Source organism: Hirundo rustica, chromosome 18 (assembly GCF_015227805.2).
Source record: "Hirundo rustica isolate bHirRus1 chromosome 18, bHirRus1.pri.v3, whole genome shotgun sequence".
NCBI lineage: Eukaryota > Metazoa > Chordata > Aves > Passeriformes > Hirundinidae > Hirundo > Hirundo rustica.
The window spans coordinates 9,083,936-9,372,293 of record NC_053467.1 but is presented as its reverse complement, the minus strand read 5'-3'; the positions used below and the strand labels follow the sequence as shown (position 1 = coordinate 9,372,293).

Here is a 288,358-nt window from a genome sequence, read left to right as displayed (position 1 = left end):
TTAGTTCTTGGTGCTTTTTTGAGTCGTCGTCTTTTCCCCAGCAGTGCCTTTTAATTCTGGTTTTATAGCTGACCTTGTTACTGTTGTTAGTACAGTTTTTCCCTTTCCCTTTTTTTCAGCGTAGCACTTCTGTAAATGTTTTTGTTCTTTGTTCTAGTTCACTGTCCCTTTGAGGTTCCCTCTGATGTCTAGTCAGTGGCGTGTTTTTGATAAATTCTTCCCTAGCTGGTGCATCTTCTCTCCAGGTATCAAAAATCAGGGCAATGGTTATTGAAGGGACGCTCATTAGAGCAAGCCACGATTTCAGTGCTGCTGCCTCTGCTGAGGAGTGGGTGCCTCCAAGTCAACAAATGGGCCAGCATTTAAACAAAGAAGCAGGAGAGCTGCCCTTGCAGACCCTCCGGGCAGCACCTCAGCCGAGTGCGGGGCTTTGAGCGCGGGGCTTTGATTGCCACGCGTGTGATGGGGAGAGCAGCAGCCCTGCAAAGGCCCTGCCAGCCGCATCCCACACCCACCAGAACAGGGACACAGCTGTCTCCTCGTGCTCCCACACAGCCAAGCTGTGCTTGGAGGGTCAAGGGGAAGGCTTGAGAGATGGGAAATGGCAAAGCGAGCTCTGGTTTTTACCCCTGTGCTTACAAGTGCTGTGCATGAAAAGGGTGCTGAGATGGGCTCGAGGCTGGAAAGTTCCTGAAGTCCTGCTGGCACAGCAGCCACGTTCTGGCCTTGGCTTCTCCGTGGGAAGCTGAGCTGGCTCTGACCTCCTCCATGGGCGTGTTGACCTGAACCAAGTCCTTGGCTTCAACCTCATCCCAACCAAACAATCTGTGCTGCAGCAGAACCCAAGTCACACACAGTTCAAAGCGGTTTCTCTGTGTCTTAAGGGTTCAGTGTACAGCTCTGCCTCCCTGGGAACCCTCTTTTTTGTCAACCTGCCCTCAGGCACCAAGAGATCCCCCACTACACAAAGAAGTTTTGAGCATGACGTAAGATTTGCTGCATCTTCTTGAAGTCCTCTGTGGACAGCGAGCAGAGCAGGGTGGACCAGCATCTCCAGGTGCTTCGTGCCAGCCCAGCGGGGAGCTGGGGAATATGGGGATCCTCATAAAAGGGAAACCAGCAGTCCCACCTCTGTACTTTCCCAGCACAGACGTTTTGTCTTGGATTATTCGGGAACCTTTCTTGTGTTCTGCATGGTAAATAGGCTTTCCTTGAGCCTCTCATGTCGGAGGTTTAACGATGCGAAGGGCTTTGTTCTGGTTACATGGCAGAGAACAGCTCCAAGGTTTGTTTACACCAAAGGGCAAGGGCATAATAATCCTCTCTGTGCATCATGCAAGGGCTTGCAGCAGGAAAGGTAACGTCTAATGACCTTCATTTCTTAAACGCCTTCCAAACTCCTCCTCAGACACTAGAGGGTGAAGCTCTGCAATTCCACTGAAAAGTAAGTGACAGAGGGAAAATGAACCACGGAAAGGTCAAAGATAGTGTCTGAGCCAGGAGACTTGGCTGCTTTGATTATGTCAGCGCTGCCCTATATTCTAAGAAACTTTAGGAAATTAAAGAAAGTCTGAGTTGGATAAAGCTGTAAAGTTGAAGTTAAAAACAAGTTTGAGTGGCCTTTGGCAATGCCTTTTGTGCTTCTGAAATAGTGCAAGATGCTGCTCCCTGACCAGGCAGGCCCCACTGGCTGTGTTGAGGATCCAGCAGAAATTCTGCTGGAGTCCAACGTGACACAGATTCCCAGGACCATCAGCAAAGCCACTCAAAAAAGACAGCTTTAAAATAAACTCAGCCTAAAGTTCTCTTCATGGCTTCACTTCAGGAATCAAACCAGCTGCCAAGCGCAAATGCTGGAAGTACATCCCTTAATTTAACATTAACTTCAGCTTGTTGCAACATGATGGGCATACTCCAAATGCACCACTGCTTTGTTCTGACTCTAATTCGCTCATCCACACCTGCCCAGACTGCTGGTGACTTTCTCAGTTGTGTGCACATGTACAAGTCCTGGTGTTGAGCTGTGTCAGCAAACACTGCCCCTTGTTGCTTTAAAAAGGTTGCAAAATGCTTGTTCGGTGCCAACGAGCTACACGCAGCCAAAAATGAAATGCAAATGAGCGGTTTGGCCCATTGCTGGTGAGACTCTTCAAAGCTGGGCTCCCCTTCCTGTGATGTGAAGACTTTGAGATGGAATCCCCCCAAGCAAGAACAGCTCTCAGAAGGGGTGCCAGCACCCGGTAAAATCAAAGCTTTGAAGATGGGCCTCCCCATTGATAGAAGTCTTTGCATAAGTATCCTCCTATCTTCTCTGATGCCTTTCCAGTGTCAGCAAACTGGGAGCTCCGAAATCAGGCGCGGGGTGGGATCCCTGTGCTGCTCCCTCACTGGAACAGCAGGTCTTGGCTTTGCTGGGGGCAGCCCCCAACCACCCCACAGAGGTGGGTCCCACTGACCTCCTGTCTGACTCAGGGGCTGGCAGGTGAATTCCAGCAGATCTGCTGGGGTGGTTGGAGATGTTGTCACACCCACACTTCCCCTTCTCTCTGTCCTCCCCCTGCCCACCCCTACCCTGCAGAGCTGGAAGAGCAGAGCTGTGCTGGCACCACGAGCTCTCCAGGGGAACCCAGCAGCTTCATAGAGAGGGAGACTGCAGGGCTGAACCTCGGATTCCCTGTGCCACAGGAGCAGGAACATCCCACAGGGGCAGGGCAAGGTGAGAATGAGGCAGTAGCAGCATTGAAAGCTCTTGCAGATCTCACCTGCTGAGCCCTAACAAGGAGAATTCTGCTTTTTGGATCTCCCTGAAGAAGATGATGCTGTGGCAAATGAGGGAAATGCCATGATTTGTCCTCGATGTGTAATTGGGGCATCTTCCAGTGGAAGTGCAATGCTTTCAAACATCTTCCCCTGCCTTTCTCAAAAAGAGAATCAGTCACTTCATCTTCCCAGAACCAGCCTCTGCTCCTCTTCCTCAGGCTGTTCTTCACCAAAGTGATGCTTCTCCTGCACCAGGCAAGGCATTAGATGGCTCATAAATTCCTTTTTATTATTTGATTGGGCACTCTTTTACTTCAATGTATAACCTGCTGAATTACAAGGAAAAATTCTTTTCTGCTCTAAATTCTCTCTTACAGAGAAGCCTTAAAGCTCTCAGTTTTCCTCATCCCCAAAAGATTTCCTCTAACAAGGCATAAGAAACAGGAAGGAGTGAGGTTTCATCTCACTTTTCATCCTTTCCTCTAATCAAGCAACACTCCCTGGCACCTTGCACTACCTGTCTTGGAGCCTGTTCTGGGGTGAGGGTTGTCCTCTGGCCAGGAAGGATGGGGGTGGAAATGAAAAGAAAAACCTGCGGGCTCTCCCTGGGAAGAGGAACTGGGAGTGCAGTGGTTCAGGCGCACGGGCCAGGAGAAAGGTGTTGGCTGATGAAGTGGCCATGCAAGTCCCTTGGTGTGTGGATAAAGAGCAGGAGGAGTCTGTGTATCTCCTCCTGGTTGTGTTTCTGAGGCACCAGAGTGCTCTGATCTCCTGGGACCATGGCTGGTGAGACATGGGCTTCTCCTCTGCTTGCCTTTCTCCAAGTCCTTGAAGAGCCATTTTTGGGATGCTTTGGAGGGAAGTGGTTGCTCGCACTGAAACACCCAGGAGAGGGTCCTGTGGGAAAAAGTCTCTCATAAGGACCATGGCTGCTCTTTGCTCTTCACAGAGGGAAGCTCAGCTGGGTTATTGTCACAATTTCAAAACGTTTCATTTCTGAGCAAGAAATCCAGTGCTTTTGTCCACCAGACCCCAAACTGGAGCACCCCGTTAAACATCAAACTGGAAATATGTTAAAACTGCATATTATGGTCTTAATGAATTATCTGTTTTAGAAGGGGGAAACAGTGAAGAATTGCTGGCATAAGTGTGGAATAAGATTTTTCAAAGGAATTACCCCAGCCAAGGCCCAGGATAAAAGTATTTTCAATAATAGCATTAGACCAAGGAGCAGCACAGCAAGAAATGCCAACTGTAGTCTCTAAATGCTTAAGCAACTTGAAATCTAAAGATGAAAAGGCACTGTACACTATTTACTCTTCTTAATGCTGAATTGTACAGAAGTACATTTATATTTTATACCTCTTTGAACTGGGAAATATGTATAATTCCCACAAGAGGATAAAGTATTTTTGCACTGAAGGATTAGAGAGGTGCTGTTTAAAAGACAGTTTCAGGTACAGCTCTGAAAGGGTCTTTGACAGTAGGTCTGGCCAGTGCTCTTGTTCTTTCATTAGAGCCCAGAACTGGCGCATCACGTCTGCATCTCGCGAGCGAAGGCGCTGGAGGGGAACATCAGCAGTCCGAGCAGATCTTAAGCAAATTGCTGCTATTTGAAGGCAGAGTTCTGCTTCGAAATCAAGAGGCTGATAAATGTCTTTGACTGCTCCCCAGCCTTTGTGAAGTCTCCACCAGGGTGACCCACTGGACCTGATCCACGCGCAGCCACAGCCTTTGTCAGGCGCTCCCACCGCGGCCCAGCTCCTCAAACCGGGCAGTGGGAAGTGCTGGCTCTTGTGGAGCGCTCCCGTTTGAACCCAACCCGCCGTCCCCTCAGATGCATTTCTCTGCTGGGAGGTTATTAGGAGTGACAAGCCTCTGGTAATGTAATCTAGCATTTGAATAAAGCAACTGCTGCGTCCTGCAGGTGACTCCTTTGTGGCCACGCTCGGAGGAACAGTGCGAGGAAGGGTCGCTCCTGCCTTTAAACTTCCTCGGCGTACACGGAGGGGAGAAAAGACAGATAAAAGCCAGGCAGTTTAGCTTGCACCATCATTTAACAAGTTCTATCTGCTCGGCTGGAATGGCTGGAGAAGGATACTGCCCCTTCCGGAACAAGGCAGCGCCTGAGTCGGTTTCATTTGATTCCATGTATCGTCAGATCTGACCGCGCACCAAACAAGGCCAGCAATATTTCCCTGGGATGACGGAATCCCATTTATCTGAAGGTTTTCTCTCCCCTGACGTCGCTCGCTCTCGGGCAGGGTGGCTGAGGGGTTGCCAGGCTGGCTCAGCCCCTCCTGCCCCTCTCCACCCGCGCTCCCGTGGGCCGGTGTTTGGCTGATTGTTGGGAATTGTTATTTACTGTGGATCCAGCCCTTGCAGCGGGCTCTGGCCGTGGGGTCGGTGCTGGTGGGAAGGAGCGGGGCTTTGCCTCCTCCAGCCAGGGATGGGGCAGTGAGTTCTAACCAGCAAATATCGGACTGAAGGCTCCATTGTGCCAGCCCACCGTGGGGAGGGGGAGAGGAGCAGATAATGAGCTGCTGCATGATCAACCGCGAGAAGAAGGTATAAAAGATATAGACCATTAGAAAAGAACAAGGCTTTAAATGCCATCTGAGATTTTAGCTGAAAAGCCCTTTATTAGGTTTAAAAAAAAATCTACATTTAACAATATAGAGTACCCAGTCCTGTAGATTTCTACCGCAAACTCCTCTGAAGTAAACTACAAAGGGTTGTGATGTTTCTTCTTTCAGACTTTTTTTTTTTTTTATATGAACTTTTTTTAAGGCACCGTATCCCAGTGAACTATCCTCCATTTCTTTTTCTTGCTGAAGCTGCAGATGTACATTATGCTAGTGTGAAAAAAAGCTAATTAAACTGCATAGACTCTGCAGGAGGCAGAGAAGGCCTGCAGTGCACGGGGGATGATTGATTTGGACTGTCACACAGCTCTGCTGGGTGTCATAACTTAGTGACAAATAAAGGATTACAGTGTCCCAGAGTAACTCTCTCCCTTTTATTGTTCACCAGACATCAAAGCACAAAAGCATATTAGCATTTTTAATAAGTAGTTAGGTCAGTCGTGGCTTACAGTTTGGAATTACTTTCTGTAAAACTAAAAAGAAAAAAAAAAAGAAAAAAAGGAAGACAAACCAAACTTATTGGTAGATTTAAAAATATAATACCCACAAGGCAGGAGCAATTCTTCCATTGCTTTCAATTGGGAGTGCATTATTTGTCTAAAACATGTGGGAAATGCCAGCTCCTAGCTCATTGTCTGAAAGTGAGATTTCTAGCTATAAAAATAATATTAAGAAGTTGAAAACATTTTATCACAAAAGCAATTACTGAACTTCTAGCATTCGAGACCTGTGTGTTGCTTAATTTGTGCATTTTCATGGGGAGCTTATTGTTTTCTGCTTACAGTTAACAGTATAAAATTACTTTTTTTTTTTTAATCACCTTATCTCTAATGAACATAAAACTGAGGATATCTTGTATTTTTAAGAAAGCATAATAATAATAATAATAATAATTTGAGGGTGTTTACTTTGAATAAAGAGACGTTAGATATGAAAATGCAAACTGGGATGGAATAATAAGGCTGGTGTTTTTACCAGGATATAATTAGCTGGGCATAATTGTTAACCTTTCCCTTTGGAACAGGCAGAGTTTACTTGGATGTTGCTGTTCTGTGGATGGGAACAAAATGGCACGGGCAGGAAAAATCTGTGGGAATGCTGGGCTGCTCCTTGGGCGCTCGCTGTGTGTTCACACTCAGCCTGTGCAAACCCACAGCAGCAGCTGGAAAACGTCCCCTCCTCAGTGGAGATGCCCCAAGTGACTTTGGGATGTTTATCATCACCACACAGGGTTTGAGCTAAACCTTTATACGGGAGGACTGGGCTGGAAACAGCGTTCTCTGTGGTGGGATTGATCAGAACCAGAGACGGAGGAAGGGTGGAGGCTGGGGGGCTCCAGAGCTGCTGCTCCATCCATGCCCTTGGCAGACAGAGATTCCCATCCTTCCCGGGAAAAGAAAGGCTGCACTAGAGTCTCCAACTCCCCTCTCCTCTGCTCCCCTCTCTGCGGCATAAAAGTCACCAAAACATTATCCACGTGTGAGGTGCAGCCGCTAAAATCAGTCCATTTACCCCAAAGCACACATTTGACACATTTTTGGGTGTCACTGTTATCAGTTGCTATCCCAGCACTGTGATTAGCAGGGCGCTGTTATCGCTGGTGCTGGTCTTTGGGGAATTAACCCTTTGCTGACCGGCTTCCTTTATCTTGGCACTCCTTTATCCCGTTGCTGCCACTTCACACCTCCTTGGAGTGGGATCCAGCAGCAAGAGCCCCAAGGATGGTTTTGGTGGCTGGAGCCCCGTTTTCTGCACCTACCCTATAAGACAGGGGAGGGACTTAAGAGTTTCTTCCACGTTTTGTGGGGAAATGCCACTTTTCAATGGGACACTTGGCTGAGCTCATCTTGGATGTGTCCCCTTCTCTCATCACAGGCAAGAGCTGATGGCGCCACCAGACCCCAACATTGGGACAGCTTCATTTTTGTGTATGGACAGCAACCTGTCCTGGGGGAAACCTCCATTATTCCCAATCATCTCTTAAATTTCCAAATTCCTTGCCCCTTCCTTCCTTTCCTGCAGCAGTACTGGCTGCATGCCTGCCCCACTAGGACCAACAGACTTCCTTCTGTCAAGAGCAGTGAATGCTGGAGTGGAAAGCTGCATTAGGAAAGAATAATGTGCATTTTTAAGCTGTCGCTATATATATTTCATGAGCTGAAAATGAGGAAGAGAGCCAAGATCTCTGTGGAGCTCCAGCAAATATTCCATGGATTATCAATGGTGTGAGATCACATTTGGGGAACTACTGGAATGGGCCATAACAGCTGTAAAGCAGTTTTCTTATTATCCCTGGAGAGGTGTTTCCTCCTTTTTAAACAACTATTCTTTTAATACCTCTTAAATGAAAGCGTCATTTGCCTGGTAAGAAATTGTCTTTAAAAAAAATAATCAAAGTACTTAATTTTTCTTTACAAGAAAAAAACCTGGCACTTATATACCTGTGTGACAGACACTTATAAATAACCTGTGAGAAATAATAAAAAAAAAAAAGTTAGGAAACCTTTCATTTTCAGAGAAAAGAAACTGTTTCACCCTTGAGATTAAATAATATTATTAATTATCATCTTGTACCTACACAAAAGTAATTTAAGATACAGCGGAGATGTCCAAGAACAGAATAGAACCATATTTACCCATCTGTTGGTGCCAAAACACTGACACAGTGCAGGAATTTTTGATGGTGGAATTTCCACCTAAACTTAATTTCCTTTCTTTGACTCAAATAAACCCTTCCATTTAATTTTAATTTTAATGTAGCACTTTCTAGTAAATCCAGACTCGCCATTCTTCAGGGCATTTAAACCCATCTCCAGAGGTGAATTTTGCAGTGTGGATCCACCACTTGTATCTGTTTGAGTGGGTCCCAATGAGTTTTGAATATTGTGCATTCTTGGGGCTCCAAGAACATGATGGAAGACTCTGTCCTCATGTTACAGACAAGCTGTAAATCCCAACAGAACACGGGATCTGAATGCAGGAGACTCTTAGTCTTGGCAGGAATCAGCAAGTCCCCTCTGTACTCACACTACAAAGGCAAATTCCATGAGGATTTTCACAAACTCTGTTCCTCAGGATCTTAATTTTTGTGGTGATTTCCTCCTTTCCCTAAAAAAGAGACAACAGTGTGAACCAATTTTTTTTTCTGCTGGACACACCAGCATAATTTATGCATACCTGCCCTGCATTTTCCAGTTATTTTTCTGGACCTTTCTGGCAACTGGGAGTCTCTTCCTTGCTGTGAATCCTGTACACTCACTTATTCTTCTAATTTGGGAGGCTCCTGCATATTTGGAAGTGATGGCTTCATTTGTTTTTCCAAGTTCTTACTGAATCACTTGCTGGTGCACAAGTGACATTCCAAGCAGCAGATTAATGAAAGCGCCTTTCTTCTTTGTACAAGTTGTATTACGTCAGAAATTTCTCCACACGCACACCAGTTCCAGTTATCTGATTGATACACTTAGACATCACGCATGAAATATGCTTTTATTCATGTATTTGTGTCTATAAACTGAAAAGGAGCCTTTATTCTGGAGGAAGAGTCCTGCAGCTCGGCGCTGAACTGCACGGCTCCGTCAACAGTTGAGCTGGACGCCGGCCAAAACCCAGCCTTATCTCTTCCAGCAACATCGGTGCAAGGAACCACAAGAGGTGAGTTTTGAAAGATCCATTTGGGGGAAAAAAAAGATAGAAAACAAAAAACAAAAAAACAAAACAAAACAAACAAAAAAAAACACAAACAAAAAACCAACCAAACAAACAAACAAAAAAACCAAAAAACCCAAGACAAAGTCATGATGTCACTCCAAATCCACGGCTGGGAGACTCTGGCTGGTGGTTTTGGCCCTGCTTTTGGCTGTGGGGTGCTTGTGGTGCAAAGGGGAAGCAAAGGGCAGAGTTTGTCTGACCCTAAAAGTCATTACCTGAGGGCTTGGCCCTTAGGGCTCCATGTTCCATGTGCTGCACGGTGTGGAGAGGCTGGAGAGGAGCTGGGAAAGCAGCCAGTGGAAAAAAGCTCCTGTGGGGCCTCTCATCTCAGAGATGATGCATAACCACATCCCAGGCCAGCTGGGGTTGTGTTGGAACCCTGGGCAGGAAAAGAAGATACAAAGCTACAGGGTTGGTGTCCACTGGAATTGCTTGGTGTGGGGGTGAGGATGAGGATGAGGATGAGGGCTGGATGTGGATATTTGTCCCACAGGAGCCTCAGCCATGGGGGGACACCACTGGGTTTGGGTGCTCCCAAAGCCCTCCTGGCCCTCCTGGACCTGACAGGCAGAGGAGAAACTGGTGGGGAGCAGGTAGAGCACAAATACCAGCGTTTGGGTTCTGTGAGTGAGCCTGAGAGGAAAATCATGCCCAGGGAAGCTGTGGCTGCCCCTGGATCCCTGAAAGTGTCCAAGGCCAGGCTGGATGGGGCTTGGAGCACCCTGGGACAGTGGAAGGTGTCCCAAGGCAGGGAGGTGGAACTGGGAGCTTTAAGGTCTTTTCTCTGTTCACCTGCAGATCTGTGTGAGGGCTGTGGGAGGAGCCCATCTGCAAATAAATTGTCCAAGAGCACCCCGGGCGAGGCTCGGGGGCTGCCATTGCTGAGACAGGCCGAGTCACAGGGCTCAGGGTGCCATTTTGTGGTCAGGTTCATGTCTTGCTGTCCCCGGGCTGCAGATCCTCCCTGCTGAAACCAGCGGGGACCAGGAGCCTTTGACCTGGATGACACTGGTCTGAGGGGAAAGTGTGACCTCAGGGTGCTGTTTCCCTCACTTGTTTTATCCAGGCATGGATACCCAGGGGAGTTTGGACAAGAAGCTGAGGTGGGTTTTCTCTCCACGCTGAAGGATGCAGATGGAGCTGGTGGTCGCTTGGACCAGATGAATCACTGAGAAGCAACTTTTAGTTCTGTAAGAGCCAGCAATGTCCAAGTCGTGATTTGTCCCACCAACATCTGGAGGAGTTTGTGCTGGGCTAGGCCTGGTAATTTTTCAACCCCATCCCAGGACTTTGACTTCCTCTTTGAAAAACACCCAAGACCTTCTCTCCGAGAGCCCGTTTGCTAAAGGATTTCCATAATCCATCAGCCATTAACAACCTCACACAAAGCAGGACCTTAACAGGCAGGCCTGGCACAGAAGCCAAAGCCCAGAGGGGCTTAATTTCTCTCCTGTCCTTCCCCAAAGTGGGCCACAGTTAATGCCAAAAGGGGTTTATGCTATTACTGCAAGAGCTCTTGGATCAAGCATTTCACTCACAAGCTTCCTATTTACTTCACTGCTTTAACACTCTGCTGATTTAAGCACATGCTGCTCTGGAAGGAAGCAGCAGCATTTAGAAAAAAGAAAAAAAAAAAAACCAAACCTTTTATAGAAATATTTGTGCATCCTGTGCAAAAGCAAAGCTTCACAGTGGTCAAGAGGAGAAGCAAAGCCCAAAGTCATTTAGTAATTTTTAACCAGATGCTCCAAAATATGGAGGGGGGAAGCAAAATGATGGCAGGTCTGTGCAAATACCTAAGTGTGGTGTGTACCTATATCTATAGAGAGATATATATAGGTATATATATAGATATGTACACACACATATATATTTCTGGATGGGAAGGGGTAACCGGCACTTAGGGGTGTTTTGGGGAGCACAGAACAGTTTCGGGCTTGTGCAACAGCAGAGCACATTTCCCCTCCTTTTGTTTTTTTCAGCTGAGAGACGAATGAGCTAAAATGACAGAGACAGAATGGAAAAAATAAGCAGACTTGGATCTGGACTAAATGTACTCACAGGATAGAATGTTAATTTTACCCAGATTTGGTTTCACTTGGGGAGAAAGAAATAGCATTTAGTCTCTTGTAGCTGTCTGCAGAATGTATAAATGTGGCCCTTGCCAGTGTCACCGCGGCAGTGACAGGAAGGGCCAGGTTGGATTTTTCTGCATTAATTCTCTTCCTCTGGAGAGATTTCCTATCAGCACGTGGCCTCTCCAAGCACACGTGCTGCAGTAGCATCAGGGGTGAAGCTGGGAGCCTTCACTCCAAGTTCCCTTGCTCTGGTTGGCTTGAATCAAACCTTAATTGAAATGGGAGTGTTTTTTAATTTAATTAAGAGTATTGACTCAATTAATAAGGCACTTAAGTGATTACACAAAGTTAATTGCAAAGAGTTTGATACTGCAGCTCCTGCTTTAGCTAATTCCTGATTTGATGAAGATTCCCAGCCCTCCAAAAGGCTCAGGTAATTAGCATTTGATTGGGTCATAAGCTATTTTTAACCAACCACCCCTTACAGAGTGCGCTGCCTCTTTCTGTATAAATAGAATATTTCAAATATACTTTTGAGAAAAACATGGAAATTCTCCCTCAAAGAAAAAAAAAAAATGCAAGTTAAGGAAAAATAATAGTAAGAATAAAATTGGCAAATATGAGATTTTTTGCAATTGACTTAATTGAATAAAAATAAACAAATGCTTGTGTCAGTGGTGAGTTCAAAGCAGGACGTGTCTCTGGTGCAAGTTGCCGGGGTGCTGTGGATGGGGGAAGCACTTGAGGAGGTGCTGGGCTGTGGAGAAAGGGGCTGTGGAAAATGGGATTGTGAGAAGCGCTGGTGGCCAGCTAATAGGACTGGTGTCCTTTTGGGGTATGCCCCAGTATAGCTTCCTGTGGGGGAGCTGGTGGTGGCTGTTGTGAGGTGTGAAGATGTCCAGGGACACCCAGGGACATCCACTGCTCTGCCTCATGCCCAAGTCCTCCTCTGGGCAGAGCAGAGCTGAGCCTGGGGGTAAGAACCAGGGACCAAAATCCAAGGACTCCAAGGTTTTGGGGGAATTTGGAAGGGGATATTGTATCACACATGACCAACCATGTCTGGGTGACGGCAGAGAGGGGATAAGAAGGGAAAAACCACCTTGTCTGTAAGATCCTGCTGTCCTTTTCCTCTGTGGCATCCTCTGGTTTGGTCTAAAGGAGCATTTGCATTGAAGGAACTGTAATTTCTATTTGCCTTGCCCACAGAAAGGCCTCATCACGACACCAGGGGATGTCCAAAGGGGGCCTGACCTCCCCTCATAGCACAAACATTAAAATATTCTGCTGCAGGATCACAGCGACATCTGAAACTTCCCTTCATTTTCTTCCCCCTCCTTTTTTCTCATCTCTTTGGGTCCTTTGGCCCATATGTTGCTAATTTTCTGTCTTTTCAAAGCACTCTGTTTCATTTAAAGTCAGAATACATTCTATTCATCACCATGAATTCTAGGGAAAAAAGAGATCTCGAAGGTCAGTGTTCCCCTTAATATATAAAATAAATGAGCAAAGCATGGGTTTTTTCCTTTAGCTTATTACTTTTCTTAATCTACTTTTTAGGTCTACTGTGGGAGATCACAGGAGGGACTTAAGCAGTTGCTCTTAGAAAAGATTCTTATATATTCTTGCAAGAAAGGAGTCCTTCAAAACTGCAAGTCTTTGTAGTTGGATCTGCTGAGCCAGACTTCAACCAAGCTAGTTACTGGTCAGTGAGCTGGGGTGCCACTGCAGTGACATCCACAAGTACCCAAAGGACTTCACTTCCCAGGAGCTCACTTTCACTTGCTGTCCATCACATTTTCCCAGGGAAAAGAAAAAAAAAAAAAAAAAAAATCCTTCTTCTTTGCTAAGATATTGCACCTACCCCCTGAAATCCGTGCATGGCAGAATAATGACAGAAAACTGTGGCATTCGGATTTTTGCAGTAATAGTTCAGTAGATCTTACCAAGAGGCAAGTTAGACTGTTAAAATTACTCAAACCCAAGAAAAGCACGTAAGATGATCTGCTTGTTTAAATCCTGTTGTTGCAGAGAGTGGGTTCTTTGTAAAAAGCCATCACGGGGTGAAATTCTAGAAGGCCTTGCAGCAGGTCACGGTGCAGCCTGCAAAGAGTTAATGGCACCCATTGCCCGCTATTTTCTCGCTTCTCTACAACTGGCAGTGACAAGAGCTGGCCCGTCCCCAGCTGTGACGGTGACAGCAGCCCTGGGCCAGCCCACACCAGCCCTCGCAGGCTGGAGTGACCCAGGAGGAGCAGCCAAACCCAAAGTCAACGCCAGAGCCAGCTGAACCTTTCTTTACAAAACCTCAGACCACATCAAAGTGCCTGGATTTGTGTTCTGTTATGAGCTGGAGGTTTGGGCCAAGTTAGTTAAAATGTTCATCAAGACTCAGATCTTTGTAGTGAATTTGAGCCTGAGAACTGAACTAACCCTGGTTTGGAGTTCAAAGCAGCTGGGAGGTGAGCCTGGATAGGACCATGGCTAGCTGGTGCCTGGATTTCCCCTGTTCCCATTGCCGCTTCACACCTTGGACGGCCTTGCTTGGGAACCTGAAGCACCCCTAAAATTTTGGTGCTGCTCCTTTTCTCATCCGCTTGGCCGGAGCTGGTCCAGCTGAAGCTGCAGCCTGTTCCCTGGGCTTTGATGGGTGCAGTGCAGGAGACTTTCCGTGCACCTTCCCACCTTAACCCCATGTGGGCTGACTCCTGCTGCTTGCTCAGGGTGACTCGACCAGTAAATAATCCCAGGAAAGTTCCCTTCAGTGCTGCAAGTGCCTACTCTCATCTGGCAGTACTTCAGAGCTGGCGCTTCATCAGTAGATGAACAAAGCCAAGTAATGCAGTACAAGTAAAATTATTACAATCTGGGGTATTTCCAAAACAAGAGCCTGACCAAAAAAAAAAAAAAAAAAGAAGAAGAAAAAGAAGAAAAAAAGGATGGAAGGAGCAGGCAGGGAGGGGCTTTAGCAGCTGATAGCTCTGAGCTGTAAATTTGGTATAAATAACATTTCTGGTTGTTTTGAACAAGTACAGAAGTTGCATATCTGTAAGTGAAAGTTTCTTGCTTTGCGGAATGGTTCCATCAATCTGAATTAAGTGTTCAGTGGGAACCAGAGACGATGCTATTGAGGGAATCTCAGCCTAAAAACCAGTCAGCAGCAGGCAGCTGTTCTGGGATGCCTTTTCATCACGGGGTTATTTGATCTCCCTTGAGGTTGATCTGAGCCCTGCAGACGGGTAATGGGCTCTTTTTGAACAACAGGCCCACAACATTTCTGCATCTGCAATGGAAAACTCTGCGGCAATGAAAGGAAACGGGGTCTTTTAGGTCTTGTTTCTGGCTCTACCACTGATTTGTGCATGACCTTGGGCAAGTCAAAAAGCATCCCTGACCTCAGTTTACCTAGTGAGAAAATGGGAGTGGTAACACTTTGCAGCCTCTGCGGTCTCCGAGATTTCACTAATGCCAGTTCCCTCAGCCTGCTGAGACAGGTGAGTGATGGCTCTGCCCATCCATAGGAAGCCTCTTTCCTGATCCCAAAAATCCTCTCCATACACACCCAGGGTGCTCGGAGCTCAGCGCTGGAGAGAGTTATAACCCACTCCTGACCCTTGAGCATTTCCAGGCAAGCATGTGCCGGGCTAATCCATCAGGATATCAGTCACTGATCACCTGATGCTTTCCTTGGGATTCACCCCTTGTTTTCAGCCAAGAAACAAAATTGCTCTTAGAAAAGGACTCACATTTTAAGCCTGACTTTTCCATCTCGTGCCGCATTTGACTTGCACACAATTAATTTAACACCCAGCTGGTGGTGAAATTATGTGCTTCCTGAGCATTATGTTTTTTAAATTGCTTTCTTAATGCTTTCTGCTCTATCAGGGCTGTCCTGCTGAGGAAAGGGCTAATATCTTCCCCCAAATTCAACTTTTCTCTCAGCACTGCGGTACAACCAAGAACAATATCGCTGTTGTAAAGGTGACTTTTTATCAAAGGTACACAACAGGGTCTCTGGAATTCCTGAAAATCTTCCATGTCTGGAGGTGCTTCAGATCCACAGCTGCTGGGTTCATTAGACCTTGTGTGGTGCTCATTTAGTGGGGACAGTATCCATGGAGCACCTTCCCAGCCCCTTTCCGGCAGGATTTCGACATCCAGCTTGGCACGGAGTTGCTGCTCTCTGAAATGGAGATGGGATTCTGGCTCTGGGAGCTGTGAAACCAAACAGGCAGCAAAATCTGTAGCAAGTTACAACAATTTTCTTAACCTGCAAGGCAGGGAGGGAGGGAGGGAGAGAAGAACCCTACACGAGACATCCCATGTCTGATTATACTCCGCACATCCACGGCTATTGAAACTCTCTGATTCCCCTGTTTGATATTTAGCTGCAACATCCCATTTGTTCCAAGCAGATATGTAAAGTCTCCTTGGTATTCAGGTTCATTTAAAGATTTACATTTTGTATTTCCTTGCTCTTTTTCTGACAATGTACATAAAACAGAATTGTAAATGTTTAGGAAAATCAAAGCTATTCTTAGATGCTTGCAATTCCACTAAGTTTGTATTCTCTAATTTGCGCCATGAAAGGAAAAGGAAATCTGGGAGAGGAGCTTGTAGTTTGTTTTTGAGGTTTTCTTCACTGCATTTCCATTGAAACTTGGGGCTCAGACTTATGTTTCTCAAGGCATTTTGAAAGCTTCCTCAGCAACCCCTTCCTTCAAAGGATATGGCTGCAGCCACCTCTCCTACCTTTCCAGAGGGCTGCAGTGGAGAGTTTTAAAATTAATCACAACAGAACCAGCTCTGGGAGATGTCCAGAAGCTCAACTAAACTCCTCTACCCTGGAAGAATTGGTGATAGATGAGTAAATTCTGCCCAACTGCTTTTTACATAAATGCTGTGGTTTGCACGGTGCTGAGGCACCACAGCCGTGGCTGGAATAGAATTGGTTCTTAGTCTCATGAGCCAAAATGTCAATTCATCTCTTCCCAGAGGCTGTGGCCAGCTCCCAGATCCAGAGTCCATCCCTGTGGATGTGCATCAGAGGTTGTAAACTACCACGGGGAAGAAGCGGTTTCAGATTAGGATCTCTGGAAGAAAATCTTTCCCCGGGTAAATCCAAGCTAGATGAAATCTGCCCTTCTTTTTTCTTCTTTCCACACATTCAACACCTTGAGAAAGTTCAGCCCCACAATGCCAGCTGGGAAGGGAAATGCTGAACAAAATTCCCAACTAGCAGAACAAGAATTTTCAAAGGAATGAGAATTGCGTTCCCTGAAGCGCAGCCCCAGCACTGCTCTTGGGTCTCTGCTTCTGAAACTGAAATTAAAAATAAAAAATAAATTAAATAAGTAATTTATTCTTTACCCTTTGCCCAGGTTTGCAGCTCTGTGGGAATGGTGGGTTTATCTAAAGCGTTGCAGTCACCGTGTGGCTTGGTGAACTCCCCTCTCCAGAGTGAAATTCAGGAAAATCAAGCCCTCTCTCCTGCCACCTGTCTGATGGAAAAACTGAACACTTCCCCCCAACATGTGCAGTAATGGGAATTTCTCATCCAGAGAAAATTTCTCATATCTAAAACATTCCTCTGAGTTAGAAAAACAAAAGTAAAAATAAAATCAGAGATGTGGGATTTTCCACGAATGGAAATTATCAGTTTTGGGGAACACGAAGGAGAACATTTCTCCACACCCGATGTCTAGATGTGTCCCCATGTCCTTCCCAGATCCAAGGGCCTGTGAAGTCCCCTTGCTGTGCCTGGGGATGGTCACCGAGTCTGGATCCCTAAGGAACCTGCCCTGCAGCTACTGATGAAAAACATCAGATGAAAATTTTCCCTGACAGATTGTTTCTGGTGAAGGTTTTTTTGATTCTCTTCTTAAACCACAAAAGTGCTACCGACTGGCATGGGGGAGCACACGAGCTGCGGGCGAACACGTGCCTGCTGTGGGCACCCACCAGCTCTGCTCAGCAAAGGGTTTGTGACTGTCCCTCAGCCAAAAACATGCTGAATGTCCCCTCCAGCCCAGCTGGCCAAAGGGCAGACCCTCAGCACATCTGGGTGAGGTTAGAGGAATTTGGCCTGGTGTTTTACCTCTGCAAGTCAGCGCTGGAGGAATGCTTTGCACATATGAACTATCTCATGCTCACCAAACCACTTATTAGTTTCAGGCACTGGCCCCTGTGTTATTATGGCCTTGATAACTTTATTAAATTCAGCCCCAGCTTATTCATCTCGCGGAATGGCCTTAACTATTTGTAGATATTTTAAAGTAGCCATCCTTGCATCCTGATCGCTTCCAGACCTCGCTGAGAGACACGCATGTGTTTGAAATGCCTGCTTTCCTTCTCCATTTCACCATAAAGTAGCCAATTTAATTTTGCACAATACCATTTGATAACAACCATGTGTGTGTGTCTTCAGTGTTTATATACTTCAGAGAAGGTACTGCTTGGTCAGTGTGAGATAATTTCACAAAGAAAAACGGAACCAGATGTTCCTCCTTTTGACTTGGCTTCTCCCTCTGCCTATCTCGTTTCTAATGTCAATCTCCACGCAGGTTTTCCATTACCTTGGGAAGGGGATATCTTTACACTTTGTGTTTTCATTACCAACTGCCTGACAAAGTGCTGGGAGTAGCTGAGGTAGGTGATTATCAGCTTAGCACCTCTGAGATCATTATCAAACCCTAACGATGCTCAGGAGACAAACAAAGGCAGAGGTGTGCGCTGGGTGGGTTTCCAGAGGAACTCCGAAGGGAAAGGTCAGTCACCTTTCGAATCAAATCTCGTGGGTAGTGTCTGGATGCTTGGGATCCAATCTTGAACATGCCAGGGAGAAGTGGAGGGCATTGTCAGCTCCAAGAAATGGGCAGGAAAATGAGCAGATGTCTTCACCTAAGTGCCAGAACAGGCAGCTTTAGCCACGGTTATCTGGTGATGCCCTCTTGCTGTTCATGGACCTCCTGCCTGCCTGGAAGGGTCCAGGTGAATGTGACAGCCCCTGGGTGTGCTACCTGGATGTCAGGAGAATGACTGGGAGTTTCCCTGAATCTGTAAAACGGAAGGATGGGGAGGACAGAGGGATTTACTGATGGAAGGAGGAGTTAAGCTGTGTAAAATACAGAGGGGCAGAGGATACCCCTCACGGCATCTGGACTGCACGCAGCAGCCTTGGAGTGCAGCTAAAGAATTGCTGGAGGTCAGGAAAGCCCACGGTCACTGAGGCCACTGGTGGAAAGCAGGAGGTGACATTTTAGAATCACCATGACTGCCAGGCCAAGAGAGGACCATTGGTGGCTGCAACATCCTCTATCTCACCCCACCAAACAGGGCACACCAGGGCTCACCAAGGTGTCTCCCTGCCCATCCACTCTGAACCTGATGTTCAGAAGTGCCAGCTGTGGTCCAGCTGTGGAATTCCAGAGGGCCACTGCAGTGCCAGGTGGATCCCACGGACACATAGCTCTGGACCAGCCCGGTTTACAGTGTGCTCACTGCAGGTGGCCTGGCAGCAAAGCTGGGCTTTCTCACTGTCCACACTGGCTGTCACCCAGAGGGTCAAGCCTCCACTGTGAGGAGAGGAAGGAGCTTCTGATCTGCCTCGTTATCAGCACTGGTCTGCAAAAGACCCATCAATGCTATGACAGACCAAAAATCTGCTCGGAGAGCAAGACAGAGCACGGATGGAGCGAGAGCAGAGCCCAGCGATCCGGGGCTGCCCAGCAGTGCCACTGCCGGGCTGTAAAGCTCTGAGCCGCCTCATTTACAGGTGCTTTTACCTTGACACTGGTTGTTTTAAGCTCCATTATGAGAACAACACTTTGTGATCCTCCCGTGACTCACCCGCCTTGTGACATCCTGGCAGGGACAGCCCTTGGCCGGCTCGGCGCTGGCTTGGAAGGAGCCGCTCTTGCAGGGAGTGTCTGGCCTGCATCACAGCTTGGGCCACTTGAGCCAGGCAGGGATGGATTCCTCTGCCCTGGACCCTTGGAGACCTATGGATGGTTCCAAGGCCAGCAGCAGGTGAATGTCAAGGACCTCCAAGAAAGACCAATTCCTTTGGCTTTGAGGACACCACACAATTTCTGCTCGTTGCCTTTCTTCGCTCCTTTTTATTTGGGTTAGAATATGAGCTCAGCGTGAGCCTTGCATGTATTTTAGTTAAATCATCCCAAATTTGCAGAAAACCGTATACAGGCATGAGCTGATCTCATGAGTCATGCTCATTGCCGTGAATGCTCCATGGCATATGGTAAAGCACCGGAATGGGACACATTCCCCAAGCAGCTGGCTGGAGTCGTGCAAATCCTGTTACTGGCTGGCATGAAGACCAATGAGCAAAGGTCCTGCAGAAAGAAGTCCTGATAATCACCATTTCTTAGGGACTAATCCTAAATGCCTCCGCTCCCTGTCACTGCTTGCAGTAATAACAGCAGGTGCCCGTGCAGAAATCCTTTTCCCAGCACCTCCTTCATGTCTTTGCTTTCCAAGAGGGAAGTTGAAAGCCTTTCTGACAAGGATACAGAAAAAACACTATCAATTTTTTAAAAGTCTTTTTCTCTTGAATTGTCAACTGTTTGTGATTTTCTTTCTTTTTTTTTTTTTTTTTTCCTTTTTTTCCCAGCCGTTAAAAAAAGTAATTTTGTCACTCAATGCACTTTCAATCCAGTAAATTGTAGAAAGCAATTCCACTGGAGGCCTAGCTGGAAGGAAGGAGAGATGTTTGCTTAATACATGCTTAACTGGCAATCATCTCGGCAGTGTCTTAGTCCCGCTGCAGTCAAGGTGGCTTTCATCACTGGAGGTATAATTTGTCTCTGCCTTTCCAACTGCTCCTTCTTCTCATCTCCTGCTCCAGTTTACCTGAACTCATAAAACTCCAGCTCCTGCCCCAATCTCTTGAGCTGCACAAAGAGGAGCAGTGCTCTGCGCTGGTCAGCTTGGTGGCAACTCTAAATGGTTCATGCTGGTGCCTACTGGGAGGTGCTGGTGGCAGCAGAGCTCTGCCTCTGTCCCAGGCTGGCTGTGACCTTTATGCCTTCGGGGCTCCTTGGAGCAGCCACTCACAGTCAATTGTTCTATTGATTTCAGTGGGTATCAGATGAGATCTTTGGTTCCTGAGGGCAGGATTATCAGCCTGGGATATCTAAGGCGAGGGCTCAGCTCCACAGAAAGGTGTGTAGATAAGGGGCTGGATTTTCGGCAGGGTGAGTTCAGGTAGTCAGAGTCGCTGCAAATTCCTGTTTACAAATTCAGGTAGGGAAATCCTCCTCCACAGGTGTTACACACTGGCCTCAGGTGCATAACTTGGGTCCCTCAGTTTGGAAAATACAAATTTGTTCTCTCTGTGTCTGTATACAGAAAGCACCTTATGTCAGGAATAGTGTAAATTTTTGTCACACTTCTGTGAAGTCACCACTCCACACCTGGCACATGCCACCTCCACCAGAGCCCAGATCTTCTGTCACTGCCATGTGAGTGATGGAAGAGTGCTTTTGCAAACACAACCCCAGGAATATTAAGATGATTTTCATCATAATACAGATATTGTATCATTTAACTTAGACCTTATCATGCAAAGCACTCTGAAAAGTCCCAGGAAAGTGCCTTTGAAAAGAGGCTGGTGAAGACCCCCATGCCCTTGTTGCTCTTCCTCACCCCTCTCTCATCCCAACACCCTGGTCCTTATTTTCTAGGTCATCCAGGCATGACTTTCTCTCCTGTGAAAATGCTCAGGTCATTTGTTAGTGACAACAGGAGACGGATCTTTTGGTGATGTAAATCAATGTCACTTCAAAGCTTCAATGGAGCGATACTTATTTACACCTTCAGATATCAGATCCTTATGTTTTGCTTTTATGTGTGCCAAAGTTCTTTTTTTTTTTTTTTTTTTTTCTTCCCTGAAAGGTAATGTTTTGTTGCAAATTTCTATAATTAATCAACCTCACTTCTATGGCAGTAGACACTATACAAATTAATAAAATAAATATTCCAGCACAGTTTAATTCTGGCAAAGCCATGCTAAAAACCTTTCCGTCATTCCTCATTATGATTGCAGCAAAACGTGCTTAACAGAATATCTTATCAAAATTAGTGAAAACATTAAACTTCCCAAAAAAACCTTCTTTTGAAAAGTTGTTCTAAGCAAGTTTCTAAAATCTCAGAAGTATTAAATCCTCATTAATATAAGCTCAATGTATTTATGGTGTCAAAAATGTGTTTTATAAAAGCCAAAAGCAGAGTTGCACAAGTTGCCTCATTATCAATAATCTAGCATCGTCCCTTTTATGTGTCATTTCTTTACACAATATACTATCATTTATGACTTTTAGCAAATACATCATGGCAAAGGATTACTCTCATCAGAGGCAGTCTTTGAAAAGGATATGCTAATTTCTAGAGAGCAAGAAAACATCAAAACAGTGCCAGCAAATAGCCAAGGGACTTTCATGTCTTAATATCCTTCAGAAGTGCTTTATCTCCTAGTGCAACGTGTATCATAGTATAAACAGGAAATGAAACAGCCAAGGCATCAAAGAACCACCAGTGCATGGCTGTAATTTTAGATCAGGTTTAATAAAGGTTATCTGCAGCAGGCTAATCAAACAAAAGGGTGTATGTTTTAAAGCGCCATTTGATAATTTTCATTTAAGGCTCCCGATCAAAGAGATCCTAACAATGTCTTACTGACTCCAGATAGATCCCTTTGCCTCACTTTTCAAAGTAGCTTCATTTATTGCTGGTAAAACTGGTTTTGATGTTCTAATTTTTTAGGTGGAGGAGAGATCAGAAACCGCTCTGGTTTCCTGTGCACCTTAATTTGAAAAGCAATAGAAGGAGAGCTGAGAAGGAAATGAGCAAACACAGCGAGGGTCAGGAAGATCTTAGGGTCACTTTTGTGAGCTCTCCGTGGACCTTGATGTCCAGACAGAGGCTTCCATCCCAAACAGGATGCAAGGAGAGGAGACAAACCTGGACAAGACTGGCCCAGGCCATTGACTAGTTAATGAGAAGGCAAAATACCCTGGAAGTGAGAGACTGAGGAGAAAGAAAGAGTAGTTTGATCTTGGCTGGTTGCTGGGGAAAGGCAGGAGGAGCCAGACAGGCGATTTTTGTGACACTTCTCTTCCTTGGCCAGCAGGAGAAGCTCCGCTGGCACCGTCCGCACACCACTGAGGGAGGGAAAACGGCAATTTGACTGCCCTACCCCAGGACAAAACCTGCAGAGCTCTTGCCTTGTGTTTTGGGACCGATTCCTGGATTGCACTTTCAGGCCAAATCTGATTCAAGTTCCTGGGGAAAAAAAAAACGGGCTGTTTGTTGATTTCTGAAAGTGGAGTAATCCCACCAGGAGAGACTGAGAGAACCTACCCTCTTGTAGCAAGGGAGAGGCTTCTTTGGGATGCCAATGGAGTCTTCAGTGTTCCTGGTTTATTAATTATTCTGTTTGGGGAGCAAAGAGGGAGATGAGAAATTTCCCCAAATGAGAGTTTAAAAAATGGTTTTATTTCTGGCAAGGCTGCTATATCCAAGGGGCTAAGCATACTTCTAATAGTTTGTCAAAGCTTTCTGCACCACTCAAGGCCAGGGATGTTTCAAACTGACTTCCACACAAAGAAGATGCTTCCCATTAAATAGGAATGCTCGCCTTGAAAATAAATATCTCCCTGCCGTGGGAGAGTTATGGTGGGATGGTTCATGGAAGAGCAGGAAAAGCTTACAACCATCCCAGTTATCAGGTGCAGGCAGCTCTGACTCTTTTGGGGAGAGATCTCAGCTTTTTGAGACCAGTCTTCCTCAGCTGTGTCCAGAGGCAGGGGCTGGGCAGGCTCAGCACCTTCTTTGCGACACGGGGGGGTTTTACAGCTTGTGTGTTTGTAAAGTTTGTTGTTATTTTCCATGTTCAGAAATCCAAAACTATGTAGGGGGGAGCGCTAAAGAAAAATCCAAATAAAGAAAAAATTCACCCTTGGGTGCACTTAATGTGGTTGGTAAGAAATGTGCTGACTCCCAAACGTTCTCCTTCCCACACACTTCACAAAATGCTAGTTTTATTCATATACATGTGTTTATACTTCCTGCTGATGCTCTCCTAAATATTTCAAAGTATCCTTATGAACCAATACACTTTTATCGTGGTATTTGTAGGAGCACAAGACCTTGGTTGTACCCATCCATCCTCAGTTTGCTTCTTTTCCCTTTCAAGTAAATTTTAAATTACCAAAGAAGTGCTGATAGTCACAAAAATCTAGTTATTGGCCATGAAAACTCAACCATAAGTAATCTCCCCAAAACCAGTCCCATGAAATATTCATGCTCTGGGAGCTCCATTCCAGGCAGGGCGGTTACTTCCGACAGCAAAGACTTTGGGAGGAGAGAAGTGATGATTCCTCTGCTTACAGAAATGAGGATGCTGCCAAACTGCTTGGCAGGATAGTCTGCTAAAAAAACAAAAAAAAAACCCAGGGTGGGTTTGTTAAAATACCCCCAGCAGGTGTTAGGGTCCCACCATGAGCAGCAGAGAGAGCAGGGCCAATATTCCGTCAGCAGCCCCGAATCCATCCCTGACCTATCTGCAGCCACCCCAGATCCCTCCCTGTGCAGGATTACTGCCTCCAGCACAGACACCAATCAATAGTGACTGAAGACTGGCAATGACCAAATGTCAGGGACTTTTCAGCAGCTTTTTGGAACTAATATTGGTGCTTCCTAATCCCGTTATCAAAGGATACCATGAAAAACACCATGACGGCGGGTACGAGTTGCCAACCTTTTGCAGATTCATATACTTGAGACCAGAAGAAGCCACTCAATAATCTTTTTTTCTGCTGACCTTTATTTCGTGGGCCCTTAGATTTCACCCGTATCAAGTGCAATAACTGGCGTCTGACAGAGGTACAACTTGTGCTTGGCAAAAGCATATCTTCAAAGGAGGAAACCGGTCCTGATTGAAGATATTGGAGCTGGACATTCAACCACCCCTTGGCAGTTTAACTTGGTGGTTATGACAGTTTATTTCTGGGCACTCTTCTGCCCGAGGAAGTTAACTCAGGGCGAGGGAATGTGTGGAGTAAAGAAAACAATCCCGTTCTACTTAACCGTCTGCAGACACCAGCACAGGCGCAACAGTCATTCACAAACACTCCACAATGACGGCTGTGTCTACAGGTTTTGTTTTGACTTTTTCTGCCTCGGGTTTCATCTGCTGGTCCATTCCAGTGTGTTCCCCTTCTAGGCAGAGAGCTGTGATTTGCACTGACATGATTTTTCACACTTCATCCCCTTCTTCTACTTGGTAATAACCCCCAGAGATGCGCGTGATTCCTTGTGTCATTTCCAAATCTTACTTGTCTATTCTGCCATGGCCAAACCAGAGAGTGACTGAAGCCCTGGCCCAGCTTTAATCAGAGTAACAGGGACATTGAAGGTTGGACTTGATGATTTTGGAGTTGTTTTCTAACCCTAATGATTCCATGATTCTAATTCTTTCAGTTCACGCCTTGCTTGCCTCTCAATGCACTGAGCTTGGCGGGGTTCTGCCTCACCAGCCGGACAGACACCTCGTCACACAGTCACCTATCTGGCACATGGCCCGTGGCAGAGTTACTCACGGTGTCCCTGTGTGCAGGGCTGGGGCTTTCACTGTCCCTGGAAATGTTATTTAAGGAGCTGTGCCCAGGATTTGCTCAGGACCTCTTCCCAGGACTTTGGGGAAACGGGGACATGAGCTGGCAGGTGGCAAATAAAATATACACAGTGCAAAACATGCCTGACTTCAGCAAAGAGTGTGCCTAAGTCCTAAAATTATCCAAGACAGCCTCCATAATTTTTATGGGAGAAAATTAAGTCTTCAAAGCAAGCAGGAATTTGAACTATCCCCGGTTCAAAGAAAATTGCCACATGTCGACAAACATTAAGAATGATAATATTTTGCTAAAGCCCCAGTAAATCTTTGTGTGGTTTCTCTGCATTTCCTTTCCCATTGCTGTTTGTTGCTCATGCATCCACATTCACACTGGGAGGCGAAGGAGGAAAAACTCCCCATTGAAAAGAGAAGAAAAAAGTCATTTTAATCAGCTGCAGTGCCCTGGGATATGGCTTGACTGAGCAACATTGAGTCCTGGGCAGGATGCTGCTTCCAAAGATTTGCTGGGTACCAGAACATCCCAACATAAACAGGAGCTGTCAAACATCTAATCAGTCTGTCATATTAACAACTATTACTAATGTAATTAAAAGCATTAAGCAAATGCACCAAGGGCTGCCCTGAAAGGGTGCTAACACCTCTGTTTGCCTCAGTGTTAAAGTAATTGCTTCAATTGCAGTTTTAGGTCATTAAATATCAGTGTGTACTCAGGGAACATGAAGAAAAATTAGAAGGACCTGAGAAATGAATTTTGGTGACATGTTTTGAAGCACAACAGCTCAACTGTCAGTGCTGCCTTAGCAGTAAAGAAGGAAGGTAGAGATGATGAGAAAGGAGCTTGCAGTGCCCGTGGGGACAAACACATCTCATTCACACAGGCCTGGAGGCAAAATTAAACTCTGTCCCGTCTCTCTACAGAATTATTTTTCCCCAAGCATCCTTGGGATGATCAAATTTCTGAACGACTTCCTGAAGCAGGACAGCGAGGGGAGACCCATCCCATAACTCCAGCCCCTTCTCATGCACCAGTTGTGACTTTGGGGTGCAGGGGCTTCTGGAGGCACCATTGTACATTTGTTTATTAACTGAGAAGTGGAAAAGTCTAAACCAGAACATGTGATGCAAACTCCCCCTCCACACACCCCTCCACGCATCTTTTCCAGAAGGCTGGAGCTGACTCCCATCCACAGCTTGATCACATATGTGTGAAAAGGATCCAGGCTTGGAAACTTCAGTTGGAGCAGCCTGAGGCTGGTGTTTGCCTCCCAAGGAAGGGTCTGACTCCAGCAGCAAGGAAGGGCCTGCCTCTATTCAAACTCTTCCTCACTCCAGTTATTTACTGGATAAAACTTCCTTGGCCGTGGGCTCGTAGCTCTCCCAAAGTGCTGCACAAACCCGAGCTGTGATTTTAATCCAGAGCCCAATTCTGATTTGCTCCGGTCCGAGCGGAGTCTGCTCTACACACGCAGCAACGGGCAACGGTTAATGGTTACCACGAGGTTACCACGGGGTTGTAAAAGTACCGGTCACTGAGGGATGAGCACGGGAGAACCGAGCCCACCCCAGCAGTGCCCTGCTCTCAAAGCTGCTCCAGGGACAGAAAATCAGGAATGCTGGCTCCCATTACCCTGTTTGCCCTGGAGGAGCTTGGCTACTTTGGCAGTGCAGATGACATTAAACAGATGAAGCACAAAAACTACTCAAATGTGATTATGATACATGTGTGTAGCTGTCTCACCCCCGCCCCCCCCCTTTCAACTTGCACCATATGAAAATAACCTCATCAAAACAGAAAGGCTTTTTGGGATGAGGTTAATTGCAAAAAATAGCTCTAAATTAAACAATCAAAAGGGCCCAAATGTTGTTATTAGTGTGAGCCAGCAGCTTGCTCTGAAATTTACAGAACAAAAAGTTTGCTCTGCACTTGCAAACCGTGCCATAAAATAGATAAATCATAACTATCTGCTGGAACAAACATGGAGCTGGGTTTGGACATGCACCAGGGTATTATTATCTGTGCACCAAAACTTCTGTCACTCACGAGTCTGAAGTCAAGCCCCAGATCATCCATCGACTGCTCAGCAGCAGGGAAAGGGGGCACATCTGGACCCAACATTAGGTCCTCCTAAACCTTCCTTCCAGAGTGTTCTGGCCAAAATCCCTGCTCTGACCATCTCCTCTGAACTTCCCAAGGGACAGAAGGTGGAGCTGGGCGTTACCTCTCCATTACAGCCCTGCCCAGAAACCTTCCTACTGCGCTGCACGAGGCTGTGCTGAGTCTTCCTCACAAGGCTTAAAAACCCCATGGCACTCCTGTGAGGTGAGCAGTGTGTGTGTGAGGAGAGCAGAGACCTTCAGGGAAGTTTTGTGGCCCTTGCAACCCCCTCGTGTGGGATTCGCCATCCCCCCGATGCGAACGCGGAGCTGGGCGAGACTCAGAACTTCTGACAGAGTTTTGCTTTCAAAGTTGGGTTTGTTTAAGTGACTCCAAGGGGTGCTGAGCCACCTGGATGGGAGCCAAAGAAAATGTTGATGCAAGTTCTGCAAAGTAAACCTACCCCCCTCCTGCAGTCACGTGCCATTTAATTGTTTTGCATTTTATTTCATACAACGGCCCCAATCCATCAGCCTGCCAAGCAACATGGCTCGTGTGGCAGCATGGAAATCCTTCTGATTTGCTCTCCATCTCTGGCTCTCCCCTGCCAAATGCCCCATGCTGCAATTTTTAGGAAGCTTATTAAAAAGTTTAGGAATCGAATCAGCTTTGAGGCCGGATGTCCCCAAACACCAAGGTAGTTTGTGTTTACTTCTCCCTGTCTGACTCAAGTCCCTGATGTTTGACTTGAGCATCCTCCTAATTTCCCATCCCCCAGTCCAAGACAGCTTTAGCTCATCCCAGCATCTCTCCATCCAGGCTATCCCCCTAAATCCACCCTCCTTCCCACCCTTCCTTAGAAAGACATGGGAGCAAAAGTGATCTGTGTGTGTTGTCCCCTCTTTCTTTTCCCTTTTTGTTTTTATACCAAAATTTGCTTTCCCATCAGCAGCTAATTGATTCCTCAGCACTCCAACGTCAAGCTGTGGTGGTTGTCCATAGGAATCTGAACGTGCTCACAAGAAACACAATGATCAGTGCCAGGTGATGCAGAGGCCAACATAACCTCCCTGAGCATCTCCCCTCGAGCTACAGAGCATCTTCTGGAAGCAGCACAGTTTCTGGCTGTGACAGCATTCATGGGATTCAGTTTCATCCTTCCAGGATGAAATTCTCTCTCCTGATGAGGGCTCAGCATTGTGTCTGCAGGCTGCTTCCTGCCAGCACCTTTATTTGGGAATAGTCATAGGATTAAGCTGGCATTTGGTTTCCCAGCCAGATTTTTGGGATGTTGCATTATTAGGTGGTCAGGGGGAGGTGGGGAACATAGGAAGTCCATTCAAGATAGGAGAAAAAGGCTCTGAGAAGTGATAAAATAACTCCAGTCTTCACTCAAGCTGCTTATCAGAGAATGGAAGTTCCACAAGCAGCACAACAACCTCACTCTTCCCACTCCATTCCAGCATGGGAGGAGGTGGCAGGGAAAAACCAGTTCTCCTCTGAACCTCTTATTGCTGATCAGCCCCCCTGGGCAGGGGCAGGCAGGCTTGATGCCAACCCTTCGGGAGGAGTAGGGGGCAGAAATGCCTCTCTCAGCCCCATGTGTTTGTTAATGAAGGCAAATGCTCCCAGAGGGGAGGCACTGAGTGAGGGCTGCTGGGGCTGCCTTGGGACTTCTGGCCGGGAAACTCCTCTGGCACCTGAAACAGCTGGTCTTGCAGCTCTGCAGGGATTTTCTAGAAGGTAAGATCCTAAATTTGTTCCCTGCTTTAATGAAATTTGGTGCTCCGAGGTGGGGAGCGAGTTGTGCCCTTGATGTCCTCGTCCTTTTGCTGCTGGATTTGGAGGGAGCTCGATGCTTTTCTGGATCTCGCAGGAGCTGGGGCTCATGGCTGCTGCTTGTTGATTCCAGTGGGAGTCGATGCAAATAAATCCTGCTGTTCTGATCCACGTGGGTGACAGCAGCCCTGGAGGTTTGAAATAATGCTAAGAACAAACTTCATTAAACTTGCTGCGTGTCATGTGGCCTTCATGCAAAAAATAAACCCCACTGCCAGCGTCCACAGTCTGAGCTGTACAAAACCCCGGGGCTCCGTGGTGAACCCATGTTGGGCTTGGAGATTTTTTTGGGTTTCATTGCCAGTCATTAATTTTTTTTTGCACGAGTGTTGCACGCATAGGTAGGTGTAGTTTTTACAAGCCATCCAAGCTGAGGTGCCAGACCTTTTGAAGTTCGTAGTGCGGCAGATGAATTCAAGATTTTTAGGATCTCCTTGTGAGGAGCTTGATAGGGTGCAGGAGGAGGAGACTGGGAATCATCTCCTGGGTTGCTCAGAGACGCCGGATGTGCAGTGGTTGGTGAAATGAGCTGTGTTATCTGGGGGTGAGAGGTTGGAATACATTTCAAGAGCTCTAAAGAATCTTACAGGAAGATTGGAGTCCAGAGACTTGGACGGAAGAGATTAAAATGCTTTTGTGGGTTTAGTAGATTAAGGATGCGTTTTGTTTTAATTGAATTTGCTCCTAAATTTGTCTCTCGGTGGTACCTGAAGCACAAAACACACCTGTGGTCTGTGTGAATCAGCTGAGGAGGGGTGAAATGTGTCTTGCCAGCCCTGATCCTGCAGAGTACATGCATGTTTTGGCTGCTGGGTTATGACAACAGAGAGGGGGCATTTCAGAGCCATTACTGACATCTGCAGCCTCACAGGAATGTGTCAGATAGTTAATTATTGCGTTGAACTGTAATTCTATCACGCCAGAACATAAGTAGTTTGTTTGGGTACTCTTTCCTCCCCCCTCCCCCTATGCTGAAGATAAAGGAGTTAAGTTTAATCATTAAATCTCCATCTTGATCCATGTAGGTCACGCACCGAACCAAAGTCAGATAACGCAGCATTTAGCAACCTTATCTCCTTTACAATAAAGAGCAAGCAGGAAGCCGACTTTGTTGTCTGTTCTATTTTTTAGTATACGTTTATTTAAAGAAAAGCCATCTCGAAAATGGGGAGGGGGGGATGAGATCTTCCAAACAGCAGCTTCTGTAAACAGGATGAAATCAGATAAAGAAATTACTGTAAAAATATTGCCTCATCTCTAAAGCTCAGAACTTTTTTTTTTCTTTTGCTCTTTTTTATCTTTGAGAAAGATAATGAAAGAGGAAGCTTGAAACCACATTTCCATTGATGTTTGAATACACAACTGCTGGATTTAAGAACTAAAGGAGATCAAAGAGAGTGGTTTTCATTCCGATAAAATTATAGCAGTTCTGGTATAGGGTGATGGGCTCATTTATGAACTCTACGACACAAATAGTTGTTCTGGCACCTTTTTTTTTTTTTTTTTCCCTTTCCTCTGCTAAGAACTAAATGAAAAATGCCTGGAATTCCTAAGGATTAATTAGGAGTGTGGCTAATAATGTTATAATAGATACATACTAAGAGCATACGTCTCTCTTTAGGATATTCTCTGGGAGCACAAAACATCTGTACAATTCAAAGGGAATGGGAATGCCTCTTCCTTGCTACTGTACATTGCAGCTCACATGACATGAAAACTTAACAGCATTAGGTTACCAAAGTGTGTATCCTGGCACTGCTCTCTGGTGATTTAATTTTTTATTAACACATATTCTGGTGAGTTAATTTTTTATTAACACATACTTTGACGTTCATTACTGAGCACAAGCTGCGAGTTAAAGCCACTCGTGGATGCGGGGTTAACACAATTATTTATCACATGGTATATTATGTTCCTAAACTGTGCAGTAAAAGTTATCAGGGTCTGTAAAAGGCAGGAGTGATACAGCTGTGATTGAATGGGAGGTCTGAGGCTGAGATCCTGTGGAATATCCTCCAAGGCTTCCTGTGCCTGTGGAAGGATCTGTTGACCTGGGATGGCTGTGCTTTAGTTCTTGGGGGTTTCTTAGGTTTGGGTTTGGTTTTGTTTGTTTGTCTTTTTGTTTTTGGGGTTTTTTTTGAGAGCTGAGGATTATATCAGGGCTGGTGTCAGCTGCAGCATGGTAACCTCACATTTGCATGCCCTCGGGATGTGAATGTGCTTTAGCATAGTTCATGCAGAAATTAATTTGTCCATGCCAGCCATGCAGCCCAGCTTGGCACAGAATCCAGTTTGGTGGATATTGATCCACTTTTTCCTACACTTCCAGATTTGAAGTTCCACAATAATCATATTCCAGATCGGTCACAGTGCAGTAAGAAAAATACAAACTTTAATAATTTTTTTTTTTTTTTCTGGTTTGTTGTGGGGTGGATCACTTGTTTGTTTAAATTTTGGGTTTGGAATTTTGGTGTCTGAAAGAGGTCATGCTCCCTCCAGATGAGGAGTGAGGGCAGAGTGCTGGGGAGTGTCTGTCCCTACAGGTCACCCACCCCCGTGGAAATCCGGGTCTGAAAGGGTTGGTTTTGATCAGGGGAGGGAAACTCCTACCCCGAGAGGCTGAGTGCTAAGAACGGTTTTGTTTTATTCATGCTGATGATGCAGAGGGAGAAGTTCCTTTGCCCTTGAGGCACAAACCAGCTCCAAAAGTGGTGGCCAAGTGTTTTATCAGTGTAGAATCATCATAAATTCATAGAATGGGTTGGAAGGGGCCTTAAATATTACCCTGTTCCAGCCCCCTGACAGGGGCAGGGACACCTTCCGCCTTCCAATATCTCTTGCTTCAGATTTAGTTTTAAACCCCCTTCCCTTGGCAGGGGAGGATCACTTCTCTCCTGCCAACAAGGGGGTTGGTTTGTCCCTCCCAGAAAACACCTTGCGTCATCACAGTGATGTAAAGATGGGGGAATTTTCAGCAGGGCAACGTGGTGTTTGCACCTTGTAGGGTGGGCACAGCCACTCTTTACAGGATTGTTGTAAAAGGATCTTTTTCTGTATTTTTTGAAGCAGACAGAGCCTGACACAGTCTGTCAGCTGGGCCCCATCTCACCTCCTTTCTCCTTTAGCCTTTTTATTAGAACCTTGAGCAGAATGTGGTTCTTGTGGCCTCACTTCTGCCTTATCAGATGTGGCTTGTACCTCAAAGCAGCACAGAAATGGGTGAGCTCTTACCCTGAATCATTTTATTTAGGGTTTTTTTTTCTTTTTCTGGCGGGCTGCCCTGTGTGATGATGCCCAGTGGAAAGGATAATGTTGCTTCAACTTAAAAATAGCTTGTGTTTTCAGGGTGGGCACAGAGGACAGCTTGTGCAATTAAAATGGTGATTATTGAAGTCATGCCTAATAAAGTCATCTGTGACTTGCTGAACTCGAGTTAATGACCATGAAATCCATCGTTAATAACAGGACAGCCATTAGTGGGATGGGTGATGTGCCAAAGGTAGCCAATGGAAGGCAATAAAAATATCAAAAGTTAATGTTTGACAGCTTAAACTGTCACTTGAATATTTCGTCCCCATGGTGACTGTTTGAAGTTTGTATTTAATTTTTTAAATGCGTTTTAAGAGCTCCTTGATAGCTTTAACTTTCCAGCAAGGCTCACCTTGTAGTTGGAGTTAAGCGCTGAGATTGCTCAGTGGTGCTTGAACCCCTGTGTGTGTTTATGTCCACTTTTGGAGCTGGCTGAAAATTATCAAAGCACCACCAGGTCTCCATCCTGCTCAGCAGGAACTGGAGGGAAGGGTGGAATTGGGGGCAGAGCAGTAAATTGGGTAAAATGCACTTCGGAAGAGCAGAAAAATCATGGAGGGGAGGGGTTAGGATGTGTTCTGACTGTCATTGCTATGAAAGGCTCCAATAATTGTTGGGGAAATGCACCAATTCCCTTTGCAAATGCAGGATGAAATGTAGGATGTGTTGTAGGGAGACCAAGTCCTTAAATATCTTTCCAAACAGAGCCAGTAAGGAGAAATACAGCCCGGTTTAAAACCAGAGCTTTGAAAGGGCTGGATGTGGTTCCAGCGGTGAGATGGGATCTGGTCCTGTTCTCCAGCTGAGCAATGCTGATGCTCACGGTAGTAAATGAGTAGTAAAAGAGTAGTAAGTGCACTTACAGGACTTGCATTTTGAACGTTTCTGCCTTAAAAGTGATGGGGCTGTTAGAGAAAACACAATGCTGCGAATCAGCTTTAAATTCCACTCGAAAAGATGGTTTGTTTGTGACTTCTCAAAATGTGTCGGTCTAGCACAGGAGTGCCAGCCGCTTCATACACATTGTAGTGACACTTGGCACTAAACCTGCAGCCATGTAACAATCACTGGTGCTCCTCAGATACTCCTGATTACCTGGGATCCCAACCCCTGGGACACGCTCTCTGGACAGAGATGCAGGGATTTCCCAAACCCTTCCATGCTGCTGGCCCAGATCTTGCTTAAATCACAGGAGACAGACTGACAAATTAAGAAAGAAAAAAAAGCCAAAGTGCAAGGAAAGTGGGAAAACTCTAGTGGCTGCTTCTCCTAAAATGCCAGTGAGGGAGACCATGGCTCCCAGGTTCTGCTGTCCCTCAAGGACAGTGAGAAGTGTTGAGTGGAGTGTACCAAGGCAGGGTAAAGCCCCAGCATGGGAAACCTGAGGTTGCTGAACCCAGGAAATAAGTTGAATTCCTTCAGTTTTTTTACAAAACAACACTTTTCACCCCATGGCATCCCAGCTATTCTTTCCAAGGATCTGGCTCTTTGGGAATGGGACTCCTGCAGGTACCATGGATGCTGATAGCTTGTGTGGGGCAATGACCAGAGACACATCCTGCCACTGGGGCTGGTTTAACTTCCTTTCCACTGGCGTCCCTTGAAACTGTTGTAAACCAAAAACGGTGTTTCCTTCTGGCTGAAAAAATTCAGAACAGCATTTCTGCAAACACTGAGGAAAAATACAGTTGTACAAAATATCAAAAATACAAAAGCCAAGGTTATTTAGGTCATACAGAGATTATTGACCCAGATAAATACATAACAGTGAATAATATCATATCTATTTATTGCAGCTCAAAGTGATCTATAACTTTTTCTTTTCCCTGAGAACAAAGTTCATCTCCTCACAAACCAAACCCTGTTGGAGCCATTAAGCAGTCATTAATTATTTTGGTTGTAGGTGGCTGGAATGTCACAGTGATGAAATATGCATTTCCTCGTGCTTGCAGAGTCATGGCTTTGTGTTCATCACGTAGGCAGCAGAGGTTTGCCTGCAGAGAGTGGCAGGCATGCTGTCTGTTGGAAAATGGAGCTCTGCTTTGGCTTTTGGGTTATGCTCATGCATATTAACACAGTTCACTTCCCCTGGGAAGAGTTCCTGGTGCCTCGGGAGGAGGAGGAGGAGGAGGAGGAGGGCAGCAGTTCCCAGCAGATCAGGGTGCCATGGAGCGAGGTACAGCAGGCTGCTCCAAAAACCCACCCCAAGGGAAGAGCAACCCCATAAAACCCGACAGTGCTGGTTCAGGTGGGGCTGAACCCCGCTGTGATGCCCAGGGTGGAGCGCGGCTCTGGGCACAGCCCCGGGCGCGGTGGCTGCCGTGGGTGTGCTGGATGTGCCCCCCAGGCAGGGCTTGTACAGCCCTGTGGTGCTGTGTCACCCCTTCCAGCTCGGAGAGCAGCCTCCAGCACAGTCCCCAGTCCCTCTGCAGGACCTGCCCCACCCCAAACCTTCCCCTCCCAGCCCAGGGCAGGAGCTGCATCAAACCCAGGCTGAGCACCTTGTGCATTCCCTGGCTTTTAGTCCTCGACCCCCAGTGCTCTTCCTCTGGCTGTCACATCCCAGGAACGCTGCAGCTCAGCCATCTCCAAGGCTTTGAAGGGGCTCGGGATGAAGGGGAGACTGAGGGTCTGCAGCATGAGCGGCTTGTGCCCTCCAGGAGCTCCACAAGGTCAAGCACAAACCTTGCACACACAAACCTTGCCACCACTGCCCTGTCCCCGTCCCCTTCCAGGGAGCATCCAGGCACCCAGCTCCCCTCGATGCTCTCCCCTTGCAGGATCCCAACAAGTCCCTCAGGGAAAACAGATGCACAGACTGAGGAGTAGCTGGAGGAGGAGGAGCACAGCCAAGTCCCTGTGTGATCTCCTGTTGCTCTGTCTCTGTCCTGAAGTGTTCGTGGCACTCTCTCAGCAGCGTGTTTTCCATATAGATTGTCCACCTGAGGACACGGGATCCCTTTGTAGGCGTTAGTTGTTTTAATTGAGTTTCACTGTACTTCTCTGAGGCAGGGAAATGATGCTCCCTTTGTTTTTACACCTATGTAAACTGAGGCATGGAGACATCTGTATGAAAGTCCAGAGGTATTTTTGCAGGAAATTTGGTTTGGGGGGTAGTAGTTTCTCAGGAAAGAAAAAAAGAGAAGTCCTAAAAATCAGGATGGAAAAATCCAAAGCTAGAAAAGCCTCAGAATGGGGGAAATAATTTTTCAGAATGCTACACATTGAAGCAATTTTAAATAAAGCATTTGGAAACAAAGCGCAGCACTTAGCTTAAAATTAAAATCTTCTGGTGGGGAACGGGTTCTGCTTCAAACACCACGGTCTTAAACACAGGTCAGGCCTTGGTTTAAGAAGGAGCAGGAGGATTTTCAGTGCTAAATTAGAATTGCCAGAGGGGTGAGCAGCACAAGGAAGAAGGGAGAGGGGAAGGATTCTGGGAGCAAGTCAGAGCTGCGGACAAGGAGGTGCGCGGCCTGTGAGAATCCCACAGCCTGGCTGAGAAAACCAGTTTTGTTTAGCTAAGCCCCAGCTCAAACACACTTGAAAACTCGGAGTTTTACCAGGCTGCCACCGAGCTGTGAACAAGTCTCTATTGTCCGGGTGAAGAATGACGCTGCTGTCACCCGCGTTTCGGGGACGCCGGGGTGCAAGTCTGGCTCCTGGGGCAAAGCAGGCACGGCGTAGGCTTGGAGGGAGCTGGAAACTCCAACAGCTCCACGTACAGTGAGCAATGTCAGCCCTTGGTCTCGCTCTGCCTGCTCCTCCTCTCCCCAGGGACCCACCCTGTGACCCCCCAGGTGGAGGGGAACGGCCGTGTGCTGGTGTCCAGCACATCCCACACACCCTGGGATGGGAACTCATCGTCCCGTGGGTGTGTAAAGGGCTTTTCCCCACTCAGGAGCTGGGAGATCCTGGCTGTACCCAGCCTGTGCTCGGTCCCCGTGGTGCAGGGGGCTGACGGAGCAAGGCTGGGTTTTGGCAGCTGGGGAAATGCCTCCTCCTGCACGAGACTGGAGAAGGGAGAATAAAGAGGTGAAAGCGTGGTGCCACAAGCCCCCGACCCTTATCTGGAGGCTCTGCTGCTCGGTGTGGCTGTGGAATCAGGGGCATTAGAGCTGCAAATGATGTTGGTGACCACTTTGCAGAGCAGGGGGTTTATCTGTGCGCAATTCACGTCCCACAGAAGCTGGGGAAAAGAAAGCAATAATTGGAGCTTATGCCCATTTAAAATACCTTACATCAGAACTGAAGAACTGAAGCCTGTTTTTTCCATTGCAGAAATTATTTGGCCTTGAACCATCCAGACCTCACTTGCTATTCTGCAATTGAATAGAGCCTTTTGTGAAGATTTTTTAAAAATAATTACTACAAAGCACTTCAAGAGGAATTCTGATTGTCGTCTAGTTTTCATTTCATGCTTTCATGACATTTTTGTTCAAGGATGAATCTTTTATAAAATGCCTGTTTTAGGTTACACCCTCCAGAAGCTTATTATTTGCCTTAAAAATTCCATCAGGGGCAGGAGCATATTCTTTAAGCTCTCCCATTAGTATAACTAAATTCATCAGAGTAATATTACTATTCATGCAAAATAGGTGTCGTCTTTCTTTAAACCTCTTGGCAAGTGGTTAAACTGATTTTAACAAGTATGCAGTGCCAACTTCTAAAGCTTTGAAAAGTCTGAAGATTCCCAGGCTGCAAAGGACTATTTACATGGTTAAAATTATACACATATCCCCTCTACTTAAAACTGTCCCCTCATCACTTAAGACCCTTGCAAATCCATTCTGACTTCAAAAGAAGGAAAAGTTCCTCTTCCAAGACATTTTTTTTCTCCCTGTTAGCACAGCCTAGGCTTCCCAGGTTGTGAGAGCCACCGGGTTTAGCTCGAGGGCCAAACTGAGCTTGGAGTTTTCATGGGTGCTTCTGCCATTGAGAGAGGAAATTAATGGAAGGTCTTGAATTTTTAAAGCCTATTGAAAATGTAATTGTAGAGATAAAAGGTTTTGGAGATGCCATTGCCCACTCTTATAATACATCCCAACAGCACAAGTGATGCCAGGAAATCCTGAAGGACACTGAAATTATACCTTGACTCCTTGGCTGTCCCCACCCATCCAAATCCTGACTCCTTTCCTCACTCTCTGCAACGAGTGACTCTGCATGACCCCAATGCTCACAAAAGGAGCACTTCAAAGTTGTGCCCATGATGAATTCATGGGAACTAATTGTTTTAATTCATAGAAATGTCGAGGGCGGGACATCTGCAAGTGTATTCAGGCAAGGAGCAGGAACCTCGGGCTGTGGGTAGCAGGGGCAGGTGGAGCTGCAGGGGCAGAAGTCATTCAAAGAACCTGAAATCTCTCCACAGAGTAGTAAATTTGAAATGCCATTAAAAGAGTAAAAGGATTGTTCTCATCTGAGATCTGTAAGTTATTGGACTGCACTCGGGGAGCTGCTCTGGCCTGAATTATGAATTTTTATTACTTTCCCTCCTGGCATGGAAACCTCTTGATAAATTCATTGAAATTCTGATTTTCCCATGAAGGCATCACGGTAATGTCAGGGAATCCTGTATTTGTCCAGGATCCTGTCTCATCTTCAGTCTCAAGCCTGAGGAAGTTACTGTGCTGATCCTAGCAGGAAAAATGTAGGATTTGATAAAGTGCTCTGGCATGGGAAGCACACAAGCTACATGTGTTTCTACTGTGCTTTATTTTATTTTCTAACTGTTCTGAGCTGGGCTGATCTGCAAAATTTTCAGGAAAATGCTGCAAGTCATATGCTAGGCACATCTGTGGAAGTCCTCTGATTTTTACAAACATAAGTCAAAAAACTGAGATGCAAAAAAACTGCCTCGAGGTCGAAAGTTGTTCCCATCTCGTGTTTTCATCTGGGTCATTGTTGAAAAAATAAAGATAGATATATATATATGTGTAATGTGATGGGGGAGTGGGGTAAATGGTCAACCACAATGCCCAGATGTAGATTGGGATCTAAATACCTTTAAAGTTCAGGAGTGCTCTGTATCCTGGGAGCGGGTTCAAAGCCACCTCTGGATTACAAGTCTGCTGTACTTGTTGTTGTACCTGTCTGACTTGCAGAGCAACCAGGGGAATATCTTTCTGGAAAGCCTCTCATTAGAGAAAATACGAATTACAGAAAGTAACTCAATGGCTCCTTGCCATGCTGCTTTCCCACTTTCTTCAAAGGAAACTTATCCTGTTTTGTGTGGATTCAAATCAACACACAAAGGAAAATATGCATGTTTCTGAGCCCAGCAATCAGCTGGAAATCTGCACTGAGGGAGATGAAGAGATGCTGACTGCAACGGAGTTGGGTCAAAAAGTCTCCAACTTGACTTGCTGCTAATATTTTCAAGATCAAATATTATTTAAGGGAAAAAAAAAAAAAAAAAAGGTAGGGATTTTGTGGAGCATTTGTCTGGTTACGAAAGGTGTGCAGACTGAAGGAATGGCTGTTACTGGACTTCATGGATGAGACAGGAGGGTGATGGAGCTCGGTGCTGGAGTTGTTTCATGGTCCCATCGGTTGTGCTGGTTTCTGGCACATCCCTCAGCACAACTCCAGGCCCAGGACTCTTCTCAGGTGCTTTTGTAATGACCACAAGCACTGGGGAGAGTAATAACTGCACGTGTGCCTCTGTAAATAGGTGCTATGAGGTCTCCAGAGCTGAATGACTTTTGTGAGTGTGGCTGAGCAGTTTTGGGCTCCGGAGCAGAGCAGGATCCGCACTGGCCCCGCGCGTTATTGTGTGCAGCACCTCAGGATACCTGGGGTCTGAGAGGAAACTCTTTTATAACAAATCAATCTCTGCGCTTCCCGTAAAGTGCCCTGCGTTTATTTGCGAGGCTTCTGAGAGGTGTTTCATGGCTTGAATGGGGCCATTAGGAGAATCCCCAGGAGCTCCCGGCAGCTGCAGCTGAGGCAGGGCTGGAATCGCTTCCCCAGGATGCGCGGGGAGTGAATAGCTGAGCTCCTCTGCTCCACTCCCATCCCGGAGTGACCAGCTCATGACAGCACTAATTAAGAAGCAGACAACTCTCCCTTTCAAAGCAAAGCTGCTGTCAGCAGGAGAAGGGAGAAATCCCTTTCCCTTGGCAGGAGGCTGGTTAGTGGGACAACCACCGGACAAAACCAAGGAAGCACAAAGCGCTCAGCCTGGTTCCCTGCGTACAATGGGACATGGATCTTTGAAATGCAAAAGTTACCTTCCCAAAGAAGAGAGAAGTGGTGAGGAACAGAACCAAATTGCACTGCTCTGATCTTTTATTTTATTTTTTTATCAAGGCTGTTTAAGGATCTTTTGATCTCACCGAGGTATTTATTATCATGGACTATTTGTCTGCAAATAGTCTAACGCTAAGTCGGGTGGGATCAGGTGAGGTTCAGGTTGGATTTGAGGAAAAAATCCTTCACTGGAAGAATGGGTAAGCATTGGAAGAGGCTCCCCAGGGAAACAGCGAAGTCACCATCCCTGGAAGTGCTCAAAAATCAAGTAGACCTGGCACACTGTGATACGGTTTGGTGGCCATGGGGGTATTTGGTCCAAGGTAGAACTGGTGATCTTGGAGGCTCTTTCCAGCCTAAATAGTTCTGTGAGTCTATGAATGGTGACATCACTGAGATTCGAAGAGAATTCCCTTTGTGCTGCAGGACCCTGGGGGTTTCGGTGTGAGAGGGGAGTGCAGGCCCCCATCAGAGGTGAAAGGACCATGAGTGGTGTGGGATCTCACTCCTGGTAGGGTGGCAGTGGGGTGGGGCTCCCCAGGACACAGCTCTGTCTGAGCTGAAGGCAAAGATCTGATCAGCAAATTAAATTTTGGTGCCAGAAGAGATTTTCTCCTAGTCTCTGGTTTCACTTGGAGGCACCACAAAGGAGCATCAGCTGAGGTCACCTTGAGGTGTGCTGGCTGTAAGGTCCAAGGACAGAACAAGACCTCCCCAGGGACCTTTGGCTGGAGGGGTTTTGTCCCAGACCTGCTCCTGCTAAAAGTGAGGTTTAGGTGGGTTTTCAGTGTGGAGTTCAAATTCTTGCCTGGCCTTTCTGGAGCATCAAATGTTGCTGAGCCAAATCCCTCCCCTAACCCCCTGTGCAGGATCAGCCTCTGAGGGCCCTGTGGGGTGACAGGGGCACCAGACCTCCTCAAACAGCCCATAACTGAGGTTTGCCGTCCTGGGATCTCATGTTCATTATCCCAAGGGATATCAGTGGGTCCATTTCCCCCTCAGGCAGCACCAAGCCTCAGCCCCGTGGCCTGTGTGCAGGTAATCAGAGAGGGAGGTTGTTTTAATTAACATCCTAACGTGGGACCAGGGAAATTTCACCTGGAATATCCATCCCCTGAGCACCTAAAGAGCAGAACAATGTCAACAAATTGGGCGGGATTCAGAGAAGAGCAATAAAAATGATGAAAGGGCTGGGCTGATTTATGAGGAAGGATTAAAAGAGTTACATATGTTTAGCTTGGCAAAATGATGACTAAGGGTGGGATACGGTGTCTGGCTGCAAGTGTGAGAGGGGTGTAAATACCCTGGGAAGATGGGAATTATTTAGCCTGGTTCAAAGGGGAGTAATAAGATTAAATAAAGGGAATAATCTTTGTGACTGGGTAGAAGGAAAAAAATTTCAAAGTTAGAGCCCGGTTCCCATGTGGAATAATCTCCCTAAGGAAATAGGTGGAGCCTCAGGATTTAAATTGTTAGAGGGGAGTTCGGGGAGCAGAGCACCGGGGAAGACAACACGTGAGGTGGAAATGCCAATTCCTGTGATCCCAGCCGAGCCATGAGAGCAGTTAGGACGTTTGCATCCAGCCATCAGCCAGTGCTTTGATGTGGGCAAGAAAAGAGAGGGGGCAGAGGGGGAAAAAAACCCCAACCAACCCAACCAAAATTGTACAAATTTTCTACGTACTTAAAACGGCGAATTCAAGAGGGAAGAAATTCAAACCATTAGTGCAAGCTTCCCAAAGAGCGCCGCTGCTGGGGAAGGGTTATGAAATCCCATCCCGTGGCACGGTGGGGGAAGGAGTGACCTCGTGCATCCAAGGGTGCTGTGAGCCCCTGCTCGGGAGCGGGTGGGAACCCAAACAAAACCATTAGCAGGCTCCCAGTTACCCTTAATGGCTTCTTATTTGGGCCTTGGCTAACAATAATTAAGAGAAAAAGGACTTTTCCCCCTGTAATTGTGGAAAGAAGTAAGGGGGGGGGGGGGGGGGGGAAGGTAATAATATGAGGAGAGCAACTCCACGTTACAAACAAGAACCATATGTTGACTTATCATGGGAAATATGTAAATACAGGCTGGAGCTGATCCGGAGCACATGTTGTTAGTCATGAAGCAGCTATTTAAAATTCCACGGCTGGATCATTAACTTCACAGTATCCTTTATGGAGGACAACACAGGGCAAATAATCAGAGTGGCACTGAAAATAGCGTTTTTGTGAAGAAATCCCGTTTAGCTGGGTTTTACAGGAAGGCTCCTGTAGGGTCCTTTGTGATCTGTCTGAATCAGAGAGGGATCTCCACTGTGCTGGTGAACTGGGATGGCTTTCTGCCCCACCACTAAGGTGTCCTGGCTCAGGAATTCCCTTTGGATCCTCAGGAATGGTCCATTCTCATCCCATCTGGGAGCAAAAGAGCCGCAGGGAGCCCGAGGTGATGGCTCACCCCCAGGTCCTGGTGGAATGTGGTTTACCTGGAAGGATGTGGTGGCTGATCACACAGAGGGAGGTTTGTCCTGAGGTTTCTCTAAAGCTGTGGCTGTGCGAAGCTGCTGTTCACATCTCTGCTTTGCTGCGTATTTTCTTAGTCATCCCAGGCAGGTCACTCCTGCCTCTCATCTCTTTCTTTTCCTCAGTCGATCCAGACAAGACGAGTTCTCTCTGGGGCCAGCTGTGATCAAAGGAGGGCTAGATTGAAAGAGATTCCATAATTAGGGGAAAAAACCTCATAAAATGCAAGAAGGAGATCCTGGACCCCAGAGAAGGCTCTGCCTTAAGCAAACGCTTTAGAGCAGTGAAAGGATGGATTTAGGCTAACGCAGTTACCGGGATCGCCTCGTCCCTCCTGGGCTGCACGAGGACAAAAACCTCCCAGAGACTCTTCCTGCGCCCCTGTTTTGGTGGTTTTGTGCAGCAGCATGTGCAGAGAGGCCAGGGCAGAGGCAGGGTGAGAGGCTGAGCAGGCTGCAGGGGTTAAAGGCATTGTTAGGCCTGCAGATTGGGACAAACCCATCGGCATCCTCCGCTTCCGTCCCAGAACGCTGCTGTTTGCAAAAGTCCTGATTTGAACATGCCTGGGTGTTGCTCAATGGTTTTAAAATAATAATAATAATAATAAAAAAATCCGTGTCTGTGTCACCCTGGACAAAATTCAGAGCCCAGCTTGGTGAGACGAGAGCTCAGCAGTGCCCAACGTGAGCTCCATTTCCAGCAGTGAGGGAGCCCAGGGACAGCCCCAAACGGGGATCTGGGTACTGGCTGCTCTCTGGGAGATGCTGTGCTGGTGCTCCGTGGGATGAGCTTATTTTGGTGGAGATGAGAGGGGCTGAACTCAGGAGCAGATCAGGCCTCACCACAGGATCTGTCTCCACACACCTCGGGGCTGCTGAGAAGTGCCAGCAGCAAGAGAGGTCCCCTGGTATTGGGAAAGGACTCTACTTTTTTATGGGTCAGAACAACCTGTGTAACAGGATTTCCCCATAGATTTAAGTAATTTGGCTGTAATTTGGAAGGACAGAGGGAAAGAGAACAACTGTGATCACTCACTGATGGGGCAGCAAATCCTGGGCAGGTGTGACTTGACCAAGACATTTCAGATCAGCTCTTGGCATCTTCAGTGAGTGCCCTGACATCCCCAAAGCTGCCCCAGCATCGCTCCCATCCCCTCATCCCACCTGCAGCCCTGAGGGCGTCACCCAAAGGCCCTGAGCCCACGTCCCCTGCACAGGCCGAGTGCCGCCGATGCCGTCTCGGGGCAGGGCTGGGGATCAGAGCAGACAAGCAGCACGAGCACAGGGGAAGAAAGGAGCCTGGAGGAATCAAAACCATCAAAAAGTTGTTGTAAGAAGGGGGAGCTAAAGGAGAAGCTTAAAGGAAGCCATTAATATTTATTCAGGGAGATAACAGGAGTTCAGTGGCCGCACAGAAGAGCAGAGAAATCACAACTGTAAGTGCAGGAGGAGGACGGGAGCTGCTCTGAGATGCTCCACACTCAACAAACTCCGGTGTTGGTAATCTGGAGAGCTGCATCTGGCCTTTGGGAACTGCAGGGGACAGTGGCTGATGTGACAGAGGAGATCCAGGAGAAACAGGGCTGCAAATGGGCTGTGTCGGCCAAAGGGATCAATTTTATGGGGTGTCCCTTGACTCAGCCATGACTTGGACCCCAAGTTACTGCTCAAAATTCAGGTTTCCAGCTCCCCTCGTGCTGTATGAGAGCAATCAGCAGCCCCAGGGGTCAGTGCAAGGCTGGGACCCTGCCTGTGCCCCACATTAATGGTTAATTAATGTTAATTATGTGCAGAGCTAGGACCTGTTGCCCTAGGGGTGCTCCAGGCCCCAGGATGAAGCCAGTGCAAGGTGAAGTCTGGTAATAACAATCATCTCATCTCAGAAACCCACCCAAAATACACTCCAGCCTCTCCTGGCAGTGCACAAACCCAGGCTGGAGGAAACTTTCACCTCCCAGCAGTGTCAGCTCAGGGCTTTTCTTTGCTTCAGGTGCCAGATCAGGTGCCTGAATTACCTCCTGCATGTGTGTTATCCAAACTGCCCCTTGCTTTGTCCTCAGAGAGTGCCCAGCTGTGAGGCTAAAAGCCTCCAGGAGAGCCCTGCAGAGAGCTGCTGTCCCTCACTTTTAGTGAGGGATTTCCTTCTGGTGTTCTGGGCTCTGTGTCTTGTTTATTTTTCATCTCTGTTATTGGCCCTGGTTTCTGTTCAGCCCCCTCAGTTACCCCAAAAGAAACATTGCTCCCTTTTTTTACTATTATTATTCGGCTTTTCCTGTGCTTTTGCTGCTCGTGTAAAAGTCCAGGTGGGGTTTGGAGGAATGTTGACTGGATCTGTAGGAGAGGATTTGCCAGGCGGGGGACCAGGGTCTGGTTGGTGATGCGGTCAGGAGCCTGTCCCCGGAGTGTCCCCAGAGTGTCCCCACCCTGTGCCAGGCATTGCATCCACCCTGTGGCCACACCAACCTGGGCTGGATCAGTCTGTCCTGGCTTTATTCTTCTCTCTGTGCACACTCAGTTTAAGTGAGAATCATGAAACTGGCATCTTGTGTCTATCCGGGGCTGAATTGACAACCTAAGCCTGGCTTATTTTATGCCTCCTATTAAATAACTCGGGAGGAACTTTGTTAAAAGCTGTTTATATACAGCACACAAATGCAGCAATCCCCCCGTTAGCCAGTGCTGGCAGGGTTCCCATTGTCCCTTTTGCAGCAAAATCACGTGAAAAATGCAAAAAGTTCACAAATACGAACCTTTGGGCGTGTTAGCAAAAGGAACCATCCCCAGCAGGGTGTTGGTGTGGGGCAGGACATGTCTGTGTGTCCCTCCAACCCCGGGTGACAGCCTCGGGGGGCTGGAGTGGTGATGGGGCTGAGATGACCCAGGGGCGATGTGGGGCTGGGATTTGCATGGCAGACCAACTTTTAGGGTCTGTGGGGCACAGGACCTTCTTGAGGAGCTGTGGATGAGCAGGCAGGAAGCTGGACTTGAACCACTGGCTTTGGGGTCTCCTAATAACAGAGTTTGTTTAAACTTCCATGATATTTTGAGAGGAAGCAATATTTGCTCTTTTGGGGGGTTTTTTTTGTTTTTTTTGTTTTTTTTTTTTTTTTCCTCTTCTAGTGTTTTGACAGTTTTGTTTCACTGGGGCACTTTTATGAGGAGCCTTTTATTATTTTACTGTGTTATTCATCTGCATTTTAATTGCATGCAATAAAACTTGAAAGCTCCCAGCAGAGAAAATCCTATAGTACTTCCCATCCTGTCCCACTGGGGATGAATTGCTGGGGTCACATCGTTTGTCAACAAACAGGGCTGAATCCTTTCTCAAAAACGCTGATTTTCCTGAACTATAAAAGTGATGACTTTTAATTGGTGTTGTCAAATGGTTGAATTTAACCTGACTTCATTTTGGTGCGTTTGGAACGGGGCTGGTATTGTCTGGAGGCAGGATGAGGGGGACCAAGAGCACCAAGGGTTCTTGGTGAAGTGTGTCATCCCAAATCCCTGATCTTGGTGAAATGATCTATCCCAAAATCCCCAATCTTGGTGAAATGTATCATCCCCAAACCCCTGATCTTGGTGAAATGTGTTATCCCAAATCCCTGATCTTGGTGAAATGTGTTATCCCAAACCCCCTGATCTCAGTGAAATCTGTTATCCCAAATCCCTGATCTTGGTGAAATGTGCTATCCCAAAATCCCCGATCTTGGTGGAATGTGTTATCCCAAATCCCTGATCTTGGTGAAATATATCATCCCAAAATCCCCTATCTTGGTGAAATATATCATCTCAAAATCCCTAATCTTGGTGGAATGTGTTGTCCCAAAATCCCTGATCTTGGTCAAGTGTGTCATGCCCAAATTCCTGACAAATGCTGGCACCAGTGTGCCAAGGGAGGATCCTGTACCAGCTCCACTCTGCATCCTGCGTCCTGCACCCCCAGCGCTGCTGGGCTAGGGTTAACTCTGCAGAGAATTGTCTAAAACCCCTTCACATTCACCCAGTACAGCTGAGCTTGCTCTCTGATCTCCAAACTCCAGAATTCCCAGCTAAATGCTTCTGGGTAAATCCCTGAAAAGCTCCCCAGTGAAGCTCTGGGGGATTGGAGAGAATTCCCCAGGGGCTGAGCCCACCCTGAGCCTGGTTCCTCACCCACACATCAGGATTCCACCGCACAGGCCCAGCAGAACCAGCTAATTCTGCAGAAAAAACCCAAAATTCATCTGTGTCTCAGAGTTTTGATGTCCAGGTCTCTGTGCACGAGCCATGGAGTTCGTGCTGGTTCCCTCACAAGCACACCAGCACCTTGTGCTTGAAGCGTTATGGTCTGTAAATCACTTTATTCTCCACCTCTCCGTGGCTCTCCCTTGCCTGAGAGTCTCTTTCTCCATGTAATTATTAAAGAAAAAAAAAAGAAAAAAGAAACAAGAAAAAAAAAAAAAAAAAAAAGAAGACAAGTTAAAGTTTTCATGCAGAAAGGGAAGCAGCTCAAATTGCATCCAGAAAAAAAAAAAAAAAAAAGTATTCTTCTATGAAAACATCATCCCTCCATTCCTTCTGCCCGCCCCCAGCTGATATTTAAGGGATCAGAAGCTGCATTGCAAGGCAGCATTTAAATCAGCCCAGCTTCATGTATTCCTGCACCTGTGTTTCTCATCAAACCTGCTACCAAAAGGACTGGTTAAAAGTGCTTTGATCTGACTTTAAATATCCCCAAACATCAGGAACTGGAGGTATTTTAATCTGATTTTACTGGAACTGCGCCGATTTAAGGAAAGCAGAGCCCAAAATTAAGTTCATATTTTCCGTCAGTCCCTGGAGTTGGGAAGGAGGAGATTTTTGCTGGGAACGGGGATGGCAGCAGGATAACTTCAACTCTGGACTGTGGCTGTGCCTGGTTCCAGGAGCATCTTTGGAGCAGCACTTTGCCATCAGCTGTGCACAGGAGGAACTTTTCTGCTCCTTTTTTTTTTTTTTTTTTTTTTTTCCTTTTTTTTTTTTTTCTTTTCTTTTTTTTCTTTTTTTTTTCTTTTCTTTTTTTCCCTTCAGTTTCTTTCCCCATTGCATTTAAGATCTGAGTTTACTTCTGTAAGTTTAAAGCAGGTGACACATTTTCACATCATCCTCCACAAACGTCTCCTTAGTCCACAGGATGCTGTTCCTCGTCCTCAGGTCTGAACACAGTGGCTCTGATGCAAAATCCTGGCTGTGATTTAAATGCTCAGGGCCTGATCTCACCTCGACCTGCCCTACTCCATCACACACACCCTCTTCCCTCGAGGGAGTCCTAGAAATCCTCCCTCTATCCTTCCCCATCCTGCATCCCTCTGAGATGTTCCCTGGAGCATCTCTCTTAAGCTCCCAGCCACGTTTGCAGAGCAGGACGGAGCCAGAAGCTCAAACAGCCCCCTGTTTGCTGCCTCGCATCCTCTTTCCCCTCCCCTCTGATGTGTTTGTGTGAGGGCTTTGACATGACACTATTTTTAGCTCTTTCTCTCCTGCGTCAGAGGCGCAGCCGATGTCACCTGGCAGCACCCCCGTGACTCAGAGCTGAGGATTCAGCCTGCAGAGCAGCTTTAATAAGGAGTTTATTCTCAGGCTACCTGCTCAGCAGATGTTTCTGTTTGTTTTGGTTTATGTTTACTTTAATTCTGCTCCTAATGTGCCTCTTATAACATATTCTGGCAGTACTTCTAGACCCCTCAGTTGTTCAAGGCAGGGCTTGGGCGGCTCTGAGCTGTGTTATCTTCAGATCTCTGCAGTTAGATTTAAAGAACTTGCTAAAACATTCAGCTGAGAGCTTTTTTCCCAGGACAGCACAGGATTTTCCCAGTGCTCCCGTGTGCCTGCTCTCCTTGCCCTTGCAGGAACTGTGGCATCTTGCTGTGAGCAGTCCAGCTGCCCCTTCAAAGCACAGCCACCGCCAACAGCGCCGAGCTGCAGCACGCTGCAGATTCCCCTTCAACTTCATTCCTGGATAAAAACCCTTCACTTTAAAAAGTAGGAGTTTTTTGGGGGAAATGGGGCTGGCTGAAGGAGAAGGAGATTTTTCTGTGTAAGCACAGAAAAGAATGAGCCTGCTCTAGGTGCAGTGGTGGGCTCATCAAAAATAAGATGCGAGCCCAGACAGGGCAGGCTGAAGGATTATCTCCCATCCTGAGGGGAAAAAAAAAGTCTTTTGGTTTCCCAGTGGCCGATTGTTTGGCTGGACATTGATTGAGAGCTGAGGCTCAGATAAAGGCTGGAGGGTTGTTGATAATATCAAAAAGGCAGTCGGAGTCTGGGGCCAGCCAAGTTGTCATTTCCTAATTCTGCCGCTGCTGTCATGCATCCTTCTGGGACACTGGAGAGTCTGGAGTGAACTGTTAAAAAAGTACTTGAAAAATCGTGGCAAACTCTTATTCCAGAGTGGTTCTCTCCACCATAGCCCCAGCTCAGCCTTGTATATTGTGCTAAACTTCAGCATCTGACAAAAAAAGAAAAAAAAAAAAAAAAAAGATAAAACACTTAGGTAGAAATCAATGGAGCCTTTAAAGGCTGTGCTGTGAAAAAGGCTGCACTTCGCTGTTGTCTTTCTGAACCCTGTGAAATGCTGGGAAACTGTTTTTAATAAACAAGAGTTCAAACAGTGGGGCTGCGTAGCCAACAGTCACGCCTTAAACTCTAAACTTTACATGAAAACTCTCAGATCCCTTTGAACTCCTTTTTTTCTTCCCTGGCAGAGGATTCCAGTGTTTATGCATTTTTTTGAGATTGCTGGCGGGATCATGAGGAGGGTTTTAATATTTTTTTAGAACAATCTCCTGCCTTCAGAAACCATTAATGCCCACTAAGAAACATCAAGGCATTGCTTTGAAGTGCCTTCTGGCTACAGCCCTCTTACACTCTTTGGTTACTGTGCAATCAAATAATTAAATGGACTCTAAAAAAATTTGTTTTACCTGGTAATTAAACACCCCATACTGGACAGTTGCGAGGGGTTTTAAAGGTGTTGCAAATCTGCGAAGGCTTGAAACCCAAAAGTGCTACATGCTCCTAGAATAAGCGAAATAAGACTTGAAACACAAAAGTACTACATGCTCCCTGTTTTTGGCAGCCTTTCACACTGGCAAGGTGAGAGCTCTCCTTCCTCTTCCCCTCGTGTCCAAGGTCAGGGCAGTGAATCCCAAAGGAGAAAGGGCAAAGCGCAGAGTCATAAATTAGCAAAGCTAAACTCTTGAGCATTTCTTTTTTTTTTTTCCCCTTTGTTTGTTTGGTTTGGAATAAACAGCGAGGAAGAAAAAAAAGGCTGGAAATAGTGTTTTGGCTGCTCCATCAAATGTTGGCTGTTGGGCCAGCAGCCATCCCAAGGGCCATGGAGCCCAGCTCGGGCAGGAGCTGTGTCTGCAGGCTCGGGGTGTTTGGCTCTGGGCAACGCCGGGACGCGGATGACACCGCGCCCGCTGCCACGGGGACACCGGAGCGTGGCAGGACCCGCTCCAGCTCATCCTCCTCTGCAAGGCTGGGCAAGAACGGCTCGGGGACAGCTTCCAAAGAACGGGGCAGGGGTTGCAATGGTGTGTGGGAGCCGGTGACCAGCAATAATTCCGTGTCTGGGAGGACACCGAGAGGGCGAGGGCCACGTCCTCCGCTCCAGCGGAAACTCCTCTCCCTTTGCATGGGAGCTCTCTGAAACCTGCTTGTTCCACTTCCCAGAAGTTAGCTGAGAGAGTTTTGTCTGGTTCCAACCTAAATTGGCTCTTCCTTCCTGGAGCTCTGCTTTGATCTGGGCATTTGAATCTCAATGCAAAACCTGAGCTTTGCCTGGCTTCTGCATGGCAGCACCACGGGAGGGTTTAACCCCTCCACAGCTGTTCCAGCCAGGGTGGCCTCTTCACTGACCATTTTATCAGCTGTCTCCTCGTTATTCCTGAATCATCTTTGGATACCAGCTGGTTTCACAGCATCACTCCCAGGAGCAGTGTCCAGTTCCAAACCTGGCCTTTGCCTCTGTCCTGCTGCGGCTGGTGGTGGGTTGGTCCCTGCAGGTGAAGACCCTCAGGTGCTGTGTGACCCTTTAACCTTTGTACCTGTAGAGGAGAGACTTTTGCTGTGGAGGTTTTGGAAAAGGATGGTTTGTTCGTAGAGAGCCCAGAAACCTTTAGGGACGTAAGGACTGCAGGAAACAAGAGCTCTGGAAAAGGCACAAACCTTTTGTTTCGCGCTCCACCTGTGAATACTTTGAAGGGGTAGAGGGATTTTGGTGGACTCTGTGCTGTCTCTGTTTTAGGGCTGGATGAGACCTTGCGGGGCCATCTGGGCTCCCTTGCTGGACAGTGCTGAGGGCGCAGCTCTGCGAGGGGAGGGAAAGGGAAGAACGGAGGTAGGACCACCCCTGCCATGCATCCCGTTTATCCTTTGACTTTTGAATGGATTTGGGGAGAATGAGAGCTCGCTTTGAGCCAACACAGCAGAAGCAAGAGGGGAGGGAAGGCAAGGAGAGCTGCCAGGGCAGTGGGAGAGGGAGCAGGGAGCCGGGAGTGCTGCGACTGCAGATGAGGAGGCAGCGCGGGCGCCGTGCATGAGCAATGACGAGGCGGTGGTTTCAAAGCAGGACCAACTGTAGGGTTCAGAGATGTTCCAGACTCCTGCAGGGCCCAAGACAAATGTTGAAAGCCAGAATTCCCAGAGGGTCTTTCTGTTTTCTTTTTTTTAAAAAATAATAATAATAAAAAAGAAGATCTACCTGTCAAATCTTATCATGCGAAGAGCTGAATTAAGGAATGCAAGACTTAATGGGCTTTCTTCCCTAAAAATAGATCTTCTCATGAAAGAGATGAAGGGCATTGCCCAGGGAGGTCAGCCAAAATTGTCTGAAATGATGCTATCACCTAGATCTGATGTCCAAAATTAGCCTCCTCTCTCACTCTGCTGGTTCAGTGCTCCCTGAAGATTAAACGCACCACAACACTCATTTAATTTAAAAGAGAGGCTAAAACATATGGCAGGCCACGGTTTAAGTGTTAGAAAAATTCATCCTGGGACTCTTCATTATGATTAGTAACATGCTAATGAGGGCGAGGGGGAAAGGAGTGTGTGCAGGGCTGTGTGGGGAGGCTGGGCAGGGCTGCGGGCAGGAATCGGGGACGTTGCTGGGAAGAATGGAAAGGACCTGAACCAGAGCTGCTCTCACCATCCACAACTAGTCTGATCTTTTTTCAGAAGAGGAAGGAAGATGATTTGCCTTAAATAATTCTCCAGCCTCCAGTGTGTGGGTGTTTTCTGGGCTCTGTGATTAAGAGAGAGCATTTGAAAGCAATGGGATAGGAACCTCATTTAAAGACAGTGTGCTCCTTTCTTCTTCTTTTTTTTTTTTTCCTTTTTAATTAATCTGAGGTTGCTACCGGAATGGAGTAGTTGGGCGAAGGTGTTTGAGGAACACGAGGTTAATGGAAGGTGAAAGAGGAAGGGAATACAGTTGCCAGTATGAGGCCGGCAGAGTGTGAACCAGCAGATGCTCCAGCCCAGCTGACTGGTGGCTGACTCGTGGGTTTGGAGGGAAAAAGCACCCAGGGCAGGGGGCAGAAAACAACCTCAGGGAGACCTGAGAAAGGCTGGGGGCAACTGGAAATGCTCCTGACCCCAGCACCTGGGGAAAGGAGGGAGTTTTTGTGGTACTTCATCAATGCAAAGCATCCTCCCAGTACTGGTGCCTTTCAAAGGAACGTGCAGTGTCTCTGTTCATGAAGGGAGGGAGGATTTTGGTTTTTATTTATTTCATGTTATTTTAAGCTCTTGATCTTCAGTTTTTGGATGTTTTGGACCCTTTGGGTCAGGGGATGCCAAACATTCAGGGTAGAGAGAGAACAAATCTGTCACTGTGTCTGCTGTGACCAACCCAGGCCAGTGGAGAGGCCCACGAGGGAAGTTTTGTGCATCCAAATGGAGTTTGTTTTTTTTTCTGAAGAAAACCAAATGCAGGATTCCAGGGTCCTCGTCCCCATTCAGAGAGGAGAACCAGCCCTGCAGCTGTCCCTCCCCACTCAGCCCATCCCCACTCCCCACTGCTTCCAGCCTTGATTTGGGATGGAGCAAGACCATTGTGGCTGATCGCCACACGCCCCAACAAATTCCAGCTGTGAAACACTTGGGAAAGTGTTTCTTTTTCCCAAAAAAAGCGCCTCAGGGCTTGCTTATGATTCCCAGCCTCCAGGCTTCACAATCCCAAAGGCTCCCAAGGACTGTTAAAGGTCCATCAACACATTTGAATTGGGCAGAAACCAGGGCTGGTGTTTTTGTTGGATGGTGACCCGGAGCCTTTGAAGCTCCTCTGGCCACCACTCACCCCAGCAATTATCCACCACCACCTACCTCTGTGGGTGCTGTGGGGCTTCAGGAGCGTTTCCAGGCTGCTTTGAAGACAAAAAAAAAAAAAAAAAAGTGCTAAGAAATAGTGTGATTTGAGTGTGCGGAGAGGTTGGATTTGAGCGTGTGGAGAGGTTGGGGATCCCTCGCTGCAGCGCTCAAACCCTGCTCAGGTTTGCTCCTGCAGAGCAGAGCTCTTCTTACTGACGCTTCTCTTCTGGAAAGACCCAAATCGGGACATTTTGGGTCCTGCCTCTGGAAAAGGACACAAATTTGGGGTATTTAGGGTCCCTCCTCTAGTAAAGGACCCAAAATGGGACATTCCGTTTCTGTCCTCTGGAAGGACTCAAATCAGGACATTTTGGGTCCTGCCTCTGGAAAAGGACCCATGCCAGGATATTTTGGATCCCTGCCCTGGAAAAAGACCCAAACAGGGATATTTTGCATCCTTTCTCTGGAAAAGGACCCATGACAGGATATTTTGGGTCCCTCCTCTGGAAAAGGACCCAAACTGGAATATTTTGGTTCCCTCCTCTGAAAAGACCTAACACAGGATATTTTGACACCACAGCCAGCTCTGTGGGCACCTTTTGTCTGCATGAATTTACATAGGTTTTGTTAAACCTGATAAACTTCAGCTAAACTTAAAAAAAAAAAAAAAACAAAAAACCCACTTGGGTAAAAAATAAGGTTCTTACTCCCTCTCAATCTTCTGTACTGTGTAAAAAAAAAAATTGGTTGGATGTTACTTTCAAGCTGTAAGAGCAGAACTTTCCCACGCTGCCTCTCCATTTAGCAGGGAACATGCCAGACCTGTAATCACGATCTTTATCCCGAGACAAGCTAAAAAACAAAATGTTTCTGAACTGCTGAAGGTAGGTGAACATTTTTCAGAGTATCACATATTAAGGTGGTGTCTAACGAGCTCCATGTCCCACTTATAATTGAAACAGAAGAGAGTATTCACTTTTCATTCATTTTAAAAAGACTATTCAAATACCCTTTCATCTCCACTAAACAGCCTGCCATGTATTTGAAGCCATTTTATATATTGTTTCTACAGACATCCAAAAAAACAGAGGTGAGTATTTTGGAACATTGATAGAAAGATGCAAAGGCTTGTGAGGCACTGAATGGCTTCAAGCTGCCTCAAACACATTCATCTTCCCAAGAAGAATTAGGCACAGTGTGATTCATTTTAATAGCAGAAGAAAAATAATACTACGATGTAGTGCTAAGTTCCCAACCTTTGATGGTAGACTAAAAAAAGAGAGAGAGGGGAAAAAAAAAAAAAATCTTTCTTCCCTTATGTGGTTGAAGTCTCCCTACACCCATCCGTTATGTCCAGCTTATCAATTAAGATGAACCCCATGAACTTCAGATGGTTTTTTTAAAACAAGGCACCATCCATTTAAATGTGTAAAACTGCCTGCAGCTCCCTTGAACTGCAGGATTCAGTCCCCAGCTCTGTGTACTCAGTGTGAAGTTGAGCCCTTTGATACAAGTTTTACTGATGTTTTAAATGAAGTCTTCTCAAACACACAAAATAACCCAGATAATTTAAAACCTCATAGAAAAAATAGGGTGGAGAGAGGGGAGGAAGGAAAAAAAAAAAAAAAAAAAGCCCTAGTCATTGCCATTGGTGAGCAGAAGCAAAGGGCTGGCTCTGGTTACCAACAGGACAGACCAAAAGCAGCTCCACAATCTCCTTCCCAGCATTTCTCCCTTGAGCTGGGGAAGGTCTGGGCGACAGCTGGGACACAAATCCATCCCTGGTATGGGAGCTTCCCTGAGGAACAAATTAAGCTCATTCAGCTGTAAAACAGGGTCTGTACCATAAATACGGGTGAGAGGGAAGGCGCACAGGGAGCAGCTCCCTGTGTTTGTCCTGCTCAGCAGCTCGCAGCAAACCTCGCCCCAGTTCACCTTGGCCAACACTGGGGCTTTACAGAGCTGGGGACTGCCCTGAACTTCACACAGCTGAGTTTATTCCAGCATGGAATGCAGGTGAGCAGTCCCAGCTCAACCACATCTGGGGAAGGCTGTGAGCATCCCCAAAACCCAACACCAAACCCACCACATGCAGCACGACAGGAGCTCCAGCCTGGGGCCCACCACATCCCTGCGGATGGTTCCATCAGGTTGGCTCCATCGGCCTGGCTCCATCAGCTGAGCTCAGCACTGCAGTCTGGAAGCAAGACCAGGTTAAATTTGCCGGTGAGTTATCTGAAGGAGCTGTCAATTATTTAATCCTCACACTGAAGAGCAGCTCCAGCCGTTGCCTTGCCTCTTTCCCAGCAGGAACAGCCCCTGCCGAGGCAGGGAAGCTCACCAGCTCTTTCCAGCTACCACCACAGATGAGGAAAAAACACCCTTTTAAGGCATTAAGGGTGAAAAAAAAGTCAAGACAATGTTAATTTGAAAAATATAAAATTTTAATAAAGGCTACATCTCTTAATTACAATAATTATTGTACCAAGTAATTTTTTTTTTTTAAATGAAACTCTTTATAATGCATAATTTACAGTATAAGTAGAACAAAATGCCATGGCAAAAGTCATGAGTACAGGACTTGTAATAAAAGGCATAAAATATATTTATACATAAACCCCTTAAACAAGCAAGGGAAAGCTTGAACCCTGAATATAGGGCGAAGCATGGTCTGTAACACCATGCAGGCACAGGTACTGTACTGATTAAATTTAAAAACACTAGAGATAGTGTATTAATATTTCCACCATACATTTTCTACAATATATACAGACTTACACAAAGTAGCAATGGCAAACAGAATGCACAGATTAACTTAATCAACACAAAATCCAACTGTTGAAATGCAAGGTCTTTCTCGGGAAAGGGTCGTTCTGCCCCAAAAACCCCACCCCACAGAGCTCCAGAGCCTTCACCCTCATCTCCCACGGCCTGTGGGTGGTTCAAGGTGAGGCAGAGAAAAACCCAACCGAAAAAAACCCCAACCAAACCCCACCACACAAGGACTCACACGCTCCGCACCGAGCTGAACACGCCCCGTCGCAGTTACACGGCCTTGAAACACAAGTAGTGCTAACATTGAACAGCTAAAAACCTTTAGCTCTGTGGAATCCACGCGGGCTTTTAACCTCGTGGTGTGCTAAATACGGACACGGGAATGGGATGGCTCCTTCTACAGCTCTCCCAGGCTCGGGGTTTTGCTCTGCCTTGGACACCACTGAGAGCAGCAAAGCAAAAACCTCACCCTGCCGAAATCCATGGACAAAATAGCCTGTTGTTGTTGTTTTTATATTGCATCTAAATAAGAGTTAATGCTTAAGACCTTTACTTCAAATTAGAGCAGCATAGATTAAAATGCACCGGTCTCTAGATGAACGGATTTTTATTTCGGCTTTTATTATTATTACTATTATTATTAATATTATTTCTTTAGGAAAGTTTTATCTTCACTTGGAGAAATACTGGGCACGACCTCACTCCTTCCCTCCTCCCCCTTCAAAAAAAAAAAAAAAAAAAAAAAGAATAGATCATCACGAATGCGCTCATCGCCAAACTCCTAAGTTTTAGATAGTGGGAAAAACGTAAAAAAATAAAATAATCCTTCCTCCCCTCACCCCACTTTCCCAGCCCCTCTCTTCTCCATTGTTAAAGCAGCATATCCAAAAACTGGACTTAAGGGAAAACAGACTGTTCAATAAATATCAATAAGGATTACTGTTAAGGTAAGCTATACACAGTTTCTCTTAGTCCATAGATTTCAGATCCCCAGGAAATCATATATTATGCATGGAAGTCTCTCCAACACGGTCTGCATCTCCAATAGCCAACAGTGGTCATGTTTCTAATAAATAGTCCAGGGTTTTTATCATCTCAGTACCCAACTCATGAATAATAAATGCCATTTTTTTTTCCTCTAAGGCTAATTCAGCAAAGTCTTCGTAGACTTCACTTTTTTTTTCTTCATTGGTTCAAAACTTTTCCTTCAGAGTGTGGTTTTCTTTTTTTTTTTTCCTCCCTCTTTCCTTGTCATCACTACTGTTGTGTGTCCAAAGACTTTCCTAGGTTGAGTCTTTTCAAGAAACACAGACGGCATCAATCGATCCTTTCCACCTTCCCGAGGATCCTTCCTTCGTACATGGGCAGGATGGTTTCGTCTTCCCAAACCTCCTCGAACACCGCGCCGCAGTCAAACTCGTCGCTGGCCTTTTTGAAGTAGTATCTGTGGCAAAGAGAATTAAAACACAGGTTTAAAAAAAGGAAAAAAAAAAAAAAAAAATTAAAAAGGTAAAAAGGCAAAGGACGCTTTGCCGGTTCTGTCATAACCACAACGTTTCCAATTTCTCCCTCCTGAGGATGTTCCTCCGGGAACACCTCAGGGGTGCTCAGGTCTGGTGACTTGAAAGCATCCCCAGGGCCGCAGGGATGTGGTGGGATGGAGGGAGCAGGGCTGTGAATGCTCCTCAGGAGTGACAACAGCTTCTCCAGTGAGTAAATTACACACACTGGCAGCGGGTATCCCCAGCCATAAAGAAAATTAGAAAGCGTGGTGATTTCTGGTCAAATGTGTCGTTTAAAAATAAATAAATAGGATTTCAAAGCCAAGCATTCTTAAGGTTCCCCTCTCTCCCCACCTTCTTTCTTTCATGTGTTTTCTTGTTTCAAAGCTGAAGCCCAACATTAAAATTAGCAACTGTTATTAAAAGGACAGATGAAAAGCAAACCATCCCAGCTTCCTGCAACGCGGGAGCTGAAACTCTGCGGTGTTCCCGCTGGAAAAAACATCCCGGACTTGGAACAACCCCGTTCCCTGGTCCAAGCTAAGGGACACAAACTGCTGCCTCTGCTTCCCGAGGCTCAGGAGCCTTCTGAGAGAGCCTGGTCCAGCCCCTGGGCCGTGACACGGGGAGGTCAAGTAGCAGTGTCCTGCATTCCTGCTCTTTTGCTCCGGGTCGTTAGATCATGAAGCCAAGGCTGGAAGAGACAAAAAGCACCCCCACCCCTCCTGTGTCAAACAGTAAGGACCCCTCTATTATCCTGAATTAGACCGTTCAGCTTCTTGATTAAAGGTTCCTTTTATCCCGTTTGGAGCTTTCTTCCTTCTAAGGCTGCTTAATTGCATATGCACAAATGAAGGGCTTCCATTCAGAGGGGTAGCATTTAGGGAGTCTGTCCGTCTGCCGCCGAACACCTCCTTGGAGATGCCTGCTTTGCCCTGGAAAAGGCCTTTGCCATCTGATTGCCAGGGATGGAAAATATTCCAACAGATGCGTTACAAAGGAAAAACAGATATATATATCTATTAAAAAAAAAATTATATATATATATATATCTCTCTCAAAAAATAAAAATTAACCCCTCCCCTGTAGTTTCCAGACAACTTGAGCTGGCTGATGTTTGTCAGGGAGAAAGGGGTTTGTAATTATGATTTTCTTTAGGATTGCGAAGGAGATCAAATGAAGCTCACTCTTACTACCGAAACTGGAAGAGCCACAGCAGGGCCTTGGAATCTGACTTTTTTATTTAGTGACTTGTTTTATGATGCATTTTTGAAAGAGTCACATCGCCCTGCAAATCTCTTTATTTTCAGGGACTTTCAGATTATTTTGGTAGGGGGATGAAAGATCCCTCTTTTCAGTCAAAGAGATGAAACCACTCCCAGTTAGTCCAGTTATAGTTAGGATGTATTTTTGAGAAGTCATTCCAAGTAGAACTGACACATGTTGCATCTTTAATGGCTCAGAAAGGAGAAAACCTATTATTTGAGTCCTTCAGAACCTGCACCCAGGGAACTCAATGGCCCAGCTCCCACCAGCTTCCATGCTGCAGGTCAAGGCCACAATTCCCCAGGACAGCAGCCTTGAAATAAACCCAAACACCCAAGGAAAGTTTGAATGAATTACAAAGAACTTTCCCTTCCTTCTCCCTTGTCCAGATAACAGCTGCTCTTCCCAAGAACTTCCTCCCCAAGCCCAAGCCCTGGCTGTGTTTACAAAATTTTTATTTGAGAAAACACACTATGACCTTTTACATAATTACAACCTTATTTCGCAGAGAAATGGGGAAAAGTAAGAAAAGGAGGAGGCCAAGCAGAAAGTGCAAAAAAAAAAAAAAAAAGAAAAAAAAAATCCACCCCCACAACATCTTCAAACAAGTCACTCTGCTCTTATTTGCTCAGCAATGGGCTTTCCATTGAAACATATTTTATGTGGCAAGCTTTGCTCCTTTTTTTTAGATATTTTATTTTTTGGGACATCTGGCACCAATCGTGGCACGCGGGCCCGGCCTTGCAGCTCTGTTTTGAACCGCTGCCATCCCCAGATTACCCGACACCACCCACTTTTCTCTGTGCGTGTATGTTTGTTTTTTGTTAACGCCATCAGTATTAAATCACTGCTTAATTCATATTTTTTTTTAATTTTTTTTTTTTGGGGGGGGGGTGGTGGAAAGCCGAGGCAGCGCTTCCCCGGCGGGGCTCTGGCATCGCGGGAGCCCGAGGTACCCGCCTCGCAAACTGATCCAATCAATAAAGAATTTGGAGAGTGGAGCATTTCTGCATGTCTTTGTGCATTAAATGAAAGGCAAGGGCTTCAAAGACATGCTTATTAAATGTGCCTTAAAAAGAAATCAATGCCAGATGTGACCAAAGCAGCCTAGTTAGTGCCTCCCCGTAACACACACGCTACTCCGGGCACTGCGGACCTCTCCCCTGAAGGTCACCCGCAGTTTCACTCAAAGTCCAGCCAAAAGTCAAAGCTTAGATCAAAATGATTCCCTGGAGGTACACACATTTGTGTAATTAGTTTCACCTTGTGTCTGTGCAAGATAAAATACTGGGCACGTACCCAAGTTCCTTTTATAAATTTCTGTATTGTCTTTACCCAGGTGTAAAGGGGTGAGATCTAAGCAAAACGTTGTTTCATCCTTGTCAGTCACTTAAAAACATTTTCTAAAGTAATTACAGTCCGACAAGGCACAAATAATTGCACCTGGAGGGGCTTTTGGGCCACAGAGGTTTTAGGAGCCTAGTCCTGCACTTGGGCATCACATGAAAAATGTCACAGAAAATCAACACATTAAAAAAGTTGGGGTTTAGGGGGGATGGGACTAGACAGCCACTGGGCAGCAACAGAGCAGTGGTGAGGCCAAGGAAATTGGTCTGCAAATGAGGAGGAGCACAGTGGGACAGGCTTTAGGGGCTGGGAAATGGCACAAGGGTGCCAGAAGCCCAGGGGTTCAGGTTGTGTGCACTTGCAGGTCGGTGCCATCCAATGGCAGCTGGGTGGGCTGCAAAGATGGTGTGGAGAGGAACTGGAATATTTCAGCCTCACCGTGCAAGAGCCACGGAGAGATCCCAGCTTGGCATCCCCCAGCCTGAGAGTGCCCAGGGTCACCAACCCCTGGCCTGTACAGGTGGACTTCCCACACCTAGAGAGAGGCCAGTGACGGGGCAGCGAGCTGGGAATTCCTTGTACCAAACCAAAATGATCATTTGCAGGTTAAATCAGAGGCTGCCAGTCACAGGGCAAGACACCCAGATCTCCGAGGCACCACCAAATTCAGTGCAAATTTAAAAAAAAATAGCTGGAATGTCCCTCTCCTGCTCACCCTGCAGGAGAAGTGGCCAACAGAGCATCCCAAGAGTGCCCAGATCCACTGGGAAAGGGCAGCCAAAAAGAGCCTATGTGAAGCTGTTGCCATAGCTGAGCAGAGGAAGCAGCAAACTGGTTAAACTGGGAGATGGGAGCTAGAAACCAGACCAGCAGGGTTTGTTGGTGTTTCTGAGGAGGAACTGGGTATTGCTGGTAGAGCTTTCACTGCAGGGCAGAGGTTTTTCTTCCCCCCTCTAATGAAGAGAAAAGGGAGCGAGCTCCATCTCCATGTCCCTCAGCAGCACCATCCCAGCCCATCACTGACCCCATTTATGGTCACATCATTGGAAAAAAATATCCAAAAATGAAATGATTGAACAGCAGGAAAATCAGGAGGCCAGCACCCAGATGAACACTGCTTGGAATCTGAATCCCACTGCTCCACGCCTTTGCCACAGAGCATCCTACACTTCCCTGGTACCAAAGCTTTTTGGAGAAAGGCTGGAGCACAGGTCCTAATGCAACTGGGAAAAGGTTGGGGAGGAAGCGAGGAGGTGGCCCTGCAGCCAAGGCACCTCTCTCCATCTCCACGCTGCTCCTGCTTTGAGTGGAAGGAACTAAGGAGATCCACAGCCTCCGAAAATCCAAAGTGTCACTGCAGCAGCCCTGCAAAATATCTGCCGAGTTCTTCTGACTTCTTGAAACACACTAAACAACAGACAAATCACACATTCTTACCTGTAATTTCCCTTTTTGCTCAGCTGTTCTTTAAAGTGCCCAAGTGTCAGGCTCTGGGCCTTTAACATCCTCCTGTAGGGAATTTCTTCTCCGCAAAAAAAATAGGTGACAACCAGCTCACCAGACTGAGAGGTGTGAACAACTGGCAGTTTCTTTGGCTCTTTGTGACTGCAAAACAGAAAACACACACAAACCCCTCTATTTTTCCATCTGAGAACAGGCTGTCTCACCTCACTCCAACCAGTCGAGTTGGTGAAAGCTGTCAGAAATACCCTGGGTGTGACCTGAAAATCAGATATCCCTGTACTGCCTGGGAATTTGCTGGGATGTGTTCGCACAGCCCTTTGCTGGATTTCCACAGTGGGAATCGTGGAGGGGTTTGGGTTGGAAGGGACCTTAAAGATCATCCAGTTTCACCCCCTGCCATGGGCAGGGACACCTTCCACTGTCCCAGGGTGCTCCGTCCAACCTGGCCTTGGGCACTGCCAGGGATCCAGGGATGGCCACAGCTTCTCTGGGGACCTGTGCCAGGGCCTCCCCACCCTCCCAGGGAACAATTCCTTCCCAATATCCAACCTAAATCCACCCTCCTTCAGCTTGAAGCCATTTCCCCTTGGGATCTTGGCACGGCAGAGGGGGAGCTGAGGGATGGAGGTTGGGCTCACCCTCCCCAGCGAGCCCCAGGACTGCACCCCCAGGATTATAAAGGCTTCTTCTCCTCTGCCCTCACACAAAACATCCCCCAAGTGTCCTCCTCATGCCCAAACCCACCTGCAACCACCAGGCCCCAAAGCAAACCCCGCCTGCCAAGATGCTTCACCTCCAGCACCCAGGTAATCTTATTTTTCCCAGTGAGGATAAAATTAACTGGATTCTGCCATTTGCACCCAAGCAACGCTTCTTAAAGAATAATTAAAACAATATTACCCAGCAAAATGGCAACACTCTAGTGAATACCATGCAGCCAAATCTACAACTGCTTCTGAGGCAATGTACACTTGGCATGTCAAAAGGTCACAAAGTGTTAGTCCGCAGTAATTTAGTCTTCCTAATTTGTTCTAAGTCTTTGTAGAGTGGTTTCAGAAAAAAAGCTGCTAGCAAAGACAGCTGGTGGACTTAAGGTCAACCAATTAAAAATGAAAGGCTCTAGTCAGGTGGCTCAGTCTGGACTTCAAACATTACTCATTGCTTAAGATGAAGAGGGTAAGAAAGAAAACTTTAATTATTTAGGCCATTTTAGACCTCTCTGTAGCAGATTTCTTGTTAAAAGAACCATCCTGTAATTAGACTAATCCAATCTTTGTCCACTTTACAGGAATGCAAGTTAAAAAGAGCCAGAGACAAGATTTGAAAATGTTTTGTTCTTTCTTTAAGAAGGTTGTTTGAAAGATGAAATTCCAGATATAAGAATTTCCTCTGCTTTCAAAGCGCAATCCATTTAATGAAAATATAATTATGAGATATATATATATATATATTTATTTCCCAGTCCTTTTCTGCACGTGCAATACTCACTCTTCTGTCATTAGACTTGCATTGCAGAAAGGGGAGCTTCCCCCCTGAACGGCAGCGGAGTGGTTTCGGTCCCTCTGCTGATTTGAGGTTGAACATCTGAAGTGGGGAGGGGGAAAGCAAGTGAGGAAGAAGGAGGGGTGGGGTGGGGGGAAAAAAAAGAGAAAAAACAACTTTAAGATAAAAATTGTTGAAATACAATCTTCTTAATTGAAGTCTCCTGTGGGTCGTTAAGTTCGCTCTTTGTATCAAGCCTCACATGTTGTAAACAATCAAAGGAAGAATTAAAAATGCTGTGGGCTAATTTATCCTCCCATACCCAAATGAACGATAACCAGTCCAATTCCCCACTCGGTACGTAGCTGGAGCCTGTCCCAGAGGGAAAACGGGCAAATTACTGCCATCAAAAGAGTGGAAGTAATAGCCTCGGATTCCAACTATTTGCGCCGGTGCAGGGCGGGGTCGGAACACGGAGGCTGTCACAGGTCCCCGTGGCCGTCCCTCTGCCCGGACAGGCAGGACACATCCACGTCCACCCACAGCAAACCTCCCCCGGCCCCGTTCGTCCCCGGGGCGCGTCGGGGACCGTCCTCGCCGTGGCGGTTACCGTGGCTTCTGCGGCTTGGAGACCTCGGCCAGGCGGCGACACGCTTCCTCCAGCTGGGCCAGGGTGTTGGGGGGCGTCAGCGGGGGCATGGCGGGGTCCTGCACGAAGGGGTGGGCGGGCTGTGCCCCGCGGGGGTGGCTGCCCGTCCCCCAGGGGTGGTGGCGGCCGGGGGCCCCCTTGGCGCAGTCGGAGCTGTAGGCCTTCTTTGTGCTTTGTGTGCTTGGGGAAGGGAAGAAGCCGGGTTAGAAAAGCTGGAAAATATGACTTTAATAGCAGCTCCTATTCTGCTCGCTCCCTCTCAAAAGTCTGTCATAACATGAAAGGAGGTTTATTGCCAAAAACATGACATTTTTGTGGTTTTTCTGGTTCTGCGGAACGGCTTTTATATTAAACCGGAGGAGCAAAGAGTCTCATTTGTTTTTAGCGATTGTAAAAATAGACAGCCCGTGTAATATATAAATATTTACCGGGAGCGATATTGCTGTAGACAGCTGCGTATTTACCTGTGGGTCTTGTGCTTGTTTTGTCTCTCGCTCTCCAGCATCCACTGCCAGACGTTCTGCGCCCGATCCGCTTCGCCCCCCGGGAGCTGCACCCCACCGGGGCCGGGCAGCGCCCCGTCCCCGGCCGCCAGCGCCACGCTGTCCACTCCTCGGCCCGGCCTCTTCAGCAGCGTCCCCGTCCTGCTGGCGGCAAGAAGGGGCGCGAGCCCACGGTCAGCCCCCGTCCCCATCGGCCCCACCGCAGCGGGACGACGGGCGATGCTTTGGGGCGGGAGGTGCCGGTGACTTACCCGAAGGGCTCCAGCGGAGAGAGAGGGGGGTCGGTGTTTTTGGGGTGGCCCTTGCACTTGGGGTAGCAGTAGTAGTCGCCTCCCGCCGGGCAGCAGCACTGCACCCGCTGCGCCGCCTCGGCCTCGATCTGCTCCTTCGTCTTGGGCACGGCGTGGTGGTGGATGTAGTGGTGGTGGACGTGCTTGGTGGTCTGCTTGGTGACGAAGCCCTTGCCCAGCAGGGCGCAGGCGGCCAGCGAGGCCGTGCCGGGCGGCAGCTTGCCCGCGGGCGGGCGGTCGGGCGAGCGGGCGCGGGGGCTGTGCCGGCCCACGCCGGGCGATTGGCAGCCGGGGGTCTTCAGCACGCGGGAGAGGTGCTCGTCCAGGATGGCCTGGGGATCCTCCTCGTAGCTGCCCGAGGGCAGGAGCGAGAGCGGGTGCTGGGGGTGCTGGGGGTTGGCCACGTCCCGACCGCTCTGCAGGCCGGCAGGGAACTCGGCGCCCTCCTTCTCCTCGTCCTGCCGGACAAGGGATGGCAGGGAATGAATGGAAGGGGCCGGGAGCCGGCGAGGCGCGCGCAGGGACGTCCCCCCCGCCACCCCGGGGGCAGGGAAGGGCCCCCGCCCGCCGGCCGGCCGGGTGGCACGCGGAGCTCTGGGAACGCTAATCCTACCTCCTTGATCTGCTGCAGCCTCTCCTCCAGACAGTCCATGGTTTCCTGCTCCTGCTTCAGCTTCTCCAGCCGGGAAATGAGCTCGGCGGCGAAGGCGGCTGGCTCCACCGGGGTCATCTCCTTGGGAAGCCGGTGGGTCCTCTACAAGGAGCGGGGACAGAAGGCACAAGGCAACGTTTAGCGGGCGGCGCGGGGCGCGGGCGCTTGGCCGCTGCGGCATCGCCGGCCCCGCTACGCTTGTTGTGTCTCCATGTTTGGATGAAAAGACGACCGCAACTAGGCATGGTCTGCTCTGGATTTTTATGAGCTAGTGCTGTGGCCTCATGGAGTGACATCCTCCCCACCAGCGTTTGCCTTCGGCAGGAGCAGTTGGTCGCACTCTGAGGAACCCCGCTTGTTCTCTCTGTAGTACAACCAGCCCATCAGTAGCTACTCTGAAGTAGAAAATCTTCAAAGACTGTTGTCAAACATCAAAAAAAAAAACAAAAAAAAAAGAAAAAAAAAACCCCAAAAAACCTCTGAGGTGGGAGGGAGAGAGACTTTAACTAAAGGAATAAAGTGAGTATAAACAGAAAGGAGTTGGAAATTAAAAAAAATAAGATGGGGGAGAAAAAGGGAATGGAGGGAGGGAAAAAAAAAAAAAAAAGAAAAAAAAAAAAAAAAAAAGAAGTCAAACGGTTGCAGATCAGAGAAGTGCTGGTAATTTATTTCCTGGCTACACACTGGGCACCTTTGAGGTAGTGTTGTCTCAACAGTGTCCTAGATCTCTTCCCCCCCCCCCCCCATCTCTTTGTACAGAAAATGAAGAAAGCTGCTGCAGGCTAGCGGTGCTACACTGCTGAGCTTGGCTGCCTCAAGCAGATCTATCAAGGGAAAAAGGGAACATCTCCAAATCAAGTGCAGAATATAAAAAGGCAAAAAGCGAATTTCTGCCAAAAGAAGCAAACATGGCAGGAAAATGGGAGGAAAGGGAAAAAAAAAAAAGGAGGAAAAAGAAACCACCCACTTGACTCTGCCCTCCCTCCTGCCATCCCCACACACCCCACTCCTCACCCCCACTGTCCCTCTTTTCCCCCCCCGAAAGCAGAAAGCTGAACTGCCAACTCTTTCACATACTACCCACCAGATGAGGTGGGGCCTCTCTCCGGCAACCACTTAGCTCCAGAAATGATGTGAGGGTAGAAAAAGGCCACTCTGCTGGAAATTGTCACTCTTACACAAGCTGGCTCTATTCAGTCCCTGATCAAAGCACTGCCTTACAGAGAAAGTCGATTTGCACGCCCTGGGACAAAATAATCTAATTTACAAGCTCAGGCTATAGAACTTTCCTTAGGAAGGAAGGGGAAAAAAAAAAACAACACCAAAAAGAAAAACCACATAAACCACCCCCCCACCTTCCACCAGAAATATCATCTATGACTTCTTGCTGCTTAAGACAGCAGAAAGAGGAATTTTAGCATATTAATCTCAAGACAAGATAAGTTTATACTTGTCTGTGTAAACAGTTTATTCACTGCAGGAATCGAGAGGCTGCAAGTCAACTGAATTAGCAAGTCAGCGAGTTAATTTTGAAGAGCAGGGCAGCACGGTGCATCGGATCCCCTGAAAGCCAGGCACGGATCTGCTGCCAATTCTCTCTTTTGGGAGACCCTGCTGGCCCCCAGCTCACACACACCCAGCTCTAGCAGTGATGCACACGAGGCCAAGCCCCGCTCGGCACCGCAGGAGTCTCAGGGTGGTGGTCAGAGCCAGGGCTCCCACTAGACACAACTGGGATATCTCCACTTGGGATTCAGCCAACAGGACAAATTCAGTTCCCCTGAAAACTCCTGATTAGCAGCTGGTTTCAGGAAGGACCAAGATGTGACTGCACACAAGCAGGGTTTTGGAACGATGCTGAGAGCACGCGGCTCCTGCCCAACACCCAGCAGCACCTCTCCTTTGGCATCACCCTGGGGAGGAAATGCTCTCCTCCCTTGCTGCCTTCCCTCCACCTGTGCCTGCCCCCAGCCCTAGCATTTCCCATGGCCCACCCAGACCCTGCAGCTCCCACCTGCACTCACCGGAAAATGAGGTAGAGAAACTTGACCGTTGGCCTTGACGCTCCGGTGCATTTCCCGCTGGAGCTGCTTCTTGCTCCCAATTCTGTACGGGGGGATCCCATCTCTGCACATGGAAGAGAGGCCACCATCAGCTGGGGCTGTCCCCGTGCTCTGAGACACTTCTCCATCCCCTCTGGAGCCACCCAGGCAGACGCAGCCCTCGTTCCCAGAGGTGCTGAGCCCTCTGGATGTCACCCGAAGCCTCAAATATCCGGCGGTGTGGGAAGCGCCTGTGTCACCAAAGGATGCACATGGATGTGCAGTAATTAAGTAAAAGCTGAAAAGCTGAAGGCAACTCCACACGGGCAAACGTCCAAAGATCCCATCAGCTTCACTCCCAAGGCCCTTCCAACACCACTTCTCTGCTTCTGACCTTTAATTTTAGGTTTTTCCCCCATCCAATTACGCTCTCTAGGACCACAACGTCCCTCAAGCTCTGGAACACCCCGTGAACTGCTGGCACAGCGGAAACAAGGACGAGGCTGAGGACGGATGGCGAGGCTGAGGACGGATGGCGAGGCTGAGGACGGATGGCCATCCAGAGGCTGCTCCCCCCATCTCTGGTGCCGTTTCAGATCCAGGCTGTTTCCCCTGCCCTGAGGCTGGTCAGCACAGGACACCTCGAGGCGGGAACACGCTCCTGGCCTATCCTCTGGAGGCGGCCAGGACCATGTTCTCCTCTCCACAAGGAGAGACCAGGCCAGGAGCTCAAGGCTCTCCAGTGGGAACAGCCCCCTGCACATCCCACTCCGGGCACCACAGGGCGTCTTCACCCGGCCACGCAAAAAAAAAATTACCCCAGTGAGGATGAAAGGGCCTTGCACAGACAGCGGGGCCAGCCGGAAGAGCATGCCTGGAGATCCTGAATGTCTAATTCCACCACTTCCCTCAGACTGCCTGAAGAACCTTGATCTCTGGTGCCGTCCCTTTCATCCACCTGCCCCCACACCTGACTCATCTCCTGAGAGGAGAAAATAACTCCAGCCCAAGGAGGAGCAGACAGCGCTGGCCCCACGCTGCTGCCAGAGGAGCCAGCGTGGCACAGTGTCCCTGCGTGTCCCCTCCCGTGGCCACTCCAGAACACCTGCCCAGAGACACCGTGTCCCTCCCCTGGAGGAGGACAATCAGGTGCCACCGCTGCAAGCTTGAAGCAGGCGATGGCAGAGCTCTGTGAAGATCTTGGGCGAAGCCTTGCTGTTAATGAGCAAGACTAAGCTGCAAAGCCTGGAGTGAAGGATCAGAACAATCCCATCTCAATGAACTTGGAAAAATCTTTATAATAAAAACGAGCATGCTGGGAGGCCCTGGATGCCACAAGAGGAGCAACTCCTCTAGACACGGTTCGTGAGCACGTGTGACATGGAAAGTGGAAGGAGTGACTGTCCCCCTGCCCCCACAGCACAACACGGGGCTCCAGGAGCTTTCTAGAGGAGCAGCCCAGCAGAGAACTGCCAACACAGCCACTGCTGGCCACCAGGCACCTCCCCACTGCTCCATGAAGCATTTCTGCTCCCCAAACCCATGGGGCAACGAGGCTTGGGGCACGTGACATGTCTTAGTTTTGGGGGAGGAGCAAATCTAAGGTGAAGACAAAACCACCTGTACCTTCAGGGTTGTGTTTATTAACCGGGGCTTCCTGAGACAAGGGGCTCTTAGGGAAGACCTTCAGCACAGGGAATGCCCAGCAGAACAGGCATTTCAAAGGTAAGTAAAAATGCCAGCAAGAGCATATGAACCCATGGGATGAACCCCATTACCACCCTCAGTGGAAAAGGAGGTGTCCTCTATCCACGAAGCCCAAGAGGCCAGGCGGGGAGGAGCAGCTGAAGGACTGTGTGTCCACCACAAGGACACAACCAGGGAGCCCTGCAGCCCCTCCTGCATTCCTCACCTCCCTCCAGCCCTGCAAGCACGAGATGCTGTCCCCAACCCCTCTGCTGTGGCACACATTTCCTTGTGGGGTATCCCCAAGTTCCCAGCTCCATGGGGACCATCTCTGCCCAAAGGGACAACCCTGGGACAGGCTATGGAGCAGGACTGGGGACTTGTAAAGGAGGAGGAGGAAAAGCAATGCAGGAGGAAAACCCAGCAGCGTGGGCTCCTCACTTTAAGATTTGCCCTCATTCAGGTTGATACAAAAGCTGCTCCTTCCCCCTGAAATTCCTCTGGTTACAGCAGAGAGCCCCACATCAAACCTCCAGCTCCCTGCTTCCACAGCCCTGCCTTCTCAGAAGAGTTCTGCAGCTTGTAAAAACGTGCAGAATTAAAAAAAAAAAAAACAAAACAAAACAGAAAACGCCCCCCCAAAAAAACCCTATTTCTCTAAGATGGGAAGGCTGTGTTGCAGCTAGGGAAAGAAGTTAGCCCGGGGAATGGGAAGGGTCTTTAGCAGCCACTTTGCTGAGTGCTGTCTCCACCCTCTCCTAGAAAAGGGGGGGGAATGGACAAGGCCAGGGGTGACCAAGGAGTGACCCCTGACTGCAGGAGGGACAGATGGATGGAGCTGGAGCCACCAGCAAGAGATATGGGGGGCAGGGGGAACCCTGATGCTGCAGCAGATCCCCCAAGCAGGGGAAAGTACCTTTGAAATGAAAGGGCTGAACTTGGCCTGAGGTTTCGGGGCAGGCCAAGGGTCAACCCCAGCTCTCCAGGTGCCACCTCTCCCCCTGCTCCAACAGCCAACATTTCACTTTCTTGGCTACTAAAAGCTGCGGGCTGAAGAGCTACACAGTTGAGGTACTAAATAGTAGAGTTTAATTATAAACATTTCAGCTAACCAGGCTGGGGCTAAGCCAATCTGTTTCTGGGGGAAACACTAGTTTGAAGTCTTCTACCCAGTCAGCTGCCATTTAAGCTGAGCCAATTATCTTAGCCTTTTGACTCAGATGTGCCTGACCTAACCTGAATGTAGTTTTACTGCTGCTTTGAAATATCAGACTCATGCGCATATGCATTCACTCCCATCTTCATTTGGCAACGGCTCTGAAACAAGCCTCTGATCTTGCCAACATCAAAAGCCTGGTTTGTAAGATAAGGTAATATTTGAAGTTTGCTCAGCAGCATTCCCCTGTGTCCAAAGTAAATCCATAAATAAGATATAAGCAAATAAAAAAAAAAAAAAAAAGAAATCCCCTTTCCTCCCCCTCCCCAATCAAGAAATGGAAATAGAAATTTGCATGATGCTTTGTGGCTATTGCAAAATATAGAGGGACAGGCTGATCCCTGGCTTCTGGAATAAAATAAAAAAGGCAGATTATGCATTATTTGGAGATTTCTCCTAATCCCAGTGCAGTTCAGACTTAGATTTATTTAAAAAAAAAAAAAAAAAAAAAAGCTCCAAACTCACTTTCCTGCTATGTCTGACAGACTTTTCCAGAACAAGTTTTTCCTCTTCAGTTGATACCAACATGAGCCAAGAGAACTAATTTGCATTCACGCTGCTGGAACGGAACGGGGTCCCCCGTTCCAGGGGGATAAAACCTGACAGGCTGAGCACCTGGGCTCAGCCAGGGTGGGTCTGTGCCCCCAGCACGCCCCCAACACCTCCAGCTTCCAGCAGAGCCGCTGCCAGGAGCGCCTGCAGCTCCCAACTGTTCCACAAGAGATGCTGCCAGCAGCCCTTCGAAAACCTCTGCAAAGGAAGCTTTACATCAGCCCTAACTTTAAGCCCAGCCTCCGGAACTGGCAGTGTATCTCTCCCAGTTCCAAAAACACCCAGCACACTGCCCGCTGCCAGAGCATGGCATGGGGCAGCAGGAATCCTCCCTCCTGGCCATCCCTGGGCAGCAGGGGTGCCAGGCAGCAGGAATCCTCCCTCCTGGCCATCCCTGGGCAGCAGGGGTGCCATGCCCCAGGAATCCTCCCTCTTGGCCATCCCTGGGCAGCAGGAATTCTCCCTCTCTGCCATCCCTGGGCAGCCGGAATTCTCCCTCTCTGCCATCCCTGGGCAGCAGGGGTGCCATGCAGCAGGAATTCACTGTCTCTGCCACCCCTGAGCAGTAGAAATCCTCCCTCTCTGCCATCCCTGGGCAGCAGGGGTGCCAGGCTGCAGGAATCCTCCCTCTCGGCCATCCCTGGTCAGCAGGAATTCTCTGTCTCTGCCACCCCTGGGCAGCAGGAATCCTCCCTCTCTGCCATCCCTGGGCAGCAGGGGTGCCAGGCTGCAGGAATCCTCCCTCTTGGCCATCCCTGGGCAGCAGGAATCCCCCCTCTCTGCCATCCCTGGGCAGCAGGAATCCCCCCTCTCTGCCATCCCTGGGCAGCAGGAATCCTCCCTCTCTGCCATCCCTGGGCAGCAGGAATCCTCCCTCTCTACCACCCCTGGGCAGCAGGAATCCTCCCTCTCTGCCATCCCTGGGCAGCAGGAATCCCCCCTCTCTGCCATCCCTGGGCAACAGGAATCCTCCCTCTCTACCACCCCTGGGCAGCAGGGGTGCCATGCAGCAGGAATTCTCTGTCTCTGCCACCCCTGAGCAGCAGGAATCCTCCCTCTCTGCCATCCCTGGGCAGCAGGGGTGCCATGCAGCAGGAATTCTCCTTCTCTGCCACCCCTAAGCAGTAGAAATCCTCCCTCTCTGCCATCCCTGGGCAGCAGGAATCCTCCCTCTCTGCCATCCCTGGGCAGCAGGGGTGCCAGGCTGCAGGAATCCTCCCTCCCTGCCGCCCCCCAGCCTGGAGCTGCGGGCAGTTTAATCAGCCAAGCTTCCCCAAACTCTCACAGCCTGCGCGGGCCATTGTTACGGCAGGAAAAAACAGGCAGCTCCTTTCAGGCGCTGCTTTATGGGGAGCTCCTATTCACTTGTTCAAGCAAATTTCAAAGCGGGCTGCTGCCCTCTCATCCCCGCTAAGCTCCCCTGGACTAACAATGGGCTGAAAGCGATTCAGTTAAGCCTTTCATCCACCATGCACTTTATTTCTCACTCAGTGCTCTCATCTGTATAAGGCCTACAATTGGCATTGCTGTGAAGAGAGGGTATAATCCTAGCCCTGTGAATCCCAAGTGACCCTACACTGGTCCAGAAATGACTAACCCAATGAATGCTCTGTTGACACATGATCACATACAACCAGAGCCAGTAAGAAGAAATAAAGAAGTCACCCTATGATTCAGCTCTTTTATTTAATGCCAATATTGTTCAATAAGGGAATCTGCTGGGACAACAAACTATTTTTTTTCCTGTAATATCAGCTCAAAACACACATGTGTGTTAAAAAAAATAAAAATAAAAATTAAAAAAGGCCTTTTTGTTTATGCATCGAGGATTTTGGGTAAATCCTGTTTTCCGTTGTGCATCTTCACACATGTTGACATCCAAAACCCAGCATGAAAATCTCTCTGAGGAGCACACAGGGACCACTGGACATGACTGACACAGGCACTGGAGAAGTTTCAAGATGAAAGACCAGCAACACAGCACTCTGCTTACAGGTGGGCTCTTCTAGAGCATTTAAGTGTAGATCATGAAACACAAACAGCAACATCTGCCTTCTGCTCAGATGAAGAAAACGATCCTTAGGAGCACTAAATGAGCCTCACTGTCCCCTCTACAGAAACAAAAGCACCATTTCTGTCCTGCTGGGGAAAGCAAACTGACAGTCAAACCCTGCTCCCAGCGGCACGCTCCTCAGCAGCCAGGAGAAGACACATCCTGCAATTCCTGGGCTCAGCCACAGCATCATCTCTCAAACCTGTACACTCCTGAAACACCCACACCTGATCCATGCAGCTGCATCCACATGGCTCTTTGAAGGCTGCCCCAGCCACACCAGATGAGCAGCTATTTGCCCCTTCAGGTCACTGGCCCTCTTAATGTACATTCTGACATTAATGACGAGTGTTAATTACAGAAAGCACTTCCTACAGGAAGTAATCTCCTCTTTGATGACTGATAACTAGTTAAGGAAGCCTGGCCTTAAGACAAAGGCTCAGGGAGGTTCATTCACTCCTTGGGTTAGTCAGGCAGCACCCTGAGCCAGGGCAGAACATGTTTGCTCAGCTGCAGTTGCAAAATGGCAAGAGAGGGATTCATTATTTCCCTGCATCCGATACCTGCGGCGACGGCGCGAGAGAGAGGAGAGGGAGAGGCTGCCGTGCCCTGCTCGGGGCACACACCCTCTCTGGGTCAAGCGGGGTGATGCCCCACACCAGCAGCATCAGCACAGCTGATTTGCAGGTGTCCCACCCCCAAAATGTGGCCAGCACCAGGTACTCACACGCTGCTGTCTGTCATCGACATGGAGTCGTCCGTCAGGGCATCGCTGGAGATTTCGCTGTCGTTGGCGCTGGTGGCCGGCGCGAAGACATAGCCCGAGTTCACGTGGTAGGGGTTAACAGGGTCGTTCCTCTTGAAGGACCTGGCACAGGCAGAACAGGAACCCAGTTACCACACAGTCCTGGGCTTCTGGGCAGCACCATCCCTATGAGAACCACACTCACTGCTGGTTCAACCCCTTCAGAACCAACCACCCATCCCCTGCTCAGACCTCAGCCAGCACACTGCCTGAACCAGGACGCTCTCTGAACACACCCAGAGCACAACTTTAACGACTTTCAGCATCTTCCAAAATGCTCTAGAAAATCCCAGGAAGAGCCTCTGCATCCTTTGATACCCTGAAAAACTCAGTCCTTAAGGCTCGATGCTGCACTGCTGAGGTCTGCAGGAGTTCTGCTGTTGGCACCAGCAGGGAAAAGTCCCGAAGTTCACAGCCCAAGTCCCACTGAAAGTCACAAGGAACCAGCCAAGAATGCTTAATTCTACCCTGAAGACAAGGGTTAGGATCCCTTTGGAAAACACAGGTTATTGCCATCTCTGTTGCCTGAACCAGAACTGCCTGGAACTAGAGGGGCAGGACCCCCACGTGTCAGAGGCATGGCTGAGATCTGCTGTCCCAGCCTTGGCCTCCCAAAGACAGATGCCACCTTCGTGGCACTATAAAAACACACAATAAAAAAGCCCAGCTTTTAGAAGAACCCCCTACTTGTGTTTTTTTTGTGTAGAGTTGGGTGGGGAAGAGGAGGATGGATGGGGCACGTGGGTTACTGACCCAAACACCTCTGGCTTCACCCAGAGAAGCAAACCCAAAGCTCAACCTGGATGTTTGAGCTGAGCACCCAGGAGCAGTTCTGTGAAGAATTCATAGGCTGTGATGGAGCAGGGCCAGGTCACCATGGCAGGGTCACTGCATGGGGGAGGCCCCCAAGCATCCCCCTGCCTGCATCACTCCAACTTCCCAGCCAGGATCAATATACATATCCTGGCAGGTGATAAGGGGATTATGCAGGGAGGTTTGGAAGCTGCATGTTAAGGTGCACATTTTGTTCCTCTTCCAGGGCAAGATGGGGTTGTTAAGCTTCTGCTTTTGTATATCAAAGCAAAAGGCCTTGTCATCTGATAAGGACTGCTGATTTTAATAATTAGGGCCACTTACCCAGAACTTGGGGGCCTAAGGAATGTGCCAGCAGGCTCGGCAGGTTTTTTTTTCAACTGGGTTTTCCATCTCCCTGCCCCCCTGGGGCTGGAGGGACCAGCTGGGTTTAAGTGACAGCAACATCCTCCCACTGCCCCGCTCTCAATCTCCATCCTCATCCCTGTGCCCCCACCACCCCATCCCGCCTCCCCCAGCACCAAAGGCAGGAGCCTCAGCGAGCAGTAAGGTTTTAAAAAATAAAGGGAAGGGGGGAAAAAAAACGGAAAAAAAAAGGAGGGGGAAGGCTGGTGGGGAAGATGGGCCTCTCTGGTAGGAGCAGCGTGGGGCTGGCTGCAGGCAGGTATTCAGCCCGGCCGGGGCTGCATTCCTTTCCAAGGAGGCCAAGGCATTTCTGATGGGGAGATCAAGATGTTAAAAAATATATATCTGGGAAGAAGAAGTAGAAAGGGAGAAAAAAAAAAAAAAAAAAGGAGAGATAGTAAGGAATGCCACAGGAAAGAAGTTAAATCTTCAAAGATAAATTAATTCCACATGTGGGTGAAAGCAAAGTTATCCTGCTGCTACCACAAGTCCCTCTGAAAATCATGGAGTCTTCTCTGGATCAGGGGGATGTGCAAGGCCAGAGACCCTTCCTAGGGCCCTGGTGGGCTTTTGGGTCAACGTGGAAGGGATGCAGCTCTTCCCACGGTTTGATTTGAAACCATCTCAGCTGCTGAGAGTGCATCTGAGGAGCACAAGATGCTCCCCAGCACAGCACCAGCACCTTGCTGGGAGGTGTCTGTCACCCCTGTCACACAGGGGTGGCTTTGCCATGCTGTCCTCACAGCAGGATTCCTGCAGAGCCTGAGCTGGGGGCGGAGGCAGCAGGTCCCTGTGGGTATGGCACAGGGAGAGGGAGGTGTGTCCAAGCATAGAATTAGAGAAAGTGGCCGGAACTAACTCATCTTCCCAGCAGCACTGCAGCATCATTCACCTACCAACACCTCGTGGAGGAAAAAAAAAATAACGACCCCTAAAGCTGACGTATTTTTAAAGTCCTCATCCCTGCTCTACATCCAACAGCGCCAACGCAGCAATCTCCCCATCCTTTCAGAAAAACAGTGGGGGCTGTTTTGCTGCATTTAATGTTTTTGGATTCTCCCTCCCCCCCCCCACTTTTTAATTTGACCACCTTACTCCAGTAATTGCACCCAGATGCATCAAGTTGCCTGCGAGGGTTTTAAATTCCAGGGAGAGCGGTGGTCTCCTGCCACAGATGCTGCACACACAAACACAGCCCAGCTCCAAACTCAACATGCAAAGTGTTTTCAGCTGTCAGGTAGCAGTTGCTCTGGAGCTTCAAGGAGAATGTCTGATGTTTCTCAGCCTATTCTTATCTTGATGCAATGACACACAGCATGTAACTCTCTCTCTCTCTGCTATCTTAGGCAATGGCCATATCAGAGGTATTATAATGCCATGAAAATTTCAGGGGGGCTCCTGTCATATCCCCTGTTATGAGGGTGCAGTTTCAGAGTGTGGGGGAGTGGGTTTTTTTACAGTCAGATTGCTTTTAGAAATAAAAGCACTTGGGCAGCTCAAACCACAGACTTGTATAGAAAGAGAAAAACTGTACAAGGAACAGTTGGAGGCAGCACTGAATCTCATTAAGTATTTTCATGGGACAAACATCACTGGGCAACCATGGGTTTAAAAACATTAAAAAAAAAACAAAAACAACCAAGGCAAAAAAACCCACACATGCACAAACCTGAGGAAAAAAAAAAAGAAAAGTATATTTTAACACAACTACGTTAATCACAGCTTCCATGCTCTAATTGTAGAACACTGCTTGGAGCATAGCTTTACAATGGCATCATTTACTTCAATAATTGAAGCCAAACTGGGTCCCAGAAACTTCACACACACGGAGCTGCACCAGCGGGTCCTTTCAAAGGCCAGGAAGCACTGGGAGCAGGCAGAAGCCATCTGCAAGCCCCAGCCTTCCCCCAGCGAGGCCAGTCCCACTGATGTTAGAGCCTAATGGGAGGCAGATGAGTCCACCTTGGGCTGAACAAACCCACGTTACCCCGGCGGCACAGCAAAGGAAGAGGCGCTCTCTGTGTACACAAAGTCGTGCGTGATAAATTTAGAAGCGCGTATAAATAATAGCTGGAATTCCTGGAGCATGGGGCCAGGTCCAGCACGGCGGCATGGGGAGGCCAGTTTTAACCATGCCACAGCCCAGAGGGGAGGGGAGTTCGCCTGCGAGGACGAGAGGGAGGTCCTGCTTTTAAAACATTCCCTGAATTAGGGCTCCAAACGCACAGCCAGCAGTTTGCAAGCGCCTGCTCCCCAGCCAGGTGCAAACTCTGTGTTTTCACTTGACTTCTCCTGTTCCTGTCCATCACCGGCGCTGGGGCCAAACAAAGCCTTTCAACTTGTCGGGCTGCTGCGGTCTCCCGTTGGCCGTGGGTTTGGCCGTGACTCCGTGCGCTGGGATTCCCAGGTGGTCTCCCCTGCAAACGCCAGGCTGGCCCGAGATCAGCGCGCTCCCACCGTCAGGTGGGCTCAGCCCCGGGCTGGCGGCTTTCGCCGGGATAATCACATTGAAACCCACCGAAGCGAATGGCGGGAGCCTGCACAGCCCTTCAAACCCAGAGCACGCTGAGCAGAAATTCCTTAATTCCAACACACACATGAGGGAGGTGTGGTTTGGCCACTCACCAGGAAAAGACTTTGTGCAAGCTTCAGCTCCAATCCTAGCCGCGATCCTAAACGCTGAGTGATGAGAGATAACCCATCCATATGTTCATCAGCTTCGAGCACATGCACGCACAAGTGGCTCCACAAACGGGAGGAACTGAGCAGCATCTCAGCTTGACCTCCCTTCTCTTTGCATTGAGATCTCTTGGCCCCGTGGAGCGCAAAAGCTCCTGGAAATTCAACAGAAGGTGATCAAAGCAAAACGCACTACCTAATGTCCTAGGAGGGTAGATCTGACATGTGAGGAGCAAGCTGCATTAATCCCTGGACAAAAAGAGAAAAGAGAGGGGGGGGCGGAAAAAGAAAAGGAAAAAAAAGCCCAGCACTAATCAGGCAAGCAGCCACAGTGCTGCAAGAGCTCTCCTGGACAAGGCACATGTGGGTTTAGCAGGGCCTGCAGCTCTGGTAGAACATACAGCCAAGCCCTTCCAGCTCTGAATCCCAACAAAGGCTCAGAGATAAAAGCATCAAACATCCCCCTCCTGGAAAGCCAGCGAAGGGCAGCAGTTCAAACCAAGTTCTGGAGAAGAGCAGATGCTCAGGCAGAAACGCTCAGGCACGAGATGAGGATCCCAAAGCCCAAGTCCTCCAGGAGCAGCTGCCAGCGCTGCCCCCCTGCAGCCCCCGGCAGGAGGGGTCCAGAGGCCACGCCGGGATGGAGCGCATCCCTCCTGTCCCCACGGCCGGGATGGAGCCCATCCCTCCCGGCCCGTGTGGGATGGAGCCCATCCCTCCTGGCCCCACGGCCGGGATGGAGCCCATCCCTCCTGGCCCCACGGCCGGGATGGAGCCCATCCCTCCTGGCCCCACGGCCGGGATGGAGCCCATCCCTCCTGGCCCCACGGCCGGGATGGAGCCCATCCCTCCTGGCCCCACGGCCGGGATGGAGCCCATCCCTCCTGGCCCCACGGCCGGGATGGAGCCCATCCCTCCTGGCCCCACGGCCGGGATGGAGCCCATCCCTCCTGGCCCCACGGCCGGGATGGAGCCCATCCCTCCTGGCCCCACGGCCGGGATGGAGCCCATCCCTCCTGGCCCCACGGCCGGGATGGAGCCCATCCCTCCTGTTCCCAGGGCCGGGATGGAGCCCATCCCTCCTGGCCCCACGGCCGGGATGGAGCCCATCCCTCCCGGCCCCACGGCTGGCACCTCCACCGCGCCCCGCTGGCAGGACAGCCCCCGGCACCGGGAGAGCACCCTCCGGGCCATGGGGGTCCTGGCAGCGCCCCACGGCCCCAGCACACCCGGCACAGCTGTGAGCTCTCCGGGGGCAGGAGACGAGAGCTCCAGCAAAGCCTCCCCGGGAGAAGCCCGATGCCCTTTGATGTCCATGAATCACAGACACGCTCTCAAAATTCCTGTAAACGAGATGTCAAACACTCACCATACCAACCCCCAGGCTGCCGGGCAGGCGGAGGAGAGCGCACATCTGCAGCAGAGCCCTCTCCCCTCAGCCCTGATTCAACAATCCACATTTATGGCAAGGGTGGGGAGAGGAAAGAATACATTTTCAGAGGATTATACAACTCATCATTTGCTCATCAGAGTCTCTCTTTCCCATCCCCCCCACACACACTTCGAGACGGCTCTTACTTTCCTCACCCTCACACCGCTGGGCCATCAACATTTCCAACAGGAGAGAAGGGTCTGGAATGCAGATGCGCCCCAGGACCGGGCACAAGGACACCCTGTCACCGCACAACGTCCCCACATCCCCGTGGAGACAAACACCTCCTAACGAGCTGAACTCTTGAGCTCACGGCCAACATGAGAGCACCAAAGACCCACCCAAGATCTACAACTCCACACCTTAAACGCTCAAATTTTGGGTATCCTCCTGTACGCACTTGCTCAAAGCCAGCCTAGATGGCTCTGACACGACACCAACACCCCACGCACGGAGAACCTGCACATCACACACACACACACACAGAGTCAAAATAAAAGCAGATTCTGCCCAAGTTGCAGAGTTTGATGCAGTCAGTGCACACATTTCCTCTTCCACGACCGCACAATTGCTTCCCACATAACCAACATCGTTAAACACCGGTTGATGGTGGAGTTGGGGAACTCGTAAGTTACATTATTCATGCGTCTCTATGATCCACTCCACTACTGCTCTTAATAGGTTTGAAAGTTGAACCAATAATTAACGCATGTCCGGAGGACATAGTTGCTACGAAGTTTTTGATCTATAAAAGAACTGAAAGAGCCAATAGGGCTTCAGAGCACAGGATCTTGTTCTCCTCTGTAGAGGGGGGAAAAACCCCACACTCAGGCAACACCCCACAAATTCCAGCGTTCGGAGGTGTGGGGAAGCAGCTGTGCTCCCAGCCCTTCAGGAAGCCCTGCCTCCTCTCGATTCCCACCCCAAGAGCCTTCTGAAAAACACTCTCAAAGTCTGAAAACAAAGCACAATTTCCAGGGTTCCCTTACCTGTATCCATTCTCGATCGTTTCCGTGGCTCTGACATTCGCTGTAACCCTCAACGTCTTGCTGGATAGTCCAACTACCGAAGGCAAGATTCTGTTTTTAAAGTCTGCACAGCTCCATTCCTCTTCTTCATTCAAGGTCGGGAGATAGCCACAGACAACTTTTAAGCTCCCCAGTCCATTGCTGTTGATGTAAGCGGGATTCTCTCCTCCACTCCGTACATATTCGAGGTATATATCAGAAGTTAAAAACATCTGGTAAGCATTTTCCTCCATCACAGTCTGAATCTCAGTCTGTGCCTGATCAAACATGATGGAATCTATCTGCTGCCTCTTGATGCTGTCCCTTATGTAGGTCTTGGTAGCAGGCTTGAGCTGCTTGGAGACGATGCTGTTGTTCTCGATGTACCTTTTGTAAATAGCTTTGGCTACTCGTAAAGTTTTGGTATCCTTAAGGTCCATCTGCCTGAAGCCATTGCAGGCAAACCAGAAGTCTAAGGTATCCACACATTTTTCCCTTTCCAGAAAGGTCCGAAAAAGATAGGCACCATCTTGATCTCCCAACAGGGAATGCAAGGATTTGGTCCATCTGGCCAGAGGGGAGTCTGGGGACGCGCTGCCCTCCGGCTCCCCGAGTCCGTTCTCATTCCTCCGCGGGGCAGGAGGCACCGGCATGGCCTTGAAGCTTTGGCTTTTGGGGAGAAACGAGCTGGCGAGTTGCGGGCATGGTGCTTCTCCTTCCTCCCCCGGGACAGGGGGTCGGGGGGCGTCTTCCCTGAAGCTGCTGCTGGGGTCCGGGAGGTGGGCGAGGACCACGGCGCTGCTCATGGCTCCGGAGCTCGCTGGGGAGAGGGGCTCCCAGTTGCTTCAGGAGCTGCCTTGTGCCTCTGCCTGCCTCTGCCTGGAGTCAGCAGGGGATCCTCGGAGCCTCCTCTCTGCAAAGGGGAAAAAAAAAAAAAAAAAAAGGGGGAGGGGGGGGAAAGAAAAAAGGAGTATTGATCTAATCAAAACCAGATCCTCCCAACATCAAAGGCAAAAAGTAAACAGGCTTTTCAACTCCTCACAGTCCAAAAAAAAAAAAAAAAAAAAAAAAAAAAAAAAAGGAAGAAAGAAAAGGGGAGAGAGAGAGGGAGAGAGAGAGAGAGGGAGGCAGGGCAGAGGGAGCGGGGCTCTATCGCCAGCCCGATCGCGACTATCAGATCCGCTCCGCTGAACTCCCGGCGCACTTTTAGCGGGGCCGGGGCGGGGGTGTCAGCGCGGCCCCCCCGCAGCCCTCGGCAGCTCGGGGCGTCCCTGCCCCGGCATCTGGTTTCCATTTGCCCCTCACCCCAGCCCCGCTCCCCCCGCGCTGCCCGACCCGCGTGTCCCCCCCCCCCCTCGGCCAGAGCCGATTTTGGGGCGCTTCTCTGCGGGAATCAGGCTGGAGCAGGGACCACCCCCGTTCCCAAAAACGCATCCCCGGGGGTGGGCTAAGGCGAGGCGGCCGTACCTGGCTGCTGCGGGGCATCCCCGGCCCCCGCATCCCCCCTGGAGCCGAGGACAGCAACCCCGGCTCTGGAGAAGGGGCAATAAATGGGAACGGGGGGGGGTCCGAGGGGGCCCAGCCCCGGGCTTCCCGGCGTGCCAAAGCAATAATAATAATAATAATAATAATAATAATAATAATAATAATAATAATAATAATAAAAACCTGCTCCAGAAATGGCGACGGGCTGAGAGGAGGGAGGTCGGAGGGGGAGGAAAGGGGGGGAAAAAAGTCCGGAGCGACTTGAAGCCTCCGAGCCGCGAGCAACAGCCGAGCCCGGGCGGGCACGGGCAGCGCGGAGGCTCCGCGCCCGCGGAGGGCGGCAGCGCGGGCACCCCCACGGGGAAAAAAAAAAATAAAATCGATATATATTGAAAAAAAAAAAAAATTAAGGAAACGACTGAAATGAGGAGGAAAAATCCGTATCTCGAGCAGAAGGAGCGGCGGCCGCCGCCCCCGAAGTTGCCACTCACCGCCGAGCCGGAGCTCGCTGCGCGCCCGCGGCCCCGCCGCTCCCCGCCGCCGGCAGCGCGCAGGCTGCACCCGCTCCCCCCGCCGGCCTTCCTCCTCCTCCTCCTCCTCGCCTTCCTCCTCCTCCTCCTCCACTCCCCGGCGGTGCAACCGCATCGGAGAGCATCGGGAAAGAGGGGGGTAAAGGGAGAGGGGTGGGGGGGGGGGCTGCGAGGGAAGGAGCCCACTGCGATCCGCGCCTCCCTCTTCTCCCTCCCTCCCCTGGTTATTTATTTTATTTATTTTAAATACAAAAGCGCAGGTCCCGCCCCCCCCCCTCCCTCCGCCCCCCGCCCCGGGCTCCCCCCGCAGCATCAAAGCGCAGCCCGGCGGAGCGGTCCTGCAAGGGCGGTAGAGCTCTTAAAAAAAAAAAAAAATATTTAAAAAAAAAATGAAAAGAAGCAAAAACAGGCCCCAAAGAATTTTAAAAATTAGAAGGAGAAAGAAGGAGAAGCCGGGAGAGCACCGCCTGCCCCTGCCGGTGCTCCCACCCCCGGGGCATCCCCGGTGCGCGGGGGCGGCTCCAGCGCGGGCGGGGGCGGGAGGAGGGGCGCGTACATCAGCGCTGGGGAGGAAAATTAAATTATTATGGGGTTTTTTCGGGGGGAGGGTGGTTCAGGGTTTATTTTTTGCTCCCTTCTCGCGGCATCCCGCCGCGGCTACGGAGTTGCCAGGACCTTATCAAAGGGAAGCGATCTCAGCCGCCGCTCCGCCGCCTTAAAGGCGCAGGCGCCCCTTTCCCTGCGCCGCCCCGCGCATCCTCCGCGCATCCTCCGCGCATCCCCCGCGCATCCCCCGTCCCCTTCCCCAGCCCACCGCAGCCCTGCAGGGCGGGCGCTGCTCCCCGGCATTAAAAACTTCGCTAGAAGTTTTCATGTTGGGGAGAAAATGGGCGGGTCCACATATTATTATTATTTTATATATATATATATATGATCCGCGGGCCTCTTTTCGCTCTGCAGGCTAATTAAACAAACCCTGATTGCAATAGAACTGGCACAACAGCCAAAGCCCGGCCGAAGTTGCGTTCCCATCTCCGGCCCCAGCTGTTAAATATTAACCAGGCACGGAATGGAGGGTTTGGAACTTCATACAAAAGGTTTTAATTAGGGCTTGGCCCCCAAACCTGCCCTCCAGATCCAAGGAGCCTCCTGCCCTCCTCCTCCTCAGCCTGCTCCGAGGCTGGACCCGGGGGCTCCACAGTTCCCCCACCAGGAGCTGTCCCTCTGTCCAGAGCCCACCTTGGTCGGGCTGGCAGAGCTGATGGGCTCCAGCTTGGCTTGATTTTATCGTTATTACAGAATCCCAGACTGGTTTGGATTAGAAGAGACCTTAAAGCCCATCCCATTCCACCCCTGCTATGGCAGGGACACCCTCCACTGTCCCAGGTTGCTCCAAGACCCGTCCAGCCTGGCCTTGGACACTTCCAGGGATCCAGGGGCACCCTGTGCCAGGGTCCCCCCACCCTCACAGGGAACAATTTCTTCCTAACAATCAACGTAACTCTGCCCTTTGTCAGTGTGCAGCCACTGCCCCTTGTCTCGTCACTGCAGGCAGGGCAGGTGGCAAAACCTTTGGTGAAAGAAATGTCACCTTCCACGTTTGCTGTGCCTGAACATCATGAGGGCACCTCCTGGAAAAGCAAACGCACAGTGAAGCCCCTCGCTGGCACAGCTCTTGTCCCCACACTCCAGAGCTGCCCATTCCAGCCAGCAAAGACTCCCAGAGCCCCTGGAGCTGGAGCCCAGATGGTCTCTGCTCACAGCACCACGGCTGGTCCCAGTGTCCCAGTGCCTCCCTCCTCTCCCTCCTGCCCTGTAAAAGGAAATCCCAAAGGAACAATGGGGAACACGGGACAACAGCAGTTGGTACCCTGAGGATGCTCCAGTGCTGGTCAAGGCACTCAAGCTGATCCTTAATGTGAGATCATAACCACAGGCCTGTCCCTCTCCCTTCCCACCCTCCTCTGTGCGAAGAGCTGCTGGTTTGCACCATCCCTAAACCCAGAGCTTGGATTTACCCACGGCACAGAGCTCCCATTCCTCCTGCTCCAGGCCCTGCTCAACCCCTCTGCACCAGAACAAAAAGCAAACATCCCAAGAGGCTGAGTGCCGTGGTGGCCCTGAACGTGATGTCCTCCAAAGCCACGGAACTGACCATGCCCAGGCTGGGCAACCTGGGCTGATAATGAAATATCACCTGGGTGAATTTGTTGTTGCTGCCCAATTACACATTTTCCAGGCCTGGGAATGGCCACCACTGGACACGGAAAGCAAATGTCCTGCCAAGCCCACGAGCTGAGCAGTAAAAGCCCTTTCGAGGCACAACAAGCAGCCATGAATTATTTGGGTTATTAATGTTTTTGCTGCTCATAGTGCCAAATATCGACGTGCCACGGTGCCAGATGCCCCTGAGCCATACAACAGGGTCCTTTCCTGGGAGAATGAGCAGCCTGTGTCCCTCTGGGCTCCTTGGGATGGTGACAGTGATGCCACCTCCAACCATCACAAGGTGACTTGGCCACCTCTTTCCCCTTACAACTTCCTTTGAAACAATGCTGGATAAAAACCTCTCCAAGTACCACTTATTGCTACAGCACAGAGAATTAGGCCAATATAATGGAGGCCGAAAACCTCGGACTCGTTCCCTTTGGAAGAAAAATCTCATTAAGCCCCGTTCGTCCTATTTCATAAAAACGCCATTTAACCGACCGCTCCTCTCCAAATCCCGTTGTGCAACAACACTGCCCTGGGAGAGGAACCCAGAAACTCAGACAGGGACTTCATTCACCAAATTACCGGGGACTGCGCGCGCAGAGGAGCAGCCCACCCAAACACCTGCCTGCTCCCCATCCTCTTCACGCCCCCCACCACACACAAAGGGCCACTTGGGGAACAAACCGAGGGCAGGGCGAGTCCCCGGGGCCGGGGCTTTGTGAGAGGTGCCCAGGGAGCAGCTTGTCCTGCCCAGAGCGCCGGTGGCCCCGTCCACGTTCCGCGTGTCCAGTCAGGGAGTCTGTTTTCCCCTCCTGCCGACAGGGAAGAGTCGCGTAGTGCCAGGGATTTGAAAGCGAGCCGATGAACTAGGCAGGCGGTGGCAGGTACGGGAAGGTCTTTCCAGAGTTTTCTTCATCTTTCTCAGCTTCTGGAAGTCCTTGTTCGCAGATCTACAGGGAATCTCTGTGTTCAGGTAGCAGCTGCAGTCATCAAGAAAGCAGAGTATCTTTGAATTTCCTTCTGATTTTCCTGTCTAAACTTGAGTCTGAATTCCCGGGTTGAACAGAGGGAAAATTAACTATTTATATTTTATTTGTTGGCCTTTCTGCAACTGAGGTAAAAACTCGGTTAAATGAGGGAGAAAAGGACTGCAAAAAGCTGTTTAAAGCAGTGTCCTCCAGCCGTGCTCAGACCTCCTGGTGCCCAGCAAAGGCCAGACACAGCCTGTCCCCTCCTCTCTGCCTGCTGCTGTGTGTCATGTTCACAGGCAGCAAAGAAGCTTGAAGTCAGATTGTGGCACCAAAAAGGAATAATTTTAGATTAAAAGAATCAGTTCACAGCGAAGCTGCACAATAAAGAGAAATTAAATTTTCTTTTTTTTTTTTTTTTTTTCCCCCAAGCTTTTTTTTTTAGAGCAGGTAGTGGAAAAAAAAAAAAAAAAAAAAAAAAAAAAAGGGAAAGAAAAAGGCAGAGGGGTCTTTAAGGCCTGGAGTGCTCTGGGAGCGTGTCAGATGTGCCAGTCCACGCTCCCTGGGCTCCTCCTGACTGCAGCCAGCTAACCTGGCTCCTGCCTGCCCACAAGGCAGCTGCTTTGCTCCAAAAGAGGTGGCTCCGGGTTGTTGTCCTGCCACAGAGCTCCAGCCCAGACAGCAGCAGCGTGCAGGCTCTGAGGGCTGCACCAGGGCTGTTCTGCCAGGGGCTTTGTGGAGGTGACAGGAGCTCAACCAAATCCAATCCAGCAGCCCCAGCATGTCAGAGCTTGTCAGGAGCCACAAGTCCTAAACCGGGGGACAAAGTCAGAGCCCTTCCCTGGGCACACGGAGACACCGTGGGCCAGGGAACTGCCTTCCTCATGGAGAACCTCAAAAAGTCTGGGAGATGCCACCACGGCCTGCCCAGTGTCCCCCACCAAGAGATGCCACCACAGCCTGCCCAGTGTCCCCCACAAGGAGATGCCACCACAGCCTGTCCAGTGTCCCCACCAGGAGATGCCACCACAGCCTGCCCAGTGTCCCCACCAGGAGATGCCACCACAGCCTGCCCAGTGTCCCCACCAGGAGATGCCACCACAGCCTGCCCAGTGTCCCCACCAGGAGATGCCACCACAGCCTGCCCAGCTGTCCCCAGCATGAGATGCCACCACAGCCTGCCCAGTGTCCCCACCAGGAGATGCCACCACAGCCTGCCCAGTGTCCCCACCAGGAGATGCCACCACAGCCTGCCCAGTGTCCCCACCAGGAGATGCCACCACAGCCTGCCCAGCTGTCCCCACCAGGAGATGCCACCACGGCCTGTCCAGTGTCCCCACCAGGAGATGCCACCACAGCCTGCCCAGTGTCCCCACCAGGAGATGCCACCACAGCCTGCCCAGTGTCCCCACCAGGAGATGCCACCACAGCCTGTCCAGTGTCCCCACCAAGAGATGCCACCACAGCCTGCCCAGTGTCCCCACCAGGAGATGCCACCACAGCCCGCCCAGCTGTCCCCACCAGGAGATGCCACCACGGCCTGCCCAGTGTCCCCACCAGGAGATGCCACCACAGCCTGCCCAGCTGTCCCCACCAGGAGATGCCACCACAGCCTGTCCAGCTGTCCCCACGGTCAGGCCACAGCACGGTGCTGCTGCCTGACTCCCACTCTGCTGCTGCACCTCTGCTAAAACCACGGTAGCATCATTGAATCACAGAACCCCAGACTGGTTTGGGTTGGAGGGGACCTTAAAACTCGCCCTGTTCCACTCCCCTGCCATGGGCAGGGACACCTTCCACTGGACCAGGCTGCTCCAAGCCCCGTCCAGCCCGGCCTCGGGCACTGCTGGGGGTCACAAGGACACCGATGGAAAATGAGGAAACATGACACAAGCGTGCTGAGCTCCCTGCTGTCCATGCACAGCCCCCACTGGGGGTCAGATCCCCTCCAAGACCCCTCCCCTCCTGCTCCCACTCCATCCCTGTGCCTGCCCTTCCCTGGCCAGGCAGGAGGAGGGCAAAGCCTTGTTTACTCTTCCCACCTTGGCTATTTAGACCCCGAGCCAGAGCAGGCCAGGGGCTCGGGGTCTAAAATCCCTCTCCCAGCAGGAAAACTCCCCGGTGACAGGCACAGGCCAGGGAGGACCCACCGAGGGCAGGGTCCAGCCCCACGAGCGTGGCTGATGTCACCCTCTGTCACCGCGCGCGCACCGGTGGTCACGTTGATTACGAGATCAAAGGCTTGAGACTATTTCAACAGAAGTGCTGGGAACAGTCTTGATCAAAATAAGAGGAAGGCCCTGTATACAGAAGACATGAGAGGTTTGCAGCCCACATGTGAACCTTTGAAGTTATTCTCTCTCTTTTTTTTTTAATAAACTAGTTTAACATCATTAGTTTAAGAGGTGTGAACCCGATGGGCTGTGTAATCTCCCGGTGTACTGCAGGCACAGGGTTATCACCCACACAAAGACACGCTTTTCCAGTGGGGGGAAAAAGCACTGCCAGAGATACTCACAAGTAAGACAAGAAAACACACAATTAGTTTTATGGGATTTGAAGTCCGTCTCATAAACTGGCACACTTTTGTCACCGAGTATCGCCAGATAAGTCCGATACATTTTCTCTCCTATAATCCTTTTACCATTTCTATTCCCCCCTACAGACTCTTTTCCTTGATGTTTTGTTCAGTGCACTCCCTGCTATCTGCACACGCTTGCCCAGATTTTTTAGACTTGAAAGGGGCCCCGTATCAGCATAAACCGTTCCAGGAGAGCTGATAAAGCACACACGAGCACTTTGCTGTCTATTAACATTTCTGAGCCCCTTCCATCACCTGCACAGAATAGTGATTGAAGAGAGGGTGGGGGAAAAAGAGGTAAATGAGGATATTTATGACCAACTTGCCATGATTTTTTTTTTTTTTCCACCACCCCTTCCTCACCGTGCACAAATGAGGCATCGCTTTCTCTGCCACCTTCCCATTGGAGTAACAGGGACAGCAGGGCTGCAAGATTCCCCATCCCAGGAAATGTGCAGGGCCAGGCTGAACAGGGCTGGGAGCAGCCTGGTCTAAAGGAAGGCATCCCTGCACATGGCCCTTGAATGCAACATTTAAATCCCCCTGATTTTTTTTAGTCAAATTCAGATTTTTCGATGGGAAATTGAGCGCTGCTGTGTCTGCTGGGGAAGCACCTGTGATGCCATGGCAGAACAATGAGTGTGGCTCTCTTGTCATGTCAGTGATGACTCCTCAAAGTCCTGTTCAGGGCCACATTCCTCCTTTTTGCCCCTCTGCTCACTGCTTCTGCTAAACAATGGTGATTCTGGGTTTTGTTAGCACACGGTGCCCAGGAGAGGCTGGATCTGAACTGGTTCAAATACCATCCCAAGGAGCCCAGAGGGACACAGGCTGCTCATTCTCCCAGGAAAGGACCCTGTTGTATGGCTCAGGGGCATCTGGCACCGTGGCACGTCGATATTTGGCACTATGAGCAGCAAAAACATTAATAACCCAAATAATTCATGACTGCTTGTTGTGCCTCGAAAGGGCTTTTACTGCTCAGCTCGTGGGCTTGGCAGGACATTTGCTTTCCGTGTCCGGTGGTGGCCATTCCCAGGCCTGGAAAATGTGTAATTGGGCAGCAACAACAAATTCACCCAAAGTCTCTCCATGCTCTAACCCTGGGAGTGTTTGTGAAGTGACTTCTAGACACTCCACCATGCAAGCAATTAGCTCTACACAACAACTTGTGAGTGTCCATCACCCTGATGGGACAAACCGGGCCATGGGACAAACCCCTCCCTGAGGTTTTACTAAAATCATCACCAGACCCAGTGTCTCTGGCAGCCCGGAGCTTTATCTGCCAAACAGGCTCAGATTTAAGGACTTCCCTTCCAATCTGAGGTGGCTCAGATCCACCTACAGTGCCCTCCTCCCTCCCACCCTGCTCCCACATCGCCCTTCTCAGGCACGCGGGGTGCAGCGGGAGGAACGTGGGGAGGTGACGGGAGCATCGCTGCCAGCAGGGCCTGGAGGAGATTCCATCCCATTTTCTCATGGAAACAGGAAGGTTTTTTCCAGGCATGCTCAGGAAAGCCCTTCTCCTGCGTGCACAGAGGGGTGTCCTGGCTCTGGATGCTCCTGGAGGAGAACACAACTTGGGGCTGATGGTGTCTTGGCCTGACTGCAGAGGAAGGGAAATATATGATGTGTTACCAGCCTGAACTGATGTGATTCGATTCTGCAATTTAATCTGGTTTGTTTTCTGGCTGGCTCCTATGGCTGTGTAAAAATGGCTCCTTGAAAACCCAACTAAGGATGAAGTGCACTCCCTGCAAATCTCAGCGAGGGAAGGAAATCCAAATGTTTTGAGTTTAACTATTAAACATAGTTTCCAGCCAGTGTGCTCAGAATTTGAAATTAAACAAATGAAAGAAACATGTTTCAATGGTTTTATGTAGGCAATAATGTCATTAACAGGAAATAAAGAAATTGGGCTTTGCAGCTGCAGCATGAAGTTTAACCCTTTCCCGTGCAGCTCGGTGCTTGCTGGGCTGCCACAGCCCACTCCCACCCTGCCTGCTATTGGGCATCCCAAAAAAACTTCCTGGACCCGAATATCCTGATCCACACAGCCCTTGGAGCGGGATGGTAATGGAAAAAGCAGGAGGAGAGACAACGCTACGCAGAGAACAGACTTTCCTGACTAGTGGAAAACTTTCAGATCATAAAGTCAAATAAAAGTTTTCACTTCCAGGAGTAAAAAAAAAAAACAACAAACCAAACCCAAGCCCTTCGTGCACGGTTATTTTTAGGTGTGCTGTCAAAGCTGAGTACCCTAAAATTATACCTGCTTTGGTTTGTTTCTGCCTGTCCATTCAATTCTCAGAATTAAGGACAGTGAAGGGTGTGAGATTCCAGCCCCCGTGGTGCTGTCAGGAGCTGGGCGATGCCTCTCAAAAGCTGGACCAGTCCTGAGGCCACAAAAGAAACATTTATTTTCTTAAGGATGCCTGTATTTGCAGGTGTGAAATGCAGGCTGGAGAGAGGAGACTTTGCATGGAGAAAGCCTCACCCCCACATGCTCAGGTCAGCCCTCCTGAGCACCTCTGTCCAAAGCAGCACCAAATTATTGGTGCCATTTCATCTAAAGTCACATCTTCCAGCTCCCCCTTCTCCCACTTTATCCACATTTCTTTTTAGTAGGTTGTATCTTCCTCTGCCAAAGCCCTAGTGATTGTATGAAAAGGTGTTTTCTTCCACTGTGGGAACCTCCACCATAATCCTTAAATAATTAATAGTGGCAGCTTTGTTTTCCCTTTTCATTAAAAGGATGGGAAACTTGGGGAGTGTGAGGTCAGTCTCTCTCCTGGCCAGACCCAAAAAAAGCTGCTTGGACATACTTTTCATTAATGGTTTGGGTTTTTTTTTTTTTTCTTTTTTCTTTTTTCTTTTTACTAGAAACCTTCCTGCTGGAGGAGAGACCATCAAAACACTGTTTTAATCTTTTCTCCTTTTCCTTTCTCATCCTTTCACAGAAGCCTGGAAATCACCCAGTAACCTTGCTCCCCGTAAGAAACTGGGGGTACTGAGAGCCTCATGCTGCTGAAACTCAGGAGAAACTGAAGTGTTACCAGACCCTTTCTGCATCCCCAGTCCCAAACCAACTTCTGGGCTTTTCCCTCTTTTCTCCGTCTGAAATTAGAACACTTTTTTTTGTTGTTGTTGTTGTTTTGTTTTGGTTTTGTTTTAATATTTGAAAACAAACCTAACTCAAATCTCCTGCTATCCTGAGAGCATATCCCAGGCTCTTTCACATCACAACTGAGAGTTTCCCCCTCCTTTTTTTTCAGCAGCATTCACAAGTGTCTGGATAATCATTTCCCCAGCCCTCCCCTTCCTCCAAGAGCCCTTCCAGGGAACAAAACCCAGCCCCAGGAGGATCCTCCGGCACTGAGGCAGTTCCTACCTTGCTGTTCTTCCCCTCCACACGTCTAATCAAAGCCCTTCTAATCAAACATGCAGATCAGCTCATTAATGGTGATGCAGTGGGAGCCCCTGCCAGGGGACGGTGATGGCGGCAGGAAGCACTGAGGGGAGCAGGAGGCTGCTGTCACCTCCTAAACCCCAGCTGCTGCTTCCTGAGATAAGTTTCGTTTGTAATGGGAACATTTCCACCTGGGGGAAGCCCTAAAAACTCCTAGAAAGCAGCAAAAGCTGAAATCCAGCTGTGGGTAACGCAGAGTCAGGCTGGCCCCAGGACAACCACGCTGCTGTGGTGTTTCTCACCTCCAGAAAACACAGGTTCCGAGGGATTTGTCAGAGGTACATTTGGGGTCTGTTCACCTCCGTGCATGCAATGGAAATAAGAGCTGCCACACAAGCCCCTTGCAAGCTGGAGGGAGAACGCTTATCTCAATCATGGATGAAGGGGTTTGCTTGGAAATGGAAAATAAAACTTGGGGAATCATGGAAGTACCACTTTGATTATGATCCCCATCCCATTCCTGGCTGCTTCAGCTGACCAAGAGCACTGCCATGATGTCTCCCTCTCACTGAAGGCCATTGGGATGATGATCAGCTCCCAGGAAAATGGGGCACCCCCTGCTCCATGCTGGCCTGGGGCATGGCACAGGAGGGGCAGCAGCTCCAGTGGAACAAACTGGCCACAGGGGCAGGGATTTCTGAGCACATCTTGTGCAGGTCCAGGTCTGCAAGGGCTTGCCTTGGGCACCTGTGGTGTGCTTTAGTGCTGGGTTCCAGTTATCCACCCTGTCTGATAACGGACTCAATGGAAGAAGTACTGAAATAGCTGATTATTCAACCAGCCATAACTTTAGACAATAAATTTAGATAAATTCCGTAGATTTAAGCAACACAACATTGTCCTTTCATTACACAGGCACATGCCCAACCCAAGAGCGGAGAGAACAGCTCACATTAAATTGATTTCAGTTTGTGGAGAACGTAATATCGGAGCAGGCTCAAGACAGAGCTATTTAATACATTTAAAAGGATGTGGTTTCCACAAGCTCAGGCACGCTGACATCTGCTCTTGCAGTGAACACGGAAAATGAGGCTCTCCTGTGATACACCTGACACCAGCCAGCACTGGGAATGTGGATCTGTCACTGGTGGCTCCAAGCGAGATGACAAAAACCCTGGGTCAGAGACCTGGGGTCGGTCACCAAGCCCTGGCCTTCAGCCTGAATAAACCCACCCCAGCTGGGATGGCTCTGCATCTCCAGACTGGAGCAGAGGGAGCTTGGAGCTGCCCAGGAGGACCACCCCAGCCCTGGCAGTGTCCAAGACCAGGTTGGACAGGGTTTGGAGCCCTCTGGGAGAGTGGAAGGTGTCCCTACCCACGGCAGGGGGTGGAACTGCATGAGCTTTAAGGTCTCTACCCATCCAAACCTTTCCATGGTTCTGTGACCGCTGGACCAGCTGCAATCACAGCTGAGACTCTGCTAAACACCCTGGAGTCAAACCCGGCCCTTTGTCCTGGGGTGCACTAAAATAATAACCTGCCTAATACTGCTATTACACCCATGCAAATCAGGAGGAAAGGATTACACCACTACAGAACCTGCTGCACACCAGAAAAGAAAAAAAAAAAAAAAATCCAAGTAGTTTTTCTTCTCTTGATGATTTTACAGAGGCTGGGGAGGTTCTCCCTGAGCACTGAAGTTGCACAGAGCCTGGCACCAGCTGAAGTGGCAGCAGCCTCTCTGCAGAGGGGAGCAGGGATGTGTTTTTTGGCAGCAGGGCCAGCCCGTTTCCTTGGGCCACCCCCTTCATTGTGAATGCTTCAGGCATTAGCTCAGGGAACTCACCCGGCTAAAAATAGCCCTTCCCGCACAAAAAATAGACAAAGAAAAGGGCTGTTTACACCCCGGATCAATTGCTGGGCTCATTCACCGTGTGGCCCCTGGAATGGCTGCGCTGGGATCAGGCACGAGGAGCTGCAGCAGCAAACCCAGCCCATGGGCACATCCCCGGGCATGGGGGGCACTGACCCCGTTGGGCTGCACACCACAGCATCCACAGATGAGCTTCATTCCTGGGATTATCAGCAGCTGGAGATGGGAAAACTGTGGGTGTTTGTGTCGTTTTCATCTTAGTCTCTGTGTTTTCAGTCAGTAAATATATATTTTTTTAGGTTTGCCTCACCTGGCTGCCCTCCCAGCTGGGTCAGGATTGTTCCTCTATGTGCTGTTCCCAAATTCTTGGGTTTAAATGCCACAGAAAGACAAAGGGCCAGCTCCAAACGCCCAAAGAGAAACAGAGGATCAGCCAAATAGACTGATAAAACTCAGGGAGAATGATCCATCCTCACCTGCCTCAGCAGACAAGTTTAAATATGGATAAAGACAGTTGGAGTAATATAGGTGCATTTTTTCCCCTTGTTGTTTTCTGTTTTGACTTCTTTGGGATCATTCAAAGGGAGGTTCAGGCTTTGATCTTCTCTATTGGCAATATTTTCTTCATCTAGGTTTTTATAGTTTGAGAAGAGATGTTACATGCTTGCTAGAGAGTCTATCAATATGATGTGGGCCTGAACAAAAAAACTGGTGTCAGGTTCTCCATTTGGAGTGTTACCTCAAGCTTTGAAGTTTGTAATGATTCAAAAGCATCTAGAGCTGCTACAAATGTTAATAAAATTAAAGCCATCTGAAAGTGAGGCTTGCATGTGCCTTTGAAAGTAGGTCTGTGATCAGTTATTACCCTCAATTACCTTGTTGTCCACTCTTTTAGCTCGAGGTTAAACTCTTAACACTTTGCTTTGAAGTGGTTATCCTTTTATCTATGACCGGACTGAGGAATTTAAGGGCAATAATCAATGAGAGCTTCATAAGAATAAAGGGGAGACAAGGCAAGGAGGAGAGGTGTGAATGTGCCCTTAACGGGGGGCTGGGGGTTCGGGGGGGCTGGGGGGACACCGGGCAACGACAGGAGCCTCGGGAAGAAAAAGAAAAGGAGGGGGGAAGAAAAGAAATAAATAAAGGAAAAATGAGGCGAAAAAACGGGGGGAATGAAAGGGAGAAAAAAAAAAAAAATAAAAGAGAGAGGAGCCCCAGCAATTTCCAAATCACTGCTAAAAATAAAGCAAAAGCACCGACCCGGGGTGGGGCTGGGCGTGGGGAGCACGGCGAGGTGAAGCCTCATCAAAGGCACGGTGAGATACGATGAAAGAATTGGCTTAATCACCCTTTGATGTTGGCCAGGGCAGCTCGCCCTGCACGGACGGGACACGGGGTGGGTGCCATGACCACCACCCCAAAACGAGGGGTCCCCAAGCGCTGGCACTGCAGGACACGGGCGATTCCTTCTCTGGGAGGGTCCCATCACACCAGGATGTCCCAGAGGGAATCCTTCCTCCCTGCCCTTCCCTGGCAGCTGCTGTCACCCAAGGGTTCCTCGGCCACCGCTCCCTGCTGCCAACAGCCACCACAAAGCCACCCTGGAGTCCCTTCTTGGAGGGGACAAGCCCGGGGAAGGAGGCTCAGAGAATCCACCTGGCTGTGTCCTGGTGGTGGTGACATCCTTGTCACACCCTCACGGGCTCCGAGGTGTGACCCGGGCCTCTCCCCACAGGGCCGCGGCCAAGCTGCGCTTTCACCGTCCGCGGAAAATCACAGTAACGCTCCCAGCCGATTCTTTTTCCTTTAATTTTTTTTAATCCGAGGTGCCTAAAGCGAGGTGTTGAAACGCATGTTGAGTGCACCTCGTTTGGCAGGGGACCAAGCCCACATGGCCTGGGTTTGTGAAGTCCTGAGCACAACCTCGGTGTGTGCTCAGCATCTCCCAAAAAACTCGCTCCGCCGCGCTTTGATCCCGCGCCAGCCTTCGGAGCTGCGTGTCTAATTTAAGGTGCTTGGGTTGGAAAATGTTGACAATTATTGTTACTCTAAAATTAAATCAGTGCTTAATTATCAAAATTGATGGTAACTTAGAGTGGCGTTTTCAAGAGAGCCTCAGGGAGCCAGAAGGAGATTTTCAAAGGCGGTTTAATGTCTCAGGGCCACGTCTCCCTCTTCCTACCTGCACTTTCTTACTGACTGCCCCTGCTTCAGCACCTTTTCAAGGCCACCCGAGTTGTGCTGAGCTCTCTGCCGAGATGCTACAAGGTGGACCTGAAACCACGAGCACAGAGCAAAACCTCCAGCCCTCCAAATGCACTTGGCTAATGCACAGCGAAAAATCAATTGGCTTTGGGTGCCTAATTCTCCTATAATCCTTTAGATAATCCCAGCTTTAGGCTTTCAGATACCGATAAAAAACCGAACAAACCCCACAATACAAGAAATTCGTGCAAATAGAATAGAGAACCAACATATATTTCGTATAACTTTTGGATACTCTGAACTTGATACGAAGTAGGTTGAGGGCAATAGCAATAAACCATTGCTCAAGAGAGAGTAAAGGCACAAGACCGTGAAGCCCGAGGCTGAGAACAGAGTTTCGTAATTAAGTAGCCTCCAGACAACAATTGTCATAGGCAGGCATTGCTCAAGGACCCAGCCATTATTGCTTTCATTATAATTTTTCAGGAGAGGATCTTTTTCTGGCCTGGCTCCACCTTCATTCAAAGCCCGCAGTGGCCCCAGCCGCTAATGAGAAAGCGTTGATTGAGAAACGCTAACGAAGCCTGCACAGACGCGGCGTGAGGGGCGGCTGGGGAGCAGGCACGTGGCACTGGGGGTCCAAAGCAGGGCTGGAGAGAGAGGTGACACCAGGCAGGGACATCAAACACATCTGGGATGAAGAAATGGAGGGAGGGAGGTCACGGCCGGTGGCCGGTGTGCCCTGAGGTGCTCGTTCTGCCACTGCCTAGGCTGGGGGGTCACTGGCTGGTTCAGCGGGGTCCTGCCGGTCTTGTCCATCGAATCGGTGGAAAATGTGCTGGCAGGAAAGGTTTTCCAAAGAAAACGGAGCCAACTCAAAGAAAAACCTGATAAAGGCTATATTGCAACTAAATAATCTTTTTTAACTCAGTAAAACACAGGAGGTGTAGTTTTCGCTCTGTGCATTTCCCTGACCCAGATGGCATCTCCCACGGCAGCCTGGCCAAGGAGAGCATGGGGGAGTGGAGGAGCACACAGTGGCTGGGCCATGGCAGTGTCACCCATCCATGTCACACCACCATGTCCACTACAGATCGCTGCTGCATCCCAGAATTCCCACATTCTGGCCTTCGGCTGAAACTGGCCCTGGAACTTCAGCTTTGCTATAGAGGGGAGGAAAAAAGCTCCTAGAAACTCCTCTCTGCTTATAGAAAAGTCTGATTTCGCATCAAAACTCAACTTTGGCTGAAAAGATCCAGTTGACTGTCACTCCCCCAGCTGGGGCTGAGTGAACCCCACTGGAATGGCAGGATTAACTCCCATCCCCTGACGTTACCCTGGGCATGACCGTGCCTGTCTGCACTTAACTGCTGACCTATCTTAAACATCCCACTAATTAATACGCTGAACCAAGGTCGTGTTCCAACACGGTCTCATTTTCCAGGGAAGGGAAGAGCCAAGAAGGATTAAGAACAAATGGGAACGGCCCGAGATGCTTCCTCACACCCCGAGCCACGGCGGGTCGTTGCTTCTCCACCTCCGAGCCCTCCATGCACAAACCCAGGGGACCAGGAGGGGCCCCTGTGCCAGCTAATTCCTGGCTAAACAGTGATCCCAAACTGTGGCAGCAAAGCCAGGGCTCAGCCACTCAATCCTGCTCCAGCTGCTCTGATCTTTGGCCAGATATCAGCACCTGCATGCTCAGGGAAGAGGGAGGTGATCCAAGGAGGTAACAAAGGAATAAAGTTCTCTTTGTTGCTGTAAAAATGCTGCTGCTGGACAGGCTTCCTGGGCTGGGTCAGGGCACAGCCCAGCTCCTGGGGAGCCTCCTCAGCTCTGGAAACCCCAGCCCTGGGCAGCACAGGCTCATCCCATGGAGGGCTGGGCCCCATCCCCGAGGAGGGGCTGGCTGCAGTGACACCCCCCTCTTGCATGATGGTTATTACTCAACCTTTTTTTCTTTTCATCTCGTTCTATGGAGGAACAGACACAGTAGAGAAAATCTCTTGTCTCTACATGACCCCAATCCCTCTGAAAGCAGCAGGGTGGCCAAGCACCCTCTGCTGTGACCTCTGCTCCTGATGCACACAGGGGGATTTCCATCTCCCAGGGGTGACCCAGGCAAAGGCTGCACCCCACGGTGCCCGCAGCCCCAGAGCTGCTGCTGTGCTCACAGGTGGACAAACCCCAGCTCAGAACCTCCCCAGACCCAGGCAAACCTTGCAGGGAGGGGATCGGCTTGCTTAATCCTTGAGAGAAGGAAAGAGCAGCACTACCAAAAGCCCACTTACTCAGAGGAGCAGTGCCTGGAGCCACAGGACTCCTCACAGCCCCGGCCCCATCACACCCACAGGAAGGGAGGTCAGTGTAGCAGCATGGGCTGATGAAGATGAATCAGGTTCTTTTAAGGCTTTAATTCATTTTCTCCCCTGCCCATGATAAAAGGTCCTCTGCAGGATCGCCCCTTGACCGTCTCCCCCAGGCACACCTCCTTCAGCCATCCCTCACGCCAGATCTTCCCTTTTTCTCCCTCCAGCAGGTTTAGGAGAGAAGGCAGATAACAGGAGAGCAACTCCTTTCCTCATGTTTTACCCTTTCCTGTAACGTCCTGCCCCAAAACCCCTCCAGGACGCACTGGGGCAGACTGGTCCTAGCAGGAACTTCTCCTCGCTCTGATCCCCAACCCAACACCGCTGCTCACCCCAAATCTCACACCTCAGGTGGGAAAGAGCAGGGGACGATGCCAGACTCCTGCAAGATATCCCCCTGTCGCAGAGAGGAGCAGGGCTGGGTGCAGCCCCCCGGGATCCCCCCGGAGCAGCAGGGGGGAGGAGAGGCACCCGGCCCTTCGCGAGGCTGCCGCGAGCTTTTGTGGCTCCGGAGAGTTGGCAAATCCCCGGATAAAAAGGAAAATATGTTCATAATAAATAAGGCTGAAGTAACACGTTGCGAAATGTTTACTCCCTCGGAAAGGCGGCTGTTTGCTTTCAGTGGAGCTGCATCTGATCCTCTGCCAAGCGCCTGGAAAAGAGACTTTGCTGTGGTCAGCCAGGGAAAACCAGGTGCCCAGGAAGTGCAGGGGCCGTGTGTGCACAAGCACACGTGAGCAGGGAGGAGATGGGCACGGTCCCGGGGGTCCCCAGCTCCTGAGAGCCCCACGAATGCTTCCCTGAGCAGAGCCAGCCTGGAGCTGAAACTTTAATTTTAATGCAGCTAATCAGATGTCAGCGCAGAGACTGAAGGAAGGAGAATAGAGGGGAGAAAAAAAGAAAGAGGTGTTGATAAAATACTTGTTAGAAAGAAAATTGGATTAGTGGTGCCATTCTGGCCATGAAGTCCTTTGAGCCAGAGAAAAGAAATAACAATCTTGTTCCTTTTTTACCCCCATCCCTCTGCAGCCCACTGAAGGCCTCACAGCCAAAACATCAGTCCTTCTAATCTTATTTTCTTTTTTCTAGCGTGTATTTTATTAACCCCTTTTCTCATTTAACTGCTATGAATAGCTCAGTGGGTAACATCCTTCTTAGAAAGTGAAAACCTCCTTGGAGATGCGGTGCAAGGAGAGAAATGCAGACAAACTTCCAGCTCCCGCACTCAGAAGAAAAGCCCCCTCTGTAATCCTGTCTGCTGTATCCCAACATTGTACCCCAAGGTAACTGCCAGCTCCAGGTCCTCTCTTTGGAGCAGAAACAATCAGGGAATTTATCTGGACACGCCAGGAGATTGCCCCAGCCCTATAAACTCCATGGACGTGGAGCAGAGATTAGAAAATAAATAAACGCCCATGCTGCTTCTTGGGAAAGTGTCTGTGTGTGTGTGCATCCAGCCTGAAGTCAAGTCAGGCAGCTGAATTACCTTCTCACAGCTCTCCCCTAAACCACCTTTCCTTTACAGCTTCCCTTGCCAGCTCTCAGTCAGCACAGTGAAATTCCCAGTACGGATGGGGATGCTCGTGGGAGTGAGCCCAGCACTGCTGTGCCTGGGCTGGGGGCTCTGGGCCAGGCAGGTCCTGCTGCTGGCACTGGGGCTCCAGTGGCTTTATCCCACCAGCCCAAAGCAAGGCTGGGTTTCTCCTCTCACACCCACGGCAGGACTTTGTGCCCCAAGTAAGACATGGGATGTCTGGAAGCTCAGGAGCGGCCTTCCCTCTGCGCAGCAGTGATCTCGATGTGGCCAAAAGGGGAGAAAAACCATAATTAAAACATCAGATCCAAGGGAGACAGTCCTGCCCTGAGCTGCTGTAAGTGGGAACAGAGATTTGGCCTCTCCATAAAGAAAATACCAGCCCCAGCGAGCTTGGCTGCTGCCTCCTTCCCTGGGAGCAGCAAACCTTCCTGGGAGAGGAGCGGGATCCAGCCCCGCGCGATATTGGTGTGTTATTTTCCTTGACAGCTGTGGTGCATAGTGGTAAGTGCATGTTTAATTCATTCACAATTTATGGTGTAATGAGAACAATGAATGTGTCTGAGGGAATAATTGCTTCACGGCGGGGATGCTGGAGAGTTCAAGTTGGTTGGCACCTGGACTTTGAATCGGGGCTGGCGGGGATTGGCTCCGGCGGCCCCACAATAGCCCCCATAACAAAGCTGTGGGGACGGGGAGGGGGTTCAAAGTCACCCCGGCCGAGCTGCAGCAGCCTCTCGATGGCAGTGGCCCCGTCAGACCCGCCTGGCCCCAGTTACCGGGCACCCAGTGGGGTTTGTGCGTGTGGGAGCTGCTTTTCCAACCCGTGTTTACAAGGGAATTCTGCTGCGCCGCAAATCCGTGTCCCCGGAAAAGCAGCGCTTCCCCCACCTCCCCCTCTAGGACTTTTCACTGCTGGGTCCTGGCTGCGCCTGCCAAACCCTCCTTTTGTTGGGGGTGTGGAGAGGGGGTTGACCCTTTCCAGTGTCCTCAGCAGCCACATGGAGTTTCAGAGGCCTCAGAGGTCAAGAGCATCCATATGGAGGGCCCAGGAGCTCCGTGCGTCTCCCAGCTGTCCCCACGGCAGCTGTGCTTGCAGCCCCCGAACAAAGCTCATTAGGGGGCTCGATAGGATGCTCAGGGGGTGCTCTGAGCTGTCCTGGAAGAGCCCTGGAATCACAGCACTCCCAGGAGAAGGCACCACGTATGAACAGCTCCCATCCATCAGATTGGGAGCAGGGAGATCCCCTTATCCATCACGGGCTCTCTCCCACACCATTGAGTGGGGCAAGATTGTGAGCCAACAACAAAGAGATGCCGACAAATCATCCCTCAAGCCCTGTCCATGCCGGAGGGTCTGCAGCAGCCCCCTCCACAGCTCCCAGCTCTGGGCACCCAGCGGAAATGCCAATCTGATTTTTCAAACTGATGTGCCAAAGCACGAGCCACAAATCTTCCATGCCTCAAATCCACCCCAAGGAGATCAGCAGTCAAGATGGGGCTCTTGGACCCAGCACCAGCTCCAGGGGGAACAGGCTGTGAGGAGCTGGGAGGCTCAGATGCTGTTGTTAATTATTACACCATTATATTGGGGAGCTGTGCTAGACACCATCAGCACTCGAGCTTTTCCATACATGGACCGTGCAGGATGGAGCTGGGTCCCTGTTCTCCTTCTCCAGATGGGAATGCCATGTGCTGGGGACGGGTTTGCCTTGGACAGCTTTCAGAGATGCTGAGCTGAGAGCCCTGCTACACATTAACTCCCATGCAGGGCTCGACAAGATGTTTTGAACACGTATTTAACACTTGGGGCTAAATGGAGGCTGCTTTTAGCTGGGACAACATCTGGGTGCGAGCAGATGCGGGCCAAGCTGGTGAGCAAATCACTGCAAGGGCTTTTCTTTAGGGACTGAAGCAATTTTTCCACGGGGTTAAGTGGCATAGGTGCATAAATTGGAAGGATACCTAATTAAGATTTAAAAGATCAAGGTTTTAGGCTGCTGTGTCCCCCCAAAAACATCCCACCTATCCACAGAACGGAAGCAGCCACAGCTGGGAATGGAAGACAGAGCTTAGGAGCAGACAGAGACATGAATTTGTAGTCCTGACAGAGAACCTTGTTTCATGCCATCTACTCCGAGGTTAAACACGATGTTCTGTCAAGCCGCACGCGGAGGAAAGCGCGGCTCGGCAGCGCTGAACGCGGCTCCGCAGGCCGGGAGCGCATCGAGAGCGGAGCCTGCCACTTCCATCTGCGCTCAGGAGCACGCAGGAGGCAGCGCTGCTGCGAACACATCACTCCTCTGTCCCCCCTGCGATGCTCGGCCCCGTCACTGCTCTGCCTGGCAGGGAAAGTAACAGACCCGAGCGCTTAAAGAGGGACCAACCACGCCTTCACCTCTCCACGGGCAAAAAGAGGTTAAACCCAGAGGTGTCTGCAGATGCAAAGTGTGAATTTGGCTGGGGTTCGCACCTTCTCCCTCCTGCTCCATCCCCTCCCGAAGCTCAGCTGTGAGCTGAGCCCCCACAAAGTCCCATCCCAATCTCCAGCACAGCCCAGATGACAGGTCAGGATACAAACAAACCCACCCATAATTGCACATCGTTAATTACCGAGGGTGTTTGGGTTACTTGGAGAACATTAGGTTGCGAAGACGCTCAATCAAAGAGCCCTTGGGGCATTCAAATCAAGGCAAAGCATCAAAACCCAAGCGCTGTTTTGAAAACACAGCTTCAAATGCGCGCTGGGGGGAGGAAAGGCTTTTCCCCCTGCCCGCCCGGCACAGAACACCCCGGGAAGGCTCCCAAACCGAGGGCAAAGGCTGTGACCTCGGGGTACAACATCTGCAGGAGCCTCCGGGGACTCCCAGCGCTGCTCCGAGGTGATTCCAGCAAGGCTCGAACCACAGGAGCTGTTTCCTCCGCTGGATTTCCCCCGTTGTTCTCCCAAGCCCAAACTTCTGTGCCCAAGCAGGGCAGCTCTGAGTTTGCCCCTGCACAGAACTGGTTTCCACCAGCCTGAGAACAATTAGGAGAAGAATCAGCTTAGGGAGAAACTTCTGTTAAAACAAACAAAAAAACCCCACCAATTGTGACTGATAACTGCAACCTCTGGAAATGTTTTTAGCTACAGAGGCCTGTGTATAATGTATAGCTCTGCTTTTATAATGATGGAACAGTATTGCAGGTGAGGTGTGCAGAGAGGGAGTGAAAACAGCAAAAAGCGACATCAAGAAGTGATAACCACAAATTAGAAAGAGAAGGTAATTAATAACACCAAATTCAGGGAAGAATTCCTGACCACAGTCAGGAACAGTATAAAAGAGGAGTTCAGGAATATTTGGGTAGTAGTTATTTTTCTAATAGAGATGGTATTTTTCAGCCAAACCCACTGGATCTGAAGCAGAAAATTAATTCAGGGAAGTTTTAAGAACAGTGTCCCTAGGCCACTTCTGAGTCCCTTTTAGTCTTCACATCACTAAACAGAAGTTTCTAAGCATCCATGCAGCTATTTCACAGCTTTGCACTCATATGGGTACGTGTACATTTACCTGGAAATGGCTAAGAAAAATAAAGATCCAGAGAGATTGGCTCATATCCATGAGAAAGCTTCTGGGAGTTGCACAAATTTAAAAATACTATTTCAGTTTACGCTTGGCATTTCTCACTCTTGCTCACAGCCCTGTACCTTACACTGACCGTGCTCCTGAAAACAACCCCGTGGGCCAAACCCAGCATCTTCTGCCAACACAGCACAGAGGGATCACTTCCCGTCCCAATCTCCTACAGGATTACCACAACAGCATTTCTTTCCCAAAGTGACACCAAAAAACCCCCACATTCACATCACAAAGCTCAAGCCCAGCAAAGCCTTCTGCTCTTCCTCTGCGAGGATGAAAGAGCAGTGACCGGGGAGGGAGGGCTCCCTGTGGGGCACCTGGGGCTCACCTGCCCCCTGAGGTGACACCTGCTGAGGTGGCACCACACCGAGTCACCCACGGGCTGGATCCTGCACAAGGCCCAGCATCACAGGACAGCTGAACACAGCCACAACAGCTCCTGAGAGCAAAGCTCCTGCGCCTCCCCTAAAATGTTTCCACTGCCTGGAGAGAAAGGATCAGCCCCCACTAGAAATATGTGAGAGGAGATCATTTACAGCCCTTGCTGGATCCACCAGAGAGGTTAAATAAGCTGATTCCACCAGCACACCCCAATGGAAAACCAAAAACCAAGCCCACTCCACACAGAAAGCTGCTCCTACCTCACCAACGTGCCAGGGATGAGAACTTCACATCCTCCGTGGAACAGACGTTTGCACCAGCCTTTCTACAGTCACCCAACAGCCACGCTGGAGCTGCTGACACCAAGGGCTGTACAGGCAGCTCACAGGGTGCTGGAGGATTTCTCAGGAAGGAAAATGATGGAGACACAGCTGGACTCGACGATCTTAAAGTTCTTCTCCAGCCTAAATGATTCTGTTTGTGCTGGGAGACATTTGGGAGCATGAAGCAGTTCAGGTATGAGCTGCACTAAAGGCAGGAGTCAACCATCCATCCTGGCTGTGGGGCTGAAACCCCACAAGGTCCCTATTTATCAGCACATCCAAGGATGGGGATAGGCCTGAAGTGAAGGGCAGGCTCAAGGTTAAGTGCTTGCAGATGGGTTTTGTTGAATTAGGCTGAAGGTTCAGGTGGGAAGTGCCCCTCTGGGAAGCAGCTGGTTTGTCCTGCAGCTTTTTGCCCATGATCTCTGGCCCTGCTGGTGCTGGGGCAGGGTGCGGGGTGGGAGCTAGACCCCGGTGCAGGTGCCTGGTTCCATTTTACCATGCCCAGTATTTATATTTCAAACTGCAGCAAAGCAGCCCAGTGGTGCAGGAAGAACCCCACCAAAGGCCTGAACAAAGGCACTGGAGCAGCACAGGGCCACCAAGCTGTGCTGGAGCAAACCTCAGATTGTGGGGGTGCTTCCAGGATCTCCTGAGCAGAGCAGCAGAGTTCTCACTCAGAGTTTTCACTGCAGATTCAGATCTGCACTGAAATTAGTCAGTGACCTCATCCAACAAGGAGGAACAAACAAGAAGATGACAAGCAAGTGTTGCTAAGTCTCAGAAGACGTAACATCATTCCTGAGCACAATTAAACACAGCCTTGCAAACATCCAGGCTCTGACTGATCATGAAACCCATATGGGGTCATTTGCCTTCTTAGGTCTGCTTCTTCCACCACCCTCACGTGCTCAGTGAGAGTCTGACTGTATGAAAACTGACTCTGTAGAATTTAGGTGAGAGATTTAGATGGGCTCTGAACTTAAAGGAATCAGTCAGGCTGAGAAATCCCTTTCTAAAAACACTTGCTCTGGGAGAAGAGTGTTCAGCTGTGGTGATGAGACTGACTGCCACATCTTCAGTGCCTTGTGTCACACCTGAGCCTGTGCCAACGAAATCCCACTGAACAAGTCCTGCACCCTCCAGCGCTTCCCAGCACTCCTCAGTGAAGAGCCAAGGGTGGTCTTACACCCTTGGTTTCTGCCCAGGATCACTTCCACCAAGAGATTTCTTATGGATTCTAGAGCTAGAGTTTTAATGAATTCCTTGAATCCTTTATTTGGGCAAACCTGGACAAAGTTAACTGCAGTATAAGCTTGAGACAACAGGAGAATTAGGACTCACAACCTTCTTTTGAAAAGATGGTCAGCTCTGCCTGGTATTAAACCTTGATACGAGGTTTCCACGGGAGAGGAACAAGATTCCTAAAGTACAGATCTGTTGAACAGACTTTATAAAGGTCTGTATTGTTATAACTTCACTGCCCAGCTGAGATAAAGGTGTTCCTTTACTTTGCTCTTTCTACCAGCACACATTTCCTTGTTTTCAGCCCCGAGTACTGAGTCTGAACTGTGTGCTGCAGTATTTAAAGCCCATCTCCATTCCCACTAAGCTGTATATCCATGGAGCATTTGAAACAAACAGGCTTTTGGGACCCAGCTCTGCAGATAAAATTGTTTTAGAGAGGTGCCCAAAGCAGGTCTCAGCTCTAAATCCTCCTTGTGTGAAGGTGAGCTCCGTGTCCACCTTCCCAAGAGTCTGCTGAAAATACCACCCTGAATATTGGACATATCTGGGTTGAAAGGAAAATTGGGGTTTCCCATTAGAAGATGAAGCACTACCAGGAAAGAAAACATTTCTTCTCCCAAGGATGCCTGAAAGGAAGAAAAGCTCTGTAGCCATAAATTCATGGGATGAACTATCCCACAGTTCATGGGATAAAAGGACAAAAAGAGATTGGGACTGGGGATGGCAGAACAAGGGCACGACACAGTCTCCACTCTTTTTGTTCCCTGGTTCTCTGTCAGTGAAGGAGAGACCAATTGTGGCAGCCAATGGTAAATAAATGATATTTTATCCAGGGGTTTGTCTTATTTACATTATGACAAATGCCAGATAACACCACAGAGCTGCTCAATCACTGTGTAAAAGTGCTACAAACTGCTCCCGCATACAGCACACTCCCTCCTCTCACACAAGACACATTTTTGCAGAATCAGACCCTCATTCAGTTCTTTCAATGCTTTTTCACAATTTTTTTTCAAATTTAGGGAGGAAAAGTTTTATTCAATTATCATCTCTTTCCTTTTTTTTTTTTTTTTTTTTTTTTTGTGGTTTGAATTGACCAACTGCATATCTTTCCCTGGCTTTATCAAAGAAGCCACCAGTACCAGAGCACATCTAATTTTAAGAGGGCTTTAGTAGGCAGACTTAAAACTGATCATGCATTTTAGTTTCAGTAACTTGCAATTTCTGCACGCTTTGATAGTGCACTTTAAAGAACAAGTCTTTAATGACAAAGGCTTAAAGGAAATGACCTTTCTGAAGAAAATATCAAAGCTTGGAAAAGACAGCTCCTTGGAAAAAAAAGGCTGAATTAAAATGACCTTGTGTTCTGAAACTTCTTCATACAATATCTGACGTCTTACTTTTCCTTTGTACCCTCCAAATAGGACCAAGTATAATTTAGCAGTGTGGTGCCTCCAGTCCTTCCTGTGATTTGGGGAGGACTTGCAGTGCATTAAGAGAATTAAAAAAAAAAATTCAATCAGATCCTACAGAGATTCTCTATCAAGACCCCTCGGCATCAGGATCAAAGCTGTGCTTGTTTTCCAGAAAATTCAATAAATGTTTTCTTCTAACCACTATAATTTTTTTTTTTTTTTTCTTCTGTGAGGCAAACCCATTTCTCAGTTTGAAACCACCACAGTCAGGAGGGATTTGGGCAAGCACCAGGAGTACCTGCTGTCCCCAGCACAATTAAAGCTCTGTTGCAGACGCAAGCAGAAGGAGGGACCTTGTATCCTTTTCTTCCAGCTGGGCCAAAAACGGAGCATTTTTGTGCCATGTAACACAAGAACTGTGAGTGGCACTGAAATAAAGTGTCACCTTGATAAGGGTCACCTCCCTTGGTACTGGTGAAAAATGTCACAGTGACTTTTTGCGGGGGGGCTTAGAGAGGGTGAAGCAATCTTCTCTCACGGAGCAAAATCGGTGAATTAAATAAATATAAAACAGAAAGAAGGTTGTAACCACACTAAGGCTGGGTTGGCCAGAGCTTGTTCAGGGACAAAGAGGCCAACTCCTGGCAGCTGGCAATTCCTTAGCAAGTGAGGGAAAGAGAGGCAGAGAGCAAGAAATAACTATGGAAATCTTTCTAATCCTTCAGTTTGGACTGGGATTCCTACCTGTTAGAAAAATGATCACAGTAATGTAAACAACTAAAAGAGAATTCCACCCAAACTCACATTTAATTTCTTACAAGGTTCTTAAGCAGCTTCAAAGTGGTCCTCAAGCTGTGGTTGATGCTGGAGAGAGTTTCACACCAGTTTTGAAACCCCCCGATTGACCAACATCTGCTTTTCCGAAACTGCTTGATGATCATCAGTGACATCAGCAACCCAATTCCACCAAAAAGAAGGAAATTCAGGAATTCAAGTAGCGAGAAGAGCGTCTGTGTGTTTCTTTATGGATGTACACCCCTTCGTGCTGTCAGAAGCACTAAACCCACTCGGATTTAACAATTAAACACAAGCGGAGAAGCAGAATCAGAGATGCCTCATTTCCCTAAGGCATGAGAAGAGTTGTCACTGTCCCCACCTCTGCTGTTTGGACACGGGGCCATGCCCAGTGGGTCCATCCAGTGCCCACAGCCTGTTCCTCCTGCAGAGCCCAGCCACCACTGCCCTGCACCTTTCAGGGTAAAAACATTTTACTGCCCACAATTAGCTCAGTGCATCCCAACAATTCCTGCTCCTCCATCTCCCGTTCCCCCAGGCGAGGCTTTGTGGCACCTGCCACAGCACCTCCTCCTTTATCAGAGGAGCCTTATCTGTAATTAGAAGAATCACTTGTTGATTCAAGGAAGGTGGAAAACCTGCCCAGGCCCTGACTGGGCTGACAACCAAAGCAGCCAGAGCCGGAGCCGGGGTTTGGCACGGAGCGTGCCGGCGCTGCCAGGAGGAGGGGTGGATGGAGCCAGCCTGCCAAAGCCTCTCCTCCTTGATCTCGGTGCCAGGAGCAGATAAGAGCCCAGCTGGTGAGCTGGGGCTTGGCGGCACAGCCGCCTCCACCACGGCACTCCAGGGAGCGGGAGCCGTCAACTTTCGCCCAAGATGCGGCGCGGGAGTGCTGGTGACACCGTGGTGAGGCAGGAGAGGCGGCCATCCCCACCAGCAGGGTTGCACTGGTGCTGCCAGGGCCACAGCTGGACTCGGAGCAGGAATTTCTGGCCTCTTCTCAAGCACTGTGCCTTGATCCCAACACCACTGGCAGGATGGTGCCCAGGAAAACCAAAGCCATTCGCGTGCTCGGCAGATCTAAATGAACACATTCCAAATGTTCCAGTGGATGGCTGTGGAGATCCCAGCACTGCCCCATGGCTCTGAGGGCTGACCAGGTCCTTCAGCTTCCCATTGCCCCTCAAACCTCATCCCAGAAAACCCTCTGGAATCTGCTCAGACTTGCCGGGATTGTCGCAGAGAGCCGCACACGCCCACGTGGCGCCAAGGCCGTATCACTCATGACTTTTCCAACAACACCCATGGCTGTGTTATCAGCCCATGAGGAAGGAATTCCCTGTGCCCAGAGTACCCAACCCCACCGACAGCCAGAGCTGCCTGCAGTGCCACCATGGTGCTCTTATCCTTGTGCCAAATAATCCCTTGAAACACAGCACACATTCCCACAAAGCCACACAAAACTGCCCTGGCTACTGAGGTGAGTGAGATGCTCAAGCAGGACAATAATGTCAAAACAAAAAGATAAGAAAATAATAATATTTTAATGTTATGTAAACACATGGACACAGAACAATGTCAAAATATGTTAAAATATCTTGGACGATAACAATAATAATAATAATAATAGAAAATGAGGTTTTATTCATGTTTAAAAGTGAAAAAAAATGGTATTGAGAAGGAGTAAAAAATATTAGTAGAGCAAAGTCTACTTGCTCGGTAAGCGAGCTCAGCATGGCGTCAAACTGTGTATCAAAAGCATAAATCTGTAATAAAATAATGATAAAAAAATAATGGAAGGAAGATACAACAAAATCCATACTGGCATGAGCTATGAATATGTTTTCATGAAGTTCATTTTTTTTGTGCTAACAAAAGAACCACTAATCTTTGCATTATAATTTACAAGAGCCAAATCTTCAAACCTATTCAAAGCAGTCCATTTGGCAATCACAGAGATCCCACCGATCCATCAGTTACCTGAAAAGGAAGAGATTTTTGTCAGTTACACCTCGTTATTTTTATTATAAAAAACACAAAAGGCTGAAAGCAGGGCTGGGTCCAGTGGGCAGCGGGTCTGGAGCTTTCTATTTATCTAACAAAGCTACCTGTGCTGGACTTATTACCAAGGATCTATGACATTTTCAGTTTCCAGTTAGCTTTAGCTAATTCCTGCTAACAAACAATTTAGGATTAGTATTTTCACAGAGCTCTCACACTGCTATAACTTTCTCACAGTTGTTTAAATATCTCACAAATGCTGACGCTATTTTTATGAGCACACATTCTTAGAAATGTGCAGAAACCCTCACATGAGATAGGAAACACCACCAATGTCTATAAAAACAGGAAAGATGGAGTGGCTTTCCTAGGAAGACTCCTTGTACTCACCTCTCCATGTGAATCACTTACTCTAAAGGCACAGCCAGGCTTTTTATGGCTGCAGCACTTGCCATAATTTATATTGGAGGGCGTAAACGTCTCAAAAAAAAAAAAAAAAAAAAAAAAAAAGTAAGAAAGAAAAAAGAAAAAAAGAGGAGCAGCTCAGGCTCATGGAGATCCGGTCCTTTGAAGATGTGATCTGTAATAATCTGCCTTGCATCATTGTTTTCTATCTTTAAAGGAGGTGGCATCACCGCAGAGCCGCAGCTGTGCAGGAGCCGCCGCCTCATCCTCAACGCGCAGGCAAAGCCCAGACTTGCAAAGCACCTGCAGCTTCTCTAATCTTGCTCTAGCAGTACTGACTAAGCACCGGGGAAAACGTCTCAGACGCTTGTTTACTGAAAAAAAGGAGCTTTTCAAACTGCACCCATGTTGGAGGGTTTGAATTAAGCCGTAAGACTTGAAGAACTGGGACCCGCAGGTGTGAAATGGTACGAGTTGATTAAAGATAATCCCGTACTTTTTGGCGTGGTAGGCGTTCAGGTCTTCCTGGAGGACTCTTTTCTGCAGAAAACTTACCTGTAAAACACATCCCACATGAAAACAGGGTACAAAATTCCAACTAATATATTTGCGCTCATTTCGTAACAGGAAATTTTCTGGTCTCTCCTGCCTAAATAAAATGCAGTAACACTTGAGCTGCGTAGAAGAACGAATATTTAATAGAAGACTGTTCTCTTGGCTTCCCTGGCTCTGCTCTGGCTGTGCATTCTCTACTCCTTCAGGAGCAGAGTTGAACCCGCTGTTACACCCAGCTGGCGGCACCATCTGGGTTGTGCAAGGGCTTGGGAGCTCCCGTTCTCCTGGTAGCTCCCATGGGATTCCTGTGCTCTGATCCCTGCACTTTTTGCTCTTGTGATGAAGGCACTCACCTGTTCCCCAAGTGTATGAGAATTAATGCTCATTAACACACTGCATCCCCCGTTGGCCATCTCACCAGGAGCAGACAATCAGGCAGCAAATCCTTTATATTTAGCAACACGTTTAGAAAACTTCACCCAAGCCTCGAGTATTTTCTTTTCCTGCTGTTTATTTTTATCCCCGCGCGGTGCTTTTACCCAGCCTATCCTCTTCATCCTCCTCCAACAATAAATAATCCTGACAGGTGCAGGGATTCCAGTGCCCTTCTTGTCTGATGTTTTCGAACAGGAATTTCAACAATTTTCAAAGAGCAGGACACCTGTGCTTCAGAGAGAGCCCAGCTCCCCGAGCGGTCTCCGACGCCAGCGCGTGTGGAAACGCAGCCAGCAGCGATGGATTTCTGGGAGAGCACCCAGGTTTTCATGTGTGCAGTTACTTTTACTCCTTTGAAATGCTGCTGCTGTTTACAGAAGCTCTGCAGGTGGATATCAGATTCTAGGTTTTTTTATTTTTTTCAACTCATTAAAAGGTGTGGAATTCTTGTATTAGCTCAGAGTGATGCTTCCTACCAGGCAGTGCTGAGAGTCCTTTTAGGAGTCTTTAAAAATAGCTTTTTACTATGAACTGGAAATAGATCTCCCTAGTAGACCCTTAACTCTTTATTTCCCACAACTATTTAAATGAGAAAGAGCATCACTTCCATTAGGGATCCCTTGAGGTGGAAGCAGAATGTTTACAATCAGAGTGCTGAAGTTGTGTCACTCCTTGCACATAGAAATGTTGAGTTTCCACTGTGAAAATTTCCTGCTTCCATTGAAGGTGGCCTCTGCCAGAGGAAGTGTCTCATGCAGAGCAAAAATATGCTATGGAATAACTCTTATGCATTGCAAAGAGAAAAAAAGGGAAAAAAACCCAAATACATGAAATTACTAATTATCTCCATGTAGAAGGTTGTGTAAAAAGGAGAAATGAGATGTTGTAGATCAAGAATTTCTTGAAAAATGGTCCTGAAAATTGGCATAAGGATGTGATGATAATGGGCCTAAACTTGTACTCCATGTCTCAGGTTTCTGCTCTTCCCAGAGCTCAGGGCAGCTCTGAGCCACCAGCCTGGCACTGTCCTTGTGCCAGCTCTTCCCTTCAGCCAGGACAGATCCCAGATCCCAGATCCCAGATCCCAGATCCCAGTCCTTCCCAGCTCGGTTACATGCACAGTCCTGCAAACACTGGTGGCGTTTTCCTTGGATTCCCATTATTCCACAGCTATGATCACCCTTCTTTATGGCTATTAATCCTTTCTCACTGGAGTTCAGGCAATGATGATATTTTGTTTTATTCCAGCTCCCAATACACTGAATAGAAAAGCCCCAAATAACTTCTGTGGGAACCATGTGTGAGAAACACACCCAATTAATCAGCAGTTCCCTATTTCCAATGACATTTAGATATTCCTATTAGGAAATTTAATAGTCTAGTTCATAGAAATCGTTCTGATTCTGCATTAATCTAGAAGAACTGGTGGTTAGCAGTATTCGAGACAAAACATTACAGGGCCTCTTTATATAGGAAAATGTAAAAATATCACAGTGATCATTTAGACAAATATCTTCAAAAATATCCAATTTGCTTTATTACATAGGCTGGAAAGAAAATAAAATTATTTCTAATCCTCTTCTTTGCCCTTTATAGGCAGCCTTTAAATTATTCCTTCAGGAGAAACAGTGTAAGGAAGATGAAAGGCAACAGTGAGCTGCATCTGAAGGGCTGAGGAAAAACCCCTAATACTGAATAAAGCACAGCTTTTCCTGGAAGAAAAGTCTGGGATCAAAAAATACAATATGGTAGCTCTCAAACTGGAGGAGAAAAGTTTTGTGAAATAGGACACTGAGTGAGAAGCATGTGAGTGCTGCCATAATTTGGTTTTGTTATTCAGTATTTTTGACCAAATTTCAGATGGTCATAACTGTGTAGAAAAGATGGCTTTTATCCAGCCCAAAATGCTGAAGAATAAGAATTTACCTGAGATTTCAAAGATGAAATGGTGTCTTCAAGTTCCTTTTTGGAAGATGCTGGCATCAGCCCTTTGAGTATTTTTTCATATTCTTCCCGTATAGTAATCAACTGCAACAGAACAGAGAGAATTTTATATAGAGACGGCTGCTCTAAGATGCTGTGATTATTTTTTTTTTTTGCTTCTTTTGCTCAAATTGGAGGTCAAATAAACACAGGATTAATTGTGCTATCAAAAGGGAGAGGGAAGGAGAGAGAAGAAAGATCAGAGATGACCTGTAAAGAACAAAAGAGGTAAAAGAGACAAAGAAAGGCAAAAGAAAACATAAGAATAAAAGTATACATGGAAAGGGGAAAAAAAAAAAAGGAGCAATATTCATTCTTAAATCCATCTGAACTGAGTGTTTATACAGACTGACCTTGCAAATGGATGGCCAGAAGTTTTCCGTTTGTTTTTGGTGGGATCTGAACCAGGTCGTTGGGTGACATTTGTCCCTTGCTCCTTTAGACAAGGTGAATTACTGCTTTCCACGATACATTTCACAAAATTTCTCAACTTCTGGGTGCTTTTGTGGACTTTTTATTATTATTCCTCATCCTGCAACAATTTTTCATTGCACTTTGTGTCTTCCTCAGCTCCATGGAGACTACAGAACTTTCAATGAGTAGATTTGAGCATCTCAGACCCCAAAACGAGGAGTTTGAATAGGGGGAAATTTTCATCTGCAGCTTTATTTAACAGATGCTGAGTAAACAGGAGATACAGAGCAGAGTTACATGAAGAGAGATCAGATGGAAGGGCTGTGCTTCTTATCTCTCCAGAGTGGTTGGATCTGATGAGTTTTGACCTGGGGTAATTTGGGGAGTGTGGTTCAGGTCAGCCCGTCACGTTCCTACTTGGTTGAATCAGGGCCTCACATCTGTACTTAACTCCCAAAAGGATTAACTGCTTGATTCCAATTAAGCAAGGACTTTGGTGCTTTTCTGGATTAGCAGCTGAATATGTAAATAAAGGATCAAAGGGCTTCGATATCAGATTAACTCATAAAATATCTCGAAACTTTCAAATGGAATCTTTTTTTTTTGTTGTTCTCCCCAACACCATTTGGTGCTGGCTTTTCATTCCCAAATGGCAGAAATCCACCACTGCAACCACAAATCCAACCCTCAGCCTCACACCTGAAGAAGCCAAAATCCCAGCTCCCAGAGCTCCCAGAGCTCCCACACGTGAGAACCCGAGGCCAAGTTCATCCCGGCACCATCCCATGGGAAAAGCAGCTCACGCCAGAAGCCGCATTATGCAGCATGCAATTATCAATACAAAAGGAATAAAACAATCTGATGAAACGTTAGGAAAATTCTTCCTCTGAGTCACCCCGACAGGCAGGAGGAATCGCCAAATCTCTATGCAAATGGGCAATTAGAGGCTTTCCTTGGGAACTACAAGGAAGTGATGCCATTATGCAAATCTGAAGGGGGGAAAAAAAAAAAAAGATAGGTGAGACAGGAAACCTCGTTTGAACTCCGCTTGTGTATAAGCCAGCGATCAAAATTTATGTTTTTGAGAGCTACACCAATAAATTCATGCTACTATTTCTATCAAGGCTTCCAAAGTTATGCACAAGTGGTCTGCCAGGATAAATATTTTCTGAGCCAACAGCTCATTTGGGTGGGGACCTTGATAGAGCAGAAACATATATTTCAGTTGATTCAACATGTTCCATTTATTCTTGGTGAGACGAGACCAGAAACAGGCAGCCAGAGCAGCAAAATGCTTTTATTTCCTAAACTTTGATTAATAACGATCTATTTAATGGGTAAGAGGCTCTGGATGATCACCTGACCAATATGCAGGTGCAACAGAAGTTTTAATGCAGCTCTGTGAGGGAAATAGTCATTTTCTAATTGTGCAAGAGTTTCCTTGCAACCAGGTCACTGGTTTTAACAGTTTAATCTACATTGTCCTCTAAGTAAGTGCTTTCACAATGCTGGGAACATTTGTTATTAGCTTTGCAGAGCAGCAGAGGATCAGTCCCTTTTGACAAAGGTGTTTCTCAGAAAGCCAGGAAGAAATAATGTATTTTGCTTTAAAGTATGGAGATATCTTACCGGGTCAGGTGAGAATGGAGAGAAAAATGAGAAACAAGCCCTGGTAGCTGCAGCTTGGCTTGGGGCTGATCCCTGACTCTGTTTCAGAAACAAGACATGCAATTTTTTTTGCGGCGAAACCTGTTCTTTTGGGTACAATTCCAACTTGTTTGAGCAGACAAAACATGCTACTTCTCAGCTCTGCTCACTGGTAATTGCTTCACAATAAGATGAAAATAAGATGAAAATAAGTGCCCAGCTGTTTCCTGCCGTGTTATGGTAAACAACCTGCTGGTACTTTTGGCTGAAGTCACTATCAAGGTTTATTGACCCAAGAGATTAAAATAGCGCATGGCAAAAATCTAAATCACTCCTTACAACCGAAAAATAACATCCAGTGGCCCAATGGGTACTCATTTTAATGGCAGAAGGTTTTTATTTTTTAACACTTATTTTTCACCAATGAAAGCTATGTCTGCAGGGATAGGGGGTTTTGCGCCTTAAAGGCTTTTTTGTTCTTTTATAGCCTCAAGCTGCCTCCCTAGGATCCACAAATACTGAGTCTCCTCTTGCACTCTTGAGGGATGTTTAAAATTGCAATTCTTCATCCCTCAGGAGGGCTTTAGTCAGCTGGATAAGGATGGCTCTATTTCATTTACTTGTGTTCGTTTTTCTTCAGTCCTGAGAAAGCTTTATTTTTTCCCTTGAAAATTCATTTCGGTGAGCTGATTTAATCCATGAACCCCCAGGAAGGTTTTATAGCTTTTAATATTAGGCTGCCACACTGGTCTTTGTTTATTCAGGTTGGTGGCTAATATATGAGGTTTGGAGTTCGACCATCAATCATCCTTGGTGTCAGCAGAAAGCTGAAGCTGCCACACGTAGCTCATGTGTGATTGGTCATGTGGTAAATGTAAAAAAAGAAGAGCTAAATAGTGACACAATTATGTAAAGTGATGCAAAAAGCAGGGGACTTGGAATTTCACAGACTACACTGAAATTGTGTCAGGTATTGACCATTCTCAAAGAGGGAAAAGCTGGGTTTGATGCCCAGAAGACAAATATCCAAACCTGAGCTTCCCAAACCAACCAACCCAGTGCTTATCAGCAGAATCACAGAATTATTTAGGCCGGAAAAAGCCTTTAAGATCAAGTCCAACCATGAACCAGCCCTGCCAGGGTCCCCCAGCACCACGTCCACACACCTCTGCAATCCCTCCAGGGATGGTGGCAACCACTTCCCTGGGCTCTACTGCGAAATCAGCTTCAATTTTGCTACTCCCAGGAGTCTTCTGCTGGCACAGCTCAGTCCTGCAGGCACTCATCCTCTCTGCAAACCTCAGAAGGATGTTTGGAGGCTGGATTAGGGGCGGGTGGGAGCACAGGAACAAGCTCCATTGGCTCCTCGCTGTGCCCCAGTCTCTCCCCTTCCTTTCTGAAAGAAACAACCCAAGCACATCCAGGAGAACTGCGGCGTCTCCAAGGTGACCAGATGAATTTTAGCCATGTGCTACCACCAGCCTGCAAAGCACAGGGTGTTCTGTGTCCCTTCCATCCCCTCCACCAGATCCTGCTCAGGCTCCCAATAGCCAGCTCTTCCCTCCTTACATCCCACAGTTCTGTGATGCTGGGTTCATCCCTGGTGCAAAATACCCATCTCATAAAAACCAAAAAATCCAAATTTCAAAAACCCCAAACAAATACAATCTTCTCCAGATCTTCCTGCTGTAAATGACTTTGTCTGAACTAGGGACGCGTAAGAAAACTACAAAAGAAACACTGAAGTAAATGAAGGGACCAAATAAAGTTGTTCAAGTACCTTAAAAAAAAAAAAAATCTTGTCTTGAAGGGCATGAAGTTAATTTTGTGTTTATGTCAGATAAGAATCAAAAGATAGTTGTTTCAACGAGGGTGTTGTGGCTTTTTTACTATCTTAATTTCTGCCTGTCTATAATATTTATGCAGGATAATGTGTGCCAGGGAATACTAGGATAGTGACCAAAAGGCATAATTAGGATCTTTTAGTTGTTTCAAATTTTCCCCATGTTTAAGAGTGAATAAGATGAGAAAAGTAATTTCCTGTCTCTCTTAAATCCTTTCGTATATCAACAGTTCTGTGCTATAATGCTGTTTAAAAGAAAAAACCTCTTTAAAAAGGTTATGGATCTGTTCTGCAACATCTCTGAATGGAGACAGGAAAGATCTGCTGCAATAAGTCTGAAGAGAGGTGAGGGTTCCAAAAGCCTAAAAATAACCCCTTCAGTCTTAGGGAGATGATTTAATCTCAGAATAAAGTCTTGTCCTTCTAAATGAAGGTGGCAGTAATAATAATTAATTACTATTACTAATATTATTATTATTAATAATAATAATATTATTGCATAGGTCAGCTTCATTCAGGTGAAGACTGCTGAAGCAATGTGAAAAGGCAAGTGAAGGACAAAACATTGCAATGCCATCCCAATTAAAGAAAACCCCTAATCAACAGAAACAAACAACCAAAGAACCCACCAAAAAATAAAAACCAAAATGCAAGCAAAAACCCCAAACAAACATGCAAAGAATGATTAATCACTTGTTGTTTGTGTCCTCCCTATTTGCAGGGACTCCTCCTTTGCCTCTCAGCACTCCTGAAGTCTAAGTGAGCACAGCTCTACTCCTACAAAACCTCTGTGAGTCCAGATGTTCCCCTTCCTCCCTCAGCTGGCCTGGGGGACGCTGAGCGATGTCCCCAACCCAAACAAACCAACCAAAATTGGCAATTTCCTTGAATTTCAGATCCCTCCAGCCTCTGTTGTAAGGGAACATTTAACTGGAGCTTGGAATCTTCTGAAATGATTTTTCCTAATGAGGAATCCAATGATGTATCAATTGTCTCAGTGAAGATCAGGGTCTGCACATTTGTCTTTTCAGAAAACCACCGAACGCGAATATCCGCCGCTTTCGAGTCCACATGCTCTCTGGTTCCAGGCAGAGGCAATTCTGACTCTCACTGTGCAAGGGCCATTGAAATATGGCTCTCCCAGATTTAGAGGAACAGCGTGCAACTCGATACAAATGTTCTCGAGTTCTTAAGAAAAGTAATGAACGCCATAAATCCCACGGACTTGGCTCAGCTGAAAACAGCGACCAGGCGAGATCAGCTGAGCAAGTTATTTTGTCAAGTGAACACCATGTTGTTCTCCACTGGGAAAATCCTGCTGGAGCACCTCCCCTGATCCCGACAGTTCCAATAAAAGATAAATTGGTGGCACAGCTGTCCCCTTTGTTTGGCTGTCTGTAGCCAGTAACCCATCCCAGCATCCAAGACATTTTTGCCTCGTTGTTTTACTGACCCACGGGGACCTCCAGCCCTGCCGAGCTCCTCGCTGGGCACGGAGTTTGCTGCTCCAGGTCATTTTTTTTCTTTTCCCAACCTGCATCCAAGTGGCCTTATTACTTCAGTGGCTTGTGTTTCCATCTCTCTTTTCTCGAACAAGATCTCCCACCTGGAAAATCCTCTGGTTGTAGTTAAGCAATCTGAGTCTGTATAATTCATAGCAGCAAAAGAAGCTTTTGGAAAAAAAACCCCACCAGTGGGTTGCACATGGCAAGAACAGCATTCCTGGGACTACACGACTTGGAGAGGAATAAAAGCTTTCACTGTCAACACCACGGAACAACCAGGAATGTTGTGGCTAGAAAATTCACGCTGTTCTCTCAGCCTCCCCCTCTCCAGGGCTCTGCTATTGTTCCAGCTGGGATTTGGAGGATCCCGGATTTATTTTCTTCTCCTTCCAGATGACTCATGGCAGATGCCATCTTTGTTTCCCCAGCACTCTTCCTCTCAGCTCATGTCACTGCAGTCCCTTCGCTGGCCCAGGAGGTTGGGATAGCAGCAGGAGGGCTGTCCCCTCCACGGGGTGACCCCACTGACACCCCCTGATCCAGAGGAACCAGACCCAAGCCAGCCCAGCTGCTCCCCAGTGCTGCTGGGCCAAAGCCGAGAACATGGAATCACAGAATATTCTGGGCTGGAAGGGACCCACAAGGATCATCGGGTCCAACACGTGGGGTTAATTTCTGCCTCTGGCCATCCCTAATGCGCTATCAGGATAATCAAGTCTGAAATGAAGCTCTGAGCACCTCTGACACCACGGCTGTGCTGGAACACATTTATGTGCTTCAGTTTTACATTCCAGCACGTGTCACCTTGCACACAACCCCTCCCATCCGGGCTGGATCAGCAGGGAGAGGTTTCAGTACCTGGTTCAGGAGGTGCCCAGTGCTCCCCACGGCCAGCGAGGGCTGACAGAGCTCAGCAGCAGCAGGATCAGGACCTGGATTTTCACACCGACCGTGTGAACAAGCAAAGCTCTGTAGATAATAATCAGAACCTACTTTTACAACCACCACTTCCAAGAACAGAAATCCAACCAGGGTCTCAAGTGGAAAAGCAGCTGCCAGGCTTGCAGAGCCTCAGGGCTGGGCAAGGATGGGCAGTGCAGGAGAAACACGGCTGCGCTGCCCGGATGGAATTCCCATGGATGGCATTTGGTGCTGATTACACTGACAACAAAATAGTAGCTTAGAATTTACATGAAGGTAAAGAGCACCATAAAGTTGATCTTTCCCAGTCCTTTTTAGCTCCATCTCCTAGAAGAAGAGACTGGGACAGTTCTCTAATTGAACAGGCATTGCTGGGAGCACGACTGGAGATGAGGTTTTGCTGCTCTGTTCATCTGTCATCCACTGGCTCCTCCAGACATTCCCATTTCCTTTTCCTTTTAATTCCCTGCATTAAGCAGCAGTATTACTGTTCCTTGTAGTCCTACTTTAACAGCTTCTGAAAGGGCGAAGTTCCCTACATGGATAATCTGTAATCTAACCACAGATGCTTTAATGTGAGGTACTGTCCTCTTAAAAGGACAATCTCTCTCATTCACTATTATTTAGACAAAGAGCAAGAAAAGTGACATTTTAAAACACTCTCCAATTCCTGCACACTGCCATATGCTTCTATTCTCTTCTGGCAACAATTCCCTTTCCCCTTTTAACTACTTGTCCTGTACTTTCTGTTTGCTGTCTTTCTCCAGCTGGCCACCAAGCTCCAATAATTCATTCTGTTCTGTTCAGGAGGTGTATATTTGTGTATTTTCCAGTTGTGTCTGATTACCAAAGCTAACATTTGATCACTGACTTCCACACATGCACCACTATCCTCGACTCTTCCCTTTGACAGTTGCACAGTTGGTGAGAGCCTCCTCTCCCGCAGTTCCTGCCATATGGAGCTCCTGGGAACTTTTAACTCCGCTGATTTCCAGCTCCTTTCAAATCCCACCTGCAAAGCTGTTTTTCTCTGCTTGAAACTCGGGTTCTATCTCCTCCTGCTAATCTGAAACCTCATGCTATACAGAGTAATTTACTGTATTCATTGTAAATCTCTTTCCTTTCATAGCTCGCCATTAAAGGAAATGATACACAAATATAAAACGTGGCAAATGCAAAATCATGATTTATCCTGACAATCTCAGTCTTAATTAAAAACTGAGGGGTGCTGCTGTATCAAAGTGATTAATGAATATATCAATGGATTTGAGCATAAGGTAGACACCTACTATGATAAAAAGTGTTAGAATTGGGCTCTAAATAATGTCTGTGGACATTTATGGTACCTAAAGTCCACAATGCCCCATCCCTGGAAGCGTTCAAGACTGGGCTTGGAGTAACCTGGTCTATGGTGGGACTTTAAGGTCCCTTCCAACCCAAACAAAACCCTACGAAATCAACACTGCCATACACCAATGGGGCTCCTATATCCACGAAAGGTGCCTGATAGAGAAAGAACCAGGATCAGAGTGATTCCTGCCCACCAGAGTCTACTGGGAAGCTGAAAAGAGACCCAGAACCGCCCCAGAACAGGATGCTGTGGTCTGTGTGTGCCAAAGAGCCCGAGCAGTGAGCCCGAGCTCAGTCCCATCGGATTCTTCACTGCTTCTCCGTGGTTCTCCAACATCTTCTTTTCAATAAAAAGACTTTAAATTTGAAATTTTCTTACAGCAAGTAGTTAGAAAAGAAATCCTCTATTGTGCAGATTCTCAGTCTGTGGGGAGCTATGTCCCTCTGCCTGTTGGTCCCCTGCATTTTTCACAAGGTTTTATGGTAGGAAAACAGCTGAAACACACAGGTCCCTCCTGGCCCCAATGCTGGGGGTGTCAGCAGAGCAGTGGATGGAGATGACACAAGGTCCCTCCTCAGCCACACAGAACTGCACAAAAACACTCTTCAAATCCATCCATCCGTGCTGGTCACAGGAGAAACTGCAATAACTATTTTAATGTGACAATATTTGGTGGTGCAGTTCCTGAAAGTCACAGCGGAAATTTCTTTCAGGTTCTTACTATTTTCCCCAGAGGCTGCTGAGCCTCAGCAAGGGCTGCTCTCGGTGAATCACTGCCGTGGTTTAAGATCATCCACATCCAGGCTGGGCTTCCTATTTCTGTGGGAGCAGAAATGGCTCTCTGGGGGAGAAATTCTGGAAGTGTTTCAGTGACGTGGGTTGAAGCAAGTGGAGCGAACAGCAGAATTTCATCACCACCTCCAGCCCGTGCTGCCTCGTTGGATCTCAGTTTCCAAAGCGTCACTTGGCTCGGTGACACAAACGTTCCCTCCACCCTCCTCACCTGCAGCTGGCCACAAAGCCAACCTGGGCTTTTAAATATCCTAATTGAGAGCTTATTTGCCTGATTCTTGGTGACTGTAACATGTTCTGAGAGTGACAACACTTTGAGAAAGTCTGGGAATTTGAGGCAGGCACCCCAGGCTGCCATCTGAGGGTATTTGAAACTCTCTGAGACCTTTAAAAATCACAGAATCATGGAATGGTTGGGGTTGGAAGGGACATTAAAGATCATCTCGTTTCAAAGCCGCTGCTGTGGGCAGGAACAACTTCCACTAGATAATTTCTAAGAAGAAATATGGCCAAAAAGCCCTAAACTAAAGAGCTAATAACTCAAGTGTTCCAGCCATCAGATTAAGAACTACTGGGGACTCATACCGTGGACATCAGTGTCTACTGCTCATCTGTGTCTCACTGATTCCTTGCTCCCAGCTCCACAAATCCACTGCCAGCAGCACTATTCCCACCAAGGAGAAGGTGTGGCAAACCTTAGAAGTTTCTCCGTGCTACACAGCAACCGAAATTTCAGAAGGATGCATCACAGCATTCATCTGAGAACAAATTTATTTAGTTGGCATGGAAACAGTACGTTGGGCTGAATGTGGTAAATATCCAGCAGTCATAAAAAAATCGAGGAAGTCAGGATAATAAACATTAGAAATGAAAACTGGCTGAATGCTTTTGAATCATGGCTCTTTTACAATTATCACTCCTGTTTTCATTTGAACATGAGTGAAATCCACTTAAACTAAGCTCCTCCACTTTATGCCAAATACTTCTGTAACATCCTCATTCAGATAACTCCTTTCTCCTTCTTTTATAATCTTTTTTAGGAAAAAGAAATTAAAGGGCTGAAAACTTCCATTGCCATTCTCCTTTATTTCCTCAGCAATATTAATGAATTGAACATAATTGATTTTCTGTCTCAGAATCTCCTTTAAAACTCTATTTATGACTTGACTGTTTGGAGTTATCCCTATGGCTTGAGTATCTGCAGTGTTGCTACTTCAGTTGCTTGCAAACACAAAGAACTTTTTCTCCTCTTTTATCCCAAATTTTATATCATACTCAACCCAAATCTATGGCTAGAAACATTAGAACAAGGAATGATAAGAATAGGATGGTTTTTTTCTGAGAAAATTCTTGTGTGTAATTTCCAAAAGACAGATTCTTGGAGCTTTTTAGTACACTGAGTTGGGGTGATTACCCTTCAAAAAAGAATTTGAAAATAAATGAATGCTAAAGAAATATAGGCAGTGTAGAAAAAAAAAAAAAGAAAAAAAAGATCACTGCATGAATTTTTATACAGGCCCCAATTTAACAGAACTTGTTGCACATGCCTAAATTCCTGGATTCATTAAGCTCTCAGTGATGTGTGTCATTCTTAATTACACATTCACAGGATGTAGAGTCTCCTGCATGAACAATGGGGATTTTTTAACTATGATTGACAAATGCACAAAGCCACAGGACTTAAGAAATAATGTTTAGTAGGAAATCTTGTCTCACATTAGATCCAGGCACAGATCAGAGACAACCAAGGGATACACTCACTCCAAAAGTCCACGATACGGGAACACAATGGGATCACTGGACAGGAAGCTGATCCCACAGTTATGTAGGACTGAGATATAAGAAACTTCACTGCTGCTTTGCAAGGAAATGGTTTGGACACACCCAAATTTGCCAGAAACCTTCCCAGACTGCTGTAACAGTCTTGTGGCCATATACATTCAATAACAATATATATGAAACTATATATTATAGTTTTCATATTTACTGCCAGTTTATCGCTTTCCATGAGTACAATTACTTATGTCTCAAGAAGCTGGACATCTGATTTTTAAAGGAAACATCCCACATTTTGACCTGAAGAAAGAAGGTACAGCTCTGGGACTCCAGCTCTTGAAGAGCAGCACTGGAAAACCAGGCCAGAGACAGAACAACCTTTATGGAAAAGATATAATTATTTAGGCCAGCACTTTTGAGAAATGGAAGCCATCATCCAGAGATCATTGCCATATGGCACCGCTGGTGAGACAACACAGACATGAAGTGACTGCACCGACCCACACTGTAAAATGGGAGAGAAAAGGAAAACAGGAGTAAACACCAGTTCATCCAAGAACACAAAGCATGGGAATGGAAAAGCTCCATAAAAGCAGCTCCTCTCCAAGTGCAGCGCCACGCTCGCCTCCAGAACAGCTCAGGGCTCGCTGACAGCCCAACGTATTTCCTCCCCTTTATTTATAGGATAGTTTGTCTCTCTGGATGATTATAATAACGAAAGGTTAAGCCTGTGTGATCACCAGAGGGTCACTGTGACAAAGAGTTAAACTTTGTGGCTCTGTCAGTCACTCTCAAAGGCTGAAGAGTTATGAGGACATTGCACTGGAAAAACGGCCAACATGGAGCACTAAGATACCACCCAACAAGACATAACGAGAAACAGCTTTTTAGTTTTAATTAAAAGCACAACAAAATGTTTTTTCATGTCTCATTCATTTGTTTGTTGTTGTTATAGAATCAAAACACAAGATTTTTCCTTTTAATGAAAAACAGAAGCTCTTTAACCCTCTCTCCTCCTTATTTATAGACATGTAAAAGCTTGGAAAAGTGGCTTTTGTAATGGCGCCAGCATAAATCTCCACGTTTTATGCAATTCTGATTCACACAGTATTTGGTAAAAGCAGAAAGCAAGTTACTGCCCTGAATATTTCAAGTCCCTGATCGGCTGATGAGTTGTTAACTACTGTTAACACTTGATGAACATGTTTACAGGTAGCCTGGCCAAACCCAGTAACTGGAAACATGTCGGAGCTGTCACTTTTGCATTTTTCTTCTGGAGAGATAAGCAGAACTAATGAATTAACCAGTCACAGAGGAGACAAGGAGCAACTTCCAAAATGTTTGTCTGCAAAATAGACCAAAGCCACCTAAACCAAACCAGCTTCAGTGGCTCCAGCTGCTTCAGAAAGTCACAATGGATGAAAGGCAGACACAAGACCACTGAGGAACTTGGATATGAGTTCTACCAAATGTGCCAACACATCAAGGTCAAAGATGGACAGCACAGTGTAATTTAAATAACATTCATGTTCCGTTATACTGGGGAACAGGATGTTACCATCTGAACTGGTCCTTCATTAATTAAGCCTGGACAGGAGAGTTCAGTAAGCTGGTTTGGAGCAGATGCTCATGTAGGAGGAAGCCCTGAAGACACCCTGTGAATCTGCATGTGCAGCCTTCTACCACCTTATTTCATGAGTCACTTTTTATTTCTTCTTCTGGATCGTTCTCAAAATGGGTCAGGAAAAAGAAAGCAAAATGGCAGCGGCAGAGACTAAAGAAAAACATTAAAAAGAAAAAATTTGGAAGAGGATGTCCCTCACAGTGTGCAGCCAGTGCTGTTCCCTGGGAGGGACAACCACGCTTTAAAGATCTGATTTTCCTCCTTCTTTTCCAGGAGACTCCGAAGCCAAAATGCAATGCTTGTAGGCCAGCTCACTCACTACACCAAATGCCTCCAGTGCTGCAGGCACTGCAGCTAAGGATGAGCCTGGCCCAAAATCTGGATTTGGGAGGCAGGGGGGGACAGAAGTGAACAGCTCATCACTGACACTCCAGAGAGGAAACACATCAATAAAACACCAAGGGTGACAGAGAGTTCCCATGTGCCAGTAGAATGACAAAACTGAGAGAAAAATATTTGAAATTAATGATTATTAATCTTCTATACCCACCCCGACCGATTATTCCTGCAGGTAAAGAGTTAGAAATGCTTTATGTAGGATATATGATGTTGATACTGTTTACTCAGCACCAAATAAATTTCTCAAATGCTTCAAAACCTGATTTGTATTAGAAACACATAAATTCCTGTCTGATTCAGGCATTCATCACCTGCATATTCTCCTGAATATTTCAATTTAATCTGGTTTGAATGCAGATGACTGACTTTCTGTTCCAACACTGCCTGTAAACACCTCACTCTATTTTGCTCAAAGCGCACTAAATAATCTCCGACTTCACTGGAAGTATCCAGAAAAAAAAATTAGCACTATTAATCATCTGAAACTGTTTACAGACATGTTTGGACAATGAATGCAGAAGATCAGGACTAAAGATTATTTTTAGCTGTTATTGTCCAATTATATTTCTCTTCATACAAACCATTAAAGAACAGGTTCGAATAGTCTCAGAAACCTCTATTAAAACTCTACAGTCAGCGGCAAACAGTCAGTTCAAAATAAATGCATCATTTATCAGCTAGAATAGCTGAAATACCAACTTGCAATAGAGAGCAGCAGATAAGTATTTGCCTGAAGGGTTCAGACAGTTTAATTCTTTTTCATTACCAACAAAACAGAAAAGAAAGCTAGCTGAGAATTTTGCAGGAAAATATGTGCTCTTGCTTTGAAGGAAGGGATTATTTTTAACCATTGCACCTCCTTGCTCAAGGGGTGGGAACAGGACCCAGTACCTGCTCCTGGGACTTCAGCTCGTTGCGCTGGAGCCTCCTGTGAGCATCATAAACCTGCCCGCGGTAATTCTCCACCTCGTCCTGCAAGGCCTGGAACAACAGCAAGGGATGCAAAACACACGTGAGAAACATGGGATGGCAACAAAGCTTCCAGGTGACATCTTCCAGCGAGCTGGGGAAGGAAGTGGAGCACTGTGAGTCCAGCTGAACTTGGTGCTAAGACATGACAGAGGCAGTTTGGCCACTCAAAAAAGTTACTTTGCACAGGTGGGACCATTGACTGAACAAGTGTAATTACATCTTAAAAGTCCTACCTTATTATAGGCTACTCATCCTAAAAATAAATTATTTTTATATCTTCTTTTTAGACTATTCATCCTAAAAATGTAAGAAATATCCTCAAAGGTTGGAAGGCAAATGGAAATATTGCGACATTTGCGTTTGCAAATGTCCCAGGTTTTTGTTGTCATCCTGCACAATCTGAGCTTCCTAGGAGCAGTTTTGCAGTGTACCAACAGTTTTTTTTCTTTAAGCAAGAATAATCCTCTCTCTGGAAAACAATGTCTGGAATTTGGAGTGGAAATGTATTCCATATTAAAGTGGGATGCTGGCCGAGATGAGGGGCTCCCCTCCTGCCCTGCAGTCAAATCTAGCATGTGATCTACAAATGAAGTATAAATGGCAATAAATAAAAGTAATATTACGATCGTGTCACTTTACCACAACTACCCAATCTTTATTTAGTTCCGAAGTAATCACTCCTAAACCAAGCTCATAAAATGCATAGACAAATTTATTTTGTCATGATTGTTCTCCTTATATATTTATTTTTATTCCAGCAGTCACTCAGAGCCTTGATCTTTTTGTTACATGCTTAACAAAGGAACAGCGTGCCCCAAGGAACTGATAGTCTGTGTTATTTCTAACAGATACACACCAAACAAACAATACAAAGTTTCAAAGATTTTTTTTTGTTTGTTTTGAAAGTTTCCTCCTCATTGTTGGATGTTTGAATACACGCTTAACATTTACTTACACATTTACTAAAAGCTTAGTGATGTTGTCAGCTTGAATAAAGGCATTGTTAACTGCAAGTGCTGACTCCAAGCAAAGTGCACAATGTGGATGGGGGATTGACACCAACGCAGAGGCGGCTGTGGCTGCAGAAAGGGAATATTTTGAGTTATCTTTTGTATGGCAGGAAATCGGGGCATTGATACCCATCAGTGAAAAGCAGCACGGGGCTGGACCCGGGAAAGGGCTCGTGCTGCAAATGTCACTGAAGGAGCCTCCAGTGCTGCTTCTAAAAAAGCTGAGCTGCACAGAGACCTTGTGCAGGGCACCCTGGAATCACAGAATCGTTAAGGCTGGAAAAAACCTCCCAGATCATCGAGTCCGACCTTTGACCAACCCTACAGTGGTCACTCAATCGTATCACGAAATGCCACGTTCACTTGCTCTTTGAACACTTCAGGGACGGTGACTCCACCACTTCCCTGGGCAGCCCCAGTTCTTGACCACACTTCCAGTGAAGATTTTTTTCTTAATATCCAACCTAAACCTCCCTTGGTGCCTCTGCCTTTCCCTTGAGAGGAGAGACCAACAACCCCACGGGTGCAGGGAGCTTTGCAGGACCTGCCAAATGGTCAGTGTTTGCTCCCAGCAGCCCGGGGTACCTGTGCACAACTCAGGATCATTAAAAGTCCTCGTGGTGCAAAGATTTAACAGCAAAAATGCCTCGCTCTTTTCCACAGCACCGAAATCCTGCACTCTCCAATAATTTACAGGATGAAACTGCTATTGAGATAAGATAAGAGGACTACTTATGATAGATCTTGCACGCTGTTTTGAAGTGATGCCAGGCATTAACTTTAAAGTCTTATAGCTGTAAGACTGTTACATGTTCTGATGCCAAAAATTGTAACCAGACCCAAGTATGAACTTCAAATCTGCCCAGGGACTTTCATGCTATCACAGCTTCTGAGAAATGTTGAAATCCAGGGCTTGAATACATAACCCACCTTCAATACTCAACAAGTCTTGCAGTACCAGGAATTTGCATTAATATAATGAAATATATGTGGGAATTATGTGTGAATTGTAGGCTTTTTGTTTGCTTCTTGTACAGCTATCTTGTGAGGTAAAACACAAACAAGCATAAAAGCTAACATGAGCAATGCAGAAATGCAATAAGGAGCAGGGTCGTTCCACCTATCAGGAAGATCACCAAAACCCCAATTAATTAGACAAAAATCCTGCCATAACCCCAAAGTGTCCATTCATAAGCAGCCCAGGATGACTCTCAGGAACATTCCTGGAGCACATTTTGGTTAAACTACAAAGTATGACCCATCTTCTCCTCCTCTTTCAGGATCAGCTTTTCCAGCCCGAATGGTGAAAAATAAGGAGGGAGGAAACCTCATCACACATCACTCATCTTTCCCTTGTGCTCAAGAGCAAGTTCGACTCTTCCACAGGACTTTGAAGCTGGCCAAGAGAGAGCACTTAAATGTATAAATACATGTGAGTCCATACATATGTGTTTGTGCCAGAGAACAGATTCATATCACCCTCATCTGCAGGTCCTGAGTACAAAACTCGATCTCAAACTCATCCTGCACAAGACAGCAACCCCGTGGCAGCAGAGAGAACTGGGACCCTGCTCCTTCCTCCCTTCACTTCTCCATTTTTACTTCTCTTATTTGCAGCAAACTTCTTCTGCAGAGGATAAAATGAGAGGTTCCTTTAAATCTGAGGGCTTGCAATGCATCTGAAAGTCATTTAATTTGGGAAATTCAGATAACACAGCCTTTGTTAGGTTCACCTACTCTAGATAGTGCTTGCCAGCACGGAGCACACATGTTTTATTTCATTAGGAGAGCAGAAAATGTCTTAAATTTAAATTTAGAAATAAGGTATTTTTACTATAGCATGTAAGTACAGCAAACTAACAACTCTTCCAGTTATCCATTCACCATTTGTCCAAAGTAGAATTTACTGTACGAACTCACAGATTTTTCCAATCACATCATAACTGGCTCTTGGCAAGTTTTGTATTGGGATGGCAAAAAAAACAACACAGCTAACTCCTTGGATCAGTCACAAATACCTTTAAGTGGACCCTTTTTGGACTATTCCTGTGCTGCATAAATTCCACGAGTAATTAATGTTCATTTGAGTCCTCCAGCTATTCTATCAGTGCAATGGCAAAAAAAAAAAAAAAAAAAAAAAGTAAAACCAAAAGTTCAGCATTTGAAAGCCTAGCCAAAATGAAAAAGTAACATCAAAATCTCATGGTTGCTGTGGATTCCTGCATGTGATTAACTCTGCAAAAAGCAATTAGAAGCATGCAAGTTTGTTGCCCTTGATTTTAATTTTCTAGGAGGGATCATGAGAGATGTCATGAATAATGCACCTTTTTGAAGATCACACTGAAAATTCTCTCTGTACTCAAAAAGCCTCACAAGCAGTGGCCAGAGCCTGAATGCTGATGGCAATTCCTGAAGCTACCAGAACCTCAAATCTTTCCCTGAATCAGACAGGGGAGCTTTTGCTATGTAGAATACTCTTATAAACAGCAGAGGATTTACCCCAGGTACACCCCAGAACGTCTCTTTTGTGAAATTAAACAATGTTTTGTTTAGAAATGCAGTTGTTATTCTACGGCTTCAAAGTGTCACATTTTGCCCAAAGAGCAGCAGAGCTTATGATTAATAACTGCTGAGATGAAGAAAAAAGGATTAAAAATAAAAATCTGGGCCAATTTTTAAGCGTTTTTCCCCCTTGAACAGAAAACAAAACTTAACTTATTTAGTTAAATTTTCCCAGGTTCGGATGAATTCCCGTCCCTCAGCTGTGCTGACTTGCATCACTCTTATAAAGACAATATTTTTTTTTGTTTTCAGTTAAACGGGCTTTCAAATGCCATGTAAACATGTTTGCTGTTGAATGTCTACACCATACCTGACCTTGGAAGTGCTTTGTGTTGGCCAGAGAACAAAGAAATCAAATGTTTTGCTTTCCAGCCCAGATATCCTACACTTTGAAAAGCTCTTAAAAATGTAAATGAGATAATAAGCTCCATTGCAACAATGTGGGTGAATTACAGCTGGAGAAAGGGAAAACTCATTTGATTTATTTCTAAAAATGGAAAGGTTCCTAAAATAAAATCATATTGTTTGGGTCTCACACAGCATCGAGAGGCACGGGAAGGACGGAAGGGAAAAGTAACGGCTTTGAGAAGGCGCTGCTGGAATATTCCGGGCAGATTTTTGGACCTGGAGTGGAGTTTGTGGATGAATCCACCCCAGGCACTGTGATCCAGAGCCACTGGACACTGATGTGGAAGGAGGAAGGAACCTGAGCTGCATGTCTGGGTAGGCACCTTTTATTCCCCCTGTTATCCCACTGTGGATGGGTTATCTCCAGCAAAACGTTTAATGGAGTTGATTTCCGACCCAAGGGAGCGGCACACGTGGGGTTTGGGCCTGTGAGGCTCCAGGAGAGCTGGGATGATGCATGGGATCAGAGGAATTCCGTGGGATACCTGAGGGGCAGACTGAGGCTGGGAAAAAAGGTGGTTCTGTTTTTTGAAAAGAAGTCCAACTTGTAAAGCAGAGTTTTGACAAGGAGCCCTAAAGAGACAAAAAGTTGCAGTGCCAGCATTCCAAAATCCCTTGTCAAGGCAGGAATTAATTCTTGCTGTTAGTTACAGGGCTTAATCTAAATCAGCCAAAAGCTGGTAAGAGAAAGAGTTTGAAGAATCCTGGGAACAGGTATGGAATGGGAACATAGGAAGTATTTAGTCTTCAATATATGAAAACTGATTTGATTATCCTTTAACCACAGAATATTTTTCAAAAGTGTTGGATTCCCTGAAAGAAAGTTCAGTTCTGAAGAATTACATAAACAGAAACAATTACAGTTTCTAATTTCTTTGCATTGATTACAAATGTGAAGAAACTATTTACAAATGTGAGATGGTTTCTTTCTTTAACCTGAAAAAAATTCCTATTTTTTGTATGTTCCTGGGAACAGACAAGGCTTGATTCCTGATCCCATCAATGGGAAGTCCTGGATCACAGCCATTTATCTCTCTGTCACTTGAATAAATAAGTGACACTTTCAAAAGAAGGAAAAGTTAATTTTTTTGAAATATTTTTATCCCAATAAAAAGCATTATATATCAACATATTTCCACTTTGAAACAGAAAATGCCAGCAGAAAAGTTGCTGTTCACCCTGATCAGATTATGCCAGATAACGTCAGAGTCTTTTTATATTAGAAATATGTAATTTTTATTAGCAACTCTGCACATATGGATGTGCATCTGTATCAAGAAAAGCCCTTGAAATTTATGACCAGTGCGGAGTAAAGCTTCCACTAAAGGTAGTGAGAGTTAGCACTTTTCATCTTCAAAGAATTTTTCAAATGTTACCAAATTAATATAATTAGTTAATGAAAGATGCAGTAATAAAAGCTACCCTAATTACCTACTATAGTCTTAATTATCTCCTTACTAATGCCCACAGAAGAAGGCTTCCACTTTATATCCTCAAAACATGTGCCAACAATAATTCTGAATACAGGCCTCTCTTCAAGTGCCTTCTAAATTGAAATTACATCCATTGATGTGTTTTCTCTCCTCGTTCATGAGAAGAAAATCTCTGGAACTTTGAGGAAAAAAAAAACCCCATGTGAATGATAATAAAAATTAAAGAGAATTTTCTTCCAGAAATACACATGGAAATGCTTTAAAATTTTGTCATTAAAACATTTCATTTTCAAAATCTTTCTCTCTCCATGAAGCCAGAATTATGGGCTGTCTGGGCAAATACTTCTTTACATTAAGTGGCCTCGCAATTTAGAGTCAAATACAATTCTATCCAAAGGAAGCAGCCAAGAATCCCATCCAGATTTTTCAAAACAATCATTAATTTCACTAAAATATTTCATGGAGATAAACAGATTTATCTGAATTTATTACTACTATAAATAAATTGGGCAAGTATATCTGTGAAGACCATTGATGTAATGCCATGAGTCAGAGCAAAACAAGGGTGTTTTAAAAAGCGAAATAGTGATGTTTGAGCCAAATTGTTGGGGCATTCTCAAGGCTTTTTGGGTTTTTCACAGAGCTCTTGCCCATGACACTGCAAACAAAATCCTCTGTCCTTGGAGTCCTCGCTTGGTTTTGGTGCAAAGCAAAGGAAATCTTCTGGTTTTAACCTAATACATATGTTTGCTGTTCACATATGGCAAAATTCCTTTCTGGTGGGAACTTTTTCGCTGTTGTTGCAACACACAATATATCCAAAAAGTTTCCTTTGATGTTGAACTATTGCTCCACGACTCATTATGCTACTGATTCAATATGAAAGGCAAAATTTCTGCGGTTTCTGTTAAAACAATGGCTTTGTTTTTGCAAACAACGTTTTCCACAACCTATATGCAGGGGCCAACATTACTGCAAGGGAAAAGAAAATCAATTATTTTACACAGAAAATAGTCACGGTGTTTAATAACATGAAATATTTCTCTATCCTATAGGTACATTGCAATTGCTATTATGACTGTACAGAAAATTTAGGCTTTATTGCTCCTCAGGAAGAGAAATTAAAATGCCTTAAGTGGTATTTGACATCTCTCTTTCCTATTTCACTTTCACTAACCTCCCAGCCTGTTACCATCAGTCCAGCTTCAGGATCTGGTGAAGTTGGGAACAGCTATGGATGGGTGGGGGTAAGGGGAAGACCTGCAAAGGCTGCTCTTCACAGTGTCCCACTACGCAGTGCCAGCAAATCTGTGACTCTTCATGCCTAATATTTAATTTTAACCACTAAAGACTAATTCATGAGGAGTGAACATGAATTACAACACGGAATGAAAATGCAAATTGGTAATACCTTTGTAAATGAGTCCCTACAAGAGTTGGTTGCCCGTTTTCTGCCGCCATTATGGGAAGGAAAAAAAAAGTTTCCTTGGTCAGGAATCAGATAAAAGGCATAATTTCCAAAAGGCAGAGAATTCAGCAACTCCCGCTTGGAATAACGCGAGCCCCCATATACACCATGGCACGCTTGGAAGTTTGGCTCACTTTGCTGACATTTCAAAACGGGAATGGAGATCTTACAAAATCCTCCAAGCTGAGGGCTTTGCCCATCCCCACCAGCCAAGAAGCTCCCTGTTGCAGCAGGCTATGGCTGCAGAGATTTGCCAGCAGGAGATGCCCCTGGGAAGTCTAACAAATCCTTCCCTTGAGGGACTGTGGGAAGAAAGAAAGAGGTTCAGGAAGAAAAGGAATAATTGACTCTAGGAACACAATCAAGTCTCTCCAGCAGCAGGAGAAAAAAAAAAATAAAGTAGGTCATTTAACATAAAAGAAAAATATATGCAAACATTTTGCAGTGTGGGAGGCTCTAACATAAGCTATTTTCATTTTTGACAATTCATAGCAAGAGACTGACTGGCAGTACATTATAAACTTGGGATCACCAGCATTAGCTCCTGAGCAGGCCCATAACACTCCCACATCAGGCTTCATCTGGTGTCTTTTGGAGATCACCTGAGCACTGTTAGGATTGTCGATACGCCTGTTTTTTCCTGTTTTGCTCCTGTAAGATACTGATGTGCTTTCAGCATTCTCTGTACCTAGCTAGTTGAGCTGACCAAAGTTCTAAGATCATTTTCCTGCAAAGTCTTTAGGTCTATTAGAAGGAATTCTTCCCTGTGAGGGTGGGGAGGCCCTCAGGGTGCCCAGAGCAGCTGTGGCTGCCCCTGGATCCCTGGAAGTGTCCCAGGCCAGGTTGGACATTGGGGCTTGGAGCACCCTGGGACTGTGGAAGGATAAGATGGGCTCCAAGGTCTCTTCCAACCCAAATCTTTTCAAGACTCCATGATTCTAAGATGCATCCCTAAAATACCTTGAAGGCACCAGCAGGGCTATTCACAGACATAGAATTAGGCAGGGGCTTAAGCATTTTGCTGAGTCAGGGCTTCACTGCAGGACATTATAAACTCAATTCTTTTGAAAGGCAAAGGATGCCATAAGGTCCTGCAGAGATAACAGTTCAAAGAAAACAGCAGCATAAATTGCAAAGTCGGGCATTTTTGTCAGGGGGAGCCAAGGAGGGAATTGTTTTTCCTTTGTTTTAGTGGCTCAGGTGACAGGAGGGAAAGAGGCAAAGTTCAAAGGCTGTAATAAACTGGCTTTCATCTGCTTTTCTCAACGGGCCACAAAACCCAACAAGCACTTGCCATGTCCAAGCAGTGCTTTGCCTATGACTTTGGGGCTGTTGTGATGAAGTCAATCAAAAGCCTGTCAGCTGGAAGATTTATTGTAAAATTTACCTGGAGTATTTTGTAGTTTGCTTTAACGCTGCTTCCACTTTTTCCCAGCCTGCATGAGTGTCATGGTTAAGAGCAGAGCAGAGGCTGCCAAAAGGAGAAAAGCCTGGAACTGTTTTCCCCTTGCACTTGCCGAGGTTTAGGCAGAAACACCAATGGTGTACATTTACCAGATAAAATGAATCTTTTAAACCCAAAGATACCATGACATCTTAAGCATACACTTATGAAGGAAAAGTTCAGAACTCCATTTTAAACCACTTATGAGAGGATTTACCAAGATTCTGCCTAATGTTCAGCTGAGGCTTTGTCAAAAACATTTATCACGAAGCTTTTGAAGTTTCTTAGCTCCCCCCGAGTTACTAAAACTTGAACTGCCGAGTTTGTTATCAGCCTCATAGCACACACAAAATACATCAGGTATTTTTTCAATCAACCTTTCAGTCTGATTTTGAGACTATTATACAAAATACAGCATTCCCAATCAGGTTAATGTCTGACAGATAATGCTGAGCGGGCGGAACAGCTGTGCCTGATTGATCTGCATTTCCTAATTTGCTTTTTATTAAACACTTTGCAATCAAAGGGAATGGCAAGGAGTCTGCCATTCTCTGAGCAGGTTTCCTGTGAAAACCTGATGCTGGCTTCAACATTTTCAGGCAACTTCTTGAATTTTTGATGCTCTGTCGCAAGGATGACTAAAACGCCCCGTCAACGCCCGTGCTAGTGAAAAACTGCTGTTGTGAATACAAATTAACCAGCAAAACATCTGGTTCTGCTTCTTGCTGCACTCTTAACAACAGTTCTACAAAAACAAACATCAAGGGTTCGGGTAGAATTTCCTGCAATGACTTGGAGAACTATAAAGTGGATTTATCAATCTGGCTGAATGAGGCAGAGATAAAGCGGATTTATCAATCACTGGCTGAACGAGGCAATCTTCTGCTGCCCCAGGCTTCATTCCCAACCAAGTTCATCACTAAGCTGCCACTTTAAGAGGGTGTTTGGATACTTCACACCTGGAACCAGCCCAGAGGCTCCAGCAGACCCCTGGTGCTCTGCAAATGTCTCTTTAAATAATGCATTGCTCCTCCTGGATACACGAGGATCTGGAAATATAAACATTTCTAACAGGCCTTACAAAGCCCTTATTTCGTTATGCTCTTTTAAAACAAAAATATGAAAGCCTCAGATATTTCTAATCAATAGGCCAATCTAATGTCCAGTAAGAATGAAAGAAAAGCTATTTATTTTGTGCAATCAAGTGCTCAGTATTGCTGCAATTCTCCCATTACACAAAATAACACACATTTTCTTGCACACAGGCACACACAAAGAAATCTAATAACGTCTTTTTACCTTTCAAAGTAACCTTAATCAACAAAATTAACTTGCAAGGCAAACCACTGCTTTTTGAACTGAACAAGAGCGAGCTTGACTCAACACATGCAAGATGTGAGAGGCAGCAAAGTAATATCTGCTAAAATTATGTCTGGAAGCCAAAAATGGGGTGATTCTTGACAGGGGAGGATGCACACTTGGAAACTTGGAAATTCTTTTATTCAAAGTCTTTAATGACCTCCAACCCAATTACATTTGCAACAAGACATGACAATGCAGTTGCTCCTATTTAAAAGCATGAGTGAAAATGGAGTATTTTTGAAGCCTGATTATTTTTTTTTTACTTTTTAATCATGTTGAGATGAAGCTCATTTACTTAAAAAGAAAAAATGAAACAGAACGTCCTCTGCAGCTGGTCAAACAGATTACGAAACTCTAATCTCAGTAGCCTGAGGAAAACGAAAACTGTTTTTCAAGTATCTATTTTATAGAGCATTAGCTTTATACTTTTTAAAAGAGGCATTAACATAACTGATCAGAACATCCCAGAACGTTTCTGATCTAGTTAATCATATGACGTTATGAGATTCTTGCTGTCATAAAGCCAATGTTTCTAAACATTTCTAAAATCCTTTAAGTTTGTTTGGATTTTTTTTTTTTTTTTCCCAAATTAGACATGGGGAAGATCTATTTCAGTTTCTTCAGAAGTTTTTATGTCCATTTTAGAGCTCAACAAAAGTAGTGCAGAATACTTTCGATAGAGAGACGCATACACACATAGCAAGGAACAATGTCAGGCCCCATGACCTATTTAAATATTTCTGATAGCTTTTTATACAAAACATTTTACTCTAATTCCTGCCTAATTCGTTTCTGGGAGCTGAACTGGAATCATTGATAAAAAAGTCAGAATTTGTCTAGTTTCAATTTATTTGGTTTGTTTCTCTTAAAAGCAATTATTTAAACATTCAAGCCCATCCTGCATTTTTTGGTGCTAACACTTTCTCCAGCACAGGTAAGAACAAGGTGTAATTTATACACAGGCCAGTGAGGAAGAGGATGAGGGGGAAAAACACTCACCAAAGCTATTGCTGTGCCTCAGATATAGTTTTAGTGGGGTGTCAAGAGCTCTTATCACACTTGTGACAAAGCAGATTGATTTCCATTGAGAGCTTTTGGGCTTTGTTTGTTTGTGGGGTTTTTTGTTAAGTCTGTTTCAGCCCAGTTTTGAGCTGAAACTCTGCTGTTTCAGTTAAAACAATGGCTTTGTTTTTGCAAACAAAGTTTTCCACAACCTATATGCAGGGGCCAACATTACTGCAAGAGAAAAGAAAATCTATTATTTTACACAGAAAATGGTCATGGTGTTTAATAACATAAATTATTTCTCTATCCTATAGGTACATTGCAATTGCTGTTATGACTGCACCTCATATATAAAACACTGCTTCAGTGTGAAGATCCTTTTGCTGTGGCAGAAAAGTCTAACATGAAAATGCACAGGCAGGAGAGAAGCTCAGTCCCACACAGCACAAGTTCTGTTGAGTTACTTGTGACTCTAACAGGCATCCCCAAGTTATCCTCCTGCTTTTGCTTCCCAGGAACACCCACAGGGTCCTGACAAAGCAGCTGAAATGCCCCCAAAAGGCACACAAAGCTTTTTAAAAAAATATATGTGAACAGTTTCAAACATTCCTACATGGACAACATCTTTAAAATGCAAAAGAACTAAAAATGACAGAAAATAACAGATCAGGTTCTGAGGCCCCACGAGTTTCTCAACTGTGCAGCTACACATTAACGTCTCTCAGCTGATCTTCATGGATCCCTAAACCTTCCCCTTATCACAACTGAGGCAAAAAAACTGCAGGAAAAACATTATATGGCACAGTGTGAAAGATCTGAGAATTCCTGTATTGGTGGAGTTGCATAAATCTCGATCTAGTTCAGGATGTGATAGGGAAGCACAAACGAGTTTGGCCTCTGCTGAGATGGAGAAGGGACATCAGCTCTTCCCACCAGCCACGAAGGCTGAAACACAAATGAGTGCTCAGCAATATCAAACCTGATTTGCAAACACACATTTCCATACAATGATTGTGAACAGTCATGAACATTGAGTAGAAGTGACGTGTTGTTCTAGCAGCAGGAAGAAAACAACACAGCAGGTAGGAGTCCCTCCTTGGAGTTCAGAGCACGGCTGTGGTCAAAGGTGTTTCCAGGCAGACAATTAAAATCCACTGATAATATCCAAATTGTTATACAGTCTTCAGTAATTGCTGTTCTACCTTGCTGAACTACAAGTGCAAAACTGGAAAGGACATGAATGACATTGACAGTAGAAACAGGAGTGAGAGGAATTTAAATACAGCACATCGAGCTGTTTCCTGAAGCCAGAGAGTGTCAATACCCACCTTGCATTTCCCCTGCAGAGTCCTGGCTTGGTCTGGTGGTGCAGGTGTTCCTGCAGGTACCTAACATTTGTCAGCCTGAATTTTTATTTATACAGTTCCATTCTGCTCCTGCCAGGCTTCTCAGTAAGCAAACAAACTCACTTTTCACGTTCAGGGCTCTTGTTTGTACTTTTACCCTTTCTTACATAACAACCCTGGCAGAGAGCAGAGCAGGGAGAGCACCCGGGGCTCCAGTCGTGTGTGCAGGGGGTTGGACACTCCTTGTGGGCATCATCCCTCCCTGAGTGAGCACATCCTCTTCCTGGGTCTCCTCCAGGAGAGATCCTGGTGTGGGAAGGTGGGTGCAGGGTGGCAAGGGAGTCATGCTGGCAGCAGGAATGAAAAAGCCAAGGAGGACCATGGTACCACAGGTGGGAGCTCATGGCAGTCCCTGAGTGGACTCACATGGAAAATGGAAAGGAAAACATTGCAGCACTTCAGGGTTTAACCTATTTTCAACAATTTTCATTGAAAAGAGGGATAGCACAACCTTCTATTGAAATGAAAATGTGCTGCTGAGACAGTGACTCTCAGGAGCCTGGATGGACTCAAGGATCTCAGAGGTTTTTTCTACCCTTAATGATTCTGTGAGTCTGGACCAGCACCACTGCCCACCTGGCAAGGGCAGTGCTGAAGTTTTAGTGCTGCCATGTCCTAACTATTTCCCTAGAAAAGGGACTGGTTTGTTTTGCCCTGATCAGGTTCTAGAAAAACTTCCACTTCTTTTTGTATCACAAATGATCTGATCTGTTTTCAGGACACGATGAGTGATGCTCTTCTTCCTCTCCACACCAGGCTTTACTCCTTTGGGATGATCTGAACTGTGAGACAGCAAACCCCAGGGCAAAACTGAGCTGGGACTTGGCAAATCTCAAGAGGGAAGTGAACAGGGCATTGCATGTTTTGTCTTCTAAGGCCAACATGGCCTGGTTTGAAATCCATGATCTCATGCCATTCTGGGCCAGGAAAATGGCACATCCAGGGCATGGGTTTCCAGCATAAAATACAAGTGAGGTGATCTGATGTGACTCTATTCACCTGCCAACAGCCCTGGCAGTAAAATAAACAGGTTCTGGGGATGAGCTGCTGCTGGAGGCAAAGCAGGAACCATTAGAAGAGCTGCCCTGACCTGCGAGGAACTGGTGTTTTTGCTTTGAACTTCAGCAAATCTTAATGAACTCTTCATAACTGGCAGTCCGGGGTTTTCACTGATGATTTACTTCTCTGGAAATAAATGCAGGAGACAAATTCAACATTAGAAATACAAATTTTGGGTCTCACAGTTGGCTGTCCAGGCCAGTGAAGGCAGTTTCAACACCACTGAAGGTCACCCTTTGAGTTGTAGCAGGAATTAGATTTGTACATGAAGGGGCATCAGTGCTGAAGAATTTGGTTTCGTAGTTATTAAAACATGTTGATTTAATGGAATTTATTGACTTCAGTGCAGTGAAGGCTTAAACTAGAAATAAGCAGAGACAGTTTTTGTAACAGAAGAAGTTAAAAAGTGGTTGTGTTTTCCTCCTCACTCCGAGTAATAAGGTTTTCGTTGTGCTTGACTCATCCCTGCTTTACTGCTCTTCCACTCTGTTATCTGGCAGTTTTGGAGGGGATGCTGCCAAGAAGTTCATTTAAAGTCCTAAATTTTATCCTGCAGGCAACACTTACTTCAGTTCCCTGAGAATAAATTCCATAGACAGACCCCTGAAGAAGAAAACAGGTGAACTCTTTGCCCTATAAATCAGTCCGGCTTCCTGAAGAGGCCAAAGATACAAAACTACAGATGCCTGCATAGAAACACTTCAGAAAAGCTTCAGCCTTGAGGTTCACAGTCTCTCCACAAGCCTCAAGCCCTCAGTCTTCCCCATGCATATTTTCAAGGGTCAACAAATCAAATATTTACTGTCTTAGATCCTGTTCATCAGTGAATGGAGACATGACGGTGCAAGAATCAGCAACAATGAACTGCTCCCAGGAAAGGCATCCCACTCTCCCATGCAGGATGGAGGGTGGACATAAAATCCACATGCAACAGGCTTGAATAATGAAGTATATTTTCAATAAAACTAATCTAGTTTCCCTTCTTATTATACACACACGTTGCTGTATGAACACACAGAGGTAAGTTCCTCGGGCCGAGAGGCAACGATGGGTACAAACAGAAAATATTCCCTGCATAAATTTTAGTGGGAAAAGGAGCAGAGTACAACACACAGAATAGACTTTCTCCTGCTTCTGGACTCCAGTGCTATTTTGGCTGCCAATGGTACACAAAATTTCCACTGAAGGGCAAGTCAAACCAATTTCCCTGAGGATGGAGGCATCCGAAAACTTGCTGAGGTTATTCCATTAGTGCCTACGCATTCTCTAAGCGGATGAGCAGCTTCACTTTGAATCCATGTCAAACCACAAGGACTGGCTGATAGTAACATTCAATTAAAATGATTTCACCCCTCTAGAAAAAACCTGGCTAACAGCTCCACCTCACCTTTTCTAGCTGGGCACAATGGGGCGATTGATGCTGCAAGGAAACGGGATAGGTTTGTACCGAGGAGCCGACGGGTCAGCTTTGGTGACACTGTTTGTAGCTTTAACCTCTTACCCAAATCTCTGAGATGAAAAAGCCACTTCTGCTGAGCACACAACTGTGAGAAAGTCAGAGCTAGAGCTGGCAAACACCGAGCTGAGCTAATTAGACAGGTGTTTTGAAAAACCCCTAACTACGCTCGACGCGTATTTGGACTTTTTGATGTTGTACCTGGTGCTGTTTCACACCACCGGGGCTCCAGAGAAAAGCAGGAGCTGCTCCCCTGCTCGGCTCTGGGGGTGAATTTGCCATCTGATCTGCTGGATATGCAGATAAAAGTTGCCGCAGACTTTTTTTCCCTTTTCAAGTGCAGCACTGTAACTTGGAAAGTTCTTTTATTCTCAGCTCCACTGACGCAAGAAAGTGGCAAGAATATGGCAGCTTTGGCTGCTTTCCTTTTGTAGGTCTTTGTAAGTAATCCTTTAATGTTAACAAAACAATAGGTATTTTCATTTTGGATGGAAAAAAACATCCCAGTTATAGAAAATTAAGGCAATGCCTTTCAAAAATTCTAAGAGCGCTACTGACCACTCGATTTTTCTCCTTCTCTGCCCTTAAAATATTGGTAAATAGTTACCATGCACAGGTATCAGATTCTCCAGGTTTCTCTTGTTACACTTAAGAAAAGCCCAACTATTATGAAAAACTGAAGTTTAACAAAGATATTTCTATTTCCCTGTGATCTGCCATTCAAAAGTGTTAGCCAGCCATTTTTTAAAAAATACTCTTGATATTTGATCTTCTTGAGTTTCAGTTACATATTAAGCTGGAGAGCCAGCAGAAAATTCTAAGTGGAATCTGAAGATTTCTAAAGTCAACACTCATTTTGGCAGGAGCATTTTAATGCACAAAGCTGAAATCCTCAGTGACTCTCTCCTGCTGATATCCCCGGAGCAGCCAGCACCACAATTAGCACAAAACCAAAAGCAACCTACAGCAGAACATACCAAAAAAAAAAAAAGGATGTGGACACAAATGCTGGAAGTGGTGTGGGCACAGCGGGATCAGCCAGGACAACCTGGTGCTGCTCCAGCTCGCCCCTGGGATGAGCCACGCCGTAAGAGAGATCTCTCAGGGCAAAGAGATGTCGATAACAAAGCAGATCCACATCCCCAAACCCCTGCTTGCCAAACCCTGCAAACTCGCCTCGCTGTGCCAGGCTTTAAAAACCCTTCGGTGCAGAGTTATAAATGTTTGTGGCCCGCGGAAGGTTTGCTTTGAAGACGTCGCTTTCCCCGGCACCCTTTTGTTGGTGGAATCCGTGGTTCACACAGATTGTGTTTCCACCTCCACGGCTGGAGAAGCCCTGCAGTCAAGGCTGTTCCAGGAGTAGGGAAGGAGGCTGCGTTCCAGGAACTCACTGGAACTGGAACAAAGCACAGCCCTTGGAAAGCCTACACAGCCCTGTGCACAGACTGTTTTACAGATGCCCCATCTTTGGACGGCATTAGACACTTGTTTTTATCTTTATCTTTTTTTTTTTTTTTTCCTCTCCAGTAAAGTCCCAGACTTTGGAGCACAGCCTCTTCCTCCCGGGCATTCTGCCTCCTAACTCCTGGGTATCTCCCCAGCTCTGTCTTTTTTAAGCACCACTTTCTCCTCCACATAAAAGTCCTTCTGCTCTTTGGAGAGAAAAATGTCTTTGAAATGCAACAGTAAACTCTGAGCATCACAGCAGCCTTGAAAATCCTGATTTCCATTTTCTTATAACATAGTTCTAAACCTTGTCTGCCCTTCTTTACAAACTGTGTGGGCTTATATCAGTATTACTTAAGACTTACTAATAAAAGTGTTTTGTCTGCAGCCTTTTAATTACCCAGGACCCTTCTCAGTGTTCTTACTCCTATCTTGTTAATTAAAAGCAGTGAATTTTAGGGCTGGTTTTGAATTTTTTAGCCCCATTTTTCCAGTGCAAAACTAGCGTAGTCTACTTTATTAAAAGCAAGACAGTTTAGCTGTATATGACTTTATATTTTATTCTGCATTTATAGAATCTTTAACTCCATAATTTGGAGACAGGTGGCATCCCTTCTGGGGCTAACAAGGAATAAAAAGGACTTCAAGCAGCAAAGTGCCTTCTGGAGGGAAAATATAACACTGAGGACAACAATGGTCATGCAGGAAAAAGTAAAAATACCAACTTTTAAACCTGTCAGAAAAATCTGGACTGCAGTTCAGAGGAAAAGGCAGGCACTAGCTCTAGTCTTTTATAAAACTTGTAAGCCTGATTTTGCTGTTGGCCATGGTAAGTTCTTCAATGTGTTGAGACATGAAAAGTCAAGAAAAATACCAGAGTGCAAAGTTTGCTGCAGGAAAGAAAAAGATGACTCAATTCTTTGTCTCACAAAGCATGTCAAAGATATTATAAAGTACTTACAGATGCTCAGCCACTCAGATTGCCTGGCTGGCCAAACATCTGAAACCCTGTAATTTTGAAGAGAAGGTACTATGCTTCAGACAATGAAATAATTTCTGTGGCAGCAGAAAAAGAGAGATGGTTTTGAAAGGAAGAGTTTTTTAAAATCAGAATTTCAGGTGTGATCAATAGCTATCCACGCTTAACGCGAAAGTCAGCCTATTTTAATTGTCATTTAGAATGAATGTGTCAATACAGGCTTTTAAAGATAACAAGGTAATGGAATCATGAGACAGAGCAGAAGCAAGTGTTGGAAACCTCAGGGCTAAACCTTCATTCCTCTAACAGAGAGAATTTGAGTGAAACTACTATCTACATCAACGATGACTGAAAAACAGGTGCCTCAGAGTTTGGATCCCATGAAACAGAAAAAGCAAAGCCATAAAAACCTGCAGATTTAATTTACCTATTCTTTTGGAAGACATGACTTCCTCTTTGATCAAACAGAATATAAGAAGTTATGAGCAAGATAAAGTCATTTGCCTGGTAAATTTTAAGGTCTGCTTTCCAATGCTAAAGCACCAGCACTGGTGCCTTGTAATTCCCTGCTAATAAAAGACAGAGTTATGAGTGTTATTACAGGCTAAAGTCAGTGACAAAGAAATAAAGATCCATGAAAAAGCACTCCGTGTATTTAACATCAAGATGGTCCCTTACAAGTCTTTCTTTCACCATGCCAAATGGTTTATCATGGTAATGTTTAGGCACAAAGGCAATTAGAAGGATTTGAAGTCCCTCTGGAGAACTTTGTGACACGCACATCTCCGAGGCTCTGCGGTGACTGACAGCATTTGGCACTGCTGTGGCCACAGAATCATCACCAACAGTGGGGCATGTTCTGACCAGATGTCTTACAAGACAACAGCCACTGCCAACAGCGAAATGCTGACCTCCTTTTTAAAGGCACTGCTGGCTCAAAAAAAAAAAAAAAAAACAACCCACCACCACCACACAAACATAAAAAAACCCCTTTCATCCAAGTTAAAATAGAAAGCCAAACACTTCAAAATATATTATCCATAATGTAGGTCTGCTGACAATTCTGAGCTATTGGTTGAGGCTGTAGCAGTTAATTCGGCCACCTCAGTGTATCCTGGGGAATACAGCAAATCAAGACTCCCTTACCGAAAAGCCCTTGACATAACGTCTGTCTTTACCCTAAGTTTTAGACTTTCATTTAGAGTTTACATTAAGCTTTCAGGAGGTTTTCCCCCTAATTAATGTCCTCTGTGCTGTCACTTACACAAGGTCACAGCCTTCTGAACCACCAGAAGCCTTAATTTCCTTCCACCTTTGCCACCAACCTTGGGTGAAGTCAAGGCTTTGCCCTCCTCTGCCTCACTTCTAAAACAGAACTAAAAATGCTTCTCCAGATCAGGGCAGCTTAGGATGGGTGCTCTCAGATGCCTCTGCTCCCTTAATAAGTACTAATTAAGGGCATTAAAACCACCTAGATTTACCTTTGCTTGGGACTTTTAAACTAATAAATTAGAATTATTTATTTCTTACCAACTCCAGCTCTGGCTCTGGCAGTGTGCAATGCTGGTGATATAAAGGTGTTTTGAGGACAGAAAACTAAATACCTCTGCAGGGCAGCAGTCACTCAGTTAATGTTCCCAGAGACCTAATGTCCTTTTCCTTTTAATAAAGAATATTATTTGTAGTTACCAGTGGAATTTGCTAATAAACATGGCTGCTGATGAAATAGAACTACAAGCAAAGTTAGCTTGCGCATCAAATTTTTAGAAACACAGGTTTTTTGATAGAGAATTCTGGGTTTTTTTTATAGTTGCATTGAGAAAATTCACCGTGTTGATAAAACCCTCAGTACTTTACAGAGGAAAAGATCCTTCGGCTCCAAGATACAGCAGCATTTAACAAACAGAGGATGTCAGGAATACTCCATGCCCACAAAGGCCCAGACAATTTAAACCCCAAAATATTTCCCTTTGTTCTGCTATGGCTATAAAACACTTCGACTTTTTTTTCTCCCCTCTCAACATTTTTAAACATAACAAAGAAAAACAACTGTTTCAAAATTTTTCACATGAAGGGGAACATTATTATAGGCCATTCTTTCCAAGAAATCTTTTAAGTCTTATTTATTAACAGAATTAATCTGTTCATAAGCTGGCTCACATACAAAGTGTTGAAATATGTCATCTTCCAACCATGCTTTGCTAATGAAATTTTGGTGTTAATTCAGGGATTTAACAGAATCCTAGAAACTGTAACAGGAATCAAACAACAATTGTGGTTCATCTGGCAAAAAAAAAAAGCATCATTTTGCCCTTTTTCTGTTGTGGGTTTGTCACTGTATGCTCTCCATCATCCATTTCTTTCCAGAATGTACTTTTTGATGTGGAGTCCCCACTTGGCCATCAACTTCAGCACTAAAACGCTCTGAACATGTTTTGCAGTTCCAATCCCAGGAAATGTTTTGTACTTTCAATCCCAGGATCCAAAAGGATTTCATAAAAAACCCTAAACAACGAAGCCTAAACAACCAAGGCTGGGATTTCATAAATAACCTCAAGGTATCTTTATAACGCCACCAACTTCTTGTTCTGCCCAGTCCAGTAACCAAAAGCAGCAGAGAAGTTTGGTAAATGCTCTGACCATTGGAATTATCAAGCTCCAGGCTGCTGTGCGTAGATCACTACAAGGATGCAAGAAACAATTTTAAAAAAAACTAAATCAGTTTACCCCACGTTTCAGTGCCAGGGAAGCTCCTGCACAGACATTCCCAGTTCAGTGCCCAGCCCCTTACTGGAGAGCTGCAATCCCAGCCCGAAGCATCACAAAGGGGTCCCGGACACGGAACTCCAGGCAGATTTTCCAAACATCTGCAGGGCGTTAACGCAGCTCAGCTCCCAGCTGATCCTGGGGCAGGCACTCCTGACCTCTGGGGTGAGCACAGCTGAGGGACAGCACAGCGACCAGGGGAGCTCTGCTCCCTGTCCCCTCAGCCCCAGCTCAGTGTCCTTGGGCTCTGCTCCAAAGAATTTCACTCCTTGGGGGAGCCCAAAGCAAGGACATGTCCATGGCACCAGGGGGGAGCTGGGTTTTGGGGGCAGACCTCAGCTGCTTTGGTGCCGCTCCGTGGCACCCAGAGTGGTCACCCTACAAGCCACAGGAGAGGAATGTGATGAGCCAAAGGTTTATCCTGATTTTATGAGCGACGACAAGTCTGACTTGCCCTTAGGCCAGACCAACCACGGCCAAACACAGAGTGCCAAGGTCTTCAAGCACTGGTCTCAAACTGACCCAAACTGAGGGCAAACAGCCCTGTTCAAATTGGGTTTTTAGGTTGTCAAAAGAAGCAAAATGTCCTTGAAAGTTTCATTTATTCTTCTTGACTAATATTTAAGATGCTACCTTCAAAAATACTGAGTTGAAGGAGATGGATGCGATTGTGCAATAATAACAAATCAGAAATCTTTTACTAGCAAAGAGAGTCAGGAATTTGAATTAACATCAAAATCATGTATTATGGCATCCACATCTGGATATCACTTTACTACCTAAATCCAAAACTTCTCTGAGAGCCAGTTGGTTTCTGTAAAAACGTATCTCTCCCTTTGAAAGGAAATAATAATTGGAAGGTCTTACAGGAAGCCACCCAATACCAATAGAGGAAATTGCAATCTGTTCCTCAATGTTAGTTTAAATCAATGTTATATTTAGCAAAGGCTGTTTTTTAATGATAGTATTTTCAATAGCTTTTACTACACTGAGTCTCCTCAAAGGCTTACATTACGTTAAGAATTGCTTTGTTTGTCGAATGTTTCTTTAATCATCCCTCAAGGTCTTCAGCTTACCCTAGGTTAGATGTTGTTCCCCATCTCTAGGACATCCAGGATTCCATTTTCACCAAAACCCTTTTTTTTTTTTTTTTTTTTGCCCCAGGCTAATAAAAAGCAAAGTATTTCTGCATATGCTTGCCTAGAAATATGTGTGGTTCTTAAAAGTACAAAGTGATCAAATATTAAAACCACCTTTTTCTGCTTCCAGAAGTATACACAGCATTTTAGCTTCCTAGGAATTTTCTGCTTGAGTATCTGGATTTCAGTAAATTTCCATTAAATCAGTGGTTTCAAAGGAAGAATTTTTTTTTTTTTTTAAGTACAGTATTAATGATACTAAACAAAATTCAAGAACTCCAAGCAAAACAGCTCCTCCAATTTCTTCTCCAAGTTGACAAAATCTTTTAAAACATACTCCCAGCACCAGTGCTAAAAACTCCCTGGGACACTGCTTAGCAATCCTGTGCAGAATTTCACTGTGGTTTTTAAGGATTTCATTACACTGTGAGGTAATAACATCAAAATGAACTTTATAATAGATTTTCATGCAGAAGGGTTTCATACCACCTATAGTCATCAGTGTTCAAAAACTGGTGTTGCCAACAGCTGAAACATTCCGTTGAATGTAACTTAAGAGAATCCAGAAATTCAGGAGTAAAATTTGCACCAGAAAAAAAAAAAAAAAAAAAAAAAAATGCTGCTTAAGAGTCTAAACCACGTTTTTCCAACACGTAACTCAAGAAGGCACCATGATAACTTGAATTACAGTGTATTTCTGACTCTGTGGAAGATGATTCCACTGTCACGGGGTTTCTGCAGATCATGGTGGCCACTGGAAAAGTGAACTACCAACAGTCCATCTTCCTAAGTGGTAAAAATTCACCTGTACAAAAATAATATGATTTACCTGTGTTCTATTTGCAGTGCCTGGTGATAAAATAAGCAACCTGTGGTAGGTTATTCAATGCGCGTATCAGATTAGAGCCAACATTTTTATAGTTACACCTTTCACAGAATGATCAGAAAGAAAATTCTTCTCCTCAACAAGCACACAAATAAAGGCAGACATTTTCCTTAGGAAAAAATAATGATAATTTAAAAATCAATGAAAGAAAGGAAAAAGCACACTCTGCAGATGATGAGACAGTAATGACAACCTAAAGCAAGTCATTCCAATAGAGAGGACAGCATTAACTGCGCCATAATCCAATGGATTTCCAAAACTTAAAAACTTCCATGATATCTCTTAGGCACAAAACAAATTTACATAAACTGTAGGAGTTGACTTTTTCATGAGTTTTTGCATTTAATAATGTAATTCTTTGGTACGATTAAATGTCTTCACAAAGGAAAAGAAAAGGAATTTCCTTCTTCTGTACAACTTCTCATGAGGTGTTTTTGTTGTCAAATAAAGCACATGACAGTTTCAAAATTTTTCCATTGCTCTTTACTACTCTGAGAAGAAAAAATGCTTAAAAACCCATTCTGCTCACTTCTACAGGTGGGATTCTCTGCAGCCACTTTAAGTCAAGGTATCAAAGCAACAAGAACACAATCTGGCTACTCAGTCTCTTAAAACAATGAGAAGGGCCAAAGAATTGAGTTCTGATGCAAAATATGTAAAAATCTGTATAAAAAATTAAATATAAATATATATATATATATAGCTACAGATAACAAATACTTTATTCCCTTAACATTCTGCACAGACTTTGCTTGTATTTTTCAGTGGAAGGTAGGGACAAACTTTCCTTCAATGCAGCCTTAAACATGAAAGTTGGGAAGGTTTGTGAACACCAGGCTGCAGGTCTGGCCATGCTGCTGCCTCACTCTCCTATTTTTCACCCTTCCTCTCTTTCAAGCTCTAAAAGCACAGCACAAAGATGCTGAAAATACCCTAAAACATCAGGGCCAGTACAAAAAGAAAGAAAACAGGAAAGACTCAAGTATTTGACTGACGTGGATGGATTAGAATTGCCAAATCCAGGCGTTTTATGCAGGCACAGGATCAGCTAGAGGAAAGGGAGCCTGAGTCATCAGCTCCATCAAAGGCAAGGTCTGGGGATGTCTGGGTGAGCTCTGTGTGAACAGGAACCATCCCTGCATTCAGAACTTTTAATTACCCTCGCCCAGGCAGCAGCATCAGTGACTGAAATCCCCAGATTACCTTGATTGCTCTGTCATGATCTGTCATCAGCTGCTGCTTCTCATCTTCCAACTTCAGTGCAACTTCCCGGAGCCGCTGCTCCATCACAAGCTGATGCTGGCTTTTCTCCTCTGTCAGGAAGGAAATGGTTGTCTTCAGGTCAGCTATCTCCTGAAAAGAAAGCAGCATGTTAACGTTCCCCTCAATAAAAGACACGCATTTTGTACTTTTTTATATAAACATGGCACTTGCAAGCTCTGCTGAGCGAGCTGGATGTTTGAAAGTAGCACGCTGCACACTCGCAGGGCGTGGAATTCCACGCAGAGAAAAGGAATAGAGCAAAGCTGTAAATGACAAGAATCGCTGAACACAAAATATTTGGAAGTGTTTTCCACTGTGACATTCCAAAATGTTTACTCATGAGAACAGAGCACATCTGTGATCTCCAAACTGGAGCCTGCTCCCCGTCTTGCACCGCTCTGGAAGCGGGAGTGAGAGTTTACACTGGGATGATGCTGCTCCTTTTCCAGGGGGATATTTTACAACTTGATACTGCTGAGAGGAAAAACGCCCACATTCACACACTGGATTGAAATTTAAACCTGACAGTGAAATTTCTGAGCTGCCGAAAGGAGAAGATTTTGCTGAGCAATACAGTGAGGACCTGACTCCACATCCAGGACCTTTATCTAGACCTTTTAGGTGATTCACTCGTCATTTGTTGAATTGTATTTGTTTTACCTTTTTCATCACTAGGGAAAGTCATAACTAACTCTGATCCTTTAGGCATATTTACAGAATTCTATACTGACATGTCATCACCCAGCAAAGCACTTAAACATATGGGAGAGTCGGTGACTTTAATGTATATATTCAAGCTTAAGGTTAAGCTGCTGTAGCAGCATATTATAGAATATTTCTAAAAGCACTTTAGCACAAAGGCAGTTCAGGGAGAGACTACCAGAGTGCTCAGACTCTGCCAGGCCTCCTCACTGGCAGAGAAACATTTATCTATATTAATTACTTGGTTATTTAGGGGGGAAAAAAAGTTTAAAAAACCTAATAATAGGCCAGGATTAGTGTAAGAAGAACTGTGCTACAAATGAAGGTACTAAAACCACTGGGAAAAGGGGAAAAGCCTGATTAAAACACTGTAGTAAATTTATTTCTCTTTACCTACCTGAAAAGCCCAGGAAGCAACAACAGATTACATGTAAAACCTACCTTTGTATTTCTCTACTGCTTTTCTAAAAAACAAATACATATTTCAAAAGATAATACCATCAAAAGGAAGGGGTTTTGAGACCAATATGCCAAAGTTTAGAGATTATCTGGACAGGGTGCAACTCTTCAGCCAGGGTTAAGCAGTGTCTCTGGGTCTGCAGTTTAGGTAATTGCTTAGAAGGCAGACAATTTGCAGAAATGTGGTTTTACCAGGTGTCTAACGTGCAGGAGAAAGCAGAAGAAAGCAATGGATCATATAAATTAAGATAACAACATGAACCCATGCAAAGCTACAGCATTTTGAGTATGTCCCGTTTTGTCATTTTAAAAAGAAAAACAAAGTAGCAAACTCCTCAATATAACATAAACCTAAGATTCAAAGCTTTTACTGGGTTGAGAACCTGGTCTAGCACAGGAGTTCTGAAATGCATGCAAGGAAAATTCAGCAGGAATTGACGAAGAAAGATCTGCTTTGTGCAGTACTTTTCAGAGCAAAAATTTCTATTTACTTTGTATAAACTTCAGAGAAAATGTCTTGAAATATCTTCTCTGTGTGGGTGTTAAAAGTGAATGTTCCAAGAGGCCACAGAGAGTAAGATTGGACAGATGTTGTCAGCAAGGCGACCACAAGAAAAGTTGCAATCGACCAATTATTAACAGTGAGCTACAAAAAAAAGCCCAAACCCAACCATGTCCAAGTAACTTGGGGGATTTGATTTAAATCCACACAAGTAAGGAAATTCAGACATCAGGGTGAAGCTGTTTTACTGAGCCAAACAGCCCTGACAGATGATGCATGTGTTGTGTCTGCCCCAGAAAGTGCTGAGGAATTGGGTCCAGCTCTCCCCAGTAAAATATCCCAGCTACAGCAAAGCCACCTTAATACAAAACATGTCCCCAAATCTTCAGACTATTCTGCAGTCCAATAAATGCCAGTCTGACAAAATTTATTATGACACTTAGGTTAAAGAGTTCTTACCTTGCCCTACACTACCTAGGTGTTCCCGCTGCAACAATTAAAGCAATTTCCCTCATCCCTTGCTTAAAAATTCAGAAATGCGTCACTTATTCCAACTGTCTTTAAGAAATGGACCAAGAACCGTTTTTGTATTGACACTGGATTGTGTCTGGCATGGAGAGGCTGCCTTGATTCCACTCACATGTGGGTGACAATGATAAAAGGTAAAATAGATGCAGCAATGGAAGGGATCTCTTCCTTCAGGTCTGACATGAATTAAATTTTACTTTTTGAGCTTTAACAATTTCCTGGTTTTCAGGTTCAGATGGAAAGATAAAAAAATGAAGAGGTTCTTTTTTTGTCGTATCTTTCTTTCTTTCTTTATAAATAACGCTCTCAAAAATTACTAAATTATTGATTTAAAATTACTGGAAAGGTATTTAGGAAAGAGAACATTCTCTCTGATTTACCACAGAATCAGGGAATTGGTGAGGGTGGAATGGACCAGTTTAAAGAAATATTACCCAGAGCTGGTTGTTCAGGATCAGCCCAGTCAGGTTTCAAGTATCTCCAAGGATGGAGACTCTATAACCTCTCTGTATGCAAATAAATGTCTAAAAATACAGGTCAGATTTTAGAAATAGAATATAAGACATATTTACCAATGATTCTGATAAAGCAATGTGAAAAAGTGACAGCCAATAAATGTCACCAAAACAACTGAAGTTAGAATTTTGGACAAGTGTGACAGAATAAGACTCAGAGGAGCTGAAAAGCTGAAATCAAGAATTTTAAATATTTTGAAGTGTTGGTAAAACAGTAAAGTTTGCAATTTGTTGTTATTGTCTCACTGATCACTTCTGTCTAGTTTAGAGGCTGCTAAATCCCTCTTTGTAGCGTTTTTATTGATTTTAAAAGACAATTATTGGACTACTGGCTGCAAACACTTTGGAGTGCAGGGCAAGCACTTTGCATTCTGGTGGCTGGGAGCAATGAGGAGAATGACACCTCCACACAAATCCTCATGGCAATTTTCTTCTTATTAAAAGCTTACCTTCTGGTTGCATCTCCATCATTTTTCACACCTCAGTACTACCTGTCAGTCAAACTGAAAGCTGAAGTATGTAAAAATCATCCAGCCTTACCATTTTTAAGTATATATATGTAAATTCGACACTCATTTTCATCTTTTGAGTTCTCTGAAGACCAAAAACTCGAGTCAAAACCAGTCTGCCTCCAGGACACTGACATTCCTCAAGGTGCTGTTTTGGGCAGAAATGCAGAACTGGTGGGGATCAATGATAAGGATGAAGAAACCTTGGGTGACACTGCCTTTAACACAAAATGCATGTCCTGGCTGTGCAACTGCTCCTGATTCTATGAGATGTGCTGGCTGATGGAGCACCTCACCTTCCTTCCCACTGGCTGAAGGAGGACTCGGTCCTCTGGGTTCTCAGGAGATGATGATGGAGATGAAAAAGATGAAATTCAGAACTCAAAAAAACACCCCCACCTGTATTTTCCAGCTTAATGCTCTGTGTTTTTTTAGTTAAAATCTGCAAGAAGATACTGGATGTTTGATTTAGTAAGGGGTTAAGACTTCTCTCGGTTGCCAAAACCAGAAGTAACTCAACTTTTCATCAAGTTCTCAAGCGGAACAGGTTCACCTGAGCTCTCTGTCTGCCGGCCACCTACCTGCGAGGACTTGGCCAGTTTCTGGCTGAACTCCTCCTTCATCTGCTTCAGCCGGCTGTTGGCCTGGAACACACACAAAGGACAGCCCCGTTAGCTCAGACACACGACGTGCACAGACACTTTGCCACCGGGCCCTGGGCTTGGCACCTCCTCCACATGCCTATCACCGAGCGCCGGCCCCGCGCCAGCCCCAACGCCCTTTTGTGGCAGCCAAAAAACCGCCAGGGCTGGGCTTTGATCTCGGGCCAACTATTCATCACTTAAAAGAGGGGAGAAATTGTACCTCTGCTGCCAATTATTAGAAAAACATAAAGAGTTCTGCGGATTAAAACAAGAAAAAAAAAAGGAGAGAATGAGTGTGTGTGGGGAGGGGCACAGGGGAAGGAGGCAACACACATAAATGAGTTTATCAGGATGAATTCGTTTCTGAACAGAGGGGAAAAAAATGAGGAGAAAGTCCCAGGCAATGCGACACTGGGCACGCAGCTTCACCTCTCAATTCTGTATCTGCAACTGTACTTTGTCCCATTGCTCTTTCCTAGGAAAAGGTGGGGATTACACTGAAAATCCACCCAAAATGCAGCTGAACCAGCTTGAACATACAGCTCTTTCCTTAACCCAGCATTTTTTTTTTTCACAACTCAAAGGTAAAGAATGAACCAAACTGAAAGCAAAGCTGCTTGGTCATATCAGAATCCAACCAGCAAATATTTCTGTAACCCCAGGAAAAATAGCTCTTAAAGTTTGGGGTTTTTTTTCCCTCAAATAATTTAATTTCAGAAATAATTTGATAATAGTGATATGAATACATAAAATAAATGCAATTTCATTTCAGGAGAGAAACCTGATTTGTATTTTTCTTGCAGAAACCAGCCCAGCCCAGCCCCACCACGGTGTCCTCAGGTGAACTGCTCGGCGCTCTCGTCTTCTTGGCTCTCAAACTTGAGGACAGGTGTACAAGACAAATATTTTCTTAGGGGGGACAGAATACCACACAGCTGAGTTCTGAAGCAAATTTAAGCTGATTAAGTTTTCAAAAACTATCTGACCTCCTGCTCAAACCTTTGATCTGTCGTCCTTAGTTTTACGGCACCGCATCCAGCGCCCAAACGCCGGCTCCTGCCAGCCCCTTTTTGGGGGGGACCAAAAAAAACCCACAGGGGCCCCCAAAGCCTCTGAACCCTGCATGCATCCAGCTCAGGCTCCATTTCTGCAAACACCAGGGATTTCAGGCACGGAAAGAGTGTTATTGATTTTACTGGGCTATAAACCGAGGAGCTTAGAGCTGCAGAGCGTTTGCGGATCATCATGGCAGGGCTGGAATCATCCTCGGCAATCCGGGCTGCTCTGTAAGGTGCAGCTCAGCATAAGAATATTACAGCCAGTTCAAAGTAATCCTAAACTATACATGAAATTGCAATTTCAGATCCTCAATCCCTTCAAATTCCAAAATTATGAAACATATGGATGCCTCCATCTGGTTGTTGGTGCAAAGGAATCTATTAAAAAAGTTATCAAAGCCAGTTACCAAATTTGTGCATCATTTCTGGGATGACATTATGGCTTGGTTTTGTTATAAAGAGATAATGGCAATACACTTTGGTTTGAATCAGCATCTAGAAGAATTCTGGAGCAGCAGACAAATTAAATTTCACTTTTTCTCCATTTATCACTCAAAAGCGAACCACAAACACTGTAAGGGCCCATGGTAGGGGTGCATAAATAAAAGGAGTGGTGACACAGCACCAGCTATCCCAGGGAGCTCTGCCCATGTTCTGTTTCTCCCTGTACTCAGGCTGACCCACGTTAACACTCGTTCCATTGTACTGCAGCCTAGTTTCACATGATGTTTTACCACCACTGCATGTCATAAAGTGACTGAAACTGCCAGTTTATCTTTAGAGAAAAAAAAAGTAAAAATAAATTACAGCAATAGCATAAATTACTGTTAGTCCCAGAAAGGGAGAGGGACTCGTCAGCAAGGCATTGCACAGATCACATTACAGCTGCTCTCACTCAACTTGCCTGGGGTAAAAGTCCTCATCTTTCATAGAAGCAGCTTTATAACCTCCTGAACCCACAGAAGAAATCCCAATAAATAATAAAGAACCACTCATGAGTTCCATAAACAAATTAGAATTTGTTTGTTCTCACTGAGTAGAATCAGGCTGACCTCTGAGAGACAGGACAGAGGTGATCTAGAAGAAAGAAAATCCAAATTTCAGGGGTTTATTTCTAACTAAAGGCAAAGAATGGATACCCTACCAGTTTACTTAAAAGGAATTGCAACATTTTATTTTATAATGGCTTTAACAACTTCCAGTTAGCAAAATATTTATAAGCTTTGTCTTCCAGTTACCAACAAACCATAAATTATTGCATTTTCTTTCAGTCCCAAACATTTGAGGGATCTGAATTTCAGAGGTACTGAGCTCCCAAAGCTTCCCCTGGAGATGGCACGAGCACAACTAGATGGGCTCTGGTTGCCTAAAACTGGCTAAAAGTATCGGCCATGTGGCATAAAAACCATGGAGAGGCCCTGCCAGTACCTTAAAGGGTCTTACAGGAAGGCTGGAGAGGGATCCTCCACAAAGCATGCAGCGATAGGAAAAGGGGGAATGGCTTCCCAATGATGGAGGGCAGGGTTAGATGGGATACCGGGAAGGAATTGTTCCCTGTGAGGGTGGGGAGGCCCTGGCACAGATTCCCAGAGAAGCTGTGGCTGCCCCTGGATCTCTGGAAGTGCCCAAGGTCAGGTGGGACAGGTCTTGGAGCAGCCTGGGACAGGGGAAGGTGTCTCTGGCCATGGCAGGGGTGCAATGAGATGATCTTCCAACCCAAACCATTCCACAATTCTGTGGCTCCTGCTGACTCCAGCTTTTCCCTGAGGTCTGTAACACCCAGCAGCTCTTGCATCATCACAAACCAAACGAGCAGCTCTGATGAAGGCAGAGACCACAATTTACAGCACTGAAAAGATCCAGCTCATGGGGCTGCCTGGGCACCCTCTTCTCCACTGCCACCTTTGACTGCAGAAATATGAAACTCCTCCTTTCTTAAAACCTGCAACTAAAATTTAGTACCTCTTTATACAGGCTGTTGCTTTGCAGTCAAGGGAGACATAAACCACCTTCCCTGGGGCAGAAGTAGCACTGCTACACACAAAAAATGCCTTTTTACTCTTTTTTTGTTTTAAGGAATGAGCAAATACACACAGAGCTGTGTCCAGGGAACATCAGGGGGGATTTATATCACATTTATCTTGATAAAGGAGAAGGTTCACACTGGCCTGGTGCACACACAAAGCAGTTTGCTGGGCTCCTTCTTCTCCAACTGGCTGCTGGGTGCATGTGCTGGAGGAAGCACGAGCTGCTTCTGAATTATTTTAAAGGCATTCCCTCCCTTTCAGGTTAGGTGCTATTTCAGAAACATAATGAATAAGAATCCAAGTGGAAGGTGAACATTTGGAGGGTCAGCCAGTGTTCATTAAAGTCAAGCTCTTTTTATAGCAATGGGCAGCACTGCAAATAGAGTTAATGGTCTGAAACCAGTTTTCTGTGTGCGAGAGGTGGCCGCTGAAATTCCCACTTGGCAGAAGTTTGTCAGAAATATCAATTGGAATATCCATTTTTATAATGAAAAAGGTTTAAATTGGATAAGCAGCAGAGGAATTCCACTGATCCAAAAAAGAACTGTTTAGTTTCACACAGTTAATACATACTTTAGCTAAAATTATCTGATTATGACGATTTTATATGCAGTTATTTTATATTATGGAGGACTTTTGCATTAAAAAGATTATGTCCTTGTTGCAGTTAATTGGTTTTAAAAACCAACTATAGTTCTTTAACAAGCCTTAAAGCATCATACTGTGGTTGCCGAGCAAAACTGCATCGACTTCAACAAAACATTTCACGTAAAAATTAAAACAGTTCTCAGCACTCCAGATGTGGCGTCTGAATTAACGGATGCTCTTCTAACACAGCCCCATTTTCACTTTCTCCTTTCATGAAAGAGAACAGCATCAGTAAAAGAGCACAGGATCTATGACAGGAGCACATCACAAAAGCACACTGTGTCCTACCCTAATTACCAAGTATTTATAAGTTATAAATAAGCTATTTTGAAGGTATGAAGTGTATCAGAGGGAACTTTCAGTTCCAGTTCCACTCGGTGGAGCACATGTCCTCGTGAGCCCCAAGGCCGCTCCCAGGTCCATCTGCTCCAGCTGTGGTGGAAGCAGATGGACAATTTGGCTGGTTGGAAACCACGTGGCCAATTCCATCCTCCAGCAACATCCGTGGAGGCATTTGGGATGTCTTGGAGATTTATCAAAAACGAAGCTGTTCAGAATCCTCGAAACATTACAAATCTGTGCATCGTGTAAATATTGGGGGGAAATCCTTCCCTGTGAGGGTGGGGAGGCCCTGGCACAGAGAAGCTGTGGCAGCCCCTGGATCCCTGGAAGTGTCCCAGGCCACTCTGTAAGGATTTGGAGCACCTTGGGATAGGGGAAGGTGTCCCTGCCCATGGCAAGGGTGGCACTGGAGGGGTTCTAAGGCCCCTTCCAACCCAAACAATCAGGGTTTGGTGATGGGCTCAGCAGTGTTGGGTTTATGGACTTGATGACCTTAGAGATCTTTTCCAACGTAAGTAATTCCATGTTTTACTGTCTTCCAGCTTTGGAAACAGCTCTCATAACTAGAGTTTTTTATATATATATATACACACAACACCGTATTCAGGGATAAAGTAGCAGCAGATTTAAGAACTTTTCTGTTCAGGGTAGTAGCTATGAAAGAATCATTTTTCAAAATGCCTACAACTAGCTAAAAGTGGCCATCCATAAGCTGATCCTCCATAATTAGTTAGATAAAAGTGTAAGCAAACTTTAAAAAAAAAAAAAAAAAAAAAAAAAAAAAAAAAAAAAAAAAAAAAAAAAAAAAAAAAGAAGAAGAAGCAGGGAAAAAAAAAAGGAGGAAAAAATCAAAGGGTGGGGGAAGAAGAAGAAAGAAACCTTGCTCCAGGGAAGAAGCAACTGTTCTCTGATGTGCAGCAAGGAATTTAACATCAAAGAACTAATGTAAATGGGGCCCATTTACCTCAAAAAACAACACACCACTCCACATTCTGGAATATTTCTATTTTAAGTTTGACAGCATTATGCTTTGTACCAAAATTCAAGATTGTGTAATTTGATAGATGTCAGAAGAAAATGACCTTCAGAATGGCTAATGGTGGCAATCTTTGTTATTAAGTACGTTAAAACTCTCTGTACAATATCTGTTTAAACTTCAGAGATCAGCAGATCACCTTTAAAGTTCATCTGATTGTACATAAAAATTCCATTTTGACTCAAAGCCTGAAACATGCATTTTCCTTATGTGCCTCTAACACTAACAGTGGGTGACTTTCTACACCAAATTCCTGTTCTTTCTCCTGCTCTCCCCACCAATCAGACAAAAATGAAAGCTGGATCTCTGTTCAGCAGTGAAAATAGCACACCAGCTCAAATGTGTAATCTGAACCACCCAAAAGACCATTAAAAGTAGTTGAATATCCAAAATGATGTTAACAGAATAATTAGCCAAGTACCAAATGACTTCAAGGGTTTTGAAAATGAATGATAGAAATCCTAAAATCCTATTAATATTCTATTTTACATTTCATTTTTGGAGGTCTACAAATCTTTTCCTTTTTATTTTTTTTTTCATTAAACATACATCTTTAGGAGAAAAAAAACCCTCTCATTCATGTGTGAAGTACTTTTCATTGGGAAAAACCCAAGAATGAATAGAAATGACTTTGACAGTACCTGCACAGAGAATTGCCTTTCCGCAGCACTTTACAGCTCTGTGCTTAACAGGGGCCCACTGAGAACCTGCTTCTGCAAACTGTGACTTAGGAAAACTCCAAATTCCAGACTTCTCATTTAAACCAACAGAGTATTTCTAATAACTCTGATATTATGCAGAGGAATTAAATTCAGGCACTTTTAACTCTCCCAGAAAGTCTTCTGTGGGACTCCAGCTGCAGGGTGGCTGATGCCCAAGTTATACCGGCCTTACACCAGGACACAATCATTACCTACATCTAAATGGATTTACTGAGCATCTAAATAACCCCCAGCATGATTTCCAGTCGGTATTGCTGTCAGCCAGGCACGTTATTTAAAACAAACTGGCCTAAAATACAAGCCTTGCATACAAGACAAGGATTTCAAAACCAGATAAACAGCCTGGGTTTGCACATGCAATTTTTTAATACTTGAACTACCCTTTACAGAAGACAATACTGGTGAGTGCATCAGGCACTTAAAGGGCTGGCAGAGAATTGTGGTTTAATCTGAAGCTGTTCTGGGACATTTTGCCAAAAGATTGCTGGGTGTGATAAGCCCAGGGCTGGGATCATGGCCAGCACAGGCAATGATGGCTGATTTCCCTTTGGTTTACGCTCATCAATCATCTGTGAGATGACCACTGGTGAAACCAGCGTGGTGTTCTGTGGTGACAGAGATTCCTGCAAATGATTCAAATGACAAAGACTCAAATGATCATCACAGATGTCAATGCTTCTCATCTGCCATCCATCACACTGGGCAGCTGGGGTCGAGATTTCTCATTATCTTCCTATTCAAACCAACTTTGGGGACAGGTTTTATTTCATGGCACGATTCTTCCCACAGCTCCACACTCCAGCGAGATGGAGTAAACCTGGTGAAGATGGGGAGACTGCAACACTCCCCACTTCAGGGTCCCTAAATCACAAATACATTCCTGGATTACCATTTTAGTATTTCCTGCTTTTCTTCTGTTCCGTCCAGCTAAACAAAGACGGTTATTTAAACTGAGTTTAAAACGCTATATCAAAAGTGCTGGCATGTTCTTTTCGGAGTTTAACAAAGAAAATGTGCATCCAACAGGAATTATTTGAGCTTTGACAAGCTGCCTTTATCCCTGAGAAATGCAGGCACCTCACTCCTCTCATGAGCTCAAGTTCTCCCCTCCTCTGACATTAAGAAGTTTCCAGATTCACTCAGGCCCAGATGTTCCTGGTGCCCACACAGCTGACACCCAGCAAAACCACGAGGGGACAGGCTGGGAAACATCTTTGAAGATGCAAGTCAAAGCTAAAGCTTTCTCCACCACAGAAGGCAGCAGTACCAAGATGTGACACTGATCCACAACTTGACTCAGTTAAAGAGTACTTAATCCGAGCTTTGCAAAACACGATTCTTTCAGAAATCGGAGATTTCCGAGACCCAGGCACTTTATCATGATTTATCAGCTAAATTCACGTTCCTTGATTTTTGCCAAGGAGAGACTTTAAGGCTCCTGGAAGAATTATAAAGGGATAAGACTGAAGTTTTTAGATTCTGCATTGCTGTTTTCAGTTGAATTTTGTGGCAAGGACAAGCATTTATTAAGAAGACAACAAACAGAAAAACATTCTATGTATGTATCATTTTAAGACAGAATCTTTGCTATTAAATAGAAGGAAAAGTGGGAACAAAGGACAAACTCCGTATCCCTGAATTAACTTGGTATCACCAAATTAACTCTGTATCACGAAGTATTTTGAAGTTACATCATTAGACAAGAGCCCAACAAAAGTTAAGCTTCTACATTTGGAAAGACAGACACTGAAAATACAACCAAATCCTCCAACAAATCTATGATCTGAAGCCATCAGTGCTCCTTAGTGAGATTATGTTGGATTACTTTTTGCAGTTTTAAATACAACAAGGCTTCCCCAACAGAGCAACAGCTTCCCGGAGCCAGAGCACGTTACGGAGCTGAGGAGAAACTTCCCAAGTCCAGCAAAGGCACGATTAAAAAGAAAATGGAATATATTGCTCCATCATCAAAGCAATTAAAAACATAAATAAGGCATTGCAAGACTCTTAACATTCCCAATGTTTAATTATTTATCTCTTCTCCATCCTGCAGCTGTAGGTCAGAATTAACTCCTCTGAACTAAATACAGGAGAACTCTTTTGGGAATTTGTACCTTATTCATTTTCAAGCAAACATTGAAATTCATTTCAAATTCACACAAGAACTGCAACAGTTTCACCTAAATCAGATTTTCTACAAGTTAAACACCCCTCCTACACTCAGATGTGATTGTGAAACTACTTTGATCTCTGTTCCCAAATTTATTGCTCTGTGTAATCCATGACAAAATATAATGTGATTTACTGTATCTCTATATGACAGCCCAGCAGCTGACAGAACTTAATAATTTAGCATAAGAAAAAAAACCCTTCTGGCACCAAAATATACAAATCATAATTGAGGCACTTTAGTATCATGTTACAATGAAGCACACGCAGACTGATCATAAGAACTTCAAAACAATTAGAATTCTTTCTCACCCATTTAATGAAGGTGGGTTTTACTCCGTGACACATTCTGCAGCCGTGAGCAAGTCATTTTGGAGCAGTTTTCTTTCTTCATATTAATGACTCTGAAGGACTAATAACATTGTTTTACCCCTTCCCTATTTCCCAAACACTCCTTCTCCTCCAAAAAGAAGAAGAAAAAAGCCACCTGCAGCTTTTCTCTATTATAATGATATGAAGAAAGAGCAAATGAGTGTAAACAATGTCTTCAAATCGTGCCAGTATTTAAATACACAATTATTATGTTTTACTTTAGTTTGGTCTTGATCACTGAGCAGTTTTTCTAAATAAAGCTGTCTGGAAATCTGATTTTTTTTTTTCTTTATTGTGCTGACCTAAGCAGGGAAGTGACGGACACGTTCCATGGGGCTTGTGCTGACTCTGGGGTCTGGGGTCCTCGAGAAAGTCTTTGTGCAAAGGATGCCTCACCCCAGAAACTTCCAAGCAGAGTAAGAATGTGGAGCTCATGGATGCAGGGGGATTTTCTACTTCCAGTTCCAAGGAACAAACACCAGTTACTGTCATTTGCACAAGCAAAACCACGGAGTGAAACCAGCAGAGATGGCTGCAAGGACTGGGATCCAGGAGCAGGGAATCCTTCCTGTCACACCTGACCAGGAACCCACACCTAGCCCAAGAATTCTGAACAAATCTAAGAATGAATTGGCTCTGCTGGTAGAATAAAAAAACATCCACCAGTAATCTCACATTACAGTCAGCACCACACTGGACAATAGCCAATGTTTTCCAAATATTATCACGAACCCAGGAATGTAAGGATAAGTAAAATTAGTAAATTAGACAAAACTGGACCTACAGCCTTTTCCAAGACACAAACTATCGAGAAAAAAGGGAGAGAATGAGGTCATGATTCAACTAGGCTTTAAAAAATATTTAATAAAGCTGAAATAATAAGCAATTGTGTATTACAAGATAAAGTCTGTGTGTTACAGGTTGTTTGGAGAGTGAAGAAAGGCTCGGGAAACGATTGAAAAAATAATTAAAACAGTTCTTCTGCCACTGGCAAAACCTCAGCATTCACCTTATCCACCATCCCCATTACTTTGGGAGTCTTGATCTCATGAATACACTCCAAAGGATAAAACCTGGAAGTTCAGGGGTTGAGAAGAGGCAGTGTGTGCCCAGGTGCTGCAGAACGGGGAGGGATGTTTGGGCACACACTTGAAAAAGAAAGAGGAGACAGAAACCTCAAAACAACTCTACCAGTGAATGCTTCTTCAGCAGTTATTTTAGATTGATGCCAGTTGGTTAAAAACCCACCAAACCCTAAAAAACCCAGGCAAATTCCTCCAACAACTCCCCAGCTATAACTGATACGACAGGACATGAGTAACGCATGCTGAAAGATGGGCCACATGATCGAGCTCTAACTTTAATCGTATCAGTCCTTGCCCTGCTGAAAGCCATCTTCTTAATTCCACATTTTGTCATAATTTATCATTTAGCTCTTGTCTGGTTCTCATTTCTTAACAGCATTGCTTCAATCATTTTCATTTTTAACCCCGTGGTGCTATTTGTGAATGCAAATAATGCTGATCTCCCTTCAGACATCAATGAAGATATTAGTAAGTGAGCCTGTTGCTCATGGGTGCACTTTTTTTTACCCCACAGTGACAGTTATACCAACTTCTCCTGGCTCCTAACTCTGGAACCAGGATTACAAATACAGCTGATGAGCAGAAATGTGACCTGTTGTTTTCTGGATTGGTTTTTTCTGAGTTTTATTTTTTTGTTTGTTTGTTTGTTTTTTTAAGACGATAGGAGCAGAGTAACTCCGTGAATAACTGCAGCTCTTGCTTTGAAACACCTCCAGCAGGGAGAGTGCCATAAATTCTCTTTAGTCTTATTTGAGTGAAATATCCCTGGGATGATTCTACCATCTTTTTCTTCATGTTTGGCTCTGTTGATTGAAGACTCTTCCAAATGGCTCCCCTGAGGGATGATGCAATTCCTGTGACCATGTTCCTGGTCCACCATCATCCTGCTTTTTCTTTGGAGGAATCAGAAGGAGCAGTGCAAAAAGGGACACACTACAGAGGAAACTGGTTTTAAAAGGATTTGTTGAAAGGTACTATCAAGGTAGATTAAATAATCCGCATTTTTTGTGCTAATATACATTAAAAATATTTCCTCTTTGTGAAATACATTTCTTCTTGATCTTTTGGCATTATATTTTGCTTTTACTTGATCTTTTGGCATCATGTTTTGCTCTTACTTGATCTTTTGGCACCACATTTCTGGTTTTGCTAGATTTTCTCCAACAAAGTCAAATGTACTACGCTCATTTTCATTAATATTAGTTGGTGAATCACTATCGCTGTGTCAGAAACATTCAACCAAATGTAATTTAATGTACACAGGCTCTACAAAATAAAAACAATAAAAATATTACTGCTCTGGAACAGAGAGATAATATCAGAGACAACAGGTCTTGGACTATAATGAAAAAAAATTAAGAGACTTGGGAAACCTCCAACTCTTCTTGGTAAGAACTGGAGGCTCTTTAAATTATTCATAGTTGGGGCCTAAGCTAAATAATTGATGTAACAGACTCAAAACAAGTTTAAAAAATGGCACATCTACAACTGGTGGGGATCCTGCCTGCATTCAGCAAGGACACCAACAGGTCTGCATCACAATTAGACACCATTTAATGAGATCATTACATTGGGTGGAATACACATCCACATTTTATGACTGACCTATTTGCCCTCATGTAAATACCCAGGGAATCACTGCAGGGAGTGTGAAAACAGCTCCTCTGAGTGCTCCCACAAACAAAGTTATCTGCAAGTGTGGCTTCAGTCTCCAAGTTAATGAAGTGAAAGGTGCCAGATCAAAGGTTCCATCGCATCCAGTTCTCAGAAGGTCTTAGGGACAACGATGGAACCATTTTTGCTGTTAATGGAATGTGGAGTTGGCAGAGAAGAAGCAGAGCTGGAGAGACAGGAACTCAGAAATGGGAACTCATGGAAGGCACAAGATGCTTGTATTTTAGGAGCAGAAGTAACTGCTTAGGGGAAACTCAATACTTTTAATCAAGTATCTCTTGGAGTATCTTTCATCTCAGAAGATGTCATATTCCTTCCCTTCATCTTCTATGTCTTTGCCAGTGCTGAACAGTGTGACATCATCTGCAACAGTGCCAGAACAGATACTGTGAATCACAGATATTCCTACATATGCAGCATGAAAATATGCCCAGGGAGTTACATCCAACTGGGCTGTTCTAGGGGTGTGCTGGGTGAGGAAGGAGGGACTGAAATGTTCCCTAAGGCACATTTTCAGTACCTCATTTGCAAATTATATGCACGGAGTTGCTCAGAAAATAAGCATCTATCTATAGGACACTGTTTTGAAAAGGGCCCCTTTACAATAATATTATATTGCAACAAAACCGTTATATAGAACAATTATTACTGATTAAGGAAGGGGTCACTTACAGAGTGACCTTAATTTTAAGGTCCCAGAGTATCTGGGTTTTATGTGGGCTTCACACCAGATACAGGTGGACTGACTGTACCAGATAAAAAGTGTAAACATCAGATTTGATTTAAAATCACAGAAATCTCAGAGTACAGCTAACATCAACATAATCAAATTCTACAAGCAGGATCTGCATGGCTCTGGCCAGGTTTTATGCCACCTTGGTGTCCCACCTCTCCAGAGGGAACCACTTCACAGCTTCCTTGCATCAGATCAATTGCATCCCCAAAAATAAAGTGTTTAACCCGTTTTTGGAGGTTTTTTGACTACAGCTTTGTCCCGTAACCAAATATCGTGTGTGTTCAGTACAGTCAATACACAAAAATGTAAATTACTTCTCCACAAGAAAAGCAGCACTGAAAGAGAATTAGATGTTCCTGGAACCTGCCTAAACCTTTAACAGAATGAGTCAAAATATCTATTTAAATATAGAAAAGAAGTCAATAAAAAGCTAAATGTTGAAAATTATTTTGAGAGAAAAAAAAAAAAACACCCATCATCATCTTCTCCCACTCCAGTTTACTCATGTGTGCTGCTCAAAGGGAGCTTTTTTATGAGATATTTTCAGTGTTCCAAGGTTGCTTCCTTTGAGCATTGTTAGCCTGTCCACTGCTCTGCTCGGGCCGTGCTTGCTGAATGCTCATTTCCTCTGCCAAGAAAATCCCACAGAACGTTACAAACAGCGGCGGCGGCCAAGCCCCACATCTGCACACATTCAGACTTTGTCTCCTGCTTTCAGTCATTCCTGGCAAACCTGGAACTGCTCCGAGCTTTGTGCACTCTACTGCACCTGGCTGAGGAGTGCCCCTGCCCCGAGTGCTGCTGATGCAACCTGGAACACACCTGGCCCTGTCCGAACCAGACAGCTCCAGGGCTGTGCGTTCCCAAATATCCAACAATCATGGGATGGGTTGGGATGGGACCTTAAAGATCATCCAGTGCCACCCCCTGCCAAGGCCAGGGACACCTTCCACTATCCCAAGGTGCTCCAAGCCCCAGTGTCCAATCTGTCCTTGGCAATTCCAGGGATGCAGCTTCTCTGGACGCTCTGTGCCTCCCCACCCTCACAGGGAAGGATTCCTTCCTAACAGGGCGAAACACTGCAGAAAAATGACCCTAAAACTTCTGTCAGCTCTGTACAGAAAATGCTGAAAACACATCAGTATCTCACAGGAGCAAAGCAGGAAAAAATGTGCACAATCCCAACAACGGTCCCAGGAATCTCCAACAGACACCAATCCTGACAAACCCTAAAGTGTTAAGGGAGTGCTCAGGAACTGACACTACAATAAACAACGTCCCAGCCTTAAAGCTGAGATTTTTAAGCAACAGAAAATGAAAGACCTCAATAAATCATGTGTCCCTAAATAGCAAAAAGCTGTCTACAAACACCAACAAATATTTAAATGTTCAGACTCTTCCTTCCCCTGTCTCTGCCCCTCACTCTCCTCATCCCCACGGCAGCAGGACGATGGGGAGGGCAATGCCAGAGGAATCCTGGATCTTCTTCACCCATCTGCAGTTCTGTTTTCCTTGTCACTGAAGTATGAATCATTTCTTTTGTATCTCCTCATGTTCACGTTAACAACGACACAAAGCCATCCGCGCAGAAATGAACGTTATTCCCAGAGCAGATCACAGAGGAATGAAATCCCTCACTTGAGAATGGAATGACCTTCAGAAGATCTAGCCAGTCAGATGTTCCATGCCTAAACTGTGAAATTCAGCTTCCCATTGGATTTTTAAGCAATCTTCACAGAATTAGCACTAAAATCAATAAATTTAGACAACAAATTTTTCTCCCATTTTGTCCTAAATTTCCAGGTAACAAGAGCTGGTAGAAAATATTTTCATAAACAAGTTTCAAGGCTCATGCTGCAATTAAGATGCCTTTTTCCCCCTCTTGGATAAAATCATCTTCATCAAGGAAGGATCTAGAGTTGAACTAAATTAGTTGAAACTGTTACTTTTGAGCTTCAAATGGAGTTTGTCCTCTAAGCTACTTTGAGTTTTACATTTTGTGGCCAATTTCCAGTTCTACAATTGCAAGGCAGAAATTAAACAGAATGGGGAATGGAGATTTGAAGGTAATGCCAGGTATTTTCATACATCTGTGAAAGACCTTTTAACAGAGATACTTTTTTCTTTTCCCCTCCTATCTTTTACTCAACATGTGCTCTTCAGATTAGGGTAAAAATAGGGAAGTAGGTTAAAGAAAAAAAAAAAAAAAAAACACAATAGCAGTTAATATAGCTTAAAATTAGCAAAGTTTTTTGAAAAACAGAAAAAAAAAATCCAACAAATTAAAGAAAACCCGTATTTCTGACAGAAACGACAATTCAAGACTATTGCAGATATTGCCTTATGAAGGATTATTTGTAACTTTAATTTGAGGATGTAAAGAAGTTAACTTTTCTTTTGCCACACTACACATGTAAAAAAAGATCAAAGAAAGAAAAGAATTGAGATTCAAATTCCATTTTTAAGCAAAAATGACAATGTCTTCCTGAGTTAAAATTAATCCTTTAATGATGAATTTCAAAGGTTTAAATACTTTCTGTGACCTTGGCTTTAAATAATTATGCCAAGCGGAGCTTTCCTTACATTCAGAAAAGATTCTGAATTGTTGATCACAGCCATTTTAATGGCTTCAGGCTGGCTGATTTCCAACATAATCCTCCGAATGCTCTTTAAAATTACAGACCAAGAACCTGACGCAGGTAAATGAAATGTCACTTGCACAAAGGCTGCTCAAACACTCCATGCAGATTGTTAATTTGTGTCACTGCACATCCCCTTGCAAGAAAATGTGCGATTTAGTGCCTTAATGCAACGTATAAAAGAGACTTCAACAACTATCTGCTTACACATACACAGAGTCTACCATAAATATTAAGTAGGGGTTTTTTAGTTTGGCTTTTGAAATAAAACTTGGGTGGTTTAGCTCCCTAATTGGGGGGGGGGGGGGGGGGAATACTTGAATTTAAGACAGGGGTCCAAGGGATGCTCAGCAAGCAGGAATGTGGGCAGTGGCCCCACAGAACAGAAAGGGAGGGAAGCCTTGATTAATCTGAAATATTAATTTCTATTTTCAAATCTTACCCAGAGTCCTTTCTCACTTGATGTACACCACAAGCAAAATTAGACCAACTACTGTGAACAACCAATTTCCTTGTACCCTGAGCCTGAGTTTTTCCGTCCTTAAGAGCTCACCCTCTTTTGAAGGGACAAAAAGCTTGGCCAGGCAGAAGCACCCCTTCCACAGTCTCTATTCCAGCAGAGGAAGATCAGCCTGCTCCTGGCTGGCTTTACCTGTGAAATCACCTGTGTTTTTAGAGCGGTGTTGGCTCCTGAGCACCTCACGGCACCTTCCATCCCTGCTGGAGCTGCTGCCCAGCCCCAGCGTGCCCAGAGCACAGGTGTTCATCACAGAACCCCAGAACGCCCCACACTCGTGTTGTGACTCTGGTTTTTCCAACTCAAGTGACCCCTGAACATTTTTCCTTAGGGAAACTTTGCTCAGCTGACCTTTGGGGTGATCACTCCCCTTCTGCCCCATGAACTAATTGGCGAATTAGGATTCGCTAATTTGCGAAGGATTTGCGAATCCCTTACCTTGACCAAGGCCGCCTCTGTCTCTGCCGTGTGCTTCTTCTTCAGGTCCGAGATCACTTTTTCCATCTCCATCTTCATGCTGCTCAGTGCTGCCTCCTTGTCCCGAGCTGCCTTCAGCTTCTCCTCGTCCCGCTGGAGGCTCAGCTCCAGCAGCTGATGGTTTTGCAGAGCGTTCGCCTGGATCAGCTCTTCCCTCAGCTTGCGGATTTGGTGCTCCAAACTACAGATCACCTGAGAGAAAGAGCAAACAAAGTGACAAAACCCAAACCCACAGCACAAAACCCACTTGGTTTCCTCCAACAGGCTGTCAGCTGGGGTAGGAGCAGACTCAGAGGATGCTCTGGCCCTTTTCCTGGCCTCTCTTCTTGCTCTGCCCTTTCTCTTCCTGCACACAGATAAATACAGCTCCCCCTGCCCTCCTTTTTGGAGAAGAAATTGAGCTTGTGGCATATAATCACTACATAGCCTACCCATGCCTTCTTTTTTGAACCTTAAGAAATGACCTGCTGCCTTCTAACGAGCTATCAGAGTATCACCAATCATTTATCAATCACTGCGAGCCCTGATGCGAGAACACGAAGGGGGAGGGATCGAAGGGACAGGAATAAAAGCTGTGCCACTCCTAATTCCACAGAATTCACTCTGCTACTTTACCACAGGAGTAGATACACATCTGCTACTTCAGATCACACCTGCATGTAACTCTCACTAGTTACTCCTCTGTCTCCATTTCCTCTACTTCACTGGAGTACAGGAGCATCACATCTGGGACATAAAGCACTGTCCTCACAGCTAAGTGTGATGGATGACACTGGAAGCACATCTGTGTTTTCATTCATAAATGCAACTCTGAAAATGAGCACTTTCACTACAAAACTCACACAGAATTTCCCCCTTTGTCCTCCTTGTTTCACAAGAAATTTTGCAGTTTCCAGGAATTTTTTTCACAGAGGATGTGACAATACTGAGAGCAGAAACTGATGTTCTACCAACTAAGTGCAGGTGACTCAGCTCAAGCTTATTAAAGGTTTCACAATAAATTCTGAGGAAAAGCAGTGTATATTTAAAGTCCCCACTGCCCTGGAATGCCAGGTTCTCTCCAACTACTATTTTTCTTCTTCAGACATTTTTAATACGCTGTCTGTACTCATCATTTATTTGCAGCCTCTGAGAACTACATTACTACAAAACCTTGAAAAGGAAACATTTGTTTCTGACCAAAGTTGGGACATGAATGACTATCAGATCTATTGCCTCGTACATTAATCTCCCAAGACAGATTCCTATAAATACTGTGATCTGAGAGAGAGGAAAAAAAAAAAAATAAAAATCAAGGCTTGAAAGTTTGCCTATTTTTCAAGCTATTTGAACTATATAGTGTAATAAAAGCCATCTTCTCCCTTCAAACCTTCAGTTTGTCCTTCAGCTATCCCAGCTGTAACATGCATTAAATAATATCAACCATCTCAGAAACTTATTTTGCTTCCATGCTTTCTTAATTACTCATTGGCATTAGTCCCTACTATGTCAAAGGTAAGAGTGTGTGTATGGTGGAGAAGGAATGAGCACGTCATTTGTATACAGAACTCTACCACAGGCCACATATTTCAGCCCTATCAGCATTATCTCAAACATATGTTTCATATACTGTAATCTGTGCTAGATCCTTTCCTTCCTTTCCTGAGCTTTTCCTCTACACATGTTTAATTTCTTATTAAATCTGTATACAGACTAAAAACGTAAAGTGCGTTTCAGTGTATAATTAAAATCCGCAATGTACTTTTATAATTCTTTCGGAAAATGATTTCATCTCCAGATCACAGGAACATGACAGCCTGCCTGGCTTTTCCTTAACCAAAGCAGCACTAACTCACTAAAGATAAGAGCTGAAACCGCTGATGGGTGATATGGTCTGAGTTCCACACTGACACATGGAGAATCTGGGGTTTTTAACAGCTGCCCCAGTGCGAGTCCTGCCTGAAATAGCCACAATTATCTTCTAATCTGTGAGAGTTCTTTTTGAAAGCTTCGTTCCCCTGCTCCCCTACTTTTCTTCTTATTTTTTTTTTCTCCTTTCTATCTTAAAATAAAAAACTTCCCTTAATCACACCCCCAACACATAAGTGAAACTAAGAAATTACATTGCTCAGAAGTTCTCTAAAAAGTTTGTTAAAATATTTAGGATAAGAAATCAGGGCTAACTTTTTACAATGCAAGGAAAATCCATTCACAAATGTCACTACAAGCCAAAAAAAAGACTGGGTGAATTCCTGTTACACCTTTCAAGCTTTACTTCCTTCTTTATTCAATGGTTCTTACACAAAGCCATCAGAAAATGAAACACAATCCAGTGTTTTCTGCAAGGAGAAAGTAACAGCTCCCGGCCTTCAGAGCCAAAACTGGGGCCAGCCAAGAGTGAGCTGAATGTTATAGGTAAAGCAACAGTAATTAATATGCAAAGGAGCATTAATGTTGGACCTAATAGATGGCAAAAGCAGATTTGGTTCTATTAGGGAAGAAGAAAGACTCTGAAGACGGGGTGATGGCAGCGAAACTAATATGATTAAAGGAGTCCCTTTGGAGCAACTTCACTGCCAGTAAGATGATGTTCAGAGACATCTAATCTCTCCAAAGTGACTGGAAAAAGCTTATATTGGGGATCACAGACACAGTTCTTGTCAATTATGTCCAAATAAGTCCAGTTCTCACAGCCAGATTAGTTTTTCCCATAAACAAAGTCAGTGGCAGAAGCAGCTTAGGCCCAGCTCGGTGCCTGAGACAACTTTGTGTGACACGGATATCTCTCCAGTGATGCAGGAAATGAATATCAAACTTTCCAGCACTTAGATTCTGCTATTCCACATGCCAGGTTTAATAAACTATTATTAGACTTAAATGTAGGCAAATTAGGGAAAAAAAAAAAAAAAAAAGTGCCCCAAGATGACTTAATTCTCAGTTGCGAAAAATCCTTGAAATATAAAACTTTAGAGCAACTGTCTTTTCTTAACGATTCTGTGGGAAAATAAATCTGCAGTTACAAAATCTCCCTTCTCAGGCTCCAGATCCAAAGGCAGGATAGTTTCTTTTAACACTGAGTCCTCTTTCTCAGCCTTGGTTTCTCAAATTCTCCTCTGGCTGCCCAAATCTCTGTTTGGGAACCAAATGGTTTGCACGGTCCAAACAACTGCTTGAGTACAAGAGCTGCTGTGAGAAAAACACACCTTAAACACCCCATCCAAGCAAATTATTGTTCTAAATGAGGATTAAACATGAGAAATAAAGGCTGACAGCATGTAATAGAGCCAAAATATTACTGCCACTTGCTGCCTTTTCTGGATCAAAGTGTTGTAGTCTCTATTTTGGTGGTGTGGGTATGAGCACATGAAATAAGAGAGATCTGTATCTATTTTAGAAAGGATGCAGAAGTTTGTAGCAATTCCCAGGATGGCCGTCCCACAGGAGCATGCCCCAAAAAAGGAAGCATTTTGTAAAATGCCCATTAATCCACATACAGGACAACAAATAGAAAGACAACATCAGCTTACAGAGTTTCCCAAATGGAACAAAAATACATAAACTGCGTGACAGATATTTCATAAAGGTTTATGTGACACATTTCTATGTCCCTTAGATGAAGAAACTGCTGGCCAAGGTGGTGATTTCTATTTCTGTTTCAAAGAAATAACTTAGAATTCTAACTAAGAATATCTGTGCTGAAATAGTGTCATAAAAAGGGTGGGTCATAAGCCCACAGCAATTTGCCTGCAGGGAAAAAAATAGACTTGAAAGAAAAAGAAGAAGGTTGGTCACTCACTTTGGCCTATTTAAAATGCCAATAAATGTACTGCATGTTATTTGGAAGGAAAACATGTGCTCTTAATTTTAAAAAGTAAATTGCATAAGAAAATATAAAGCTGGCAAAAAGTTTAAATTAAAATCTGCTGCTGATGTCTGAAACTCTGCTCCACTTACAGGCAACAGGGATGAGAAATGGACCGAATGACTACGGCCTAATTAAAAACAATAATAACACAAATTCCCTTTATTTTCCAGGAGCTCCTACTTCACCCCCGTGAAGTGTTTCCTTGGATCGGTTTCTGAGGAAGAGGCTGGAGCATGACGGCATCTTCACCCTCACGGGGATGAACACACGGAGCTCACTGTCTCCCTCCTCTCAGTGCATCACACACCAAACCACATCCACCCAGCACATGCTCAGCTCCCGTGGCCAGGGCCTTTTAAAGCCACAAAAACAAGGCAGTGGCGAGTTAAGATGAAATACGCTCCTAATTTATTCCCCGAGGTGCAGATCTAGAGCATCTGAGGTGTTGCTTCAGCAGATTTACAGTAAGTGACTGAGATCTGCCAGCAGATGAAGCTGCAGTAACCTCACTGCTCTCCTTGCTGGAACAGAGCATCACTGTTAAACACCCCTGAGCTTCTCAAGGGGCTCCTGACAACTCTTCAAAATGAGTTTCAGAAGTTTTCTGTGCTGGGTGGACCTGGCTCCAGTCAGAGATGACTGCACAGGGCTCACTTTGCTGTGTTTAATTTTGCTGGCATGTAACATTTCAAAAAACCTACAACAAACCCCCTGAACCTCTGAGCAGTAGCACAAACTAGGCTGGATGATTCCTCTCAAGGATAACAACCTCAAATATCAGCCTGGATATCACGGCCCCATTTGACCACAGATGAGCAGCTTCTGCCTCTGCATGCCGAGACCTTCTCAGCATTTCCTCCTTAGCAGAACACTGAAACGAGCAGTGTGTGCTGGGGAACATCAGCTGGGCTCTCCTGAAAGGGACATTTGTCTCTCAGTGCCTCGCCACGCTGCCGTGGCGTGACACCCAGGGATGAGGCATCCACAACATTTCTAATTGGGCACTGGATTATTTTTGAAAGGAGATCAGTCCAGTCAAAGGAAAGGCAGTCTGTAATAAAAACAAATCTCACTTTGATGATGGAGAAGTGAAAGGGAAATAAGGAACCAAGCAGGAACACCCAGTGATTCAGCGGTGACAATGACTCCCTTTTTACCCCTGAGCAGGGCAGCGTCCCAGAAGAGGGGCATGAAGGGTCCTGTCCTGGCCACGCAGCCACTGGTGGCACATTTACTGTACAACACCTTAGAGGGGATTATCTGCTGAAAGTGGGAATCTGAATGGCTCCAGCTTTCTTTTGAGTAAACAAAGCTTTATCAAACGCTGGGAAACAGATCACACAAGTTTCTCTACCACAACAAAAACATCCAATGCATTTAACATACAAGAAACCTGAAAAATAAACAAATATTTGCAGCTCTAAGCTTAGAAAAAAAAAAGTGTAGCTGTAAGAGCTTCAAATTTGTGTAATGTTGATTTGTGTTTAGAATAAAACTGGTTTATCTTAATGGGTTTTCCTACTGCAGCTTCTACAAGGGACAACAATTCTACTCTTAACTGATCTTTTTTTGGTTTTCTGGAACTATTCTCATGATTTTTACCCTCTGGACCCTGCCAACCAAGGGCCAGGCACAGTCCTAATGGCTCTGTGATCCTTCTGTCCACAAATCATCCTACTGAGCCTGACTCACTGGTCCCACTATACCTGCTTTTCTCCATGCCAAAGGAATTCCAAGTGGCCAGTCCAGCCAGCTGGCAGCTATTTGTGGCTCCTTTGTATTGAACTCAACCGTGTCCATTTAAACAACTACATTAAAAGTATTTTCCATACCATGGCAATTTCAATTAAAATATGCAAAGAATTTATTATCCTCTTTCTCTCGTGACTCCTAAAATCAGCAACTTGTCAATATTATGAATACTTTAAAAGATGAGATTTCATTTGCAAAGAAAACCAGTGGCACATTATCACATGGGTAATGATGTGGCACAGCACAAATTAGCAGGGATAAGTAATAAACAGCTATTTAGCTTTCACGGCACAATCTATTACACTGTCAAGTTTTAAATGCCTTTTGGGTAAGAACACACAGGCCCATAAATGTGGCATTTAAGGGAGCAGATAAATGAAATGGTGTGAAATGAAGTGAAAATGAGCAACAGTTCAGTGATCAGCAGGTTGGGCTCAGTTCCTAAGAGCACAGATCATTCCAAGAGCGTGGGGCTGTGCAAGCCCTTCCAGGGGAAAACATGGAAATTAGCATCCCCACCATTATAAATAGTCCTGGAGAGTGGTCTGAGACTTCCTGGAAACACTAAAATATCAACTTCAATATTCAGAGATGCATTCTATTGCATGCTTATATAGTATTTTGTGCACACTGACGTGTTCTTGAGGGGAAAATAATTCTCTCCAGAATGTTGGTTCTATTGGAGAGCTTCTTAAAAAGGAGCCATCCTCATCCTATTTATATAGATTTCTCTCTATATATATCCTATATGTGACTACATTGCAGTGATGGGGTGAAGTTATTAATACGTTCATAAGTGAAATGTCCTCAGTTTATAATTCAGGTTGGATGTTACCAAGTTTGGGTCTCGGAGGAAAACTGACACAAACCAAAGCTGCCCAAATCTGCACCTGCACAGCACAAGAGAAGGGGAAGCTCTTCAGGCTCGGACAGATGAAATGTCCAGTGAAAAACCCTCAGTAAGAGCAGTGCAGGTGACAACTAAGGGTGAAACGTGTGCAGTTCAGTAGGGTCAGATCTCAATCCCCACATTCCAGGATTTATGCAAAGGTCTACAGACCCCATCCCCACACAAGCTCAACTCCTCTCACCTTTGCACATCTACCTCTGGCATCTCACTTGAAAATGCCCCCTGGGATTTGTAAGGGGAGGTGTTGAGCTGCTAACTTACATATTCATTTCATTAATTTCAACAGCATTAAGCTGCTTTTAAAGGTCAAACCTCCTTGGAAAGAGTCTTTACTTGGGCTATTCCAGCCCTGTGCGTGCTCTGAAAAATGCCTCTAACATTTATAAATCTGATAAAAGTTTATTCCTACTAACCCTGCTTATCTTCTATCTACCAGAATCTCACTTTGGTGTGGGGTCTGGTTTAACACCACCCTACATGTACAGTGCTGCTGGAGGGAAATCACTCACCTCTGGTGTCCAAACCATGGCCAACACCCCCCTCACCACAACTCCTGCACTGAACATCACCCCAAGGAAAGTCCAGCACCCTTCAAGAAGAGATTTTATTTTTTAGCAATGTCTTTGCTCTGTCTTGTCTAATCCTGTTTAACGTTTCCTGAAACACAGTGGAAGCGTTGACTCACAAAGAACAACAGTTATCTCTGCTCACCTCCACATCCAATAAAATTAAGGAAAAATGAGTCTGCCTGTGCCAGTCCTATAAATAAACATGCTCAGGCAACAATTAGCAGATAATTTAACCCCCAAACTGTTCACTGACCCTGACAAGTACCTCTGGAGGCTGAAAAGAAACAAGCAACACGCAGGTAACAAAAAGCCAGTCGGGAAAAGCTACACTGAAAATATTGGCCCCGCTCTGGTTTCTACATCTTGGAAAGGGGTAGCACAATTTTGAGCTCTGCTGTGACATGGCATTATGCAAAACACAAATTAGACTATTTTGTTTTTCCCAAAAGAAGTGCACTGAAGTAGATCTGGACTTTTACAGAAGCCAGTTAGCTGCCTAAACCCCAGTTAATGTAAATGGCACTTAAGCTACAAACTGGGCTTCAAAAAAAAAAAAGGAGAGAGGGGAAGAAAGAAAATCAGACATCCACAAAGAGCTTAAAATTAACGGAGCTTATTTCCATTTCTTCATTTACATAAGTACATGTGATTCCAATTTAGTTAACAGCAGCTAGAAAGCAGAACTTCATCTAGGTTGGTTTTTGTCACTGCCTTCCCAACAAAATGGATTTTGGTTGAAGGGAAGAACCTTGAGCTTACACGTGTAACAAAACAATGAAGAGAACTGGTGAGCCAAAGGATTACTCACTGAGTTGAAACTGAGATAAATGTAAATACATTTTCCATTACACTCTTCTAAGACCTGTAACAGACTTGGCCCTCTTGCCTTGGAGACTGATGCAGAGCAGTTTTTCCTTCCCTGATTTACTGTATTTGCTTTCAAACAGATTAGTGAGACAAAAATTAAAAATTCTGCCTTCTTTCTCCTCTCCTCTTATCTGATGAAAGGAATGTTTACCTTTGTATTCCTCCTTGTACACACAAAACGATTTGAAAAAAACTGCTAAGGGACCTGCCAGGAAAGGACTAATTTCCTTCTGTCTTTCTACCCAGAATTTTAATGGAGGCACTCAAATGGGCACATAACAATCTATATAACTCCATTAATGGAACTTGAATATGATGGAGATAAGAAAATAAATCAGCCATAAATACCTGTTTAATGAAGTGATCCCCTATAATGACTTGTGAAAGAGCAAAATATAAATAAAATGCAGAGTGGCTAAAACAGTAAATTAAAATCTACTTGTTAACACCAGGTTTTCTGCATTGCACAATGCACAACAATCCATCCCTAAATTACGATTGATGCAAATGACACCAAGCATCATCCTTTATGAAGAACTTTAATTTCTGCATTTCAAGAGCTGAAAGGGAAATATTCCCCTCAGATTAATGTTAAAGATATGTTCGGTTCTGAAATAACATTGGAGTAAAGCTTGTTCTGAAAGTGAGGAAAAGCTACTGATATTTAAGGAAGGATAGGAATTTTCTGCAATGGAATCCAGGAACAGAGCCTAAAGATCTCTGCAGTGGACTGGGAAGAACTACCTGTCAATCTCAGAGCACTTTGTGTCCAGCATCCCCTAAGTCAAAGCTTTTCAAAAACATTTGCATTTAATTTTTCCACATATTAAATTTAAAAGCATTAACATTTCCAGAACAACGTGTAATGCTGATTTAAATGCAGACACGATGTATTGCAGATTTAAGGATTAACACAGACATTCATCTCAATGAGGCAGCAAAATTAAATGCATTATAATTCCCAATTTGTCCCCAGAAAAGGAACACACTGCATTGTCTATGAGAATGTCTTTGCCTGTCAGCTATAGAAAAGATTTCACTGTAAGTAAAAGACAAAACCCCATGCCTCAAAAAAAACCCTGCCTAGAAAAGCATCACACACTTTTATTTTGGATGCATTTGTTGCTCAAAACACACAACTTTTGAATATTCCCAAGTTTTACCTCACACATCCCATAAGGGTTTCACGACGACTGTAACGGAAATGGCATCGCACACAAAACCTGACAAACCTGGACAAACCAAGGACAAACCAAAGACAAGATGCAGATAAAAAGCCGCAAAAATCAGCTGTCCATGCATGGAATATCTTCCACCTTTAATTTCTGAGTTCACACAAAGCCCACTTTGGACAGCAAATCCTGCTCAGGCCTCAGCCAGGACCATCTCAACAGCACCTGAGGAACGCTCCCAGCTCACACCTCTGTCCAAGCTCTCACTGCTACTGTGGTGAAAAAGAGAAAGTCTTCAAAACTCCACCAAAATCACAGGAAGCCAGCTAAGGAACACAACGCTGTCATTCTCTGGGCCAACAACAGAGGATTTCAATGCACCGCCTGCCCTGTTCTGCTCTGCTGAAGGATGCCAAGCAGCAGGAACCTCTCTCATTTCTGATGTCACACTGCTATAGGGAAGGTGACAGTCCTTAACCAAACATGAAGTCCTTGTTCTCAGCCTCATGACTGGCAATATGTGTGGGCAGCAATCCCGAAATCCAGCAGCTCCAGCAACAAAAGTTGTATCACTCACAGGTTTAGATTTGAGCGACATAATCAGCCTCTGACTGTACAGATCCCTCATTTCTGCGTGGCAGCAACAACCACTGCAGAATTCCTGTCAGTCAGATGTGGTACATTCCCATCCTCACATTAGCTGCTTACACAAATAAGATGAAGAATTCTGCATACAGGTCCAACTTTTGGCTTTCTCCTTTTCAAATCAATTTCTCATTGGAAGAAGCACATTCTAGTGTCTGTGTCTAGAGACAATCCTGATATAAAACACATAAATGCATCATCTCCATCTGAGGAGGAAAGTCCTAGGGAAGGTTGTCTTTAACCAACTCAGGTGTTAGGCTGGATTTGAGGGCATCAGGTGATGGTACCTATTGCCACACACATGCAGCTGATGCTGGTTCAAGTCTCCCTCTCTGCACTTTCACCCTCCAGTGCTGGTTGCACATCATCTCCACAGTGGCTCTCCTGAGTTCAGAGACCTTTTGGAAGCTTCCTGCTCCACAGCTACCAGTTCAGAAAGATGACATCAATCACAGGATGATCTGTTCCAAATAAATGAAAACTGTGCCTAACGTTTCTTCTCTTGAAATCGAGAGGAGTTTTGGCTCAGTATCTTCCTCGGGCACCTTTCTGTTGATCTCTGTCCTTTTCATCCTTCTCTGTTTGTCCTTGAATTCAGTTGATGCCACTTCATTTTCTGAATGACAAATAGGCCACTGCATCCTGGGGCAGGAATTTCTTCAGACTTATTTATGCAACTGTTTTGGATCTACTGTACTCTGAATAAATATTAATGCACAGTTTAAATATAAAAGTCTAAATACATACTAAACATGCAGACTCTATGAAATAACGGTCAAATAAAATAACCCATTTATAAAGACCCATGTTTATATTTACTACTGTCTCCAAAAAACACCAACCCCAAAACACCAGCTCAAAACTGCACTGAGAAATTAGGAAAAGAGTACTACTCCTAAACTGAGTATTCTGGCAGGGAACAGCTGTGGGAAGGGTTTGAAGGAGAAACTCTTGACTGGAGGCAGAGCACCAAATGGAGCTGGCTCCTTTCTGTGTATCAGCCTTCTAAGGGGAAAGAATTTGCAGGCTTTTGAAAGCTGCTGCTTTCCTTCTCTGGAAAGCATCACTGTTTTGAAGGACACAATCTTACTCTGTGAAAATAAATAAGGAATCACGACTTTGTAGCACCTATTTACTAACACAAAGATCAGGGAACTAGCAGAGAGATTGTTTCTTGGATACCTTGAGGTGGTAGTTTTGACAAATGGCTTCTGATGCGCTTGTGAGACGGAGATTTTGGCTTTCCCCGCACACAGGCCTAATTACCACATTAATGAAGGCTATGGCTATAAAGGAATAGCAGGGCTGTCTCTGCTAAACCTCCTTGAAACTCAGGCACAGAAAAACAAACATTGCCTTCCATATAAATGGCTGCTTTAGGAGCCATTACTGATTAATCCTGTGTATTCCCTCCAAGCCTCTGATGCCAGAGATGCCAAAGAAACCTTATCACAAGGGTTTGTTTGCACAGCTTCAGCAATGAGAGCAATCCACTAAGTATCCCACACAATACTCAGGTAGAGCAGGTAAGAATTAATTGGTATCTTTCCCACCCACCCACCCCCCCCTCCAGAATTTCTGATGCTGAAACTGTTTTTCCCTTCATTGAACCAGCTCGGCCTAGACTGGCTTGTCCCGCAGTGACATGTATATTGAATACAAATCAGACAGCAGAGCTTTAAATCTGTGTTGCAGCTCTCATTTCCAATTCGAGAACTGTACTATAATCATAAGCTTCTGGTGGATGAAAGGAAATCAGCTCTCTGAATATTAGCTAATGCCACATTTGCAAGTCCTGAAGAGATCTGTGCTGTTTAAAAAAAAAAAAAAAAAAAAAAAAAATAGATCATTTCTCGTGAACCTATATATATGAATCGCTTTGTACTGCTCGACTGATAGAAGCGATGCCTGTGCTGGGATTAAACCCTTTTCATCATAAAACCTCATCTGGTTCGGAGTCCAAGTCCATCAAACCTTTTCCCTTTAAAGTCCCGCCTTTGATTCTACATCAATTTATTCAAACCGCAGCTGGGTGGCTGAAAACGAAAGGACAGCATCATTTAAACCAACCATGTTCCTAACTTGAAAGAAGGACTATAATTAAAAAAATGGGCATAAAAGAATGGAAATGGGATAATATTTTTTAATGGTAGTTCAAAGGCCGACAGATGTCAGAGCCTTTGAAGATGTCAGTACACTGAGCAAGGAGTTGCCATTAAATAGTTTGCCTGAGAGGTGAAGCAGCTTTTTAATGACTGAAAAAGCCCTTGCAGACACATCCTTGTGTTTTTAATTTGTCAGAGTTTCTGCAGTATTTTCTGATTAATGACACATGATTATAACTGCATAGCACACATATTTTTATACTTTGTTAAATGAATACTTTATTCCACATTCCTTCAGTGCCAGATAAAAACAGGAAAGCTTTACTACAGAGTCCAAAACTATTCAGATTGCTCAAATATTTATGGTAATTTGAGGGGATTGGCCAGATCCAGAGCTTCTATGTGTTGCTACCTTTTGTTCTTTAATGGAGCTATTACTACTGCCACCACAATGTGCATGCATTAAGTGAGCATGTGACCCAGTAATGCATTGTGCCCTAAACAATCAGAGCTTTCATAATTCACTGATGAACAAAGTCATCAAATCAAAATAACATTTAGAAAAACCCTAGGGTTGATCCTGAACAATGCAAACAATGGCTGCCAAGGTATTGTAAGCGGAAAATAACTTTTCTCAGGGAAAAAAAGCATATTGCTAGGAAACATCGTGTTCAGAAGAAAAACACCGATATTTAGAAATGAAGATAAAATCCCCATCTTGGGCTGAGAAGATGCTCCTGCAACATCCTTCATCTCTCTCTTAACATATGCAAATTTTTTCTATTTTCCCCACGAATGGAAAATGTAGTAGCCTGAAACACAGGGACAATTTCTTTTGCTGCCAGGAAAAAGCCCTCCCATGACTACAACAGCCTTTTGTGGATGCCTGCCAAGCTGAGCAGGTACAGCCCAGCCCTGGGCAGGGACAGGAAAAGCCAGCACTGTGTGACCTACCTTGTATCACACCTCAGAGCATCACCCAAGTGAGAACACAGTCATTACAAGGGAATTTGATTAATGTGCTGCTCCTTCTGCTCTCCCAGCCTACATCCAGCTTGTAATTGGATCATAAATAGAAATGTGATGGACTCAGCTAAAAGCCTGCAGAGATTGGAGGTGCTGTAGCAGAGCTTTGTGAAATGAGTTGCTGTTCTGCCCTGAATATTGACAGGATTTCAGAAGCAGGAATATTTGGCTTGCAGCAATCCATATCCATCAGGAATCTCTGTGTAACACCTCCCTCAGGAACCTCCTGGAGGGGAGGGAGGTGGTCCTGGACACTCACTGCTCCAGGGATCTGCAGCAGGAGATGAAGGAAGCCCTAAGCCAGGGGTGCTCTGCTGCACGTTCCAAACACTGCACAGTTACCCTGCTGCAAAAGCAAGAACTGAAAAGCTTGAAAAAGGAAAAGAATATGGCTGCAGAGAGAAAAAACATAATTCTGGAACGGAATTCCCCCACATGTATTTATTGAATGGAAGCAGAGCCCTGCTAGGAAGAAATATGACAGAATTAAGGTTCTACTATAAAGAACGTGGAGAATTGGACAGCTCTCAGTACAGACAATTGTAATCCCATTCCCAACTAACCTGCAGCCTTCCTCAAGTCATTCCACAGTTACCTTCAAAGACAGTTTTATTTAAAAAGCAAAACAAACCTAACCTACATCACTAGAGCAGATGGCCTTATCATGAATCTCATGTAGATTTGAATACCCAGGCTACATTAATGCTACATTAAACACTTTTGCCACTTTTCCTAGAAAACAGACGACACGTGGGAGCAGGCAGGAAGCTGCTCAGCAGGATGGGGCGGAGCAGCCCCCAGCATCAACCAGAGAAGAGTTCATTCCCTTTTCCATCCCCACCTCAGGAGTTGGGCAGGTCCTGGATACCCGGGGTGCTCAGCAGGGGTGTTGGGACAGGGACGTGCTCTGGATCGAAGAAAGCAAAGAAGCAAGATCTACACATCCAAAAGGCCCTTAATGTCATCGCTGTACAGAAATCCGTTCAAAATCCAGTTATTATTTTGGCACTGTGGTAAAAATAGCAGAATAAAACATTCCATTTCAAGCGGTTATGGCTGAGCTGAAATAAAGCTTCAGAGGAACAAAGAAAAGGCACTTCTCTAAGCTGTGGGATTTTCTACAGAATTCCAAATTAATTACACAAACTAGAGGAACGTTACTCACAAAAGATGCATCAGAATTCTGAAAAAACATTATAAAGTTCTTCTAAAATGGGAAATATCAGACGTCCTGAAAATAATGTTTTGCTACAAGCCCCATATAAGCAGACAAAGCTGAGCCATTCAGACTCTATCCATTAGAGGGCAATAATACATATACACACACACATATATATACAAACACACTCCCTCACGTATCCCAAACTGATTTTAGCAGGAAAAAAATAATATTTTCTGTCTAATATTACCAATGGTACATTGACAGCTTGAATCCTGTTCCCTCCATTTCCCCTGCATTCCCCAACAACAGCGTCCAACAGATAAAAGGAACAGTAACAAATTATTCTTTAAATTTGCTTTCCCATGAGGAAATCCATGTAATACACAGCTTGCAGTTAGTTATTATTAAGCTTGAATGTGTTGAACAACCAGCATGTCTGTAAGCGTGGGAATCATTCCAGGGGCTCTCCAACTTTGAACAGACAAAAATGTTCTTCGTGTGCTCATCTCCCACCTCAGTCAAACACTCTTCCTTTTCCTTGCAGTGACACAAGAACCTTTGATAGCAGCAGCCACTGCAGGCATGGCAAGCGGCCAGCACACTTCAGCTGTCTCTTAGAGCCACAGACAAATCATGAAAGGGCATTTTTTGATGTTATTAGAGGCACTCAAAGGGGCAGCTCATGTGCTGTGTCTTCTGCTTCCCTGCTCCAACCATGCCAACCTACAGAGAAACCAACTGATAAACCTTGTTTATCTCAGCTCCCCAACCTGCTGCTGCCCCCGCTTGCAGCATCCCACAAGCACAATTACGATATCAGCTCTCAGGGACAGGGGCTGTCTGCTGTTCCATGTTTGCACTAACACTCCATAGACTCAGACCTCCGAGAGGATTCCAGCAATACAAATAATTACCAGCAGCCCCTAAACTACTGCTTGTCAACATCTCATTAGTTACAGGACTAGTGGAGTTCACAGGGACACACAGGCAGCTGGATCAGACACTTAATGGCCAGTAACTCCTGTGAGCATCCACATTCCATTGATTTGTGTTTGGGGTGGCATTTTTCCTTTTGTTTGTTTGAGAGCTTTTTGCTTGTTTCTGTTTTGTTTGGGTTTTTTAAAAACACATTACTCTGCAATTGCCAATCCCTACTCCCTTAAAAACCGCAATTCAGGTAACAATGTCATTTACCAGCTTATTGTTTTCATTCACTGCTGAATAAGCATTATTTTTAGATTAAACTAGAGGCTTAATCGAAGATCTGAATTTCATAAGGTCCAAGATGAAGATGTAGAGTAACACACTGGTCCTGTTACTACCCCAGCCAGGACACAGGTGCCCTCCAACCCAGAAATCCTTAAGGATTACCAAATACAGCAGGAGAACATGCAGCTTCCTTCAAATCTTCCAGTGTGCTCTGTGTTTGCAACAGCTGCCTTTCCAAAAAATCACTTTCTCTGCTGTTCCTCTTTTCTAAATTCATTTTACAGATGCCAATACAGCAGAAAGCACAGTCTACAAAAGAACTCAAGCTGTCAGAGAGAACTTTAGAGGAATTGTATCACCCATGTGGAAGACTGAGTTCACTCTTCATGGGATTTTCAGATCTGTTTCAAGTGAAAACACTGTGTCAGAGGGTTTAGTCCCTTTTTTTTTTTTTTTCCCTTAAACTACCTTAGTGATGATTTTATGAACTCTGAAGAGCAACTCTAAAACCTGAAAACGGAATATTCACGATCAGGCCAATATTTAAGGGGTCAAAAGTAAAGTTTTCTTATTTGCGGTATTTTAGGAGGACTTTCAGACACATGAATACCAATGACTCTGAGACATGTAATTGCAGTTTGAAATGTATTGTTTTCTCCATTAAACAGAAATCTACAGCATCCCTGACATCGATTCCTGTCATTTTGTCATGATAAACACTCAGGTATTAAGTACCTTCCACATCATGCACCCAGGCATGATTCCAATTAGTGCTGAATAGAAGACAAAATGTCAGCTTAATAAGCTTCAATTTGCAGAGTCTTTGAACACTCGATGATATCATCACTTTGCCAATCATTTCTTGTACTTTGGCTGCTTTTTTTCCATCTCACCCTCCCTGTCAAAAGGAAGTCTTTCAAATCCACAGAAAGGGAAGACATGAACAGCGTCAGTCATTGGTCTGACTGAGCTAAAAGATCCAAAAATGACTCCCCAATACATCAACAGAGAACTATGATGTGCACAATATTCCCTCAAAGCTAATTTGCTGCCAACATGTAGAGTAATTGGGGGAAAAAAGTCTACTTTAAAGACATACTGTGAAAAATATTTTCTTGCATGAAATCAACACTAAAGACTTTAAATCACTGTCACAGTCTCTGCCACTCGTTCAAATGAAGAAACAGTTTTTGTTCAGGTAAGGTGACAATCATTTCTTCAAAGGTGACTGGGCCAAGGAACAGCTCTGCTGTCTGACTCCATACTGAAAATAATCACTGTACTTTAAAATAATGGATTTTATTTCTAATTTGTTTCTTAAAAAAAATAAATACATATTTTCAAAAAGAAAAAGACAAATTAGAGAGAAGGTATGCACAGTGAGCATGCCTTCTGTGAGCTCAAATGTCTGAGGCCAGCACAGCCCCCAGATGAGGACTCATGATGTTTTCTCTATCTGGAATATCCCCAAATGAATGCAGAACCTAAAATCCCTGCTCTTATCTGGGTGAGAGGGAAAACAGAAACACCAAATGGCAGCAGAAAAGACAAGAGATAACGAATCAGGATGGGAAGTGTGGAGCGATACCAAGCACCACGTGGGCTCTGCGGGCCTGTGCCAGGGCAGCTGCTCCTGCCTGAGAGCCCACGGTTCCGAGGCGGGCATGGGCAATGGGCTCTCCTGAGCTCCATCCCATGGAGGTGGTCCCAGAGCACACAGGGAGTGCCCCACAGGCTCTGGTCCCACGTCCAGCAGATTCCTGGCACCGCACTGCGCTGTCCCATCTCCCAGGCTTGCGCATCCCACAGGACCCAGCCAGGAGCCCTTTGCTGGCACCTCTTTGTTACTCAGGGCTCAGAAGCGGCAGGGGACAAACCCAGCCCAGCCCCTGTGCGGTGTGCTGTGCCCAGAGTCGGTGCTCTGTGGGAAAGGGGCTGGAGCAGCTCTGAAGGATGGATCTGGGCTGGCTGGAGCTGGGAGCACACACCGGGCACGGCACCGGGCTGGGAGCAGGGCTGAAAAGAGTGCACAGCATTTGGCTGCTCCTCCATGGGATGGGACAGCAAATTCCATACTTCTGAGGCAGCAAAGACTTTGAGGAGTTGCTACAGACGCCGGGGTTGGGCCAGTGGGGAAACAGCTGCAGAGATTTTGCTGGTGAGACACTCAAGCCTGCGTCCGTGCCAGCAATATCATCCCAGCCCCGCAGAGAAGCCACCATGGGGGCCCGGGGCTGCTCCCGGCCGTGGAGCACGCGAAAACCAGAGGAGGCTCCCATTTTTCTTCCTGGCTAAAGCAGCTCACAGAGGAACAGGCAGAGCAGTGGTGGGGCAGGCAGGGCAGTGCAATTTGCCACAAGCATCTCAGCTGCAATTTGTTACTGGTTTTCCACTTGAAGGTTCCTTTATAATACTTTAATGTGGGAGCGTGCGGAGCTGTATGGATGGGCTCATATTTCTCAGCTGACATATCTTCAGCCAAAGTATGTCAGCTACAGGAGAGGGCAAGGCTTTGCACTGGCTCTGGGATTTCTTCTTCCCCCATCAGAAACCACATAAAAGAAAAACACAAATAAATCAGCTCTCCAAAATCGCTATTTATTACCTCATCATGAAACCATCTACTGGACCCTGCAGTGGTATTGAGTAATATCATTACTTAAACCATAAAGAGGTTGTATTTATTACTCAAAATTGGGAAAATTAGCATCCATATGGATCTTATTGTTTTACGAGCAGTATTGCTGCCAAAACAAGTGGTGTTAACATTCCAAACTACAGATTGTCACCATTTCTCGCCCAGTGTCTCATTCTTTCACTTGGTATTTAAAATACCCTTGAATTGAGGAACTGAGCAGATCATAGAATCTCTCCTATCAAGATATATATCATTTAACAGCCAGACTACTGTTCAAAACTTGATTTATGGTGGCAGTTAAGTGAATGGAATTAACATCTGATGACCTAAGGAAGAGAGACTAAATTGATTTTGGATAATCTTTCTTTAGAAAAGGGATGAGAGGAAAAGCACACCAAGAAATTTAACTACTTAATTTGCAATACACAGCACTTTAGTAGGTGATCACGGACAGGACACCCTAACCTCCATCCCTGGAAGAATGATGGTGTAAAACTCCATGAAATTAATTTCCAGGCACAGGAAGCATAAAAGGGTCACTGGGAACAGCAAGCTGAATAAACCAGGGCAAGACAGGCTTGAATAAAGTAATTGTCTTCTGCAGTGAAAGGGGAGAAGTGTCAGTGTCATTCATCCTGATTTTAGCAAGGTTTTGATACAGATTTACAGGGTCTGTACAGTCAAACTGAAGGGACATGGGCTGACCAGAGAACTCACAGGATTTGAACAGGAGGAGTCAAGAGTCAGACAACAAGTGGCACTTCTCAAAGTTCAGATGGGGCTGATGGAGCTGAACATCTGCTCCAAAGCCCTGGATGATGGACACAATGACTGTGCCATACTGCGGGTGGCATTTCCTGGGTAAGCAGTCAGTGTGGAGAGCAGGATCCATCCACAGGGACCCTCAGGCACTGCAAGCTGAGGAACGGGCCACCAGGACCTGCAGGGAGTTCACCAAGCCAGGTTCATTCAGCCTGGAGAACTAAACACCAAAGAAAAAAACCGATTTGCTGTCTTCAACTGAACATAAGGAAGTGTGGAGAAGACTGAGGCAGACTCCTCTTGAAGGAAGGGCAAGAACCTACAGATCCAAATTTTAACAACAGCTATTCCAGTTGTATATTCAGGAGAAGGGATTTCACAATGGATTGGGAAAGCACTGGAGCATATGGCTCAAGAAGGCTGGGAAATCTCCACCAGTGCAGGTTTTTCAAAACTCAGCTGGACTTGGCCCTGAGCAACATGATGTGGTTTTGAAGTCAGACCTGCTTTGAGCAGGAGGTTGGGCACGGTGACCTCCAGAGGTCCTTCCAACCCAAATTATTCTATGATGCTGTGAAAAAACTCCAGAATGAATGCTGGTCTCCCATTAGAGGATGTCCCTTCAGCACTCAGGGGAACGTTTGAAGTGGATGGCACTGCTGTTTTCCAAATTGCTGCACTTGTTCTATGGACTAGGAGAAGTCAACCTCCTACTATTCAACAACTGTCGCAAACACATTACAAGGTAACAGAAAAAGCAATTTTCAAAAGACCTGAAAACCATTAATAAAGTTGTGAGCAAGCATTCCCTCCTCTGTGCAGCAGATATTAACTGAATAAGTTAATATTTGTAATATTAATATTTGGAACAATCCAATATCAGAGAAACTACAGTCTAAAGATTTGGATACAATTGGAAGTAATATCAATAAGCAAATACAGAGTCTGGCTTTGCCATACACTGATCTTCACATAGAAAGCACAAGCTCCTTCAATCAAATCAAGAGATTGAGAGATTAATCAAATCAAAATCAAGATACTTTATTGTAAATCAATGATTTCTGCGGACTGACACAGTATTTTTGCCTCCCTGCTTAGAAGTTACATTACACCACCTCAAATGCTGCAGTTACAATGTGTTTGTACATGCACCTGTTTGTATTTGATCATTTCTGACTTCAGGATTCCTTAATGTACCTTTAATGTGAAAATTGATTTCACACCATGCACAGCTTATTGTCTATTAGTATTAATCATTCCTTGCAGCCATCACACACAAACCCTGCCTGCAAAGCCACACCTAGTGGATGTGTTTAAACCTGGCATAAAGATCCTTTATATCTCACTCATGAGCAAAACTGATCTCATTTCTATTCAGAGAAATTAATCTATGTTTATTAACATTTTTGCAGGAAATAATCACTTCTTTCTAATCAAGAAGCACTGGTATTAAATAAAATTACTGCCATACAATCTACACCCTGCCCCCAGACAAGTGAAATTATACACTCCACCTTCAGCCACCAATATTTAAAATGAAACAAAAAAGAACATAAAAACACTGATTGAAATGTTATAATAACTACCAGATATATTCAATTTCATACTATAGAAACAGAAAGTCCATTTTGCTGAAAAGAGCTCCATCTCAGATTCAGAGTTCATACTATGTGATGAGCTAGTTTCTATGGCAACTGTTTTCTCTTTTACATACACTGTAGACAGCACAAAATGTCTGTTGTCTCCTAAGTTAACTTAACATTTTTAATAAGCAGATGACAATTTGTGCACTATTATGTATGCCTTACAAAAAGTCTTTAAGTATTTCAAGAGCTGGGCTGACTGAAATACAAAAGGAGAGAGTGAAGTCACACCTCCCACCCCAAATTCCTCACAATCCAATTTCAGTCCCAACAAAAAGAGTGAGAGTCAAGGAAAAACATTGGAGACAGAGATGATCACCCCGGTGTCCACAAGGACACCTGGAAGGGTGCATGAAGTGAGGAAGATGCTCACAGCTGGATCAACAGGCATTTGAAAGGTGTCCCAGCCCGAGGCAGCAGCTCAGACAGTGTGGGACACAGCAACACAAACGTGGCAAGGTGGGTTCACCTGAGCAGGGATGGGGGTGTGCTCAGGAGACCCAGACCCTGATGGAGAGAACACTGACCTGCACTGTCTGCTTAGTTCAGAGCAAAGGGTCATTTTTAACTCTTCTCTCAAAGATCACGCCAATGCTGCAGCCCAAATTCTTCCACAGCTCCCCTGCATTTACTCAAGTGAAAACCAGCTCTGTGGGTTCACAGTATCTGAGTATTTCCACAAGAAACTGTTGCATTTGACCATTTCACAGCAATGCTCTGAGTGAAAGCCCAGTGTGAACGTCTCCATGGGACCCACCACCAGATCCCTGATTTCAGCAGATATTCCCCATCAATGGGATCCACGGCAGCCCTGAGTCAGCAGACTGTGAATAACAACCAAGGAAAACCACACAAGTGCTGCAACAAATATTTGGAACTTTAAATACTTTACATCAACAGTCGTGTTCGTTATCCTGGGCTGACTGGTGGTAAATTAAACATGCTGCAATACAGCCAAAAGCTTTTGTTTGGGAAAGGCTAAAAGGGAACGGCTGTCTGTCTACAGGAGTCTGACTGGCAGCCCAAGAGCCACTCTCCAAGCAAAATACAACAAACAAATATTTAAATTGTAACTCCAGGATTCAGATTGGCAGCAGAGAAAGCCTGCATTGCAAGCAGTGCATTTCTTCTCATGCCTAAGACATCTGCTCAGAAAAGGAAGTAAAAGACAAAAAAATGAGTCATATAATTTATTTACTCCAAACTGTAAACAGAAGTGACTTCAGCAGCACCATCAGCATCTGAATGTTTCCCAGTCTACCTCTATCTGTACCCTCCAGATCCCCTCAAGCAAATTGCTTCCACTGACACTGGGAGAATAATCATGTGGGAACTGGTGTCTGGAGATATTAAAACAATTACATGAAGCAGAAGAGTTGATCAGTGATTTATCTGTAGGTAACAATAGGTTCTTTCAGATCAAAGTTGAAGAGAGTCTCCTATTCTGAAAAAAAATGCTCCCCAAATCCTTTGCATTTATATAGTACTGCAAAGTTACTGTTGCAGCAGTATTTGCATACAGACAGAAACTGGGCATGAGTTGGGGATTTAGCTATCACTAAACAAGTAAGTAATGTCTCTATTGATTTTATTTTTCTGTATTTTCTCTTGTCAATAGCTGACAGAACTCTGCAGCAGACACACAGCAGCACAGCCACCCTTCACACATTTATGGGGCCAAGATAAATGTCCTCTGTTTCCCCCACTTGGCTGGTACACCAATTATCTACACAGAACCACAAACATATACCAAGAACCTGCTGGAATGAAAATAACTGTCATTGCTGAAATGAAAACAGTGATTGCTACTGGGTTTTTATTTTAACTCCACAGGTTCAAATTAATTCAGACAAAACCAGGTGGCAAAGCAATACCTGCAGAAAGACTGTTGATCCCAAGTGCAGAGAAATAAATTTATGAAGAGGAGAAGCCAGAAAAGAAGCGATGGGATGTGGTGTACATGGGACACCAGGGGAGGAGCTGCTGATTTCTGAGAAGGGAAAGCAAACCAGGATGGTAAGGGCCAAGGGCATTATGGAAAGTTCACAAAGGAAGAGAGGAAAAAGGAAATGGATCCTTCAGCCATGGGATAACACCTTATTAACTCTTCTTACCACCTCCAGCCTGTTTGGGATTTCTTGTAACAAGCTCTGCTCTCAGTGTTTGTGCTCACAGAGCTTCAGAACTATTCAAGGTTTTTCTTTCCCAACCAATAAGGGTTTCTTGAGAGCCCCAAGACACCCCAAAAGAGCAGTGATCTCCTAGAGCAGCCTCATTTTTGAGAGCACAAACGTTGCCTGTTAAAATTAAACACCGTGACATCCGCGGGCAGGACGAGCCCGAGCACTCCAGCTGCTCTTGACCCAATTACAACTGGATGAACACAGCGGCCTGGCCAATTATCTCAGAACAGAACCTGGAAAGAGGATTCAGCTTCCTCATGGAAACTTTCTTTCCTCACCTCCAGCGCCAAACACTGTATTTGATGTTACAGGGGTACATTTTATTTCTTCTTCTTGCCCAAAGGTCAACGGTGGAAGAAGGAACAGGAAAATGTTCCAACTCTGTACAGCAGCTGGAATATGGAAATCTTTGAGCTGGTTGAGGACACGTGGCAGATGCTGGGGAAGAGAAGGACATTCAAAGGATAAAGGGGAAATATGAGGGCACAGCTGGCACCACAGACACATCAGCCCCTCCGCTTCGAGTTATTAAAATTTCCTAACTTTGCTATTTCATTTTGCCAAGCAAACTGGATATATTCTCCAAGACCTGGAGGCTTGCTTCAGAAAATCACTGATTCCGTAGCAAGACTGCTTTTATTAAAACAAAGGAAGGTTTCCATCATGCAAGGAGCTCCCTGTTTTGTGAACTGATGGACAAACTAAAATTACTGAGGGAGGTGAGGAATGAATGAGCAAACTTGAAATGCTCCTAAAGAAAATCCAGAGATCTAAATTAAATAGAAGTAGTGATTCAAAACTATCCTTTAAAAAAATCCCACAATCCTGTGTGATTAGCTACTGTTTAAAGAATAACAACATTAGGGCAGTTCATAGAAAATGTGCAGGATTTTAAAAGCCTTCAAGAACACAGCATGGCATAAAAGCCTTTGTACTGCTCTGACTTTTACTGACCTACAAGTCAATTTACCCCTCCCCAAGCATTACAACCCCAGGTGAAAAAATCAGAGCGACTCCTAGAAATGGAGAAATCCAAGCAGAATGCAGTCACTATCCAGAAATTTATCATCAATGCAAAAGGTGATACGCTTCAATCAAATTCCTTTCTTGAAAATATATTAGATTGTACTTCATGAAGAAATAACATTGTTTTATATTTAATTAAAATCTGTAAGTTTTATACTCCAGTTGAGATTAAAGCATTAACGCATTTATATTTGAATAAAATCTAACTATTTTGTATAGTGTCTTTCATAGTATCTGAAGACCTATGGGAAAGTAGAGACCTTGGATATGCAATAAAAACACTAAATTAATCTTTACAGTATTAGTAAAAGAAATTGATCTGCAGTAGTCAGTCATAGCTGTCTTCAGGAATATAGTGAGAAATACATATTTTAACCACATATATTAAGAAATATGTATTCGCTACTCTTTCATGTGGAAAAGGATTTAAGAAAGATTTCCAGCAAATATCTTTAATAATGGTGCTTTCACATCATTCACCCAACACCGAGCAGATAGGTCCTTCAAACCAAGCTACTCGTATGTGATTAACACTAATTATTATTTAAATTTTTCAAATAACCCAGCAAATCCACTTTTCATTTTGCCAAGCAAAATGGCCTCCACTCCTATTTCATCTCACCTTAGCTCGGACACAAAACACTCCTAAAAACTACTGCTGTCAAAGATGGTTCCAAGTTAACAGGTTTTTAAAATGCAGTGTTGTTAAATACCCATTAAATGGCTGCGTTACCTTTGTTAAGAGCCTGACAAAGGTTTCAGAAAGGACATTGGCCGTTAGTCACGTCGGATGTCCAAAACACGCATTTTTAGTAAACATATGCAAAGATTTAAAAAAAATTAAAAATCTGTGCTATAATTCCACAAGAAACGCCAGTATTGTCTGTTGAGCTCACCGCAAAGACAGAGGTGGATTTGAATACAAAGAGCAGAGGAAGGAATGAAGAGCAATTTATTTTCCCAAATGGAAAAATCTGCGTCCTTGAAAGCTGGGAGAGTCTCACCAGAATTTAAACAAACAACAGCTCTTCTAGTCAAAGTAACTGCCTTTTCTTCCCTGATTTACATGTCATTCTCATGGCAGTGACGTTCAAATGACTGTACAGGGATATTCAAACTACAAAGACAAGCTCTGTAAAAAGGCCAAACTCTGCTTCTCAGACTGTTCAGTTTCCCCCAATAGCTATGAAAATTCCCAGCTTTCCACAAAGCACTTGTAGTAGCATTGTTGATCCCCTGGCAAACAGAAAGCGCAATCAAACTTCGGGCTCCAACCTTTGCCAGAAATGAGCCCCAAGAGCACAAACCAGAGCTGGACCTAGAGACACCTCCCAGTTCTCACGATTTGCTGAAGAGAGTCCCTCTCCTTTTATACTCAGTGTTACAGAGCAACACAGGAACTGAGATGAGCACTGGTGTGTAGACAGAATAATTCAGTGTACTTCCAAAACTGCCTTTTTTTAACGTGAGAGTTACAGTTCTGCCTTTGTCCGCAAAAACAAAACAAAACAAAAAAAAACCCCAAACCATCAGCAGAAATGCAGGTGAGAGGAAACTACAACTCTGAAAAGATACTCGCAAACAGATCCAGAGCTGAGATGAATCCATCGTGGGCCAAAAGAAAAAATGCAAAGATAAAAACCAATCCCGTGAACCATTTAAGGCTTTGTTCGCCCTTACAATGCAGCGGAAAGTAAAAGGCGAGGTTTAAATTTTTTTTTTTTTTTTTTTCCCCCCACAGGCCACCTGAGTATCTCTTTCTCAAGTGTTTTCACAAAGTATATCCCATTTTCATTGGAAAACCACAATGGTGGAAACGGTGAAATAAGTCCTGGCTTTGCTATATATCTCTCAACCTCCCCCAGGAAGCCGTTTGCTTCCTAATGGATTTCCTTAAGCCAGATTTCGATAGTCTGAGCTGTCCAAAAAGTGAAAAACCAATCGATTTCAAAAGTAAATTTTCAATTCCATTTCATTTAGCTCCATTAAAGGTGTTAGTAACAGCCACAGCCTACCAGTCTACAGGAAAGCAGAGCGAAAATGCCTCTTAGTCTGAGCCTAAAATCTCCTAGGGAAGGATGGCGTTGCGCGGAAAACGTGTTTTTAAAGATGCTTTACCAAAATGTCCAGTTTGGTATAAAATAATCCGTGCGTGATAAGCAATTCTAACGCTGATCAGGCAAGATTATTTCCTATAAACTCTTTAAACTAGAAAATCACCTTAGTTTTTAGAATATTGCCATCGCGGGCCTTTTTAATAAAGGCTCTTAGGAAACTATACCACGCCATCCTTACAAAATAGATTGAAAAAAAGGCAGTAAGATGGTTTTTGAAGTGAAAACTCATAAAGATCATTTTCCATGCTGACAGTGTGCATTTCATCCAGAAGTTTGAAGAGTCAAATGCTACCCCAGCTGGGGGTTATTCTGCCAAATGGCTTCCAACAGTGACCACAGAGATGGAGGATGGGAGGGGTGCGTGCGTGTAGGAAAATAAACGTGATGGTAAGCGACCCCAAACCCACATCATCTTATCAAACATCCGACACATGGAACCAAACGTACAATGCAAAAACTGAAACAAAAAAGACACGAACAAAAGGAAATAAAGCCATTTGTGAGTTACCTGCAGAGATTTAAGACAAAAAAAAAGCACACGAACGAAGCAGATATAATTCACATGGATTTGCCCAGAAAGGAGAAAAAGAGGGTGAGTTTGAGGGCTGGGGGGGAAAAAAGAACAGATACCTTTTTTTCTTAAACAAATCCATCATGAAAGAAAATGAGACAAGATTATAAATAGGCCGAGTTATAGCGCACCATGGGATTTTTAATCTGGCTACCTGTGGTTTTTGCAGTTAAAGCCCTATTCAGCAGTGGGAAGGGAGGGGGGAAAGCGGAAAAAGAAAAAAAGGAAAAAAAAAGAAAAACGAAATCACGTTTATGTGCCAGTTTCGCAAATGCTCCCCCAGCGAGCACCACCAACAATGCTGGCAAACAGGAAACACTCATTATCAGCAATTTCTAATAAGCGGACGCCTTTCAAGCGTTATTGATCGTTACCTGGCCGTCTCGTTGCCTGCTCTCCTGAGTTTGGCTCTCGTGCTCTGCCATGGCAGCGTGAAGCTGCTTCTCCAGTTTCTCGATCTCCCGTTGATGGTCTCGGACCAGGCAGTTCTGCGCTGCGTTGTGCTGCTGGAATAGGTGCGTCTTCTCCTGTTCATGCTCCAGCTTCAGCTCCACTATCTGATTGGACAGGGAGGAGTACAGTTCATCAATAGAACATCCTTGTCGTCATGACAACTCGTCTACAGCTTAATTTCCCCCTTAATTTCATCAAGTTGGCAATTTTATTTTTACGTCACTATTACCTCACCTCTTAAAAAGCCACCGTTAGCGTGACAGAATTCCTCCAGACAATCCCAACAATGGAGACAACCGAGCAAATCCAGCGCATCCTTACCCAATTTGTTGGTACAAACGTCGGAAGCGTACAAAAAAAATAATATTTAAAAAAAAAAAAAAAAAAAAAAAAAAAAAAAAAAAAAAAAGAAAAGGGGAGGCATTGTCGCATTGTGTGGCGGGTGCCCCCGTATCCCGCTGCTGCTCCTCAGCAGGGCTGAGGATCCTAAATGGTTAATAGGCAGCCTGCTCGCCCCTTCGCTTAAGTATACACACACAAAACCCCCCACCCCAGCAATTAAAGCTTCGCAAGATTTCTTTATGATTTCCAAACTGAACGCTCTTCCTGCGATATTCCTCAACGCTGGCGCATAGAGTTGTCTTTTTTTTCCCCCCTTAAATAAAAAAAAAAAAGGCAAGAAAATTATAAAAAAAACAAAGCTCTATTATCCCGTTGTCAGCTACGCTATCCCAACATAAACAGATGTATGTGTTCCAGAAGGGCACCTGCTGTGCCGCAAGCTTGCACCATGATTTCATAAGAAGCCCTCTATTCTCAGGAGCCGTTCCCAGTCCGCACCACACTGGATGCTGTGACCTTGGCCACTCTTAGCCTCTCCCCGCTTGCCTGAATGGCAGCCCGAGACCAAGGGCCTGGTTGCTGCAGCTTTGATATTAATCCTCCCGCCTGCGCACAAAGGCACCCTACCTGGCCTGCACACTGGAGCGGCCAGGCCGCCTTTGAAGCAGGTGATGAATAGGGACGGCAGGAAGCCGCTTCCCCACTGAACTCCGGGCCACACAGCTGCTAAGAACAGTCACTTGGATTTTTCTTCAGTTTTGGTGGATTTCGGAGAAGGAGGAAGGGGGGGATGGAAGAAAAATAACAAAAAAAATAAAGGGGAAAAAAAAAAAAAAAAAGAGAAATCTCTTATCGTGAACATGGTGGGGTATTTTCAGCATGAGAAAGGAAAAAAAGAGCGGACGGGAGGAGCCGCTGTGTGAGCGCTGAGAGCGCCCGGCACCTTATCTTAAAGCTGTAGCATTCAATTCTGGAATGATATCAGCTGGTTGCCCAGCTTCCGCGGGGAAAATTTGAAGCTAAGTTAAAATAAATTTTTTAAAAAAGGGCATTTTCTCAAATTGCACATGAGCATGTTGCAAGTTTAACAGGGAAATGTGCCATCCGTGCTACGGTTGGGAGCATCCTTCTGCAAACAGAACGAGAACAGATGCAACATCGCACAGTTTAATGTTTCTACATTATTTAATAACACTAAAGAGCTCATTAAGAGATGCCTTAAGTCCCTGCAGGGGTTAAGCCCTCACATTTTCCATGCTGGGCCTGGGATCCTCACACAAAATTCTTTACGCCAGGATTTTGCCCAAGGTCTCTGTACAAAACTGGTTTCTCTTGGATGCTCATGGCATCCATCCTGTGCCTAAGAGAAAGAGCTGTTGCTCCCTAAAATAACTTAGAGCCTTAGCCTGGTTTAGAAGAAAATATGTTCAGTGTTTCTTCATAAATCAGACCTGATTAAAAAGAAATTGTGTCAACAGGAGAGGCCTTTCTTTTCAAACATTTTGTTGTCTTAATTACTGGGTTTTCAGCTGGTTGCTCCATGTAGGTCTGGATTAAGGCAGTTTGCTGTGAGGAGCTCCAACTATTGGAGTTGTCACTTTTTTACCAGAAGACAGGGCAGCAGGCATGGAATGTGACCCAGAGGGAGTAGGGGACACATCCTGCTTCTCCAACCAGTCACATGTTTACCACATTGACCAAAGTAAATCGTTTTGTTTAGTAATCTCTTCACTTAACAGCATTTATAGACACAAAGTTTTTTCATTTATAGGTGGAACAAGCAAAAGGTTCTTTGGCAGGAGGGCTGTCTCTCCAGCTGGTACGTGGGAAGAGAAAAGGTGGTACCATGAGGGGAGGTGTTTTACAAAAGGCAAATTTGTTAAAGAAAAATTTTAAAATCCTCTACATTTAAAGCTAGGTATTCCCCATGATGGTTTTAATTTGATACTTTAAGATGTTTCTAGCAGGACGCAGAGGCGGAGAAACAGGAGAGGAGAGAAAGGATGAGGACAAGAGCATTCTCATCCCTCAAAGACCTCAAATACCATCTTCCCTAATGAATATTAGCAGATATTCCACATTCCCAACCAACAAAACAACACAAAGTGACTGAGCAGCCATTCCCTGCCCTGGTGAGCACTCCCTGAAGCTCCTGCTCTCCTCAGAGCTGCTGCCAAGCACTATGGCTTCTCTTCCACTCCTCCCTCTCTCATTCTTTTATTGTTATTGGGTTGTTTTTTAAAGGAAAAAAAAAATTAACATATACCAAAAATTAAAGAGAAAATCCATGTTGCTTTTCAGCAACAAGAGGACTACTTCATCACAGGAAACTGCATGAAAACTGTATCAATCCCTCACAAACCAGATTCTGTCTCCTCTTTGAGGTAGAGAGCGCCTTTATGAATGATATAACAAAACCACCTCCTTCAAAAATGCTGTCGTGTTGAGATCGTGCTGCATCTACCCCTGGGTGCTGAGCACTTCATCAGATCACATTCAAGTGTCTGCTCCAACGCAGCACTTCAGCGTCCAGAGGACAGGCACTGGTAGGTGCTGTACATTTCAGTCAGAGAAGCAACAAGGCATTCACAATGGGCGTTAGGGACGATGCTGAAAAGAAACATTCACTAAATAATCGTGTGGGCCCTATTACCATAATCACAGGGCATTCATTGTGCCTTGGATGTTTCCTCATCTTGTCCTCCCAGAGATGAAAATCTCTTATTCCCGTCCCTGCGCATCTGTTCCTGTCTCCAGCCACGGTCTGGACACAAAACCAAGCAGGAATGTCTGTCTGAGCTGAGAGAGCCTTTCTTATCACTGCTGTTATCAAATTTTTGAAAATTATGATCTCTTCATAGGTGAATTTTTCATTTTTTTAATTATTTCCACACTGTGTGATAGAACAACATTCAAGGCAACAGCCAACAGGTGATTTACTAAACCATCATCAGAATGACACTATTTACTTTAAATTTAGCTTTTTATTACTTTATTTCTTCTAAATCTAGCTTTTAATCGAAATTTAAATTTCCTTACTCTTGCAGAGAAAAGGATGTTAAGAGGAAAACTAAATTCTTAACAAAGAGCTAAAAAAGATTAATGCAAGAACTGTGACAGCCTCTTGTTGTTCACCCACACACACAAACAAAAAGGTGCCAAACAAATCTGGCAGCGTGGTTCATGCCCAGACCAGCGACAATGCAGCTGATGAACACAGGCAGGTGGAACTGCACTCACTTGCTAGAACAAGAGACAGAGCCAAGGTGAAATCCTGCTGCTGTTAGCACGCCTAAAGAACAAAGATCAACAATAAACAGCCTGCTGATTGCAGGAGATGTTTTTAGAAGCCAAAGATTTGTAATAAAATCAACACCAGCAAATACCTTTTGAAAGTCCTTAATTTAGACAGGGCCTTCTACTACCCAGTTTTTGCTTTTACATCACACACTCAGCTTAGGCTTTTCAATTTTAGAACAATTTCAACTTGTTCTCAAGAACAAGCACGCCTTTGAAATTCCTTTTAGAGTCCCCAAAGGAGGGAAAGGAAATTAGTTAGCTCACTACCTCTTTGAAAAATATAACTGCTACAATAAATATTTGACACCAAAGTATGAAAATTCATGTAAATTTATGTCTGCAATTCCAGAAATATTTTAAGTAACACCTATATAAAAAACGGTTTTGCAAGGCAGGATGATTTTATAAGCGCTGTTTTGGCATGACTGAACTGAGGGCTGGAGAAGCCACCAAAGCATTGCACATGTCACAGCAAAGAACTGAGCTAAGCTCATTCTCCAGCACCCCTACAGCACATCTGTTTTCACTATTTCTATCCTAAAATCATTTGTTTGTAAATCGGGTCTTTGCATGATTACCCTGCTGAAAACCAGCCCCAGCCTCTGCCCAGGCAGGGCATGGCACATGAACTGTGCCCAAATAAGAGCTCCAGCAAAATCGAGCATTTTCTGTCTCCTAAGCCTATAAACAAACGTGCGTGTTCCATGAGGATACGGGGATTACCCATCTCTGCAAATACTGCTGCTAAAAGTAATCTGATCTAGCAGGCTGGAGGAGTGAGTATCAAACATGTTGGGGTCTGGTTTAGCATAACCTTGGGCAGAAAAGGAGCATCTTCGCTGCAAGGCAAGAGAGAAAAACTTGAACCTCTTATCAGAACGTCTTTGCAGCAGGTAAATTAAATAGATTTTTATCTTCACTTTTTTGGGGGAGATTTTTCTGTAAGTTGAAACACGAAGGTCTCCCAAGATATAAGGGCTGCAATGAGCCAAGGCTAATGGGACAGTGAAAAAACACATCTGTGCAGAACCACACATTAGCACTGAAGCAGCAAGTACACAGAGGGTAATGTACATGACTTCTCATTTCACTGCAGGCTGCAATAATTTAGTTGGTACAACTGTGTTTTCTGTAATACTTATACCTTTTCACCAACCACTAATAATTCAACTGCAAACTAAGAATTGCAAGAAATTCTCTAAAAGAAGCAAGTTGGTCTTTAGCCAAACTGCAGTTTGATTTACCCTCCCCTAAAATAATGCACCTGAATGGTCTCACTATAAGAAATTATATTCCTGATCTGTACATTTTGACTTATAAAGGCTTTTCAGAATTTTAGTACTTTTGAAGTATGGGCAGCACAAACCCCTCATCAGTCATTCCATCTTTACAATCTTCTGGCATGAGTAAATTTGTTTTTAAATCACAGAACCACAGAATTGTCTGGGTTGGAAGGGACCTTTAAAGCTCATTCAATTCCAAGCCCCTGCTACAGGCAGGGACACCTTCCACTATCCCAGCTTGCTCCAAGCCCTGTCCAGCCTGGCCTTGGACACTTCCAGGGATGGGGAGTCCACAACCTCTCTGGGCAACCTGTGCCAGGGCCTTACCACCCTTATGGTAAAGAATTTCTTCCTAATATCTGATCTAAACCTGCCTTCCTTCAGCTCAAGGCCATTCCTCCTTGTCCCATCACTACGTGCCCTTGTGAAAAATCCCTCTCCAGCCTTTTTTGTAACAATATACTGGAAATGGAGCTGCATGCCTGTGATTAAATCCAGCTTGGTGCCACGATGACCATCAGGAGGTCCCTCCTCTCCCACACCACCAAACCCATCGCAGGCTGCAAGGAGAAGTGTTTCTTTCCAACTAAAAGACCTCGAGTCACTGCAAATGCCTGTCTGTAGCAGGCTCTGGTGCAGAATTTGCTGTATCCAGTCTTTGTTTAGGGATTCAGTTTATCCAAGGACCTTCTTTGAGCACAGAACTGCCTTCCCAGGCGCTCGCCTGACTCGCTGTTTACCGCAGGCACCCGTTTGTGTTTCTGGAATCGCCTCCCTCTCCCTCCCCTCAAAGTGGATTCTTTGACTACAGAGGGAGCTCAGGCTTTTAACTCTGAATCACACACGAGTCAGATGCCTGAAGGAGACCGTGCAAATACCCATCTGTCTGGTTAACAATTCTGTAAACAGCAATGGCAGCATGAGAAGATTTCTACCCACTCTTCACTTGGAGGTTAAATTCATCTCCTTTTCCCATTTGTGAGTTTTAGCCATAAAGTAAAAAGTTGATGTTGATTGAAGAAACTATTCCTCAGATATTCTGCACAAATGGTATTCATCTGTGTCTTAGGATGGTTCAAAGGAAACGTTTTTGCATCCTAGATTAATTTATTAAATGAAATTTATGCAGCTTGTTGCCGATGACATGAAAAATTTAGAGCTTCTACTAATGTGCTCATTTGGCCTCCTTGCAAGAGCAGACTGTGCTTCAATTACCTTAGAGTACAGACAAAGAGGAGAGGAACAAAGCTTTTCACAAAGACTCTCTCCTCATAACTAAACCAGCATACTAAAAATGGATTGTGGATCTCTGAAAATAAATGGCCAGGTTAATGTACAGCCAAGGGATGCTTGGGACATTGGTTTGTCCAAGGAATAGCAGATTTCAAACAGGGCTTTGCAAGTGTTTCCTTCACTTGGGTGGGTAACAGATTGGTAAAAGAGAAGCTAGGAAAAGAGAAATTGAAGGATGAGGCCAGAAGGAAAGCTAGGATGGAAGTGCAGTGGCAGGAACTCTTAACAGAGCAAGGGTATGGGGACAAAGCAGGCTGGAGGTTGAGCTTGTTATCTCTGCTAGTGTTAATTACTAAATTAATGTTCGCCTGAGAGAATCTCACTTTTCTTTAAATTAACCTCACTAGAAAGTTATAAAAGACAAAAATATCTACAGAGTATTCTTCCTCTCCTCTCAATAACACTTTTCCCTGCTCCAGCACGCTGCTCAAACAAGAACAGTGTCCCAGCAGCACCTCAGATATTGTCCTTGCTGCCGGCAGGTAACATTACAAACATGCTTTTTTCACTTTTAACCAGCTATTTTGCACTTCTTTACCTCACTTTCTTTATTATAAAAGGCATATTTAAACTCAACCACACCTTTGTCTTGCTCCCAACTTAAAGGCATTGTCTACTGACTTGTCTTTAGCATGATTTCAAAGTGATTTCATTAAATACCCAAGAAAACATTTCTGAAGGTGTCTCTTTCTTCCCTATTTGGATACATAGGACAAGTTGACAACTCTAATTTCTTCATAACTTCTACAGAAGTCAAAACCCAACAATAAATGTCACAAGAAAGGATTTCCTGAGATACAGGGAGATTCTTCAGCTATCGTGTAACAATTTTCCACTTTCCTATGGAAGCGTGAATAATTATTTTTAAAGGGAATAAACACAGTTAAAGATGAACCAAACTGAAAGGATTATTTATATATTTAGGTTGGCATCTAATCTCAGAGAGTATGGCCATAACTCATCAGGCAACCCCATCCTGCTGTCACAATAACTCATCCACTGTTTCATCCTGTGTTCTCTCCCTGCTGGAAAATAAAATTTCCTAGGCTTTGGCTCTCCTAGTAATCTTGCATCTCATTTATTTCACATTCACTCAGTACCTTCAGCAACTGTTTACAGCAAAAAATGGGTGATCACAGTCATTAATGGTTTGGGATTTTTTTAAAGGACAAGCTAATGTCATCTAAGCATTAGGACCACATCAAGTTCACTGAAAGTGTTCCATTCTCAACGATTTATGAAAATCTGCTTGAAACAAAGGTGTGCATGTACTTGAGTGTGCTGGGGAATGTCCCTGCATGAAGCCCTGTCCCATCTCTGCCAGGGAACCACCAATCCCCACAAGAGATGTGCTCTCAGAAAGTGCTCAACTGCCAAGGATATGGGAAAAAAAACCCAGCAAATTCCTTAGCTTTTCTGTCAAAAAAACCCATTTTGGACTAAAAATCTATTTCTGAAAAGCCTGGGCACATGCTCTTTTGAACATTTGGGCTCGTGGAAGACGAACTCATCAGAAACACTTCCCAGGTATTTTGAGCTAAATTGAGGATGTAATTAGAAAGTAGGGGGAAAAAATGAAATAAAAGAAAAAAGGGAGGGGGTGCAAAAAACCAAACAACCTTTCTTCCTGTGCTGACAGTGCCATAAAGCCCAACTACAGATACTGCAACCATTTCAAAGGCAGGAAAGGCTGAGGCCTTCACTGTGCTGTCCACTGGCTTTGAAGTGCCGAAAGCAGCTGCTCCCAGCAGATAGGAACTCTGGTGCTGCTGGAGTTTTTTTTTTTTCTTCAAAATATACTTTCAAATCTAACAGCTGCAAGTAGAACAAAGTTGAGCTAAAGTATATTTAAAGAAGAAGAAAAAAAAGCCACCAGTTTCTCTCTGAGAGTGTTCTCAGTGGATACTTCAAAAGCAAGTGGCACCAAATCAGATGAAGCTGGAACCAGGAGGGACATGTGACAGCTGAAACCAAATACTGCAAGATCCAAAAGTTCCTTTCGGCTTTATTAATGGATTTGAGTGCATTTGAAAAGCTAGCAAAATATTAACCACAGCAGGTTTTTTCCAAATTATTTTTGAAGCAAAAGACGAAGATAAATAAATATCAACGTATCAGGTTATTTGTTGTAATAAACATCAGATAAATATCTATATATCAATATGTCTAATCTGCAGGTAGAGCAATCTTTCAGCCTCACAATGAACAGTCCATGTTCACACCAATAATTGTTCTGAAATCAGTATTCAAGCAGAGTCTGGTGACATCAACCATTCAGATTGAGGAGAGAAGTGAAACCACTGCTCCAAGTGCCAACACTTCCAAAATGTCTCTCAGATTGGAGAGCTGGATAACACATCTGTTAGTTTGGTTCTTTATTACCAATCTGATAAAAATTATGGGCAACTGAATTGTCCAGGCTGCCATCAGTGTTACCCCTGCAACTCACCATGACGGCCAACAAAAGATAAATCTGTAGGGCAATCTCCCTTCCCTTTTTATGTCTAAATTTCATTTGACAACTAGATTCAGACACTTGAGGCAGAACATCTCGAAGCAATCACCACATTTCTCAGGTAGCTAAAATATCCAGGTTTTTGGTTGGGAGTCTATTTCCAACTGGAAGTCTGCTGGAACCCTGTCAAAATGTATCCCCACTTCGAATTCAGTGCTCTATTTAAACACTTTAAATCAGTCTGTTCCTCGCCAAGTAACAACCAAAGAAATATGCAGTAAAACAAGGCAAGGAAAAGTCTGCTTTTCAAATGGCTTAGAAGTTCTGAAGCACAAATAGAGAGCAGTGCAGAGAAACAGAAATTGGAAGTACTGAAAGGAAATTTTAAGAGTGGAAGAACTGAGCTCATCCCTGCTCCGTGGTGGGGCTGGAGGGGCTTTGTGCCTTCCAAAAGAACCTTGCTCACAGTGATAACCCCCTGCAATCTGCAGTATTCTTCATGCTCACCAACTTTCAAAGAACATTCCAGATGAAGTACAAAGAGAAATAAATTTTTAAAAAGGGCATAAACAGGATTCCAATGAAAATTCTTCTGAGGCTCTCATTGTTTAGCTGTTTAGGGCTGAAACCCTTGGGTTTCAGTTATGTCTCATAAAGCTTAGCTGTTCTTTCTAAGAGTAAAAGCAGCTAGCCTAAATAAAATAAATGGCAAGCAGTAAACATCTCAGTGAAAAATGCTTTCACTGATGTTTACCACAATATCAATATTGTTACAGAATAGATTCACCAAAAATTTTTTAACTCTCATATTAATTTCTTGCTTTGTGGGTTTTTTGACAGTCTTTGGAAGGTCTGACTATAAGAAGACCATGACAATATGAGACACTGTAATTTGCCTTTAGTGTGCAAAGCCAGCTGAGTACTGGCAGAAAAATTTATCTATGGCTTGCTGGATGTTACCATGGATAGTAAAAAAGAAATTACCATCTGTAGGTAGGAACAGGAATGTTGTAACTCCTGATACACTGCAGGTTAGCATTTATCTCCACAGATTAAAATCTGGGATGGGAAAATGGGAACAAAATCTTTGAATAAATGCTTACTTCGGACTTTTAAAGATGCACCACAAATTATGAGAACTGTAAAGAAAGAGGTGAGCCAACCATATGACTAAAATGATGTGAAAATATGATCAAATAAAAAATTCCAGTTAAAAGCAAATGTGCATGTGACCCTGACACTCCCACCACTCTCCTTTCAGCATATCCCTCACACACCAAACTTCCTCACCTTTCCTGCACAAATCCCCAGTATCTCTATTTCTGAATCACTAAATGCAGGAATCATCACAAACAACATCCCCCAGTTAAGCTGAACACCTGTGAGATGTCCCTCACCCTTCCAGAGGCCAATATGTCACCTCTGTCAGGTGGCAGCACAAGTGGGGACGTTGACAGTTCTGAGCGAGGACAGGGAAAACGCTTTGATCTGACCCAACAAACTCCCTTCTATTCCAAGAGCCACACACAAAACACACCATTGTTCCTCCCCAGCACAGAGCAGGGGTCTCTCAACACCTACCAAAGTGATCTTGTTCCTTAATTCCCTGAAAAAGCCCTTTCCAGATGGACCAGAGCAGGCCTGGCACCAAAGCCAACCGCAGCGTTTCATCCTCTCACAGCACAGAAGATAAACAGAAATGAAACCACATTTCCCTGCTGGAAATGCAAGCTTAGATACACACAAGAACAGTGATAAGAGAGAACTTTTATGGATTAACCACCTCATTCCTACAAAGTACTAAGAACCCCCTTTCAATCCACCAGCAGGTGTTACCAACAAAGGCCATTTTATTTTGTGACCAAGTCCCAGCTCACACCAGTGTTTGGTGGTGCAGCTCCTTAGCTCTTAAGTCTGTATCATGCAATAATTTCTCTTCTTCTGCCTTTTTCCCCCCTTTACATTCCACAGCACTACTGAACAAAACTTTCTTGTCCCCACCCAAACGTTTCCTGAGTATTTCCCAACCCTGAAATTACGTTACAAAGAAGAAAATCAGGATCAGTGGGCCAAAACAAGCATTCGTACCGAACACTCCCCGTGTCAAAAAAGATAAAAAGAACAAACTGCTGTTTCTTGACAAGAAGAGAAACAGATAGTGCATTAAAAAATTGAATCTGGTGATTATGAAAATAGGTGTTGCCACCTGTAAGCCTGGGAAAGGATTTGAAAGAGTCGGAGGTACAAAGGATTGTGAAAAAGAAACAAAAAGAATTTTCTGTGTATCCATCCCCATCACAAAACTCTGCATATGTATAAATTGTGTTTTTATAGGAAGGACAGCAATACACAGTGACCTACAGCTGCAGGAAGGGGTGTTTTCTCCCCTCCACCTGGAGGAGTAAAGCAACTGACCTGTTCTTCATATCTCTTCTTGATCTCATCCAACTGCCAGGAGAATTCTTGGGCTTGCTTTTCCCGAAGCAATTTTGATTTCCTTAGATCTGCTTCAACCTCTGCTATCTACATGGGAAAAGAAAGGGAATATTTAATTTTTTTTTTTTTTAAGGCATAGCTTGAAATGTTCTGACATTTCTACAGTTGTTTGTAAACCACCAAAGAGGAGAATATCACTTGTTGGGAATGATAACAGCACCATTTGTATGTGGTGAAAATGAATATTCAGTCTCTACAGGATTATTAGTTACTCAAGGACATAGTGATCACTGTTATGCCACTCCCTAATTACAAAGGATTGGCTCAATTTTTCACTCAGCAGTGCTGAATATCCCATTGAAATTAAGTGAATATTTTCTCTAGACACATTTAAGACTCAAATATATTTCACTTAAAAATACACTGCCTGTGGAAATTCAAGGGAAATCATGTGTGAGTCAGAGCATAAACTACACATTTAAAGCAAGTTTACATTAAATCAGAAAATAACTTTAAATAACTTAAAAGAGAATTATTTGGCTGCGAGTTAAGTCCTCTGAAGATAGTCATCGCCTATGAATAATGAGTCCCACAGATTCCAGCACGCAGCATCAAGGAAGCAATTTCACAACTCAATTAACAAAGGCTTTTGTATCAAAAGCACAACTGTTAGCTGTACATCAGGCATGTTTCCAAGGGAATATATATAAATATATATATAATGTAACTCTGCTGCAGTACACACTCAGCAATGACTTTCAGATCTAGATCCTAACATAAGCTGTGAATAAACTGTGTCCCTAAAAAGAGAAAAGAGGTGGTGGAGGGGTTTGAAGGACCACAAGCCCATCTGCTCCACAAAAAGAAGAAATCCATGAATTTCTGAACCACAAGCCAAAATCCTGCTTGGCCTAAGGGAGTGCTCAGTGTTTAACAGATGTCTGTGCCAATTGGCCTGGACATCACTCCCCAGCCAGGAAGGAGGAGAAAAGGCAGCACTAGGAGTGGGGAAAGCATTTTATTGCAGAGTACTCCAGCAGGAAAGGAAGGGACTGGAGTAGGAGCAGTGGGCCAACTAGAAAGTGGAAAAAGAGAGCAGTGAGGGAGCAGCTCTTGAACCTCACTGCTACTGTCTGCCATTAAGAAAAGGGACTGCAATCGATGTCTTATGAATAATTTTCTTCCGGCTCCAAACTTACTCAAGCTGCAGTTCCATGGCCATATTTTACTCAGGTCAATAAAGCCCAGAAAAATAACAGATCTTGTTACTGCACTAAAGGAGGGGGAGGGGTGTTTAAGACGATGAAAATGTTCTAAAAAGTGACATAGTAAAAACATATGCAAAGATGCTTTAAATCTACTGGCTCTGCAGTTTGTTCATTAGGTCACATACATCTATTTCCAACAATTGCAACAAAGGCCCTTAATCATTATTTCCCAAACCCAGGAAGCCCCAGATCCACAGTACCATGACATAGCCTCTGTATTATTTATCTTTTTTTAGTTACTGCTGGAAAAAAAATGCAGATCTTGCAGTTAAACACGTGCCACCCACCCACCAGAGGACATCAGGTGACTCAACAATCACAAGCTTGACAAAATAGGAAGCAGATGGCAAAATAAATGATACTATCCCAGAGCCAAGCTAAAGAATCCAGTATTGATTGCAACAACTGAAAATGACCCCATCCTACTCATCTCCATAATTAACTTTATCTCACACCAAAAATGGGTTTAAAGCCCAGTATTCCTAATGTAGATAAAAGGACAGTGTTGCTATGGCTACTGCAGTTGTTTTGTAAGTAATGCATCCCACCTCACCACAAAACAGAATTTTCCACTATGTTCCAATGTACTGGGGGATTTATCTAAGAGTATGTGGATGCAGAGGAATGAGAAAGGCCAAAGCCACAAAGTGAGAGCTTCAGCAGTGATCCTTTCATGTATTTCCTTGGTTCCTGTCGAATAGAATCACCCAACTGTACAATATCATTTAATATTTCTACCTTTTAGCACCCAAGTAGGGAAAGAGCAAACCTCTGGCTGACTCATGGAGTACAGCAAAATTGACTTTCAAAATTTCCCAGAATGCAGCACTATTGTGAAAGAAATTTACTGTAATTTTAATATTACAGTTGACTATGTTTTGCAAATTCTTTTGCACTGTCTTACGTTTTGGACTGGCTTTCTTTGCTGAAGGTTTTTTTAAGTACATGAAACTATTATTAACTTTTCTAGAATTAGACAACATTCCTTTTGGAGCAGAACTAGGATATTATTTTAAGTCATCATGAAGAAATTGCAGGAGGATCACACAATACAGAAAATGTCAGATTAAACTTGTAGGATTTGTTGTATTGCCCTTGAGGGTCTGGTTTGCTGAACACATCTTGTTTTTATAAGTTTGTTCTTGCTTTTTTTTTTTTTTAAATTTCCCAATTCTATTATTCGCTGCCTGCATGGGTCTTAAAAATATCAGCAGTGAAGATTTTCAAAAAAACTTTGAGAACAGCAAAAAGGGAATTTCCTCAGTCCTAAGGCAGCACTCTCAGCCACCCGTTCCAGTCCCAGCCTGCAGCACCCTCCTGTCAGCAGCAAGGTTTGGTAAAGGTGGGTGAGGTTGGAATTTGTAATCCAGAATTACAAGCTGGAATTGCGTCTGGAGATGTCACCCACACGAGGAGTTAAGGAAATATCCCTTCTCTCCCCCTCTTTTTGATCACCTATTGCTTGTTCCTAATTTCACTCCTTGGGCTGCTCTTATAAACTCCCAGGAGAAGAGGTTTAACTAATGTTCGCACCCTAAGAAACTTAAAATCCCTGATTTTTCAAGGAGAGAAAAGTGGCTTTTTCCATCCTATGCACGTGACTGCCAGCAGCCACCATGGCTCTGCCTCTGTTTGGGCTCACACTGATTACAGGAGCTCATTAATGGAAGACAGAGTGGCTGGGAAAAGAGTAGGAAGAGACGCATTTAAGCGGGAAATGACAAGCGTTGTTCCATAGGGTGTATAAACTAACACTTTATACTCTCACTCCTGAAAAATCCCTAATCAGTATCATAGCTGCAGATATCTTTGTAACAATGACAATTCCGGCTTTGTCAGGAAGATGAAACACCCGCCACCATCCCTTTCTGACTTGCTGCAAAGACACTACATTGTGAAAGATTTTGATGTAGCACTCTCAAGTGGAGCATGTTTCTGGCATTATAAGATCAGAATCCGCTATCCCACTGCGCCAGAGTTTCAGAAAGGCTGGCATTGTGACCTCCTCACCCGCTGTTTCATTTCAGCAGAGTCTTTCTCTGAGTTCAGCTCCACCTGCCGCTTAAACTCCTCCAGGGCAGCGCCTGCCTGCTGGGCCTGCAGCCTCTGTACCTCCGTCACCCGCCTCAGCTGCTCCTCCTTCTCCCTAGAAAGTCACAGAAAATTTTCAGAGTTCAAGTATCAAATAAAAGAACAAGTGTGCTGGTGTAAAAGAGAGGCCTTTAACCCGATCAGTTTAAAATAGTATTCAGATTTCAATTTCCTGTCCCAGCTTCTGCCCAACTTCCCTTTGCAGGGCTTTGAAGAAGGCGATGGAAGGCCGGAGTTATTTTCGCTGTCTCCGATTGAATTTCATGCGCCCAAACACGGCGTCCGCAGCTCACAACAAAACCTCCACCTTCAAAGTCTCTCTTCACTTCAATGGCTCTCTACCCACCACAGAACCCCCTTTATTAATCTCATCTAATTAATAAAATTTAATAATAGGAACAATAATAAATAATAATAAATTAGATTTCATTAAATTACATTTAACACCCCCCAATACTTAAACAAACTCTTTTTAGCATGGTTACCTTTCCAGATTTAAAAAAACACCCAAGCCAAACAAGAAAATTATCACAGTGCCATCTTCGCTCAGACAAGGTGCAGGATTATTTCCTGCTTGTCATTAATCAAAATGCAAAGCAGGGTAATGCATGACACATGGTTCTTTCTTAATCTATTAGAAAGCCATAATGCTGGGATGTCTATTCAGCCTTTACAGTAATGACAGATGTTAAATCTCTGTGCAAAGATATTTCATATCAACAGCCTACATATTAAACACATATTAAACCTGATACATCTATAGAAATCAGGCTGGGTTTCTTCAGACTGGATGGTAGATCAATAGTAATCTGTCTAATATTTTATGTACATTCACATATGTGAAAAGACACATGAAAAGATAGACATTCACCATATTGACACAACACAGAAAAAAATTCAGGTAACTTATAAATATTTCAGAAATTTGAATGCGAATCCTCAAATATTACTAACTTCTATTAACTTGTTACTGGTTTTGCTATTTACTTTTCGTGACACGTTCCCTACTCCCACAGGTCAGTGGAGCTGCCTGACTTTGTGTTCAGACACTGGAGAACACGATGGTGGCATGGAGGGACAAAGCTGGCTCCACCCATGGCTTGTAACAGAAGACACATTCAAACAGACCTGGGGCTGACATTTTCATTTTCCAGGCAGAGGAAGTACCTCAACGATAAATTTCCCATTTTGACAGAAATTATTTCCATATAAAACAAAGAATCTGACACATAGGAGACGGAAAAGCCCAGCTAATCCATCTCGTCTGTCGCCTTGCCAGCGCTGGAGGAGCTGCTGCAGCGCTGAGCGAGCCTTTCAGAAAGGTCAGGAAGCTGCCAAGCCCAAAGTTACAGTATTCACATCCTCTTCTGTGGTTTGCAGACCAGACTTTGACAATAGGACAAAGAACATAATCCTACATCTTCACAAAGAGGCTGTTTGCAGTGCAGGAGAGCAGGGTAATTCCATTAGCAAAGAGATCAAAGAAATGCCACAAGCCCTGAGTCACTACATTGCTGTTTACTTCTAGAGGTTTTTTTTCATGTTGCATATTTAAAAAAACCAGATTTTATTTTGGTGCCTCATTCACAGATGATGGAATAATTGAGAATACAGACACTTCTCCTCTCCTTACATAAAATGGAAAATACCTTTCCTCTCCAGCAGAAACTGGAGGAAAATGGAACAAAACCCTGTGTCACCATTTTGGTGATGATTGTTTGGGGGTTTTGGTTATGTGTTCTCAGAAGACCTGTGCAAATTATCTTCAAATTTGCTAGATAGCATCCATCACCCCTCCATATATGTTTTATTTCTATGCCCCTTTGAGGGGAAGCACATCTGTGTTAATCTAAGGCACCACATTCCCCACTCATTTATGGGACAACAAATTACACAGCAAAAAACGGCACTACAAAATTCAACGCTTCTTTCCCCATCTAAACTCAAATGGCAAAATACCATTTAGGATTTAAATTCCTCCTGCAGAGGATCCAAAAGCTCCAAATTCCAAGTACTAAACAACTCCACCATCCCTCAGAATGGGCACACCAATGACACCTCCAGAGCAGCAAACTGTCTGATGGGTCAGTTATCCATCTGCTCCTGCTGTTTGGATCAGTTATCTCCCAAATCCCACATTCCAGGAAGCTGCTGAATACAGATATTTTAAATTTTACAGCTGTTTGACATTGGATTACATTAACCACATCACTCCCCTCTCCCACAACAAAATTTACCTCAGAAAGAAGAATATGTAAGAGCTCTGTCCACATTTGTTACCATGGAGCAGGGAAAACGTCCACTTCTCCTCCCAAAGACCCATAATTCAGCTGGGGGCCCCGGATAACAAATCTCTCTCCCTGCAAAATACATCTAATAATTCCACTCCACCCTGGAAGCAAAACCAAATAATCGAAGCTTATTTGAACACATCCACACTGCCAAGTGTCATGAGCTTTAGTCCAGTCAGATGGACACACAACAAATCTAAACAAAAAAGGACAAGATATCAGCCCTCGTGCTCTCAGTGAGGCTCCAAATTTGTGCATCTTCTTCCTCAGGAAGATATTTTTATTTGGAAATATTATGATGCAAACTTCTAGGAATGTGGGTTTTTTGCACCTTCCTTTTTTTATAGACTTAATCCCATGAATAAATGCAACATCTCATTATAAGCATGAAAAAAACCTTCATTTTTAAGGATGTGGGAGCCAGCACGCTCTACTTTTTGTGTAGTTCAGATTTGTACAGAAGCTTAGAAAACCTGTACAACAATGGCCCTCGGTTCACAAATATAAGAAAAGCTTCACTTTTTTTCCCAAGACAGCGAGCAATGTGCCTTGCATGAAGCACTAAAATATTCACTTTGAAGATTATTTTTTTCAGTTGGACTAGTTGTGGGGCCCAATACAATACAATTACATCACTTAAATCCCCTAAAGCTCAGCCGGCCTGAATATAAAAACAGGGCGAATTTACTCTTTGCCCCCAATTTAAAAAGCAGCAAACTCCTTTTGTTTCAGTGTATAAAGGACATGGCAACAGAATTAGGAGTCTTACATGGCACAAACCATCTCAGGGAAAGTTGACTGTGAAGTCTAGAATTTCAATTTCAGAAATCAGCACCCTGAAGGGCACTGATAAATGGGAAATACAAACACCTTACGTGCCTTCTCTTCATGCTTAATCATAAATATTTGTCTTGCTCTGTAAAACGTCTTCCAAGAAGTAACAACTAAACGCAGTGAGACTTTACAGCACTGCACTAACGAAACACAGGGCAATTCAGGGGTTAACAGGAAAGGTTAATTAAACTTGGGATGTCTCAGCAAATGTCGGATGAATCAACACCTTCCTGGAGGGCTCCCACCATTCCCTGAACCACAGCAAGGGCTGATCAACAGCACAAGGAGCAGGAGATGCACCCAGCTGGGTCTCAGCCTCATTAACAAATTAAAACCCTTTAGACATGAAGAGCCAGCACACACTGAACACGTGCACCCCTGTGGGATTAAGAGTTACACATCCCAGGAGCAAACCCACACCCAAGCTCCCTGTGTGTCATTCAGAGAGATCTTCAGTGACATGGAAAACAGTAATAGATCCTGAAACTCCTCATGTTTTCTTGTAAAATTATACCAGGCTTTAATTCACAAATGGGCAGCACAGCCCACTGAATGTCAACTGTACTGGAGAACAGAGGCAGAGCCAGGAATTTCTATAAGGATATATTTTGTCACTGAATAAGCTTCTGAAACTTAAATTCTGATGGAGTCCACAAGAGGGAGAGGCTCCATCCCGTGTCTAAGTCTCTCCCAGGTTGTTATGACTCCAGGTTTATGCCTGGAGATGAACATGAATCTCAGAACATCTCCAGTTGGAGGGGACTCATGCTGAGTCCAACTCCCTGCGTCTCCCAGGGCTACTTAAAACAAAACCATACGACTGAGAGAAGGCTGAGGTATGGGAAAAGCAGCGTCGTGGCTGAGCCTGCAGCCCCCGTGATGATGCTGAGATCCTGCTGGGAAAGGCCAGGGCTGTCCTGCCATTCCCACATTACACATACTCTAACCCTATGAATTCAGATTTGCTGTACTCACACAAGGCTTTGCCCATTCCTTCCTCTTTTCCTAAATATTACTGGTTCTGAGGGAAAATTGCTTTGCTCCCCACCAAACTGCAAACTATACACTTGCTGGAAGGCAGCTGAAGAAGGATATTGTTGTTTCTACACAGCCTTTTTTATTTAATGGCACAAAAAATAAAAAATTGACTCTCACTAATATGTACTGAAACAAAATCAGTTATCACCATGTACATAATTTGTTAGATTCAAAAAACCCTTTAAAAATCCCAATATAAACACATTTCCAAAAGACAGCACAATTTCTTTCATAATACACAACAAACTGTGTAGCTGAAAACACAACCTACATCAAAACATACCCAAATTTCCCATGCAAACCAAAATTCAGGAATTTCAGTTTAGTATTTTCAGTGTCTGCAGACATGAGGACCCATCCGGCGTACAGACACATACATTTGACTTTACATGGGGAAATTTAAGCAGAGCCACGTTCCCGCTCCTGATCCTAGAGAGTCTCTCACATGGAGATGCTCTGCTGCTGACAGGACTCCACAAAATTGCAGCAGTTTAATTAATTAAGTTTATAGCCAAAAGCAAGACCCACACTACCACTTTTTAGTGCCATAACCAGTAAAAACCACTCCCTGCATCACCCCCTCTGACCTAACTTCTAACATGCAGATATTTCCCTCCATAAATAACATATTCAGGTCTAAAATACCATGTATCTGTAAAAGAAGGGGTTAATGGGTTAATCGTTACAGAACAATGCTTCAGTAGTAACGCCCAATCTGTGAAATACACAAAAATCAAGTTTGCTTTCCTCCTCTGTTTTCAACACACAGCGCTAGCTCAGTAACAGCTTTGGGTCTCGCTGCAGCCATCCCAGCTGTGGCTGGAGCATCCCTCTGCAAGGGCTGGGAATCCCACAAACAGCCAGGAACAAGCAGGGCTCTCCGACCATGCCAGCCCCAAACATATGGAATATGTGCAGAACACTTCTTCTTTTTGGTGTGGAGAGGAAGAGAGACAGTGTGAAGTCATTCAAGCGGAATGATAACGAAACCAAAGCCAGATCAAAGGAGAGAAGAAGAAAGACTGAAATGTGAAGCTGAAATATTTATTGCCTTCAAAACATCATCCCTATCCTGTCCCTGGGCACTTTGAATATTTCGGAGTTGTTAGAAAGCATTCTAACTTGTTTCATCATTTCAAAGAATTAAAGCCAAAAAACATAAAGCCAAGAAATAAATATGAAGTGTTCCCCAATTATAAGATGAGCTTGCCTTTATGAGAAAAAGCACAAATACACTCATTAATTGTTTACAGTTTGTATAATTTGAGATGTTAACATCAAAAAGCAGGTCTGCATTCCTTCAAGTAAGCTCCAACAATGGAAGATATTGACAATGCAATTATTGTTTTAAACTATATACTTATGTTTTAAATAAATCATGAGATAATATTAAACTAAGTCACTCCTTAAAGCCATTAATGAATTCAGAGCAAATAATACTCCACACATGCAGTATCACACTGAAAGAAGAATAATGCATTACATTCAAAATTAATGGCTCACAAATTAAGTAGACATTGGTTAAACACACTAATAATTATTCTAACTATTTCTCATTACAGTAATGACAGGGCAGTGTTGTGCTAGGTGCTGTGCAGACAGAATAAAATTGCAACTGCCAAATGATGAATGTGATATGGGTTAAAAGGCTGGGAAAGTGTTGTAAATGGGGCTGGAAAGGAAAACTTGGTGATTTTGCTCCAGACTGCAGAAACTGCCTCCAAGATTTAGATCCACCATGTATTTGAAAGAGCACAGAGGCTCAGTTATCAAGGGAGGAGGATTAGAACAGAGATTAAATAGTCACGGCTTTCCCATGCTGAGACCACAGCTAAACCTCAGCAAGGACAACGCGGAGGGGAGAATTAGAGAGACAGGTGTAGATAATGGCTTAGAAAAGGGGAGACAAGTCTGTAATTAAAAGGTGGCCCAGAAAGCCAGCACAGACAGCAAAGAGATTCATGAGGTACCCAAAGAAGAGCAGCAGAGAAGGCAAAGATGGAGATCAGAGAACAGCGCTGTGGCACTGAGAGCTGGGGGGCGAATAAAATAAACCATCCAAGGACAAACTATGTGAGAAATCACCAGGCACAGCACAGAGCCAGGCAAGGAGAATCACTTAACACTAACAAAGCACAGCCCAGGGTGCGTGGAGAGTGACAGAGCCAACAGTGGTTGGCAAACCAAAGATGCTGAGGATGAACTGCCAGGAATAAGACTGTTCAGGAGGTACAAGGGCTCAGAATTCATCCTGTCATTCTACTGACGTAAGGTAACTATTTTTATGTTTAAAATAATTGGTTAATTCACGATTCAGAGTAGTAGTATTCATGATGTAGTAGATAATAAAGATATTTAATTCTGGGGCGCCATGAGTGTCTAACTTGGCTCATTGGTTTCTTCTTTCCAAGAGGACATGGATTGTCACAATTTTACTTAAAAGTACTGTTTGAATTATCAGCTTCAACTGCTCTGTGAAGGTTGGTTGTATTGTTGCCAAAGCTGAAGGAAAGTTGTACAAAGCACATAAAAAGCAAAAGCAAAATTAAGATTACCAAATGTAATTAAGTAGAGAGATCACAATCATCCACCAACAGCAAGGAACAAAGTTTTTCCTTGTACTATTTTGTAGACGGTTTCTAAGTGACCCAAAGGAGGTGACAGACTGAAACATTTCGTGTTTTTTAACAATTTTAATTCAATCAAGTAATTGAATTCACTCTTCTGTACAACTTTCTTTAGCCAACTGAAAGCTTTTCTCATTTCATCAATGTTTTGGGCACTGTATAATCTTGAAATAAGAAATAAGAAATCTGAAACATACACTGATGTGACAGGGAAGCCTTTGGAGTAACAAGGGAACAATGCAGCCATTAGTGTTGACTATTTTTATATTCATTTAGTCAATGTGACCATGATAATCCCTGACTACATTAATTATTGGAATAGCAATTTACAGCAATTAATGAAGTGCTACAGCACGATACAGCAATGCTCTTCACCTCACCAGGCAATACTTTTCATTTCCTAAGCTGTGCGCCATATCAAACCAGTTTCATAGCTGTTATCACTAAAAAGCTGTCATATGATATCTCTATAACCATCTTGAGGGACGTAACAGTCCCAGAGCCAAGGATTAAAAATCAACTGTTACTTTTTTTTTGTTACAACTGGGGCCTTCCTTTCAATACATATTTCATTATTGCCAGTAGGTCTCCAGAGAAACAGGGGTAAAGAAAATGAAAGGCTGTAAATAGTTAATAGAACACTTTATTTTTGCTTTTAAGTGAGACTATTAAACAAAGCTACCACATTTTTGAGCCCTCTGTTCATGCTCCACGTTGTGGCCCCTAGAGTGAGGGTTAGGGAATGTTTACAATATGCTGGAAACTTTGACTGGGTTTGCTCTAAAAGGTTTCAGATGCTCAAGCACAGCACCAAGTGGAGAACAGCTGCTTGGTTTTCCACTGATTCTTAAAGGAAGGAAAAAAAAAAAAATCAAAAACCCAAACAACAACAACAAAAAAACCCACCAAACCAAAAGCCACCCTACCAAAAAAACACGCACTTTTAAATAGTAAAACTATATCTCAACTCCTGAGCCACATCACATCACCACTGTTTTTAAATCACAGACGCGGCTTTTTTTCATCATATTGCAACTGCTGTAACAAGTCAGCCCTCAACATTTTAATAAAAGATAATGATGAACACAATGAACATGAGTATAAACTCTTAACAATGCTCTTTTATTGCAACACTTGGAATTAAAGACAATGCCTGCTCATATTCCTCTAATTATTTCCGGCTTTAAACAGTAATAGCTTTTCCATTCTGACAAGAATTCTCTCCACACACAAATACTTCATTTTCAAGGAAAAATGGAATTAACTGCAGGAAAATAGCTGCACTTAGGCAATTACCCTGAAAATATTAACAACAACAACAGGCAATTACTCAGAATTTGGATTCAACTTAGAGGAGCAAGAAAGGAAAAGAAGAAATAAAAAAATTAACTTGTGGTCAAAGCTATCACGCCCCTTATTTATTTATCATTGCATTGATGATTCTCAGGCTGCTGTGTTTTGCTGTGTGCAGTGGCATTTCTGACGCACACCGCTCCAAGAAGCCCTTACAAGAGGATTTGAAGGAGCAGCTGTTTAAATATAAAGTTCTCAAAGGGCTTGGTAATATCAAATTCTCAAGACCCACTGTAAATCACACTTTTTTTTTTTCCAAATGTAACTTCTGTATATTTTGAAAAGCCTAAATTTTATTTCTTTTCAAAATGTTGGGATCTAACAATTATGCAAATGTAAATTGCAAACAAATTAAATTATTTCCACTGCTATTTAGTCTACCTCCTTCTGCCAGGTCTCTTCACATGTTTATTTTTCCTTGCCTTCATCTGCTTCCCTCTTTATTGGGTCAGCAGCAGATTGTTCACCAATGATTTCTCTCAAATCTATGTCCCCTCACTTCTTTTACACTGTTCCTTTTGTGGTATTACAGAGAGAAGAAAAATTAAATCAACACCATGGGAATTTTGCAATCTTAAGGTCTAGAAGACCCCTACATAAAACCTCCTGTGCTAAAGTTTGATGCATTTTTAGGCACTTGTGAATAAAGCAAGAGCTTTTCAGATCAAACAAGCCCAAGTCTTCTCTTTGTGCATCAAAGCAAATCATACAATGAAAAATAAGTCATTACTCAGCCACAGCTGTAGGAAAAGATTCTGCAAAAGACGACTTCACCCTCTGCCCACTTTGGCCTTGTCCCCATCTACCAGTGCAGGTGAACTGGGAAACCCCAGGTAGAGCCAACAGCTGCTGGAGGGGGCCAGGCAGGCTCAGAACAGCAAAGCCTCAATAAAATACTCAGGGTGATGCCCGGAGTTTTATCTTCGCTGTGTTCCAGGCTCTGAGCTCACACTCGGGGTCACTCAGCTCTCTGCACACAGCAGCCACACAAAACAAATCCTTTTCCTGCTGCACACCAAGGACAACTCCCAGCCCCAAAAGCACCAACAAGGGTGGCTGGAGGGAGGAACAAGAAGGATGGGACCTCACAGCCCGGAGCTGCCATTGGACAATTCAACCCCAAAATGTGCAAATGCACCAGAACTGATCCAAGTGGGAGACCTCGTCACCCTTTGTCCATTTGGGGACCATTTTGGGGCCACCTTGGGTGCAGCCCTGGCCAGGCTCTTGTCCTGACCAAGTCACACCCTGAAGCCTTTTCAATAAATATCTACTTTATTCTCCAGCTCTAGCTCCCACTGCACCACAGCCCAGAGCAGCCAGGGTCCTCGTGGAAATCAAAGCAACAGAAGATGGGAATTTACTGACAGTGTTGCTGCTGTCCAGGCATTCCTTGTTGCAGCCTAAGGCTCCAGGACAGCGCTAATTTCACTTTAACTTTTGCTTTTAGCAAGGCTGATATCAAAGCCACCCTCTGAAGGCTTTACAGGTATCAACACCAAGTTTAAAACCACAGGAGAAGCCCGAGAATAGCTCCAGCTGCATGTATCTTGCTCAGTGTCAGGTAAGGAATGACCCAGAATAACCAAATGGCTGGCAAAGCACACCAGGACATGACAAGTGAAGCTTTTTTGAATAAAGAAATGACTGAGGTATCAAGAATAGCTGGTACCAATAAAAAAGGTATTTGCTGTTGTCTTCATCATTGAGATGGCCACAGCACTCAAGAGTGCTTCTTTAAAAACTTCAGGGGGCCTCAGGTATCAGTACCTCGCTACCTAAAATACCTTCTCTACATTGCAGACCCAAGTTATTTAAAAAGTCTCCCATTACCTTTGCTAAGTTGCAGCACTATGAACAACCCCACACAGCTCAGGCTCTTTCTCTCTTTCTTCTCTCTGCATTTCCAGCTCCCTGTCCCTTCCTCCTCCCAGCACAGCCAGCAGACTCAAAATGACTGACCACTGCCCCACCTAACTCAATTCTATCACCCACAGCTGTGAGAGCAGGGCTGCTCCCACTCTTTGCCAATTAACACAGCTGTAACACATTAGGGGCAAGAGAGCCTTCAGCACTATCTCTGTCTGTTCTCTCCTTGTTCTCCCACAATTTCCTTCCCTAAAGAGTATTTTTTCCACCTTGATTTAGGAAATGCGAGTGCACGTTTTTATCAGATATTTTCTGTGAGGCAAAACCTTGTAGCAGAAGTAACTGCTACGCACAAAGACTGAAATTTAAAATATAAGTGAGTACCAGTAAACACCTGATAAAAAACCCCTAGAAACAGCAGCCCAGCATGGGGAAGCACAGAGCATTGCTCTCACACTGGAATAACTGGAATAAAGCAGTGGGAAAAGCTTTTTTAAGTCTGCACTGAGGAAACTCCACGGCACCACTTCCAAAAAGAAATCAACTTCTTCTCCTTGATTCCTATGTCAGAAACCATGTGCATGTACACAGGTATATATGAGAAAAGAAAGGCAAATCGTTTTCATTTCTGCATTTTACTGAACACCTGCAGGCACCACCTTCACACCACACCATGATTGGAAAGATTTGGTCTGCCACCTAAACCAAACCCCAAAATACTGTGAGAACTGTCTGTGTGTGCTTTAAAAACCACTGTGAAACTACTGGGAAAATCTGCAAATAGACAGAAGTGGTTTTACTGGTTTCTTGAAAGTTTAACAGTTTAGTCCCTCTTTCTCCCCCAGAATTTTAAACAAGTTCAGACAAGGGGTAGAGAAGCCATGGAAAAAAAAGAGGTGTTGGTAGCTCCTTATGTAAACAAATAATTTTATTAAGTGAGTCAGAATGAAGCAGCTGCTCAGCATTTGCTCTGTATCATCCCCACTTGCAAAGTGCTGAGATTTGGCTCCATAGACAGACTTGGGAAAAAAAAAAAAAAAAGGCAAAGAGTGAGAGGGAGAAGGCTGTGGAACACTGGAGTGGAGATGTGTGGGCATTCCTTGATGCTGCAGTGTTTAATTACAGCATCTGCACCTGTACAGGGGGAGTTTCGTTTCAATTAATTTCATTTAGTTTCATTTCATTTAATTTCATTTCATTTCTCCTAATGTAACTTCTTAAAATTTGTTGCCTTCACACACCATGGAACTGAAGAACAAGAACGCAGGAAATCTGTACTTCAGGAGCACATGAAAATGTTATTTGTGTACGAGACAAGCAATGCAAAAAAAACATTAAATCAGATCCCATCATTATCTCCAGTACCTGAGAACTGTCACAAGCCTTATCATCCTGAAGAAATCAATGTGGTTTGCACTTCCCAGGAGGGTGACGGATGATCACAGCCTCAAACTATTCAGGATGTTTATAATGTAGTCTAAAATCTCTCAATCTCAAGATTGACCAGCTTTATGTGTCTGTGCAGCCACAAAGGCATTATCCCTGTCCCTGGAAGTGTCCAAGGCCAGGTTGGACAGGGATTGCAGCACCCTGGGACAGGGGAAGGTCTCCCTGGCCATGGCAGGGGTGGAATGGGATGGGGTTTAAGGTCCCTTCCAACCCAAAACATTCTGGGATTCTGTCATGATTGCAGAATGCAAGTGTCAAACCCAAACCGCCTCAAAACTGAGCCTACAGCAAATATATATTTCTCATAGAAAACTAAAAGTATCGAACAGTCTGCTACCAAAATGTAAGCAGAGGCAAAATAAATATATTGAATGAATAAACATCCAAATTCCACAGAACAAGACATGAGACGATGCTGGGAGCTGTTTAACAATGTTGTATAAAGTCAGCAAGACCTTTTCTTTCTCTTCCATGCAATCTCTTCAGCAGCAAATGGGTACAGATTTTTTTTTCCTCATTTATTTTCTGTTTCATTCTACTCAGTTTGTACTGTGACAAATTATATACCTCTATTTCCAACTCCTCACTGTGAGAGATAAGAACAGCAGAGATTCAGCCTATTTGCAACCCACTCTCATGACACGTTTTCTGCAACCAAACCACAGGGATTAGAGAAACAACCTTTCCCCCCAAGTAATTACAGAGAAGCTTTTCAAGAAAACTTTGTTCTTATAGAAATGCCATTTAAAGGACATTCTAGAAAAGCCCTTGCAGCACTTCTTAGAGTGACTTTTGCTATTAGGCAATGCCTGTGACATGCACTGCAGAAGTAAATATAAATTTTATATCTACAAGTCACCACCACGAGTCAGGAGTGTTGGAGCAATTCTTTTGCAAAAGGGTTGCTTTTGACAGATATTTCTACCATGAACTTCAGAAGAAGAAAAAATCCCTCTGTAAACTACGTAAACCCCTATCCTGTATTGAAACTGTGGCAATACTATATTTTTTTTATTTATTTTTGAAGTGAAAGATACTTTCAGAAATGTGGATTTTACTATTCCACACAATGTCTCAAATCACTTTCATTTTGCATCGGTGTGGATACGTTTGAAAGAGCAGCAGCACGGTTTGCTGTCACAGCACTGGAAAAATAATGATAATAATAACAAAAAAATCCCCTTAAATGCCTGCCACTTCCTTTTCCATGTGCTTGCAGCTCAGCAGCTACTCAAGATATAATCCTGTGGCCATTGCAGAATCAATGTGCATCCAGATCAAAGTAGTTTATGAGAAATCACTGATGCACCTACTGGGTTCTCAGTTGCAATTCCACAAGGCATCGCTCCTGTTGAAGATGCTGACCTGTATTTTCACCCACCTCATGCAAGAGGAGGTTGTTTTCTAAAGATTTACTGGGTCTGCCTTAGCTTGGAGTTACTTAACTTCATTCTGCAAGCAGTTAAAGAAATTCAGCAAAATGAAGCATTTTTTGCAGAAGATATTGGATCTTATGGATTCACGTTAATAGGAAGGGATTGCTAAAAAGAATAATTTTTGCAGCAATGGAAAAAAAAAAAAAAAAAAGCCGTAAGGAAACCATCTATTTCTGTCACAATAAATATCACTGCTCCTTATTTATTACCTATTTGTGTATCATATAAAAGCACACATATGAAAATATTGTCCAGGCACACTAAATGAATGGCCTGAACTGCAGAAAGCCCTGCAGGACTGGCAGTTCCTCTGTCCTGGGCATGTGAGTCTGTTCCATCCCTGGGCAGAAATGCAGAGGTCAGACCCAGAGCTGAAATCACAACCAGCAGAATATGAGCTGGGCTGGATGAGGGCACTGCATTTCTGCAAATATCATCTTTTTTGGGATCCTAAATCCATCCTCATGGAACTGCCAACTTCTGTCTCCAGCCAGACAAAACCACACTTCAAAGCTAATTTTTATTTCTATTCAATTACTTATTAGCATTACTAATTCCATTATTAATCTTAAAATTAACCTCAAACCCCTGCTATAAAACAATCAAGAGAGCAGTAGTATAGAGTTTTATTAAACTATTTCTTCCATTAAATGTTTCCATTTCAATCGGGAGAGGTATATGATTTAATGTTAAAAATCTCCACATTTTCAACACCCTGAATCCAAAAAATTAAATGAAAAGAAAAAGCAGAAGAAAAAACAAAGTGCCATAGGACATGGAAGTGACCCTGGGAAAACTACTCTACAATATCAAAGAATGTTCTCATTTAGAGGGAACCCATGGGAGTAAAAGCAACTTGTACAAGGAGACACTTTGAAAACCATACAGGAATAGGTGTTAATCTCTTGCTGTGGGGGAAACAGCAGGTGATTTTTAGCCTGTTGAACAGTGCTCAGGGCTCCTCAGTCCCAGGAGCTGACCCATGCCCAGTTTTGGCCAAAGGATTCACCCACGGGAAGTACAAGGCTGGGACTGAGCTCTGCCAACACTGTTTTAATTCATGGCCCTTGGAGCATCACCAGCACTCTGAGCTCTTAAAACTTGAGTCTTTCAAACCCTTACTCCAACTCCAAGCTACACCTAAGCTTAAATACAGCCAAGGAATATCTGAAATAACTGAGGACGTCCTCAGCTCCTGCAGGAGCCCCTCAGGTTCCGAATCCCCAGCACCTCACAGATCCTGCTTGGAGAGAGTTTCCTCTGCACCCACGTGGGGATCAACCCTGAGCACCCCCTGGGCTGCAAAGCCAGACTGGTTTTATTAACAGAACTAAGTGCAAACTGACACATTATTTCAAAGATGTGGAAGAAAATTAATGCAACTTCATTATCAACAAATCAGATGGTAAAATACTAAAAGATTAAGTGCACTTGATAACCGCCCCAGAATTATAAATAATAGTGTAAAGAATTTAAAGATTAAAAGCTGGAGGTTTTATTAATGTCTGCAGTGATTTAAGATAGGCTCTATTTATGCCAAATACCTCAGAGATTATAGAAATAAAGAAATACAGACTTCAGCCCTGTCACTTTTATGGAATAAAAGTATCTTTACTTGCCTCTCCCAGCCTAGATAAGGTACGTTGTGATATTAAACTGAATACTTTTAGCAAATAACTTCTGGTTTGTTTCAGAATAATGTGTTTCCCCTAGAAATTACTTCCACAGCTTTGACTTTAAACTGGATTAACACGTGGAAAGAATACTTTACATAATCAAAAATGGAAGGAGCATAGCAAGAGTTGATCTTGTCTTACGTGCATCTGCTGTACATAAACCACTCCCTTGCTCAGAAAACATCAAACTTCGTGCATCCTGATTAGCTGTGCATGGAAAAAGTCAGCAAAAAACTTGTTCCAAGTTAGTTAATGAAAGCTGTTTGCCACAGAGCAAAATCTCTAGCTCTAGATCCTTGTGAAGAACAAGTACTCCCACAAAGAAGTGTTGTAGCAAAGAGGAAAAATCTGCATTAGACTTGTAACTTGTGGATATTAAACATAAAATACAAAATCAGAGGCATCATCTACTAAATTAAATATATTTTAAATAAATACAGCTTCCAAATTTATTCCGTTTTCTAGAAGAGCCCAAAGCAACAAGTCTTTAGTTTTGATTATTTGCTTCCTGAATGAATACACTCTGAATTGAACCAGGGCCCATTTAATTGAGAGGGCAAGACCAGCTGACATCATTAACCTCAATCCTATTTTATTCCCACCACTTAAAAGTCACCGAATTTGGGTGAGTTGGTTCTTACTTTAGTTTTTTCATTTTTCTAGCTGATTAGAACCCTGAAGTTGCAGCTTTAAAACAGGGAAAAAAAACTATAGGAGGGCAGTTAGATGAGATAAAGCATAAGCTTATTTAATAAATAAATAATAATAAATAAATATTTAAAAATAGCAGGGATTGTTCAACAATTATTCCATATTCACTTACTTCAGAGCCTGTTCCAGGTGGCGAATTTTCTTTTGAGCAACGCCTCTTTCTTTATCCAGATCATTCCGAATGCCATGAATCTGCCATTTAAGGGAAAAAAACCAAAACAAAACAGTGTCTTGAGTTAAAATAAATCATTTTAAACTCTAAAAACAATTCCTTTGCATGTTCCTTTTCCAGTGATGCAGACAACCATCCATGGATTTCTAAAATTATGTGAAATGCAAAAGCAGAGATTAACAGAGAGATGAAGTATGAGAATGCAGCCAATGAGCTACTTTCCTTCTCAAAGTGAATGTTACTGTCTAAAATGAAGAAATATCAATAATAACATAAAAAGGAAGTGGATTTTCTTAAGGTTAAGTACAGAAAAGTAGACAGGAATCTGCTTAAAATAGTGACCTGTATTCTCCAGGGTGCAGAGCTCCTACTCACCAATTTGTGACCACCCAAAGTGAATCACTTCTGATCAATTCTTACAATAAAAAATATCAAACATAAATACCTTACATAAACATCCTAAAGAATAATAATAATAGAATAATTAGCAACAATAATCCTAAAATTAGTTACAAACCCCTCTGAATATGGCAGCTTCCCAGCTGTGGTCCAAACCATGAATTTTTGTAATGTTTTTTGCCAAGGGCAGGTTAAGTCCAAGAGTTTGTACAAAATCCAAGAGTTGCATTGTTTTAGAGCTGCTCAAGGAACAACGTGAGGATGGGACATACAGGAAATCCTTTATCCACCTAAAGTCATTTGTAATGTTCCAGGCTGTTACGATGCTACAAAAAGGAAAAATGTGTTTTACTAAGTGTGTAGGCCAGTGAGAAAACAAATTCACAGAATCTCTGCTGGGAGCATTTCCATGAAGGTGTTCACTCCAGGAACACTTAGCTGGTTTCCAAGAGCCTCCAAAATCCATGAGCTGTCTATCAGAGAATGAAGAAGCTACTGTCAAACCTGGTAGAATTCCATATATTCAACAGGTGGCTTGGGAATGGCTATCAGGAATAATCTGTCACTCTTCTGATGCTGAGCTGAATGTTTGGAAAACAAGCAGTAGATTATTTATAAAAAGCAGGTGTTTCCTTGGCTTGTAAAACCATTTAGCCTAACTGGTTCCTGATCCAGCAGATAAGCACATTTAATCAAACAGTGACATTTAAGGTTCCTACCTATGATTTGTTTGATGTTTAAGTATCCTCAGAGGCAACAGCCACTGCAGACTCATAAAGATTATTAGATAATGGGGAGGTTTTTAAGTGAACAGATTGCAGCAGAGACTTCACGACTCCTTTAGTTGTTTTAGCATTTTATGAGCCAATCCATCCTGGTTTATGGATTTATATCCATAGATCATTCACAGGTATTTTCCTTCTCGTCCTTTCTCAAAGATTTGAGTTTGAAGACAGTTACAGCTATGAACAAACTGCTGTCCAAGTTATCTAGAAAAAGAAAGGCTCTGCTTCCTTGTTTACTGATGCAAAATTCCAACTTCCCTCCCCGGGCTCAGTGGTTGGAGGCACTGCTGACACACTCAGCCCATGCTCAGGAGCTTTCTCCCAAAAGATCCCCAAACCTCATTCAAACGGCGCCAATATATTTTTTATTTCAGCCTGCAAATCACTCCAATCCTGGGTTTTTCTTGAGTTCAACATTCATAAAACCCACGACTTGACTAAAAAGACAAATGTAGGTTAGGTTTAAACCAAGGCAGATCCTGGAACAAAGAATGTTTTGACTTCAAGTCAGCAGAAGGAACTAACTCAAACCAAAACCTCTCTACAATTCATGTCACAAGTGCTATTACCAAGTGACAAGTAGCTGGGATCACAATCCATTATTTTATGTTATAAATTTGCCACATTTGGCAATGACATGGTTGAGTAACACATCCTTTCAATTAAACAGGCATCTAAGGCACCCTCTGGCTGCACATGAGTTGCACATATAATGTCACTAAAATTGAAGTTTAATTTGAAGCCTATTGATGTTCTGAGTCTAAAAGAGCAGGCAGGATTTGCAAAGTGCTTTAAGATGAAGTGTTTCTGATGAAAATTCCATTTTTCACTTTAAGTTTCTGATGTAGAAACAATGCCTGTTGACAATATCTAGAGAACACGTGGAGAAGGATGGAAAAGAGATACTCGGGGGGGAAAAGGAGTGTGGGAGAACACACGAGCACTGGCAGAGGTCAGGCCAGGTTTCATTCAGCTCATTATCCTTTCAGTAACAGCAGCTGCCATCAGCTGCCACCACGAGCAGCATACACACACAGGACAGGCTTCCAGGGGCACTTTTTTGGGAATGCCATCCCAGCCCCCATCCCTCGGCAACAGGCTCCTAAAATCAGAGCTGAGATCCCTGTGCTGTGCTTAAAATCTCCCTCGATTTTGTCCAATTATTTTTCCAAACCTTGTGAAGTGCTTGGACTCCCAAATTAACTATTTGGGGGTTTCAAAATTTAAACCTTTAAGTCCTGTACAGAACAAGATTGGAGGTGTGCAGAAGATGGGAAATTTTCCTAGAAATATTACCTGTTTCTCATACACATGCTGCCAGTGAAGCTTGTCCTGCTGAACCTTGTATTCTTGATCCTGCAGAGGAAAAGATGTGTATTCTAAATAAACAAATCCCATTTTTCTTCCATTTCAGAGCATTCAAACACAGACATTAGCTATCACACAGAACAGTCCATAAAAAAATAAAACCCCACTTTATATCATCATGAAAAAAATTCTCTGACACAGAAAAAAATTTCACCAACACCAAATAACACAACTATCTCAAAAGTCATGATTCATGCTTGCTAAAGAGAAACAGCAACTTGTTCTCCTGAGCTATTAAAATGCCATTCTGTACTATATCAACTGTGAAATGAAAGACATTGCAAGAAAAGTAGATGCCAAAACTCAACCAGGACTGATACATGATACAGATGTGGAACTCATTACCCTGAGATAGAAGGATTAATTTAAATGCCTACAGGAAGACAGACTATTGAACTGAACTATTAAACAGTGCAAATTAAAAACAATTTTGAAATTTTAAAAATGTTTACAGTTTATGAGGGAAAAAAAAAAATATGTTCATCATTTTTTGACAGGCTTCTTTGTAATCCACCGATACAGATTTAAACTCTTTTATTTAACACGTGAACTACAAGAAACAGCCAGAAAACTTCCGTGAAAATTCTGCTCTTATCTCTCTTTTAGCCACACTTTTTAAATCAACCTTTAACCATATGTGACGTTTCAAATATTTCCATTAATAAAACAGAAACAAGCAAGCATGGTATATCGAAATATATTTAAGGATTGATATCAAAACATTTAAATCATCAAATAAAGTTAAAAAGTTGGTCATTTCTGAGAAAGAAAGTCAGGGCTCACCCTCAGCTGTTTCTGCCTTTGATGTTCGGAGTCTTGCAACTGTTGTTTCAACAGAGCCATTTCATGCCGTAATTCTGCAATCACACCAGATGTCTGCTGGGATTTAACAGAAAAAGCAGTTTTGGGCTTGCACTCCTCATTAGCTCTTTTGCATTTTTAAATTTATTTCTCCAAGGTTCCCAGAAATTGGAAAAATTATCAGCTTGGGAGAAAAAAACCTGTGTGAGTTCATGGCTCTGGATATGTCAGTTCAGGCTCTCCGGTGAGCTTAGAAATGGAAACAAAAGCACCAAAAAACACCCCCAATAATTCAAAATCTCTACTAAAATTTGGTGGAAAGAAAAATACCTTGTAAACGAAATGGAGTAAAGTATCATCAAAGCTCAGAGATTTTCAGCAAATAAACACCAAAGACCCCACTTGTCCTATGGCTCTATGGATTAATAAATGGTACTTAAAACTTGAGTCTTTTCTACAATTATTTCACTTTAAAATCACTTTAAATATGCACCATCTCTGTACCTATGCACATTGGTAGATATCCGATGCTTTTCCAGAAACAAACCAGAGTTATTTCATTTTGGGTGAAACCTACACTCGCAAAATATAAAAAATATTTCCTTAAACACATAAATATTTAACACAACGTTCAATACTATGAGGCCTGCATTTTTCTGGAAAAAATATTTTCTGTCATGGAAGAGGCTTTATGAAAACATTAAGTCTTTAAGGGTGCATCCAGAATCTTTACAGCAGCACAAATAAAATCAGGTTAATTGTACCTTATCTGAATCAGCTCTAGAAATACACACACCCCCGAATGGCCAACCAACTTCAGATGATTTTTTCAGACAAATTTGGGAATGAAAAAATAAATCCCAATTTTATTTAAACTCACACTCATGACTAACTTGGGGAACTGAGCAATTCCCTGAATTGATTCATAAACATTGATGGTGAGGAGAGCACTTAAGAAATAAATCCCGTTTTCCTGCCTGTTGCACCTGGCAGCATACCTGAGCTTGTTCCTGCTTCAGAAAATCTCTATCAACATCAAATTTACTTTGTAGCTGCTGAAGGTTCTGCTGGTATTCATGCATAATCTGGTCCTTGTCTTTCTGAAGTAAGTTGTACCTACAAGGAGCAAGCAAAACAGAATATGGAAAAGGCTTTCATATTTTGGCATTTTACCTGCTCAGTATCAATTCCACGGAGTCTGCACGTCTGCCACGTGCTCTTGTCACAGCGTGAGCTGCTCATAAATAATGGAAATGTAAGATGCTCCTCAAGGTGCTCGTTTGGGTCACTCTAAATGAGTTTGACACCAATTAATACATTTTCACGAGAGTTTTCTAATGTCAAATGCCACTCAGCGTGCTCCTGGAACAAAATGAATAATGTTTGCTTCTGGAAATTCCATATTCTTAGAAGTTAAACCAGCAATTGTTATTGAATTACCTTACTTTCAGCTCCTGAAGTTGGGAGCAGACCTCCTGGTAACGCTGTTCTGCCTCAGTCTTCTCCTGAGATAATTTCTGACGTTGTAAATTACTATTTTCAGCCTCAACAGTCAACTGCTGCACACGGGCCCCCAGCTTTTGGACTGTCTCGTTCTAAAAGAATAGAGAATTGAGAAAAGCCCAGAATAAATGAGGGAACATCCCTGTTGTTATTCAGTAGCCTTGAGCAACGAGGTTCTCTGGTGATGCAGAGACACAAGAGTTACAATGGCAAAGCTGTCATCAAGCATGACAGTAAATTCTATATTGTATATAAAAAGAAATAAATCTTCAAAATATGGGTGTTTAATCCCCCTTAAAGTGACATCTTTTCTCTCTTATGCAAAACAGCATATGCAACTGATTTCGAAACTACAAATCCTTTAAAATGGGAGAGAAAATAAGATTTCAATGGAAAACTGCAGTGGACAATAATATACATAAAGCATTTTTAAACTTTCCAAAAATCTCATTCAGCAATTTCCTTTCAGTAAATCACAGGCAATCTCTCAAAAGTTGTATCTTTTTTCCTGCGTCTTCACCTCCTAAGATGAACAAATTTAAAAATCAGCAGAGTAAGAACGGGTATCCTAGGACTTCCCATTCTTCCCTAAATTTATGGTAATAGGCAGGGAAATGAGGGAAGAACTCCTCAGGAGGCTGGGGTCAGCAAATCAGACCCAGGGTGCATATCAGAGTTATTTTTGCATTAACAAAGGCCTGAAGATGAGGGAAGTGGAAGAGAAATTTCACCCACTCTTAAAGTAAAATAAAACCCCAAATATCTGCCCAACACAGCTGCTGCCCTGGCACTGGAGGTGACACGAACCTGAGCCAGTGCCAGAAATGTCACACTGACAGAGGATCACCTGAATGATCCCCTGAATCATCCACCTGAAAGGTCACCTGAGCCCTGGCAAGTGTCTGCAGAGATCTCACAGCCACGGCACAGCAAAGTTCTCCACCAGCGCCAAGCTGCTCAGCATGGGCTTGCTCTGCTGGGGGCAGAGGGTTGTTTTGCTTTGGGGGCTTGGGGTTTGGGTTTGTTTTGTGGTTTTCTGGGGGTTTGTTTTGTTGGGGTTTTTTTAATAATTAAAAAAGAGTAATTTTTAATATGTCACTGAATAGAATTGCTGGCTGGCCCCGTGGCCCTCAAGGAAGTTCATCCTTGTGGAGGGCACAAAGCCCTCCTCAGCAGCTCTAGGGCACGGTGGAATTGTTCAGCCAATTCCACTTGCTACCAGCACTGGCATTCCTGACAACACGAAACTCTGAACAAGCAAACTCAGAAATACCAACAGAAAAAAAATGAAAGAAATCAGGAGAGAGAAAGGAGAGTGAAAAAAAGAAAACTAATTTCCAGTGACAGTCTAGTCTTTCATCTTAAGCCCTGCCTTGAACTCTACCTTGTTTAATTATTAAATCAGAAGCTGCTCAGCAAGATCTGTCTAGTTTTGATGGTTCTTAAATTCAATCTTGCTGACAGACTGTGTCCATTTTTCTCTGTATTTACTGTTACCTATGACATGATCTGAATTCTAATTTTTAAATTCAACATTCATTAATAAAGGAATAAATTTTGTTTGACATTGTCTTTTCACTCATTCAATTTTTCTCATACCTCATCCTGATGAAAACTACAGGATGCTTTTCTGAGGTTACTTGTTAATTCTTTTGCTTTTTGCATCATTTATATAACAGGCACAAAACCCAGATTATACCTAATTACATGCTTATAGTTACTCTAGAAAGGAATTGCAATAAATTAGAATAATTAATACTTATTTAAAAGTCCTTTTAATGTCATCTTTCATCTAACAGAACCATTTGCTCAGTCAAAGAGGAGGTGGGTGAGTAAAAAAATCACATTTCTCTGAAAATAGATGTAATATGTAAACGGTCTACAAACCTGCAGAGACAAAAGTTCTGCTGACTTGATTCAAATATTTGTAATTAAGGGTTGATTCTAAGGTATCAGTGTAACATTGATCGAAGGTTAATTATTGATATTAATAATTGATATATTATCAATTGACAATAATTTAATTATTATCAATTGATAATATAATTAAGAATAGAATAGAATAGAATAGAACAGAATATAATTATAATATTGCTTAATTTTATCTGGGGAATAAAACCCCCGGTTGAACAAGCTGTAAAGACAATGTCCTCTCCCAGGAGCGAACACCTGCATTGCACTATCAAAAATAAGGATAAATAACAGAATCATGGAATGATTGGGTTGAGAGGGACCTTAAGCACCATCTGATTCCAGCCCTGCCAGAGGCAGGGACACCTTCCACCATCCCAAGGTGCTCCAAGCCCCATCCAGCCTGGCCTTGGGCACTTCCAGTCCACCTGAACACAAACACATGGAATTTAAGTATTTTAAGAGATACTTGTTGCGGTGAGAGGTTTACAACCAAACCTACAGTTGAGCGTGTCTGCTGCAAATACTCCTCCTCCATCTTGGCCAGCCGGGTATTGGTTTCCTGCAGCAGGTCCTGCATATCTTCCGTGTGCTTCTTCTGGATGTTGAACTTCTCCTTCTCCATCTCAGCCACGGCATCGTGGAGCTGCACCGGAACAAAAAGGCACAAATGACATCTACACCTAGCACTGAGAAGTTTTATATTATTGAATGTATCAGTGGAATCACTGAAAAGCCCAAGCATTCACACTTCTGTCCCCTCTGAAAATATTGTTTCTCTAAAACAAAAAAAAGACTGTGGCTGCCCCTGGATCCCTGGCAGTGTCCAAGGCCAGGTTGGACGGGGCTTGGAGCACCCTGGGATGGTGGAAGGTGTCTCTGCCCACGGCAGGGATGGCACTGGATGAGCTTTAACGTCCCTTCCAACCCAAACCAGTCCGGGATTCTATGAAAAAAAAACAAAAAATGCCTAACACTAGAGCCTTAAGATCTTCAGCACAAAGAACAATTTATGATTTGCCTTTAAGAAGGCAAGAATTAAACCCAACTTCATTTCTACATGCAGGGCTGCAAAAAAATTAAATTGTACAGCAATCTTCATGAAGGGAGGTGGGTTTGTCCTTTCTGTGACCCTCCCTCTCCTGAGAGGGGGAAGCAAGACAAATACTGACAATAATCTGGACAAAGGTGACACTGTCTCACAATAAACACGCTCTTCCCTCTGCTTTGCTGCTGTCTTGAATTGAACAATAAATAAAAATACACTGAAGAATTCATGACCCATCGCAGGACTAAGAGTTCAAAGGAATCACCGTGACAGCAGGTAGCAGCAGGTTTACCCAGATTAAAATTCCATGTCAGGTCAACCAGAAATAAACACTTCCCTAATACATCCAGAGACTTGCCAGGAGGCCAGATGAACCCCAGGAACACGGTGACCAGCTGGGTGTCAAAGCATCAGCAAAAAGAGTCTTGATTACTTCAGGAAAAAATAAAATCAGTGCAAAAAAAGTCCCTAAAACATATTCTGTATATATATATTTTTTTTTTTTTGAGTGTCAAAATGTATTTTCCTAGATAAACACTGCAGGAGTCTGTCAAAGGAGGGAAGTATTGTTCATTACCCTTTTCTCCCACTCATTGTTCAAGGAATCATTGCTTTGCTCACACATCTTCTTCAGCTCCTCAATCTGCTGCTCTTTGGCTTCTCTCACAACTTGGGACTCACGAACAAGGGTCTGAACTGTTAAAAATGAGAGAAAAATAAACAACCATTCAAGACCTTTGGGATTTTTCAGTGTTGGCAATAGATACAATCAGTTTTTGTCAGTTTTCCAGCTGACCTGGCTTTCTGATGGTTTTTGGCTCTTAAATACTTAATGCATGTGTTGCTTTAAGATGCAGTACTTAGATTCTGTGTCATTACAAGGTGTTCTCTCTTTGCTGTTTTGTTTACAGAATATTTCAGAGAGAGTTTTCCTTCCTGAAGGAGTAAATACATCGGGAAAATTCTGTATAACCTCAAAAAAACAGCTATTTTAACCTGATTTCATGAGCATCCTTAGGAGAAAAGGTTCTTTTGAAGGTTGAATGCCCAAGATATACATGAAAATGAAATTTCCCCAACTTAAATTCCAAGTGATGGCATCACCATTAATGGAAAAAGCAGGTCCATATTCCCACTTTCACTTTTTTTTGAGGATTTTCATTACCTGGAACAATGTGGTCAATTCCAACTGAACTTGTTCCAGCCAAGAGCAACCATCAGCCCACAGAGAGAAGCCCCAGATCCCTTGTTGGACAAATTACTTTCCCAAGGAGGAGGAAACAAAATACATGGAACACTCTCCCTTTTTTTACATAGATTACCAAACTTCTGTACTATTTTCTAGTGTGGTTTAGTCCATAGTGCAAATGGACTCCAAGGAATTCTGAAAGACACTAACATTGACAAACTGCTGACAAGCCACTCCCAGGGTAAGTTTTGTACTCGTGACACACTCAAGACTACTCGTGTTCGAAATCTCCTGCTGCAATAGTCTTAAAAATAACCCGTTGTGGTTTGATTAAAATGTACTGAATGTATAAAGAAATGAACTTTGAGCCAGGGATTCAAAAAAAAAAAAAAAAAAAATGGAAATAAATGGCCAAAACTTTTCAGTGGCATCAAAGAAACTTTTTTTGGTGACGCTCATAAAACCTGCGTTCAGTGTAATAGATCACAGGCCTCTTGGAACATTTGGGTTGGAACAGCAGAGACAACTGGACAAGAATCTCAGAATCTAAGGGAAAAAATTAAACCAAGAGCTGCAAATGATGAAAAAAAGGATGTCTACAGAAGGAACACGCAAGCCCATAGCCACAAGAAAATGCAGTACAATACCATCACACAGAAGACAACCATGAGGACAAAAATCACCTTTTTTCTCCAGTTTTCTTATCATATCCTCAGATTCTTTCTGTTTCTTTAGGTAGGTGGACTTCAGCACGTCTATTTCATCATTCTTTCTATCCAAAATCTGCAGAGAAAATTCAGAATATTTTAACATAAGTCCAGAACATTCCAAACTACAAACAATGCACAAGATACACCCTGGTCTGCAAGAAGTGCTCTGGTCATGCAGGACTAAGTGACTGAACCCAAACCACTCTTCCAGCTACAACTGCCAAGCCATAAACAAAAGACTGGTTTAGACAAATGTAGGAAAAAACAGATTAAAAAGAAGTTTCATGTTTTAAGGTGAGGTTTTTTGGTTTTCTTTTAAACCTGGGAAAATCCAGTGTTGCTTTTGTTGAGTTTGGAACTTTGATGGTGTCACTGCTGCAAACAGAAAAGATTTTCATACTTATGTTGCTTAATAGTATTTAAAAGCATCTAAAATTCTCAGCAGATTGATGAAATATTTAAATAAGTTGGTGAACTACATTACAGTCTTTTGTGCTTCACCAATTGAAATTCCTCACATGGATCCCAAGGAACAATGGACTGGAACAGAGCAAGTACGAGGGTAACTACACCCACATTTCTGTACAGGCTGAGTTTGGAAATAAAACAGCCTGAATATTTGCACACTTTGAGATAGTATTTTAATTTAAACTTTGTGTTTAAGATAAAGATTAAAGTCGCAGGAATTTTATAACAGTGCCCCAAATCTCTTATCAAACAGAAGCTTTCATCTTAAAACAATATTACTCCATCTGCAATAAACGTTTTGTGTCTTTAAAGATTAATACGACACTATTTAACCTTTTCTAAAAATCCAACGTTATTAAACGACTTCAAAAGACGGAATTCTAACATCAGTTAGGAAGGGATGACAACTCAAGGGATGAGAAAGCATTTAAACTATTCCTTATTCTCACAAAGCTGTTTCCTTTAGGCTCTCAGCTTTGCTCACTGCTTCTGCTCCAAGGCCTTGAGAACAGATGAGCCAAATATGCACCTGACCAAATATTAACATCCTCTCAGAAGGCTTTGATGTGCCCCAGAGTTGTGTCAACCAACTTCCTCCAAGCCTGTGACTCAGTCTTTAGGAAACAAAGCAGAGGCACTGAGTGATGCCGAGCTTACAGCGGGATCAGCACGGCTGGATTGGGATTCCTGCTCCATCCCTGGGATCAGAGCCCTGCCAGGGGCACCTCACAGGACTTCACCCCACCTTTAAAAGTGGGATTAAAAGTAACAGCATGGTCTGGGGTGGGTATAACCCTCCCAGGAGTGGTGTTACGTGACGCAGTAAAGACAAACCCAGCGTAACCCAGAGAGTCGGTGCCATGTTAGTGCTGCAAGAATTCAGAGTGCACAAACTTTAAAAATGCAGTAACATAAATAAAGGGGTGTTTGGTGAGCTGCCTCTGCTCTAAAACAGTGTCAAAACAGAGACAGGACAGCAAGCACTGCTGCTGGATGAGCCTGAACACATATGATATATCTGTGGGTTTTCCTACTGTTATACTTTGTATTTTGTTCATGAAAAATTAATTTTGTTCCCATTCTTCTCAACACAAATGTTTTCTCTCTAACAGAAAAATCCCGAGTTTATGATTTTCCACAGAAGTTGTTATGCTGGTAAAATAGGTTGTCTTGTTCTAACTAACAAATTGCCTTGTATTTTCATCTCCTTTCTGCAAGTGTTTTCCCCTTCCTAAGTATATTTTACCATAAAATATTCTGCATTTCTCTCAGTTTATGCCAACTGTTACCTATAATTTGACTTCCACTGAACATTAATTGCAATTGTGAAGAAGTTAAAAAACAACTGATAAATATTTATGATAATCATAGTCTCTATTATTGTTTAAATACACTACCTTTGGGAAAAAATACAAACACTTCTTACCTTTTGAACATCAGCATCGTGCTTCTGTTGTAATTGCAGTTTTTCTTCATGAAATTTACCTTCTGCCATTTTCATTTTTATTTCCAGCTTTAAAAGCAAAACAGCATAGATACATAATTTAAATAAAGAATAAATTACACCAATGACCTTTTCATAACTTTAAAATTATTCATTTACGTCTTTCAGAGGGCAATGGGAAATCACCAACAAAGAAATCTTATGGAAAAATCTATATTCCGTTTCTCAACATGTTCATATTTATTCGATACGATTGTTACAAAAGATGTCATTTCTTCAGAAAAATGAATTTGTAGGATGTTTTAGTTGGCAATAAACATAACTGCTACTGCCCAGAACAAGCCATCGTTCTCAATTTAAATAAACACTTTGGAATAAAACTTTAATATTTCTGTTAATATACCAAGTTTGGTAAACTCATTTTCATTTCTTCAGGCAGGTGTTGCATTTACACAAAGAATGTCCTTTAGCCCAGATGCACATTTGTTTTTGTTTTCTATTATTCACGGAGTTGACATTATAAACACATTTCCTTTTAAAGGTGACTTATGATGGGATTAAGGACTGGATCACTGAAACACATTTCCTGTTCTGCCTGTGTTTGTTCAAAGCTGTACTTGAATCTCTCCAACACAAAAATACGTTGCCAGCTCTTACTTAGGGTCTAAGTTCCCATCTTTCAAGTATTTTTGAATTGCTCGCATGTTTTCAGTAGTTAAAGGCTGTCTTCAGGACAGCTATGAGAGGAATTTCATGTTTCTCAGGCTTTTCTAGAAACCGAAAGTGACACCTTGAGCTCAGACTCAGGCTGTTCCACTCCTGCACTTATCAAGAGTCAGTGATCAGAAAGCAAAGAGGACTGAAAGGCTTTTTCAGAAGACAGACTCTGATCCCCCTCACTTTAGAAAAGACCAAACCCCCCCTCCAGATGACTCTAAGTGGTCTTTGGCCAACAGCAAACTTTGCGTTTGACTTTTGGGTGTTCTAAAAGGTGATGAGGACCCCTCACCTCAAGGCTGGACACGGCACTCCCATCACCATCCAGCCGCTTCCAGCTCCCACATTTTTATTTAGCTCAACTCAGAACCTGACTTGTAATATCCCAACTCACAAAATTCAAAGGAATTGACAGCATTAGTCATTCTGCCTTTATTTTCCATGCCCTTGACTAATCAAAAGTTGCCATAAAGCATGAGTCTTTATCTCACACAGACCAACTCTAAACACAGTACAAATTATTCATTTTTTTATGTGACTCATTTGTCTTACAGGTTTGTTGGGACTTGAAAACATCACAACGTTATCGTAACTTGAAAACGTGAGCTACAAAAATCCAGCTCAACTCAAAAATGCTGTGCAGGAAACAGAAGGCTCCTCAAGAAGTGAAAAGAGAAGGAAGAGAAGAAAATGGTTTCATTTTCTGAACTCATCAGCTGATAGCCAACAACCACTTATTACACCACAGATAAAGCAATCCATCTCTCCTATGTTTGCATATAGTCTTATGCAAATTAATGGAGGAGGAAAAAAAAGTTAGGTTGACAATTAATCCAAAGAAAATAAATCATATTCTCAGCTGTCAGCCAGCTCTTTTATCATCCCAAAATAAGCAGCATGATAAAAATGCATCTTCTATTCATGAAATCTACGCATATGTATATATAAAAAGAAATATATGCATATATCGCTGCAACAAAGTGACATTATAGAAGAAAATCTTAGCACCAAGTGATGAATAAGTGTTGATTTAATAAAAAGTGCACAATAATCCACTTCCAGATAGACAGCTTGTGAACATGGCATAAATAAATATGAAGGTCTCGTAAAAACACAAATACCAGAAACTAAACACGAAAGTGACTCCAAGCTACTTGCATTACGTTAAAAGCTTATGAATGACTGAGGTACAGCTACTGCCCTCACACAGCCACTAAATCCACACAAATTACATTTAAAACCCATTAATAACATCAGAATGTCTTGGCCGATGGAAATGAATCCCTGGTGGCTTGTATCAGACGAGAGTTGGTCAAGGTTTTATTATTCTGTACACTGAAATAATACAAAAATAAATTAAAATCAAGAATTTCACTTGGATTAAAGATGGACATATATATTTTCAAGTGCTGGTGATTGCTCTCAGCCACAGGATGTTTTCCCCCAGGCTGACAACAGAACTCCCTGTACCTGAAGCTGGTTCCCACTTCTCATTAATCTTCCCCTTAGCACCACCCCTGCACTTGCGCCAGTTCCCATCAATTTTAGCTCATTAATCCATAATGCCACTTCCACCAGGACAGCCATCTCTTAAAATGTCACAGGTTTGGGGCCGCTTTCCAAAAAGGAGAGCTAATTGCTACCAAACAACTGGGAAAAATGCGTCCAAGATACAGATATCAGCCTTTAATGAATGCAGCCACAGTAATAACAAAGTAGATTGCTTTTCCTCTGAATATTAGAAATAAAATGGAAAAAAAAAATAGGTGAAAAATTACACAGACGAACTCCTCATCAGGTGAGGGCTGAAAAGGGGACAGCTTGAAAAGTACTCAAGGTCCTCAACTTCTATAAACTTAATGAAGTTTTGGCACCCCAGGCACTTTTCTGCCCCATCTGCTTCATCTACAAATTTCCTAATTTTATTTCTACATATAAAGAAATGTGAAAAGTCCCATATTGAAGTGTCTGAAATTCAATCGTTGATGTGCACATGAAGTTTTCAGCTAGTGTTGAGAGGAAAGCTGTATTTGTACTAAGCAATTGGTAAAAAAAAAAAAAAAAAAAAACAAGTTAAAAATCTCCAACAGCATTGAAATTTTGTAATAGTCCACGGTTCCAAACCCACATGTATCTCCATCACAACTTCTGGAAGTGTGGATTTGTGCCTTTGCTGTTAAAATAATGATATATTGGTTTAAAAATCCTACACTCCATTTCTCGAGCAGAAAACTGCTTAGAAAAGCCAGAAAACATGAGGACAGCACCACAGCGTCCTATGGCAAAGCCTGGAGGCCTGGTTTCATTTCCAAATCTGCTTTTTGACCCACCCTCTCTCTCAGGCAGACTCCCAATCTCACTGCGTATGTCGATAAAATATTGAGTCATGTAAACACATTTTATGCAGTGATCTCATGAAGGCTGGGGTGGAAGCAAAAGGGCTCAGCTCTCCCCAGCTGGGACTGAAATGCCTCCCCTTCCATTTGAAAGCCGAAACACATCATTAAATACTAATTTCAATCAAGGAATCTCTTTCAAATTAAAGCCACACCAAACCGAGGTGGAGCCTGTCCGCAGAACCCAAATGTCAAATCTCAGCTTGTCCCAATTTCCTGTGGAACAGCTCTAGGTAACTGCATGTGCTGCTCTTCCACGCACTGCTCTCTGCACTTCGGCTTGACTTTATTTATTAAACACATATTAAGAAACAAAATAACCTGCAGCAGTACCAAAGACCTTCACAAGTTTTAGAGAAACCAGAAAAAGCCAACTTTTTAAAGTCGCTCACTTTGTTAAACGCAATTTACGGCACTCGTGCTCCTTGGTTTTAATATCTTTTATCACCAGTTAAGAGGCAGCAGAGAACATGAAATTTATGGCATGTTACCATTCAGACAAGGAAAAAAAAATGTAGATATTCAGCTATAGTTGGGAAGTTTGCAACTATGTATGAAACGCAGCCATTGCTGTTGGCTGAACATCATTCCTTCAGATTTCTGTCATTGTTTATCCTCCTCACAAAGAGAATGAGGCAATTAAACCCTAAGGCCATGTAAACAATACTGATGTCAAACATCTGTGCTGTCCCTGTTATTTAAAGCTATGAAGGGTGGTAGCAACAGAGTTGCTTTTATGTGCCTAGTCACACTTTCTTCCTCATTTAAAAAAACAAAACCACCAAAACCAGCAAACACAGTTACCTGAAAATGAAGTTTGGGGGTATCACTGTCCTGATGCCACAGCACAGCTCAGGTGCTAGGAACATTTAATTAATAACTGCCAAGCTTAAACTGTCAGAGTCTAATGTGCAACTGTCATAAATGTCCAGGGGAAAAAAGTGATCTCTCCTTTTTCAAGGCAGAGGAGAAATATTCATTTTGTCCTCATTTACAGAAATTAGTTGAAACATTGAAATACCTGATTTAAAACCAAATCAAAAAATGGGTTAGCACTATGAATCACTGAACTCCTGCCCACTTGTCTTCACTCCAGGGCTCACCCTCAGGCCAGGGGGGACATCTTAGAGCTTTAACATCCATCAGACTGGGGGTTTTGGCTATTCGACAAAACAGAACTTGTTGCTTGCCACGTTTTGGGTTTTTTTTGTTTTTTGTTTTTTTTTTCCAAGCCTATGAATATATGGGGGAGGGAGGGAGGAAGCGAGGAAGAGGGAGAAGGATGTAAACAATAAATGAGAACTTCAAAGTAAGAACTAACAATGCAGAACAATGACTTGTATATCTTACAGTACACGACAAAAGTTATTTGTCTTGGTGTTCTGCAGCTGCTAAAAGGAATCAGTGCACAGCACACAAAGCTTTGATATTTCCACAGAAGAAAAAGGTTTCTCAAAAAACATCAACAAACAACTCCAACTTTCTACTGAATTGTGCTTACTCAATTTTCACATGCAGGGTTAAAATAATAAATATTGATAATTTATACAGTGTTTTAAACCCTACAGGAAGGCCAAGTCAGAAGAGACTGGACTTGCAAAACAGTCAAGATTTATTATAAATACACACTGACTTCAGACTAAGGTAATTTGGAACAGGGTATTTCACTTCATCATTAACATGCTGTCTGATCTCATTGTGTTATTTCTGTATCACACCATACCCTCAAAAATTTTTAAGATTAGCTTTGAGGTATATCAATACTTTCCACATTTTACAAAAAAGACTCAGAGTATTTAAAAGAAAATCATTGGTGTGAACAGAGGAAAAAAATTGTATTTCATAACAATGTATTTGAAGAGAATCTTCTACAGTAAACGTAAATTTTAATCATATTGGAACCAATCTTCCATTTTCAAATGGAATAGCTGAAAACTTTGCGCTCAGTTTACAGGATGTGGAAAAACCACTGTTCACTTTCCATTTCAGAAAATAAACAGAGTTATAACTACATTTTGAAACAGTACATCATTAACCACTGCAGTTACAGCACAGAATATCATCGATGTTTTTATCCAGTGCAATGACTAAGGCGAAATCAATGTCTTGGAAAGTCTCTGTTGCAAAGAGCTCAGGAAACCAGAGATGGACTGAAATAAAAACAGCATCAAACAAGTGGAACAGCCAGAAATTAGAATGTAAAAAGCCCCTTTATAAACATGGCATTTTGCCCAGATTCAAAGGTCCCTCCACAAAAGTCCATGTTTATGATCTGAACTGGATTATTTGACCTAACAAACATTTATAATTCCCACCACATATCTACCCTTCTTTGTATCTTTACTCTTTAAAAACAATACAATTGCTACAATTCCTGTTGCAATATTTTTACACATTACTCTTTAATGGGAAACCAGATATTCGCTTAATCAAAAAATTAATATGACATTCTTATAACCCCTAAAAATTAAAGGTTTTGTGCTAAATCAAATTTTACCAGCTTCCCCCATCAAGAAAAATCTGACTTTTTAAATGACACTGAAATTAATACACATTTGCTCGATACAGAAAAATAATTGAATGGACAATTGCCCTCATTCATATGTAAATGTCATTAGGCTCTTTCAAGAGAGAACAATGTATTTTTCATGGATTTCCACGTTGGGGGTGGTGGGAAGAAGGAGAAATGCACCCAGCTCTGTATCCCAACAACTGTAATAACTGGAAATGGTATTTGTGCTCTCAAGGACGTTTTCTATAGCCAATAAACATAAAATGGATATTAGCAGTACAACACACCATGTTATTTAACAGCTTTATTTGCAGGGTCCCACTTCCACATGGAACAAATCTCTGCCACCAGTGGGAGACACTGACATCAGCAAGGACCAAAAAAAATTCAGTATACATCTAGAAATTAGGAAAGCTTAGCCACAGCAGTATTAAGAGCAATTTCATAAAAGGCAGCTTAAAAATGCAACAAGCTGTATCTTCAGTTGCAGCAGCGAGAACTGAACCCAGCTGAACCTGTGAGCTTGCAGGAATCACAGAGATTTCAAAGGGATTTAGTGAAATATAACAGAAGGGACCACTCGAGAATTTCATGGAATTCTGCACAGTGCCCAGCCCAGTGAATGAGTCTGAATACATTGAGTCACTAACACTGATTCTTTTTCCCCAGTGTTATTCCCCCTTTTTTCATGTTGTATTTTAGCAGCTTCTGAACTCTTTATACTCACTTCAAGATCTCCTAAATCAGCCACTAAAACTGCACTCCCACCTTCTTTTCACCAGATAAGATGTAGCCAGTGTACAGCATCTATTTTTTCTAGTCAATGTCTTTTCTCCCTTAAAAATCAGAATCTATACTTGAAAAAAAAAAAAAAAAAAGAAAAATCAAACTTTCTTCCTTTTTTTTTTTTTTTTTTTTTAAGAGAGAGACACTTTGAGGTAGAGATTAATCATGCAGCAAAAGATTAATTCCCAGCTGCTTGGCAACCATCTGGACATTCTACTGGTTAAAACACTAGTTTGAATTGCTAACCTACCCCTTTGATCTTTCTCAATGTCTCCAGCCCATATGTGCAATAATTAAAGACATAGTTCACAAAGTACTGCAAAAAAAATAAATAAATAACTGTCCACGTACATCTCGATCTCCACAACCAGCCTGACTGGTATCAGGAATTATAAATCAGCGGCCAATTTATGAAAACATGTCTCATCTTGACATCCACTGTGTGTCTCTACACCAGTCTAGCAATAAAATAAGGTTTGGGGTTTATTACATTACATTCCGAAGAGTTATCAAAGCAGGGCAGGATGTGACTTCCTCACAAGGAACACAACGGACAACTTGCACATGTTTTTGGGAGCAGGACATTAATCAGCCAGGAATTATGTTAGCAGCATTCAAGATTGCTGTGATTTTAAATATGAACGAACAGATTCCTACTCAGGACGATTACTCAGTGGTGAGAATCAGTTTACAATTGGATTCTCCATATAAATCACACCCCGCATTCAAAACAGACACAGGGGTTGTGGAGAAAAGGAGAAAATTCAAATGAACCAGAAAATAGTTGCTGTCACTGCCTGGAATATTTTCAAGGGGAAATGAAACAGTGTTTTCAGAAGCAAGTTGTCGTAAGAAAAAAGTTACAGAAAAGTGAAAATCACAATGAAAGCCATAATTATGTCATATCTGCCTTTTCTTGCCCCCTCACATGGGCCACACTTGTGTGAACAGTAAGCAACACACATTCTTACAATTTAACAAGAATATTCACCAGAATGAAAAACCTTAACAATTTTTACCCTTGGAAATCAGCATGACATTTATGAGCAGAAGTATGGCTTGAACAGTCCCCAGTGAACATGATGACAAAAGAAGGGGAACAGCAAAGGAAGAGATGTGGAAGAACCAAGGGATAATAAGAAAAAATTCCAAGGCTCCAGCTATTATAAGACTCAGGTTTTTTGAGACACAGTCAAATGCTTTCAAAAAGTTCATCAAAACCGCTCTCCTCCTGTTATTAAAAAGCACAAAGAGCCCCAGCACATCTAAGGAGGTTCCCTGAGCTGTATCCAGCTCTCCTGATTCCATACACAGATGTTTACGTATCCATCCACCAAGGTTTAAACTCTAGAGACACACACAGAGACTTTTAATTCAATATATTACACAAGAGAACAATGTATTTTGTTACCATCCTTGGAAGACTTGACCAAAAATACTTCTTTTCAATGAGGAAAAATATAAAATCCATGATGTAGCTAAAGGCACAATAATGTTAATTTTACAGTGGTTTAATTACAAGAGTCCTTGTTTTAGGATACTGTCTCTATATTTGGTTTATTTACTGCTCATATTTGGCACGAATTTCATATACTTAAATACCTCACTGTGGAACAGGACAATTAAGAGGAAGGAATCAAACCCAGCAGGACAATGCCCACTGATCACCATCTCCTAATTGCAGGGACTCTTATCTTCAAACGTTCTTTCCCTCCTCTTTTCCATGCTAACACCAGAGCTATTCACTCTCCTTCCAGAGTTTTACAGCTTTCTTTCCTCCCTGCATTCTTTCCCCTACATTCTCTGTATGGTCCCTCTTGGGGGAAATCCATATCACAGCCCTCATGCAATTTGCTCTGTTTCAAGCTATAATCTCCTGCCAGATAAGTGAGAAGCACAGTAAATCTGCTGCTTTCAACACCTTCAATCCAGAGCCCTTTTAGCCAGACCACGACTTAACTATATCAGCACTGCAGATTTTATCTTCATGTAAATATATCACTAGATCCCAACACTTCTGGTGCAGTAAAACCATATAAATGGCTTGATGATCTTTATAAACAAAATTTGTGTCATGCAGTAAAAGGGAGTGCTCATTCCCAAAATAAAAGGAGAAAAACAGAAATAAAGATTACAAAGATGAAGGTCTTAAATAGCTTTTTTAAAAGGCTGCATCCCTCAAGATAAGACTTCTAGAATCATAAACCCATAAAACCCTCTTCCGTATTACTTCTGGTCCTGGATCCAAGAAGATGCATTTTCAGGGGGAAAATAATTTTTAAAAAAAAAGTTCTTTTTTGTATTCTGTATGCTCTCTGTTATCTTACAGCACCTATTTCATCTCTCCTTTACTCTCCTCTTCCTCATTCCCTACCACCCCACATGACAAATGGGTGGAAGCTATCCCATAGGTGTTCTCCTGAAAACCCAGAATTCCTCCTCCCCCAGCTGCACCACCAGTCAGTCTGGGCTGTTTTAGTACACAAGAGGCTGGAAAAGCACCAATGGCTCCAGTGCCCAAAGGCTTTATCACTGGATTCCCAAAAATCCAAACTAAGGAGTGACAGGAGCACTGTGATAAACTCAACAACAATGTTGGAAACACTCAATGTTCTCCGTTAGCCCAGACAGATGAAACATCACAATTGATTGCATAAAGTATTTGAGCTTGCCAGTTTGTCTGAAAAATAAATAAATTAAGAACTGCTATACAACTCAGTACAAATTTGCTCCAGGTATAATCTTCAACTGAAAAGTGAAAATTATTTCCAATACGCCTCTGTTTTGTTTAGGTTTCATTTGTTGAGATAAGATAAATATCTTTGCTTACAAAATAATAAAACAGAAGGAAATTGAGAAAAAAATGCTAAGAATAAATAAGACTGACAAAATGAAAAATTAAGAAAGGGAACTTCTTTAAAGAAAATGTCTTGAAGTGATATATCAGATAAACTAGTTGCTTGAGAAAGGTTAAAAGAAATCAGTTGATTAACATAGCTGATTTTATTTTCTCATTCCAGAAGAATTCCAAACCTGTTTCTTAGCAATGGTACTGAATCTGTTTTTCTGAAAAATCGCAAATCAGACTTCTCCTTTCCCTCTCCCCTGCCCCATGGAGCTCTGGGTGACAGAGGATGGCCAGAGGTGAAGTTCAAAGGGACATTTTCCCTTTTTTATCAAGACAGGCCAATCACCCCATCTGTTGTGCTCTGCTGTCCTGCTGAACATGGATTTATTCCTGTTGGGTTGCCTCTCCCCTGTTTAAATCCATGATTTTTCAGTAATGACCATTTCCCAAATGGTTTAATCCATGTCAGAAGTATTTGGGGAAGAGATGACTAAAAGCCGCTGCCTGATGACATCGGCGTTCTCGCAGGGCTGTGATGTGGTTATCACTGCTCACGGCCATGTGTTCAGCATTACAGACTCTAAACAGGTGCAGGAATGCTTTATGAACAAAGGTCTAAAGGTTAAAAGCAAAAAACCCCACAGTTATCCTATTTTATGTTCTCCCCTTGTACTACAAAGAGGTTGAGAACGGTTAAAGGTTCCCCCGGACCCTTTTGTACAGCACCATTTCTCTGTTAATACATTCACATTCTATAAATGAAAAGGACTTTATTCCTAATTGAGCTTCACAAACAAAATCAGATGAAAACACATTTAAGTTTTCTCGTTAATAGCACACACATGGTGATTGTGAAACACTGTCTGTAACCTTTCCAGTTCAAACCAGCCCACGGTCGAGCACCATTAGCAAAAAGTCCTGGATTTTTTACTGTGTGGCTTAGAGGATTTTTCCACTGAACCAGCAAAGTATTAACTGGGTATTTTATGTAGCTCCTTGGCATGCACTCCTGTTTATTTAATTTGAAAATATTGTTTAAATGACAACATTGTGCTTTCAATTTATTTATTTCTTGGGCTATTTTCACATCTTATGAAACTGCCTCATCCTGAGGCACCGGTGGTTTGAATCAGTCAATACAAAAGAGCAGTCAATAGCAGAGCAGAGAAAGTGAAAGGCACGTGGATTGAGCAGCTGCTTGCTTGAGCATCCAGTCAGGCAGCCAGGTAGCACCAGAAAGCATTTCATATACATTACTTTAACAACAACTGAAGGATCTGCCAACCGATTTTACCCTCCTCTGTATTCTCTGCTAAAGATGTTTTCTGAATTGTCATGAAAGTAACTTGAAACTGAATTGTCATGAAAGTTCCAATCCATGTGTCCTTACAAGACACCATGAAAATGGAAGAATATTTTCCTGCTTTGCTGATGATGCCCTCACCTCCCCAATGCAGACATATTTGGGGTACTTTGTGGGTTTAGGTCCTCCTGGATCGTAGGGGTTGTACACGTATCTCTGTTTTCCAAGAGCATGTGGCTGAAATCAGAAATTTTAAAGACAAACAGAGCAGAGTGCTGGATTTGGTTTTTTGGGGTTTTTTTTTTGGGTTTGGGGTTCTATTAATTGTTTTCCTAATGCACCTTGGGTTCCCTTTTCTGGCCATTAATTCACCGTCTTTCAAAAAAAGAAAAGTGTTAGATAAAATGAGCAGCTTGTGACAAAGTATCTCAAAGCATGAAAAAGGTGAAAATGACCACTAAATTTTACTTTTCCACATATTCAAAGCAAAAAAAAAAAACATGGTGTGAGAGAATTAGACAGCCAAGCTTGGACAGTAATCTTAGGAATTCACGATGTTACAAAGTAGTAAAATAAAACCCCATATGACCAAAAGAGGATTGGAGCTCAATGAGGCAAATAATGTAGATCTTATCAGAAAAAAGGTCAAAATCTGTTAATTTTGAAAGGTATATAGAAAAGTAAACAAAAGTCCTCACTAAATCAAAGGTTTCATTGCCTCTATTAAAAGGTAATTTGGAAGATTCCTAGAATTCAAGCTTCGCTCCACTAAAAATTCTTTCCAAGGACCGCTAAATGTGTTCAGATATTCTTTTTTACTCCCTGAATAATTGGAAAATCCATGAAGTATTTAATGACAAGCCCTGTCACTTCAGCAAATTTCTCTTCCATGAGATTTTCTGCTACAATAACTTCCTTGTTAGTGCCCAATTTCCAAGGAAAATGCCTTAAAAGAACCCTACCTCTTTCTCCGGTGCTTGGAACTGCACACGGTGGTGCCGAGAGGGGCTGCTCTGCCCAAGGCCAATTTTAGGTGTCATCTATTGAAGAAAAAGTTCAAAACAACCAATGAAGTCAAAACCAGTAAACCCAAGCACGATCGATTAAAAATAACACTAAAGGTTTGTCTGCCCTTCTGAAATATCGAGGGAATATAAAAACCTACCAGAGTCATTGGCACCTGTTTTTCTCGCAGATATCTGGGGTTTTCTAACTGAAAAAAACAAGACAGAGAAAAATCAGCAGGTCAACAATGTCTGATTTAGTCCAAGACATCATAACTAAACTATACTTAGCACAGGAATGGCATCACTCAAAGAACCACAGGTGAAATTTCAACATGCCTTAAATGTTGTAGAAACAGGAAATTTTCCTAAGAGATCATTTGGTTGGAAATCTACTCAGCAATTTTGATAATGTAAACGGACCAAAAATTGCATTTTTTCCCTCCCAATACTTGTGGTTGTAAAAATTCCATCACTGCATACTGCAAAAATATTTGGCAGCTACACACATAAGCTTATGCAAAAGACTTCCAACTTTATTGGCTAAATTCTCATTGAAATCAGTATAAAGCTACAATATGCTTACAGATTATACTGATTAAAATCTAGTGCTTTTGAAAAATTACAGTTGGGTGCCTTGAAACTATAGCCACACATGTAAGTTATAGAGACAAAACATAAGGAAATAATTCATTAACATGGCTGTATAATTAAAACAACTCTCTTAATCACTATTTTTAAGAACTGGAAACAAAGCATTGTTCCCAACCCACTTCCTCTATCAGACAGCTCTATCTTTCTCATTTTCTCAGACGATGAGGCTCAAACATCACATCACAGAGAAAGCAGAATGCCCAAAAAAAGCTTTCAAGGGTATAATCTTGTAAAATGTGGCAGCGAGATTTGGAATATGAATGAGATTGCAATACACATTAAGAAAAAAGAAAATGTTGTAGGATTAGGTTGATCTATGTGGCATGGCAAATTATCAAATGCTTGCAATTTCTGCAATAGTATGAAATAAATTTGTGTGTTGAATCTATCAGTGGAAAAGAGGCTTAATCCCTCTGAAATTTCAATTTGATACAGCATTATTCATTTCCTGTCCCAAAAGGTGATGTAGGATTTCTGTCTGGTGTTGAGTTGTCACATTTCACCCAGAAGTTGTTGCAGATACTCATATTTAATACATACGTTCAATTTCAATGAATGGGTATTATCCAAATTTTTAATACATTAGCTGAAAGCATCAGGAAACCAAGAATTTAACAATAACCTCTTTATTGTCAGAGAGTTTAATAAAACAGTTACACTAAACTCTCTTTCACACAAAGTATCCTGTGTTGGCATCCATGGGAAGCCACCAGTGAATGAAGGAATCCTGGATGCACCCACTGCCACAAAATGAGGAATTCTGGACATAGAGAGATTTTAAGGAGAGCAATACAGGAGTGGGATCAGCCTGGAGCACCAACCACAGGACATCCGGTGGAGGGGAAGGAAAAGCAAATCAAGAGCAAGGGAAATAAAAGGTATAGAAATTCCAAACTGGAAAAATGGTGGAGGATTTTCTTTGTCCTACACATTTGTACCTCCAATAAGATTTTCCACCTACATTTTACTGGTTATTATGTTCTTCCTCTCACTTTAATTTGGCCACTTCCCCATCCAGCCCACATTCCTGATCACCCCCAGGGCTGAAGGTGCTTGCCAGAAGCTCAAGGCTCTCCCCAGTTTGGCATCAGTGGGAGCAGTGGAAGCCTTCACCAATACCTGGTAGAATCTGGAGGAGGCTGCAGAGGCACGTTTCGAAGGCTTAATGATTTCCCAAAGCCCTGTCCCCCATGCAGAATCATCCTTTACTTTGGCTTTTTTTAAAGCTAAAAAATTGTTGCAAATATTTACAGTTAATTGAAATCCTTTATCTGCCTGTGACATTCAGCTATTTGCAGCCTTCCCTTCAAAACCAAGCTGAAAAGCTTAGGTACACCCTACTTGTTTATGGGAAAGAAGGAAAATGTGTCTCTAATACTTTGTAGGGCCCAAGTCTTGCATTTTTTGATTTTGTAACAGCAGCCATATGTGCTTTGAAGTTAAATGTTCCCACTTTGTTACTTGTTGTGGATTATATCCACTTAAACTGATCTGTAAACATTTAATGCCTCAACATTCATTCTTTTCATGCTGGTCTTCTACAAAACTTCTTGTTCTCCAAATTAGACCACATTAAAGAGGGAATATCACAATAAAGAATGCCCCAAAAAAGAAAAAAAAGAGTCTGTATTTATGAGAAACATGCAAATTTAAAAATAATAAGCAAAAGGTCAAAGACAAGCCAAAATACATATGTATGAAACTGAAGGACTGCCATGAGACGAGCAGTAAATCACATGCTTTTTTAAGAGTATGAACCAAATAAATGTCATCATGAAAGACATCTTTATTTGAACTAGAACTGAACTCTAATTTGTAAATACCACTTCTTAACAGAAATGGTATTTTGAATCTCTTTGTAGGAAAGATTTTGGATTCTCCTGTTCTATTAGGCAGTCTGACAAGAAATCATGTTTCAATTTGTGAGGAGTGCAATGGTCACCTTCTCCTTCTCCTAAACCAGAACTGTGAAGGTGTTGGGTGATCAGATCCCTGTGAAGAAATCCCCATCACCTAACAGAGATCATCCACTTCACTTAAATAAATGTATTTTCTTAAATTGAAAAAAAAAAAAAAAAAAAAAAAAAAAAAAAAAAAAAAAAAAAAAAATCCAAAATTGCATTTCAGCCAAATTAGCTGCAATTTGTAACTTCAGTATTTTCAATTTCTATTTATTTTAACAATACCTAAAGTAGTCAAAACTAAATATTTATGAGTTATGCAATTTTAAAGCTATCAATGCAGGTAATGAGTGAAGCCCTGACAAAAGCTGAAATGCTTTCCCTCAAAAGCAAGGACAGTGCAGGAAAAGCACAATTTTGAGCTTTAAGCACTTCTACAAGTCTCATCCTCATCAATTATATTCCATCCCTCAGGCTGAAAATATTGTCCAGGCTTTCTATCTGTGCTCTACACCCCAGTCCAGAAACTCCCACCAAAGCTTTGCTCTTCTGCTCAATAAATACAACAATGACAACATCGAAGTCATGATTCCAAACTACCCCTCCAAAGTCCCGTTCCACTCTTTTGGAAGATGGTTTTCCAGGGATGGTTAGCTCCAATAATGCCCAATTGCAGCCCGTGCCACTCCACTCACAGAATGTTGTAAATATTAAGATTCAGGGAACAAAACCCTCACACAAGCATCTGCAGGCTCATTGCACGTTCCCCCTCAAGCTTCATCAAAGACAAAACGGGATTGTTTTCAAAACAAGGATGGCAAAAACACACATGAAAGAGTTAAGAACACTTAAGACTTTGAAATGGTAAACAACTGAACTGAACCTTGCCCTAAATTCTTACTTTAATCTACCAAACCCAGCCAGCCAGCATGTTCCCTACTGAAATAACTGCTGAGTAGCTTCAGGAAATTTGAGTAAGGACATTCTTATCTAACATCATAATTTGTAGGGAAGTTCACTTTAATGCTGCTGCTGCAGTCTTAGTGGAAGGACATTAAAGCACACCAAGACTGTTTGTCAGCATGGAAGTTGAATTTGTTTTTTGAAGTCGCAACACCACTTGGAGTTCACTGTGGGAAAGTTTTCCCAGCGCTGCTGCCCTCCAAGGCCACAACATATACAGTAGGTATGTTTATAGTAAGCAGCCAGACTGAGAAACCAAACAAAAGATAATCAAATGGCTTGTGCAGAAATGGTTGAGCTTAACTAGACTGGAAAGACACAGGCAGATGTGAGCCAAGCACACAGAGCAGGCACAGCATCCACTGCTGCTGCAGCCTCCCAGGAATTCCCAGCACTCCATCCATTTAACCCTGTGTTACAACTCTGCTCTCCAAGGAAGGAGAACGGAACACAACCAACAACCACCGAATTTCTTTGCTCTCAGTCTTCTCAAACCTCTGTTAGGCAACAACATTTCCCAGGACAAATTCTTCTGGGCAAGACTGAGCATCCAGTCAGTCCCACATCACGTCTGGTAAAAGCTAAAGAGTTAATCCTTGTCCTGGCTGGATTCCAGTGATGAAAAATAGTGTTCTCCCTGATTAAAAAGCCCTTTGCTGTTTTCCCCAGGGTACAATCTCTTTGTGTGCTTTCTACCTAAAATGATGTGCTGAATTTCCTGGGATGTTTGAAAGAGATGCTTTGTCACACCTAAAATCGGCTACAATTTGGTGACAAATGAAACTGCATCACAGGCATCATGAAAGAGAGAGTGAGAGACAGGCAGGTGAGGTAAGAATTTGCAGGGGTTTAATTCATTGCTCCCTCTTTGCGTAACTTTAATCTTCTTATCCAAAAATTATGTTTGTCAACAATCTAAAAAGCTCAGCTAAAGAGGAAAAAAAAGGCAGTTTAATTCCATTTTCTAAGGAGGTTCTTTTCCTGATGCTACACATCTTTCACAATATTTAATTATTTTTGAGACATAACCAGGAGATGGCCACCTTCCCCTCACTTACGATGTGCACTAGAGCTGCAACAAGATGCAGAAATTTATTGACAGCTGTTGATAAAATAAGACCACAGAATGACAGAAAAGTCTGGGCTGGAAGGGACCTTAAAGTTCTTCTCATTTCCTTAGCCCAGGTTACTTTTATTATATTCTGAGATGGCTGAAGAATGACAAAGAAAGTTCAAAGTAACAACTCAGCCAAAGATTGCTGGTATTTATTTGTCTCAGCTCCTGGCTCTGAAAAATTTTCCCTTCAAACAGCCACACAAAAGGATTTCTGCTTTTCTACATTGCAAATGCAGCTTCAAGGCATGAATACCTGATAAAGGACAGACCCCACATCAGTTTAGATAAAAGTCAATACCGGCTAAGAAAAACACATTTCATAATGTATGTAAAATAAGTGTAAATTAGTATTCCATGTATGAAAGGCAAATTTATCACAATCAAAACTCAACTTCTTTTTCCAACATTTACTCATGTCTGATTAGAATCTAAAGAACTTGAATAATAAAATGTCTGATAGGGATAATCAGGAATGCTGCAAGGAAAAGGGGAAAATTCTTTTATTACTCACAAAAAGTAACAGTATCAGCAAAGTAACACAACAGATTGACTTCTCCTATAGAAAATGTTATTATTAAGGACAAATATCTGAAGCCTCCAGATTAGAGTGTTAAGCTTTGACCTCTCAACTTAGTAGAGAAATCATAAAAGCATTTCCCAAAACTTTTCACAATATGTTTAATAATAATATTAAAAAATGTATAAATCTCAACCACTGATGTAGGTATATAATAAAAACTGAAAACACATCCAAAATGTGACCTGAAAAATACAAGAACTTTCAAGAAGAGGAAAGTTCTTGTAAGGAACTGAAGGACAACAGTAAAAATAAATTAACAATTTATAACTGGCCATTTCAATCCAGACAAGCCCAAGCTGGAGCAGCGAAGGCTCAGCAGCACCTCACAGCTGGAAGACACCAGGGTTGTCTCACCAATGTGTGTACCCAGCTGGGTATTTGCAGATTCTTGAATAAAAACATGGTCTCCATATAAACTTGCCTGAAATACTCACAGCTTCCTAAAATTACACAGATTCTTCCTGAGAAAAATCCTTGTATAAAGACTCGTATAACCAAGAAAAGCCAAGGGAAGTTAGAAAACCTTTCAAGATAACTGTTCTTCAGCCCAGGCAGCTCCAAGTGAAAGCCATTCTGTAGCTCCTCTCCTGCCTACCCCCACTACTGAAGTATTTTTGGGTCAAGAGTCTTCTGTATCTGAGGTGGGATCATTGTAAATAAAGTTTCCCAAACGCTTGCAGCTGGGAGTAGCAATTCAAGGACAACAAGATGCTCCTGTGGCAATTGAAATGCTTGCAAGTAACAGCAGCCACATCTGACACTCAGACCTTACAGATTCCAAGGGGCTGCGGTCGTTTAGTGGGATTTTTTTTTTTACTTTTACCAATGACATGTTCTTTAAGTGTGTGACACTCCACTTAAAACTTCCTGACCCTTTCAGAACCCACTGGAGGCCGTGATCCACAGCAGGGAAACGTTGTTCAGCACAACCCCTCACAGACCTCTCTTTTACAACCTCCAATCCTCTTTGTCAGGTGACTCCCAAGAAGTCTTATCAGGCAATCAAAGTCTCTCATGAGCGACTTCTTTAATTACCATCCCTGGAGAGGAGACTTGAAAAACTGATTTATGTGCCACAGTAGCCAATTTGTTATCCAAGGGAGCTCCCGTATCAGCAGAGGATCATCACAGTTTAATAACCAGCCATTATCAACACGACATGATTGCAAACTGGAATTTCAATTAGGAAAAGAAATAAAATACAAATAAAAGGACAGAGATAAGAGATAAGCAGGCAGGCAGATTGACACTGATATAAAAATGCAGGATATAAAGAGATCCTTTGTCAGCATCAGTTGGTGTAATTTGTAAAATGGCCATGAGCAAGTTTTCCCCCATAAAGCAGCTTTAAAAGCTCAAGGTATTAAAGGTTTCTCCTCATATCATCTAATGGATAAATACAGCCCCAATATCCAAAATCTGCAAGTGACTGCTTGCACCTTTGTTTCAAGCACCTGTACAATGCTGACACTTTCACCCATCTCCACCCTCAGCTTGGAAAGAGCAAGAGAAACACCAAGAAGGACAGAAAAACCTTAATATTCTCTGTTATTATTTCTGATTGCACTGAAGAGAACTTGGCCATCCATGAAAAACCTGGAGTGTAATAGGCAAGATTTTTAAATGCTGTCATATCCCTCTGGACTGACAATAATGTAAGAAGAATAAGGATCATTTGGCAGCTGATTAAAATGACAACATGAAAATACGTGGTTCTTTTTCAAAAAACAAGGTTGAGCTATCTCGTTAAACTCGCCCTCATCACTCCTAACTTTGGCTGCAACTCTGTGAGCTTCCAACCTGTGAGAATAAGCACAAAATGAGGAAGAAAAGAAAGAAGAAACCTCCCTGTTAAACTCAAAGGCATCTTAATAAAACTAAATTGCTGTAAGGATATTAATCCTAATGAAATAAGTTAAAAATTTGGTGGTACAAGTGAAAGGGTTACAAAAAAGAAAAAACAACACAATAGAAAAAATACATTAAAATACAGCTACAGCAAAGAGGTACTTCATTGTCACCTTAGAACTGTCATGGATTAATACCACAGAAAATACAACCAAGGGAATAAAGTCTTATAAGAGTAACAAATTTGAATTATTAAAAGGGAAAGAGGTGAACACACAGAAAAGCCTCCTGAACACTTTCAAAAGAAGGCACACTGACCAAAAAAACCTGAGTTGTATTAATGACTTGAAAATTCCGTATTGGTTAAAAAAAAAAATAAACACAGAAAGCCAAACTCTTCTTTCATTTATACAAGTATAAATAAAAAATAACGTTATGGAGTCATCAAGAATTAGTCTGAATTTCTTCCAGAGTAAGACTCTTGGTTTTGACCAGCAGCCATTATTTCACCCGATTTATGACTAACCCTATAAAATGTGTGAAGATTATTATGACTTAAAACTTCAATGTTTTCTTCTCATACATTCATAAATAACCCTTCCAAGCCTGAGCAACTCATTTCTAAAAGCCTGATTCCCACATGAAGGTAAGCTCTGAAAGCAAACTACGTTACTGAGACGTTCCCACTGCAAGCTAATAAATAAGTAAAGCACTCAGTTCATTTTACCCCAAGATTCCAACTATTGAGTCGTGCTTCAAGGTCATCATCATCCAATGCAAAGTTTCTTTTGTGTTGATCATCCTGGAACATAAGAAAAGTCAAAAGAAATATCAGAATTGCTGGCAGACATATAATTTAAAATTAAACTTCTCATTGACTTGGCCATAGCTACACTGCACTTCCTAACAGTCACAATATTTCTGACAGTTTTCACCTAAACAGCTCCAGAGGATACTGGGCTGAGAAAGCAGCTCAGAGGAGAAATTAGCCTGGCTCTCCATTTTAATGTTCTTCTTTATTTTCTCTATTTATTTCCAAAGCAGTAGTCTCCTTTACAGAGGGTGAATTTACTAAAAAACCCCAAATACTCCATTTTCAGGCATCAATTCATCTCCATAGCGCCTTTTCTGGGGCTAATCCAGAATTCAGAAATCACCTATCAGCCTCCAAATAAAAAACCGGATTTAAAAATGTAAGGAAAGCACAGCAAGGCAGGGATGGATATCAAAGCAGAGGACAGAGCAGCTGCTGCCCAGCTCAAGGGTCTCCCCTGATTTCCAGCACCCAGCCAGGGCTGTGCTCATTGCTGCTGGAGGAAGTAACGAGGAATTGCCTCTGAGAAGAAAAGTTCTTCCTTTGGGATAACAGTGACTACCAACATTTAATACAGCTAATGGGGAAGCTGGTGCACAACATTTTCCTTGCTGAGGTATTTAGAAAAACATCATAGAAGCCTGAATTACTTTGTCTCATTAAGTGAGGTTCGTGTATGGGTCTGCCAGCACCTCTCCTTTAAATCTCATTTGTCACAAGCATCCAGTGACCAGAGTTTGGGCTGTGGGTAATCAACACTTGGTGGAGGCAGCTCTTAATGTTTCTTACAAGTCTCCCTGCTCCTCTGCCTGGGCCTGAATGATGCCAGAACATCTGTGAAATCTCAGAACATCCCTGACAATGGAACAAGGTATCGTTTGTTCCAGCCAGCCAAACATTATCAAACTGGCAAAGCAAGAGAGGATTATTTCACTTAAAGGCCCTTTTAAAGGTGTAATCACGGGAGGATCCAGTACGTGGAGCTGAAGAACAGTGAAGTGCAGTGATTTGTCTAACAATGACCTGGAAGCTGCAGCAGAGCCAGCAATAACAGCAAAAAAATTAAAAATAAACAAACCAAAGCAGCAAAACTCCCCCACAAAACTTTAAAGCCCCAAATCCAGGTTTCAACTGAAGAACACAATATTTTTTACAATAACTCTTCCATAAGGAGCTTCCTAAAATAAAATAAACAGGAAACCAATAAGGAGAAGTGTAGTAAAGCCAGCATGTGGTTTTATTTTTAATTATGGCATTTCTGCATTTAAATTCCATTTGTATACATACAACCAACACACAAAAATCCACTCACAGCAATCAGAGCCTAGAGCACAGACACTGATTTCTGCCCACTGGGCACCTGTAAGCTGCCCTGATAAACCATCCCCTTGCTAATCCTCTATCCCAGATGCACAGCAGAACACAAATTTCCTCAGAAAAGAGCTTCCAGTTTATCCTATTTGCACTCCATGTCCTCATAAATCCTCAACTGTGCCCAGCTGCAATCTTTCTAAACTATTCCTCTGATAGAATCAAAAAAGAAGCGTGGGCAGAGCTGGAGGAACAAACAGGAAATTCAGTGTTCACAGAGGGGTGAGGGTTGTTCCAGGTGTGGTGAAGGACACTGCAAGGCCACAGAGCACATTTTGTTAGGTAAACAGCACATTTCTTGGTATCACATTTGTCAGGAGTAATTGTCAGAGCAAAGCTTGCAATTGCATAAAAAACATCATTGAATACTTTGGACTAAAAGGGTTTCAGACAAAGCCTGTTCAATGCCCTTTCATCAGTCAAAATGCTCAGTGTGGAAAGTCTGATGAAACAAACTGTCCAAAATTCACTCTTGCAGAGGTCAGCCATCACTGAACAGAGCCAGAGGCATCCATACAGCTTTCTTTAATCTGTTATTGCAAAATACAAGATGATGTCAATGCAGGCACGTTGCCAAGCCAGGGAAAACAATGCAGACACTGAAAACACAACACTAAACAGAGGTCAAGCATTGGGATGCACTGAGAGCATCCTACAAGAAATTCTTTTCCCCTGCACTGCAGAGGACAGATTTTGATGAGCTTTAGTCCTTCCCATCACTCCCTCCCAAATGTCTGCACCTTTACACAGGGATTATGACCCACACGGCTGGAAACAACAGCTTTACAGGGATTATGGAAGCAACTCAGGGAAAGCAAAATTTTAGGACAAAAAGGAGAAGCATCTTACAGACAGTGACGTGCCTAGGTCATCTTCATCTGTCCGGTGATAACAGGATATTACTGATGGCTTCTCATTGAATCTTTCCCTGTTGTTAATGACAAGAGGAAGAAGAAAGAGAAGAATTCATTTTCAGCAACTTGTGGCACACAAAGGATGATAATCACAGAATAGAATCGGCTAAAATATACACGAGAAAATAACTGTCAAGATGGAAAGATCAAAAAAAAAAGGAGGAAAAAAAGAGAAAGATTTCATGTTAAAGGCAAACAAAAGCCTTAAGTGTTCCATTAAAAAAACACCACCATAAAACCCCACACCCAAAAACCCACTAGAAATATTGTGTACATGACCGTACATTAAAAAGTGTTCTTTGCTTTTCTTTTACTACGTGACCCAACATCTCCCAAAGGATTTCAGGATAAATCCAAGCTAAGGAGAGGGCTGAGCTAAGAGAATGGTTTTGAAACAAAACTGCTAAGAATATGAAACAACATAAGATGGAGTCCAGTGATTCAGAGAAGAAAGAGAAATTACGGTGATGGCTGGTTGCACCCTAGGGGAGACTTTTAAGGCCAAAAAAAATAGGTTAGGACGAGGTAAATGATCCTGTAACACACAAAGGGCAAGAATGACACACACAGCTCTGTACAAAGGCAGGGGCTTGAAAGTCCACGGTGGAGGGGAGCAAGTCATAAAGATTGTCTTGGTTTCATTTAATTTCTGTTTTATGGACTAAAGAGGAGTTTATGGGGGATGGTATAGGAATGCCCACAAGACAGGACACAAGCACAGCATGACAAAGTGCTCTGTCCAGCACTTTTCTGGAAAAGCTTTTGTTGCAAATAAAACACTTGAACGGAGGGAAATGCAGATCAGCAGGTAGGCGAAGAGAATTGCCACTGATGCACCTGGTCACAGACATTTCTCAGCCATGGAACAGGGGAAAAAAAACCAAAATAAAGTAAAAGTTATAAGCACTTATTAGATGGGTTGATGCAGCAAAAGATCCAAAACAGTAGTGAAACAGCCTTCAGCACATACTGTCAGATGCACAGGTATTAAGGTAATTAAAAACTCCTTCCTATGACTGGCCATATTACATTAAAGTCAAATCAGACCATTCAATACCTCCCTTCCTTTCCATCTGGCAGCAAATGAGATGGTTGCCATGCCAAAAAGACTCTGAGATGAATGAAGTGTTTATGAACAGAACAACAACTGTTGGATGTACAATATAAACCAGTCACTTCTAGGAAGACAAACACAAAGTTTTCACAATGCACAGGGCCCCAGCTTTCATCAGAACAGCGGGGAACAGAGAAATACAACAACTGGGAGCGTACCTTCCCTTCCAGCACCAATAAATCCCATATAAACAGCACGTATGGATGCACAATAACAATTACAAAGCAGTAAATATTTTAGATAAGTAAAGTCTTAGGGGTAAAAAAGATCAAAAGGAATATGATAACACAATGACTGTCTCTTGCATTTCTTACCAAGATTTCATTTGACACAAAATTACCTTTAATTAAAGGGAGATAAATCTTTGCCTGTGAGTAAACCTGCCCTTTTATCTGATTTCCTTTCTGAGCAATACTCAGGTTACCAAACAATGGAATAAAGTTCCAATTGTTAAAAATGAGGGAAAACAGAATTCATGCCCTTGTCATTCAGAGATTCAGGAGTATCAACAAATACACGAACCAATCCAAGCTACCTGAAATATTTTCAAATTGACCAAAGGGAGAACAGAAGTCTGGATGTATTCTTGGTTCTGTATTTGCTCTTTTGAAGAGGAGCTGGAAAGGAAGCTCCTTTACTTGATTCTACAAACAGAATTTGGAAAGATTATTACAGATGGACACAATTTTGCTCATATCAAGTATGTACCACCTGTCCACTCCCTTTTCCAGCCTCCTGCTAAGGTAAGTCAGGCTCCAAAATGCACAAGATGAATTCATTTTCCTCTCACTGCAGGTGAGTGAAGGATGATCAGAGTTAGTAAATATTCCTTCTAGGAGCAAAGTAAGGCAAACTCACTGATTCCTCCTGGTCCAGCACGACTACACACCAACATTTAACAATGTTTTCAGGCCCACTCTATAAACACAGAGTAGAATTTTCCTGGGGTCATAAAGCCCAGGTTTCTGTTCAAACCAATCTAAACATTTCTCAAACCAACCCTCTCACGTTTCAAAATACAGCTGCACCTTTCCAGCCCCAGCTGGTCGGATTTATTCATCCACACCCCAGTTTGCAAGTAAGGTTTATCTATCTAAAGTTTTTATTTAAGTAGAAAAACAACTTCATAGAGAAAAGTCAAAGCCGTCCAACACAGAATTATCTGTATTGCAAGATAAAAATCACTATGAAAGGAATTTCTCTGTTTGTTTGGGTCTTTGAAAAGAGAGAATCTTGAGATAAAGAATATCAAGTAGTTACTCAAACATGTCTCACTGACATTATCTATTTTGCCCTGAGAAAACGTTGTAGGAACTGAGTCACGGCTGGAATGCAAAATTTTCATCCAACTACACAAATTCCTTGCCCGTGGATGCAGTTTTGCCCCTGCACATTCAGAGAAGACAAATACAGTGGAACTCGGTCACCATCTGCTGGCTCTCCCTACAAACTGCACAGACACAAATATTTAATATATTGCATTTTTACCTGCACTGATTGCTCATACAAAATTGTAAATGCAAAGAAAAACAGGATCTATACGTTGGATATAGGTAATATCTTAACATGGTCACATTTAAGTAAATATTAAATATGTAAATATATTGCGTTTTTCAAAACACTACAGCTGAAATATTTACCTTCAGTATTTTTCTGCAAGACTTGCAGGGAAATTAACTTTCTTATTGCTGTGCAGATTAATTTATGTAATCTACAGGACAATCAAAATTTTCCAACACAAATTCAGATTTCCTTAGACACAGCCCCACTTTTGGTCCAAGCATCCACCGGCAGAGCTGTGCCTGTACAAGTGATTTTTAATTCCCAGAGTCCTTTAAACCAGCAATATTATTCAATTACATTTACTTGCTTCTCCTGGCATGGAATAACCTGGAATCCAGAGACTAATTTGCAATGCAGGTGTCTGGAGAAGTCACCGGAGTCTTGGGAACCACTCTGATCACCAGTTTAGGCATTGCTTTGTTCCCACAGGATAAAAGGGGAAAAGTGAAATAAAAGCTTCACTACAACAAAAATTACTTTGGGAACTTTGCCAGACCAAGCTGAATCTCAGGTTCAGACACTGAATGGGAGAAGATATCAAATACTCAATACTCTACTATAAACCAGGTAGCAAAAGAGAGAAGAACTATGGCAAAGAAGAGAGGAATAGATGGAACCGCACCTCAGCTTTCCTCAAACCCCAGTGGGATGAAGGAGGAGGAATATGCAAGTCCCACCCCAGCTGGCAGTACAAGTCAGGAACTCAGAGTCATTAGGTGTATTTTTATATCACAACTATGGCCTTGTAGAGACAGCAGTGTGCTAAACTGGGCCTAACAAGGAGAGCTGTGCTGGTGCTGTTTTATTCCTGCTAACACCCAGAGTGATGCTTCAACTTGATGCTGCTGCTCCCAGGGACTGACACAACCTGGTCAGACCCAGGCCAGGTATCCTGACACAGCACAACAACAACAACAATTTATCCAAGGTCTCACAAAACATTTCTAAAACATGATGCATTCCTTGTTTTCATCATGTCAAATCTCATCCCAACAATTCTCTGTATCACCGAGCCCAAAGCAGTAATACCATAACTCAACTGGAAATTCTCCATTCTCTGCCTGTGGTTCTTAAACTACAAGTCTGTTATCAAAACCACAGGTTCTTATCACAGCATGAGTGCAAGCAACCAGAAGAGCCCCTGATCCTCAAGAAAAGGAGGGACAGAGACCTCAGACATAAGAGTAACTTTTTAAATGATTGCTAGAATTATGCACAGTTAATGGATACAGAAGAGGAAGAGTTTTATTGTATTAATAAAATTAATACAATAGTATTAATGTGATTTAACCTGCAAGTACCCATCTCTCACTTATCCAAATCGCTGCTGAAAATCTAAAAACATGAGTGAAAAATGATGATAAACAGCATAAACATCAGTGTGCCTACAAGAGAACAGCTAATGGTGGCCACTTATGAAAGATGTAAGTGAAGACATTAAAAAAGCATCAGAATTCTGAAACTAAACTTGAAAATGTATTTCTAATACAATGAAATGAAACCAGAAGCAGCGCAAACACTCACTTCCTCTTGTACAGCACCTACTGAGCTTTGACTGATATTCACTCCATGTCTAAGAGTGCTTCCTCCTCTAAGGATTTCAGAGAGGTTAAACATTAACTAGACTTTAAAATGGGCAAACAAGAGGAAATTCCATCCATGACAGAAATGCAGCCACATAAAGAAAAAAAAAAAAAGAACACAGATCTTGATAACCAGCACAAAGTTGCACTATGAAAGAAAATCCAGAAAGTAAATACTTAAGAACAGTAGATTAAACCAGAATTTACCTAAGTTTCCCACAAATTAGGACAGAATAGAGCTGAAGTTTTCCAAGTGTCCAAATGACCAGCTTGTCACTCCTTCAATACTGCAGGGGCATCTTTCTAAGCCAACAGGAAAACAAGCCTTAATAACATGACACATTTCACCCCTTTCTCCCTGCTGTAAGCAGCTCTATTTTCAGCTGATTGGGACTAAGGATGCAGTTTAAGCTCCTTGGCTGCTGCAAATCAAAAACCTAAATCTTGCTCAGCAAAACTTGTTTATCTGCAAGCAGCCACTATTCTGTTTCCTCTAAAAAACCTGTGAGCAACAATCATAGAACAATCTCTAAATCTACCGTCTGTATGCTTGTTTGTATTTCTAACCTACAGGGAAAAAAAAAAGCCATTAAAAATTATTTGCTATTTAATAAAACAGCTGCTTTCAGCATCATGGCCTTAGACTACAGATGTAGGCTTTGATTTTCCAAGTGTCTGGAACTGAAAGGAGGAGGAGAAAGAGGAAGGGAAAGAGGACAGAGGGATGGGACATTGGAGAAGATCCAAAGCAGTCTGAGAAGAAGACATAGTGGAAAAAAGTAAGAACAGAGCAGTCTAGAAGTTCTCATTACATGGAAGCTGTTAGCAGAGTTTCTGTATATAAAGCAAAAAGACTGATGGTGAGTCCATGAGGGAATGCAATAAATTTATACAAACTGAGACATCTAGAGCTTACATCTATTAAATACAAATCAAACACTGCTACAACAAGGACAGAAACCTTACCCATGTGCAGGAGCTGTTGTTGAAGGTAAGTCCTCCACAGAGGATACGTTACTGTCATGGTTTCCCAGCTCTCCCACCACCCACTCAGGTAAGGAGTCAGGGCTGCTGTTCTGAACTCTTGGTGAACTTGGCTCATCAAAATAAACTGACTAGAATGAGAACAAATAGAAAATCAACACCAAATATATTTACACAGATACATTCTTTACACCCTCAATGTCACTTCCTGCAGGACTATCTGCATTACAAACGTTCCTTTTCCAGTGAAGTCAGTGAGGGGTGCAAACGCCACCTTCCCAACTCCTGGGAATTCATGGCAACAGTGTAAATATTTTCCAATACTTCTTGCAGGATGGGTAGTTTTAGCAAAAATTGGCATTGTTATGTCACTGAAGCTGATGCTAAGGGTTAACACAGAATATTCAGCTCTTCAGAAAACAAACTGCAGCTTTAACAATGTCTGTGTGAATTTTAAAGTCTTCTCAGGCTACTAAAGTCACCACCTTTAAGAACAATTTTCCTTTCACAAGAACCATCTACCGTTTAGGACAAAAGAAAGCCTCAAGGGCCTTTCATTACATTTTTCCAAAGAACTAGAAAAATATTACCTTTCTGCTCCTTCAAACACCTATTTTCATAAGCATTCTAACCAGAATTTTGAAGATACAGGTCTCAAAAAGTTTTGCCCATTGAAAGGTTTTCCCAGCATCAGCTGCAAGAAATGCCTTTGTTTATCACACACAGTTCCACTCAACCAATTCACAGTCGTTTGTCACATTTTTGCCAAGCCTAAGACGGAATAGCAATTCCAGGATACATTTTAGCAATTTTGTCTCATCAGGAAATGACACTCACCATGTAGGCAGGCAAAGTTCTCAGCATTCCTTCCTCTGGTTTTTGGCTGAAGGGACCATCCAGAACTCCTCTCTGCAGCATGTGGAGCAACAGTTTTGCATACAAGTTTCGATTCTCCCTTCCCACTATTCCTATGCCTGCTCCTGAAGGTTTGCAGAGTTTTTTAATCCATAGTGAGCATCTTTTTCTTTCTGAAAATACAAATATATGTGGTCACTATACATTTTCAGAGCAAATCAAACACATGCAGAAAACAGAAGCCATCACTGGTCACCAATTTTGTAGGTTTCTTCCATCTACACCAAAGTTTAAAACAAAACAAACTCCCAAATGACCAAACGAAATAAAAGAAATGGTAAGAACCTGGAATAAAAAACAGTGTTTAACAATGGTTCAAATTTCCATATTGCACAAACATTTTCTATAAATTCACGTTTACCAGGAGTTTACATCACTTTTGGAAACAGCATGGAGTTGGAAACACCAGGAATTCTGTGCTCACTGCAAGAGCTGCCATAAACTACAACTTACAGCTTGCATGAGCATTAATACTTTAAATACACAATAAATCCTCATCCATTTAAAAAAGAAAATCTCTATTTGCACAAGCTTTGCTACCAGATGAGGAAATTATTCATTTGGTTAAATGTTTACACATAAAGCTCTTAATTTGTAGGGTTTGTGTCTTTAATAATAACCAGCTTGTAAAAATTAGATTTATACAACATCATTTATTAATCAATGTTCCTATTGTTACACATTGCTGAACAAATGTTAACAACTTTATAATTAAAAAATATTTGCTATCTCAAAAATAATGCCCTTTAAAAGCTTTTCGTTTCTACTGATCTAGGTTTTTAAAGACAGATGTTAATGTATTGATGCAAAAGCACATTTACATCATGAAAACAAGACAGAAAAGGTCAAACAATCGCAGTAGGTACCTAAAACATTCAGCTTTAGAAGTTGTGTAAACCCCCATCAAAACTGTTCCTTGTAATGTCAGAGATAAAAGTCCCTGGTTAAATTAAGTGGCACAACTACATATAATAGTTGTCAGTCCCTAAGACTTTGTTATTATTTGTTATTAGCATTTAAATGCACATTTTACCATATGTACCTGAACTATTCTGCAGGTTAAGGACATAGGGCTTCATAGCCACAACACAGCGATCTAATTCCGCATCCAATTTTTCCTTTATTTCGTCTTCAGTGCTCATTTTGAAAGCACACGAAGTAACCTGCAAAATTAATGACATCGACGCAGAAAAGGTAAAATACTGTTTTACATCAGTCTCTCTTCATTAGTCTATCATTTACATTTGTCTCTCTTCACCTTAGGCCACACAAAGATGCGCTTGGAACAATACAGGAAGTGAAACTGGACGTGTTGTTACATTGAAATAAACATGAAACTAACCGGGCTCTTTGTAAATAGCAGGCACTCAGTGTAATCTACAAGAACGTGCTTGTTTAGATTTGAAACTGAATAGCCAACCACACAATAAGTATATTAATTGCACCCACTTTGTATAAAACACCTCAAGGCGTTTGTGTGATACCGCACTCCTAACTTAGTATTCCTTAGAATTAGAGGGGGTTTTTTTAAAGAAGGCGGGGGGAGGAAGGAGGGAAAACAGCAAGCAGAGCGATAGCTCCAAGTAACAGAACCAACAATGCTGTCAGGACTGTTTTTAAGGAAGCAGCCCCGCAGGGAGCAGCGCTCTTCGCTGCCGCGCCGTTCGTTTCCCAGCGGAGCGGGGACTTTCCTCGGCACGTTCCAGCAATGAACGCGTCCCTGCGCCAGCGGAGCCGCACACGCCGGGCCCGCCCCGGGGCCCTGCCCTGCGCTCAGCCCCAGCTCCCGGCCGTGCCCCGGCCCGGGGCGCACACGAGTGTCCCCGGCACCCCTCCCTGCCCCGGCCGGGCCCCGCGGGCCCTGCCCCGTTACCTCGGGGGGCTGCGGGTCGCGGCCGCGGCGGGGCAGGGCGGCGGCGGCGGCCGAACGTTCAAACCGGCCCCGCTCCCGGCGGCCCCGGCCTCGCGCGTTTCCGTTTCCGCGGTGACCGCGGCCGGCCCGGCCCGGCCCTGGCGGCCTCGGCGGGGATGGAGACCCCGAGCACAGCCCGCAGCGGTGGGAGGGGACTGGGCTGGGGAGTTGTTCGTCCCCAAAGCTCTTTGGAGTGAGGAGTGCGAGGAAGACGCTGGTGCGGGCACCGCGGAAACGCAGTCACAGCTCTGAGAGGCACTGGCCTCTTCCCCTCTGGGGACGGGGACAGGAACCGGGGCACGGCTGCAGCAGTGCCGGGGGAGGTTTAGGTTGGATTTTAGGAAAAGGTTCTTCCGCCAGAGGGTGCTGGGCACTGCCCAGGCTCCCCAGGGAAAGGGCACGGCCCCGAGGCTGTCAGGGCTCCGGGAGAGTTTGGACAGCGCTGCCAGGGATGCCCAGGGTGAGGTTGTTGGGGTGTCTGTGGGCTGGGCTGGATGAACTTGGCAGCTCAGAATATTCTGTGATTCCTGCCCGAAGTGATGAATGTCACCACAGCCCAGCAGTGCGGTCATGGCTACACCCAATGCTCTCCCCCAAATTCACGTCCCTTTGTAGATAGTTACGGATCCACCCAGGCACGCACGGAAAACGCCTCAGGAATCCCCAGCAGAGCCTCGGGGAGCTGCGAGGGAGAAACGGGAGATGCCAAACGCAGAGTGCTGGCCCTGGGTTTGGCGATTCCCGGCACAAACACGGGCTGGGTGGAGAACGGATGGAGAGCAGTCCTGGGGAAGGACGCGGCTGTTGGTGGGTGAGGAGCTCAAGGTGCCCCGGCCGTGTGCCCTGGGCTGAGCCCCGGCGTGGGCGGCAGGACAGGGGCGATTCTGCCCCTCTGCCCCTCGATGAGAGCCCACCTGCAGAGCTGCCCCAGCCCTGGGCCAGCACAGCGCGGACCTGCAGCTGCTGGAGCCAGTCCAGAGGAGGCCATGGAGATGCTCAGAGGGCTGGAGCCCCTCTGGAGCCAGGCTGGGAGAGCTGGGGGTGAAGAGGCTCTGGAGATACCTCAGAGCCCCTTGCAGAGCCTAAAGGGGCTCCAGGAGAGCTGGAGAGGGACTGGGGACAAGGGATGGAGGGACAGGACACAAGGAATGCTTCCTACTGCCAGAGGGCAGGGATGGATGGGAGATTGGGAAGGAATTCCTGGCTGGGAGGGTGAGGAGACCCTGGCACAGGGTGTCCCTGGATCCCTGGAAGTGTCCAAGGCCCGGCTGGACATTGGGGCTTGGAGCAGCCTGGGACAGTGGAAGGTGTCCCTGCCATAGCAGGGGTGGAATGGGATGGGCTTTAAGGTCTCTTCCAACTCAATTCTACAATTCTGTGCTATAAATTTAATGAGATTGGTTCATTGATATGATATGCAGGGGATGGACTTGGTGCCTGGTAAGCACAGGAGAGCTGGACTTAGAAAGGTGAGGGTACAGCAGCAGTGGGGGACAACTCGAGGTTCTTTGTGATGTGTCATTTAATTCCTGATAGCTGGATATTGGCAACATCTATTTTTGTATCTTCATTATGATCGATTTTGAGGGGAAAAAAATGTTTCTACTCAGAGCTTACTGAGGAATACTTGCCACCCTGAAGTTAAAGGTCAATAAATCAGAAGTAGCTTTTCAGTCCTAGCAATGGGGGCTGGGTCCCAGAAACATGAGTGGGTAAAATGAGAATGAAATTGCAGGAGAACTTCTAATAATTGCAGAGCCAATTTTATCCACAGTTTCTGAGTAAAATCTGTTCAAGTATATTCTTGTAGGTAATGAAGTGTTTTTGAGCTCACTTTAAATTATTAAATATGCACCATATTGCTGATGGTTTCTGGGTTGTTCATGTCCTATCCCAAGGACAGAGAACATGAGGGGGTGTTGTAGAATAGAAGAATTTCAAAGCACATGCCTGACACTTCTGCACAAAAACCATGGGTTGTACTTGTTGTTTTGTAGCCATTTCAAGAAAACCATCAATTAATCCAAAAGAATTAGAGAAATCTTTCAGCTGTTCAGTCTCTTCCTTAGTGAATGAAGTGATTGTGTATGATCCCAAATAAACCCTCTGACCTCTTTGATTCATTTATTTCTCTTTCCCCAAAATCTGTCATGGGGTTTGCTCTGTGTGTAGTGTCTAAAGTGCTTTTATCTTGAACTCCTCGACACTTCTGAGTTTGACTCAGATGCACACACACATCAAACAAGAAATCCTTACATGTACGGTAGGAAATTGGCTGTTTTCTTTGATTTCTCAGCTAATCTTCAGCAGGAATGATTCCGTGGGGTGATAGCTCTGACAGCTACACTGGGGCCTAGTCTGAGTGCCTTAAACCCACATTTGCACAGAAACAGTCCAAAAATCAGTGATGGATTATTTTAACCACGGTAGAATCTCAAGAATACTTTACAAGGATGATTTATTACCTTTAGATTCCAAATTTAAAATAGTTGTCATTTGATATATATTGGAACACGGGACACTTTTCATCTGTGTTAAATCCATGGTAGATTCTTGCAGCAGAGTAGGGCTGCTGTGTTTCTGCACGTTGCCTTCAGATTTGAATACATCTTTGTCATACTCATCACAAAGTACTTTGAAAAACTGAATTTGTTGGAATATGATAAAAAAGAACATGAAGCCAAGCAAAATCAATGATTGGAACCACTATTCCAGGAGAAATTTCCTGAGGGAATAGATCCAGTTTCTGGGTCTGCTTCCTAAGGCAGAGCAGGGTGGCCAGAGAGGCTGGAGCCTACCTGGAGTGATTTGACAATTGCATAAATTCTGTCCAAAAAAAACATAAAGAAAAATAAAAGATTGAAGAAATGACTGAGGTCTTGTCTCCATCCAAAGCTGCAGCCTGGACATGAGGAGAACTGATGTGTCCTGACCCTCCTGAGGAGATCACTGTAAACACACTGATGCAGAACACAAAGATATCCCAACCAAAATACAGAACAAATTCCCAATTTGAATTGTAAAAATATGGTCATTTAAGTAAAACATATTCAATACTTTTTTTTGCACCACGTTTTACCATGTTCGCTTATCTCTTTAATTGTCTCAGCAGGTTGACACAAGTAACATGAACACAGCTTAAGGCATTTTTTTCAAACATCTCAAAAATACAGGAAAAAAAAATGAAGGCAGGTTTCACTGCCTCATACCAGTTTCTGGAACACTTTGAGTTGCAAGACGTTATTTTTCAGCCCTTCTGTGCAAATCTTTCATGTCTGGAAAGTTGTGATTCACAAACACCTCACTACTTCAAAGAGTTAACAGGCCACAGATTTTTTTCCCTCCCTCTTCTTGCTTCAGGAGAGTAGATAATAAATTCAGCATGTGAACATTGGCTCCTAAGGGTGATCCTTTCAAGTATTGCAGTGCTTCACATCCAGCGAGGAAGCAGGGCTGGCTGATTTGTTCAGTCATTATCCTGCTGCATGGGTAAGGAGAACTGGGAAAATCTCCTTGGCAAAACCTCTGTTTTCCCGGGGCAGCTGTTCTTTGTGCAAAACACAAATCATTTCAGGGGCAAGCAGCATTTGGGTGGCAGTGACTGCTTACTTGGCTTACTTCTGCCAACTTCACGGGGTTTGCTGTGAAGCACAAGTTAATATTAAACCGTGTTTGGTATCTCAGCAACTGTCCCGAACATCCCAGTCCTAGAGATGGATCCACACCACATTTAAATTTGATTTCCAAATGAATTGGCTTCTGCCAGCTGAGCTATGTATGTGTTAGAAGGACTTACGGGTATCTTGGCCTGTAAACATCATTTGAGGATCCCACCTAAACGTGTTCAGAACCAAAATACGGCACATGCTGCACCAACAAAATACCCACCTCAGTTGCCAGCATGAATTTGCCTGGCTACATTAGAAAATTAAATTGTTGCGAGTACAAAGTACTAAATAATAGCTGCCTCAATCTCTCCTTAAAAATAGGAAGCATAAGGACAAATTATATCAGTCATGCTATTAAAATATTTATATGTAGCCTTACAAAAAAGAAAGGAAGAAGAGAATTAGAATCTGTTCAGAGTTCTTTAATGGCAGCTCTACCATCTTACAAGCAGCTTGATCTTAATGTTAAATGGTCGTTGTAAAAGTTCTGTGGTGGGTTATTACTTACTGTGGAGCTCATGTTTTTTGTCAAAGAAAAGGCATTTAAACTGCAGAGGGAACCCTGTATGACTCATGATAATTTAGTATAAGTGTACCACAAATATTTCTCTATCACTTTCTAGTATGTTGAAATTAAAATTTCTTCTTCTGAATGAAAATACAGACATAAGCACAAAATTTGCCAGGCTGGCTCATACCAGTGAGCTGCTTGTATCATAAATCAAATTAAAAGTACAATTTACTTCAGAGCTGCTTAATGACCAGAGATCAGAACTGTTGCTCAATGGTGTACAGTTGTCTTTAAAAAAAAAACAAAAAACAAAAAAAAAACACCAAAAAACTGAAGCAATTATATTGTGTAATATTGAAACAGAGGTAAAAATTAACAGTGGTTTAAAACAGTTTCACATTAAATTAGAATCTCAAAAACTTAAATAGTCTTACTAACTTAAGCAATTTTTTTTTACAAATATTAAAACCCCCTTTATTTGATGCTATTGATGTTTAAATCATAGTTGGATACTTGTCTTCTAAACTCATTTGGAAATCTCAGTCTTTCTACTTACGTAAATTCTGGAAAACCCCAGGCTCATGACCCTCTGTCTATCTATAATTAAAGGTCCACTCCCTGTCACAGGGGAGTGGTAATGGAATCAGAGCCCAGTAATTACTAATGATTAAGGCCTTTTGCTATAAATCAGTCCAGAGCTAAAAGATCTGATGGATGATTAGGTAATATTAAATAAGAACACACTAGTGGCTGAAAAATCACTTTATTGTAAAGCGACTGCTATTGAGGAAGTCATTTACAGTTGCATAAACGTTGGGAATGTGGAAAGAGAAGCTGTAGTGCAGGGATTTGGAAGAAGGCAGGGACAAGAGAGTGGAAGTTAATGGCTGAAATGATGTTTTGGAGCTTGTGGAAGAGACTGGTGGGGAGGGTGGGAGGGAAAAAAAGCATTCACAGATTCCAGAGTTCACCTGGAAATTTACACTCACAGGACCTGAGTTTTCCTCTCGTGTGTGGAATGTTCTGTCTCAGTAAGGCAGAAATTTAGTACTGGGTTATTTCTCTGCTTCAGGCTTCATCTTCACATGCTTTCATGTCTGAAGGGTCTTTCTTCACCAGAGTTGAAAAAAAGCCACGTTCTGTTGGAGACAAGTGAAGAACTTGGGTTAAATTCTTGAAATGTGACAGCTGGAAACAACAGCAAGGTGAGCAGTCAATCTTTGCATCACAATGAAACTGTTGGAAGAAATACACTTTTATTTTCTATCTTAATAAAGCTGAGCTACGTGCATCAGAAGCCAAGTGTGAGATGTTTTCATCGTGCATAGGCTGTGCTTTTCTTTCACTTACAAATGAAAATAAAACTTACAAGGAGAATTCTACGCAAGGAATTATGACAAAACAAATGTGAAACATTTCCTCTTGCTAGCAAAGTTGGTAATGTCTGTTTATTTATTACAAAACCCTGCGTGCCTGTGAAGCTGTTCCTCCAGCATCAGTTCCTCCCCACAGCCCTCAGCTGCTTTTCAACACTTTTGGTCCAAAGTGTTTTCCTGATCAGCAAAAGGTGAGAATAACTCACCAGAATAGGAGGGAATATCTCAGGTTCTCAAACCTGCAGCAGTGTTCAGGCTTTTTATCCCTAAATAAGGTGCTGATCCAAGGATTTGCGAAATCCTAGAATACTTTACATGTGGCCTTTTCTTTGGGTTGGTAATGTCTAGAAGTAACATCTTCTAGAACAGGATAGGAATTAAAGCAGGGCTCTGACACAACCAAAAGAAAATTCTTGCTGGGCATTCTCTCCTCAAATACCCAATAATTCAAAAAGCCACTCAAGCAGGGCTTGAGGATGAATTATGACATTATCCCCCACACCCAGGCAGTTGTAATTCCACCAGGAGCTGCTTTGTGAGCAGCCTGGCTCGTACCTTTAAAGCAGGCAGGGAGCGTGAAGTTGCCATCCACACACGCCACATCTACAGTGTAGGCACAGGATTTTTCCTTGTTCTTGCAGAAGAAGGACACAGTTTCCCCATGCAGGATGCCATCCTTCAGGTCATTCTGAACTCTCTTCTTCTCACCGTTGTACAATACTACAGCTTTCTTAACTGGTATTTTACATGGTGCTGGAAAAAAACCCAGTTATAAGGAGCAGGTTTGAAAAGGGGGTAGATTAGATCTCGTCAGAATTCTGTATAGGTGACATTTGGGAATGAAAAATGTGTCCTATATATAGACAGAACTTCTGCTGGTATTCAAATGCTGAAGAAATTCAGACCCTGAAGCACAGGGTCAAAAGTTTCCCATAGAAATCCAGCCTCAGTGTAATTTCTAATGACATTAAATAGGGAGAGCAGAGGAAATACTCAGACAGAATAAAGTTACATGGCTGATTACTGAAGTCAATCCAGATTCATCATGTCATACAACATTCAGTGTTGGGAGCGGGCTTAGATTATCAGGGCCTTGCAATTCCTTTTGTGGCTTCTTTTTGAGCAGAGCTCTTGCACAGAGGAGTGACAACCCTACAGTCAGAGAGCAGTGGTCTGGTGGAAGAGTTGCATTTGATTCCTGGTTTCTCAGGGATGGGGTGTGCTCACCTCTGCAGACTGGCTTTGTGGACCAGTTTCCAGTATTCTCACAGCGGGAATGCTTGGATCCCTCCATCACATAGCCGGGCTGGCAGCCAAAGCTGACACTTTCATTGTAGTGATACGTCCTGCGCACAGCAAACTCGATGAACCCGTTCTCTATTCCTATCGGAGTGGGGCAGGTGACAACTGGGAGACAAAACCAAACCCAAAGATTTATCAGTGTCACCGGTCAAAAAGACAACTGTAAACCTGAAAAAATGTATAAAAACATTCATGGTGGTTCATTGCAGCCTCTTTCACAGGGAAACAACCAGGGGAAAAGACAACTTAAAAACCACAGAAAATAAATAAACATTACTTGCTTTAAACACACATCTGTTGCAATCTGTGGTTATAACATGACTTAAACGTGATGTAATTTAACAGAAAGCAGGGAGACTTTTAGGACTGAGGGTAAGTTTGGCTTTTTCTGAGGTGAATCTGAGCACTTAGAATCAAATGTTGGCTGCACGCTGGAGGCCAGGCTCAGGTTCCCCACTGTGCACCATGTTTAGCAGGGTTTGTTTGTGTAACCTTTATACCTGCAGCAAATGTTTTGTCAATCTCATGTTATGTGTCATGGGTTAGCAATCCCCTTGATCCACGAGCCTGAATGATTGCAGAATTCAGCTGCAGAACACTTGGCGCTGCGTGTTTGCAATTACGGTTGTAAAACAAATTCAAATATCGTTGTTCATTTCGTTTTGTATGTGCAATTCTCAGGAATATTTTTTGGCGTGGATCAAAGCAAGTTACTCACCCTTGCACACTGGAATGCTGCTCCAGTTGCCATTGGCCATGCAGGTGGCTGTCTCATTCCCAATCAGGGCGAGAGGAGGGACACATTCAAACTGGATTGTGTCCAGGAAATGGGAGACGTTTCCAGGATGTAGGCGACGGTAGGAGAGGACCCCGAATTCCGGCAGCGGGGGAGGTGCGCAAGTCACCGCTACAAAAGCACAGCATCCAGAAAATGAAGGCTTAAAGATCAAATAATTGTGGGATCAGAGGAGCAAGGTTCTTATGACTAAGTGAACCCACATGGAATCATAGCTGGCAAAACGTAATTTAAATTAAACGTGTCAGGGGCCTCAGAGTATGGAATTCATGAGTTTTGCTGGGTTTTTCAGACAATATCACTGCTCTTCAGTCAAGTGGTTTTGCAGGATGGGTTATAGCAAAACCCTGCATAAGTACAAAGGCATGACAATATCCTCTTTTTATACACAGGGAGGAGGAATTTGAGTGGATAAGCATCTTACCTCCAGCTGTAAATAGCATCCCTGATCCCGACCTTTTGTTCAGACCTTTAAACTGTATTTCTCTAAAACCCACACATACAAAACCAAATATGCAGCATCCTGCTTGATTTCTCCTAACCAGCTTTTGCACAGCACTGGAGGAGACTTCTGAATAAGAGTATATATAATTCTGAGCCATGGAAAGGAATATTTCTGGAACAGGAATAAGGATAGAATAGTTCTTTTTGATTGAAACACATACGTTGGCACTGTGGAAGAGTTCCAGTCCATTTTCCATCGGCCATGCACTGGCTCGTTCTTGACCCAACGAGGTTGTAGCTGGAAACAAACAGACCTGGTTATCAGAAGAGGGAGATCAATCAAAGACCTCTCATTTCTCATAAACAGAATGAAGAATTCAGCTCTGAAATCCTTCTCTAGTTTAGCAATTCCTGACGTCAAAGGAAGTTTAGAATCAGATCTGACCAACTGTTAATATCCAAATATTGCAAAGACCCAGGCAGAAGGCTCGATACAACAAGATGTTTTGTTGTTTCAGCTTTATATTCTGTTTTACATATTAATTTCTACAACGGATTGACGTATGCAAATAGCAAATATTGATTGCTAATGCAAATGCTACAGGTTTTTTTTGGGAGGAGTTCCCAGTTAATTATGGCAATTTGTATCAAATGCTGGAAAGAACTCAGTGCTCTTAAGAACTAAGGTCACCGAGGTGCATTTTAATCCCAGACATTTCAATTTCCATATGCACATTACATACTTCTCTCCCATCCTCTGTACTCACACTATTAACGTCTACTCTGAGTTTTAAAGAAATATTCATCACGTGCCTGGCATTTCAATATCACCCAGCTGAAAAGCAATAAATTAGAATTAACAAAATCAAATCACGCCCCATTGCTACACTTGGTGCCATAGTTGAATTTATTCATTCCTTATCTTGCTCCTCTTTTACAGAAGGAGGTTGTTGAGGCTGTTGACACTTTTCAGTGAGCTCTAGGCTGTGTCTCACCTGTGACCTTCCAGGTAAGCCCTGTTTAGTCATTAATCACCCAAGTACTATTAAATACCTGCTACTATCAAATTCTTCCCTGCATTGACCATAACTGTTTTTTTAAATGCATCCTTCTTCCTAAAGTAATGAGTAGCCTTGAGCAAAACTGCATTTACTGCAGGTGAGCTAGGATGAAGCTCATGTTTTTATTTACTGAGCTTGGAATGGAATAGAAACACAATTTCCAACCTTCAGAGCCCAATAGCATAACTTTGATGGAGATTATCTACTCTCTGCTATAGGATTTCATCTCATGATGTAATAAGAGGATTTGAAAAGCAGGGGAAAGCAGTCCAGAATAATTTTTTTGCATAAAATCTCTGCTATTTTGGTGGTTTCCATATTTGTAAGACTTTTCTTTGGAGTAGCAAAGCTCCATAATGTTATAGCCAAGACTGAAGACAGGTGGATCAACAGAGAGGCTTTTTCTTTTTTTTTTTAATGACTTCTGAAATGTAGATGAGTTTTTATGTGCAGTTTTCAATGTTCTCTGTCTTGCAGTATGGCAGTGGGTGGTACTACAATGTGATTTAGGTTGTTTATTTAGCAGCATGAGGAAGGGAACACTTACCCTGGATTACATGAAAAAGTTACACTACTCTGGTACTGGAGCTCTTCAAAATCCATTTTCCCATTCTGCAGGGGTGGAGGAGGGGAACATCTCTTTGCTGTTTATTAAATATTAAAAAAAAAAGGGTAATATTTACTCATAAAGCATGAAATAATAATTTCATTATAATGGGAACTAGTAGATCATAAAGATTCATCCTGGTGTCTTTCACATTTCTCCACTCCCATGCACTACATTCCACAAGTCTGGCCGTTCTATGCACCTATCAAAATCCAAGTTTTGGATATATACAAGGATTAAATATTTTTAACACTGGATTGTCTGAGGAATGTAAATTCTCTGCAATGAAATGATGAAAATGCCCCTGAGGGATGCAGTAAATGCAGGGGTTATCAAGCAGCACATGTTAGAGATGCCGGGCTGGGGGGGGATGAAGGTTCTCCCTGTCCACCTCCAATCTCCATCCCCACCCAGGAGCAGCAGCTGAAGGGCAGGTGTGGGACACAAATGGGAAGATCCTTTTCCATCACCAACCCTCTTCCACACCCTGCTTCCAACAGGCGAGGGAAGAACCACCGGAGAGAGATCCGTTTAAATCCAGCCGATTCCTCCCGCGGATTCGAAACTAACGCTGCTCAGGAGCACGAGGGCAGGAGCAGGAGCTGTGTGGTTACTCACGGAGGCAGAGCAGGGTGTTGAAGGGCCACTTGCCCGTCGGGAGGCAGGTGTACTTCCTCTGCCCGTTGTTGGGCATGAACCCGGGCCGGCAGGTGTATTCCACTTCCTCGCCCACCTCATACACCCTTTTGTCTACATTCAGGGTGGCAAACAGCACTTCTGGTGGCCTGGGACAGACTGGAGGAAAGGAGTTTACAAGAAACTGGGTAAAAAATTGGAGGGTTTTTTTTTCCCCTCTGTTGTTATGAGTTATGGTATGTCCCTGCCCTGAGCTGTCCTTTTGTCCTCCTGAGGCAGCTGATGGCTCAGAAAAAAATGTGTTGTTCTCCTTCTCCTCAGCAGCTGTACCAATGGTGCCAGTTAGATTTTGTGGCACTTTTTAAACTAAAATTTACTTTTCCTTCAAAACAGATTGATGAAGGGGATGCACAAAGTGAGTCAATTACAGTAAACTACCTTGGACAAAACAGAGTGAGAAGGATTTAGAAGCAAATAAATGCCTTTCATTTTTAATCCAGATCACTTTGGCAGGGATCAGCCTGAAATCAGGTATTTTTTTCTTGGAATTAAATTCCCTTTTTTTCCCCGATTTTTCTGTTCACTGGGGTAGACCCTCTGTTCCACGAGACAGCTCTGCTTCCCAAACAGCTTTAACACGGTGACAGCAGGAGCAACTCATCAGCCAGAGGGTGAGAACAGGAGGGGAACAGCGAGGGAGGAACGCAGGGTGCAGCCTGAGCTCCTGCTGAGGACATGGAGAGAGGCTCCTGCTGGCATCCAGGGGAGAGCACAGAGGGACACGGAGCTCAGGATGGAGAAATAAATGGAAAACACAGGGAGAGGAGACTGAGACACAGCCCAGAGCCCTCGGTGTGGGGGAAAGGAGGAGAAAAGCGAAGCAGGAGCTGTGTGAGCATGGAGGGGTGATGGGTGAGCAGGGATGGAGCAGGTTCATTCCTGGCGCACACGGTTCCCCCCTGGCACCCAGACAGCCTGGGCCCCACAACATCCGTCAGCGTTTCTCCTTTCTTCTGCTTTCCTTCACTGTACGCTTCTGTACACAGCCACTCACTCACCACAGGGAGAGACAGAGGAAAGAACGGAAAGCGAAAAGAGAAGAAAAAAAGACAAAAAGCTTTCAGAGAAAAGCCCTGTTCAAAACACTTTGGCTGGATTATCTAGAGGCTTTAAAATGCCGTTGTTTTCCCCAGTTTCCCCCATCCCCAGGTCAGGATGGGATAGTCGCTGGGAAGTGGAAGACACACTCACCTTTGGACGCGAGGGCGCAGTGGCTCAGAGCCACAAGGCACCCGAGCAGTGCCAGGGGCTGCATCCCTGCCAGTCCCCGATGTCCCGAGTGCCCCCCGGGCCAGAGCTCTGCCCTTAAAAACCCACAAAAGGATGGTTACACATTAACTCTTTGTGTTTATTGCCACGCCAGTAAACAGAAGATAAAAGCTTCCTTGTGTCTCCGCTAATAAAGGCTGAAACAAGCATCACATGTTGCGTTTGGGGCATAATGCAGGAATTCAGATGGCAATTTCTGCCCCACACAGGCTCCTCTCTGGTTGTTTCTGCAGAGCATCTCCTGTTGGGACCGATGGTGTTAGAGAAAACAGCGTTCTCAGCATCTGCAGAGGACGAGGATATTTGGAATGCAAAGTTGGGTTGAATAAAAAAACCCTGTCACTCTGAGACGTGTGTTTATCACTGGAACGTGGACATTTCTGTGTACCAGAGACCCCTGATAGTTACAGCAAAATCATTTCAAGGCAAAATGATCCATTTTGGAGCGACGTTGGTACGGTGATGTGCCCCCAGGGATGTACCAACCTCATGCCAGTTTACACAGATGATGATCTGGTCTGAAACTCGGGGCTTCGGGGCCCCGTTTGATCTGATTCCTGTTGTCTTCCAATTACCAGATACCCAAAAGCAGCCGAGACCGTGCTCAGTGCCAGCACTGCAGGAAGCCTGAAATGATGATTCCTGTTCTTGTTTGTGACAACGGAGAGTCATAAATCAGATTTCTGGGTGGCATAAAGCCTTGCTGTGGCGCTGCAAGTTTGGGGCATCAAGTCAGAACTCGACAGGTATCAGCTGAGGTTCTGATCACTGCAGTTCTCCTAACTTAGCAGATTTTAACTGCAGGAGCATCTGAAGAGCAACCAAAATAACATTTGTGTAATGATTGTTCCACAGTTTGGTGTTTCTAATCTAAGTATCCTCCTCCTGCTGACTCACAGCCTGTGAGGGGGAGTGAGGGACATTTGGAGCTCTCTGAGAAGTTGGGTTATGTCAAGCTCTTACTGCTGGGATCTCCAATAGTTTGTTTTTGTTTTATGAAATTTCTCTGTTTGTATTTGAAACATGAATTTTAGCCACAACATTAAACAATCGGGAACACGCTATTCTCAGAAAGAAAACTCTGTGAATGTCCTGCTCGGAGTATTTACCAAATGGACGGTGCCGAAGGGCAAAGTACCACTGCTAAACCAACAGAAAAAGATTGACTTCATTTTCTGTATTTACATCTGATTATTTTTCCATTTGTCACAGCCTGCTTTTTCCTCCTCTCTTTCACAAGTAGCTTTTCCCTTCAAGGCACGCTGCTTTAATGAACTTTATTGCCTCCGGCTCAAATCCTTCCTTAGATCTGCCCGATACCTGAATTTTATCCTTTTCTGTGTTTAAAATACCGGGAATGAATGGGAATAATTTAGGGAATTTCGGGTCGCAGTTCTTCCCGTGCGCAGCAGGGGACGCAACGCGCTCTGCCTTGGACGGGAAATTCCAGTTCTCGGTACTAAAAAACAGGGGGGAAAAAAAGAGTTAAATTACCTGCGCGTTCATTTTCCGTAGATTTTGAGTGTGAAAACTTTACCGCTCCTAAAACCGAGACTTAAAACTGCATGCGAAAGGGACAGGGGACAGAATATTTATGAATATAACTGTATAGTGACTGCCAACGTTGCGATTCTTCTTGAAAACTTATTCCCTGCAATAAGAAACATCTGAAAGTGTGTTACAAACAACTGTGCATGTTCCAGAAACTGGAGGACACTGAGTTAATCATGAGAGATGAGCTCCACTGCTCTGGAGCCAGGCTGGGGGAGCTGGGGGTGCTCACCTGGAAAAGAGAAGGATCCAGGGTGAGCTCAGAGCCCCTGGCAGAGCCTAAAGGGGCTCCAGGAGAGCTGGAGAGGGGCTGGGGACAAGGGATGGAGGGACAGGACACAGGGAATGGCTTCAGACTGACACAGGGCACGGCTGGATGGGATTTGGGGCAGGAATTATTCCCTGGGAGGGTGGGGAGCCCTGGCACAGGGTGCCCAGAGCAGCTGTGGCTGCCCCTGGATCCCTGGCAGTGCCCAAGGCCAGGTTGGACGGGGCTTGGAGCAGCCTGGGACGGTGGAAGGTGTCCCTGCCCATGGCTGGGGGGGTGGATGAGATGATCCTTAAGGTCCCTTCCGACCCAAACCATTCTGTGATGCCATGATTCTCTGATTCTGTGACTCTATGAAAATGTGACTATTATCGTATGGATTCACCTTGGCACAGCACGAGCAAAACCGACCCAGTTCTTGCTGTGATTGTGTGCAATTACATACATCAGCTGATTTTCCATCAAATCCAGCCCACTCCTTTCACATGTGAGCTATTTAATATCGCAGCTCCTGCGAACCAAAGAATGGAGCAGAATTTTGTGTCCTCAGAGACTGCACAAACACAGGGCAGAGTGGTGGTCTCTAGCCCAGACAGTGTCATAGCCTCAGGAGAGAAATGGCAGCTGCAAGCAGAGAAAGCAGTGCAGGAACGCTCTGAGGGGATATCAGCCAGCGTGATGTGAGCCAGAGCAGTGTCCCAGCAGTCTCATTGTTACCTGGGGTTGTGCTAACACAGCCTGAAGGGAGAACGTGCAGGAGGATGTGAACAAACCGCCTTTGCACAAGTGCTGCTGCCCAGCTAAAATGTGAAGGGCAGCAAAGCAGAGATCAAGAGTGAATGTTTGAAAAGGCAGCAATTAAATGATGGAGACTGGCACTGCTGGTTGATCAGAGGGGTTTCTGCAAGGAACAGGAGAGAGGAAGAGGGAAATCAGAAAAGGCCTTGAAAGTGATGGTAAAAACAAAAAAGGAGGGGAAAAATGGAGAAGAAGAAAAAAAACTGATGATGAAAGCAATGTGAGCAGCAGCATTGTTCATTGACACCATGATCAATTGGAGCCGTCAGAACAGCAGGAAAAGACATTATAATAATCGGGACACAAGATAATAAGATAAGCAAAGGCTTTCAGACTGGAATTGGTCTCTCCTGGAGTTATTATGCAGGAAGTTTTCGAGAACCAGGCAGACTGAAGGTCAGGGAGGTAACGGTTCCCAGCTAATGAGCCAGATTCTGTCCTCCCTCTAGCCTGTTGTTCTGCTTCTCTGGTTGATGCTGTCATTTTCCTGCTATTACAGGGTGTGTCACTCTGCTCCTGCCACTTGCTGGGGACCTGTCCTGCTGGACAGCGAGGGCTGGGTCTGCACTGCGCTGTTCTAAGATTCTATGGCTTTTCTCCAACCACAAAATGCACCACACAGCCAGGTCAACATGCAGAAGTTTCTCAAATCAACAGGGATGTGCTGACTGGGGACACTGAGGAAGAATATTAAGGAGAGGCCTGAGTGCAGCCATGTGCCAGCCCCTGCCTGCTGCAGATTTCCATCTTTGCCTTTGGGGCTGCAATGGGACCAGCAGTCTCATCCTTCTCCTGTAAGGATCAGATACTCAGATTCCAGCTTTTGTTTCTTTTGTTCCACCTGGTGGTGACTGGTGAAATGTTACATACTGGTGAAAATATATATATATTTATTATTATTATTATTATTATTATTATTATTATTATTTTATTTTTTTTAATATTGCTGAGTCTAGTGGAAGGTGTCCCTGCCCATGGCAGGGGGTTGGAACAGGATAAACTTTCACCTCCCTTCCAAACCAAGCCTTTCAACGATTCTCTGATGTTGGAGGTGAACATGCAGTAACACACAAACACATACTGACCTGACAGAATGTCTTGGTCACAGAAAAAGTAAATAGTGAGTATAGAATTCTTAAAAATATTTTTTTCACTCAGTAGCAAACTTTAGGGGGAAGTTGCATTCCTAGTTACCACTGATGTTTCTGAATTTTTTTTCTGAAGTTAGCAAAATAATTATGATTATAGTCCTGGATCTTAAATTACTTCAAGCACCCACTGTGGGTATTAAAATCCCCATTCCTGTGGGAATCTGAGATGTCAGAGGGCTGGCACTAACAAGTGTTCCAGGTGACAGCAGGCCTGTATTCTCCTGCAGAGGCATGAAGGTGTTCCAATTTTCACATACATTAAACTCACAGTGTACAAAACCAGAGAGCATTTTACAGCTCCTTCCTCCTCTCCGCCTTCTCATTTCCTGCACAGAAAACCCGGAGAATCTCTCTCACAGTTCTGCTGTGACCCAAATATTGTGAAACAGTCTGTTCCTCTGATAAATTTATCTAAATGCTGTCTAAAAAAATTCCCGTGTTAAGTTTCTTCCTCGGGAATGTCTAATTATGAAGCCTCGGGGGCAAATAATTCTCTGTGAGAGTTTGGATCTGCAGGGAGCAGATCTGCAAGGGACAACTTTTGAGATGTAAAAGCACAGCGTGGAGGCTGTAAAAGGACAGACTTTCTCTCCTTTTTTTTTTTTTTTTCGTCCCACCTTTTTAACTTCCCCTCAGAGCATTCCAGGGACAAGCCATCAGAGGGAACAGCCTCAGAGCCAGGGTGTTCTCCATGCTCAAGCCAAACTGCTCCTCTTCTCCCAGCAAGCTTGCAACAAAGCTTTCGAGATTCTCTTCATCATTATTCTTCCACTTTCTATTACACCAAATGCCACAGATTTCCGTGACAGCAGCATCTGACCTAATTTTCTTCGTTATTTTATATCTATAAATGTGTATTGCCTGTGGTTGTCATCTTGTTTACAAGCTGGAGAGAGGTCAGGCGCGGTCAGGATCTGCTGCAGGTTCTCCAAGGAGCACTCTGTGCTGCAGGAAAGCACTTTACACGGAGGACATCAAACTGCCATTATGGTTTTCCCACCCTGTGCTCCAGCTGAGAATCCTGGCCAGGCTCACCCTGCTGTGACCCCGAGGGAGGATTTCTGGCCAGCCCTCCCCTGGCACGGTGCCACGGCGCCAGCCCAGAGCCCTGCCACCTCCAGATTTATTCCCTGCCCCTCTGCGGCTTGCCCAAGCGAGGGATAAGAGGATCAGCCATGCAGAAGCTGTTTGGGATATTCATCCACGTTAAAACCTCCATCAAACTGGGCGTGATCAGACGCTCCCAATCCGAGAGCCCCGATGCAGAGATCCTGGGATCTGCATGAACCACGGAGATCAGCTGGGAGATTCTCCCTGGGCACGAGTCCAGAGTGTTCTGGATGATTGAATCTACCTTCTTTGTGACTCAGTTCCTGTGCAGTGTAATCAAAAAGTGGATACTGATCTCCCTTATCCAACCCAAACCCTTCCCACGCCGGTCCAAGTCCTGTCATTGGTTTCATCTGAGGCTTTTTTTAATGGGATTTTATCAGTGTTTTAATATGCGATTTGAATCAGGTTCTATGCAATAAACAAACTTACAAGATTAGGGTTTATTTCTTGCTGATCCTTATTAACCTACACAAAGTGCTGTCTGAGGTTTTTTTCTTATATATTTTTATAATATATAACACATACTGTATGTGTTATATAACATACAAAATAAAATAGATGTTGTATATTTCTATACATTTGTATCTAGCTCCTTATTTTTAAAGATATATATGTTTGTATTCTTAGCAAGTTACACTGAAGGGGGAGATTCCTCATTTCACTGTTGACTGACAAGCCTGAAAAATCTAAAAACACAGTCTCAGAACTGAAAACTCCATAAAATGCTGGATCCAGAGGGAAGACCATTGACTTTTACGAGCTGGTATTTAAGAGTGCTCTTGAATATTTAAACCCAAGTGGATGAGCTCAGAGCTAATGCCGTGGGTTCTCTGTGAGCTAAGAATTCTTCTAGAAACATTGTGCTGCTGTTGAACCTTCGCCTCCACCTCTGGGGTGAGGCTGTGCCCGATGCTCGTGGCATTATTCTGTGTCTGGATCCTGTTACAGATTTCTGCTGTACCACAGGGATGTTTCTTTTGTGCTGGGGACCATTAGGAAGATCTCAATAAACTAATTTCCCTTTGTGCCAGCCTCTAATCTGCAGCAATAAATCCAGGGGGAAGCTTTCCTAAGAGGAAGCAGATTTTGGAGGGGCCGGTATCAATAACTGGAATCAGATTTTCTGAAGGGCTCAAATCCTATTTGGGCAACGAAATGAAGGCCATGCTTTTAAAAGTGCTCACTTTATTAAAGTCCATTTTTGTGCGTTGGTTTCTTCAGAAGATGCAGTTCTGTCTTGTGGTTTCCAGAAGGCTTTGACAATCTGGAAATCTTTGACTCAGCTGCTTTGACAATCTCCACACGCGTGTGTTATCTCTAAAATCTCTGATTCCGGTGGTGTAATCTGCACCATCAGCAAGCCAGGCTCTTCTTGGAGTTTTGCATTTATTTTGTAATCTTCTGTAAAAAATAACAAAAATGAATATCAGAGGTCGTTTTTCCTTTATTCATTACACATGGGGATTTTTTTTTTTTCGTTGCCCAGGAAGACAGAATGATGCTGCCAGCATTTTGGCAACAGGAATGAAATAAAATTGCAATCGTTCCAGCACTTCCAGGACTGATATCAGTGACATTCTAGTAAATTCAAGTTCTGAAAGGAAAAGATGTCCAGATGTTTTGGAAAGAACAGATCATGAGCACTTTACAAGGTGAAGAATATTTATTACAGAAGTTGAAAATGCACAGAAAGCACAAGTATGCTCGCTGCGCATTTTGTTTCTTTTTTTGTTGCTATTTCTAAGCAAAAAAAATCTCATTTTTCTCCCTCATGTCATCTAATTATGTGGTCATTAATGACAAGGACATTTTTTTTCCGTGGTTAGCAGGCTATAGTCAAGTTAAATAGTATTATTCCTCTGTACAAGTTGGTTCAACCACTGTTCAAAACCTTTTTAAACCCAGCTCTTGTCTCATAGGCACAACACATCGGAAATAAAAGTCACTTTCGTACGGAATTCCCCGAGTTGTCTTTTTTTAACAGCATTGTGGGTGAGATGTTTGATTTTTAAAATTACATTTTCCAGAAGAAAACTATTTTAAATGCAATTCATGTTGAATTCTGTAGATAATCTGTAAATAATCAATAATTTTATTTACATCCAGATAGAAAGTTTGGTCTGTTGAGGTCACAATAGCTCGTGAGCCTGAAGGGCAGCATGAGACTGACTTAGGGCGGCCTGAGGAGATGTTCCCTTGTTATGATATGTATAAGTCTGCTAATCTTTCCAGTCTTTAATCCACAATAATGTATTAAAAGACCAAAAATAGTCTCCACTGTCGTTAAAGGACTGTTTCTGCTTTTTTTCTTTTTCTTAAATGTAAATTCTGGTGGGGAGTTGAATGAATGCTCAGCGCTGACAAACGGATTCCTTCCTCGCCTTCCTTCCCTGTGGCACAGAGGTTTTCCACACTTCATTTTTCACCACTCTGGACCTTGGAAATGTTTTTTTTTTTTAATTAATGTTAGCTTATTTTGTGCGTCAGTGTTGTCACTTCTCAGTCCTTCTAAATTAAACAAATGTTTTAAAGCTGTGTTTGTCCAGCCAAACTCTTGTCATTTCAATTATTAGTGTTTCCAGGAGTGTAAACACTTGTGCAGAGCACAGACGGACGCGGTATAATTGGAAATCTTACCATTGGAAATGGCATTCTGCTTTCCCCGCGTCAACATGTCATAATTGAATGGTGGCACAGGAAAAGAAGTGAATATCCTGGGTATTCCAGCTGATCCAAGTTTGTTTTTCTCTTACATTTATTCTCTGGAATAAACAAAATGCATCATGAAGGTTCCTATTTCTTCTGTCTCCGATAAATGCTATTGACCTGTCAGAAATAATAAGTTGAAGTATGAGATACATAATAACTATTTACAATTCATCTTCACAAGGCAGAATTCTACTCTTGCGAAATAATCATCCCTTTCAATTGAAGATTTGTGGGAATATGGTAAATAAAATAGCCCACACCTTTCTGCTCACATTGAGATGGGGGGAAATCTCATTTTGACTTCAGGGCCAGAGAAGACAAAGCACAGCCTACAACAGGGGAGGTTCAGGTTGGACATCAGGAAAAAATTCTTAATGGAAAGGGTGGTTAGGAATTGGAGGGAGCTGCAAAGGGAGGTTTGGAGTCCCCATCCCTGGAGGTGTCCCAGGAATGCCTGGACATGGCACTTGGTGCTCTGGGCTGGGGGCAAGGTGAGGATCACCTTGACAGGTTGGACTTGATGGTTTTGGAGGGCTTTTCCAGCCTCAGTGACTCTGGGATTCCCTGATCCTGGGTTCACCCCCATAAACAAACGGTGTCATGCCGCTCTGCCAGGAGCTCTCTGCCACTTCTGATATTCTGGAGCTGATGTTTCCCAACAATGCAGCAGCACAAAGTCATTTACTCTTTGTAGCAGTTTAACAGCGGAAAAGCCCTTTGGAGATTCCAACACTGCATCACAAGAAGGTTTCAGGACAGGGACATATTTTGTTGTCAATGCCTCACCTCTACATGTACCTACAGAGGGCCTTGACCTGCAAACTTAAACCCTCCAGGAACAGCTTACACTCTAATGCAAACACTGGGGGGAAAAATAGGTTTTTGAGACTAATTTTTGTCAGCTGGCAGTGTGAGTGTGATTTTTTTTTTTTTTTTTAATTAAAGAAAAATGTGAAAGCCTTAGAGATGGTGATGGGGGTGGTTGGTGGCTCAGGCAGGTCCCACCAAAGCCACCCAGTGCTTTGTCTCTGACAGGTGCTGAGGAGAAGGGAGAAAAGCAAGCATGAGACTTCCTCCGGAGATTCTCTCACTTTCTAAGCATTTTCCATTCAGGGAATTTCTGAGCCAGCCACGGGCTGTGTTTAGCCTGTGACATCCAGTTTCTGTCTGTCCCAGGCCACCCCACTGCCCGAGCCCACGCTCACACCCTGCACCAGCGCTGATCCCGTGTGTTTGGTTCTTCTGGGCAAGGAATTCCAGGGGTCGGCTGGCCCTGGCCAAACCCACCTACTTTGTTCCTTACAAACCTGTGCCCCATGTTCCTCTAAATAAATCACAGAGGCTCCCTTGTTTAGCTGGCACAAGAGCAGCTTGTTTTTTCCACATGGTTTGAGCGCTTTGTTCGTATTTCAAAGTCTCAGTCTTTCTGCCTTTTTTTTGTGCGTACAGTTGAAGACTGAAAGTTTGCCTACACAAGAGGATTGTTCTGATGCACTCAAAAGAGTGCAAATTCATTTTTGGAAGAGATAGTCAAAATTTTTCCAGTGATTGCTGGTGGGAAGGACAAAATCAGCAAAACAACAATGACAGCAAATACTCCAGCTAAGGCAGAAATTTTTGTTTGTACAATCTGGAAAATGACAAAATCCAGGAAACTTCCCAAAGGACCCCCATCACTCTTCAGAGTATAACAGCATCAAGATCTGATTCAGCTCTGTAGCTAGGAGAGATTTTACCGTGCTCCTCATACTCCTGAGATGAGCAAAGAAAGCAATGGGTTGTCACTCAGTATTCTGATAACTGATATTAAAAAAAACTCTTTTACACCCAATGTTCTGTATATGATCAGCCATTTCTTTCCAATTCTATGGAGAGCTGCTGTGAGGATAATGCACAAGCTATCTGCATGAGGAATGGGTTTTGCAAGGCTTTCAAGGAAACTCAAGTTGAAGAAATGGCATCATTTATCTGTCAGAATGGGAACGAGGATTGTCCTGATTAGGACATATTGATGGACTGCAATTTCAACCCCGGGAAATTATTAATTATTATAAGATACCATTTTTCTTTTCCCCAGAATTTTTTCAGGAATACTCTTTCTGTGACATTTCATCTCTCATAGGATTTTTTTTTCCCTCTGTACTTAGTGTTCTTTCCCTCTGTGTTTCAATGCAGTGCTGGCCTGTGTAAACAAGCTGTCTGTCACATGGAATAATTTAATAATAAAACCTGTCTCATGACTCAGGGCTTCCCAGCCTGCACTCTGAGGAACTTTGAGGAGAAAAGGGTAGAGAAGAAAATCAGTGTCACTGCAGAGACAGGGATAAAGTTGTGGACACTCTAAACACAGATGCTAAAAGACACAGAAAGATGCAGAAACCAATGCTGAGAGAAAATTATTTCCATCTCCTCACCGCTGGGATAAAAGACAGACAGCTTCTTACAGAAATGTGTCTATTTAGGTTACCACAGCCTACCTTTTTCTATTTCTTGAAAATATTTAAGGTATATTGTTGCCAAAGCAGGGCTAAGTACAATAAACAGGCTTTGTGTGTGTGTGTGAATGGATTTGTAGGAGGATCTGGAAAACCAGGACTGGTCAAAACATGACAAACTTAAGAATGGGAGCTTCAACATTAAACTCAATGGGTGATTTCAGACAAAGAGAGAGAAAAAAAAATTATATTGCACAGAAAAAATAAATTAGGAAAACCTCATTTCTTAGTTTATACTATGAAGTCCATGAGTTAGTGGAAACTGGCAACTGGTTTTGACCTAATTGTGGCAAGTAATTATCCAAAAATAATTGCTGATGGAGATGTCTCATGAGCTGGCTCTGTGGAAATTCCTTTAGAAGATGAGATTGGGCGAAGCAAATAATTTTTAGGCAGCAGTGTTGCAATGATCAGATCATCCTTCCTAAAAGGGCTTTGGAAAATAGACTTTGTGCTCCTGACTCTCTAGAGAGGGAACTGATTATGATTTGCTGTGAAATGTGAGGAGGAATTGGCTTGGGAACTTCCTTATGGGCCTCCAGCAGGAAGTGATTCCTGTTCGTTGAGCATTTCTCAGAAGCAGGAAATAATAAAACAGTCACAGTTGCCAAAACGGTTGATGGAGGTGTTCTCCTTGGCTCTCTTTGAATGGATCTGAGGCAGAACAGAGCCTGAATACGTTTCCTTTTTTATTGCTTTTTGATTAAAAAGTGATGCAGACGGTGGATTTCTGTCCCAGCAGATGAGTAAAAGCAAGCACATTTCAGGAGAAACCTCTTTCAAAATGAACCCAGATGCACTTAGAGACCTAGGGTGGTATTGATGAAAATATAGAAAGAACTTCAGAAGTAGTGCTTGTTACAGCAATAATCAAATTCTTTAGTGAAAAAAACCCTCATAAATCATCCAATGGGAACTTCTATCAGGGATGGTCTCTGGGATATTTTCCAAATATTCATACAGGAGTAAATTTGCTCTGAGAAGACCCCATAAATGGCACTTTGGAGTCAGGAGTTCTGAAGCTGCTGGCCAGGAGATCGGAAAAGCTGGGGCTCTGATTTAATGACCACGTATATGCCTGAACACAAACAGTGAAAATGCTGACGCCTCATCCAGATGGCCTGAACCAGAAGCAAATTGCAAACACTCTCCTGGACAGAAAAGCAAGTCATGAGCTGCTGGGGGAATGTGCTCACTCAGGAAGAGGTGGCAGACACCTTTCCTCCAGTTATTTGCAAAGGAGGGATGAGTTCCTCTGTCACCCACAGGAACTGAGTGCAGAGTAGGAAAACTGAGCGTCCAGGCAGTTAAAAACCTCCCAGCAAGAGGAGCTGGTGTGACAACAGCACATCCCAAAGATGTCTGGGAGTGGAACATACCATGCCCCTATAGTATCACTGTAAGAGTGGCCTGGTCACGGTGACAAAGCCTGATATTGAAGGTAAATATAATAAAAGCACTGTGTAAGTGCTGTGTATCCAAACTGCAGCTGTCGAGGGGGTTTTGTGTTAAATACAGTAGGGCAAGGATGTTTTATAGGGGTTTACCTGATTGTCTGGGCACACATAATAGAGCTCTTCTTTGCCCAGTGTGTCTGGTCACAACGTACAAATAATTGCTAGGTTTAAGATGAAAGAGATGCTTTCCAGAGAGAGACAGTAAAGCAATCCTAATGCGATGCTGTAGTGCTGTGACTGGTGCCATTTGGCTCTT

General features: G+C 44.1%; 3 protein-coding genes and 2 long non-coding RNA genes across 11 annotated transcripts; all 5 read right to left on the bottom strand.

Annotated features, from left to right (window-relative positions):
* Window positions 1–54,607: 54,607 nt before the first annotated feature.
* AXIN2 (axin 2) lies at window positions 54,608–80,856 on the bottom strand. 3 transcript variants are annotated; one of them, XM_040081917.2, is made up of 11 exons: window positions 80,778–80,856; window positions 78,784–79,714; window positions 72,388–72,528; window positions 66,136–66,238; window positions 64,073–64,213; window positions 63,421–63,917; window positions 63,131–63,313; window positions 62,628–62,846; window positions 62,024–62,119; window positions 60,509–60,676; window positions 54,608–56,400 (listed from the first exon to the last, which is right to left on the bottom strand). In XM_040081917.2, exons 2-11 carry the CDS (start codon window positions 79,605–79,607, stop codon window positions 56,274–56,276), a joined length of 2,499 nt encoding a protein of 832 aa, XP_039937851.1. In that variant the 5' UTR covers window positions 79,608–79,714; window positions 80,778–80,856; the 3' UTR covers window positions 54,608–56,273. The 3 variants fall into 3 exon arrangements, with proteins under 3 accessions (XP_039937851.1, XP_039937853.1, XP_039937852.1); XM_040081919.2 differs by having other exon boundaries at window positions 63,131–63,310; XM_040081918.2 differs by lacking the exon at window positions 80,778–80,856 and adding an exon at window positions 80,470–80,498.
* Window positions 80,857–87,840: 6,984 nt separating this feature from the next.
* Window positions 87,841–90,108, bottom strand: LOC120761044 (uncharacterized). The gene is made up of 3 exons (XR_005703541.1): window positions 89,971–90,108; window positions 88,852–88,975; window positions 87,841–88,185 (listed from the first exon to the last, which is right to left on the bottom strand). It is a non-coding gene; the product is annotated as an uncharacterized LOC120761044 (long non-coding RNA).
* A 4,204-nt stretch (window positions 90,109–94,312) lies between these two features.
* LOC120761033 (uncharacterized) lies at window positions 94,313–102,515 on the bottom strand. The gene is made up of 2 exons (XR_005703537.2): window positions 102,231–102,515; window positions 94,313–95,229 (listed from the first exon to the last, which is right to left on the bottom strand). It is a non-coding gene; the product is annotated as an uncharacterized LOC120761033 (long non-coding RNA).
* Window positions 102,516–107,430: 4,915 nt separating this feature from the next.
* CEP112 (centrosomal protein 112) lies at window positions 107,431–264,850 on the bottom strand. 4 transcript variants are annotated; one of them, XM_040081786.2, is made up of 27 exons: window positions 264,792–264,850; window positions 263,961–264,081; window positions 262,841–263,031; window positions 261,986–262,134; window positions 256,695–256,773; window positions 254,388–254,462; window positions 246,759–246,806; window positions 246,556–246,633; window positions 235,014–235,100; window positions 233,093–233,192; window positions 231,798–231,916; window positions 230,675–230,818; window positions 228,199–228,353; window positions 227,757–227,874; window positions 226,741–226,836; window positions 225,886–225,945; window positions 223,346–223,425; window positions 207,869–208,004; window positions 204,570–204,677; window positions 193,403–193,585; window positions 166,789–167,019; window positions 151,263–151,325; window positions 147,407–147,556; window positions 124,294–124,383; window positions 111,074–111,175; window positions 108,654–108,712; window positions 107,431–107,731 (listed from the first exon to the last, which is right to left on the bottom strand). In XM_040081786.2, the coding sequence occupies exons 2-27, from the start codon at window positions 264,058–264,060 to the stop codon at window positions 107,728–107,730; spliced, it is 2,805 nt and encodes a 934-aa protein (XP_039937720.1). In that variant the 5' UTR covers window positions 264,061–264,081; window positions 264,792–264,850; the 3' UTR covers window positions 107,431–107,727. The 4 variants fall into 4 exon arrangements, with proteins under 4 accessions (XP_039937720.1, XP_039937721.1, XP_039937722.1 ...); XM_040081787.2 differs by lacking the exon at window positions 108,654–108,712; XM_040081788.2 differs by lacking the exons at window positions 108,654–108,712; window positions 124,294–124,383.
* A 4,906-nt stretch (window positions 264,851–269,756) lies between these two features.
* Window positions 269,757–276,596, bottom strand: APOH (apolipoprotein H). Of its 2 annotated transcripts, XM_040081696.1 has the most exons (8): window positions 276,483–276,594; window positions 275,214–275,390; window positions 274,536–274,632; window positions 273,149–273,225; window positions 272,406–272,594; window positions 271,613–271,792; window positions 270,941–271,138; window positions 269,757–270,148 (listed from the first exon to the last, which is right to left on the bottom strand). In XM_040081696.1, the coding sequence occupies exons 1-8, from the start codon at window positions 276,544–276,546 to the stop codon at window positions 270,078–270,080; spliced, it is 1,053 nt and encodes a 350-aa protein (XP_039937630.1). In that variant the 5' UTR covers window positions 276,547–276,594; the 3' UTR covers window positions 269,757–270,077. The 2 variants fall into 2 exon arrangements, with proteins under 2 accessions (XP_039937630.1, XP_039937631.1); XM_040081697.1 differs by lacking the exon at window positions 275,214–275,390 and having other exon boundaries at window positions 276,483–276,596.
* Window positions 276,597–288,358: the final 11,762 nt, after the last annotated feature.

Excerpts from the sequence above, each read along its gene's own strand:
- AXIN2 (XM_040081917.2), bottom strand. The coding sequence starts at position 79,607 with ATGAGCAGCGCCGTGGTCCTCGCCCACCTCCCGGACCCCAGCAGCAGC. Across the intron at positions 64,214-66,135 it reads TTTCTCTACCTCATTTTCCG|AGGACCCACCGGCTTCCCAA; the intron begins GTGAGTGCAGGT and ends CGCTCCTTGTAG. Across the intron at positions 62,120-62,627 it reads TCCAAGCCGCAGAAGCCACG|ATGTTCAACCTCAAATCAGC; the intron begins GTAACCGCCACG and ends TCCCCACTTCAG.
- CEP112 (XM_040081786.2), bottom strand. The coding sequence starts at position 264,060 with ATGAGCACTGAAGACGAAATAAAGGAAAAATTGGATGCGGAATTAGAT. Across the intron at positions 263,032-263,960 it reads TAACCTGCAGAATAGTTCAG|AAAGAAAAAGATGCTCACTA; the intron begins GTACATATGGTA and ends TTGTATTTTCAG. Across the intron at positions 225,946-226,740 it reads AAAGGCAGAAACAGCTGAGG|GATCAAGAATACAAGGTTCA; the intron begins GTGAGCCCTGAC and ends TTTCCTCTGCAG.
- APOH (XM_040081696.1), bottom strand. The coding sequence starts at position 276,546 with ATGCAGCCCCTGGCACTGCTCGGGTGCCTTGTGGCTCTGAGCCACTGC. Across the intron at positions 275,391-276,482 it reads CTGCGCCCTCGCGTCCAAAG|TCTGTCCCAGGCCACCAGAA; the intron begins GTGAGTGTGTCT and ends CCTTTCCTCCAG. Across the intron at positions 271,139-271,612 it reads CACAAAGCCAGTCTGCAGAG|CACCATGTAAAATACCAGTT; the intron begins GTGAGCACACCC and ends GTTTTTTTCCAG.